The 288,358-nt window shown below is 31.9% G+C and overlaps 2 protein-coding genes across 3 annotated transcripts; one reads left to right on the plus strand and one right to left on the minus strand.

Moving 5' to 3' along the window:
* The first annotated feature begins 90,365 nt into the window (after window positions 1-90,365).
* LOC130446692 (B-cell lymphoma/leukemia 11B) lies at window positions 90,366-206,152 on the plus strand. Of its 2 annotated transcripts, none has more exons than XM_056783078.1 (4): window positions 90,366-90,717; window positions 179,608-179,847; window positions 180,958-181,224; window positions 202,515-206,152. In XM_056783078.1, exons 1-4 carry the CDS (start codon window positions 90,681-90,683, stop codon window positions 204,452-204,454), a joined length of 2,484 nt encoding a protein of 827 aa, XP_056639056.1. In that variant the 5' UTR covers window positions 90,366-90,680; the 3' UTR covers window positions 204,455-206,152. The 2 variants fall into 2 exon arrangements, with proteins under 2 accessions (XP_056639056.1, XP_056639057.1); XM_056783079.1 differs by having other exon boundaries at window positions 179,611-179,847.
* A 43,977-nt stretch (window positions 206,153-250,129) lies between these two features.
* Window positions 250,130-260,486, minus strand: LOC130446347 (uncharacterized). Its single transcript, XM_056782547.1, has 4 exons — window positions 260,165-260,486; window positions 256,072-256,311; window positions 255,003-255,711; window positions 250,130-250,942 (listed from the first exon to the last, which is right to left on the minus strand). Exons 1-4 carry the CDS (start codon window positions 260,393-260,395, stop codon window positions 250,227-250,229), a joined length of 1,896 nt encoding a protein of 631 aa, XP_056638525.1. The 5' UTR covers window positions 260,396-260,486; the 3' UTR covers window positions 250,130-250,226.
* Window positions 260,487-288,358: the final 27,872 nt, after the last annotated feature.

Raw genomic sequence — 288,358 nt, forward strand, 5'->3', positions numbered from 1 at the left:
AATTGCAAATTAATATGTGAACCCTGGTATCCTAGAAATTACCTCCACAATGTTCCTGACGACTCGCCAATCCAAATGGTTACTGGTAATTTTGGTCATATCCAATTTCTTCACTTAAGCTTCCAGCACATGGTCGCTTAGACTTTGAAGCATTTCCCACATTCGCGGTAAGTGGATCGATCTTGAAATTAATTTTTGATCACCAAGTAAAAAACTTACTGCGTATTGTATTTGATTCTCAACAACTTGCCGGGGGCTGATATCTACTCTTCAAGTTTTCCCAATTTGTCAAAGTTCTTCGGAAAGACGGTTGCCAATTCTCGTGCGTGCAGGGATGTTGCAGGTTAGTGAAAAGTTTTCCGGCAGACGGCAGAGCGGTCAAGGCCCATGTCGTGGTCTTATTCGTAACATTAGTATGATTTGAGAAATTAATACCTTAATCTACTATAGTTATTGGAGGAGGGACTTTTGTTCTTAAATCAGCTCTTAAATCATACTTAAACCATCTGCCGAATTGACAATGTATCCTACAGGGTGGGCCATTAGCAATTGAATTGATTCGTTTTTTTTTTCAAAACAGATGTCAATATGTCAATACAGGTGAATCATAATTTCAAAAAGGAGAATAATAGTAAATTGGGTGTCAATTTACTCAACCAAAGGTAGATAATAATAGAACTAAAATAAAGGCGATAAATTTAAACAAAAAATAACCAAAAGTATTCTGCAAGATACACTGCCAAATTGAGGGTTTAAAATACGATTAGAGTTAGATAAAAAAGAAAGAATGAAAGCATAAAGTAGCACTTAAAACTATGCTGGATATATTGACAAATTATCATTAAAAATAGATTATTTAATTTTCAAAGTTTTCAATGTTTGTTATACCGTTAATTTTTAATGGTGAACTGCCCTCGTATTCCATTGTTAGAACATCGTTTCCTGGATACCGTAAACGTCCTTATTGATAACAAGTAATTTAAGCTTCTCAAACGGGTGGGCGGATATACAACCATACAGGTCTGCAGGTCCATATCCGGTCAAGGTTTCGATGTATCCGAATTAGAAATTTGATCATCTTGTATACAAATAATGTACAATAGGTAACATAAGATATGCTCTTCTTTTCACTACCGGAACATTGTCATTCTATAAAATCCACTTGGTTATATCGGTTTACCGACCTATATAAAAAGTGTTATTGGTCATTTGGCATCGCCTTATTTTTAATACACTTATTCAGGGGGGTGGTTGAAAATGAAATCAAATATATTTATCGAAAATATTGAATGATATTTTTCATGAAACTAGAATTATCCCTGTATTCTTTATTTGAATTTTACATTAATATACACGATGATTCTAAATTCATGCAACAAAATTCAAGAGGTGATTGCTCGTATGAAATTAGAATCGGTATTTCCTATAACAAAATTTCCTCAGCCCACCCTTTTTCGAGATATGACCTTTAAAAGGTGGTGACTAAAATTGAGTTTTCTATTTTTTTTTCTAAAATTTCAGAAATACTAGAAACTTTTTTAAGCATTTGTCATGAATCGTATTACGTTATACATCTGTTTTCCATCTGTTTTATTAAAAGAAAATGGTGATAATTTTTCTCTCTGCAGATATTGGTTTGAGAAAAAAATTTACCAATAAAAAATATTTCTATATAAAACAAGGATTTTAAGTTATAACTTCATTTGATAAAACTGACAAGATTTGATATGAAATAAACGATTCACCAATAATTTCACCTCGTATAATGCACGAAAATTACTGAATTTCAAGTTTATAGCTTCACCGAAATTTTAGAAAAATGATTCTCAAGTTTAGTCACCACCTTTTAAAGGTTATATCTCGGAAAGGGGCGAGCAAAAAAAATTTGTAGAAAAGGTAATCCCCTTCTGAATTTTGATGTATGAATTTAGAAACACCCTGTATGTATAAATATTTTCCTTAGGGGACTCTGAGACAAAAATATGAAGTTTTGACCTAAATAACTTGAATAAATTAGTAATATGATCGTTGACCGTTTCTCCATGACTACTGAATGTTTTTTATCATGTTTTAACAAACATGTTAGTTTGAAAAAAATCTCCCTGTAGTCCAACGAGTTTCCAGTTTTTTCAAACTACTCAGAAAATAAGTTCTGCAAGATACGATTTTGTCTCTTCCATCACCTCTTCACTTATCTGAAATGGCTTTCCACCATCATTTTTATGAATTATGAAATAAAATAAATATTAAGCGCAGTTAAGCCAATTATTCTGAAATAATATTCAACAAAGGAGCAAGCCTATTGTCCTGATGGAGCAAAAAACATATGAGCTCGTTTTTATTGGTACGTGTCAGCTAATATCGGATAGTTGTTTTTTCTAGAATCGAAATCAACTTTTTTTCGACTATTTCTAAATATTAGGACAAGAATATTATTATTCATTTCTGGAATAATAACAGTTTCATATTCATAGTATGGACTTACATAACTTGACCTCGGTTTCTTTAATGTTTACTCAAGTAAAGATTAACATCTTGCTAACAACGAAAACAGATTTTTTTATGTTAAGCTGTGATTGGCCACTTAAACGGTACTTTGCAATGTTGTATTGTATACTCAATAATAATTTTTGTTTATAATCAATAAATAGTTTAGTTAAGTAATATAGATTTTCCTTTTGAAGATGTATCAGTTTTCTTTATTTTTAATATGAAATCTAATTTTTTCTTATTAAGGAGGCCCCCGCGCGAAATATATGTTATAGTTTAAAATATAAATGAATTTCAGTTCAAACTTAGCTTCTTCAACATAACCTCTTATGAGAGCCATAATTAAATTCTTTTATTACAAATTAAATCAGAATAGATCTTTCTAATAGTGTCAGTCAAAAATAAGAGTTATAAGCTGAAAATTGTTATAATTCAATGCATATCCAGTAATTGAACGGAAATTAAAGAAACGGCCATATTGTATCTGTCACTCAAGGAAAGCGCGCGAAGTTTAAAAGTGTTAAATACATTTTTTACACTCAAAAGCTAAATAAATTTCACTGTAACAAACAGTTATAGTAACCGATGTCGTTATAAACTTCCCGTAATGATAACATCATAATATTATAGTTAATTCCAGATTTTTGAGCATAAATACATGTGGAATAAAAATCAATAAGTTTTAATTTCAATATGAGAACTTGGTAGACGTAGTAGCCTCTTTAAGTATAGCAAAATAGCTTCAAATATCTTTGTTTTATTGGCCAATAGGTTATACGTAATTAGCAAACTTAGTCAAAAATTGACTTATATAGTGAAAATAATCTTTATGATTAAACAGTCAGTAAAAATACAAATAAGGCAACATCAAAAATAATTCTACTCATTCAGCTTTCCTATTACGAAAGCAAGTAGTACATGAAGCAGACGGCTCAATTACATTTATTTGCTTTGTTTATTCATTTCCTAGAAGTTTTGAGAATTATTATGGGATTCATATCTTAAGAAGTAAAATATTTTATTTGTATTAATATTTTGGTGAAATTTCCATATACACTTATTATAGTATGATCTTCTACGGGTTTATTTCACTGCCAGAAACTGTAATCAATGGCAGAAGCGTCCCAAAGATATCCCGCTGGCCAAAAATCTATTTTTTCATAGTTTCAAAGCGCAAAGGTTTCTCTTGTTAGGACTGCTTGATGGTTTTTTCTTCTAAACTCCACTACAACTCTTTTTCAACCCATTTTGAGAGGTTTAAATGATTCTGCATCAGCTGGTTGCATTAATCTAGATGCATTGGGATCAAGCGATATCAAAATAATTTCATACAGTATTTTTTCATATCCCTCGCGCAACGGTGGTCAGATATAAGCGCAATGTAGTGGTACCACACCAAAAGAAATCCTTTCTAAATATCACAACAATCCCAGCCTTATGAGCTTCTATCCCTACTATCAGTTTGAAATAAATGTTTGAAGGGAACTTTGGATTTTTGGTGATAGCTCATTGCTACAAAATTTGAATGGTCACAGGAAATATATTTCAATGACATAGAATCATTTCCAACTAATACTGATATTTAGACAACTACTTACTCAATTATGAGAACAGACTGAAAATCAAAAATTAGATCTCATTGTATGAAATAAATATACCTATAAAGATAATGGAGAAAGTAGAAATAGAAAAACTAAGAAAACAAGAATACTGAGGATAACTAAAATATTTCATTCCTAGTCAAACAGAATTAATTCGAAATTCTAGGAGCATTACTGAATGGTCATTATTGAGAAAAGTTTAAATATTTATATCTTCTGAATTGTTAGTTTGAAGATAGGTATTGATTAAGTAGAAAATACTGATAATTCCATTAAATCAATTTAAAATCACAAGGATTTATAATTCTGATATTAATTTGAAAACACATTTAAACCCTTATTTTGCTAATATTTATTTTGTTTATAATTTTGACGTATACTTCATACGTTGTAGATTTAAACCGTTAAACGATGTCAACATTTGTTAGTAAGTCGTTCTTTATGTAAAAAACAATAAACATAGCGATAAAATCCAAACGGATTGAATGAGTACAATACAAAAGTCGTCCAGTGCTACTGCCCAGCATCTTTCGACGTATAAACATACGACGTACACATGTCAATTCTATTTACAGTTAAACAAAACAATCACAATAGTCGTATTGTACTTCTTTCATTATGTCTTCGAAATAGAATCAAGGAAAGAAATCTAAATGCCATTATGGCTCACAGGGTGGTATCAGATAATATCGTATAACAGTAAACACTCGTGATTTTAATCTATATAGCATTAAAAAAAATAGCTACCCTCGTCTGGTACTTATAAAAAAATCTGGACGTTTCGTAGGACAAAGATGACCAGAAAGGTCTTTTGATAGGAGGGCAGGTAATTTTTTTCGGTTTTTTATACCGTGAGATTTTCACAAGGTTGTATAATAGAGATTTTTCGGGCAGAATTAAATTTCGCATTTTGTTGGGAGGTGCTTTTATAAGAATCTATTATATCGAACAATTTGATACCTTGTGCGGGTTGAAAATTATTTTTGTTACAATAGGAGGTAAGTATTTAAAGAATTATTAAAGAGACCGATGAAAGCTACATGTTTAACAGAATATTTTACACGTGCAGCAAGAGAAAATATATATACAGAGTATTTTCCATCGGCAGGTACATAAAATAATTTCGTATGTCATAATAGTCTGACAAACTATAGATGAAATTATTCAGCTACATTAGCCACACATAAAAACTTTTAAAGTAAAGTACTAGTATCTATGTTTTGTAATGTGGAATAATGATTCAAAGTGTCAGATTGGAACGATTTATTACGATACTATTGATAGTAGAATGTCATTATTGTTGCTAATAATAACAACTGGTTTAATAATAATCTCTACGGAAAAAATTAAATTACCACTTATAATTTTTCCCTTTCTGAACGTAACATATAGTGGAACTTGGATAATTAATCTATTGCAGTAGGTACGTAGCTAACGCTCCATGTCTCCAATAATACCATATTTTCTGTTATTCTGTTAACAGATAATTTACAGAATTTTGAAATTATTGCTTGTCATTTTTGTCAATCATTTCAACATTAATATTAATTTTCCCTAAAAATTGTAAGGTGATATATGATAAAAGTACGCATTACATAATACAAAAACTGAAGTAATAATGATTAACTGTCTCGTGGTAATGTTTTTTTCGAAATAATATACTTTTTTATATAACGTTTCTAGATCCATGAAACCGTTGCCCCTTTTTTGGTAAATATGTCTGCTTTCGCACTATATGGTATACATTGATGGTCTTAGAGCCATATTTGGCAACATTGTTTCTGTTTATGCTTTTAGAGTTTGTCACACATTTCCACTATAACAGGACGTACACTAAATAGCCTTCAGAGCATTCAAGGTCGTTTGGATATCTATCTATAATAGTGAGTGATTTTCCTAGTAGTATGAAGAGCTTTTGGACCCAAAAATGCCCATTGCTCTAGCTTCTAACCATATTTATATCATAGAGATAAATCTCGATCTTGTGGAAGATCTTTATCAACGCATGATTGGAGGTCGTTGATTACCACATCCAAAAGAAGATCTTGTCATATTCCTTGGTGCCAGTAAATGCCTCTTTCCTACTATAAGGTGAACGGGAGGCAGGTTTAGCAGTGCCTCTAAGGCTGTAGTGATACATGTTGATAGGAAACTATCATTATTTTTGCTATTGATAATAACTGGATCAACGACCATGTCTACTGAAATATTCGAGTCCCTTTTTCAACGTAACATATAGTGGTCTTGGATAATTAATCTATTACAGTACCTGGCAAACGTTCCACGTCTGCAATTTTGGAATTTATGTTATGGTGCCACATGACAACTTTTTTGTCTGAGCTTAAATAAGTGTTCCAATCACAATGGGAGTACGGATAAATAGTAATACTGTGTTTATAAGGCATTTCAGCAATAATATATTAAATGTACTTAGCTTTACATCTTGACGGTTTCGTAGCTTGACTAGCTTCAATCGCAGTATCATCGTTATTAATCTCTTTTTCACGTGAACATTGTACTATTAATGCCTTTTCGCAATAAGAAAATTTATCCTTTATAATAACAGACTCGTTACAGGATAGTTTTGAAAGTATGGTTCATAGTCTTCAGTTCTTAAGAGTTATTTTTCTCAAGAAATCCACTATCACTCCATACATGAGTTCGTACCCGTCTGTTTGTGTCCGAAAATCTCTCGGTAGATCCTCAAGATGGCTTCTTCATACTTTTTCAACCGCATGTCCAGTATTCAACCCTATTTCATTCTACGCAGCAAGCTTATGAAACTTCAGAATCAGAAACATAAAATGTGTTATTTGCATTTAAAATACTTACATCAAATAATCCCATATCTACCGTTCCTTAACAATTCGATTCCAAAACTGTGCATGATATAATACGAGTTAACACAAAGACAAAAACTGAAATAATAATTATTAACTGATACATGGTAAAGGTTTTCGGAATAATATACTTTCGAATATAACATTTTTTTAGATTGTAGATTTTTGATACTTTGTTTTGGATTTTCATCTGATCCGAGCCTATAACTAAAATATATTTTCAGGATGACTCTTCATTTCATTATTATATCTCCTGAAGGACCCGCCTTTTTGGGGATTTTTGTCCTACTTCCCAATGTGTTATTACTTCTTTAAAATATCTTTAGCTGAAATGGGCAGCACATTCACAAAGTAGATGCTGTCTATATGGTTCCCTTGCCGAATCTGGAGTTGTCTTCTCCCATACCATACCATACCTATCATATTCAGGTGGTATCGGACTGTTTAATAGACCAACCATTCATTAAAAGCATTTCTGAACATCTCTAAAAGTTTCTCAGTCTTTTTAGGTTGATATGGTTATAAATGTTTTGCTTTTTCTCAATCCTGGAGTGTTTCTCTCGTAAGATTCCATCTGATTATTTATAAATTCATTCAGTTCGTTTTTAATGTGATGTCCTAAGAGGCAAGAGTGGGACACTGGTCCAAAATATCATGTTATAACCCTTTTTTTTGGCAAATCTCTCTGCTTCTTCATTACCTAGTATACATTAATGCTAAGTAATGCTTTCAGAGTTTGTTTACATTTCCGCTCTAGCTCAATATGAGTTCAATAGCCTCCAGGTTCTTAAAGGTCGCTTGGCTATTTATTCAAACACTCCTAACCTTATATGTTTCTTTCCTACTATAATGTGAATGGGAGGCAGGTTTAGCAGTGCCTATATGACTGAAGCGAGACATGTTGACATGTTCCCTGTGGTACCCAAACAGATCAGCTTCACATGTTGTATTTGGGCAACTTGAATCGGTTCATCGTGAGTAATCCAAAAAATCATCATCATCATTAAAAACCATAAAAATTTCAGTTTTCTCAAGTTTCTACTTTGCTATTTGAAAAAAATAAGTTTTCGAAGTTTTTATATATCGAAATTTGGCACCATTATTTGAACACCCTATATAAATTTTTGTTTTCACAGATTTTGAAAGCTGTAAGTGTTATTTGTCCAAATCCCAGAAATATTAGACCCGACTCACTTAACCCTACAAATATAATTTTTTTAGTTAAGGGTTACATGTGTCCAAAAATTTCGAAAATGTGAAATAAATAGAAAAAGGTGGACTTTAGGTATATGATGTCTCATATAAAGTTGTATCGAAATTTTGCGTAGATTCCAAAAATTCAATAAAAACTATAGCATTTCGTTTGAAATTTTCAGAAAACTGAAATTATTTTAACTGAAACGAGCATTTTGGAAAACCCATGCAAGCAAAATTTTCAGAACACTAGTCGCAGTACTTTCCCATATACATATCGATTCAGCACGTCGTGAAGGACCCTGTACTTTCAAGTATATTAAGTACATAATGAAGGACTATTCGTGGTATTCCCTTGCCGATCAGACTCACGGATGGGCAATGTTCTCTTCTATTTGTGAATGTTATATGTACCGATTTTATTACATTGACTATTCAGCCATAATTGTAGACTATCCAGGGATTGTAAAAGTAAAAGTTGGGATGCTATTTGAGGGTCTTCGTGAAAAGAAAAAACGGCAGTATCATCGGCAAATGTGGTCGTTAAGGCGTTGCTAAAAATAGGCCAGTCCGACGTGTATGGTAGGTAAAGAAGAGGACCCAGTACATTTCCCTGTGGAACTTCAGCTTTTATGGGATGGGAAAGGGGAAAGGTGAAGACCTTATTAATCGTATACAATAGTCCAGTGTGCCAGACTTTGTCAAAAGCATGGCTCACATCTAAGAACGCAATAGAGCAGTACTTTTAATCTTCTAGACATTGCATTATTTTGTTAGTGACCCGTTGTACCTGTCCAATAGTGGCGTGCTCCTCTTGAAAACCAAATTGATGTTCTGGTATATAGTGGTTATTGTTAATTGTTTCTAGTTCAGTTTTTAGTATGTTTTTTAATATTTTAGATAAGATATGGAGCAGGTTTGGGGGTTAAAATGATTTTAGCGACTTCTCATGGGACTGGAAAATTTCCCAACCTCAAAACTGCATTATAAATAGTTGTTTTCAACTTTAAAGCACACTGGGGTGATTCGAGAAGGACTTTGGCATTAACAAGTCATACCCTGGCGATTTCTTGGGACTGATTTTTTATATTTCTTTCAAGACTTGGTTTCTAGATATTTTTGTTAGGGTTAGTTCTAGCTGATACGATTGATTGTTTTAGTTCTTCTTTGTGGATATCTATTGCCTGAGTATTTGGTTGGAAGACTTTTTCTAGATGGTCAGCGAGTGTATTCGCTTTTGTTATGTCGTTTCATTATGGCTTTCTATAGAGCAAATGGAGTGGTTTATTGATTGCGGATGGTCGATATTTTTCGTTGCTTATCGAATCGAATATACTGGGGCTGTGATCAACACTCAGTACACATAAACAAAAGCAAAGCAATACTTATGTTTCTATTTCTCTTATATTACCTATATGCTTATTGTATTATTCACATATATTTTTAAAACATCACTAATTTATGAGAATAGAACAAGCGAACCAAATTTTAAAAATTATTATTAGGAGTATACTTCATTTTTTGGAAATCGCAATAAATATACACAATATAGTTTTATGAAAGATAAAATTTGATTTTTTAACTATTATCTGATAGTATAGCCAAAATATGTACATGTACATTTTCAATCGTGTGCCTATTTACTCAGTTATTAGCACTTTTTCTTTATTTGTTGGTTGGTATCAATATCCAAAATTTTATCATTACTCATCGTTAATAATGCTTGGCAAATGTCAAAATACAGTGCTGATAACGATATATTTTCGAAAAAACTGGGGAATGGTTCTCAATTCCGATAATTGACAAATAGTTTACGGAAATGACCTAATTTCAAACTAAGTTTAGAAATTTAAAATTCTTAATTTCCTACGTTGTCATCGTTCCAGTGAAAATTAATTATATTTTGACAAATGATGACGAAATAGGTCGAAAAACCGAAATACGTACATATGGGTAACATATTGTGTAATAAGATGGTGACTAATTGAGATGCTACTGAAACAATGTGACTAAAATCCGAGCTACCTTTTTAAATAAAAAAATATTTTCGCACATGTTGAGTAATGTAAATTGAATATATAGTCCAGGATGTCGAAAATTTAGAAAAAAACTAAAAATTTGATAGAGAAAAAAATGGATGGATAGACACACGGTGTTCTAAGGAAAGCTTAACCCCTTGAGAAAAATATATTGTTGATAATCAACTCCCAATATCTATTTCAGAAAAATTAAACTGGAATCCTATATAGTTGTAAAATAATTCAACTAAATTTCTGTTTACTTTTCAGACCTTTTTACATATATTTGTTAATAAATTATCTTCTTCTCAAAACTCTTTTGAGGTGAAAATATTGAAAGATATAGTTCGAGCCGTCAAAACGTTTACCTTTCTCAAAAAGCTAATTTTTAATCACAAAAGACTTAAAATCAAGAAAATTTATCAAAAAATAACACAAATAAAGATAGAGATATATAACTCGGAAAACTTATTGACATTATTACAACTCACGAAAACTACAAAAATTCTACGAAAACAACATCGCGGAGGGTTCAAAATTATGAAGTTTAGTCCGTAAAGGCCGATTCATAAACTTGACTTTCCGTTTGCCGTTGCCGTTCGCGAGTGACGTTTGCCGTTTGATATCTATTGACCCAATTCATAAACTTGACGATGCTGCCGTTAACCTAAAAATTCTGTTGTTCTTCTTGGCGGTTTTACTGTTTTTTGTTTTCATGATATCGAAAAGTTTTTTATTGGGAGCATTAGGCAAAATCATGTGACAAACGATATCAGATGTGTCGGTTCGTAAATACTGAAATTATTTAACTATAATAAATACCGGTAAATTCTTGGAATCAAACTATTTTTTGTTATAAAAACTGAATATTTTCCATTTTTATTCCATTTTCACATTGAATTTTAAAATAGAATTGCGTGTTTTTCTGAAAATTTTATATATTTTTAAAAATCATTATAATTATAATTGCACACCTTATGGGAAATAACTCAAGACATTTGAACAAAATTAACAACAGGGAAACTTATTATTATTTTGGCAAAAACACTTTTTTAATAATTTAAATTCTAATTGGAATTACGCGGTATTGATTATATATGAATTGGAAAAAAGTCTTTGCCAGCTAGTTTAGAGCGTTTTCGTGGTGGCCTTGTGATAAAATTAAACACCAAAGTGTACTAACAATAATATATTCCAAGCTTCCGAACACTTATGGATTCATCGTCTGGGACTGACTTATATTCAAGTACAATATAAAAATATGTATAAAAGTATAATAAAAATTACTCACATCAATTAGTTAAGAATTGCTGTGTGATGAATTTTGTAATATGTTTTAAAAACATTAGGTTCATCTACTTCAATATTCAAATTGACGTTTGATAAAAAAAATTAGGCGTATCGATTCTGGTCTCACAAAGTAACCAGTGAATATTCAACATCATTCACAACAATCTAACCAATGAAAATTAATAACGATTTTTATTGTAACCAGGAATCAACACGTTTAATATTTCTATCAATCTATTAATTTGAATATTGAATTTTGCAGTTGATGAATCTAATATTTAAGTCATTCATAATCTAAACAATGAAAATTAATAACGATAGTAACCAGAATCAATATTTCAATTAATTAATCCTATCAAGTTATGGATTGAATGTTTTTACGAGAAATAACACAATTTGAAACCGCTGAAAATTTTAACTAATGATTTTAAGTAAATTCCAATTATACATATTTACATTGTACTTGACCATAAATTCAGTGTCAGACGAAAAAAAAAATAATTTTAAAACAGAACAGACCTAAAATCAAGAACATTTAGAAGCATAAACATATAATGTGCACTGATTGCCAACAGATGACCTGGATTATTAAAAAAGTCTCTTATTCCATATTTTTGTTCTAAAGATTACAGAAATCCAAGAACTGAAAGTTACTTTATTATTATACTGTATTATTAAACGCTGTAACAAAAAACTGGATTTTCACGTTCTTTGGCACTTCCTATACATTTTTTTTTCTAATTAAAATTCAGCATAACTCGTATGTAATGAGCGGTCATATGATACCGAGATTGGAACTTTACAAAGAATCTGAAAAAAATATCGAAAAAAACTAACGTAATGAAATGCAGATAATAGTTAGACCCTAATGTGAGACAATTTTTTCAAACATAAATAGAAAGAGAAAGAGAGCGAACCTCTCCTAGATAGTCTCAAGAGTTTCAACCTTCTGTGGACCAGATGGTCCGTACACGAACCCTGACCGTTTTTTTATAAGCCGCTTTTTATGCGGTCTTAGACCCCACGTTTTTTCTTTCTCAACAGGAAAGGGGCAGATTTTTTTAAGGAACCCTACACTGAGTTCCGTTTAGAGATTAATTTGAAATACAAAAAAACCTTTTTTTACCTGGACAATAAGGTGCATTCAAGTTTGCAGAAGGAGATATTGGCGAATAAGGACAAAAACAAATCAAAACACATGTTTTGAAAGAGACAGAGAAGATGTAAAAAAGCGTCTCGCATGTATACTAACGTGGGAACACAAGATAAAAAAATCTAGATCGAACTGTTTAGTAAGTATTGTATATTTTGGGGTCCAATATAAGCAATCATTTACTGTTGATTAAATATTTGTCTGTTTGTTTTTTTTTATGTCACAGTTATGGCCACTGTCCTTTTCTCACGGTTTTAAATTTCCGTACAACTGTTAAATTAATGCAGTGTGACATGATGCATTGATTTCATTTTTGTCCTCTTCAAATTCAACCGTAATATACACAAAGTTGGAAGGAAGCAATAAAAAAATATCTACCTCCTATATTTTTAATCATTATTGATAATTTTTTCAAGAGCTTCTTTGCGAACAAGCAAATATTGCTGAGATTAACAGAAATTATTGTGAATATATATCTGAAGGGGAAATATAATAAATATTCATTATTAAGATTGATCCTAACATTCACCATTCCTTTTTACAAAATCTGGTTATAAAACTCTCTTTTCTATGGAGATAGTGAGAAATTATTTCTTACCGTTATGATAATTAAAATGGATCATGAATTTTCACTGCATGCCAAATTGTTATTACACGTTTTCCATGCTGGTGGCGTTCAGTGCTCAATTTCAGAATTTCAAATATTGATTGCGATCGTATACGAAGATATATAGTACAAAAATACACTGTCACAAAACAATTAAATCGCTTACAGTAAGTTTAAAAAATGATAAGTCCAGCCCACGGTAGTTCGAGCGCATAGATTATATAGGAGGGTGCAACGAGCGCACATTTGCAGGTATAAAGACGGTATCTTCAATCTCTGTATTGAAATGTTTTTTACTATAAATAAAAGAAGAAAGATTATAAAAAAATAAACAACAAATTAACAAATAGTTAATACTTTCCCATCAATGCAATTATAGTCTCTCAACCTTACATAACTTAACCTAACCTTATCATTCATAAATTAAATGAAAAATTCAAAATACGCAATTTTTTTATTATTTTGAAGCTACTAGCAAAAATGCACCCATTCTTAGAAAAAATAATTTCTTTTAGCAATTAGTGTTTAATATTTTATTTAATATTGAACATTTGCTCATTTTGGAAAATCTTAGATGTTGCTGATGGTTTTTCTTTTTGTTTTAATTATTCAAAAGTTCGTATGTTTGCCCATCCCTAAGACTCCCTTCGGCAGATCAAATGTTCTTTTGCGCTCGTTGAAAGATCTTTCGGTTAGTCTGCGCTAGATGCAAGAAATGTTTTCTAAATGTGCCGGTGCGCTCGATGTTCGTGCGCTCCTCGCACCCCACCGAAATCAGAACTTATATTTATGTATATTTTCTAAATTCCAATTCCAATATTATAAATTCTTCATGGATGATTAGTTGGATGGTGTTATGCAAAAACGACTCAACCCACAAAAACCTGATTTTCAGATAATGGGCTTTAAAGTCAACAAACTCTGGCAAATCATGAGCTCTATATCAATATACCAATGATATGTTACCATGAACGCAATATTTAAACTTATTTTCTCATGTGTTTTTCAATAAAAAATTTCAAGTGTTTCTGTATAAAAAAAAAATAAAAATGTGGATGAATGCTTTTTGCTTAATAAGTTATTAAGGAATGGAAGGTTAAAAAATAAGGTAACCCACATTATTAATGATGAATCATGTGTTTTATTGATAAAAAAAATGCTGTACAAAAAAATCCGTCTTTCAGAAATAATTAAAATTGTTTAAAAGATATTAATCCTCATCTTCATCAATGTCAAAGTCCACATTTGAAACTCCAAAACTGTCAATATCATCTGAAAATTCCCCCTGTTGAGCAGTTCTCAAGAAATTATAAAAATATTTTGATTCTTGTGGTACTAGCTTCAAAATTTCTTTGAGGTCTTTGATATTTTCTTTTGACAGTGGTTTACCCGTTGGCCATAAGGAATCCAACTGTATATCTTTAAACGACTTGTGTTTTCGACCTTTCTTCTTTTTTTCTATATCTATTATCTGCACGTTTCCTTCTGTTGTGTTAGTTTTCATGAAGAGCTTGAAGGGCTCACTTTTCAAAATTTTGATCTCATGGGTCTTCAGCCAACTCACTTTATCTTTGTTTGAATCGATTTTTCTGTTTGTAGTATTTTCCAATAAATTGTGAATTGGAACCATTTCTTGGCTTTCTATTTTGTTAACAACAAATTTATTTTTCCTCCTACACTCCTTCATAACGTTAATGTAGTCTAGGTCTGTGTATAGGCGCTGTTGGATTTTTAAAGAGCGCTCAACATCTCCAAACTCTGAATCGTTAGGCAGAAAGTTGTGTCCCGAAAGCAAAAATCTTAGAGTGATGGATTCAAGAGAAGGATGGTTATTTAATGTGTGCATCATTAATAGTGCTAGGTTTATACTGCGGTGTTGACCACCGCATGAAGCGGACCATAGAATCAAGTGCTTGACAGGTGGATTGACATGTTCTATTATATATTTTCTTAGACAAGATCCCACCTCTTGGGTTCCTCTCCCAGCTTCATTTCCAAGCCAAACATTGAAGATACCCTTTCCTGCGCTACCAACGTGGATGCCAAGGTTGTAGAAATTTAATTGCCGTTTATAATACACAACACCAGTTGGCAGTTTAGGTACTTGATGAGTTTTTTGCAGATCAAATATTAAAGTTTCCAGTTCAGGGTTCTCTTTAGCAGATTCAAGATCTTTTTTCATTTGATCCCTCAAAGTCTCTGCCTTATAAATTATAAACAATAAACGTTTAATGTTTTCAGTAAATAGTTCAAGAATGAAAGAATCGATACAATGAATTCATTTTGAGGAGTGGATCGAAACTGAATCGTTCACTTAAACGAATCGTTTTGCCCGCCCCTAGTGTGTATGTGGGTTGATACAGTTGGTTGAGTGTTTGTTGCAAAATAGCTTACAAACATCAAACTGTTGGATGAGCGTTTTGCAGCTTCACTCAGTGGTTGAATGTTTTTTACTTAATGGTATATTGAAGATTCAAGGATTGTGGGTTAAAATGTAATCTGTATTAGTCCTTGAAACGCTGATAGGGCTTAAATCATTTTTACTTAATGTAGAAAGCAACATATTTTACCATCAGAGTTGGATAACTCATTTTTTTATGTTTTCTGGGTTAACTCCTTTTTGCATAATACCATCCAGTTATGACTATGTAGTATTTGGACGGAATAAATAATTCTACTATCTGGGTCAGGGGCGACTCATGCCCAATGCTTAACAATCCGTACCTTTCACAGCGACAACCTATACAATCTAAAAATAGCAAAAAGTAGATTTTTAATAAATTATAAATCACAAATTGTAATTATTTGTTGAAATTACTTATAAAACGTACTAAAACGCAAAACTAAAAACTTGCCTTTTTGAATTTTTCACATAATTTTTGAGGTTATGTGAATAAGAGTGAACACAAGAGTTGTTGTTGTAGTTTTCTCAGGAATTGAGATAAACCGTTTTTCTCCCTTAAAAACTCATCTACTTTAATTTTTATTATATTCTCCTTCTTTTCCAAAGGGGTTCATTCTACTTTTATTTTTCTTCACTTTTTATCATCTTTAAATACTACCCTGGTCTATTAAGCCTAGTCAGAATTACTTTTATTCATTTCCACTTTTCGTTAGTAATAGAAAGCTAAAGATCTCCACCGGAAATTCAATATAAAACTAGTAGAAAAAGATATAAAGTTTGATGAATTGATGAAGGTTACGAAGAACGACTTTAAAATCACATGAAAAATGTAATGAGAAAACTTCTAGATAATTAAGACGCAATCCGCAGGCTCAAATGCAACAACTCTTTTGAAGTGTGAATAATCATAGTGAAAACCTAGCTCAATAAATAGTAGTCACAATAGTGAAGTATGTATAAACGTCAATTGGGTTTTTGAAAAAAAAATATTCATTTTTCTATTAGTCCGGTAGCAGTCAATGCTGCCGTTTGTAGTCATAGAATCAAGGATAAAACAATGGTATTCTTATGTATTTTGAGCCGCTGAATCCAAATATCCCCGGCGTTTTAGTGAAAACTTAAATTCTGAAATCATGTAGAAGAATATACTTTTCGACATTTTTTTGGATAATTTATCTCATTGAATAAATATTTAATGTACATTATAATTTTATATCACAATCAGAATTACATGTCTATGCAAATGCTGTTGTCAAATGCTTCAGTATTATTTAATTTATTTTTACATATAATTCTATTGTATATTATATATAGGTATAATATACAGGGGAGGGGGTGCCATTTGAAAAAAAAGAGATTTTGTTATTTACAAAATTAGAAACTTATACAGTAAAAAATTACACCCAGTATGAAACCTAGGTCTTGTGTTTAAAAATTCATTTTGCAAATGATGTTAGCCTCATTTTCATTTTGCGGAATTTACCAAATGTAATGATTTTTAAATAAAATTTCCTAAATCGTGCGGAAATCTAATATGTTGATCTTATGAAAGTTACCTTTGTTTTCACTACTAAATAAAAAAAACGCAATAAAATATAGGGTGTTTCATTTAAAATTCCAAAGTTGATGTCTATACTCAAGAATTACTATACCCTGTATAATCTGGAAGTTAATAATCTGAACAGTTTTTTGATAATTCCTACAGGTTGTGAGAAAAGTATTTGGTCACCTCACGTTTGACACCCTGTACTTAGTAGTGCATTATATCAACAGTTTTTGTTTATATTTCTTCAATTTCTTATTTCTTAGACCTTTTGATATATTAATGCTTCTAAATGTTCTTTATTTTAGGTCTCTCCAGTATTAGAATTGTTTTTCTTTTAATAATTTTTGGAAGATAAAATTTGACGTCTCGACTTAATTTCAGTCTTTATAAAAATATGATCTTTTCAAATTTTTGTGATATATTGATAGGAATTACTTCACTTATTTTGATTGTTATGTTTCTTGAGTCATTTTCTCAATTTTTTTATTAGAGTAGTTGATTCGGTAATAGATAGTTGTTTGATTTGGAAAATAAACTTGGATAAAACGTGATTTTGATATTTATGCTGCAGGCGACTATTTGTAAATTTTATATGGGATAATTTTTAATTTAGAAATTTAGGTATCAACTTATCTTTTTTGCATCTGCGTGGACAAACTCTTCGGTTTTCCTGTTTTGCAATTTTGTGGAAGATATTTTCGTAATTTTTCAGATTGTGTTTGGCTTCAGTTCTATGTAAGTTTAATGTCATGGTAGGTAGGCATTATTTCATCAATGTATAAATTTCTTCAATTTCTTATTTCTTAGACCTTTTGATATATCAATGCTTCTAAATGTTCTTGCTTTTATGTTTCTGCTGTTTTAAAATTGTTTTTTTCTAATAATTTTTGGAAGACGCAAATTTGGTATATAAATGCATCTAAGTGTTCTTGATTTTAGATCTCTTCTGTTTTAAAATTAGTTTTTTTGTAATAATTTTTGAGATTGATAGGTATTTATCAAGATATGAATGATAAAGACTGAAGTTAAGTCTAAACGTCAATTCCTTATCAATCTCTCAAGAATTATTAAAAGAACTAATTTCAAAACAGAGGAGACCTTAAATCAAGAACATTTAGAAGCATTAAGTTAGAATATAATAGAGAATTTTACTGTATTTATTTCTTCAAAATATTAGAACACCATGTATATGCGATTCAAATATTTAATAGGTTCAAATAAGATTCCGTTTCTACTAACGATTAATTCACACCCGATAAAATCAAAGTTTTTGTTGACAGAATTTACCACAACGAAAACACATTATAGAACCCTCTTTAAAGTTTATATTAAATTAACTTTTTTTGTAACCAAGACCAGCTTTTTCTCACTTTTCCTTGCCGGATGTGTGAACTGCATGGTAAATTCTTTAAACTCGATTAGGACTAAAAATCTGTCAGAAAATTGACATTCGGTTCGATACGCTGGCTAAAAACGACTAAGCATATTTTTTGATTGCAACTGGCCGATGTGTATCGGTGACTTGTTTACAGAATACGGACTGATATGTCACATTTATGCCGATTTCCATACATTGATGCAATAACACAATGCGGGCCGTGTTTATGACGAATGGTCTAAAATATCCATCAATAGGGGGTTTACTGACCATGGATTTGCTTTGTGAGCTATACAGAGCTGTATTAGGTTCACGAAAAATGCTCTATGAATATAACAAAATACCTTACGTAGAATTTTATCAATATTAATCCCAACAGATTATCCTAGTATGATTATCGAAATTTGGTAAATGTGCCATTTTTTTTTAAAATAGCCCATAACGGCAACGTATTTTCATCTCAAAATCCTTGATCGCCTTTCTTCTGAACTGTTTAATATTTTTAAGAAATTTTTTCACTGAAAGATAAGAATTTTATAAACAATAGTCCTTATGACGTTAAGGATCTGTAGTTTAATGAATATTTGCGGACGAGTTTCTTAAGACCAGACTATTTTGTTTTGACGGTGCTGCTTTCCAGATAAACTAATAGTATAATTACACACATGCAATTTGCATTTTCTGTGATATCACATTCTGTGCATATTCTAAAGGCCCAAATGGTTCCTAGTAATTTGAATAAAACAACTTTCATGCTATGTACAAGAACGGAATTTCGAATTATGAAATCTTCTTGCGAACCCTGGGGATCCCGAAATAATTGAGAACATTGGTTCGTAATCAACATACCCAATTTACGAGGATGGTCCCAATTTTTCAACGTAATCTACTTTTAGCTCAATATATTTTCCCAGCGATACGTTCTATTAAGTATCGTCAAACTCCTCAAAATAGTCATTACCTGCATATATCACCTTTTCATTGTTGGAAAATCTTTGACCACCGAGCTATTTTTTCAAATATGGAAATAGAAAATAATCCGAGGTGGCTAAATCTCGCGAATAGGGTGCATGAGGTAGCAATTCATTAATTTTTACCATTGCATTAACAGATGTTTGAGCTGGTGCATTGTCTTGATGGAACAACACTTCTTTGCCAAATGCGGCTGTTTATGCTTTATTACTTCGCTCAAACTTTGCAATAAGTTCGCATAATACTCATCGTTGATAGTTTCTTCTTTTTCAAGGTAGTTAATGAAAGTTAATCCAAGCGCATCCCAAAAAACTGATGCCATAACCTTGAATGCAGATGGAATGGTCTTTGCCTTCTTTGGAGCTTTACAGTCCATTTTTTATTGTTGTTTTGTGTCGAATGTGAAGGGATGGACCCACGTTTCATTCATGGTTATAAAATAGCGCAAACATTTCGCTTTATTTCTGTGAAACATTGCCAAACACTCGATGGAAACATTTTCACGACGCTATTGTTGTTTCATTGTGAGCAAACGCACACAGCTTTCTCAGTCAAAATTTTCAGTTAATATGCGATGTATCACATTTTATGGAATCTCTACTGACTAGCTCGCGGATTTTGTAAATGTTCTCCAGCATTTCTGAATTCGTCAACTCATTTGGTCGACCACTGTGATGCTGGTCTTCACACACACAAACAACGTGTTGTCTGCAAACAAATATATGCTATATAGATTGTGTACTTTTATTATTATGTGTATTTTTAAAGCAACTATCGCCATATCTAGGTCAGGCCAGATATTTCTGGAACCATCAACATATAGTCAAAATGAAACTTTAATTGTCGTAAGTTCTACCAATTACAAGTTTGTATTAAATACGTGGCTTTCTGACATGCCGAAAAGAGGCTTTATTGCAGTTGTGTAAATGTGGGTGTTGGTCTTACGGAAGTATTACATATTGCGCTCGGTTTGAACATCATAAAAGATTCCAGACATTTCAATCTAATTTCTGGAAGTATACAAAAAAACGTCTTTCACTTTGACAGTTTTTTCATAGAAGTCACTCAACAAAAATGGATATAGGAGGTTAATATATTTTTATCAACAACTTTGTCCAATAAATGAAAAAATCTGATTACTTCTGCTTTTGTATATTAATTTGTGACATACCGTATCAATCGATAAATACAAGACTAAGTTAATTAAACAAAAAAATTGTCTATTGTTGGTGTTGAATAGCAATTACCAAACATTACCATTTACATGAATTTTAAGCCTTTAAATCATATTTTCAAATCAATTTTTCCTTTCTAGCTTTTCTTGACAAACAATTCTTTCGGAACTACAGAAAAAAATTTCCCCATATCTAAAGGGAACTTGTTACTTAGGAAGTGGTATTTGGCTTTTCTTATATTTTACTACATAACTAGTAATTAGCTAGTCTGTGAATTTAATATTTGATGTCAGTAGCATTCTAAGCTATCATATATTGAGAATAAATCTATAATTTGGAATTTGGGGTGATATAATCCGAGACCTAGAAGCACACCTGTTGTAACATGATCTAGCAGTACTGTTTTTCGTATTATAACCTAGTAGAGATGACCTAGAAGGACAATGGCTCCAATTATCTTTTTTTACATGGTATGTGACGATTATCCTGCGATAATTAGTTTATGAGAGAAAAAAATATTTTAAAAAAACCATTATACACAAATTAGTAAATTAACACCATGGTTAGGTTAGGTTAGGAGGTTATTAAATATTTAAGGAATCTTAAATTTCTTTGTCTATTTTACACTCAATTCAAAGACTCAAATAATTTGAATCAAAATGTTCATTTATAATCAGACAGAAAAAAATTCGTGTGAAGGCATTTGATTATTATTTTCATGAAAGGATCAATCTTTGGGGTTTGCGTTAGCTTTAGTTTAGATAATGAATGAATCTCATTAAAAATATATGAGTATGCAATTTGGAATTATTTCACTAGTCGAAATGCCTACTTATGTAATTGTTTAAAATGTAAAGCTGTAAATCCCGATAAAAAATTGAGGTAAACAATATGTTGAATATCAAAAGTATGTTACTGTGCAAAATATTCATTTCCACATGAAATCATAATGCTCATTTTAATTAATTATTGTGGTTAAAGTGAGCTTTTTCTGTCAAAATGGAATATTAAGAACAATACATTTATCCTTTTCATGGAAGTATTTTAAGTTTGAATAGGATTTGATATATTTGAGTACGAACACTACATTGCGGATTAACTTATAAACAAACATACCAGAAAATTCAAGAAAAAAATGTGAAAAAAGTATTTCAACCGTTAAATTTATTCTGAATTACAATTCTCTAGAAATATTTTAGATTCCATGTAATTCTCTTAAATTTTTTGATATAATTGTCGTTTAAACACATTTAAAATTGTCTCAATATCAAGCTGATATAGAAACTATGTTTAGTTTTAGTTTTATACCAAACAATATCAAATAGACGTTTTTTTATAACCGTTTGTCGTAATGATATATTGAATGCTTCTGAAAAATAATGAAGTAAAAATATGCGATTAACAAATAAATGATCTTCATAAAACAAAATAAATTATCAGTTAATGATAAACAGAACATAAAAGACTTTATTATAATTTGATCAATTGAATTTTCAAGCTTATTTATCCTAAATGGAGTCATCCCATGTGATGGGCTCAAAAAATCGATTTTTTTTTCAAAAATTGCTTTCTTAACATATCTGACTTTACACTTGGCCGCATCGCCGATTGAGGGTAAGTTGAGATTTTCATAGTTTTAAATGGACTTGAAACTTTAAACGCGTTTTTCTCAAAACTGTGTTTTTCAAACTAACCTCCATTGTATCTCAAAAACAGCTTGACGGAATGACTTGAAATTTATAAGGCACACTCAATACATGTTAACGCATAGATTGAACTACAAATATTTCCAAAATTTCGATTTTTTTTATAGTGAAAAACAAAAAAAATTCTCAACTTTTTTTTCGAATATCTACCAAAAGTCCAATTTTTTGTATATTCATTTAACAATAGTCCATTTCGTGCAGGAGGAAGTGCGAGCTTATTTTTTCGAGGAGGGGGTGTTCAGACCGCTGTAACTCAAGTTCTACACAATATTTTTAGATTAAAATTCATATTTATACTGTTGAAATATATGTTAAGAAATGATAATAAACTTAAAGCTCTATCTATTTACTGGTCGTAGAAAAAAAATCTTAAAAAATCCCCAAAAAACAGGCCGTTACATAGGATGACCCCCTTGTATCCAAGGTAGGTAAACTGATATCTAATATTATTCTTCTGAGTCATATTATAACTTTACTTATTGACATTTCAAAAAAATCATTCTTATAAAATTTTATTCCTTATTTAATCGAATTCGTATGATATTTTTCAATTATTTTCAATCATTTTTAATTAAAAGTCTTTCACTAATGCTTTAGTTAAAAGCGAAATATCAAGATAAAATGAATTCCAAATAGAAAGTTTAGAAGAAAATTGATATTTTCAATAGCAGCTGGGAAAAATGCGTACGAAAGATTTTTGCAATTATTGAGGTATTAAAATATTTTCTTTCAAAGTACTCTCCCTGCCAACTCCGTTTTCACTGTTAATAACATTGCTGAAGGTCTTCAGATGTGATGCTGTTCAGTTGCAGTGTCGTTTCTAACTTGATGGCTTCCACGTCTTTTAAGTGTCGCCCCTAAAGTAACAAGCCACAAGGGCCTAAATCGGGTGGTTTATTACGGTGATTGAGCTTCGGGGCCAAAACTCAGGCATAACGAGCGACGTGTGAGCGTGTAATTATAAGAATCCACCTGCTCCCTTGTGCAAAGTCTGATCGATCTCAGGCCACACGAGCTCTGAGAAGTCTCAAAACTTCTACGGAAAAATTTTAGCTCACAATCTGGCCGGGAGGGACTAATTTCTAGTGAACAATGCCCCTAGAATCAAAGAATACAATCAACATTGTCTTCAAATTGAACCTTGATTTTCGCTACTTTTTTATTCTCGGTTCTTCTGCTAGCTTCCAGTCCTTGCTTTGAGATTTGAGCTCCACATTGAATTCATAAAACCAGGGCACGGATGAGAAACTCCCCCTTTTCCCCTGCTTCCAAACAATCCCTACAACACGTAACCTTGCTTTCTGTTCTGGAGTCAAGAAAATTTGTACGATTTTGCTTTGCTTTGCGAGAAACTTGATGCGCTGTTTCAAAATCAGAAAGAGCTTTTAACAATCAGCCGCTCACTCTTACTTACACACAGAGCGCTCTGAATCGAATTGAAGCTTGATGTGATTGGTTACCGCAGCAGTGCAGCCTGAAAGTACCTGCAACCTGCAATTTGAAAATCAATTCTTCTGATGAAAATTTTACTTTTTAATAGAACATGAAATTTCAAGACACTTGTTATAAAATCAAAATTGTTTTGGTGTTTTCTTCGCAATAGATAGTAGCTAACTTAGATAAGGTGCACTTCTTCGTTAAACAACCGACGTTTGTTGATATTATTTGGCTATAATTTTGTCCAATCCGAAATTTGTTTCTCCTCTGACAGCTCTAATACTCTAGATGTTGTTGAAAAAAATATGACGATTTCAGAGGAATTGCATGCTTATTTTTATATGTATCCAATGAATTAACTCCGCATGTTTCTATCAGGAGATTTACTGTAATTGCCTTTGTGTGGATGGAAGAGCAAGACGACAGGAAAAAAGTCATGCACGGTTAACATCTAGCGATCTCAAGATTGGCTTTCCGTAAAAGCTTCCTAAAAGTTTCGATGAGCCCATTTCTGTACCTCCACCTAAAGAAGAGCTAATGATGGGATATTACCTACCTTTCCTTGTGTGGCGCATCCTGAATCGCTTGTGAATGGGACTTCCTATATATAAAACGAGTGCAGTCAAGTGATAATGGACTACTGCAGACGAGATCGTTTGTGATTGTAGAGCAGTCCAAGATCCAACTCAATTGTTGGTATTCCCTGCACATCAGAAGAAATGTAACCATAGAGCCTTCCAAGCCGCTCAGTAATGGACACCCTAAGTAACTGTTTCATGGCACCTAATCGATAATTTGATAGAAGCTCTTGATACTATTTCCAACCAGCTTTGAAATGCAGAACGGCAATTTCTGTTCAGAGAAATAGTTTCACTTACAGCGGAAAGTATGCCAAAAAAAACTTAGATCTAACTAGAAGACTTAGATATTAAATTAGGCCAGCTTTCAGAAGAGCAAACGTGTTGTCACAGCTATCTTTGAACGAGTTTGAATGTTAAAATTCTAAATCATTATATGAATTATGTGATGTCAATCGACGTAAAATTTGAAGCTCCTTGAAGAAATGGATAAAATTACTATAAGTTGGTATTTGACTTAGGAATGAGACTACAGAAAAAATCAAAATTCCGATCGAAATTTTCGTTAATGAGCCTCAGATTCGTGTTCATACTTATATGGATAACAAAACTTCCTTTAAATTCCATTAATCTCGTGAATTTTCAAGCTCGGCCTGATTTTAAGGATGATATTATTTAGATATGGATAAAAACAATAGCCTTTTCAAACACTTTTTCCAAATTCTCATATTACCTATTATAATGAAGGTGTCTAGAGCATTCTTTTGAAAATATATATTCGATGGCTATTACGGTTCTGTAAGTGCAGCCGTTCGTGAGTTGCATATTTTTTTCATTGCAGTTGCATTTCATTGCGATTCGGACTTTCCATAGAAATGTCACTTAGAAATATTATAAATGATGTAATTCTGTTTTGGACATAATGACAATGATTATAATCGGTGAGACATTGAATGTAAAGAAGGTAGGTGATACTTTATCTTGGTAGCAAAATAGGGTAGATCTTTATCTTTTAGGTAATTCGATATTTTTTCACTCCATTTTCCAAAATACTGAGATATTATTCACGAGACGAATTTAGTTAAATCACTCATTTATCAGCAACTGAATATGTTACTTATTATGAAATTACTTTTTCTCTGGATATTGCATAAACACATAAGTAGATGTAAATATTTAATTTTCAATTTTTTTATTACACATTTACTTTATATCAAGAGTACAATAATTAATAGTATTTGGTACAACACTCGAATTTTCTTGTGTTGATGCACTACCACACGTTCTAAACACATTATTAGCTATTTCTGTCCTATGTGCTACCACCGATTCATCAACAATATCCTCCAGCGACCGTTGATGACTTCCAACGGTCATGCTTCTTTAGTGTCATTTAGTCTCGCCCACAATCAACTAAAAGTGTAGCAGACGATATTCGAAATGATTGACCGACATATTCAAATTGAAGAAAATTGGCCACTGTTTCGGCAGCCTTATAAACCTAGTTTTCAACAACAACCTAATTGATACATTTTCCATTATGCATAAAATGGCGATCATTGCTTTTTCTGGACGAAGGTAAAATTTAAAATATTTTTCAGCAACTACATCCATTTAGATCATTCTTCGTTTCCTTGAGTTTCCCCATTAGTAATCACAAATTAGACTAGTAATTTCATATACAACTAGAACCTTGATCATTGAATAAACTCCATCGAGAGCTTTATTTGAAAAATTACTTGTGTGTGTACTCGTAAAAATCACAGTTCTCTTGCGCTTGTAACGTTTTCCATTTTGTTTCGTAAATTTGATTAGTTTGACGCCTTTTGTTGTGCTAATTTCGAAAAATAAGCCATTAACACCGTCTTCGAGAAAGAACTGTTGTTTTTGTTTCACTATCTATTCCATGAAGCTTGAATACTCATTTCCGTGAATTTTCCCCAATTTAGCTGGTAATTATTTTTGTGACGCTACTTTCAAACATTTTTTTAATTTATAGTATTGATAATAACTACTAACCAACCGCTATGTTCACAATTTTCAAATTAAATCAAAAAATTAAGTTGACAGAAAGGTTTCTTAGCAATGCAGGTCTAATTGTCGCTAAAAATACAACAATACTACTAATTTCGAAATTCAAATTTCACATCGATAATTTTTTTGACTTGAATATATAATTATATGATTTTTCGATATTAAATCAAAGTTTTATCAGCCATAGAAAAAATTGTACATTATATACTGGAGAAATACTAGATTTCAGCTTGCGGTTTTTTGACAATACAACCTCAAGCAAAAAATCTAGTACTTTTTCCGATGTATAATAAATAATTATTTTTCTAGTTGGAATAAAAAAAACTCTTACCCGCATGATATAATAAATAATTTCAAATCAATGCTTACTAAAATCACTCCATTATAGTTATTTCTTTTTTCAAAAAACATACCTAGGTCCATATGCTTTAGACTCATATGTTTACATATGTATACTATACAAATATTATCATATCAAAATTTCTTTCAATCAAGTTGATAATAATAAAAAATGTTAATAATCATAAAATTATTATTAAATTTACAAATTCGACGATTTTTATGATGCTCTGGCAAGCGCTCATATTGTCAGTTCACACAGAGGCCAGAATTATGAGTTGACAATTTTCTGGAGCTGGTTGGATATGGTTGATTTCTGGGATAAGTACAATTTATTCGTAAGTATGTATCAGTAACTCCTAGCCTTCGTTCCGAGAGCACTTCTTTGCACAATGTGAGTGAAAATTAAAAGCAATAACATATGCTCAGAAGTTGAAAACAATAGAAGTAGTGAAAAGTTGTTTCAAGAGGAAATACATTGCGGTCCAGTCTAGACATTAGTCCATTATCTATTATATCAAAATATTCAGTTGAATGATTGAAGAATCAAGAATCGGGAGAATTCTATGTAAAAGACGAAGAATTGCTGAATGTCTTTTTTTAAAGTAATGCTTATTTACATAAAAACATTGTTAGAGAACCCATACTGAAGAAAAAAGCTGAAGAGTTTGATAAGTCACTGCAAATCTATCATTTTGAAGCCAGCAATAGTTGGTTGCAAAAAAACTTCAAGAAACGATATGATCTGGCTTCCAAAAAAGTTTGAGATGAAACTGTAAGCAAAGGAGTTTGCACAGATTAGATGTAGTATAGTATATCTAATTGATAGGACCCCAATGATGTTTTGAACGTTGACGAAACTGAACTCTTTTTCAAATATCTTCCTTACAAACAATAACAAATATTTGAAAATGAAAAATATCATTAAGGGAAACACAGTAAGAAACGACTAAAGATTCTGCTTTTAACAAAGTTTACAGACACAGAAAAAGTTATTAATGAATGGGAAATCAAAGAAACCTCGTTGCTTTCTTCTTTTAATAGATAACTGCATAGCACAGGAAAATTATAATTAATTTGGAGCAAAATACCGTTTCTTTTATTAATGTGTGAACAGCAATGAGGATCGTTGACAAAACTTGACGCAAATGCAGTAAAAACCTGCATTAAAGCTTATGGTTTTCCAGTACAAATGCAAGAAGGTATTGAAGTGGAGGGCAAGAAAATGCCTACTTCAGAAGAATTCGTCAAATGTGATAATGATAGCGGTATAGCCATAGCGGGAACGTTAAAAGAAGAAGAAATAATGTATACCGTTATTCATGGTGCTGAAAGCGATGATATGGACGAAGATTTAAATGACGAGCCACATGATCCTTCTACGATTATATGGTGTAAAAATTTTACGATCTTTTTTAGAGCAGTGCAGTAACATAGAGGATGATATTTTCTCCTATTTATTGAATGTTGAAAATAAAATTGATGTAGAAAGTGTGAATAGTGAATAGTGAATAGTGGAACTAAAGAAATTAATTTTTTTATGGATAATGGAATAAACTTCAATAATTGTAACTTTAAATTTGAAATAAAATATTTATGTATACAAGGTGTTTCAAAAAAAGGTGATCTCGCCTCTAGGATAAATAGAAAACTGAAAAATATTTGGAGTTCGATCAGAGAGAAATTTTATATATACAGATTTTTACGCTTTTGCCGCAACTACTGGCAACATTGTATTGAAATATCATAAGAAGAATCAAGAAGAAGAAAAAGAATGTTTTGGAAGCTGATACATCCATTGAATTTGTTTTTATGTCTGACTCTCATAGAGGGCGCTAGTTACAAGGTTCGTACTAAGTAGTATTTAACACAACTTTTACAATATTATATTTATTATGCAAAATTCCTAGTGACCTTTAACATCATGTAATTTTACATCAGAAAGGAACTCTTGATAGAACTCGATACTGAGTACCGTTATCGGAAAGATTGTAGAGTGATAACCAATACTGGTATAAATTATTGATAAAGTAATTAATGATTATTATTATTAATTATTAAGCATTATGTAAATTGGAAATTTTTTGTCGCCTGAACGAGAACCCATCGATAAAAAGGTCACATTTAAAAAATTGGGACTGAAGGCTTTCGTTCCTTGTAACGTCTCACTAAAATTCATTGGAGACCTTGTTATGAAACAAACAACAATTCGATGATCATGTATTGATTGGTTATGGGTCTCAAATTGTGGTTTGTTTCATACTAAGGCCCCCAATAGCTGAGTACGCATAATTATTTAACTGTGATTCTAATCCCTTGGACTACATAGTTTGGTCGTATCTTAAAGAAAAAGTTTATGCTACAGTGGTTGATTCACCTCAAGAATTGAAAGACAATTCAACGTCACTTTAAGGATTCTTTAGAAAAAAGGATAGACTTGTGTATTCGTGAAAACGGAGGACATCTCTAACACTAATTGAATTCTACTCTATATGTTTTTTTGTTTAATTAATACATTTACGGTATTTAGTATCAAGTTCTATCAAGAGTACCTTGGAGGTACTAGAGACGAGATCACCTTCTTTTGAAACACTAAACACCCTGTATATGTACTAACATTTTAAAGTTTCATTTGAATCTAACCTGGCTCGTCTATTTCTATAAATTCTAAGCAAATTTCATAGACGAACCGCCGTAAGTAGAAATCTAAACCAATCAAAACTTAATTTAATCCTTTAGTGAGTAGAAACCTCGATAAGTCAAATTTAACGTTTTTCTTGGTCTTTACCTTATCGAGATTCTACTATACTTATTCAATTAACTTGTATAAGTTTACGACCAAGTTAACTATGCCCTATGCTCAACAAAATATTTGCGTGTCTTATAGTTGATGCTTTTTTTAACTTATAAAAAAATTTAGAAATCCTATATAGTTTTTGATGCAGCACATGGCTGAAGCTACATATTTTCCAACATTACGAAAGCTGAAAGCTCAATCAGAAAAACTTTATCCGCTATTTTAAGAAATAATTTTCACTTTGTGATATTCATGAAATAGAAATCACAATGAACCAATAAGTGGCCTCAGATTATATTGGATTTTCAAAAGCAGCAAGTGATGTGTGTGGCCTTTTGCGTAATTCGTGATGAACATCTTATTGCTGAGATAAACTTTCCTAATCCTAAAATGGCCATTTAAATAGTTCCAGGCCATTAATACTACTTAGACCATTATGCGGTTTTAGACCACCGGCAGTTTGCAGGTTATACAATACGCATCTTTATTTTATTAAATATCTTAACAATCAGAGTATGTCCTTTTTGGGGAACAAACGCCACCTGTCTTTCACTACCACACATTTTAAAATAAAATATACTGGTTTCATGAATGAAATCATAAAAACAATGTTATGTTGTTGGATTGATATACAATGCGATCCATATGTTATTATGTACTATATGAGAAAAACCCCGATAAAAGGTCGATTTTTATTCAGCAATTGACAGTTTACAATATAAAATTACTATCCCCCTCCGGCACCCCTCTAAATTACAAGTACAAAAACTTTACGCAGAATGAAGATAATAATGTCACATGATATTTAGAATGTGTTTTTCAATATACTTTACCATTAAATTAAGCGTTCTAAATTACCACCATTCAATTCTTGACAATAACCGAAGCGTTTTGGAATTTTCGTACAATTTGTATGACCTCAGGGGTTATTTTGTTAATTTCTTCCGTTATCCTAACTTCTAAATTAGCAATATTGTCTGGTTTACTAAAATATACTTTAGAAATAATCAGGTATTTTCGGATTTGCTCTGATAAACATTTATGTATTTGAAGATACTAAAAGAATTCAATAAAAAATTTAATTATGGCTCATTTGCCCGAGATTCAAAGAATAGACATTTAAGTTATGATTGGTTGTGGTAATAAAACAAGAAATTAAAAGGAGGTTTGTGAAATTTTTAATAATAACTACCCTGGTCAACACGTTTCGAAGTCTACAGTTAGCAAATTTGAAAATTTTCATGGAATTGTAGAAAATATTGAAAAACGAGAGTGAAATGTTTGATTTACCGATAAAAACAAGTTAGATGTAAGATCCAGGAAAATCTGCATAAGACAACTCGAGAACCGCAGAAAATGATGTAAGTAAATCATCTATTTTGAGAGTTTTACATAGAGAATAACCACCTTTACAAAGTTCAGTTGGAGATGATTCTGATAGAAGGCAAGAATTTTCTGAATTATGATGGACAGAATAAACGCAGATTTCTAGTTCGTAAAGAAAATGGTTTTGATGAAGCGACGTTTCATTTACACGGAACGGTTAACAAACAGAACTGAAGATATTGAAGCAGAGAAAATCTTCACTGGATATGTGACGCTCACACTCAATATCCTAAAAAAAATAAACCTTTGGGCTGGTAACCTTAACATTAAAAATATTGGCCCTTATTTTTTTGAGGGCATAGTTAATGGTAAGTTTTATCTAGATTTTTTTATTTATTTCTCATTGCCTAGATTACAGACATTTTCCTGATGTACTACAATGAAGACGGAGCTCCAATGCATTTTTCACGTACAGTTAGAAATTATTCAACCGAGAGTTTTCCCAACAGGTAAACGATCTACAAACAGCAAAGCACAAGCTGGACCAATGCTCAATAAACTTGAACGAACTTATAAATAAGCCATTTGTTGAGAAAAATATTTCCTGGCTTACACTCATCGTTGCCTTGATCGTTTTCTACACAGTGTAAAAATAAGAAAATCAAGAGTTCTGCAGGAAAGTTCTCTTCAGAGAAACCCAACAACATTTCTGTTACACTCCACAATACATAAATATATTACACATTACTTTGTTGCCTTCCTCCACTAAAACCGCGATTTTTAAGATCCCTCACTAACATTGACAATGGAATTATAGTTTAACAAACTAACCTCTACTTTTTTCTCGTTATGTGTTCTCGGGATTCCATTCTATACTTTTGATTAAAGAAATTGGATATAAAACAGTATGATGAAATATTTAAACTAGTGTATCAATTAGTAAACTCATTGCAATTCCTTCTCTCTAAGCATGAATTACACTCTAGTTTCTAAATTATACTAATAATAAAAAAGGCCAAGGGAACTACCCAAATCAAAACCAATAAATATGATACTGTTCAAGTATATATCGCAACGAATGAAATTTGACATGAAAATATCGTAATTTGTGACTTGTTTATTGGAAATATCACAATATTTCATAGTAATGTTAAACCAATTTTACCTAATATATTCAGAAATGGACATGGAATATGGAAATAACCTCTGAAGAGCAAAGAAATCGTCACAGTTGGCATCACAATTTATGCGTAGATTGAAAATTTTGCGCAAAATCAAGAATTAATCAATTAAGTTTCATTAATCCTAAGGCAATAGTTATAAATGGAACATTTGATATTTTGTATTTGTATCAGAATATCTGGTTCCCACAATATATTTCAAGTACCGTTATAAAATACTAATTTTTACCTAGATTTTCTGAATCCAAACAAGAACCATATGTCTCTCTCATAAAGATTAGATTTGGATATTAATAAATCTAGGGCAACTTGACCATCTCAAGAGCGGTTTGGGCTGAGACTAAGGGATAAAATAAAAAAATTACGAGGGGTGCTATCAAAATAAATATTTAGAAAAAAACAAACAGACTTGTCTTCTTTATATTCTTACTCTCATAATATTTATAATTTTATCGCTTTGTGTATGAAAATGTTTATTGGTCCTTAATTATGTATACGATTGCTCCAACCGATGATATTTGAATCAGCAGGAAAAAATGCTTTGAAGTTTTTGTCTCTTTTCATACACAGGCTAAAAATTCATAATTTCTTAAGGGATTAAAAGAAATCAGGCTCAAATTTCAATACGTTGTTCAACTGTTAACAAAAGCAGGACTTTAAAATATCGGCGCTTTCAAACATCTCACTAAATCTATGAACTATTATTCCTGAAATGCGAAATAAAACACCTAAATGAAGCCTAAATGAATTTTTTCTTCATTTTGTTCAAAAGTTTGTGAGTAAACTTTCAATATCAAGTCACAATTTTGATTTTAATTTTTAGGTACTCAAACTTCTCAAATCATTTTCAAATTTGATACAGTCAGTTAAAATTGATATATTTTTGCTCCTTATATTTTGCACTACAATTTCTATGTGAAAATATTAATACTTTTACATTCGACAATTGATATATGTCACTACTTTTTATTTTACTGTCGAAGCAAATTTATTTCTTTTAAGTCACATATTGAAACAGAAGAATTTGTAGAAAATTCATTTATATTTGGTTTTATTATTAATGCGCATGTATTTCGATGAAGTTAGAACAAACCTTTATATTCGTACATATGTTGAACATTTCGATATATGAAGTGTTAAAACAAATATGGGAATTATTCCAAAAAAAACTAAATAAAAAAGTAATAAAGCATTTAAATTATTCTTCTTCAGAATACTTTCATTAATTAGCACCAAATCTTGGATCAATGACTGGAGACATTTCTCTCGGAATAGAATTTATCTACTCTGCGGTAGCCTTCTCAATAGTGCCGAAATGTTTTCCTTTTAGCCCTTTTTGGAAAAAGCCACATGGTAAGTAAAGAGGATATCGATAAACTAGAAGATTAGAAGACTAGTATCCAGAACGCATCAAAAGAGTTTCGTAGCATGATAATGATGAAGAAGAAAGCATCTAGACTATTTTATTCGCAGATTCCACATACTTTCTAGTACTTTTTTATTCAACTCGGAAGTTCATAGTTTTTATTCATCCCACTTATACACTAACTAACAAAGAAACAATGGCCATGAATTTATTGTTCGATTGTGATCTTTTTAGGAAGAAATGGTTATCCATTTAGAACTGATATTTCATTCCAGGATCGTAACCATAGACTCAACTTTCTTCTTCAGTAAATTTTTTGTTGTCACACCTCGTAGTAGGGAAAATTTTTGCAGAACTGCTATGAGATTATTATGAAGTATATATCATTCAAGCATCCTCTTCAAGAAAAATTCCACGGGAGGGTGCGTAATAGTACATTTGACTACCCCCGTTATTCCAATAGGAGATTATTACCTATAACTCGCGTTAATATTTCTGTAAAAGATTTCGAGAGATTTTCTTGCTTGTTTGTGAAGGGGTGTAGCGCACCGGTCTGTATAGTCGAAATTGTGGGTGTATTTTTCAGTCTCAGTTTTTTGTTTTTTATCTTTTTTTGCTTACCTAAGCTTTCAACTGTAATTTTTTAATGTAGTTTGCAAGATTTAGTCAGAAAAATTTTTTTTTGTATCAACAGACTAGATTCCATGAAATAATAACATTTTTTGTAGACTTTCGCCTTTTCGCGTTCAAAAAGTCTTCTTAACTCTGACAATATCCATTGCATCATGTAGTACTTACAATAACATGATTTTCAATAAATTTAATGGAATATTATAATCCGATATACGAAATAGTGAATAATCTTTTAACGATTTAGTTATAAAGAAAATAATAATAAAATAAAAATAAAAATAGTTTGACAGAAATTGAAGAAAAATTGTTGTAATGAAATAATTGATTTTGAGTACCTGTGTGAAAATATTTGAATTTCTTATATGTTGAAAGTTACTGTTAACCCCCGTATAACCCTTAAAAGTGTGCGTGTATAAAACTAGACTAAACATTCCGACAGAAAGAGGAGACCAGACATCCACTACAAGAGGGATGTTTTCACATGTTGAGACGGTCTCCTGCCTGATGGTTTCAATCTGTCACTAAACCCCGCCTCTACCCCGCGTAACGGCCGCTTTCGGACTCAATTTATCTTTCAAACTTTCTAAAAATGTTTCTTCGGGGGTGTCTGCTTCGTGCTGCTAATTGATCTTACTCCAGAAGCAAAACTGAAGTTATTTTTGGATAATACATTTTCAAATAATTTATGTAATTTTTCTCAAGAAAATTAAATGTTAAAATTTCTATTTTACACAAGGTCATAGTAAATTCTGTTATACAATTAAAAAATATTCATTGCAACGTTAATTTAATGCTCGAGATACTGAATACTAAATTAAACTCCGAATTTTTTTACTAATCACTGCTTTCTAGTTGATGTTGGCTCTAGTGTTTTTTTTTTTCGAAAATTCCATTTTCAAAAAATATTAATAAAATGTCTTTATTCGCGGTAAATAATTTGGACTCATTTTGAATGTATTCTGAATATCTTCTGGACGTGTCAAATGCGCATGCTTTCTTCAGAATATGCTCTGAACACACATTCCTCCAAGAACGATTTATGAACATCTAAAATCATGATTCGAATTCAAAACTGGCTACCACCCATATCTAAGTACAGGGTGTGGCAGCATAACTTCCTTTTTTAAAAAGTTCGCCATTTAGTCGGTAGATGTCGTAACGGAGTGCTAGTGGTCTCGTTCGAGAGGGGGGACTATAAAGTTTTGTCCCGGCACAGTTCAGTCGCCATCATGCGTTGGAACAGTGAGGAGCGTGCGTTTGCCGTTGAGGTTTACTTTTCGAGCGGATGTTCTGTGATCGCAACCCAGCGCGCCTTTCGGAATCGCTTTAATTTAGCCCCCTTGGCCCCTGTCCCGGACCGGAAATCAATTGTTACGTGGGTCACTACGTTCAGACAAACTGCAAGTGTGACAAGACGAAGAACTGGAGTCCCTCGGCCCATTAGATCACCGGAGAACATTGAGTTAGTTAGAACTTCAGTGTTGCGATCACCACGGCGTTCTGCGCGCAAACATGCGTCTGCCCTTGGACTTTCCGATCGTTCTGTGAGGAGAATACTTCATGATGATCTTCATTTTCATCCATACAAGATGGCAATTGTGCAGGAACTTTCTGAACGTGACTTCAATTCTCGGATTCTTGGATGTCAGCGAGTCTGAAGCATATCTGGAGAGTAAAATGTCAATGACTTGGACATTCATGACATTGATATGGAAAACCTACCTTTAGAATTTGAGGATGGTATTATTCCTAATAACAAGGCTACTGACCAACAAAGGGATCTTTTTCCAGAGAATGATATTGCTATATAGTACAGTGTCAGTTACTACATAATGCAATAATGTGGATGGAAGAAAAATATCTAGTTATCGATGAAACCACAAGTGCCTTCTAGGGAGACACCACCCTTTCCAAGTCCATACAATATTTGTTTACAGCTTCTGCTTTTTTCAAAAATTTTTTGATGATGAACTAATTCAGAAAATTGTGTATCCAATAGTTATACCAAGCAAACCTTCTGGCCTGCTCTGTCATTGACCACCTGAATAAAAAATTCCATTCCATTAGAAGAAAAACTTTCAGTGGATGAACAGACATTATATGAAACAATATATGCCTGCTAAGCCCCACAAATTGAGCTACAAACTTTTTGTGGAGCTAGTGGATATTCATAACTTTGAAATTTATACTGCTACTGAAAATGACAAAAAACATCGTCGTTTAGAAGAACCTGATCTAAGATGCAAGTGCCAACGTGGTCGTTAGATTAACTAGAATTGTCCCACAAGTTGAAAACTTTGTTATCTATCTTGACAACTACTACACGTCTCTGCCTGTACTACAATATCTCGCTAGGCAAGGAATATACTCACTAGATGTTTCAAACTGCAAATTACCTTCGGATGAGGCTGCAATAGAATGGACCTGTTGAATATGTTTGTGATCTTGAAGGTGTGGAAATATCATCCGTTTCCTGGAAAGACAGGAAAAGTATTTTTTAGCTATCAACTTATTCTGGAGAGTTACCAAAAGAAAAAATTGATCGTTATGACAGAGAAGCAAAGCAACATTGAACATTGATTGCCCCAGTGTAGATCAAGACTATAACCTCCGTGTGGGGGATGTTGATCTTATGGATAGCCGCATTGGTCGTTACAAAATCAAATATAGAAAGTGGTATATGAGGTTGTTCTACCTTGACATGACAGTATTGTAAATTCCTGGCTGCTCTACCGAAGATGCCTTGTACAAAAGTATATGAAACTTGCAGTTTTTAGGTCTGAGATTGCATATTGTTTATGTATTGTCAATTCTAACCATATAGTGAGAAGGGGTAGGTCATCAGATCTTGAAAAAGGAATACAGGAAAAAAGAAAAGGTCAGCAATAACATCCCACGTTCCTCCAAAAAGCGTAAGGTTGGATGGCCAATCACGATTGCCATTATACAGAGAGGAAAGACAGAGATACAAGCTTTTCAAAATTACACTTCTTTAGAATTTTTTCACTATTTTTGGTCACTAGAAACAATTGCGCACTATAGGGTTTAATGTAGTTATAATTATAACAATGAAAAATATATTGAAATCAATTTAAAAACAGTGAAATTCATTAAGTATTTACTTCCATACCTTCGATTCCAATATTTAAATAATGAAAAATTTATTTATAAGATAAAAAGCTGTACCATGACTGCTCAATCGAGAAATTTTAGTCATATCGCCTGAGTTTTTTAAAAACAAACCTGTTTATGATACTTTTAAAAGTTCATTCAAAGTCTGAAAGAGAATACAAACAAACAAACTGTTGCATAATAATATAATATCAACCTTTTTGTGCCGCACGATTTACAAAAATACACCTCGCACATTTCCGGTCCTTTTAAACTTAAATCTGGACGACCATAACAACAGAATGTTGTGACAGGTTTTCGAATGTTGCGGTCAGTTTCGGTTTAGAAGAGAAGTAACATTCAACAAGCTATAAATCTTAAAAGATAGCCGCCCTTCGTATATAAATGATATTAAATCGGTGTTGCCAATCTTCCGTATTTTGGCAATGCAAAATTCAACAAAAACTGGTTCTTGATTTTTACCGTTTAGATTCATAAAACTGAAAATTTATGAACAAAAGTGTATATAAATTTCGACTGCTTATGGGAAAAGGTCAGGGAGATACGAGGTCTAAGAATTAAGTAATGAGGGTGATTTTTTTGCACTGGAGCAAAGAAACTGGCAATTCTGCTGTATCTGTATATATTGTGTCTAGATGCTTCCGATCATCAGTTCTGTTTCAGCCAGGTGTATTAATGCGATCAAATTTTGTGCGAAATTGGGCGATGCGACGTCTGAAAGTTACAGCAAATTATTAAAACTAAGTAGAACTGATTCTATGAGTCTTGCATAAGTTTTCCGTTGGCATAAAATGTTTTAGTAGGTCCCTGAAGCGTAGAGGATGAAGGGTGAGTAGAGAGACGGATCGACCAATGTGAACCATGTATATAGACTAATCTGCCAGCATCGTCGGCCAACAGTCCGTAGCTTTCGTACAGATTTAGCGATAAGTGAAATCCGAGCAAAAGTGATTCTGGTAAATCTTTCAGAGTAAAGACAACATCGAATGTCAATTCCAGACATCTATGTGGAGCAAGCAGAAAGTGATCCTCGCTCCCTTCCTCAAAATCAACAACGTCGTAAATGGAACGAATTTTCAAATATTTGGTAATGTTGCAGGTTCCATTTAAAGACCAGAATGGCTACAAAGCCTGGAAAAATCATTGAAATTGGTATTTGAGTGCGAAATGGAACTGTCTTGAAGATTGAATAATTTTTTGAGTATCAGTTCCATTGTCAGACTCCGCAATTAATGTTGAGTTTCATTATGATATTGATACATCGTTTTTTCGGATCTCTAAATCCAAATCTTTTCCAGAAGTTTTTCTTTTTACATGTGTACCATTGAGTAACCTAACTCACTGATATTCCATTGTGAGTTTAGTTTCATAAGAAAAATGCGGAAAAGTTTGTTTATACAATTCAGGCATCTCGTTACGAAGCGTTACTGCAAAATTATTTGCCACATATTTTTTAATCTATTATATCGAAAATACAACCGCATAATTATATAATAGTTCCAAAGTTTCAGTGGTTTAAAAATTATATATACAAAAAGATTTTTTTTGACCAAAAAGTAGTAGATTTTTTTATCATTAAGTGTATCAATTCCCAATGTTATTAAAAGGAACTGTCTATTGTGATTATGCTTTTCGAAAATTTCACTAAGTTACTGACCTGGAAAGTAAAACGCTTCTGATGATGATAGGTTACAGCAACCGTAAAAAAACTTTTAAAAGTAAGTTAGTAAGGCACGTTTATGTTCCATGATATAGTTGATCGCTACAATTATGTATACCGCATGGGTGCAGAAAGTAGCAGAGAGAAGATTTTGAAACTTAATGTATTATCGGCATTGTTATTGGTAAATTGTTAAGAGTAGTATATTGGCCAGAAAAACCTCCCAATTCTCATCTTTAGACTATTTTCACCTGGGACTAACTGAAAAAATATTGTGTAGTTAAATCGGAATGGACTAAGAAATACAATATCAAATCACCTGTTACATAATTCCTTATAAACTTTTTATTAAAGAGCTGGGTAATCTCAAATTAAAGAAACAAGACAATTAACCAATGGATTGATTTAGCTGCTTTTTTGCTCCGAACATTTCCATAACTATAGAATAAACAGAGTTAAAATAATACAATCATAGCAATTTTGAATTTATGGCAATTAATTATGAAAAACTGGGAATATAAACGTTAAAATATGAGTTTGAAGTAACGACATACCTAGATGGCTTTAATTGTCTGGAACACTTTTGTTCTGCATATTCTTTTAAAACCTTACCGAAATCGAAATATTAGTAAGTTATGTTACTAAACTTGCGTGCATAGGAATTGGTCTACTCGAAACTTTTCATTTCAACTAATATTTTTTTAATTATTCATTAAATCAAAAAAGAAATATTCTGTTTTAAAGACAATTTGATATGGTTCAGAGTGAGTACAAATTTATCGGCGTATCGTTTATATGCGTGCAAACGGTAAACGAATGAAATGTGTTCTTGTAGTGATTGTAACGAAAATAACATACGCATTTGCATATTATCCGTTTTTCCTATTCTCAGTAGTGTTCAACTGTGTTAGTTTATTGCATATTACACCAAGAAGCCGCCCAAGTTAATGTTTCAATCGAAAATGCACTTGGTCAGCATACTGTTGGATATGACCCACGCAGCCTTATGAGGTTCGGGTTGACCGCTTGTCACCACATTGCCGTTCAAGTGCAACGACTGCTCCGTGAGGTGACTATTATCAGTGGACAGTGAGACGAAGACTGCAGGAAAGTAACCCCTGAAACATCTCGCGCTTGGTCCAAAACTTACTCCAGCTTATCGGCATGGACGCCTGCGTTTTGCACTGGATCATCTGAATTGGACGTTGGAACAATGGGGATCTGTTCTCAGATGAGACTAGATACTAGAATGTGCCTCCATGGCAGGGATTTGCAGATTGCTGCTATTAAGAGCGGACTGTTTATGGAGATCGTTCCTTTTTGATCAGGGGTGCAATTTCTATAGGAGCATGAATCAACACTGTGTTCATTCGTAGCGGTGACGCAAGAAAAGGTTCAACGGTTAATATAAATACCGAGGATATCTTAGTAATTCATGCATGACAATGCAAGGCCTCACACCGCCAGAATCGTGCAATATTAAACTTTAGAAGTCCCGACTAAAACATTTATGGAATGAGCTAGATTTCCTACCCCAAATTTGATCCCAGAGCTTATTGTTACAGACAGTTTAACATTCCAGAAGAAACAATAGCTAATTTGATTACATCTGTACCTAATCGTATCAGAGATGTTATTAGGGCATAAAGAGGTCACACCCATTATCAAGAAATTAGGTGTTAAGTTTTAAATTGTCAATAACTCTATTTATGTTAATAATAAAAATGCCTAATTTGCTTAATTCATTAATTGCACTATGTTGAAGTTAGTTGAAGTTAAATGAACATATTTAATTGTCTTTCAAACGGAATACTGCTTTTTTTGATCTGATGAATAAATTAAAACAAATATATAAAGTCAAAAGTTTATATTGGGCGAATTTAAATATTTGTTTTTTTTTGACGTGATCGGTTCTTTACTTCTTTTGGTTACAGAAACATTGTGTGACGATTGATGATTGTACACAAAATAATTAGTATTCACTTCAACTATTCAGTTATATTAGTTCTCATATTGGAGAATCGTAAAAAGCTCCTGACCTAATTACTCCTGTAATAATATTTTCTTGGAAATATCAGGTTAGTTTTTACTTCGATATTAACAAGAGTTCATTCATACATTTATTAACCCGACCATCCTAGATTGGCACTTGACCTTGAGAAATTTCAACTATGCTGTGTTAAGATAAGTATTAATACTTAAATTCATAATATAAAGTTTTATAGCTCTGAGCTAGTGACTAATTTGATAGAAGCAACCCAAAAGAAATCAAATATACGATTTAACACTGTAAGTTTATGATAATATTTACAACAATGTATCTTATTGCATGTATGACTATACTTTTTAATTTAATGAAAGCCACCTTCTTAATCAATTAGCAAATTTAGATTGTTTCGAATAATTTAGAGATTTTTTATTCATTACTTTAGTTGAAAGTAGGGTGATTTTGTTTCTATTTTCAATTTAGTGTATTGCCCTTGGAACTTGGAACCGTGTGTCAAATTTCAATGAATTTCAGTGAATCCAAGTCAGTCAAAGTAACTCCGTTTTCAACTTCGAAACAGAAAACTTTTGACAGAAAGATAAAAACAATACTGGATAATGTAGGTAAGACCCGTTTAGAAACATCATTTTAAATTATCATACGTCGCATAGAACAATACCCACATCATACGATTTAGAAAGAGAACAATGATTGAGAGTTATTATCATTATTATATATATTATTTCACAACTCTTTTCCGCAGGTTGCGATTCTGTACTTTTGCGCTCCATTTCCATTATACCTCACAAATATCCTTCAAAACTGCATCCGACTCCCCCTGCTTCTTGTACTTCCTTCCCCTTCTTCAATGGCCCTTTTTGTAAAACTTTTTTTTCCGGGCATCTTTTAGTATTGGTATATTGATTGGTATTTCTGCTAATACGGTTCTTCGTTAGGTCTTCTTAACCATAGTCCTTCACTTGTTTTCATTCCCCCAAAAACTTTCCTCAACACCTTTCTTTCCCATTTTATCAGTTTTGTTTTTTCAGTCTTTATCACTTCGTTATGTAATTGTATTATTAATTATAATAATGTCGTATTATTGTTTGGTATATTCTAATTTTGGCTGCTCTAGATAATTTGAATATTCTTTTATCCATTTCTGTCCACTAATCATTTTTATTTCACAGTCCCATGTATTCGCATTCAAAAACTTTTTCTATCCTTAGTTTTTCCCGCTACAATCTCTATATACTTCTTTTTACCAATCACATGTTATCTTAGCACCATATACTTCATTTTTTCATGTTTAGTCCTAAACCATAATCTATTGCAGCCTCTTCTAGTTTACAGAATGCGTTTTCCTTTTTTTTCCTCTGGTTAAATCGTTTGCACGAGCAATTATTTGCTATTTATGGTGATACATGAGGCCTGTCTCGTAAAATTTTCTGCAACACCAGATTGAAAGCCACTGTCGATATCGGATCTCCTTGTTTTAATCCCTTTCCAACCCTAAATTATTCTGAAACGATGCAATCAGTCGTTACTCTGTTGTGTGAGTTATCTAATGTCAACTTGACTAAATTCACAATGGTACTCATTGAGTCTGTTTCTCACAACTTTAGCTAGAACTTACTTAAATATTGAACATATTATTCTATCTCTCAGGCATTTGTTCTTCATTCTGTATTATTCTACATATTCTTATCTGTATATCTTCCCCGCCGTATTTGATAATTTCTGCTGAGATCCTATTCTTTGCTACACTCTTTTCCTCATTTGACAAAATCTGGACAGAAAGATACTATGTACTATAAACCTTTAGGTCTAATTAATTGAGTCAATGTCCCCGAAAAACTCTTAACCAACATCATTGTTGGTTATTCAAAGTTTCGTCGGATGTAACCTTTGCTGAACCTTCTCTCGCAAAAAAATGATTTGCCTTTGTGGGAAAGGTAACTAGATTACCATTACTCCATATACCCCACCCTGGAGACACAGGTACACGCTCAATCCAATAGTCATTCTATCTAGACGCCAACCATTAAACTTTCCTACTACATTGTGATTTTATGGGCCATTTATCTTATGAGAAATTTTTCCAAAAATCTATCGATAACAGTAATCCAAGTATAAAGCAATAAAGGACTCACAATAACAGAAACTATCGAATCCAATTATGATTCTAATAAATCGATTATTCTCTCTGAAAAAGTTGAAGAGATCAAAGACTTAAGTTGAAACGTTTATAGAAAACTTAAACATATTGAATCTAGAAGTTTTTGGAGATGATAAGGCTCTGAATTATCTCATATAACGGGAACAAAATAATAATTTCCCAAACCACATTCTTGTTCTACAGAGGAATCAGGCCTTTCCAGATAAATTTCTTCTATTATTAAATTTATCTATTGACAAACACTACCTCATTAGATTCGTAAAAAGACTCTTTTACTTTGCTGGTCATTATTATAATTAATTACTCAATTATTCCTATTTTACAGCATAAGGCCTACAAAAGAGAATACCTATGACTACGAAATGGTAGCCCAATGATAATCTACGGAAAATCACGTATCATTCGAATTACAGATATTCATAGATCAAATAAATTCTACAATCTTGTGAATATAAATCTATTCTTTTCATACGTGATATGAACTGTTCACTCTGAACTTTGATAGTAATATTGATTGTTGAATGAAATATAGAAATAAGGGATTAGTCGATTCTCGTTACCGATTTTCGATACCACCGATTCTTGGACATTGGTATCGGTATCGAGAATCGATCGTAAGATACGAATACCAGCAAATTGACGGAAAAATATTTTCCAATCCAGTTTATATTGTTGTCAAAATGAAATTATCATATTTTGAAAAATCATTTGTTAAAATATTTGTCCCTGTTTAAACAACAAGCTGCATCGGTACATTTACTGCGCCGTCAAAGTAGTTCCATATCGTCTTTGATATTTTAGGTATAGAGTGTAGAAAATTTTTAAAATAACTTGAATAATGGTTTTGGTTTTTGATATAAAACCAAAAAACCAAATAGCTTAACGCAAACCATGTGTTTCCCTCTGTTAAGGATTGGTCCAATTCGATCTCAGAATAAATGTTTATTAAACCATTATTTGTTTTTTATTTGCAAAATTGTCCCATTTATCCATTGGCCAAAGATATTCTAAAATTGGTTTGTATGTTCTTCAAACAAATTATGAATATGTTTCTAGCAAGAGAATTTTTTTACAAGGGGCTATTATACTCGTAGATCGATGGTATCGAAAATAGATTTTTTAGGTATCGGTATCGGTATCGAGAATCGAAAAATTTTGGTATCGACACAACTGTAATAGAAATATATTTCTGGCTGTTCGCAAATCTTCTAAATCTTTTGATAGTCGACTGTATTTCTCTTCTTTTGAACAAATATTTTCTGACTACAATGTTTCGCTTTAGATTTTGAAGAACAATTCACTCTTACTTTCTCAAGTTAAATTGAGAAAGCTTACGTTAGCTTTCTATTATATCGACAGCTCACTTTTCCATTATCAGATTCATCTTTTGATCTCACTCTAAGAATAAACAACCACATTCACATAATTCATATTCGATTTTCTTGATATAGGTACTTTGAACGAGTCAATAGCATTGAAATAATTTGATTATGGACCTACTTTTGTACAGATCAGGCGATAAATCAGTAAATGTAGAGACCAGAACTGATACAGACTTATCTAAAGACTGAAATTTAATATTAGCTGTATGTAAAAGCATATCATGTAGGTTGAGAAGTTATCTCAATCCCTTGAAAAAATTACTTTTCCTTCTTTGCAACTTAATTTCATAAATAATTTAGGAGTAATTTCTTTGTTCTATGACCCAGATGTTTTTTATTTTCTCAAATTTCTCAAAATCTGTTGAAAAATATTATTCAATTCAATGCAATCACAATCAATTTAATTCTTCAATATTCGAATCGATATTGTTAATTTGTGGAAGTTTCTCTGTATCTAAAAATGGCAACATTGTTAGCACGGCAGATTCTAAAAATTGCCTAGAACTAACAGTACTTCAAGTAGGGTTCTAATCTTACCTTGACCGATGAACCCTCAGTCTGAATCGCTTCCTCTCACGAATTCTTTTGAGATTTAATGTTTGTTGAAACAAGGACATGAGAGAGATTTCAATTTTTAAAAATTTTATATATTTTCTTAGAAACAATTCATAAAAATCCTTCGTATGTAGTTCAACCCCTATTTTTATTATTATATTTACGCAACTTATCTTAACGTTTTCTCTAACTTTGTTTCATCGTAAACAATAAAGCCCTACCAGTTCGTGTCAAAGAATAACGAATTTCAAAATTATATTATTTCTCACTCTTTCTTCTGCTGCCTCTAGCTAATTGTTGGCACAACAATTATCCGTGACTTCATAAAATTTGTGTATATATAGATAACATAATATTTGTGTTATACTCTGTACAGATCTGTGAATGTCTTATTTTTACTCTAGCTCCAGCAAATTTTGTCATATTTTGATACGTATCAATTAACAAACCTATTAAATAATCAGTGCTGTTCAACGCATCAATTCACTATTTTCTGATATTTGAGTCTTTAATCTGTCACTTCTTGCGATTCTGCCAAAAAAATTGGGGCTACAGTGTGGAGGATATTGCTATTCCTGCTTATTCTTCTTCTTCTTCTTGTTCATTGTTAAGATCTCATGATCTGTTAGTTTTGAGGGTTCCACTGTATCGGTTTTGGGAGGTGGACTGTCAGCTGTCCATCCATCTCTTAGGTGGTCGTCCGGCCTCTTTCCCCTATTGGTTTCCCTTCAAGTACGTGGCAGTCTACTCTCTTCCATTCTTCTCACGTGGGCGTACCAGTATATTTTTCTTTGTCTCCCCCCTCTTACGATGTCTTGCACTTCACAGTATTTCCTGATGTCAGTATTACTGATTCGATCTACTCTTGTTTTACCCACTACAGTCCTGAACGTTTTCATTTCGGCTATCCGAAGCATGATTTTCGTTTTGTTGATTTTCTCCCTCGTTTCCATTCCATGTCATGATTGGCCTGATACAATTTTTATAGATCCTAACCATGCTATCATTTTGCATTCATTCGCTCGCCCATATTATCTGCCTTAAGCAGTCCGATATGGCAGTCACTTTGTTGATCTGGTTTCTTAGGTACTTCACTGGGTCGTGATAACTCGACCGCTCCATACCCAGGAATTCAAATTGTGGGACTTGTTCGATAATTTTGTCCTGAGCTACCAGCTTACATAGTACGGGCTCTTTAGCAAAGGTTATGCTTTCCGTTTTTTCTGTGTATATAGTGGATTTACTCAGATTTGCACAACAAATCACCACTTTCCGATTTTGAAGTCATTAATCCATCACTTCTTCCAATTGTTTCGAAAAAATTGAGGTTACAGGGTGAAAAAACCAATATCCTCCTAACTTTTATATTATATACTTACCAGATCAGTAGAGTCATCAGTAGAAAAGCACTCAATTCTGTTAATTTCACATTTTTTCTCAAATGAAACGCCCCCGTTAATAGCAACATATTAATTGTATTTGATGATGGGATTGTTTTCAAGATATGATTCATTAAAACCATGTTCATGATTATCAACCTATTTATAGAGACTATGAGACCACATGTCCATAAAAACATAGAACTTTTTACGTAAAACAAATACAAACTCAAATAAATAGTTACCAGTTGACGCCATATCGCCTCAGATGTACGCAATACGTTCAACTTTTTTCTACTACTTAAAAAACTATGACAGGATGTCCAGAATAATTTATATACATACGCATCTCGACTGGAGTTTAAAAATATCTCGTAACCCTCTCACAACGTCTTTTTACGGATGTCCACTGCATTTCAGTCGCACACATGCTTTTCGTTGTGGAATATGTTCAATTTTCTTCACACACGTCCACATGTGGGCTAATGGATGTTATATTTTTATGTATACAGTATAGGCTGTGAAGAGACCGTTAGTTATAGTTTTTTACCTTCACTCAACCCTTCGCATATATATATATATATATATATATATATATATATATATATACAGAGTGGTTGTCGAAATATTCAATCAAAAACGGAGAAATACAAATTACTTGAATATTTATTCTAGCTTTGATAAATGAAACGTAATTTTTGAGGGTTTTACGTTGCTATTTAGAAGTGCATATACTTTTATTTCTATAGTTTTTCCTTCATATCCTACATATTCTCTGTTGTTTTTTTCTAGATCGAAAAATAATGTCTCATGACTATTTCCTTCCATCTACGGGTACAATAATTCAAGCTTGTTCACTTTTTTCTTGATCTACTATTGTCACGAAGAAAAATAATATTTATTGGTATTTGCTCTTTCTAGTTTTACTACATGATCTTTCCGTGTTACTGAATCAACTTCAATGAACTTATGTTTTATATTTGACGGTTGTCTTCTCAACAAAATTACTCAAATTAACCAATGTAGATTTTCTATTTGAGAATCGTATAAGTTAGACTCTGTGAAGATTTTTCTGAAAATGGCAAAATTGAGTATCGAGCTGTCGTTGATTAATTGTTTTTGAAAGGCTACGTAAACGGAAGAGTATTGAAACCCTGTGCTAGGAGTGGGATGTTGGATAGCTGTATTCAAACGTAGACCTGTGACAACCAGCAATACTATCGAAATAGTACTTGATGACCGTTGGATCAAGGGTTGGAGAGATAAAGGAGGCTATCGGCCTATCAAAAGAACGCATTTGCAATACCCTGACTGAAGAATCATGCATATGTAAGCTATTCGCGCGATATGTGTCGCGTTTATTCATTTTAAACTAAAAACGCATTGGAATGAATATCTCCCAGGTCTCATTGAAGTAGTTCAATAGAAATCAATCCGATATATCACATCAATTATTAACTGGATGAAACCTCGATGCAACATTATAATCTTAGAATGGAAAAATAGTCGACGCAATAGATTGCAAATGTTGGAGTTGCTCTGAAAAAGGCAATTATCTTCTCATCGGTCGATAAAGTAAAGGTGACCGTTTTTCCGATAGTAACTATTATTTGCATTAGTTAAGAAGGCTGGAGCGCTGGTCTAAGTGTATAGAATAAAAAAGGAACAGGAATAAAATTGTCTTGTTATTCCGTCACGTCTGAAACTTTTCAGATAACGTCATTTCGCTGCTATAAATAACTATTGAATTCAATGTTTTATTGCTATGTTACCCTAATTTTGATGTGAGATTGTATGGATAATATAAAACTTATGCATTAGTTTCAGACATGATGATACATTTATATAGAAAATTCACAAAATTTGACACAACCTTGTTGAATATACACTAATTAGCTTCAATAGTGTAAACATTGTAAAACCCACTTTTTGGACACTTCTTTCTGCTTCCACCTTTCTAAAGCTTTAGGACCACGTATTACTTTAAAATATTAGGTTGTCTAATATATTATTTTAGTATATTACTGTTAATCTTTTAGGTATATATCTCATTTACAATTCAGCTTTCTTGATTTTAAGAATATCTTCTATCATCGTGGCAAAAATATTCCAATTTCTGAAGGTATGATCGGTGTTGTCGTTGCTGTTACAGTACAGACAAATAGAACTCTCAATCGCATAGAAACGATACAGGTAAGTTCTGAAATATCCTTGTCCAGAGAGATCCTAATCTAGTTGTTTTCTTTCCATCGCTGATGCCATTCGAGCAGTTGAGCACAGCTGAACTTTCTTCGGCTTGCCTTTGGTTCTGCGACATTTGGCATCATTCTGGATAACGCACCAACAAACTTTGATGTCTTCTCAATGGTTTTCATAACATGATGTGAGAATTTAAGCTTCATGTCCAGCCATACACCGTGATACTATAGCGTTTTCAGTTGCCTTATAGCTATATTTTCCACTTTGAATTCAAAGAAAAGTCAAAATCACGAATGTCGTTATATACACGTACCATAAGGTTCGAACCAGAATTAAACCCTTCGGCACGCTGCTATGTATAATCTTGATATGACTATTTTGGCAGTTGTTGAATCTGATATGTCTTCTAGATAACTATGGATTAGTCGTAGAATATCACTTCTTTCCAGCTCGTCTAGGGTTTGCTGTCTCAGTCCGGCGTTGAACGCATTTTTAACGAAGGTAACCAGGGCGCATATTTTCATTTTGCCATTTACGACTGCTGCCGACTCTCTAATAAAGTCTATAACTGTTTTAACAGCATCTTTTTTTGTTTTGTCTTATATTAAGCATTCGGTTAGTCGGTCAAGAAACATATGTTTCAGCACTTTAGTGTCGAGAAGACTCAGAGATCTTAGTGTCGAGAAGACTCAGTGATCTATATGAGAAGGAAGCTTCCTTTCTTCGGAATTAGTATAAGGTCACATAAAAGTCCCGGATTTGAGTGGTTGATTGAACATTTCCAAGAATAAATATGTAGTATGTTCTACTGAAAGTTTTATAACTTCCGATGGAATGTCATCTGGCCCCGGTGCTTTTCGTATTTTCAGTGTATCATAGGAGATATACCTCTTATCCTATTTTACCCAGAAGTTGCTTTCAACATATAGTGATAAAAGCTTTAATGTATAGCTTTAGTCGATTCATTGCAGCTTTATACTATAGTTTTCGATGTTCTCTATCGGGTTCAGAGATATTTCTTTCTCGAAGGGAAACTCACTAAATATTGCTTTAATCAGAAATATTTGTAGTAAATAAATGGGTTACTGACAGTACCTACTGATGCTTTTGATCGAATTCTATTTCTATTGGGAAAACGGTGTCGTATAGTTGGGCCAAGAGGAGAAGGTGGTTCGAAAATGATAATACAGTTGGACAAATGTGTTTATATTAGATTATAAATTTAGACGAATGAGTAACTGTCCTTGCGGCCATTAAATATGATAATTATCGCAATGCCATCTTACTTTGGATATTATTAGATGAACTATTATTGTGGTCCTAACTTATCTCAAAATTTATTTGGTTTAGCGGTATACAAGGACTGGCTATTAAATAACGAGACTGGTTATGAAAAAGGGCTTTATTATGAAAATTATTCCACATTCGAATGCTCCTCTTCAATATACTTCCTCCATCCCTCGCCACACACCTTTCCATACGTTTTTTCCATTGATCGAACCAGTGCTGGAAATCTTCTTTGGTGAGCGCCTTTAGGAGCTCTGCCTTTTTTGGCTTTACCGCTTCCATCAACTTAAATCGGGTTCCTTTCAAAGCAGATCTTTTTCTTACCTTTCTAACCCTTCAAGGAAATCTGAACAGACTCGTTGACGCAAGAGTTTTTGGTCAGGAGTCAGATTTTTAACCAGCTTCGCACAAACTTTTTGTCATGTGTAAATCCTCGTAAATTTTTCCAGATGTTTCTTTATCGGCGTTTATAGTCTCGGCATTCATCTGGATGCTCATTCGACGATCCGCAAGCCAACTGGTTGATTTTGATCAGTGTTTCCGGAGTTGGAACAGTCACAGGGCAATATGGGCGCTGGTCATCTTCAGTGTTCTCACTAACACCACTCAAGAACACGCGCACGAGATAGAGAATTGTCCCTATAGGCCTCTTGTAACAATTTATAGCACTCAGTCGGAGAAATTTGAGATTAATTCGCTGCTCCAGTTTTTCGTCACACATGGTTTTCGGTATGAGAAAAAAAAACACGTTCATTTGAAACTGCTCCTGCTCAAATACTATAATAGTGACGGAAACTTGTTTTGGGACGTGCATAGACAAGATATCTGCATACCCAATGCACTACCCTTTTTAGCCAGACCTGGTAGTGCTGACTTTTTTTTTAATATAAGAACACACACAAAAAGGTTAGGTTAGATTACGTTGGGTTCATTTTCTATCAAAGGTTTTAAGGCTTTAAGGCCAAGTATTAAAAAAACAAGACTCAATTTGAGCAAAAATAGAAGATTTTAAACAATGTATAATAGACAATAATAAACAATAATAAACAATCTTGCCAAAAATACTTATCGTAAACATGCTCCTTTATAACCAATATGTTTATAATATAAATAATAATTAATGAAAGCTCCTTAGAAATGGTTATTTTTATTCCAAAGGCGACAAATACAATTTATTATCTACCTCTTTAGTCTCTAGGTTGTTTGGCCCAACCTTATGCCATTTTGGGAAAAGTAACATTCGATTTTATTATGGAAATTCCAACAAAAAAACTATTCGCTACTTAAATTTTTTTCAGAAAGTGTATTTTTGGTATATTTTGAAGAGGTGTCCATGTTTTGTTCATATAACTCATTCTGAGAGAAAAGTTTAACAATTATGTCTAGAATTTGACAGTAGTTGTGGACAAATTTATTTAGAAGGAACGATCTATATACTAGAAACAATGCACTAATCTTAAAACGCCAGGCAGCATATCATTCCAATTATTTGCAGAAAAATATGTGGCGAAGTGGTAGGAAACACTAACGTTAGTTAATACTGCAAAAAATAAAAACTTTTTTTATCTAAATTTGTTCATTGGTACTACAATCCTCCATAATCCTTAGAAAAATAAAACTATCTACACTTATTGTATAATGAACTGTTCCCATATCCAAGCATATAACTATAATACTACTTATTCTAACGGACGAAGGTTTGCGAAGATGGTAGTGCTAATAATATTAACCCCCATTAATTTATCTTTCCACGTCCAAACTTATGATGAACTACACATTAACACTGTTAATGACCTCCAAATTTTCACTGTAACTAGATTTTAGATTCCTGTCCAAAAGGTTTCTGCTAATAATATTCCATAAGTAATATGTCAAAGTAAAATAAACGTGGAATACTCTCAATATTTCTCTTTTTTGTTTTGTATTGTGATTTTCATTTTCTTCAGAGCCTTATTTAGTCAGATGGAACTAACTGAAGAAGTCATTGTACCTCCGTAGAAAGATTTTACCTGTATATATTCTATCAATAATTATTTCTTCATTCATACTAACGTTTTCTATGACAAGAAAAATTGGATGGGCTCAAATTATTGTACTCTTAATAACAAACCCAAATTTTAGTAGTCCATTCGGTGACCGAATTTTAAAACGATACCAGAATTATTTAATGTGAACAGAGGAATGATTACCTTTTGGTGTTACATTTGACTAATAGTTTTTCTATTTGTCATTTGGAAATTTCAGCTATACCCGAATTTGATTCTAGTTATTCCAGATTTGAAACTTTTCATGCGAGTATTTCTCATCTTAGATTATTTGTAACCGATTGTATTTCTTTTATTGAAAAGCTCAAATTTTTCTCGGTAAAACCATATTTCGCTGCGAAAGCTCACAAAGATGTATTAGAAAGTTATTCACCTGTACTACTTGTTAATTACGATTATTCCTCAATTAGTAAATCAAGATTTTCCATCTCTTAGATATTTACTGAATCTGGGTAAATCACTGTGAAAAGAAAGTTTTTTCAATATGCTTCGAGATGTCGATATTTGTAGCAAGTCCGTGAATAGTTGTTTCCTATTCAAAACCCCAGAGTATTTATTGCTCTTCTGAAAGCTTGAGATTTTTCAGAGGAGGTTGGCTCTGGCTAATGCATTCTTGCGATATCTTCTAGTGGAAATTTGCCAGTAGTATCTTTACTTGTTTCAGCACTACTGTGTGCCCAATTTTTGTTACTTTTTGAGGTCACTATAGTATACGTACTTATACTTTCAATTCATTTAATTCAGTCTGCTCTGCAACCTGCATTAGAAAAACAATGTTATTCCTCCCTAGTTTATTAACTATGCTTCAGCATTCCCAAAAAACTTTACAACTAATTCCAGATGATATCTACTCTCTAATGTATGCTTTGCTATCCGATTTTTTATTATTCTCTTCTATGTATATAACTTATTGATATTGAAATTGGAGCATCCCTTAATGGCGTAAATTTCCGTTTAGATTGTGCTTGAGGTTTTCCCCAAACCTCAGGAGTTTTTTCCCAGTTCATTAATTTGTTCAATAACCGCCTGTGTAAAATTCAATAGTGGAAATATTTTCCTTCCCTTCTCAGTTCCTGGCTCAATTTTCTGATGCAGTTTTTATAGCCATATTCAGTAGCAGCTAAATGGGTTGTTTTTGTTGCTCCTACAAGCGAACCATCGAATTTTGAGGATGTCGTCAGTAGAATAGCTCTGTAAACAATAGTTGAGAATGAAATAATAGGCCTAGTACTTTTTGTATGTGGTGTTTCATTTGTGTATTTATTCCAAAGGAATTTACTATTCGAAGGTGTCTTGCTCAGGTCTCGACCTCTTGTTGGCATTCAACTTTTTAATCAATTTTGAAAAATTTGAGATTTAGTTTATTTCTCTTAGTGAAGGTTGAACAATTATTTCTATGATTAATGCTGCCTACTTGTAGTTGATACCTTTCTAAATTGGTCACAGAAAGTCTTCTTAAACTTTATTCTAAATATTGGAGGACATATATAGTCTTCTCTGTCTGTAAAACAAAAGTTTCATTATATAAAAATACATTGCAGCTTTATTTATTAAATAACCACCACCACCATTGACGTAGTTGAATCTGTAAAATTCTTAGGGCTTGTTGAGGATAATTCCTCGAAATGGGAGTTACATATTACCGCCTTATCTAAAAAGTTCCTCCTGTTTTGTGCTGAGATCCGTTTCCAAAGAACTGAACTTATCCACCTCCTTAACAGTCTATTATGCCCTTATTGAGTCGCATCACCGATATGCCCTTCCCTTTTGGGGTAAGTGTGGTGCGACTCAATCAGATCGAATCTTCAAACTACAAAAAAGATCTTTTAGATATTTACTTGGACCAAACAGAGGGGCTCACTGCAAGAACATCTTCAAAAGATTAAAATTAAAATGACTCTTCCTTCCTTATTCATCTTTGAATTCGTTTGCCTACTTTGCACGCTTCTTCAATTTCAGGAAAGACTTTGCACGGCTATTTACTTAGAAACGCGTTCAGAATTAGTTAAGGGCTCAATATTTTACAATGCAAAAAAATGCACAAGCACTTGCCAATTGAAATCGAGTGGATATCAACTTGTCCCGCATTCCGCAATAATTTGAGGGCATATTTACTGGAAAGTGCCTTCTACTTTGTAATCGACTTTTCATATTCAATTCCGGGCATGTTACATACTGGTCTAATTGTTGCTATGGACTCATAGACTAATTATTATCTATCAATATAACCTATTTACTTGTTACTAGTTACTAATTGTAGTTTTCTTCTGTACATTGAAATTTTATTTTAATTGTTTTGTCTTCATTTAGTTATTTTTATGTTTGTTTTGTAGTTTTTACAACACAACAAATTGTAACAATTTTTTTACAATAAAGCATTTCTCTCTCTCTCTCTCTCTCTTCTCTCTCGCATCTCTGAGGTCAGTATGTCCATCTAGAAGGCCGTTAATCGGTGCAGAGATGTTATTCCTTCTCTGCGGACATATGGAATGGTCACAAAGAAGGAGTTTGCATGAGTTCGAATAAAAAAATCCATTATCCATTATCCAAATATCGACAAACGGAAGAAATGTACACTTGATGTGATAGAGTTATCAACGACTGTGGAAATGAAGATCTTGAAACTGAGAAAAGGAATTACTTTTGAATGAAGTTGATGTGATGGGGATATAAGAAGTCGATTTTAAAAATAATAAAATAATTGAACAAGTATCAACTTACTACTTTTGGAACCTCTATTTCAAGAAATGTAGTTTTGAAAAATGACAATATGATCTCCGAAGATAAGATGGCACATGACAAATTTTATAGAGATATTGGAAGAGCTAGAAAATATGAGAGGAAGCGTTCTTCCGTATTTTCAATCAAGGCGATTAAGGCGCACTGATAATAATCAAAAAATTGTGTGTGTCAGCTTCGACGCATGACTGGAGTTTACTCCTTAATTTCGCTAGTCTAACCAGACGCAAAAAGAGTTTATTTAACTTAAAAAAGATTGGTTGATTGCCAGAACATTTTGGGCTTCCTTCATTAATTTTTTTTTAATCTGTAAGCTCGCTGTCTCTCGGCTGGAGTTTTTGAAGGTTTAGATTTTTTCCTAGTCAAAAAATATAAAAAAACATTAGAAAATTTATAAATGCATAATTATAAAAAATTTAACCGACTTTAAGAAAATTGATAAAAAAAGGTTTTTATAAACATTTTTTTTAAATTATTATAATTAATTTTTTATTTAAAATATAATATTATCTTAATAATTAACAAAAATTGTTATAAAAAGATAATTATGTCACTAAATTTTTTACATACAATAATAAATAGTACATGAAAATTATTTAAATGAGCTAAAAAATAACTTTTCCAAAGGAAATTATATAAAAACATTATTATAATGAAAAAATATTGTCGATTTTTCTGATAATATTATAGAATTATTGACTACAGTTGTTAATATTTAAAAATTATTTATAAAATAAATCATAATAACATGGAAGAATTTATAGATAATTTTTGGTTAGGTTAGAAATTTTCTATTTTATGTGGATGCGCTCGATAATTCATATTGGGTTGATTATCTAATTTTATGTGCTGTTTTCAAATATATATTTATATGAACTACATCGATAATTATTAAAATATTTAATAAATACAAATTGCACATGCTCATATATATAATACATGAAATATAACATACCTTGCAACCACGTGTTTGTTAGATGTTCCGGCAATATCATCTACACCTCTTTCTGCCATAGTTATTCGAAAATACTTTCAGTTCACTTTAGCGGAACACAATGATAATAAAACTTCACAATAACAGCAATATAAGTATGTTGACACTGACAAATTAGAAAGTTGCGCATCATAGGGTGCGCACCAAAAACGTAACGAGGTCATTCATCGATAGATTTTACTCCTCACATTTTTCTCATACCAGGCCCCTTATATATGCAAATCGATTTTTAAGGAGTAAACTCCAAAAATTGAAAAATGCTGTAGGTTATATTGATAGTATCCATATTTAACAAGCATAAGAGTAAGTATCAGAATGACAGAAAAATGTGATGAATATGGACATAAGAAAACAACATTTTCATTGGTAAATACTAAAAAAAGTACCCTTAACAAATTTAGGATATTAAATTGATATTCCATAAAAAATTATTATAAAGACTTCTATCATTTATCGATTTCTAAATTTGTATTTTGATATAGGTTCTTGTTTATTGTCGTCGTGCAAACCTTCAGCTCACATGGAACTACCCTGTAGGAAAACATAACAGGACACATGTTTTATTAGTGAAGAGCGGACTATCATTTTAAGTTGCGTCTCACCAATAGTAATGTGTCGTATGTAAACAACTCTTCGGTTTACATTAAAATGATGCCACTAACTAAAAGAAGAACATGCGAATGATAGAAGAGGAGATGCACTCGTATTCTCAGAACGTTGTGTTTATAATAAAACTTTGATGCAATGTATACAAATCGGGAATGTTTGGACCACACATTGTTTCTAAATAACAGAATAGGTTTATGATTTGTTGTCGTTTTATTACCAGGGTCTTCGATTATAATACCCATGCATTTCAAATAAATATACAAGAAAAAAGAAATAATATACAATAGGATGCGGTGATTTCTGCGCATTCAGCTTTGTAAACAACTGTTTATTAAGCAAAAAAAATTGAATAAATGGAGTGGTTTCAATAATTTGAATAGCGTTCAAGCTGCGTTGAAGCTGCCTCAAATACTAAGTTTAACGTATACAATAACTATAAATAATTATAAAATATTCATAATTAGTGCTTTAGGTACTTATTGAAGTTGCAATTAAATCGTTTATTTCTGAAACCACCTAAGCGACAAAATATCAAAAAATATGTTTTTGGTGGTACTGGATAGTTTAAAAAAAATACATCTTTTAGGGAAGAAATAACGTATGTTTTTTATAAGCATTCATATTTGAGAGGCTTGAAAATAATCCATTTATTTCAGAAAGAACCCAAACGCTGTCCCTTGGGAACTTTATGTGGTAAATTTCACTTGTAACGTTTTGTGAGCTTGTTATATATTTTGTGGACTCAAAGGTTCATAATACAGTAATAGTAACAGTTGATTCAGAGGTTACCTAACGCTGAGTGGTTAGTTTTCGTGAGTTTTCGGTGAAAATTGGGTGTTGTTTTGTCTACTATTACATTATATAGTTCTTAAGCTTTGTCGGATATTTCAGATGATGACCTAATCCCAAGCGTAAGCGTCGAGCACGAAGAAAAATACAAACGGATCATGATTTGGATTGCTAGGGTCAAACAAAAAGAAGGTCCCAGTAAAACCCCGCTAAATGATGAAAACTGTAAAGCAATTTGAAATGTTATTCGAAATTAATAGATGAATTGAAACAAGAACTATGGGAAATATTTTACTCTTTGAAAAATAAAAATACCCAAGATACGTATCTCCTTTAGTGGAGGTTTGGCCTGTGTAACGTAGACGCAAAACCCACAGGTCTGATGTAAATAATGAGGAAGCTCAAAAAAAGCCTGATGACTTGCCAACAAAAAATTCTATTCATACAAGTGAATGGTGTTCTTACTCAAGTTTGCAGAGATGTTTTCTTGACAGCGTTTGGAATTTCTGACAATAGAATCGAAAGAATAAATAAATGTTCTGTCCTTTACAAAAGCCCTGTAGATATGAGGGGAAAATCTAGAAGTGGAAACGTTTGTCGGAGAATACAGCAGCACATTGAGAAATTTGATGTCAGAAAAACCTAAAAAATATAAATAAGGACGCTATGCTTGATGTAAAAATGCTAGCTATGTTTATTTTAGACAACACTGATCTAAAATATGAAGTAAAGTATAGTTTCTACAACAAAGACTTTAGTTTGTTTACTGTTCTGGAAAACCACAAGTTGATTTGTGTACAACTTGCGAAAGACTGTCGGCCAAACTTAAAGACAAGTTTTTGATCGACAATGCGAAAAGAAATAACTCTTCTATTTTTTTTGATATTAGAAAGCAAACACTTCAACAATATGTGAAACAATTAAGCGGCAACTTTTCCCGCAAATAATTTCAAAAGCTACCTTAAATATATGCTTGACGATTTTTTTATATTAATATCTGTCAAACTTCCGAAAAGATATAAGCTTCGTTCACCCTAGTTTCTACTGAATTCACTGTATACCAACAGTATGTTCAGTACAAAACTATACTAGAAATTACAATTAAACAGATGTTTTTCTCTCATAATATATTTTCTTCTACTAGAACAATAGAAAAACAGTGAACTGTTTTTTTTTCTTATTTATTTAGATAGTTTATACTCGGTAGGGCGAATTCATACAAACGGTGCTTCTTATTACCTAATTTACTTAAACACTTACACCAAATACTCTAGCTATTAATCACTATCCACTAAGCTATAAACGGATTTCTCCATAATTCAGCTTCTAGAATGTAAGCAAATAAAAAGGCTTTCTTAGTAATTTAGTTTGATTCTCAGTGTCTTGCAGAGGCTGGAGCCTGAAATTTTTCTAATTACTGAAAACTTCTTTCGTAAGGCGGATGCCAGCCCTCGTGCGTTATTGATACGAGCAGAGATGCTGCAGGCAAGCAAATAATTTTCCGGCAGAGTGAACGAATCTCAATTTTCTGAAATGACCACAAATCTATGCACCCATTAACTCTTCTCCAATATGGTTCTCTACTCCTTCTATAATGATCTCCTTCGAATGGCGTTAGTCACTTTTGAGGGACTACTTTCGGTTTTCTATTGGGGGTTTTGCGTATGCGATAAATGACATAATTGATTCTGGACCTTTCCAGAATTTCTGTGATTCTAGAGAGAATCCCTCGTCTGGTTGAGCAACCATACTTTTGCCTTTCTTTAAAACCACACGCTCTGTCTTTCGGGTTCAATCCCGAGATACAGTTCGTAAAAATATACTTAAAATTGTTGCTTCACACATTTTTGGTACACCAGATTTTTCAATATCTCGGTTTTTGATTGTTAATGCCATGGACACTGTAGAAAAAACATGAATAATAAGGTATCTGGATGAGATGTAAATACTAAGACAGTAGAAGCTGAAATAAAAATAGCGCGGATGAAATTAGTGCAGATCTTAATGCAAAGGAAAATACATGAGAATTGCTTAAGTTTATTATTGTATGGTGAGCAAATACCAGAAAAGATGCACAAGCTGCAGAATAAATGTAGAACATGAAAAGTAAATACTAATAAAACGAAAGTGATGTTAAATTGTAAACGAAACAATCAAAAGACAAATAAAATAGAAAGCAAAGGCCAGAGATTGAAAAGAATAAATATATAGGAAAATCTAGGAATTATTAAGACAGAGAAAAAAATAAACTAGGGGAACATCAAGAGTTTACCACACATTAAGCAAGACCATACTGGGACATAGGCTTATGATCGAACAAGAAGTGAATCGAATGCAGAATTGAACATATAAGACAAATAATAAAAATAAAACGAATAATAAGAAAAATTATGGGAAAACTGTTGAATCGATATAGACATATTAAGGGAATAGAAGTCGACCAAGAAGAGAGTGAATAGATAAAATGAAAATATGGAAGTGAAAAGAATAAATTTGGACGAAATGGAAGGACTTGCAGGTAACAGGAATCCTCGTTCGTCACTTAACAAGTTAGGAAAAGGAGAGTTTTTGTGAACATATGAACGGATATTTCGATAATTACTACCTATCAAAAAAAATTGTTAACAAAACGTCCAAGAAATTTCATAATAAATAAGGTCCTTATCATGTGATTTTAGATCAGAAAACTTCTTCAAAAAGTTTACGATCTCCTAAATATCAGTTTTGGGAATTTGTTTGTGACTTTGATACGTATAATTGGATAAGTTATCAATTCTTTCACGATTATAAACGTTTCTGCATAAGAATCGTGATATTTTCCAGCCTGTAAATATAGTAAATTTCAAAAATTATCACAATAAGATCTTCCACTAATGACAATGGGATATAATTCTCGACATTCGAATACAATTACAAAAAACGTTGTATTTTTGAGAGAAAAATTATTCAATTGAGCGTTACTTTGATGCTGTTGAGTGTTGAATAATGCTGCCTCTCCGTTTGTATTTGTAATATATTGACTTGGAAAAAATGGAAATGTGCAGATGAAATCCTAATTGAAAAATAACATATCAATAACTTGTTTTGGAAGATGCATTTTTTAAACTTCTTTTGACAAATGATCTGATATATTTGAAAAAATTGTATCCCATTTTTTTGTTGTATTCCCAACATAAATGAAAATGTTAACAATTTTTACTACTTTATGAGTACACTCTATAACGTGAGTGAACTGCGTTGAGCATGCTCCAACTTTTGTCTAAAAATGATCCAAAGTATATAAAAAACAATCTAGTTGTGAAAAACGACCATTTGCCATAGGAAATGAAATTATTTTGAAAAAATCCTTGACCTTGAATATTTTGAAACGAATACATGAGATGTTAAAAGACTTTTGATACAGCTTTTAGATATTCGAAATTGAGGTCTATAGGTGTTGAAAATGGTTCACTTCTTTGAATACACTGACTTACACGATTTTTCTCATAATATTGAAACAAATATTCTTATAATGCCAATACTTTTCAAATGACATAAGCAATATTCATAAATCAGTAATTTGAAACACTTTTCAATATGTTTTCTAGATCCTTTTTGTTAGCGAGTAGTGAGTTTTATGAGGGGTTATTAAATTTGTTTTTATTTATCAGCAGGATGATTTTATAAAATGGGTTACTCTCATTAAGTTAAAATTTGGGTTTTAGAGGAGTGAATGTAGGAAAATTTTCAACGCTTAAAATGGTTAGTCAATCGCACCGCAGCTGCAAAATTCTTTGAGACAACCTTTTTAATATTCGAGTGGAATTTATGTTGAAATTACCAGTAAAACCATTTTCTGAAATTATTGGAATCACTTAGCATTCGTTAAGTGGATAAAAAGGAAGATAAAAATATGCCTTTTATAATTCTAATGACATGGCGAGAGACCACCAAACATTTTGATTATTGCTATTTTCATATGACAATTTGATATTGCTTTTGCACATAATGGAAATAATAACGGTTGTTTGGGAAGCTCCGAAGCTTCTGGCAAGCCACATTTGGTTGTTTAAAAAAAGCTAAAGTGTTTTGGGGTTGTCAAAGCAATAGTCAGAACTTCATGGTTACTATCTTAAAAAATGACACTTACTTAAAAAAATGTCGGAAACTTGAAGGAATGCATTTTTATAGCGTTACAAGTAAGAAAATTAATTTGCGATATTAATTTCATAGAAAAGCTTACCACCAAAGAGCTTAGACCTTCAAACTCATTCTAAATTGTCGTGAGGAGATTTTTGATTAACAATATAAATGCAAGCAAATTGTTGATGAATTTTCATATTCCTAGAAAGCGCTTGGCTAGCTAATGTCATCAAAAATGGATTTTTTTCATTTTCTTCCATCATTTTTGCTAGAGCAGTTGGAAGCTATCAGCATCAAGCTACGTTAAGGGTTCTACCAATAATAATGAGAATTTGGTAACCAGGATTATAGGATACAGTGGTGATGGTTGATTTCTGCTGATCACTTTTTGTTATATGTTAGTTAATTAAAAATTTATTAAACGTTCTATATGTGGTTTTTTCATGTAATAAAGTAACTTCACGTTCTTCAGCTTTTTTCTTACCATTTTCGTATTTAGATGGGTTTGTTCTACTATGTTCTATTTAGCTCAGGTTACAGCAAGGAAATCTTCTTTCACTGGTGTCAATTAATATATAAATTTCAAAGAACTTCGTCTATTTGACATACATATAAAAATATCGTCTGGTTCTCTACAATAACAAGTTGATACAAAAATAAATCGAGTACAAAATAGTTTATTAAAACACTTTATGCAACCATCAGCATAATGTGTACAAAATACTGGGAATTTTCACCAAAACATCGTGATTGTTCAGGTAGGTCATCATATAGATAAAGCGGTTTTAAACATTTTTCTCCACATCAATCATCTATCAAACATTAAATACACAGTATATTTCCGTTGACTTTCGTCTGACCCCTCAAACATTGATGTGATGAACAGAATCAACCATAAAAGTTAGTTTACAGTTAATGTTGCATACAAAACACCCTGTAAAAAAACCATTGGCGGGACATATTTAAATACAATTGAATTTCGAGTTTTCAAGTTTGGATAAACATTTTTCAGGATATTATCTTATTCTTCACGAAAGAATAGCGAGATCGTCGAAATATATCCGACATAGGCTACAGATGATTCGTCTTAAAATGAAAAATTTGATTATCTCGCAATTTTTTTAACTGGAAACTATCTAAATGTTAATGTTTACTATGAGTTATTGTAATTTAAATCTTTATTCAATACTCCACTTTACTTCATGTATGTATATTATTTTAACATGTCAGTAGGCTCCAATTTATCCATCAATATAAGTCAACGACGAACAAATACCAATATAGAATTAATTTGTCGATTCTACATCTAAACTCATCCTCAATATCACCGATCTCCAGCCTCGCACAGGCGGCCTATTTAGTATACAAGCCATCAATGTCATAACTCCTCTTTATAAGTTCTTTGTAATGTATCACTCGCTTCAATTTCGTGTATGAAAATATATTTATCCATCACTCTATTGTTCAGTCTAAACACGACTTCTACCAACTTTTCATACTTCATATTCAAATAACAGTTACTATGGCTAGTTACTTTTATATTGGAATTGTAGGTATCGAACTGAACTGAAAATGCTTCTACAGACCTTCAGACAACATATCTATTTATATCATATCCTTCATCTACTTTTGGGTTATTTATTGTTTTATCCGTCTGTGTCCCACTTTCTCGCACTCTTTCCAACTTTCTCACCATATAACTCAGATACTTTTCCATGTTATGACAACTTAGTCATCCGTAAAACTTGATGAGTATTGATGTTCATTTCTGTTGGTTGTGTTCTGTTTTAGGTTGCATTCCATGGAAATTTTGAACAAAGTAGGTGTCGAACATCCCTGCAGAAGTTCTTTAGTTGTTACCAACTGTTGGTGGTGTTGAGTACAATGTTTAAAGTGGTTGAGTTATTAAATGAATTTCTCATTTCTAGCACTACATACCGAGAGATTCCATAGCTCTCCATATTTTTTTTCTTGGCTTTGTATCATGAGCCCCCTTTAGAGCGATGAATATATTAGGTATACATTTTTGTTCTGACTCTCACAAATATGGGAGCCAAAAACAACTGTTTCACTTTAAACCTAGTCACACTGTCATCCTAAGACTTGAAATAAGTTACTTCCCTATCTCAATTACTCAAATATGTGAAATTATAGAACGATTATACGTTTTAAATTTATGTTTATGACACTTTGTTGTAATTGCACCTGCGCAAGTGGCCAAAGAAGCCAAAAGTCACTTCCCGTTATACAGTCAGAGAAACTTTCTTAAACACAGTTGGAACAGTTACAAAATATCTATACTTACTAATGTAAGAGGACTAATTACACGAAAAATAAAAATAACCATAACCAACCAAAGAATCTATCCAAACTAGTTAATCATCATTCTCCATATTGAACTCTTAAATACAGCAATACTATAAATGACCTCGGTAAAAACGTTTTTTGAGTAATTTATTGCTGCCACATCTTTACCATCGATTCCAAACAGTACAATAGGCTTCAATGGATGTAAGTCGACGATATCTTATCAAGTAAGATGCAAACTCACTCAAATATGTAAGAAATGATGTGTTTGGCTTAAAATGGCGGAAATAGATTTCGAAAATGTTCAATAAAAACACAGTGACAATCGACCTCAATTGGCATCAATGGTTGTAAATCGACGATATCTGACCAAGTTAGATGCAAAATCACTCAAATATATGAGAATTTATGTGTTTGGACTTAAAATGGCGGAAAAAGATTTCGAAAATTTTCAATCAAAACAAAGTGACAATTGACCTAAACTGGCATAAATGGTTGTAAGTCCACGATATCTTACCAAGTAAGATTCAAACTCACTCAAATATGTAAGAAATGATACGTTTGGACTTAAAATGGCGGAAATAGATTTCGAAAATGTTCAATCAAAACAGTGTGACAATCGACCTCAATAGGCTTCAATGGATGTAAATAATCGATATCTGACCAAGTTAGATGCAAACTCACTCAAATATATGAGAATTGATGTGTTTGGACAATGGACAATGTCGGAAATAGATTTCGAAAATGTTCAATCAAAACAGAGTGACAATCGACTTCAATAGGCTTCAATGGATGTAAATAAACGATATCTGTATCACAGTAGGCTTATCACATTACTATACAATAAATTCACTGGTTATATTTGATATGTAGACCCGTCTTGAGCACCTCCAGCCTAGCACTAGCCACGAAATAATTATTTCTCTTAAGGATATCGCGCCACTCTCACTTTCTTACTCGTACTTCTTCTGGAGAAGTCTACGCTATAGTTATAATGTACGAATTAATGTCAAATGTTGTTTCTGTCAATCGCCTTTAACTTCAACATATCTCAGAGGAACCTTACCAGGTGTACTAACTTCTCTCACTACGAATTTAATTTTTATCACCGCGGCAACTATGTCACTAATTCTAGTGGATCCTTTGGTATCAATAATTCACTTAATTTCTTTAATTTAAAATATGAGGTGAATAATCTTTATAATATGAAAATATTACAGTAATATTGAAATTAAGAACGTTTATCCGCCACTGGATAATATCCGCAAAACGAAATATGACAAGATCGTGAGTATCTTGTCTTCTTTATCTTCAACGTCTGTCCTCATCCCATCCGCGAGATTCTAAGGAGCGTCATTTCTCGGACAATGATGACCTGACTCGCCTTCTATGACGTCATACCATTCAATGGTAATGCGATAACTGAGAGTCATCTATCTCGGGTATAATTTAATATTTTTTTCTACTTTTATTTACTATCAATTGTAATAAACTCCATCATCAATCAATCCATGAAATTATGTCCGTTTGATTTTCACTAGATTCCGAGGTGTTTATTTCAAGTAAAAACGCGTAAAGGTCAAATTAAATTGACAAAGGATGTGTGTTTTATTTGTCGACTGTGACTATTGATTTGAAAGAGGCAAAGCATCCGTTATAGGAATGTATAATTATTGTGATACGACAATTTGAAGTTTATCTATTGGAATTTGCCACTTATATAGGCATGAAATGTAGAGTTTCCCAAAAAGAATGAAAGAAAAGAACTTGGCCTAATTTTAAATTACTTCATATTAGTGTCACCAGTTATCTTTGTAACATATTTAAACTCGATCTTCTCCATGGATATAAGAAAGGACGGAACGAAAACTTGAACCGTGGAGAGAAGCCTGAAGTATGGTAAAACATAACAGAAGACTATGATATGGAAGAAGAATGGAAAAATATGGAAAAAGTTATAGTGAAAAAGGGGTAATTTTAGACATAAAAGAAAAATGAAGAGAGAAAGTATGTATGAAAAGTTAAAGGAAAAATGATAGGAAAAACGTAAACTAGAGGCGTAGAACTGATTCAATACAGAAACAGGAGGTCACAAAGCTTCTTAAAATGAAGAAATCGAACTGGAGTAACCAATAGGTAGACGATTTAGAAATTAACAAAAGAAACTAGATGAATGAATGAAACAAGATAACCGTTTAGCATTAGTAATACGAAGGATAGATATCAACAAAACACCTGCGAAATATAAAACATGATTAGAATATGCGGACGGCCTAGTATGGATAACCAGAAAGGAATGTTAAGAAATAGTCCTGGCAAAGATAAATAAGGAAGCAGAAGCCTGAGGCTTAAATATCAACTTATAAAACAATAGTTATTTGTATGCCAAGGACTGAAAGTGCTACTTTGTTGGACGAATCTGAAAATTGCGAGACGAGCGACGCGAGTCGAGCAACAGACGAGTAGTATTTCAGCCGCGGCGTACCCAACATTTTTTATACAACGCATAAGAATTTAACAAGAATTCTATTATATTTTCTCTGGTTAAAGTTTTTGATTTTTTTGTAGTGTACACTTTGTTTTGTTTCTTCAGGAAATTGATGAGTTTTGGATATTTGTTTTATTGCGAGAGTACTTTTAATCATCGAAAATGTAGACCATAAAGTAATTCTTTTCCAGATTTTGGATTTTTCTAAAAAATAAGCAATGACTACGTTTTCCGTTGGGTTTTTCGTCTTTTTCTGGTGACACCACTCCATAAAGAGCTCGTACTGTTTTTCCTACCTTGCAGCAACGGTATGTAAATGAATACAGAACGAACAACTTTCAGATGGCGTCGTCTAAAAAATATTTATTAAATGCAAGAGTGAGCTAAGAAAATGAAACAGAGGTAGTTGATAAACTATACTAGATATTTCAGATATTCTGAACACAGGAACAATTTACAAGACCATAATAAGGCCAATAATAACTGATGCACTGAAGTAATGAACTTATCACAGATAGACGAAGAGATTCCAAGAATAATGGGAAGAAAAATACAGAGAATAATCTACTAAAATTAAATTAACGACAAGAAATTGAATGTCAAGTACTTAACAACTAATAAAACAAGAAACCAGATGGAAGAAAAGTGCGTGAAAGCGCAGATATTAAGATAATTCCAGCATATACAAAAAAAGTAGAGAACAATAGGAAATAGACAGAGAAGAAAAACGAAATCCAGATGGAAAGACCAAATATATGAAGAACGTAAAGTACGGGGGATCGCTAATTGGGAGGAACTGTGTAGAAGTGTAGAAATATAGTACATGAGATAAGAAACTGCTCTATGGCTGAAATGAGTGAGAAGAATGCTGTGACATAAGAAAATTTTCTCATACGACCCCTCATTTCCGAGTTATGGGCCTTTAAAGCTGCAAAATCAGATTTTATAATTAAGTAAATTTTCTGAATGATCATTATACCATTAAGACACTAATATCTGAAGGCCAGGCACTGCTCATGCCCGATGGTTAACAATCCTTAACTTTTACAGGGACAACTACAATCAATCTGATGATAGCTAAAATGAATTTTTTGATCGATATTTTAACAAGAAGGTGTTCTTTGTTTAACTCGTCAAAATTTATGATTTAGGAGATATGTAGAATTCTAGATCGTTGTACATGCCAAGGAATCCGTTCGCCATAAAGAGACATTCTGATGAAAATTATCATACATTGTAATTATTTATTAAAAATACTCAAAAGAGGTATTGAAACACAATCAAATATTTCTAATTGAACTGTATACTGTCGAACATCGTGGTTCTTACATAAAGAAAAAATTGATATGTAGAAAAATTTAGTTCGATGTTCGAAGTGGGCACTTTACACTTGTTGTTTATTCTATCGATAATTTGGGTCATTCTTTTTATAGGTGTTGCATTTACCAAACTGTTAAGAAATCACCAAAAAAATCAATCCAATGTATTCAATTCAGGGAAACATAGTGACCATGCAAATGGACCTTCCCGATCCATTCACCTATTAGGAAAAATCTTGGTTGACACTGTAAAATTGTTCACCATTGGGCATGAGTCAATCCAGGCTTTCAAATATTAATGTAGAGTTATTTATTCCTTCAAACACACTTCATTGACATACGTAATCATATATTAAAAATTCATAATTTTCCAATGTATAATTTAGAACACATACTTAAATATAAATTCTGATCTCGCAGCTTTAAAGGTATATAACTCAGAAACCAAGGGTCGTATGAGAAACTTTCTCAACATAACAGCATTATTTTCACTTCATCTACTCACTCCACTCCCGAATTTATTCACTACATGAAGGTAGCGTTAAATTAAGAGAAACCATCACTCATTGAAAATCGTCACTTTCAGATGGGCATCGTTTATCTATAAAATGCTAGAACGTAGAAGTTCTCCGTTATTTATTTCTGGACAAAATTATGTAGTAGCATGTAACCAAGCTGTATTCTTACTTTTAATCAAATAAAACAACTTGGTTTCTCAGATTCAAACTAAAAACATTCTTTGAAAATTAGTTAGTGAATGTATGTTCAAGATAAATCACAACAACTTTGAAACACAGACACGTTAAAATTTGAAACGTATTTATTATAAACATATGTCACATGAGTTCCAGTAGATAAACTACAGACTCCCTCATTTTTATAAGCTTGTAAATACAAAAATCGTCCCGATTTTGAGACCACCAACCCGGAAATCGTCCAGACAAATGTCCGTGTACAAATATCTGTTATCTTTTTCCACCTTATTTTCAGATCGCTTAACTACTTTGTGTTAGTTATAAATCTTCTATTCACCTTAATTTCGTGTCAAAATATTTAACAAACTAATTTTGTTCCGTTGTAAATGAATAACAATATTTATTTCCGGACGATTTAACTATAATAATTTCGTAATAGATATATCCTCTAACATATGTACTTAAATTTATTTATATAAATAAAATGTACAAATGTACGAATTATACCAATGGAAACGTATTTGTGAGGAATACAAAAAACGTTTACTATTGTTGTCATTACTGATTCTGGTTAAATACAAACAGGGGACGTATTCAGCAAATTTTTTTCGTGGTAAATTGGAATTTCTGGAATCGTTGGCGATATTCATACTGAATACACTGAAGGTCTCTGAAGACGATAACTTGGTTATCGAAACGCGCGTCAAACATTGTAATTGTGAGTGTTGGTGTAATAGTTGTGTGAACAGTGTATACAGTATCGTTTGGGAGGATCGGAAAATATTAGAAAACTAGAAAATAATTCATATTTCATTTGCAGTTATTGGAGCGTCTATTTCTAAAAGAACTAGAAAATAGAATTAGAACTAGAACAATCTAGCGGAAAATACAGAGCTGTGCGAAAGGTCAAAATAAAAGTAGAAACTTTCTCTACCTCTACTTCTTATTACGGCATGTCAAATGTTCAACAAGTGCGGTATATTCTCCCATTTTTCAATAGCGACCTCTATGAGTTGGTTGTGATTGAAATAGGGAGACTATAACTTCGAATCCTCTTTTTGAGATAGTCTCATAAATTTTAATGAGATTCGTATCCGAACTGTTAGGTGGCCACGCTAATAAAGGGATATTGGCATCATATGAGTAGCCACTAGCCACGAACGTTGTCCTGCATGAATAAAATATTAGGCCCAACAAGCGGAGCAAAGAGCAAACATTTTAGAGTCACCACCAAAGGCACTTTAGGAGATATAATCTAGCTGACAAAACTTTTTCTTGCCTTCGCCAGACACGCTGACGTCCATCGGGAGCTTAAAGCTAACTCTAGTTTCATCGAAGAAAACGTTTCCAATCATTGATGGTCCAATTCGGATCTAATCTTTCTGGTCTCTGGTGAGCAAGAGTTTTTGGTTGGTCTTCTGTTGCTCAGACCCTGCTTCATGTAAACGTCTTCTAACTGTTCAAGGTGATATATCGATATTTCGAACATCTGATGATTCATTTTTTAGCAGATTGCTGGTGGCTTGTCTCAAAAAACGATCATCAATTTGATTAGTGCAACTGATGTCTTCCTAACAAACCAGCAATATATCGCATTGAATATCATTTATCCAGGAGAGTCGATGCTCTCACTGCCTCCTACATTGAGAAATACTTCCAAATGAACTTCCAAACATGCATGTAATAAAAACAATTACAATCAAAAGCTTGCTTCTAAGAGAAATTTTGCTTTATTCAGCACTTTTATAGAAAATGAGAAACAGTTTTACTCTAAAACGAGGCTTAATACGAATTACTGTCCAAACCAGATTATTTCATACTATAGTTAACTTCATTAACAACTATCATTGTAAAACAAGGTCCATGGCCTACATGTCGGATAGTAATATCAATAAATAAAAAATTATTTCGAGTATATTTTAATGAAGACTTAAAGTAAAAAAAAAACAGAAGAGCCCTAAAATCAATAACATTTAGAAACATTGAATAAAAAATAACAGTCGCTAACTTTGATTACAGCATATTCTTTTAATAATTGAAAAGTTATTCAAAATATTAATATTTCCATAATAATAGCTTGCTTTGGAAGGAGTCTATGTATTTTGGACGCAAAGCTGCTGAAAAGTTGAAACGACTCATAAAACAAACACATAGGAAATTAAAAAAAATATCGCGAGATTCAATTTTTCAATTACCCTACACGTCAAATACTATTATGTTTGAATGAAAGGTGAAATTTTTGTAGATAGGGATTTAGGGCAAACATTTTTTTCCATTAGCAGCAAATTCGTCGAACTAAGAATAAATTCACGTGTTGTAGTCTCCTACTTTGGAGACTGATTAAACAGTATAATATATAGATTGAAAGCAGAAGCAATTGAAAAATAGCGTATGTAATATAAAAGGAAGTAATTCTATACTTAAACTTGAAATGATAGGAAAATAGTAATAATACTGCCAAGAAGACTTCGAGAAAGCTTCGGAAAGATATTGAATTTAGTGAAAAGTTTTATCAGACGTAGCTTAAGAAATATTCATTACCACTACATAAATAAAAAAACGTGTTCCACACTCTATTGAGGTAGTAATGAAGTTCAACTTGTTCACATATTTTTATAGAAATAAGGTACATGACCATCCAGTTATAACAGCGGGAAAATGTTAAGCTGGGAAAGTGCTTCTCTAGCTTCAGAACCAGAAAATAGTCCCTATGTACCAAATCAGGACTGTACGAGGGTTAATTGGAGATTCCTCACTTGAATCGTCTCAACATATCCAGCGTTGCTTTAGCATAATTGATCTAATATTGTCATACAGAATGATGACTCCTTAACTCAACATATCCGGTGGATGTTTTAACGTGACCGTATCAAATTAGACAATAATGATTTATTTTGGCTTCTGACTAAGTAAAATTGAACGAGGTTATCCTATAAATTCTGGCTATCAAGAAGGTAATGAAGTGAGAGACTGCATATCATTCAGTTGTACTTATCAGATGATATCTCTGGAGCTCAACTGGTACACACATTGCACATATCACATCATTTCACTTACCCGTGGAAAATTTCTTCTCTCAATCTCTCAATTTCTCTTGTTGTAGAGCTTGACGGGGCGTCCCTACCAAATTTCGCTTCCCAGTATCTTATCTGCTTCCTAGAGTAGTGACGTTATCTGCTTATTGCTTCTTTTCCATAAACTTTCACGATCTGATTCTGATGTAAAATTAAAACAAATTCTTCACCCACAAAAAATGAATCACTCCTTCTAAAAACCAATTTTCTAAGCTTCTTCCCATTTCAGTCATTCTGCACATCACTATCTATCCACCTAATATAATTTTAAAGCAAACCATTTGTGTTAAAATAATTCAGTACATCTCTGAAAAACGTTATTGTTAGTGATAATAACTCCACTTTCTACCTTTTTTATATGTCTGATTAGACTTAACACTCTTCCATTGTCAGAGGTGCTTGTTAAAGTTCTATGAATAGCGGTCAGTTTCTTACCCCAGGCCGCAAACCGAACGTCTTATTAAACGTTTTTGTCCCTTTGACAGTTCTTGGTATGATAATAGCACTTTATAAATATTTCAAATAACAGGTTATCATAATAAGGATCTTATACAATTTGAAGTTTCTCAATGGTGGAAACCGCAGAAATAAAATTTAACTGAATAATGTTTTCTCCGGATCTATAATATGAGTCAATATGAAATAGTCAATGGACAACATTATGAAAATAATTTGTGTTGGAATTCGATTCCTTATTTTTCAAGAATATAGTATGTAATACTTCTATCTATCTATCTTCTTCTTCTAATGCAATTCAATAATGGATGTTTGCGATAGCTTTTTCATTCTTTCTTTATTTCCTGTGGCATGTATTAAGGTCTATATGTGCAAGTGCCAGCTCGGGATTTTAATACCCGCCATAAATTTTCAACTTCTGTTATAATGTGCCAGCTCGTGATCGTGGTTGTCATGAAGCTTAGACAACTCGTGACTATTATGTAACTCGGTATTTTAATTATGAAATGAAAAACAAGTATTTAAACTTCACAAAGTGGATTAGATACTAAATTACAGGTAATACTTTTAATGAATCCGTTAAAGTTGTATCGGACTACCTTTTCGTTTACCTAAAATATCCCCGTCCCGAGTTGGCGCATCCTTATCTCAACGGATTAATAATCGGTACGAGATGTAGTGTACCCGACTATATATCGTGTATGCTTATGTCTTGTCTGATATTTCGTAGCCTAGACATTTTCGTCCGATCCCTATCCGGTCCTCGATCTTTCTCTAAATTATCAGTTGCAGAAATTCATATTTAGTAATTTGAATTATATGGTGTAAATGTGCAGTTTTATCCTCTTATAATAATTTAAGAGTTGTCGTTGCTTTTTTCTCACTTATTAGTATATCCCCAACTGTTAGTCTAGCTGTTCAGGATACTTTGAAGATTCTGCGATAAATCCAAATTTCGAAAGCCTCCAATCTATTAATGCCATCCTTCTTCAATGTTACAGAACAAGTAAACATTTGTCGAAGGTCGGTAAAGTACTACCGGGTCTGTGTGATGCGATATTTTATTTCTTTGTCTGATATCCAGTCGTCAAAAAGTCGTTAAATGTTATGCTGAAATTTTTGTATCTAATGCGGTTTCCAGATATGATCCTAAATTTTGTTATCAGCGATTAAGACCGTGTCTGATATTGTTCAACCATTAACTCCATTAACTTCAACACCCACTCCAGGTTCTCCAGATCCTCCTGAAAAATCTCTTCCGAAAATAAATTAAACATGAGTGGAGATATATTCCTGTCTTACCCCATTTTCGATTTTTATGGTTTTGGACATATTATTATCTATTTTTACTTATGCTGCTTGGTTCAAATATAAGTTTTAAATGCATCAGTGTCCTTCTGATCTATGTCAAGTCTTTTGAGAAGCTGCATTAGTTTATGGTATCCTACATTATCGAAAGCCTTTTTATAATCAATGAAGCATAGATAAATATTTGTTCAGAAATCCTGGACCAATAGTTGCATGGCGATTATTGCTTCTCGTGTACCTAAACCCAAATTGTGAGTCGCTTATTCTAAGGAATATATCTTAAAGTATTACTTATCGTGCTAATAGATTCGCAGTGTTTGCTTCGGTCTTCTTAGGTAGGGGTATAAAAGTTGAACACTTTTGTTGTTGAACGTGAAAGTTGTAGTTAAGTGAAGTGAAGTGAAGTGAAAGTTGCTGTTTTGGATAGTGAACTGTCTCATATACGATGTTTAACACTTTATGTAGTGCTGTTATGCCCTTTTCATCTATACGTTTTAGTATTTCTGGGCCAACTGTTTCATTATTTGTTGAATCTTGAATGATGTATTTCTTCTCTAATCCCGTCTTTAGTTATTGGAGTACCTAATGGTGAGATATCGATATCAACTGTCGTCTTTTAATATCTATCATATATATATTTTTACCAAACATTCTTCTTTTCTTCACTGTCCAGTACTGTCTGCCATTATTATGGAATGAGATGGAGGAAGCAACTTAATTACAAATACAAATGTCAAAGATGGATTGAATGAAGGGGCGCATTAGATCAGTTAACCAGTTATTACAATTAGACTATTTTTTTGAGATATCTACAAAACATTTTTGAGAAGATGGAATCTGACTATCAGAATGAGATTAGAAATGAAATACTGTCACATAACAAATCAACAATTATGAGATTCGTTTCTGTTATATGTTAATACGAATATGGACCCAAAAGTACCTTACCTAAGAAAGAAAACACAAGAATTATGGAAAAAAAATATTTATTTTCCAACGTAATCTTCTTTTAGCTCCATTCACTTTTCCCTGCGATGTTCAATAAGTTCGATACAATTTTTATAATAAGAATCGTCAGTCTCCTGAAAATACCTATTAATTGCCAACATCACCTCCTTCTTGTTGGAAAATCTTGACCACCGAGCTATTTTTTCAAGCTTAAGAACAGAAAATAATCCTAGGAGGCTAAATCTGACAAATAGGGTGCATGAGGTAGCAATTAAAACTTTAATTAATTAATTTTGGCCATTACAATAACGGATGTGTGAGCTGGTGCATTGTCTTGATGAAAAAACACTTTCTTCTTAGCCAAATGCCGCCGTTTTTGCTTGATTTCTTCGCTCAAACATTGCAATATAATACGTATAATACTCCCCGTTCATAGTTTTTCTTTATTCTGATAGTCAATGAAAATTATCTCCGAAAACCTTGCTTGCAGATGGAATGGTCTTTGCCTTCTTTAGAGCCGGTTCTCTCTTTTCAGTCCATTGCTTTGATTATTCTTTTATTTCGGGTGTGAAATAAAGGACCCACGTTTCATCTATGTTTATGAAATGGCGCAAAAATTCGGCTTTATTTCTGTGAAACATTGCCAAACACTCGATGGAAACATCGTCACGACGCTGTTTTTGTTCCATTGTCGGCAACCATCTTGAGCATAGCTTTCTCATTTCCAAATTTTCAGTTAATATGCGATGTACCACATTTTTTGAAATACCTATTGTGTCGGCTTGATCGAGCACTTCAGTGGACGAATATCCAGTGCCGCTTTGTGGATTTTCTTTAACATTTCATTCACCTCATTTTTTCGACCACTCGGCTACCCAATATTTTACTGCTGGTAAAGAAGGAGCAGTCTCACTCAGAGTAAAATCTAGTTCAGCTTTTCTATTGGTTATGCAAGGCTATTCCAATAAAAGTATAGTATCACATAGCGATAACCAAAATTTTCTATGCTTACAAATTCAATGAAAACGTTCACTATTGATAGTTACCAAACAGATACTAAACGTTGCGTCTCCAAACTTAAATCATATGTTGTATAGATTGTGTACTTTCTAATACAGTGGTATTTCAAGTAACTACCACCATCTCTAAATCATACCAGGTTCTTCTGGAACTATCCTCGTACATTATTTTGTAGTATCGATTCATTCTGGTTACTTCTGATCGACTAATGCAGATAATGTGATATTATTTGGAAAAACTTTTGTTAAACATTTTTCTGCGAACCTAACAAAAATCGAGAAATTACTCCATGAAAATATTAATCAATCGTTAATTTAACTGTGAATACTGTGGAAGTCACTATAATTCACCAACTAATATGAGGGAACATTTATTTAATCTATTTCATACCACTTCCTCTAAATAATCAACTTTTATAATGAAAATTATAATAATTAATGTCCAATAGTTCATCTTGGTATTAATTCAGAGATAGCAAAAATAATAATTGTAATAATTACCAATTTGATTACCATCAATTTCAAGTCTACATCCTCAAACACTATGATAATGGTAAATGCTATTTATTCAAAAAATGTTCTGTAGTATTTTAATGTAATGAAGGCCACGTTACTGGCAACCTCGCACTGTGATTAATACATTATAATTTTTGTTAGAGCATGTGGTTTTCGATTAACGAGAGTTGATGTTTGAAGTGATAAACAATAAATTCATGAGCTCAACGTTAAATTGAAAACCGACGGAGTGAGGCAAAGCTATCGATCTCATCAACGAAATTTTTCTGAAGGCAAGGACACACATTTACAATCTCCTTTGACCTATGATGTGTTATAGGCCGTGTAAATGTTCTTTCAGTCAGGTGCGTACTTTCTACTAAAAATTGTCTATTTTTTGATGTCGAAAAAAATTATACTAGAATACTGTTGCGTTGCTTCTTTATTTTGGGAGGTAATTATACACTTTCACGGTCACCTGTTTTTTTGGCTCTAGAATATCGAAAAATGGATGGATTTTAATGATCTTGGTCTCAAAATGTTCCATTTTACGGCGGATTTATAAAAAAAATTGGTAGAAATAGTTGGAATGAAAATTTCTCATAGTTTTACTGTTTTAAATCGTAAAAAAAACGGTTTTGCAAAATAATCCTTTACAAAAAATTATCTCATTATCAGATAAAGTTCTTATATTTTTTTTGTATTCTACATAAATTAATAATCAATTTAAAAAAAAAATCCAAAAAGAATGATTTTTTCAGTTTTTATAGCTTAAAATGAAATCGATGAAAAACAATCAATTTTCGTGAATAGTTTCGTACTATATTCTTCAATGTTAATAGTTTTTGGACCATTAAAAATCGAAAAATAGATAAATTTTATAATTTTGGTCTTAAAATGTTCCATTTTACGACGAATCTATGAAAAACACGGGGGTAGTGGCTGAATTTGCGGTTTTTAATAGTTTTAAACCTTAAATAGTAGAAAAACTTTTTTTTTCAAAATATTCATTTTTTTATGTAAATTGCGAAAAAAATATACGAACTTGATTCCACGACGTCAGAAACAGTTACGAAGGATTATATGTAGAAAGTCATTTTTTTGCATTTAAAGTCATAAAACTGTAAAAAATATTTTTTTTTATTTTCGTATTTTTTTTATAGATCCGCCGTAAAATGGAACATTTTGAGACCAAGATCATTAAAATTTATCCATTTTTCGATTTTCTAGAGCCAACCTAACCTAACCAAAAAACCAGGTGACCGCAAAAAGTGTATAATTACCATAATTTTTTGTAAAGGTTTATTTTGCAAAACCGTTTTTTTTAACGATTTAAAACAGTCAAACTATGAGAAATTTTCATTCCAGCTATTTCTACTAATTTTTTTTATAAATCCGCCGTAAAATGGAACATTTTGAAACCAAGATCATTAAAATCCATCCATTTTTCAATTTTCTAGAGCCAAAAAACCAGGTGACCGTGAAAGTGTATAATTACCTTTTGGGACAAGGAATAGTGGTTTACATAATCTTAAACTTTATAATAACTAATACATACATGTATATTATCAATTTTTCCTACAGTCTACCATAAATTAAATAGAAACAACCTATTGGTTGATATTTAGGAAATCAAACATTTAATTTTCACTGAAATTAAACATGTCAAAGTTTCAAAAATGATTGAGAGTCTGGTGAATAATCCACTACTGATTTTAAAAGGATGTTATACTAATAAAAAATCATAAAAGTAATATAATGATTTTCTTATTTATTTATACGATTTCTATACGTGGGGTAAATTAATATTAACTATGTCTTACGTTCTTAATTTATTTAAACACTATACACATACTTGACTAACTTTAATAATTCACTTATCGTTATCAATCAACTAACTTAAATAATTTATTTAAATTCTTCGATTACTTTCTATTTCGGTCTGTTCACCACGACTATTATTATTAACATAACTAAACTGCAGTACATAAGCTCCTTATATATCCCAAAAAAATTATCTAAAGTTCTAGAAGTATAAACAATCAAAATAAATAAATAGACCTTTCTAGAAACTTTTCATAAGAAACAGTGTAAATAAACCGCTTGCTATAAATCCGGGTATTTCATCAAATGAGGAGCCTTAGCCGAATTTTAGAATTCTACTTATCCAAGCAGGACCGGTTCCAGGGTGGAGATGAGTTCGTGACGGTAGTAACAAAAATCCATGGTATACAGCAACAATCGTAACTTTGGTGGATTTTTATAGAAATTCTCAATAGATGAAGAAGCAATTCGAAGAATGATTCGATCAATTTAACCATCGTTGCCATCAACTTGTGCATTATCTTGGTGAAACAGTGTTTTTTCTTCGATATATGAGGCCGTTTTTCCTTTATTTTTGCATTCAAACGATCAACTGTATGTATAATTCGCCATTGATTGTCTCTCCCTTTTGGAAATATTCAATGAACAATATTCCATACGCTTCCCAAAACCATATCTTTTCCAGTTGACTCTTCTGCCTTTGGACGCTATGGACGTGGTTCACCAACTGCAAACCACTCAGATGATGATCGTTTTGATTCTAGAGTACTGTAATGGATCCATGCTTCGTCCATTGTCACATTTAGACCCAAAAATCTGATTTATCACGTGTAAACATCGTCAATCGGTGCAGTGAATCATCAACGCGTTGTTGTTTTTGATCGACTGTGAGTGAACGCGGTACTCACTTTGGAAAAAGCTTTCTCATGGTCAAATATTTATTGCCATTTCTGAGCTTGCACATTATTTTTTTTTTCATAAAGAAGCAGTGATATATTAACACAAAAATAGCTTCACTTAAATGGCTTTCGCTTTTTTCGGACTAAACGAAATATTCGTGAATTTTTTCACATAGTCTTTTGAAAGTTGGTACTTCGTAAATCTCATATGGAGTTGACAATGACAACGCCATTTGTATGTCAGCCACAAGATTCATCGAAAGATGTAGTAGCTTCCATTGACAATCACCCCTTTTTATAAACAAAGGTGTAGTTTGATGGACAACGAATAGTTTCAGGTCGCTGTAGGGACCTACCGGAGCTCACTACTCTCAAATTTCTTTGTAGATGATAGAGAAAAGAAGGTCTCTCGTTGAGATAAATATTTAGATCTTCATGACAATTTCGCGGAAAAGTAAGTAAGACTGTTGAAATCATTTAATTATAAAATCAAATTATCATCTCAGTACGTCTATTTTTTTCCATTTGTTTTTTATACGTTATCGAATTGACTCCGTCGAGATTCGCTTTCTAAAATTGGTTTGTTGTGATTGTTTTTCTCTCATCAAATCTCTTCTCGTTATTCATTAGAAAAATGGATAATTGAATAATAAAAATTTGTGTCAGTACTGTACTGATTTAAGCAAAAAAACTTACGTTCTCATAGTGTTACAGAACAGAACATGGCTTTAATGCAAGTAAGAGTATAAGTAAACGGTGCCGCGGGTATGTGACCTACGACCTGATTTCTATTGCAAACTTTGCTTGCAAGACGGTCCCGTTCAGCCTCAGGCTCGTCTTCAATTTAGTTTCGGCATTAGAATGAACGACATAACACTTAATTCTATATATCTTCATATATAATACAAGTGTGCATTGAACCTTTTTATAAATCCATTTTTAGATAAACATAAAAACTTATCGAAGTCCTGAATGGAATTTATTCAACATAATGGTGTCAGCATTACCAAATGTTCCAAAACAATTTACTGCGTTCTTATATGGTTATTAGAATAACGGAAAAATTTGATAATTTTTGATTTCTCCATTATTCAACTTCTTTATTGATAATTAACAAATAACACCGATCCACAACATTTTGCGCACATACGTTATTTTTCTCGCTTTAATACCTATAAGCAATAAGTACAAAAAATTATTTTCAAATTAATTAAATTAAATTGTAGATTATTTTTGAGGAGTCGTTTTGGATTCACAACCATTCTGCACCTTCTTAAAGCTTCCAAAATACTAGACTCCTGCCACAGTAGCCTTTTTTGGGCTCCTATGTTCCCCTTCCCTAGGAATAAATAGTATTATTTCAAGGTACTTTTAATGGAATTGGCAGGACATTTCCAGAGTAGATGTACTGATTTCATGGCTTGGTCGCAGAATCTAAGGTTGTCGTCCTCAGCTATGCTCAACGTCTTAAGATAATATTTGACGAGGCAGTAACCAGTCAAAAAACCGACCACAAATTTCATGTCGTTATGGTTATGAATCTTTCAGTAAGACTCCATCTGATTTTTTATCCATTCGTTTATTTTGTTATTGTTTGTTATTAATGTGACATCTCCTGAGGCCACAGTAGGGTTCTGGTCCAAGGTATAGAGTCGTTGCCCTTTTTTTGACAAGACTGCCTGCTTCCTCATTCTCTGGTCTATCCTGGTGATCTGGAAGCCACATTAGGGTTACTTTGTTTTTGTTAGCTGGTGATTTCAGAGTTTATTCACACTCCTACAATAGTTTGGATGTTCCCTTAATAGATTTAGAACCTTCAAGCCCGCTTGGCTATCTGGAAGAATGTATATGTACTTTTCAGAGAGGTTTCTATCCAAACAGTTCCGAGCACATTTGTTTATTGCAACAATTCTACCAGAAAAGAGGTGAGCGCTTTTCCTAGAGTTATGGAGAACTTGCATTTTGGTCCAGAAATGCCCAATCCAGCTTATTGCGCTATAAAACTAAAAAAAAATTTATAATTCATTCTCACAATAGTTTTTAAATGAAGCCCAAATGTTTAAAAAATAATGGTTCTACTTTTCCTGCCATGTTCAAGAAATATAATCTCTCATCGAGCTTTCATTATAATGGCCTTGGTACCGTTTCTCAAAGTCCATTATATCTTGATGGGAGCAAACCTATTGTTCTTTTGAAGAAGCTTCTTTGAATTTATTTAAACGAGAAAACATGTGTATCAGCTCTATAATTTCCGATAAAGCCTTGAAATACTGCTAGTTATGTATATGAAGTGAATGGACAAGATTTTCTCAAAACTGCAATTTTCATAGAAATTAGTCGAATTTATATGTGTCCAATTATTAATTTATCGTTTTGAAAACTGTCCATGTATCATAATCATCGTCGAAACGATACTCCGAGGTATACGGTATTACATGGATGTCATAGGCATGTCGAGGTGTTACATAGAGATGATGTCAAAGGTTCTTTTGGCTATTACAAATGTCGATGAAGGGGTCACGTGTCAGAGACGTCAATCTATTAGATGGTAATAATTAATGCTATTATAAAGTTGTGGTTTTCTCGTGACCTAAGATATGCATATGATTTTATCATAAGATATCTATATTCAATGCATTTTTTCACAGTATGAAACAGGACTAAAAGAGAAAGGTTATATCCACTACCGGGAATTAGAAAATAAAGCATATGCGTACTTTTTTGTTTTCCTTTTCATTAATTTTGTAATGAAGATATACATGTTAAGTTTATTTATCACTGGTCAGTATTAGTCATTAACAGAATAAGTTAAAAAATTACGGTCGCCAAATTATTACTTATTTGATCCTGATGCCTTTCTATTTTTTCAGGTGTGAGGCTTGTTGAAGTTGTAGCACAAGTTGTCTCTCTCAGATGTGTATGTTTTTCTTCTAGAACCGCGTCCTCGATCAAAGTAACCAGTCTTCTGGTAACGACGGTGAATTCTGGAAACTTAATGTGTTCTCTGGCACATCGTAGACGGGCTGCGTGGTGAGTTAGGGTTAATTAATTTGTGGCCAGTAGCAAACATTTTTGCTCCAGGTTAGCTGCCTTAAATCATCTTCTGACTGTATAGCCAATCATAGCCACTCCTCGCGTTTCTCCGACAATGAATCGGTCATATCTCTCGAATGGCCATTTTTTTTAGAACTGCGTCTTTAATAAAAGTTATCGGTCATCTGGTAATGTTCAGCCATGTTCAGCCATTTCTCACTGACTCTGGATTGTCGCTTGGGCAGCTTTATCATTTCGTTTATTGTTAAGCGATGTGTATAAACTTTTAGAGTGTAAGTTACCTCTAATTAGCATTATTTTAAATAATCATAAAAAGGGTGGTTACCGGTCACAAAGCTTATATAATAAGCTCTAGGGTTTTACTAAGAAAATTACAATTTTGAGCTCAATTGTTTTATCCATTGAGTTACGGTTGCAGGATTATCATCTGAATCGATTTTTCTGCTCACGAGCATAAATCAGACTCTAAAAAATTTTGTAGGTGTTGATATTTTTTCTAGTTTGTGAATTTATTAATTAGATAACTCTTATTACATCTGATATCACATAAAAGACCTCATAAGAGCTATTTCTGTAAAATCAAACCAATTCCAAAGAAACGAAGAGGTATACGATGAAATAATTATTTTTACGAAATAATTAAATTCAGTCAATTCCATCATTATAATGAATACAAAACATCCATTGTTAAAAATGCAAAAATATTTAAATCATGAATATGATTTTTATTGTCTATAAATCTGTAACTATTGTCAGGATTTCATATTTTAACGATTACGAATCTGTCTTTGAATACGCAACGCGCGAATAGTTTACGAAAATATAATTTTTCATTCAGTAGATATGGCAAATGCGTTCTTTTGATATGTGAATAACTTTTTTAATCTTTATAACCTAAATTCGATGGTTTTACTATGCTATTTGTTGAGCTTTCTCGATGGTGCTTTATGATGCACAGTCCCCATACGCAGTGTCTAGCTTCACTTTCATTTGCGTTGGCTTACTGCTTTTCAAAAACAATTATTTAATAACACCTCTCCACACTTATGTATACGTTTGTCAAATAGAATCTAGATGTTTAAATTAGCTGATATATCTAGGTCGAAGTGGGAAACTTTTCAGAGAACCTCCGTATATTTGTTCCATATAACGATTATATTCACCCTCTTTGGAAAATTGTTCAAAATTTGATATTGATAGAGTCACTATGACTTCCTTGGAAGTACATTTATGTAATTCCTATATGCTAATGTATATTTTCTTTATCATGATCAAATGAAAAACACAAAAAATGCTCTTTGTTTAAAAAAATGAAATTGTTATTCAAAATTTAAAAAAAAAAAACATAATTCGACAAATTACGATATTTGAAATTTTGAATAATGTCCTGCACCGCCTCCAAAAATATATATTGAGTTTACCGTAAAACGACATCCAGTGAATCCGCTTCCTAGAGCATCCCGACGTCGACCGCTTTGGCCGACGCTACAAGTGGCGCCTCACGGCGGAATAATGCCGCACCAACCGCCCTACTTGAAGTAATGTACACTTAAAAAGTCAGAAAAGTTAATTAATTATTTTAAACAGTTTGGAATGTGCTTGAGCACGATTTCCCTTTTGAATGATAATGTGAAAAGTTAGCGGAAAACTTTCTCGTCTTTATTTATTAGATTTTCTTTTTAAGTTGTACGCCGCGCCGAGGTTTAAAACAGCTGTTTTAAGGTTAAATCCGATTACAATAATTTTGATATTGGGAAATTACATACTTTTAAGGAAAAATTGTATTTTTGAAGATTTAACTGATTACGTTTATTGTAATTTTATGTACAAATTTAGAGGTTTCTTAAAAAAATACTGTCAATCATAGAAAGAAACCTTAACTATATTGGATTAAAATCATGGAGTTGTACTGAAAATAATGCACAATTATCTCCTCGTGTGAGTCGTGAATCTCATTATTCACTATTCGCTATCCCTATCTTCTATATGTCTTCCTTAAATGCATCTAGCCATTTCCTAGCATGGACGCACTCTTATTCTTTTTGCGTCTTTTCCACTTTTTAACGCTCTTCTCACCGATCCGTTTTTTTTACATTCTGGTTGTCTCCCCCAAATCCAAAAATATTGTTTGTAGTAGTTGATTCACAATTTATCTTCTAGGTAAGTTTTGTAAATCTGTGAAAAAAAATATATGTGTTTCTCGGAAAGTTATTGTAATATTAGAAAAAGAATGAGTGCATTTATTTTAAAGGAAGAAACGATTTTTACCAAGGAAGATTATTTTTATCCATTACTTGATTAAGTATGGTACAACTAAAATTTATTCTGATTATCTTAATTAATACTTTGATCATGTTATTTTGATATTTCAACAAATAAAATTTATGACACATTTTGTGGCTTTCTTTATAAAAAACCTTTTTGTTTGAAATCGGCCATTATATATTTGCCCGGATATTATGTTTTATTATTTTATATTCTCACACATAATATATCTCAAATGTGGACAGTATAATCAGTCTATGATGATTATATTTCGGCCTTATCTTTATTTTCCTAGGTTATCAATGTTTGTATGATATTCTTATCTTTCTACCTACAAGCTGGTGGACTTAACACAGGTACAGCCTGATTAAAATTTTTCCTATCGGTACACATAATATTACGTATCATACAAGGAGTGTCAAGAGCTTCTTAAACTATCACGAACAAAATTATATTAGTGTTAGATCAAATAAAATGAAATCTGATTTTTTTAAAACTTTATTAAGCAATTTAGATATCTAATATGAATTTAATTACTATAAAGATATTTTTTTTTGTTTGAAACTGATTTTATTATTAAGAAATAGATTATTTCAATCAAATTCACAAGAATATAGGTATATGATACGGTAAAATTAAGAAATTTGGTGATTATAGAAAATTACCGGTGATTATAAATAATCGCAATTGAATTTGGTAAATAAATTATTTCATATTTATCGAATTTGCCGCAAAGTTAATAATATCTACAACTCTTAATGGGGAATGTGATAAAAGTCTCCAACTTTACAAAAAGTCGTTCAGTTTGCGCAAATTTTTGGCACGTGACAACCACCGTAGACGTGACCCTGTCATGAAAAATAAAACATGGAATGATGGCTGATATGCTTGAGTGTTCTAATTTCGAATTACTCAATATTTTCCATATTAAGAAAACAAACAGTGGTTAGGTTAGGTTAGGTAGTAACTACTCAATCAAACCTGCACTCTTTTCTATTGGCCCAATAAGCAGGATCCGTCGGTTTAAGTCTGATCATTCATCAGTGTTGAAAATGATGTTTTACTTAAAAATGAAATTTACTTTAATTATATATTTTATGATGCTGTTTAAGATCCATATTACTTCTACGGATATAAAAAAATCCGATTTAAATGAAAAAAATTGATTTAAATCAAATATAAAACAATTTATCATATTTACCAAATCAGTGATGATTGTAATTTTATATTATCATCGATTTATCATTTTTACCGTAACATATACAGTAAGAAGTCATGAAAACGCACCAAAAGCTTATATTTAAGAAATAAAGAAATTACTTCATTAGATACTATATTCGTAGATGTCGAGATTGTCAGGAGGAAAACGAAATGACAGCTGAAGAATTTGAAAAATATTTAAACAATGAAATTCTTCAAATAATTTTCTATCACACGACAAGAATGGAAATCCTATTATAAATAACTATTGAGTCCAATTAGCAAGTGAAGCAGTGAAATAACTATGGTGGTCCTCTCTAAAAAAACATAAAACTAAAAACTTATGGTTAATTCTATTTACACAATTATCACAATTATTTAAAATTTCTGCTGCTTTTCAATGATAATTTACAAAGAGGCAATTCACTAAAAAATTATTATTATTATCAAATCAAATATCTGTTTTTCAGTATTCAGTACGTAGACATCAGGAACAATGTATTCAATTCTATTATTCTTTTATTCTTTAGGTAGTGTCTCAATTCTGAAGGCTGGCAACAATCCAGGCAATTCAAATTTTGGCAACTGCCGTTCTAAAAAGTTGCTTATTAGAGCAATTATATCAGTCTCTTGGATTCTTGGATTGTCTTTTCTTTCTCCTCTTTTCTCTTCACCTTTACCGATAATTATCTCATTCCTCATTTTTCATTCCTTTGAATAATTTATCATTAGTAACTTTCTACACCCACGATATTCGTTTAAATTAGACATATGCTCTTTTTTCAAATCCTCGAAGTGTCAGGTATCCATTTTCTTAATTTCCCATGTTTCCATCTCATAGTACAGCTACTACGACACAAGTATCTTCAGCTCTTATCCCGTCTATCCAGCACTCTCTTCTTTGCACAGAATGTAGTTATGCTATATTTTTCCGTATTCTTTTTTCGACAGAGCTATTGTCCTAATTCATACATGTTTTAAGATATCAAACTACAAAATATCGCATATATATTCTATGTTTTCCAAAGATTTGCTAGTTTTAAATAAAGTGGAGATCATGGATGGGGATTCATTAACCAAGCAATGCTTCTTGAGGATGAAAGCCCTCAACAGTCACAATGTAAAGTACAGTGTTCTGTATCAAGTTAAGCACTTTGACTATGCCTGTTTTGATAATCTGTGCTTAGAATTCTTGTAATATAACTCCAAGCACCTTTTAAATAACATTAGAATTATATGAAAATAAATTGGTCCCAGATGTCGAACAAAGAAAGATAAACTCCTCGTATACTTTGTTATATTAACATTCACTTTTGTCTGAAGATAATAGTTATTTGCACAGATCTTGCACAATATATATAATAAGAATAATATCCCAAATTAGACTATGCAGTTCCAGAACTCTAAAAATTTATTGTCGAGGCATAAAATACACAGTGGATATGACTGCAGCTTGAAGCCTCTGTTGTAATTAAAGACATTTGATCAATTAATACATATTCTTTACATCAATTACTTCATCAAATTAACTAAAATTCTGAATTATCTTCTCAATATTTTGAAGCTGAAGCCTTGGAACTAGAAGAATAAGATACTTGTTGTGTTTCCACTTTTTCCTTGATGAATTAGATAGACTTAATTATTTTTATCCTACTTTATTATTATAGTTGTTATTTTTTAGCATTTTGTTATGTACAGACCGAACTTCTTGTAATAAGAATTATATATTCTTTTAATGTCATAAAATCTATCTATCTAGATTTACTAATTACATATTTTGGCTACAGATGAAATAGAGCTGGCAAAACACGCATTTCACTCTAACTAATATTTACTTCAGTGTTAATCGATGATAGACAAAGGCAAACAAATATTTATAATTGGATATAGCTTTATAGTTTTCATTAAGATCAGTACACTTCTGGAAGCGTTTGAAGCAACAGAGTACAGGACTGTTGACTTCACCTACCACCATAGTTATACAAGTCAGGGATCACTTTCCAACCAAAGTTTTAACGGCGTTAACGATGGTCTATATGCTGTGAATTGTGCTTATTTCATATTTACTGTGATAATTTTTGCAAAAAAATACACTCTGGCACAAAACACATTACACATCTTATACAAAAGTGAACGAATTAAACAATTTTTGAATAACTTTAAAGAAAACATACTACCTCACAAACTTTATTTCTAAAATGAACTGTAACATATGATTTGAGGGCATCAAATGTTTCTTCGGGTGTAGAAAAACGTCGACCTCCGCAATTTATTCTTGATCTGCGGGAATAAGAAGAAATTATTGGGTGCCAAACAAGGACTCTACGACGGATGACCCATGAACTCGATGTTTCGACTGTTCAAAAACGATTTTGTTAGAACTGATTTGTCAGAGCTCGTATTGTCATGGTGGAAAATGATTTGTCTTCTGCGATTGGTTTTCCTGATTTGTTCGAACGCTTCTTGCAAACAAATGCAAACAAATACCATTCAGAATTAAGCTTGCCCTAATGGAACGATATGTACAGTTATTTCCAAAAAAAAACCAGCAACCATTTACTTCGAAGTTTTTCGTACGCGAACAACTTTTGATGGATTTGTCTCGTCGTGAAAATCCCATACAGTCGATTGCTCTTTATTTTTGGTTCATATGTATAGATCCATGATTCGTAGCATGTCACGATCTTATAGACGTCTTTTGAAGTACCGCAGTTGAATTTGTTCAACATTTGTTTAGGTTAGTCTTCGAACTCTTATTTGAACTTTTTAATTTTAATAAGTATAGTGTTGATACTATTTTTGCGATCCAGTATCTTGTGGTTTCATTGAATAGTCATGTTGAACCTCATCAAATGCTTCGATGAATATCATGGTTCATAAGCGGACATTTTGTGATATTACATTAAGAGGGAAATACTGCCTCTCTTATTCTTGATTTTAGGTCTCTTCTATTTCAAAATTATTTTTTTTGATAATTTTTAAGAGATAGATAAAAATTGACGTTTCGACTTTTCTTTATTAAAAAAAATATATATGCATGTTAATTAATAGAAAATAGCTAAAATGCAAATTAAGAGACCAAGGTTAACAGGTCCACCATATATAAAATCTTGACATACAAAGATCACTAATGAGATCATTAATGGCACAAACTGAGGAAGTTTACAAACACCTGGGTCGGGTACATTTCAGTAGCATTCTATCATGTAATATAAAGTTGCTGAAATATTTCAGTATGTTCAAGTACATTTTCTAGATTTAAATAAAAAATCATTATATATATTAAATATTAGTGTGGTGCTTCTGGGCGACAAACTTTTTCCACGTCTTTTTTTATACTTTAGTAATACAATTTTTTTCTTCGCTATTCTTCACGACGAGACACAAGACATGCATTTCAAATCGAAAACACTGGTGAAAAAAGATAATTCGTATATAAAATCAAAAATATAGGAAGGGAGCAAAGTGAAATTTTTGAGCACACATCTACTAAAATTTCAAAATCCCCATGGATTAGGCAAATAATGACCATATATTTGGACTAACAGAAAGTAGTAACGCTTTGTAACATATGAATTAATAGCAAAAGTTTCATTTGATAATGTGGCTATTGTTTAATACAATTGTACTTCAAGTTCAGTAAACTTGATACGCTCATAGAAGAATGTAGAATTGAAGTTGAAACTTTTTGGAGAAATGACTTTTTCATAGAATCTTTATCTAATAGAGAATGGGATTTATCATTTACCTAACCGGAAAATGACACTAGTGATGTTTGTGGCAAGAAGAGTACTAATATGAAAAAAGCTGAGCAATTAGATAAAATTAACAAAAAAGAAAAAAGCTATTTAAAAAAATATCTTCCAACACCTCACAAAGCTTCTATTTTCGGAGGTTCTGGACGTTAAACCTCACCATCTATGACAATACTAGCATGAAAACATAGTGTATACTATAGGGTGATAAGAAAGCGGGAAGAGGAAAGAACGAAATGACCTCGCCCATAAGTAGTTCAGAAGTTTATAGGTGCAGTGGGCAAAATGGAAACATAAATACAATGTTGATGTATATTCGGCTTCTTAAACAACTCGTAACTCCACTAAAATCAAATAGAAATATTTCTAGCTATTCACGTATGGAAAGCGACAAACAACATATCATCAAACTCGATCTTTTAACCTTTCGAAAAATTAGAGCATCACTCAACATTTCGAGGGAATGAAAAGTCCTTATTTATTTTAAAAACTGTGTGGCTTAAATTGCGGAAAAAAGTATTGAAGTGCTATTTTACAAAAAAGGTTTTAAAGAAGATTTACATCTATTGACCTCAACAGCTGACTAACACCTTGCCACCGGCTATTCTTTCCTTTCGAATGGCAACGAATGATGAATATAGAGATTTCATGACACTACTCCAATGGGTACCAAATGAGTAGAAGCCAGACTTCCAATCAATGTCGCATGGTGATTATAAAGTTAATTCACCTGAGTTGAGAAGAAAACGTTCACGAGTTCAAGACAATCATCTATTACATTTATCAAAATTAGAAGATTAGTTTTAATGATTTTTCAAAAAACGTTCTGTTATAAAAAGATTTGAAATGCTTGTGTAAAATGAATTATTATATAATCCAAATATTTAATTTTGTTTTCAAACTACCATCACGTAAGCTTGAAGTTTTCCAATTTTTTAAGGAAATCGTAGAATCGTATTTTACATAATTGTGGTTAATAAGGATAATGTAAAAGCTTGTAAAAAAACAAAAGAACGTGGATTCATAGGGAATGGTAATCAAAAGCTGAACATATGGCTTATGATGTAACGTTATTGTCTACGACTTTAATACAAAAACTGTTCCAAATAACACGAAACTCAAGGAAGTTCCCAATTCATACAATTACATAACATAGACGATTCCGTATTCCAAAGTAAATGTATTCAACAGTTAATAGCCGACGTGTAGTGTGGCACTTAAAATTATTGGGACTATATTTTGAATACTCAGTACCACAAAAGAAGATTCTTTGTTAAAGTATTTGATCAGATAATTTGATAGAAGCAAGGAATGCCATGACTTTTGAAGCTCTTCGAATTCGTGATGATGAAGCTATCTAAATGTAATAAATACTCCTGATTTAGCACCGTACCAGAAGCTCTAAATAGATGAAATTGTAAATGTGATTATTAGAGACAAAATTTTGAGAACAATAATTGGTCCTCAAAATAAGGAAGAGCTACTGAAAGAAAAAATATATAGTTATCAAAGTATTGAGATTTTCCACAATTTCAGAACTATAAGTATATAAAAACGTAATTGTGGAGGATAAATCACTCTACAAACACTTCCTTCTCATAACTTTTTCCACTATTTTACTCATAAGAATTTATTAATTTTCTCTCATAGTCAATAATTGTTAATTATGTCGTACTAGGTTTATTACCAAACAATAAAAACTAATTACAATTATACAAAGATATTTCATATTTTAAATAGTTATTTTGTTGAAATATATATATTCGTATATAGGAAAACAGATACTAAATTGTTCCGCAAAAGGAATATTCAAAGCAGGTATTAATTTTTTCTCAAATCCAATTACAAATAAGAGGGCGAACAAAGTATAAAGACAAGTGTAAAATGTAACATTTCTAAAGACGTAAGTGTAACACCGGAGCAGACCGGAATATATCACATCCTGGAGGCCAGCGGGCATACAACGCCTCCCACTCCTGCTGTGTTATATACGCTGCGTGGTGCGCATCAACCCCTACCTACGTAGGGTGCTTTAGGACCGCTGGCTAGTCGCTAGTGAGTAGCCACGAGAGCAGGCGATGCAGTACGATAGGAACCGATCAGGACACGGTCGAGAATCGCGCTGGCCGTAGAAACACACGCGTTTGGACCGGTGTGCTGACCGCACAGCATCAGGGTCCAGGGATAAATTCATCCTGATTCTTCTTCATAACGTACGAGAATATTTTTGACCCTCAGTTTACGCGGTTATATATATATTTTCTTAAATAAATATATTTTTCCATTTTTAGTTATGTTGATTTATTTTGTGATTTTCATTTTAAAACGTGGATGTTGACGAAGTGATCATGATTTAGTGCAAGGATTGTTTTGTTTCGTTTGATAATTACAAGACATGATAGACGATTTTTAGTGCGTGATAGACGACGATAAGTCTCAAAAATTTTCAAAATGAGAATTAAAATGCCAGCAGTTAGAATCGCACAAGGTAAGGATTAAACATAATTTAATGCGTATTCCTGTACCGAAACATTATCTAATAATCGTAACAACTAAAATCATATTGAATGAAAACTGGCAAGAAATTCTGTTTTATTAATATTCAATTAATTTTCATATATGCATCAAAATTTTAAAGAAAATATTTATTTTTAAGTATATCATTTTGCTATAGGGAAAACTGTTTCCTGCTATCGTAACTCCCATAATATGTGATATGAAAGTTTTTTCAAAATTTGCAGTAGTAGAAACATATTCTAATAGCAATAATCTCATGTGGTAGCAAAAAACAGTATATAAATTAAATTAATTCGGCAGGAATTTCATATTTCATCAACTAAATTGTTTTCTTCTTCATAAATATTTATTCTAATGGATCTTCCGCAATTATTACCTTCTGTTAGAAACTTTTTGCAGGTCACTTGGTGACATTGTATCCCAATTAAATAGCAATCAATTTAAATTTTGAGTAATTACATTTTTTGCACGCAACCATTTCCTGCAGGTGATTTTATGATATTTCAGAAAAAACTTGGAATTATCTTAAACATAAATGGATTATTCCTGTTATGATTCTATTAAGTAATCGTACAAAAAGAAATCTCTACTTTGAAACATTTGAATTATTTTTACAATATTTGAAATAATAATGTAACTGCAAAAAAATCGCTTCAAACTGTATAAAAATCAGAAATTTTGGCAGGATTTTGTTTTGATAATTTATGCAACTAAAATTTCGTCCGTATTATGTTTTAACGGCAGTAATACCAATCAGGATTCTGTACGAAAAGTTTTATTGAATTAAATGTCCATTGTTGATATATTTTAATTTTATTGCGGAATCCTATCATTTTTAACATCTTTACAAATAAGAATAAATATTTTGAAACAGCGTTTGTTGATGAATCGTTCTAATTTTAGGTCTCTACTATTGGATATTAGTATCAGCAAAAGCTAAAAACATTGACGTTTCTACCTATTTCGATCTTTATCAAAATATGACTTGACATGACTAATTATCAAACAGAGACATAAAGTCAAGACGATTAATCAACAAAACATATAAAAAAGTGTAAGAAATAAAAATTTGAGGAAATTCATTTTAATATATATTTCTGACAATTTACTGCTACTTCTAATTGTATCATAGGACTATAATTATCCTGCTGCAACAGTATGCAATGAAATTTCTCGCGGGACAGATTCCTGTCATTATATCTCCATTTTCTGTGTCGAATCTTATAATAATTCTCCAAATGCTTTTGAAGGAATAGTTTCTACCCATCTCCATAATGTGTTGTGTTAGTATTATCGGGGTATTCCAAAATTTTTCCGTATTACTCTTCCATGCCAGTAATATTGATTAGTGTCTATGAAACGGAAAAGTTCTATTGAATTGAATTTTCATTGTTAATATAGAAGACATTTCATTTCGACTGCTGCGTCCTATCATTTCCAATATTATCACAAATAAGAATGTGTTGTAAATAGTTTTAATTTAAGGTCTATATTATTGAAAATTAGTTTTAGAAAAAAGCAAAAACGGCCTATTTCGATCATTATCACAATGTAACTTAACATGACTAATTGGCAGAGACATAAAATCAAGACAATTTATTGAGGAAATATTTTTGAGAATTTACTGCTACTTGTCATTATATCAGAGCGTCCTGCTGCAAAATTAGGCAATGAAAGTTCACGCAGAAGAGATACCACTCTTTATTGTATTATATATTCAGTTTTTGTGTCGAATTATATAACAATTCCCCTAATACCTTTGGAGGAATATTTTTACCCAAACCAACAATGTGTTTTAATTTTTGTAGAATTATCTGCATTTTCTTTACTTTCTACTAGTTTTTTATGGAATCCTAGCAAGAATAGGACTTATTATACACAATCAGGACACTATGGGATTAAACGAAAATTCTTACTTTAAACTATCTGCTTGTGTTAATCAGTATTTAGCCGATTGTCATGCAACAATAATATGATAGATTCATATTACTGATTGTGTATTGCAATTCCAATGGAACAAAATTTTGAAATAAAAAGAAATGATTATTATTCTGTGAGTTTTCCACTGTATTCCATCAAATCTTCATAATAATGTTATTGCAAGTGATTTTTAATTTTAAATGTGCGCTCAATAACTCATTTCGAAATTCTAGCTTGTACAGTTGACGAATACTATGATTCAAATTGAAGTCTTCCAAATGGATTATGAAGAAATTTTCCGCGTGTACTTTTTAATATGGATCACTTTTTTGCTCTATAACCCTACTATGTAGCACATTGAATTTCCATCTTTCACTAGAAGTATACAGCTTGATTAATTTAGAGAAGATAACATTTTTTTTAAATAATAGAAAGTCTAATCCAAGACGTAATTTTTAATGTTTTTTTTTCAGTTTTCAAGCTATAGTATAATATTTGTCTGTGGTAGTTCATACAGAATTGTTATTAGCGATTTGTTCACAAAAAATATAGAGAAACTTGATTTAAAATGCTTCCAAATTTCTGTCACAGAAATACCACAAAAATAATATTTATTAATAATAATGTTGTGACAACTTTGAAGTTTTTAAGCTAGCTGTTACCAGCAAAGTCCTACACAGTATTTTGTTTTTTAATTAAAAAAAAATTCAAAGAAAAAACCGATAAATATTGATAAAAAAGTTTTGTAGACTTTTTAAATGTGACTAGTCCCCAAAGACAGTCCAAAATTGTGAGATGTTGGATATATAAAGGACCACTACGGCCTTTCCATCGGTTTGGATAATGTACGTTTATCCAATGCACTGGTATGATGATCTGAACATCCATCTAAGTGAAAAAGTAGATCCATTAATTGGTAATTCAAATTTCTGGTTTAAAAACATCAAAAATTACTTAGCAATAATATACAAAAAGGGTCAATTATTTTTTCGTTGAGTAGACCGTTGATTTTTGGGTAAATTGAACAATATCGAAGATACTATTTTGCAGTGAACGTGGCTCCGTCGGTGAACATTTCATTTTCAATAAAATTTATATTTTTCAAATATACTCCCTTTAGCTTTTAAATGTCTAGTCGCCCTTTAAAACGTGTGTAAAAATTTTGGTTAGAAACATGTAATTTTGACACATAGACGAATAGGAATTCCTCGAAAAATTCCAATTTATACCATCATTTCTTGTTGTTTCTGTTTCTATAGGATTTATTTTGTATAGGTAGCACACCAGTTCAATTAAATGTTTACCCAGTACTCCATAACACTACAAACCTCTGGTACACATTGTCATCTAAAAAAAACATCATTTAAATAATTTCTCTTACATGTAATCCCGTCAGACATACCAAAAAAAAATATATTGTAACTGTCAAATACGAGAGCAGAGGTTGACAATATTGTAGTAGTTGTTATTATGTTGTTAGTATCTATCATGTTATGTATTAAAATTTAGTAACAATCATAGAAGTTGAAGAAAAGATACGTAAATATTATCTTGCGATTATTTGTGAGTGCTTATCTGCATTTAAAAGTGGCCATATGAACTCTGATGGTACTGAAGTCACCTACTCCAGAAATGGTTAAAAAAATCTATATATTTACTTATAGAGCCTGGAATAAAAGTATGCTGTGAGATATGTAATGAAGCAAACATTCCAACTGATGCATCGTCTTGCATGATAGATAATAAGAAAAAATCTATGTGGTAGGTGGAAGGCGAGATAGGTTAATATGCTGAGTAAAAGCTCGACTGCAATAAAAATCGAATGTAATCTATCGATAAAGTAGCATTATAATCCAGAAACAAAAATACATATATATACGAAACAATTGATTCAATCTGGAGAACGTGCTTTCAAGGAAGCAAAAAATGTTGTTTCTTCCCATAAGCTCATGGTATGTAAAGTTAAAATGATATTATATTAGAAGAATAGAATATTTTTCCCAGTGATGTAAATTTTTAATTGAAAAGTCAATCTTCTGTCAAACTGCTCTCTTTGTGACATATTGAGTTATATAAAAACTCATATTTAAATGGAAAGACTAAGTTTCATAATGTACTCAATTGCATGTATCATAAACGAAATAGAAGTTATTCGGTTCTTCCAATAAATATTACTTTTTCCTTTGTTGATTGTAATTGTTTTCGAACTTGAAGTTTTCACAACAAAATGAAGTTTGCAGAAACTATCGATACCCCTTTTACAATAAGAATCGTGAAGCTCCTCAAAATAACCATCAACTGCCGACATCACCTCTTCATTGTTGGAAAATCTTTGACCACCGAAACATTTTTCGAAGTCTAGTTTTGTTCCATTGTGAGTAAACACGCGGCACCCATCTTGCACATAGCTTTTCCATGTACAAATTGTTTGTTAATATGCGTTGTTTCGTACTATTTGAAATGCCTACTATGTCTGCTAGCTCGTGCACTTTCAGTCTACGATCATCCATTACCACATTGTGGATTTTCTTCAACATATCTCGAGTCTTCATCTCATTTGGTCGATCGCTGCAATGCCTCGTTTAAACTCTGCTACCCAAATATTATTCTGCTGATAATGAAGGAGAAGTCTCACCCAGAGAGGAATCTGGTTCAGCTTTCATATTGGTTTGACTAAGGCCTTTCAAATAAAAGCATTGTATCATGCAACCTGTATAGGTTGTAGACTTTCTAAAACAGTGGTATTTTTCACGTAACTACCAATATCTCTGGGTCAGGCTAGGTACTTCTGGGACCATCCTCTAAATTTGTTTACAATATTGGTTACAATAATTGAATAATTTGAGTATTCCTCTCCCAAATGATTTTAACTGAAGGAAGATTCTACACAAAACACCAAAGCTCTGGCTTGTTTTTAGTGGAAGGCGGGGGGAAAATAAATTGCTTCATAGTAGATTTTTATGGGAAAAACTGATCAATGTTGAATAGTTGCGTGAAAGTTTATTATAGTCCATTTAGAGAACTTCCTGTTTAATTTGAATCATAATGCTGATCAAAGGGATTAGCAGAATTGCCAGTTGAGTTACCGAGCACTCATTTGAAATTAAAAATTACCTTTTGCTGCAATAACAGTCTTGAGAATTCAATGAATCTGCAGATCATTTGAATCCGCAGATCATTACTATTTTCCATCATTACTAATTAATATAATATTCATTTAAAAATTTTTCCAATTAAAATTATATTACAAACCAATGGCATGGGTCACCGAGATTATCAAAAATTTGAAATAGATATTTCTAATTGTTAGTACGTTCCCAATTGTTTTTTTTTAATTTAAAAAAATTAAATTTATCTACAAATCATGTTGGCCTTTTCTGATTTCAGTAACTTACTCACATGAAAAAAAAAACTGAGAGAATGCTGATAATACTGACCATAATTAAAACCAGTTGCAGTAATTAAGATCAATAATATAAATAATAATAACCTAAAATACCCCTGCGTGAAATGTTATTGCAGCTTATTGCGACAAGAGAATAGATAGCGCACTGATATCATCAGACGAAGGAGTAATTTCTCAAATGGAAATATTTTCTCCAATTTGTTTTGTAGTGTGCCTTGAAAATCGAAATAACCTTCTAAACTTTGTTTCCTAGGTAGATGATTCATTACTTCCCGTTTAATCAACACTATATGAAAATGTATTCCCAGACATTCTTTTCTTGAAAGACTATAAGTTACCTTATCTTATTAAGAGATAAAACACAAACTAATGAATTGACCAACATAGTTTATGAAATTTCCTGTTTGAATTGTGATAAAAAATACATTGGTCAGTCTAGGAGGTCATTCACGGATAACCTCTCACAAAAGTGATAGCAAGATATATCCAGATAGATGCTTGTTGGTAGAGCATGATTTATATGAAGGTCATTTATGGATTATGAATCTACGAACTGAAAATAGCTACTAAAAGCCTTTTTTAGAAACAGTATATATGTTGCTCAAAATATATTAACAAAAAAAGCTGATTTGATACGAGTATATGCACAACTTTCAAATTTTGAAAAAACTAATTCTATGAAAGCTCATCGATATTAGTAACTTCAATTGGATGGATTTCAAATTAAAAAAAATATTTGAATAGCAACCAAATTTAATAAACTTCATATTTTGAACGTAATGATTCTGAAATTTCATGGAAAATTTATTTCACTGCAATTCTTGTTTCATTAATTACATTACATAAATACTTCTAATATAAATGGGTCACTTCTGATACTCAATTTTTCTGCTTCCACAACCATCAGTAATTGAAATAATATTCTAATAATTAATTCACAGGATTTCATGGAAGTTGTTTGAGAAATTGACAGCAACTGACGTTGACGACAAAATACTCATTTGTATGAATAAACATTCTTATCTGTTTTTTTTTCTATATAAATAAATAACATTAAACAACAATGTATGTTTTTAACATACTGTGTATACCTCAGTCTGAAAGTCGAATCAAATTTGTAATACAAATAATTATAAGATTAGCACGAAATTTTGTATTTATTTCTATGTATTAATATACATAATTCCTATTAAATAAAGATAATCAAAAATAACCTAAGATGTTAATCATACATTTTGTGATGAAATATTCCCATACACTTACTTAGGTAGTGTCTGATATTAATGATATAATGAAGTGGATCGTTACTGTACTATTCGCAATATTAAGTTTATCTCTGAATATATTTAGTTAATAATAGTCCAGGATTCATGTTTAAAATTCCAAACTATCTAGCTAATTTTAATGAGACGCCAACTTTTTCTATTGGAAAAATTATCAATATTATCAATATTATATATTATCAAAATTATCAATAACGATAGGATTTTTTATAGAATCTATATTATTAACAATGTATGACAAAAATATTTGGCTCACTGAATACATGGTTTGATCAAAGAGTACCCTCCGAAAGTATAGGAATTAGGAGGTCATCAAAAATGATTACTAACTACTGAAGCTGAATACAAAATCTGCGTCATCAAGAAAGATGAAATTATTTGTTTGAGGAGGCAACATTTGAGGGAAATCAAGAGATGAAGAAGCGAAGACAAATATATTTTTCATTTGGATGGAACATTGATTTATAAAGGACATTTTGTAAAAAAAATTGGCAAGATTAATTGGCTAAGAATTCTCGTTGGGAATTTCATCCATTTCATCTTTTTTGGTTTTAGCTTTATGGAGTTAAACATGTACCATACTGGAACTATAAAAGAGATTGAAAGGTCCCAAACTACTGTTTTCGTCATAATTTTCATCGTAGAATCTAGTACTTGCCAGACTTGATTATAGTCTTTATACCGACAAATGCTAGTGATGAAATGTACTAGTATTCTGTCAGTGTAACACAAAATTGTTTCATTTATTCAGATCCACTGTATCTGTTCAAAGAAAGACTTTATCCAAATAATAACGTGGTTCCAAGAAATAATTCATTCATCAAAATATTGTTATAATTTATTTTCAGAACTGGATTGTGAATTCACTTTCACGTCTTCTCCTAATTGAAAATGAGCACTTTGAAGTGGTAATTTGATATTGGAAATGGAAAAGTTGGGAAAAAAATTAAATGGTTGTTAAAAAATATTTTGATCGGAGATTTGCTCATTGTAAAAATTTTTTCTTAATACAGTTTCCGTTGAATATATAATATCCATTTGTTGACTCATCTTCTACCCGAAACTTTAGCAGCAAGCCGTGACACAAAAAATTGGTATTTTGAAGAAGTTCACATAATATTGTCTATTTATGGTTCTAAATGTTTTTGATCTTAGGTCTCTTCTGATTTAAAATAAGTTTCTATTATGATTTTTTAAGACAGATGAAAATTTGACGCTTCGACTCACGAAAGAAACTAATTTTAAATCAGAAGAGACCTTAGATCAAAACCATTTAAAAGCATAAACATATCAAAACTTGTAAGAAATAAGCTTATTATTGCCCAGTAAAATGGAACACTCTCAACAAACTAAACGGTAACCCATATAGGATTTTACGATGAGCCCAGTATAGGCCCAGACTTGAGCCAAGTATATACAACTCTAGCCCTAGCTTGGAAGCCGTTATTGACCCAGACTTGGTGGGACTCTGGGATGATAACAATATCCCTCACTTGGTTTGCAAACTTGGACCAGGCTTGGTTTCCCAGCGTTGGCCGAAGCTAAGCCCCGTCGTTCGAGTCTAGGGGCTCCTACATGGGTTGGCGATTCGAGTCTGGGGGATCCTACAGGAGGAAGTAGAAATTTTTTTATATAAAAAGGGCATTAATAGGAATAATTTCGACCTACAGTCAGTATCAGTAATCCTGGATTAGATAAAGTGAATAGCAAACGTATAAATAACATTGGAAGCACGTAACAAAAGTGGCTTGAACATATTCGAGGTGATTATTTAGCAAAATATCGAAAATTGAATTGCAAAGTAAATAAGAGTTATTTACGTAAGGCACAAAAGTCATACTTTCTGTCACGAGGTTGGAGAGGCGTTTGGCCGAGGCAACCAACTAGGCGAGTGTCAAAAAAATACTTTAGTGGTACTTTACATACTATATTTGTGTTGAAATCGCACAGAATCAAGAATACTTGCGAAAATGTTTGGAATTGAGATGAGCAGAATACGTTATGAGTGCCGCGTTCAGTTACACATGTGATTAATATGATTATTTTTTAGAAATTGGTAAGCAAATCTCATTTATTTATGTTAATGGTAATAGACCATTTGAATTATTTGTAAAGTTGATAGGTTGTAAGCTGGTTGATGTATAATCGACTGTTGTCGAACATAAAGAGAATGACAGCTGAGTTTCTTCAGTGCTACTAGGCACTAAAAAGCGATTTCAACGATATCGATATTGACCAATCGGCATTAATATTTCAGTTTACCGCCGATTTCCAAAGAAAATATACATACCTTCTTCATGACCCAACTAGCTGAATTTTAACTTGCTCGAATACACTTACTATTTAATTTTAATTATGAGTATCCATTTTAATGAGTTTGGCCAATTATATCAATTATCATACTGATAAATAGTATCAGTGAAATAAACTACAATGCACCAAAAAAAGTTTATTTAATTAGGGTGTAGGTAAAAGATCGATCAGAATATATAAATTTCTCAATATTGCTAAATTGTATGTTTCGAATTTAGCACGTAAAAACGTTTCATAGATAGTAAAGGTTATCAGATATACAGGTATCAAAGTAGGTTACACTTTGTGTGATAAAGAATAAGTAGTTATAAATGTATTGGTGTTATTAACATTTTTTTTTTTCGTTTTTGCATTTCTTGTTCTCATTCTACTGATTAATGATTCCGTAACATATTTCGACTTCTTCAAATTACATATTCTCCAATATCTTCATACGTTCAAAACAATGAGATTTATCAATGTGGGTATTTTTTTCTAATCAAATTAAATTTTTAAAACTAGGAATAATCGCACGGTTCTAAATTCGGAGAAATGGGCAGAAACCTAGCAGAAACTGCTAGGATTTTTTATTGATTTCTAGAGTGATATGGTAGATTCACGTTTTATATCAGTAAATATATAAATAAATATATTTATACGTCAATATGTAAAAGCTGACATTGCCACCATAAAGTGTGACATTTTTTATGGTGATGTATTTTCATACGAGTGCTATTTGAGTTGTTTAGAGATACTTGAAACATTCATCTTGGTTAAAAAATGAAATCGAATTCATTTTCGTACAATAATTCTCTATGACTTTCGACATGGATTAAACCAATAGCAGTGTGCCGATCAACTAGCTTCGACTTTTGGTAATAAAGCACCATCTGGAACCACTATGTTTCGATTGCTATCCGAATTTAGTTATAGTTACCGATCGCTGCAGGATGAATTCCATGAAAGCCGTCTCAAATAGACTGTTGTGTTAGAAAACATCGCGTGAACTGAGATTGCAAGATCGTCATGATACATTGCAGAAACATTTGGCTGTCAAAAAAATTTTATATTTTGACAATCGCTCATAAAAAAGCTTGTCGACTGGTGCAAAGAAATTCTGAACAAATTCAATCGCGGTGCTTCAAAAGATGTCTATGAGATCTTAACATGCGACTAATTATGGATATATGCATATGAATGCGAAAATAAATGTGAATCGGTTGTATGGGTTTTTCAAGACAAAAGCTGTTCGCACACAAATAACTTCGGAGCAAATGTGCACCTACTTTTTCGGAATAACCGGACAATACGCCACCGTTCCAATAAATCAACGTAGGACGGTCAATTCTGAGTAGTACACCAGCATTTGTTTGCCACAAGTGTTCGAAAAAATTGAGGAATCCAATCGCAGAAGATGAAGCATTCTTCACCACGATAATGCGAATCGAGTTGGTGGGACATCCGTACCATTTTAAACCATTTTAAACCTACAGATAAATTGAGAGCTCAAAGGTTTTTTATATCTAAAGAAGCGGTTGATGTGTTCATAGAAATGCTTCAATCGGGATGAAAAAAAATTGGTTCAAACGCGTGCAAAAGTGTATTGATCTCAGTGGAGAATATTTTGATAAGTAGAAAAGCCTTATCCAATTTATTTGCCTATCGCCAAATTTGAGCAGCAGCCCTCGTATTAAGTTTAGCCTTTGTTACAGTGATAGTTGTTTTGACAAAACTAATGCTAACGTAAATTTCAGTTTTTCTCCTTACACTATGAGATATTCTGCATTCAATGTCTGTCAAATATAAACTAAAAGACTTGTTCAAATTTTGACGAGAGGAGTGAGCAAATGTATGACTAATGCAAAACCACAATTGTCAATTGAAAATAAAAAAATTGTATTACATGTATAACTTAGATACAAATACTGCATTCCTAGAAGCTGAGGCGTTTAAGGCAGCTAAAGTGTATGTACAAGAGCCTGAGCTAAACCGGCTGATTACCTTAAACAATATGTTACTGCGTTGAGTTGAAGGTTATGAGTGACTGAACAAACCACATTTTTCGTTAGTTCCAAGCAAAATAGTTGTTTCTGTTTAGAGTACTTGGACTTTTGAAATAGAGTAACTTTCTTGATTCATTCAAATTGCTTTTTGGTCGTTGACATACATATAAATTTCAACAATTTACATAATTATAATATGTATTCTGCCAATGCTCAAACCTTATATTGGCCCCAACTATAAATTTAGAAAGGGTAACCCGTAAAAAACATTTAAAGATCTTGTCGTGGTCGAAGCAGGTAACACCATGGACACGCGTTTTGATTTAAAATTTAATAAGAAGATGACACGTACAATTAAGAGCTCGTGTCTCTTGAAGGGGTAGTTAGGATCAGTCGAATGATATAAACCGCCCATATTGTTAGATTTTTAAATATAGATAAAGGGAATGATCAAGACTAGTCTGGCAATAGAAGGTGGGGCTTGAATATACAAAATTTGTTTGTTTGAAAACAAGATAAGAACGTCACATAGCGACAGTCAACGTTTGTTTGTTTTACGATTTTTGCATTGAGATCCTTTTAAAATCTGTCTGTGACTATATCATCATCATAATATATTTCCTAATCGTACCAATTCTTATAATACATAAAATGGAATAACACTTCAATACTTTTAATATTATTATTAATAAAATTGATCGTCTAATTTGTCAGCTTTATTTTTACGCTAGTTACGCTTAGATGGATTCGATTCCACTTTTGTTGCACAAAATCAAACGGTTTTATTCTCTTGGCGCTTAATATTAGAGCTGCATTGTCAAGTCAATCCACAACTATCTTGCCCTGCCTTGGTCATACGGTCTTGGTGAAGGTTACTATTTTGGATACATTAATACACAATTTATTTTGAAACATTCAAATCATTTGTTAATTATTCTTCTTAACAAAACATGGAAGCTGGTAAACTATATTTTTAGATAACATAAGCACGGTATGTATTTACTTTTTCTCTTGCTCACACTTTCTTGCGTCGTAACGAGGTATTAACAGATATCATACTTATGGCTATTATCAAGATATTAACGTTATTGACTTCTAAAGGTAATTCAGAAATTGGAAGCATCTAAGACAATTGAAATGCCACAGAAGAAAAAAAACGGCGAACGGAATGTTAAACACTATTCTAAACGAATTCGTAGACTCACCTCTAAATTTTCTAAAGTTTTGTTTCGATAACGAAGTAATCTTCACCTTCAGTCTTTGAAGAAAATAACTTGAATATCGATACGCGCGTCAGACAATGTAATTGTCAGTGTTGGTGTAGTTATAGTGTAAACAGTGTAATCGGTAAAATACTATTCAAGATTTTTTCCTCGGTTTTTGACAAATTTCTTTTAAACATATTTATTTTAGCAACCAAAAGTGTTGATTTAAATTACGCGACTTTACCCGAGAGTTTTTTGAGCTACCGATTCCAAAGAGTCTTCAAATTACAACTCGGTGATGCGGTGTAGCAGAATCTAAACGTGAATGTCATCCTCTAAGTTTTTTTTTCCTGTAACGTTCTATATTATGACAACAGAGCGGGTCATCGAATGCACACATACAATGGTATTTTGCCTCTTTTACCAATCAACAGTTACACTTGAACAGGCTTCAAATTCGACTAATCACTCGCCTTCTAACCGGACACGGTCATCTGAGACGCAATCTCCATACTATAAACACCAAGGATACTCCAAAATGCCGCTGCAGCATGAAAAAGGAAGAAACAGCTATTCAGGTCATCTATTTCATCGGTGAGCATCCAGCACTTACACGTGTGAGGTAAAAGCAAGCCTTAAGGCCGATTAAAACATTAAAATTCATAAGACCATTGATAAATGCCGTTTGACGTCGCTTCTGCCGTTGGTTACTTTCAACATAAACGAATTTGATCTTTTCACGTCGGCCGTTCGTAGCAATAAAAAAGAGCTAATCACATCCGTTTGCGTTTGTCACGTGAATTTGCCTAATCTTTCCAATAAAAAAACTCTTCGTTATTTTCCATAATATCCATAAATACCGGATTACAAACAAAAATACAAAAAGCAGTACACACGTCAGAAAAATTTTTTGGGTAAAGGACAGCAAAGTGAAGCATATAAATGTGTCCGATAAGCTTTTCAACTGACCTTGGTCTTTGACAATTTTAATTGGCACACGATGTGTCTATCAGGAGGTATGTGAGCGGAACGGTTTGTAATCCATTGCCATAATTATAAAATATGGTCTATATAGGTATCACGAATCGTTTCGTCGTTATAATTGAGAATAGAGGCTCCAAAATCGTGACATTTAAATCTTTTCGGAGGATTTTGTAGAAACCGGATATCGGCGCCTCAAAAAAAAATCCATGCAAGTGAATTTTGGAGAAACGGTTAATCAGAAATTATAAACTCTGTATCGACTTTTGACATATTTACTATTTGTCACAAAGTAGATAAATTTCTATAGGATAATTCTATAATGTGAACGCGGCATTATCTAAATCCGACAGTTAAATTATGCTGTTCTTTCAGTCTATTTATCACGTTTCACATTAAATTTTTTAACGCTTATTGCCAAAAGGACATTCTTTTTTTGGTATATTTGTCTATCAGAAAAATTTGTAAATATACGAGTATTGACGGAAATGCCACGCGCCGAGGAATCTAAATGATACGTCTTTCTTTTTTAAATAGAAAATAAAATTATGTATGAATATTATACAACTATTGCTGATATCATAGCGATTATTTACCTCATATAATACATTATTCTCTTAATTATTATATTATAATAGCAAAAAATGAAAGAAATTTACAGCTTAGAAAGTAGTTAATACTGTTAAAAAATGCAGAACTTGTCGGATTATTCTATAATTATTTCATTCCAACTGTCACTTAATATTTATTGTTATATAATCAATGTTCTTTATAACTTAATTAGAATTTATACATGTTTGTCCTACATAAACTGATAGATACCTGACTCAGTCTTAGTATTCAAGAAAAATCCTTCGCAGTTTCTTCGTTTGTAAAAAGAATACGATATCCTATTCACCAGAGAATATAACACAAAAATTTACTCTAAGTAGCATAATATCAACTCATTCCTCAAAAAAAGATCACATTTATTCACTATAACGACGTGCACGTGGCCGTATCCTAAAAGAAACTAAAATTACAACCGGAATAAAGAGAGGGGAAAATGCGACGCAAGTCTGTAAGAAATCATTAATGCAACTTTTTGTTATTAAAGAGTCTAAAGAAGGCATTACGCTGTCTAAAGTCTAATGCTCCTTCTCTACTGTCGGTTAATTAAAATTTGGAGACGCGGAGTTTTTAAAGACCTCCGCGAGGTGCCTAATTTACATTCTAAGTAGATCGCAACTTGTTAAAAGTTGAACTTTTCAGTTCAAGGGTAGAAATCGATAAAAAAATTTGAAGGGTTGAAGGATCTGAATAATACGTTTTGTTACTTTTTCTATATATTTCATAATTTCGTGATGTTTTTAATTTATTGCTTAAGTTTTCTAGTATTCGACAGGCAATAAGTTGGTTAGGTTAGATACGTAAAAAAAAAATTTGGGAGTAAAGCTACGACACGTCAGATAGGCCGGACACAAATCTGTGCTGTAAAGCGTGTGTGCCAGCTGACATTTTGCTGTTTTTAACCTGTTACTTCACCAGACTGGTGAAGTAGTATCCCCGACCTTCGCGTTCACGCAGCACACATTCACAATCCTCCGTAGCTTATAATACGAAGGAGCACCTATAAGAAGAGATGGATTTGTTGGATGCAGAAGAGGAAATGGTTGCGGTTACTGCAGCATTGCTTGTGCTACAATATGAATACAGGGAGTACTGGGTTCATCCAATAAACCAACGTGGGCACGAATGTGGTGAATATCATGTTCTGTGGTCCAAAATTAGCATTGACGATGACAAGTGTAAAATGTATATCAGGATGACCAAGAAGGAATTTGATTGATTCAGAATTTCAGAGAAGCAATATCCCAAGAGGAACGACTGTTAATATCTTTACACAACAAAATACAATATTATATTTTCTTAAATACAACCGATTATAAAATTATAAAACTAAACATAATATTATTATTGGAAAAGAAGATTAACATTTTATAAATTTGTAACATTAATTGATGTATTGGAACTTCCTTATACACCTAATAATATATTAATAAAGTAAAAACCAATACTCACAGTTTTTGTTTATTTTTCTATCAATTTCCTCCCAAGTCTCTTGTCGTTTTCGTTGGTTTCGGTAGTCCTTATTTTGGAAATTGTACAAAAACTCATACTTTCGTACCTCTTTTATAAATTGTTCCACCATTAACATAAAGATAAATATAGATATATTAAGGAAACGAATATAGTTGAAGAAACACTTTTCAGTCACGCTCAGAACATACAGGTAAAGGTAAACGAACTTGGCACAGGTGGTGAATATAACCTACAACTTTCTGACGAAAATCTGACCAACGTAGATATTGGAAACAAGCGCTATGATGTGTTAAAGCATGTTGCACAATAATATGCATAGAACTATGTGAATAACGTAATAGATATTTATATAACACGTGTCAATGCGTGTCAACACGACACGTGTTAAAAATATGCCCTTAGCTTAAAATTCATTCAACCACCCCATACCACGGACATCGCTGCGGTAATTTCTGTTTATTTCCAAAATTCACTCCATAGAATACATAAAATATAATTTCGTAACAAATACTAGAGCTGATTCTTTAAATAGTTTTGACTCGTTTGAGTAAATCATATATTACGAATAGAAGCGATTGTAAACTACAGCAGTCTACGAAGGGAAGATGTAACTTGCAGTCAGCGCTTTCCAGGTATCTTTTAGGAAGCTTATGTAAATCGGCGTCTGTTTACAAAATTTAGGATCTAGTGATAGATAAATATAAAACTAATACTTTCTGATTATAGTATTTCGCTTTACTTCAGATTTTATATCTTTGATTCAATCATGTAAAGCATAATTTAGTTGTACTTTAAATAGGATTCTGATTGAGCAAAATGGCCCACAATCCATCTTACGATATACAATTCATGGGTTGTATTATAGATTTTTTATGCAAGAGAAGATTACCTATATAAAACTCATAGATTTCGATTTGTTCTCCCACTCTTTCTCCCAGGATGTCTTCTCAATTACCCCGAGAGGAGGAGGAATAATACGTATAGTGGGGTGTCCTTTTTACTTTCGCATCTTAGTCAATGAGCATTTCATATGATTATCATCGTCTTGAGGTGTTTTGCCGTATACCAGTGACCAGTAATCCTGATGATTGGCCTGACTTATTTTGAGTTGGATAAGGCTGTCTTCCTATACCTAAGGTGACCCGCTGAAAAGGGTTTTGATGTGTCGCATGCTGGTTATTATTAGAAAGCTGTCTCTACCTCGTCTGTCTTTTAGACTTTTCACAAGTCAGTGATAATATCTTTTACTAAATCTTAGAAGTTATCCTAGCAGATGTAGAGGTTTGTTTCTGCGTTTTTGATTGATTACTCGTTCTTAACTGCAATTGTTCATATCTGTTAAAAAATGCGAATATTTCAATTGAATATTGAGACAAATTCATTATCTAAAACAAAAGTTATGATATATTTATGGAAAACTCTGAACAAACCATCTATTTAGTGTGATAACAAGATAATAAATTTTTATAAGAATATTACATCTTTAGCTTTTGTATAAAAAAATTGTATCGACCAGTAAAATACACTTTTGAAAGTTCAGCCAAATATATATTATGAATAATTGAATTGCGAGGAGGTTTAGGAATGAGGAATTTGTGGTAAGAGCATTAGGCACAGTATAATGATAACTATTAGTAAAAATGGAGGTAATTAGATGACTATGATTTTTTAATATGATAAATAATGTAATCTACCAACATAAATCTGAACAGACCTTCGCGATGAATTGTAATAAACTTTTCACTGTTTCACTGTGTTTACAGTTCCATTTTTCCATTAATCTACGTATCATAATCAAAATCGATCAGTATCGAAACAAAAATGAGAATTCTGAACGATAATTTATTGAACTAAAACCATTTCGCATAAAATTTGCTTTTTATGAAATGACCAGATTCTGAAAAATAGACGAACGATGTGTAAGGATTCAAATTAAAATATACAAATTGCGAAAGTATGTCGCTATTCCAGATAGAATTGGAATGAAAAAACAATATCAAAATTATGAAATATATTGTACAAATTTTATCGGATCGGTACGAAACAATTTTTTCTAGCAAAATATCTTGGGATGTCTCTTATTTTTTTATAAATTTATAATTTAAAAGGAAAGATTTATGATTTCGCCATTAATTTATTCCATGGCTTTTCAAATGTTATTTGTTTTATATAAAAAACCTCACAATTATTACAAGGAACTCAATTTATAATGTTTTTGATGTTGCACTACTAAAATATGTTGATGTCTAACTACAATTTCTCTTAAACTAAAATCAATTCGTGAGTTGAGTTTCTAAACTATATTTACCAACATTTTAAGAAACCTGAACGCTATGATAAAATACTTTCCAGATCTGGAAATAGTTCCCCAATCTAAATAATTGAGCTAATAAATACTTTTTTTGATAAAATAGGAACCAGTCTTAACAAAAATTACTTCTATAATTTAGTTAGTGTAATGTTATCTTTAATGAACTTTCAGCAAGTGAATTTTTAATTAATATTTAAATATCTCTCGTGATCACTATTTTGCAATATCGTGTGCAAATTTCCAATGCCGGACCGATGAAAATCAATTTGTTTTATGCGAAAACTCAGAAATTCAACTTCTACTCATTAATGACGCACGCTGCATGTATTGCACATAAACAGAAACATTAATATACTATTCTTCTCAATCCATTTGAAATTTCAGTACGTAGTAGACTAGGAAGGATGGAGCATTATAAACTCAACGTTTTTATCTGAAAATGTGAAAATAGAAGTAAGTGTGCGGTTCTAATCAACATACGTATTTTGGTCTATTCAACAGAATATTAATAATATTAAAACTTCCGTAAAAACAGAGATATATTTTATTAGTTCCAGTAAATGTTTTTTAAGAGTATTCAATCATCAAATAATGTTATCATGTATGTTCGAAGATTAGATAAAATTTCCATCACAAAAACTTGAAGAGTTTATTGACGTGAATATAATGGAGTGAATTAAACTAAATAATTGTTTTGAATTTCGAGAATACTTACTATCTTCTTTAAAGTGCATTAGAACATGTACAAGACTGAATGGATATTTTGATTCAAGATATTTTTAACTAACATGTAAAACTTCCTGTAGACTAGTATCACATTTTTGTATTATGGAAACTCAGTTACATAATAATACCTATAAAAAATTGTCGCTCCTTGAATTAGCATGAAATTGTCTGTCTTATAAGAAAAAAATAAATTTTTACAATTTTGAATTAATGTTTTAAGAATTTTTGTATCGCTTGGTTAGTTAATGCCAGGTCATTTTTCATGGTTATCTACTATATTTTCAAATAGTTGTATTGTTTGTCCTATATAAAAAGATTCCAACTATTACAGGGAACTCTATACATAATCTTTTTTGTTTCTATTGTTATATCACAAAACTATTCTGTTTTCAAACTATGCGAAACATTTTGAGAAAAAATGGGCGTGAAATGAATTAGATTTTCATCGTACTTTTATTAAGTTACACAAACAAATGTAATAACTTGACAAAAAAATCGCAGTGATATATTTTTCCCAAGTGGTCGCCAGTATCTAGTAAAATTTTGCTCTACTTTCTAACCAAGATTATCTGGGTTCAAATCTCCGGTCTAGATAACATCAAAGTAAGTAAATCTACATGTTACTCATCAGAGGCTAAGCCACCGATATTTTTTTGTTCAATTTAACTGCCATTAAAACAAGGATCACTCGTATCTATGGTAACTAGAGAGCAAAGTACTATTTTGTCTATTATAGCCTTTCAACATTCAAATCTGTAGCAACTAGTGGGAACAATACAAGTAGAAGTGAGAAATCTCTATATTTCTGGCCGAGTGCAGCTTTATAGTTGAGAGGACCTAAATTCGAACTCTAGTTCTCAAACCTTCTTGTAGTCTACCTACATACTGCGCCTAAATGTGTCTGTTTCAGATGTTGAGTATCAAAATGACCATTTGAACTTTGTTAACAGCTCTGTAGGCTATACGGCTGATAAGTCTTAACTAAGGACTTTTTTTCCTTATGCATCATAAGAATCTCTGTATTGGTGATTCTGCTTCTTCAAGAAAGCAAATGGGCTTTTTTATTTTTTGAATGTGGCATTCGTAATCGTGATCTATTAACAATAATAAAAAATCATGGAAACCATGTCTCAACCTTAACAGTATGGTTTCTGTCATCATGTATATACCTCTACAAGCATATCTAAACTTTGTTTCTTTTGATGTAGAAATACACACAAATTGAAGATCAAAGATCTAATTTCTTTTATCTTCATTCCACTGATTTCCAAATACTATTTTCTTCTGTATTTGAATCCAGTATCATTTCCATACATTGTCATTTTTTTCTACTAATTGAAATCATTTTTTCACTGTTATTTCCCAAAAAGTGAGTACATAGTATTTCTTTGGAATCCAAATCAGGTTTCCTTTTATGTACATTTCACTGATTTCAGATAATTATCTTTCAATAATACGGTTCTATTTCAAGAAACGATAAAAAATTTGATTGTAGAGCCTGGACAATATATACCATTTCTCATATTTTGGGGTTACAAATTTCAATCCCCTGCCGACTTAATAGCAAAAACTTGAATTCGTATCTTACTAATACTAATATTTCACAATATATAGTATAATATGGGTAAATCCGTTTTGACCACCCCTGAAGGTGCCTGGAAGCTCAACCCTTTCATAAAACTTATTTACTGACCTGTTTTCTGCAAGACTGGTCATTTTGTGGTCAAATATTTGTACTAAAGGGATGAAAAAAGGATAGTGGATAGCGGAAAAGGGTTAAAAGAAATTATGTCAGATATAATGATGTTATTGTTATAACAATATAATCCCATACACGTTTATTGACCTTTCCGGTTGAATATCTCATGTGAACTTACATTCAAAATGACTTCTAATTGTGTTTTCATAGTTACCGGAAGGATAGACATTTAGTTTTATTGAAAAACTCAATCCTAGATAAGTTTTTTTCTTTTTTTGAGTAACATAACTGAATAATATTTCGATTTTTGTAACTATTACTTTGAAACTATTGAATGTAGCACTGATGATTATATTGAAAGGAAAGACTCAAAGATGCCGGCTTCTAATTAGGCAAATTTGGTAACGTAATATACCTAGAGGTCTACTATCAAGACAAATAATAAGATTTCAAATGAAATAATTATAATAACCAGGTTATTATGATACCTAAGAGAAAATCTTACTTTCTGTATATATTTCCGTAAACTCGTGTCATATCTAACTACATAATTGAGGAGATATCTTTGGCTATGAGGTTATGGAAAATATGTCTCCATTACCTTCATAGAAAAGTGGTGTACCATAAATTATCGGTATAATTGTTTATAAAGAAAAGTCTTCCTTGTCTACTTTCCTTGTAAAAACGAATAATTTGCTTTCATCACTCTTTTGGATATCATCGTAAGCATCAATGTTACTAGTTGGTTATACAGAGATACTTTTTTAGTTCAATTATCAGTATTTATTAATGTATCAACGAAGCGGGTATTATCTACACATATTGTGCAATATTCTGGGGAATTTATATGTTTAACAGAGCATGATTTATTTGGGATGAAGTGGTGGTGTCAATAGTCCAATTTAGGTATAAATCTATGAAGATGATCTATGAAAACAACTAATTCATGTAAATGTTAATCTATTCGATTTTACTTGTAAAATTCTGTTTCCTAGATATCACCTTTAAAAGGTGGTGACCGAAATTGAGTTTTTGTCTATATTTCAGTAATGCTAGAAACTTGAAATTCTGTAATTTTCAATGGCAAAGGACTTAACCAAGTGTATTTTTTCAATATTCTTGTTAAATTTCCAGCATTCATTATGATTCATATTACATTTTACATCTTTATTATTTTCCATTCAATTTATTAAACTTTTTAAGGTTGATATTTCGGATTGGCTGTGAAAATTTTGTTATAGGAAAAACTCATATTAATTTTATACCAGCAATCATTTCCTCAATTTTGTCGCATGAACTTAAAAGACTCTGTAGAATTAATTAGTGTGACCTGGAAATGTAAGTTAATTATTTGAGTTTCCTCTGAAATTATTTTACCGAAACTAAGAATATATCTGTCGAAAAATATTACTGCATTCAACAATAGATTGTTGAAAATGAAATTTTCTTTCTATTTTCGGAAACCTGCGTTATTAATGCTCATACATGCGTCAGTTGTCGACAAGGTTCCAGTGATGGAAATTGTTTCTTATATATTGAGATAACTACGTGGTTAATTGAAGATTACTATAATTCTTTGCAAGTATGGTGTCATATGTTTCCTATTTTTGAAGTACTCTTAATAAAAATGATGGATTAGAAATTCTAAACACGAGTGCATTAGATTCCAGGTGAAATATAAAGTCACAAATTTTGCATGAAAGAAAAAGGTACAAAACTCAAAGTGAACTAAGAAAGTGGGTGAGATGTCGATCATAGCTTTGCAAACCTCTCCATTTTCTGGTATGTTGGAATGTTTGTTGCAGATACCTAGTTTGCGTTCTAATGAAGCTAAGAAACTTTTGTCAACAATCTTTTTTATTTTTCAACATAATCTTCTTTCATGTCTATAATTTTTCAAGCGAACTTCTCACCAAAATAGGAATTTACGTATGCGACAATGTCTTACAAAAATATATTTCCTGGAAGTTAAGATATTATGTTCGGAAACAGAAAAGTCACTGGTGACCAGATCTAGGGAATACGATGAAGGTTCAAACAATTCGAAGTACAACTCGTGAATTTTTGCCATAGCGATCACCGAAGTGTGAGGAAGTGGATTGTTATGATGCTGAAATAATTTCTTTATTTCCAAATGTGGTCTCGTTTCGCAATTTTTCTCTTCATCAAGCAATGATCGTAATACTCTCTCAATATTTTTTAACCTTTGTGAAGATAGTTGACGTATTCTATGACTATATAAAAAAACCGGTCATTTTTCGATCCGATGGAAACGTCTTTTCATTTTTCCGAGCAGATTCGCCCTTTTCAATCCAATGTCTCAACTGCTTTTTAATTTTAGGAGTGCAGTAATGGATTCGATTTTGATCTACATGAATGCGCCTTTGACCGATAGTTAGTAAACGTGGCATCCAACACATGATAGCTTACATACATATATTTCTTCAGTCAGTATATAGCGAATGCATTATTTTGATATGCTGAATGTTTTTATCTCCATAACCTTTGGCCATCTAGTACCATTTGGTGAACTTTTCCAATGATATCGGTGGGTACCTCAATTTTGGCAGTCCCGAAACCTGTTGGTCACTCTAGGTGATACGGCCACGTTGGAATTTAGTTACCAATAATTTTTAAAATATATAACCCAACTTTTATTGATAAGTGCTTACTTCAGGTTGAGACGGTAACTTCAAACAACTCTTGTAAATGAGGGATTACTTTCTGGTTGCCAAATATAGAATGTGACCAATAACCTAATACGAGTTGATTTAAATTTTCTCGAAAGCGTCATTATTAGTAATAATTAATATGTAAAAATAATTCCGAACATTTCAATCTCCAATATATTATTCTTTGCTTGGCACATTATTTTCCTTTTTTACCAGCGCGTGCTGCAAAGCTACAGTTTATAGGATGTCTACAAATAAGGAAAATTAAAACTACAGAAAAATCGAGTAACATATATTGGAGTCAACTATTTCTTTTTGTCACCCCATTTCTGTTTAGTTTCCACAGCGCGTCTTCTGCAACCGTTTTTAGTTAATTTGTATGGTAAAGTCCCTTTCCTTTCTTCTTATCACGAGAAACGTGATTATATTAATTGCATATTATGCAACGTTATTTTCCTACTTTGTTGCAAATAGAAACCATTAGGTACGGAGGAATTAACTAGTTGTTATATCATTTACTGATAATACATTACCTTTTATCATTTAAGTACGTTACAAAAAATAATAGTATCTCGAATTACTTTGAAAATAGATAAGAACTTTTTTGGTATATAATGGAAGAATATGCAGTACAGCTTTTAAATTTTGAGGCTCTTATTGGAAACCATTTTATTCCTTTTCGTATTTTGTATAAATTATAAATCGCAACTATTCAATAAAATCAAATATTTTTTGAAAAGATAACATTTTTAACGATAATTATCTGCTTTGTTTTTACTTTTTCAATCTTATTGTCCGCAAATAGATTGATACCCTCATGAGTTTTATTAAAAATTATAATTTTAAATTATTTTGTCACAAAATAATGTTGTCAAAACAGATGCTTGTTCAGTTGCCTCTATAATGTTGTATACGCAATTCTATTGATTTAGTTTGATGTTTTGTAGTTTCTTTCCCGCCTATCTTTCATATCAAAGTATCTTGATAAATGAAATACTAAAACAATTTGAAAATATTTTATATTTTTACTAATTAATCCAACAATATACGTAGAATAATTTGAAACTCTGGATGTTGATGCTTTTCCTTGAATACATTGTCTACTAAGAATCTAACTTAAACCAAAATATGGCGACAGACAAAAATTGCAAATATACTGAGTGCTCCGGGACCTGATGCAAAAAAATCGGGATTTAGTAGATAACGTGAAAATAATGCTATGACTTAAAAAATATTCTCATACAATTTTAGTTATATTTATATACTTATATTTGATTACTCCAGAAACTACTGAATCTGGACCTCATTATATACACTTAATGTATAAAGTTTTCATATTAGTATGAAGGCTATTCTGTATATTTGAGATGTCACAAAATAAGTGATGTTAAGGCTGACAATATTGCATGTTTAAAAGTATTAGAAATACTTCAGGCTGCTTAACATGATACAAGACAACGCGCAAGAAATTGCATGCAATTTTAAGACCAATATATTGTATGTTTTGATAATAGTTTAAAAATGATAATAACAAAGCTAAGTAAACAAGAAAAAAGTAGTCAGTATATCGCTGGCAATAATTATATCTGCTTCTACCTTGCTTATGGTTTCTGATGGACAGAAAAGAGCACCCAGCCGATGGTGGGACAGGCCCTGGTTAGATAGATGAGAAAAAATGCAAAAATTGGTTGAGAATGGATAAAGAAACATTTGAAAGGAAAACATGATATAATTAAGAAATCCTTGGCGAGAGACGTAATATCAGCAGATCAGAGACTCATTTCTACCTAGTGCACGCAAAAAAAGTGGTATCTAACCGATATTGGTGTGAGATCTTGCATGAAACAATTACCTGAACCTCATCTGCGCATGCTTTTGATAAAGAAATATTGCATCTTGCATCATGTCAAGCGGTCTAATAATTTTGGACATAATATTCTCTATAAAATAGTAACAGATGATAAAGCAAACATACCAGACATTTCCATGCGCTAAGATACACCAACAATGGAAAAAACGAAAGGTCTGTTAGTTGTAACAAACTGAACAGCCACAAAATATTTGTCTGCAGTTCTTAATTATGTTAGTATTTAATCAGGCCTATGCATAGTCTTACTCTTACACTGCACAGTGGACACATAAATTTTTACATGAAAATAATTCAACAGTCATTTAACATCTAACATATGCTTTATTTTTCCTTATGTGATTTCTGTTATTCTTCATCCTAAAGAAACATATACGAGGTCGTTGTTTCACGTCGGAGGATGAGATAGATGGAACCAATTATCAATTTTTTCAGTGAATTTTAAAATATCACTGGCTGCAAGCATTTAACATTTTAACGACCAAACCACTTTAGTGAAACTTTCTCTAGACTGAATTGATATTTTCTCACAAAAGTTATAATTCTGCGTTGCTTTGGTAAGAAAAAATAAAAATAAACACAATAATGATAATATATGAAGTTATGGTGATGCCCATTTCAACGCATGGATGCGAGTGCTAGCAACTAACAGATACAGTAGAAAATCATAATAAAAGGCTGTAGAAGATTAAGCAACTGCTAAGGACATGTGATGAGGATGGAGCAGAATATGTGACCGAAGGAGCAATGATGTATCAACCGCAGAATATATGAAGACGAAAAAGACTTGGAAAGGACCTGGAAAGAAGGAATTGAACAGACTATGAAAGACAGAGCTAGCCAGGAAAACGAGTGGATAGATAGAAAAGTGTGACGAAATACGGGATGCGACAGGAAGCTGTAGGATTTGATCATTGATAAAGCGTGGCTTATAGGCCCGTCATTTTCCATAAGAATAGTATAACCTTTTAGTTGCCGTACCGTACTAATGCCAGTTTCCATAATTATATCTGTCATTCTTCAGATGTAATTGTAAATTTGTCGACCTCAATGGCGGATATATACGCCCGCCGTGGTCCTTTGGGAAGATGAGTGCACGGGCCCATACGCCCGCTGTAGTCGTTGAAGTGTTAAGTTGAGGAAAAGAGCATTGATGGAGGTGGTGATGATGTAGGTGGATAGATTGAGCATAAATAAAATCAGTTTCCAAAAAGACTTTCTGGTATCTCACAATAAATAACCTATTTAGTAAGTTGTCTTGATATTTGATATTGCCGCTACATGTCGATCAAATAGCTAATTTGAATAACTCAGAAAATTTCATAATTAATAATCTTTTGTTTAAAATATCATTTAAATGAAAGGAAAAACAACAATAATGTGACTTTCTTGTTTTTATAACCGATTGGGACCCATTCGGATGCAAAAGTATAACAAAAATTTTGCTGGACCTTTCCTGGTCGGGAAAATCATAGAAAAAGGTGTCTAAGAAGTAAAGAATTGAGGAAAAATGGAAAAGAATAAGGTATAAAGAATATACATTTATTTCTAATATTAAAATAAAAATCATTCCACAAAAATTAACTATATTTTGGTTATTGACGTATTCACTGTAATATCAGTAGAAAAATTAGTAGGAGAAGAAACAAGAATGTAAGTTAAGGTACTATTGAAAAGGTGAGAAAATAAAATTACTTCGTGACACTATACATTGCAACAAACGTTAATTTCAAGATTTTACGGCCACATTCAGGACTATCGGAACAGTTTTACCTTTGGGCGAATTAAGATCACAAATTAATGATTTCTTTGATATAGTAAAGGCCATACGCCCGTTATGGACAGATTTGCCATAAATGTATACCCATAACACCTGGTTTAGTGTTTTATTGATACTACATTGTTCATCTGCGTTTGTTTTAGCCGCCTTTTAACTTTACTAATTGGACGTGGTAGATGTGAAAATATTACCTGAACAAACATAAAAAAGCAGAGTTTGTCTCCCTGTGTTTCAGAACGATCATGATGTTCGTATTTTAATATACAAGGTGTTTTAATTCATTTCAGTATAGATCTAACGATCGAACCTCTTTATATTTTGGGGAACATCATATTTTTCAATTCAAAATAATCTATAAACTTTTGATGATTTTGATTTGTATTAATTCTTGTAAAAATTTTTGAATTGATAAGATTCAAAATTCAATATCCAAATTGACATTAATAGAAATATTGAATATTATAGCGGGGGACTTACAGCTTTCTTTGCCGCATCCCGCATTTCGTACGCCAGACTTTCCTATCTATCCACGCGTTGTCCTTAACAGCTCTGTCTTCCATAATTTGCTCAATTCCTCCATTCCAGGTCTGTATTCTCTTTGAAGTAGTGTATACTCAACCTGTTCTTCGTAACTTCATTCCGATTATGCTCTCTTCTTCTTAAGTAGTCCATTTCCACAGCCTCTATATTTTCATTTTTGTGTTTAGGTTAATTTTTTCTGACCACAGCAATGTGATCAGAATTGTGTAGCTTTTTTCCTTCGTTGCATCAAATAATAGATTAAACACTATCATCAAATTTGATCGGTGGAAAGAATTGGAAAAAAATCTTTGATTAATAGCGTCGAAAAATAGGAATAAAATTAAATGAGGCGATAAATGAGGCAGTAAAAAAAGACATTACGGGAGCATGTTTAGAAAAAATGATTTCATGTGCACGATCGATGAGATGAAAATCGTAATAGTCATCTGATAATTATTTGAATCAAACCGAAATCATATTTGATCTGCTCAATTGATAAATTACTCAACAAAAATTGAATTCGTACTGTTGGTTTAAAATCTAGCAACAGTACTATCCTTCTGGATATAAGATGCCTGTGAATTCTCTATACTTAAGAAGATATGCATTTATAGTGAGAGACATCCAAAATGGGTCAAAAAAATTCATGTTTCCCGTAAACTATTCTTTCACCTCTGTCGGTACCTTGAAATAATTATACATCAAACTAATGAAATTTAGAAACAGTATAAAAGCAGTTTCAATTGGCATACTAGTGATAATAAATCTTAGATCTTTTTATATGTTGTTATCTAATAATTATTTTAAGTCTCTTTAATTCTAAAATTGGTTGTTAAAATAAATAGTCATTATTGTGGTTAAACCAGTTTTTTTTGATATTTAACTTGTAGGTAATCTACTGATTGAAATAATCATGCAAAGTACTTTTTAATAAAGACCAAAACAGGTCGAAACATCATTATTTCTGTTTCAAAAAACATTTTTTGATTAATAGAGTTTATCAACAATAGTAAATCGACAATGGTGACCATATTCTTACCAATATTCAACATTGATCTTCATCTAGATTTAACGGATTATATGATTGAAAGATTTTTCTAATGTTCAGCACTTTGAATGACTTCACAAATAGATGTAACTTTGGTTACATATAAAGTAGGATTTACTACCATTTTTCTATCAAATGGATTTTTTTATGATCAAGAATTTGTGATCTACCAGATCCAGAATCCGTTCATAGATCGTCTAGGTGTCAATAAGTATTTAGATCACGTACAGGTTTGTTCCCAATACTGAAACGTGTTATAAATAAAATTTAGCAAAAACAACTTGAGGCACTGCAAAGAACTATTCAGAGACAAACTATATCTATAATCTTAGAATGTTTTCTAAGTAATAACAAATTCATGTTCATACATAGTAAATTTTGACTTGATTTGATTCATTGCCGTTTGGTATATACCCAAGAGATGTGCGACTATGATGTGGAATCGCGTATCTCACCTTTTACGTGCTGAATTTCACTTGTACTGACCGACACAGGTGTGTAGGTGTATTATTTAATAGTTGATGTTAATTTAGTATCTTACATGGTTTTCATTAATACGAAAAATTCATATATAGCTGTAGTCTCAGGTTTCAAATATATTCATTACTTACGCACGAAAATACATTTATTGGACTATTTGAAATTATTATTTTTTGATTGGAAACCAAAACAAAACCGATCAGTCGATTATTTGATATTTTTTCATCGAACTCTCACCCTAATTAACAGAATGTAATACATATTAGAAGATGAGTCAATAATTAATGTTACTTAAGTAGCTATAACTTATTATCGCCTTTGCTTTGGTAATATTTCAGAAAAACACTATCAATATGTCATTGAATTTAGTGTTTCGAATAAAGTGACTGAAACTCGGGAGATTATCATAAATCCATAATTTTTAACCTCAATCAATGTCTAATAGAGCATATTATAATGTATACATTTTGCAAATACACGAATATTGTCATAAAACAAATTTCGAGAGAAAAATGTTCACCATATAAATATATAAATATAAATAAACAAAGGCCACTGCAAAGCTAATCAGTGTGGAAGTTCTTTAATGTAATACATAAGAATTCGAATCGCCACAACTGATTGTAAATTAGTGCTTATTGAACAGTGTATCTAGAAAATATATTTTTGAATATAGAATTGGATAAATGAATAATATAAAGTTGTTGTTGCACAATAAATCAGAGCCACTCCGAGATTTAATTATGAGGCACCAAATTTGAAAAGAATTCGTGCTTTCAACAGTTATCATGATAATGAAACTTCACGTCTATTGAATTGTTTTCATATACTATTGGATGTTGCAGAAACTCATTGTTTAACAAATTTAACACATTCGAACGACTTGTTCTTCTTGGAATCTAAGGCCTAATCCATTTTCGCTTTGGTTTTTTCCGAGAATTGCCTTAGCACACAGTTTGGGACATAATTGCATATCCAACTATTAGTGCAGTACAGTAAGACATACCTTTAAGTACATTATAACAAAAAATCAACTAAAATCAGTTCAACAGGAATGAGTTATTAAGTTAGGCTAAACGCCAAACATAAACACGATATTTGACCTATTACGCAGAAACTATACAGAAATATGACAGGGAATGTATTTTTGTGCAGAATTTTATATCGAAAACTAGATGTATTACACTGTACAGCTTTTGTCAAAACTGAAAACTATACAGAAACAATATCGGAAACTATATAATATCGTACGGCCTTAATTGCAACCAATTTTATATCGTCTTGAATGTATTCTAATATAATAATAATATAATAAAATAGGTTTTGCTCTCTAACCTAAGTATATAGTAAAAAATACCTAATTTCTCAATAAATACCTTAATATATAAAAAGGGTGACAATTATACTTCTTCTTTTTATTATCTCAAGACTAGTTTTGTTTCTTCAACTATTCAGCCGCTTGATAAGTAAATGTACAGCTTTCGTGCCCTTTCTCTTGCAAGGTCGGCCTGGAGGTTTTCTTGAAGTTAGTTTTTCATCATTTGCCCATTTAGCCCATCGATCTTCCATCATCCTGATGACGAGGTCACTCCAATATTATCGTTTCGATCTTGTGAATCGTACCATATCCTAAATCACATCTTCACTTATAGTTTTGCTTCTCATTTGACCTATTAGGCACATTCCTTCAATACTTCTCAATGTTTTCGTCTCTACGGCCCTCATCGTCTTCTAGGTGCGTATAGGTCAACTGAGAGATCTATTCATAGTTACCCTACTAGAAGAAAACATTTTAATATTTTCTTAACAATACCAACCATACATCAATACAAGTAATAGCATATGCTGCTAATTTAATTAATATTAGCAAGAGACCGAAAGAGCAGAGAAAATTGTAAGAGAGGCAGGAAAAGAAATAAATCATAAAAAGACAAAATGAAGAACGAAAGAAGGAAGTTCTCAAACAATAAACAGTGAAGACAATTGAACTCATCCTAGCAAGTACTTAGGAACAATGATAAGCAAAACAAAGAAATCATGCGGGATATGGGACGTATAATAAGTACAAAATTATAACGCAGAGCAATAGAATTAGCAGAACAACCAAATTAAGAGTTTACAAGACTTCGATGAGACTAACAAATATTATAGACAAAGAACAACTAAGGATGTATGAGACGAAAATAATTAGGAAAATTCATGGACCAGTGGAAGTTGGAAATAATGAGTGTAGAGGACTTATGAATAAGATATTCGAAAATAGGATATAGTAAATACAATTACAGCGAAAAGTTTACAATGGTAGAGACACATTAAAAGAATTGAAAAACGGCAGGGTACAAGGAAAATCACAGAATGGAGACCCAACGAGAAAAGATTGCCTGGTAAACCAAAAAATAGATGAGAAGATCAGTTTGTACAGGATATGCAAAATCAGGAAGCAGCCACCTCTGATTTGGTAAAAACCTCCATCATCTTCAATGCCAAGAAATTATTCAATCAGTTACCTTCAGAATTAAAATTGACAAATTCATTTAATAAGTTCCGGAGATCGATAAAGACATTTCTGTTTGAAAGACTTTATTATTTTGCAGCAGAATTGTACAATCTACCATACATATACATATATAATTCAATATTTAATATGGAGTAAGATATTAATATTGTATTATTATCATCATCAAGCCAACTTGTTATTTTATATTATCTAATATAAAATTGTGGAAGTTTGTCCACAAAATTGTAAAATTTTCTTATGACAATAAAGCTTATACTCGTAAATCTATCTCTATCTTATTTATGGTATTTTTACTTATGGTATCGCAAAAATGGTGACATCAATTCAGGTAATGACTACAAGACTAGTAGTATACTTATATAGAGGGTGAAGCTGCAACTTAATAGTGGAAATCATCAGTTTCTACATTGAGGAAAAAAAGTGATTGGTTTTCTTCTGAAATTGACTGGTGTCAGATTAGTTCAACAGATATTTAAACTGGCATTTCAAATACAGGTTATATCAAAACCATGTTGAATCAATAGTGGATATCATTTCTTAATAACCATCCATGTGATCATCATGATCTAATTTTTAACATAATATTAATGATCAAAAAAACGACATAGTGATCTTAATCTCTTCAATACTTTCAACAATAGCAACTTAGAAAATAGGAAGTAGGATAACATTGTGTATACCATTGATAAAAAAATGATGGGAAAATCGCATGTTCTCAATTTGCGCTATATCACAAACCTCGTTCAGTATTCGCATTGTTTAGAAATGCATATTATAATATAAATCTAATAATCGTACAAACTATAAATATATCTAAGAAACAACCTCACGCTGGCCAGAACGACCCCTTGACATTTAAAACGCCACATTGCGGATTATATCTAGGCTTTAATGTTGAGACATACAAACATTCAAGACACCAATATCGTAAATAACACCGCAGCTTTTTTGACGGTTTAGTACAACTAAAATTATGACTTCTTTCTACTTAAATTTTATAGATTATGTATACTACGTGCAATGGAGAAGTTTATGGACTTCGAACTAAGACAAAAATGATTATTCTTGAACCATGATTACGAGGGAAGCTCTAAAATACTAGAACCAAAAAGACAATATGTTATATTAAATTTCTTCAATTAGGTATAAGTAATCAATTCTATAACATTTTACTGTTTTAAAAATAGTTTTTCATTGATTATTTGTACGATAAACAAGGAAATATACAAGAGCAATGTCTCAGTCTTATAAGTCCCATGATGATGTATTTGGATTAAAAAAAGATAACTTGTATGTATGTAAGATATTCAATTTAATTAAACTAATAGATATATTCGTAGGTTGATAACTAAATTATAATAACATTTATCTGCATATAACCTATCGATTACTAAGAGAATATTGGAAAGTAATGTCAGTTCTTACTTTTGTAAATTGAATAATATTGAACGTCAATCGTAATGAATGATTGTGGCGCAAGTAATAGACATATCATGAATTTTATACGATTCGTTGATCATCGGTAACAAATCTTACAAGCGGTGCGGTGAGAACACATCTGTGAAAACACTATGATGGTGGAAATCACCCTTAGGTGCCGAGGGTAACATAGACGACAACAAAAAAATAGCAAGCTAGAACCGGGAACATAATTGTGGAGGTAATTAATACGAATAAATTTCTCATACAAAGTGTTAAAAGTATGAATTCCACAGATATTTATGCGTGATTCTTAATATGATAGGTAAAGAAAATCCACCTGTACCTTTCAATAACTATAGTAATATAATTTCAAATTATCATATACGACCGTTGCCACTTAAGTTTTGAGATACTGATGTGAATATGTCAAATCTAACATTGCCATCATAGTTTGACAGTGTTCTCATACGAGTTCTATTTTAGTTGTTTAGAGATACCTGAAACATTTTGGTTAAAATATGGATTAAATCGCGAATAATCTTTGCGATGATTTTCTATAACTTTCGACGTGGATTTAACCAACAGCAGTGTGCCGATCAACTTGCTTCGACTTTTAGTGAAGAAGCACCCTCTCGAACCACTGTAGTTCTTTGATATTCCGAATTCAGCGTTCTCCTACTTCGCTGCGGGATAAATTTCATGAAGATCGTCCAAAATCGGCCGTGGGTTCCACTCGCATACATTCAATATTGCATGAAATTTGAATGACGAAAAAAATTTTGCGGTTCTTCAAAAGACATCTATACATAAGAGCCTAAAACTAAACAACAATCTATTGTATGGGTCTTTCAAGACTAGCTAAATCTAACAAAAGTTGCTCGCGCACGAAGCAGTTCGAAGCAAGTTCTTTTGGAATAGCTGGTCTGATCGTTCCATTAGAGCAAAGTAGAATGCATCAATGCCGAGCTCTCACACATCAGCTCAAGCAAAAAGGTCAAAATATCGAATTGATGGGTCATCCGACGTACATTTCTAGTTCTTCTTTCTGCATGATGAGGTGCAAAAATTCTTATGAGTAATATCCATCGTAACTTGCTCATTGACGAAATACTAATATTTTATCTTCTTTTCTATGAAACCCTAACCTCAATGAAAATGGTCTAAGAAGTACTATTAGCTCTTTATGCCCTACGGATATAAGGCTTCATACCATACTTTTCTCCTTGTTTTTCTATAGCTGCTCGCTATAATTAGTCTCATCAATATGTCATAAATTTTAAGTGTAATCTTCTCTCCTTCTTATCTCAATACATTTTCCTAGACATTCTTTTCCTTCAGTTATTGATTGTCTTCTCTCTGTCCATTGAATATCCAATATTTGCATCTATACTGTACAGTAGACTGGATTATCCACTTATATAGTCAAGTTGGTTTCTCTTGAGATTTCTTTCGGTTTTCAATCTTCCTGCATGCCTCCCATTGCTTGACTTTTTTTCATTTTTTTCCAGTTGTTTAACTTCGACGTTAAGAATTACTCACTTAACCATTCCTCAACTTCTTCTATGCTTTTCTCTCTGTCTGTATTTGTTTGTTTATTTTGGATCAATGGTTGTTTATGGTTCTATATGCATATACATACTTGATTTCTTGCTACTTATTGCGTTACCGGTAGAGCTTTGCATTGTTTGTAATCACAGCAATTCCTTGCCTGATGTTTTTAAGAGCACCGTATAATATGAATAAAATCTCTTCTCAACTTTTCTTATGTATTTACAACTAGATCCGTTTGATATTTGGTATAATTGCGATAGTATGAATGAGTTATTACAATGATAAAATTCATTAATACGCCTGTTCTTGATAGAACAACAAATAACGTGTATCAGACCCAACATATATCTTCATAAATTAATAATGAATATCCTCGTATAAATAGTTTTGATATGATTTTGTCATCTACTTCTCACAGTCACCCACCACCTGTTCATTTTGAGAAATGCTCAAATGTTATGGTCATATGATATATAAATAAGAAATTGAAATGTATTGGAGCAAAAACATTTCTCATTATATTATTTCTACAAAGGGTTGAACCGTTGGCGTCCAGTTCAAAATGCATTCCCACACAGCATCACCCACATCTGCTCACAGGTCACTGCGATTCACTTTGTGAAATTCAAGCACCTTATCTGGACATCAACATCGGTTTAGAGAGAGGACAGAGATAAATATCTTTTGATTTGAAGTTCTTTTTTTATGTTTGGTTGTATGTAATTAGATAAAGGGTGCTTTTCTGAACAATGAGTGAGTAGCAGAAAAATTCTGTTCCACAGATTTGCGATTGAGTTGGTACGTGAGTGTACTCAAAATAATTATGAATAAAAAAAGAATTAGGTGAGTTATCTAGAATTTAAAAAAAATATTATATATATATATATATATATATATATATATATATATATATATATATATATATAAAAAAACGAATAATTGAAATTTGTGATGGCTTTGTATAAATTCTTGAAGAAAGTTCAAATTCATATGAATCAAAACTCAACATTCAAAGTGAAGTTGAGACGTTTATTAAATATCAATTAATTACTTGAATAACGAATACATAAGTATCCGAAAGCTCGGAAAATATATTAAAGTAAGTCTACTTTGGTGTTTCATTGCCACGTTCCCAATAAGACAACGTTCGTATATATATATATATATATATATATATATATATATATATATACATATATATATATATATAGAAAATTATTGGTGGAGCAATATATTATTTTACATGTTAGCAATGCCGTTTTACTAATTTGGTCGAAAATGGTTCGCAATCATATTAACGATTTGTTTCATTATTTAAGATTTGTTTGTAAACATTTGTAATGTTTTTTAAAATTAATTTCAACATTAATTTCAAATTATGAGAGTATAGAGTTGCACAATCTAGAAAAAAATGTTTAAATATGATTCTTAGAATAATAAAGAATTTTGATTTCGTGAATGAGTGGTTAGATTGATAAATCCAATCTGTCAATTAATTATTTTTTCCATCTATATTTCATCACTTGATTTGTATGAAAAAGGGCAGTTGTTATTAGTGTGCGCAATGAAACTATAACGGTTATGTGTCATGATAGGAGGAGCACCGCAACAGATTGCACGATATGCAGTTTTTCCCCATTTCTGCGTATTTACTAATATCCATAACTAGCTGTTTCTAATATTTATTATTCTGTTTCAGGTGAGTTGGAGAATTTTAATACTATCGAAACACACAGGTAAGTAAATTCACAGGCTCAAAAAGTGAAAGTTATTTTGCATGTGTCCAAAATTCTCTTGACAAAAATTTGCAATTTTGGAAAAATGTTAATTTAATTTTCTTAACGATATTTACACGAAATAATGAAAATTAAATATTTTAATTAAGAGTGAAGATAAGTTATTTTTGAGAGTATCAAAAAAATATATTGTGTACCATTAGAAACAATATCTAAATTTAAAAATAACAGCCACCTACGAAACAAAAAAAAATTCTACTTGATTTTTCATAGTGATTAAGCTACCGTAATGATAATATCTTAGAAAAAAAATTGTTCATTCATTATTTGTACTAAAATAGTTGAATTCCTTGAAAATACATCGATATTTTTCCTAATTTTTCATGCACATTTGGTTGTCTAATGTATAAAATGTATAAAAGTAACAAAAAACTGTTTGTTATTATACATTTATCCAGAAAACTTCTTCTTGATAATCATGGTTTCGAAACATCATATATTTTTTGCCTATAAACGACCATTATATTTAAGAGAATCAAGAAAGTTTATCAACTTCATAAAAAAATATTTGTTTTTGCTAAATATACAAATTTGGACGACGTCTTTGCCAGCTAGCTTTAATTACATATTTCAACCATTTTTACGTGTTCAAGAATGTTTAACCTTATATTAATTACAACATGCATTGTTAATGTGAAATCCAACTTATCAATCTTCTACCATGACTTACTGCGTTATGATAACACCTAGGAATTCATCCTTAAATTGAACGTATATTATATATTAACAAAAAGTTATATAAATAGTTTGAATTTTTGAACCTGTGGAACAAACCTCATTTTTAATCATACTGCCCTCATAGAGAATACTAATATGTATTTATATTAGAATATTAACGGTTATCAACCACTGTAGAGGAAAATTTTTCCTACATCAGAGCTATTCCTAAAATAAATAAATAAACACGAGTTTCTCTCTCTCTCACCCACACACACACATACGTTCTTGAAAATGGCAATTACAGCTTCACAAACTTCAATCATAGCGTTTTATCGGGGAAAAGTTATGTCATCAGTCAAAATTTTACATATAATTTTACATATAAATTAGATATCCTACCCACATATTTAAAAAATCGAACCAATTTCAAGTATTAATTGAATATCATATTTTACATGAAAAAACTATTAAAGAAACCGGATAAAAGTTACGTGAATATTATCCTGAAAGTGCTCCGTCCCATGTAATCATTTGTCAATGGTTCTCCCTATTTATAATTGGATGAATACAGATAATGCTTGGGACAGTCATTACAGTAACTAGTTCAAAAATGGTTAATATATTCTGTAATATTGTGATATAGCTGATCTATTCAACAGCTATGCAATACGAAAAAGACATCTGCAAGGTAGGTGCCCCTATTGCTTAGTGCTTATCAAAAAACAAACGGATGTTTCGATGTATTCAAACGTAATGCAAGTAATTTTGCCGTTGATGTATCACAGTAAATGAAACTTTAAATAATTAATTTTCCAATAATATCGAAACTAAGGGTAGTTTACTAGTGATAATTCAGAATTACCACATTTCAAACGAGAGTTTTCTGCAGTGCATCGATTCTTATTATGTTTAAAGTTTCCTGGCAAATGATTAATGAATAAGAATTTTTAAGGTGCAAACTGTCTAAAGCTCATGGGAAATTTATGTGTAAAACTCATTTGTAAGTAAAACTACGTTCTTTTTATGAAAAAAAATTATACTTCATATTGAGGTTGTTGTAATTATACCTGTATCAGTGTAAATGTTAAGTAGGTTATTACTATGAATACATTTTAAGAACCGAACTTGCCTACAATATCATACAAATCAGTTCAGTTGAATTGACAAAAATACATCTTTTAAAGACAAAAAAATAGACAAACAAATATGCATATCAATTGAATTTTTGAGTACTTACTTCTTGCTAAGTTTTGGTTTTAGTTGTCAATAATATTTAAAGAATATATTTAAAAGGAATACTTTAACGAATTTTATATCTAGAAGAAATTCACAATAAAGTTTATTAGCATTTACGCAATAATCCCATAATGCTGCTCTTCACATATATATGCATCATAACAGAAAGTGGTTTGTGTCTATTTGTAGCAGCTCATTCCAAGCAATTTAGATTATCTGCTCCATAGGCTGTGAAGGGTGGTCGAATAGGATAGTCCCTTTCCTATCACACTCCCCATATATTGAATGGAATTTATATTTGGTAAGAGGGGTATCTACAGCACCAGTTTCTTGGATAAACTTCATATAATATGTAGACGTGAGATGTCTTGCTGAAAAAGAACTTGTTGACTCTCATTTTGATGAGGCAGGATGGACACTGTAACATAAAGTCCAACTGTAACATTGCCTTGAATGAAAGTAGTGATAGATTACTTAAGAAACGGACGACAGTAGCTATGAGAAGACATTAAAGCTTCGAGGGTCGATGTACCTAACAATATCTATACTATTCAGCTGTACGTGAATTTTATTATGAAAATGTTGATTTTGATATTGTTGGTTACTCTTATTATAATCTTAATATGATCAATTAGATATTCCTTCTGTTGTTTTTAGTGTCCTTAATATATTACTGCTTATTATAATTTGGTTATCTGGAGTTTTGGAGTGGTTTTGGTATAGAATACGATTAATTTATAAAAGTCAAAGATGGCAAGATATAATTCTGTCGATATATTTTTAACTACATCTTAAAATACAGTTAAAATGATTGACTTCTTTCGAAAAAAGTTCCACCGGTGAAGTGCTTGTTTTATCGACAATTGAGGTATATAGAAAAAGAAAAAACTATAACTGGCCATAATTAATTTGATTTGCTGACATGTTTTGAAGCTAAACGACCGCAAAAATTTGTTCTACGCTTTACTGCAAAATATAGTGCCTCATACGCCTGATTTGAATGAATAAAAAGACTAACGTATATTTTCCGAAACTGTCAAGTGTTTTTTTGGATGATTTTAAAAAATGTTAAACTGGCTAGACTACTTTTGCAGAGTTTCGGGGAAAATATTTTTTCATAGTAATTTTGACTGATCCCTCAAACCTCCTTCGTCTCGTGAAGATCATAATAACGACAGCAACCCTTCCTACTAATATTTTGACTATAGTCTTCAGATGGTCGAGCTTTATTTCAATGAGGACTTGTGTAAAAACTGTTCTAAGTGCTATTTCTCCTCCTTTTAAATACCCAAAGTTATTATACAGTTCCTCCAGTCAGTTTATAGTGAAGGTTTTTGTATTGCTCTATTTATTCCCATGCTCTCCTTGTTTTGTAATTTTTATATCTTCCATTGTTATGAAAAAGGGCAGGAAGTATTTTTTGTGTCAGTTCCTTCAGGACACGCGTCGCTTTTTTCTTCACAGCTTCAACAGGGTGAAATGTTTTAATGCATACTTGATTCATTCAAATATGAGGATTTTAGGCACACACTTTTCGCATGCTAAAATTTGTCGTTTATATCATCTCGGCTATCTTGAAAACTCTTAATCCTTTCCAAAATACGTGGGCGCGACAAATAGTCATTGCCATACACGTGTTTCAATAAATTATGAGTTACAGTTGCAGAAGTTTCGTGTGAAATTTCGGAACAATCCCTTGCTCTATCTTCACGTCGAACATTTTTACGGCAAAACAAAAACAGCCCCTATTCAAACGAATGTCCCGGCTACGCTGATTTTCCTACAAACACGGTAGACATCGTCTACGAAAAATGGGCTGCAAGCTAAGCAACTAACAGTCGTTAACCCTTGGCGCATGCATAGTTTTTCTGTAGCAGCACTAGTCCCATTACTTGGTAGAGCCTTTAGAATCCACGATTTTGCACTGAGAAAATCTAGGCAGTTTACCGAAGTTAAAATCGTATCTTTACATTTGAATCGTTCTTCCAAAACCAGAATATGATTCTCTTATATGAGAACCAAGTTACCAAATTCATATCAGATACTAGTTCTAGCAACTTTCCAGTCTGTCTCACCTTTTAGTTGGCACTCGGAATGTAGGGTGGTGTAAATAAATAAATATTTCATAGTCACAGTATGCATAATATTGTTTTTGGGAAATTTTATCAGAGATAAAACATCGGCATGATTTTAGTCAGCAAGTGCTTACCGTGCTGCCGACTCCTGTTTGGTGTAAACTTTCATCCTTTTCAGTTCTAATTTGTAAGACTACGAAGCGATAACTGAATTTTTAGACAGATTTTTCCACGATTTTGTTATCTACTCATCATCACCAACAGGAAATTTCAGATAATATTTAATAAGACCTTAATAAATCCTGCAGTTAGCTGTTAAAAATTAATATTGATAAAACCAAGTATATAAGTGAAGAAGATAGTGAAGAATTTTGATTTAAAAATTAATAAGATTCATTTGGAAAAAGTTGCTACTCTTAAATATCTGGGACTGAGCCGAAATAATAAATAAAGTAAGAAGCAAATATACTCAGCTTTCTTTCTATCCCATTTGAGGTATTTTGTACTCATTTGGGGAACCTGTGGGAGAAATAATTTCAATGAAATGCAAAACAAATTTTTGAAAATTTTATTCAATTATGAGTATCTCACACCAACAAATGTTTTACATGAAGAGTTGAAGATACCTAAATTTGAATCCTTATTGCAACTTGACCATTGTAAACTTGTTCATAAAATATTAAATAACCTACAGGAATCAGATGCAAACTTCAAATAATGAAATACACAGTTACAGTACAAGTTCAAATACAGACTTATATCTATCGCAAAGCAGAACTAACATAGGTTTAAATAATTATAATATTCCGCTCGTATCCAAAATCTTTAATAGTTCAAGTAATGAATTTAAATTTATTAGTTCTCATAAAATCTTCATTAGAAAATGTAAAAGTTTATCAAAAACTTAATAGATGCTGTGAGAAAATAGAAATAAGTTATGTTATAAAGTGCGATTTAAGACTGCTCTGTTATTTAAGTCTCGAGGCCAGAGCTTTAAAGCGCTGATTTCAGATTCAAAGAATTGTTAATACTTTTGTAAAGTGTTTAATTAATAAATAAAGTTGTAAAAAAAAAGAGCTGCAATTAATTGTTCTCTACCCAAACGATAGTATTTACAATTAAATTGTTTATATTACAATTTTATATTTTTATAACCACAAGCTTCGTTTTAATAAAAAATTCTTATTAGTATTGAACTTATTACAATTTATATAAATACGAACCTGTGAAAAATAAGTCAAATGAGTAAGGTACGTGGCCAGTCTGGCGGTTATTACTTCTTATCTTATCGTTTCTGTCCCATACACGGGTTCTTATCTAAGGTAAATATTGCTCACCTATTTCAACTAAAAAAAAAACATGGTTATCACATCCGCCATGTGGTTAGTCTATATTAATAGATACCTACTATATTAAATAGGGGCTATAACATTTTAACTGTTGTTTTCGTAATTGTTTTACAATTCGAGGTATAATGTACGACGGAAAGTTTTGTGAAATTGATATCAGTTTGGTATTTGTTAAAATCAGATAATGTATTGAACTAAACTACATTAAAATGATTTCGAATCATTCATTATATAACTTCTGCCTGACATGATGCAATACAAAGTGCAAGATGCAATATTTCGTGATCAAAAGCATGCGCAGATAAGATTCCGCTGATTGTTTCATGCAAAATCTCGTACCTGCAACATTACCGATTTGGTATCATTTTGATTGCGTGTAAGGTGCAATTTTAGGGAGAAGTCTAGACACTTTTTTCTTGTCCATCTCATTTAGCTTTGATATTTTCATTTTTAAAACGATCATCAAACATTAAATAAAATTTGACGTTAGAAATTTCTTTAATTTACCTATGATTTGTTGTACAGGTACAGCCAGACAAATCTATGAAATATTTTGACTTTTAAAAAATTGCATGCAATTTCTTGCACGTTGTCTTGCATCATGTCAATGGTGTTCCCGGACCTGACGCAAAAAATAAGGGAGTAAGTAGATGACGTGAAAATAATGCTGTTATATTGAGACCGTTGGTTTTTGAGTTATAGATGTTTTAAGCCGCGAAATCAGAGCTAATATTTAAGTATATTTTCTTAATTATGCATTCGAACATTATGAATTTTTGATGGATGGTTACGTATGTCCATGTAGTATGTTTGGCGGAATAAATAACTCTACACTATTATCTGAAGCTCATACCAATGGTTAACAATCCGTAACTTTTACAAAGTCAGTCTGTATAATCTAAAGATAGCAAAAATTAATTTTTGTTCGACTCGATAAAATTATAAAAATAAGGTTTAGAAGATATGTAGATTTTTAGATCGTTGTACATGCCATAAAGAGACATTTTGATGGAATAGGTGGATTTGTTGGGAGGTCCATTTGCATGTTCCCCCGAATTAAATACAATGGATTAATGTTTTTGGGATATCTTAGAAGGTATATGTAACATTGGTAAACACAAGGAACGAAATGATTCATAGAATAAACTTCTATTGTGATACTATACGGCAGAATCTTGGAATGGTCTTCCAAGTTCAAAGAAATATCCTCAGCAAACTTAGCAAAAGTGTATAGAAGTGCAAGGTGCCCACATGTAAGTAACGATTTCGAAAGTATGCAGTACAATCAGAAATGTTTTGTGTTCCTGTAAGTATTTTCAATATATAATTACAATTTATGATAATTTTCTTCAGAATGTATATTTATGGCGAACCTTAGCATGTATTACGATCTACAAATCTACATATTGCATAGAAAGAATATGATGGTGCTTCTTGAAGAATTTGCGCAATTTTTTTTTATCACAAAAATCTAAATATAGGCACAAAATATTAGTAGCTGGAAATAGGTGGATAGGTTAGATTAGGAAAAATGTTTTTTCATTCTCTCTCTTTGTGAGATACCAGAAATCCTCTAAGTACAATCAGTTATACTGTTTTAGCGTATCTGGTAATTATTTAAAGCACAATCGGTGGGTTCCCGTTTTCGGAACTCCAGCCATAGGCAGATATTAGCGAAAAATTTCAAACAACATGCTAATTTGGTACTTGGTAATTTGAACAGTTTCGTTATCTAGTTGTAATATCAAAAAAACCAGCTCACGAAATCTACTAGTATAATGCTTCCAAGAATATTTCATTTGACTTGAATTAAATAATGTTTTCATCTTTTATCCTTTCTCAAAATCAAATAAATACCCGTATTTATTTCGTCTTCAAAAATATATACTGAACATCAAGGTTATTTACGAAAATTGTGCAATTTTATAAAACCTTAACAATTCTTATCATTATTGATTATTTATACTGTACTTTTATTTGACTGTACAAAAGCAAGACAACGAATTCCAAGTATAACATTAAACCATAAATCATTTTCAAATAGCCGTGGCTAACGTGAAACTGTTTTTATCTCTAAGGCAAATCATGCCTTTCGTATTACGACAAACTGATAACAGTGTTTCTAACCTAATTATTGTGCAAGTTTTATGAGATCTTAAATTGTTTTTTGTTTACCTGGTGAACTCGCTACGATCGTGTATACTCCAGTAAATGACGCAGTCCACATTTTTATCATTTCTACATGAGTAAACAATAGTTGTAATATTTGACAAATTAGTTTTTTGTTATCTAAATCCTACAAGGTGTCTCTCACGGTCATATTTTTATAACCATATATTATTTATTTATTATCGTAATTACGTAAGGTCCGTAAGACGTGCTTCACTTTTCCGGTGAAATATTTTTTCTCTACCTAATACCTATCGTTTTCTATCCAGTTTTTTTTATATTATCACTTCTCTCCCTATTCAAGAAGTTTCTCGAATTATTTTTCGAAGTAACCTCAATTTTTTGGGTTATTTCTAGTGGTTCTTTGAATTTTTGAATGATTTTAATATTCATATCCAATATTAATGCATTCTGATTAATTAGTAGCACTATTCATTCCCAATCGCAAGAACTTTTAATACTATACGAACGTTGGATACAATGGAACACCGCACATTACAAAAATAATTTGACAAACATACTACAATTGCTTGCAAATTCCTCTTTAGTATTCATATTTTGAATTTTGTTGTGTCCAATTTTGTTTTAAATAGTATGAATTGCGACGTTGGTTGAATTAAATATTTGATATGTTTGCTCCAGTTGACTGTTTCTTAGCATAGATGATTACTTACGAAACAAAAACAGTTGTACACATACTTACACATCGTTAACCACAATCATAGATGTTTAAATAGAAGTTTTTCTTTCACATTTTATCTGTGTCCATTATTATAACGGGATATTTAGAAGACTCCCGCAAAACTTGTGACAACTACGATGTACTGTGAGATATGGGTTGCATTTCAAAATTGGATCTTCAAAAAACACAACATAAAGATTCTGTAGATGTGTAATTGAATTCATATTACGTCTAATCGGTAATGAACAAAATATATATTAACCAATGTTTGCTTTTATTCATTCAAACAGAAAATTAATACGAAAAACTTCAAGTGGAACCAAAATGAAGTGAAAATATACTAGATAACGCTGGCTATGATCTGCGTCAATGGATTACCAAATCGCGTCTTCTAAAAGACTTTGGATACTATAGATTTGGCAGAGTATGTCAATCAGTATTTAACAAAAACTATACTATTTGGGCCAGTACAAGTATAACTTTTGAATTTATAAAGGAGGGGGTATACTTTGAACGTACTTACTACGAGATGTAGTAATTCGACATCAGAGAGTTTGGAAAACGTTGAATCTATCAAAATTTCTCGATTTAGGAAATTTATTTCTTCACCTATTGATGAAAATATAATGGCGTGGTCCAAACAGATTGGTGCACTGTTATAGACATCTTTTGAGAATCATTTTAATATCTGATGTACATTTCTTTGACCTGGGATAGAAGCTATTCTATTTAAATTCAATCAAATTATAAATGATATTAGGGGATAATAGGTGATCTATAGATCAATATAAAAAAGCAAATTGTCAGTGTCAATATCATATTATGATAAAGACTAGTTTTTTTTTGATAATTTTTAAAAGAAAGATAAATTTGGACGTTTCAGTCTTTATCAAAATACGATATTGACACTGACAATTTGCTTATTTATATTGATCTATAGATCACCTTCATCATGAATATCAAAATGAGATAAAATCAACTTAGAACTTTGATCCAATAAGAAAAATTAATTTTCCTTGGTTTCCACATCTTATATATTAAATTTATTAGAATTTACAAAATAGAGTTATAAATTTTACTTAAATTATTTAGATCTTTTTTATCATTAACTAATTTTGAAATAGAAGAGACCTAAAATCAAGATAGATGATTATTTAGATGCATTAATATATCAAAAGGTATAAGAAATAAGAAACTTGAAGAAATTTATTTACATATATATATATATATATATATATATATATATATATATATATATATATATATATATATATATATATATTGTGACGTTAGTTAGGGGGCTTCAATCTTCATTATTTTTTCCATTTTCTTTGGTCCCTTGCTATTTCTCTACACTCGATCCTTCCACTTCATCTACATCCCGCTTGATTTGTTGTAGTCAGTTGTCTTTCGGCGACTTCTTCTTTTCCTTCCTTCTCCTTCTTTTCCTTCCTTCTCCTTCCTCCAGCATCATTCTCACAATGTTCTGCCGTGGCAATCTGACAACGCGTCCTAATAATCTTGATCTATATGTGTGATTTTCGGTTTCTTGTATATCATCGTCAATTTTGTATTTCATCGCCCCATTCTATACTTTACCAGTTTATTCTTATCTATTTTGTCATTGTTCATATTTCGATGCATATAAACCTGCTGGTCTTGCAATTCTTTCATACGCTTTTATTTTGAATTTCCTTCAAAGTTTTTTCCCCTCATTATACTTGATAACAATCCTATCCTTTAAGAATTCCATTATCTTCGAAATTTTTTTCTCCTAGATGATCAAATCGATTAATATTTTCAAAGCTATATTCTTTTCCATTTGTTATATATTATTTCTTTCCATCTGTGACCTCAGAGCGCAACTCCAACATTAGGTCATCGACATAGGTAACGTCTTGTGTTCTATGGTGGAAGATGGATCCTGTTGTTTGTATGTTGCTTTGTCTTTTTAATATTTCTAATGTAATATAAAATTTGATTCCTTGTAATGGCCAATGTCATTGTAATGAGATTTCTCAATTATCTAGTACTTCTAGTTTTTCTAATCTGTTGAGTTGCAAGCCTGTTTTAAACAAATGAAATGTACTACCACATTTTGATCGTAGCTTAGTTTAGGCGTAAATATTTGGTCAGCGGTTCATCGCCCTGCTCTAAAACCTTTTTGATATTCACCAACTATGTTGCCTTCATCCTTCCTCAACATATTTCGTTTTACCTTGGCGATTATTTTATATACTATATTCAATATTGGGATATTCCTATACTTTTTAAAGTAATTACACAGAAAAAACTGGAAATTGATAATCAGTATTGTAGAGGATGCTGACACTGTTAGTAAGGTACTACCCCAAATGTTTCATGCTAAGAATTCTCATTAGATGTTTAATCCATGAAAAATGTCAATTTAAGAAGCTATATCATTGTGCTTAACCATTACTCTTCCAAATTTTTGTTTTTGTTGTAAGTTATAACTAATATAGGTGAAATACAATGTATTGAAGTTCATTCTTCTATGCAGACGAGAATGAAAACAGAGTACGATAAAATGTATTTATTAAATGTAAAGTATCCAGAGAGAATGAAGAGCCAATTAACTGTAATTACATTCGAATTAAAACTGACAGTCGTTGGGCATGTTTAACATTTTTCAAACGGAGGCGTCCTAAAATTGATGAAAAAATGAAACTTGATCTTTTATTGAACGTACAATACATCCCGAACGTAGTTCAAAACACATTGTTACAGAAAATAGACTTTCCCAGCCATGAGTAGCATAATACCATCCTCACAAATTCCAACTACATCAAGAAATTAACGAATATGAGTCATCAGCAAGAAGTTGAACATTTAGTCTATAATATTTTTTTTCTGAGGAAATTTCCTGAAGAAATCATAGGAAAGGTAAATGTGGCATTTTGAAGACAGGTCTAAAGTCCTCTACACTATGTTGGAGTATTTAAATATTTAATTGAGTTTTTGTTACTTTATTTATTAATTCGTGTGTTACATTAACACTGGGAATAGCTGGAGGTTGTCGAAGAGAAGAGTTGTATGAAATGAGAATTGATGACATTGAAAATAAGTTTCTACTCATCACTATTCCAGATTTAAAAACAAGTCGACATTTTTATTGGAGGAACCAGTTCACACCACTTCTGAGTATAATAAAGAAATGGAAATTGTACAAAAAAGTTGTTGGTATGATCATTTTCTCCAAAATTCCATTGTTAATTGCGCCATATTTAAGTTTACCGTATCCAGAAGAATATATAGGTCATACCTTTCGGAGTACTTTGGCATTCCTTCTAGTTGATCAGTCAATCCAACATTTGCCATTTCAATATTCACATTGCAAAGTTTAGTTGGTAGTTTTCCTTAATATCGTTGTCTACATTTAATTTTCAATTCAATCATTATGTGTTCGTTATTAAATGTAATTTACCGAAGGAGATTAATTAAAATATCCAAAATTTCCATTCAAATTATATTTTATGTTTAGGGCTGCAGAAAAAATAATGTATGCAACATGTGCATACAATTTCATTTTTTCACTCATGGTATTGCCGCACTTGGACGGTCAGCTTTCTCCATTCGTAAAAAAAGTGCACCTTAATGGACTTGTTGCATAAATTACTATTATTTAACATTTGTATACTTCAAAACGTTAATTATGAGAATATTGGTTATAATTTTGTTGAATTTGAATAAAATTTTTGCAGCGTAAATAAAAAATAAGAGTCGAATAATGCTTAATAGAGATTGGAAATTCCACAAAAGAGATTACATTGGTTTTTAAAAAGAAAAATCAACCATGAATTCTTTCACTTCATTCTATAATTTAACCGCTCACTCTACAAGAATATTCAGTAATACTTTCTAGATATACAGAGAAAATGAGTATACTTTTGTGTAAAAATAAACCAGAAAGTAATAGTGTCCAAATAGAAGACGCGCTAAAGAAGATTAAACAAGTTGAATGATGAGTTATTTTTCTAAATTACTTATGTGGCCTTATCAATTTCATTAGAATCGTATTGAGGTAGATTAGGAATTGACAGTAGATTTAATTAGTTTTTGAAATTTTTTCTGTCAAAAAATATGCTTCACCTATTCAAACAGCTTTTCTTTTCCAGCAAGATTACATCTGTATAGAATACTCGTTCTCTATTTGTTCTTATCTACGATCTCTTTCAATTTATTCGAAGTTCGTAGTAATATTGTTTTCTTTATTATTTGCAAAATTTTCTCATCTATAGCTATTAATAAAACCTTGACGATTGGCACATTTTGAATGAAGACTACGAACAATAGACGTTATGTGGTGCTGCACCGAGCATTATAAACTTTTATTATAAAAATTTCTCATTTAGACCATTTTACTGAAAAATTTGAAAATTCTGAAATTTAATTTATTGTTCTTACAGTGTGTTCAAAAAAATCAATTATTTTTCCCTCTTGATCTAACCAAATACTAACTATAGTATACAAGTATACTTTTCCAGTTAATAGGTACTGTACTATACCGTTTATTGATGCAGTTTCATTTTTTTAATCGTATTGATGGTCTTTTAATCTATTTTATAAGTAATGAGTTGTCTGTCTTACGGTTAATGCATCACAATCATTAATAAATGTTTCTTTTTTCCATAATTTGTTTAACTGGCTCTAGATTGTCATTTCACCTCTTTCTATAGTGTCATTCAACTTAAAGGTATGTTGGTTCCAGAGTTTTCCATACGAAATACTTGAAATACCTTTTTTTTGATGCTGTAGATTTTAGTTTAGGGATATATCTTAATAATGTATTATGTGAAATTATTTTTTGTAGTTAAAAAAATTTCCTTTTTGATATTCATATTACAGGTGATCTATTGATTACTATAATTATGCAAGTTTTCAGTGTCAAGTCATATTTTGATAAAGACCGCAACAGATCGCAACATCAAGTTTTTACCTGCTTAAGATTCTAATTTCCATTCAGAAGAGACCTTACACTCAAGACAATTCAGCAACAAAAAAATATAAAACTGTATAAAAAATAAAAAACTGAAGAAAATATTTGTTGACTTCAAATTTAAATACAGTTTTCTACTAAAACTCATTGCATTACAATTTGAAATTGGAATTATTAAACAATAAAAAAAATATGGAATATAAATGTGCTACTAAATAAAACTGGTATTCATTGAAAAATCCCAATTTTACTGTTGATTAGCTCGAGGAGTGTTAAACTGTCAATAAATCTAAAATCAGGTAAACATATCATTGACCCATCTGAACGGCAGGTCCGATTCGGAAATCGGACCTACACAAAACATCTCCATTCAATTCGATTCTTTCTGGGCTACCTGTGGGTGACCATTGTCCACAAACAAGTGCGTTATAATTTGAATGGGGCCTGGGCCATGGATTTGACCCTTTTCTTTTCTTTTTTTTTTTTTCATTTCAGATCACCGCTTTATGTAGAGTAGATCACGGCAGCGTGGGAGAATTTGAGATTTAACACCTTGCAACTATTCTCCGGTCTGTATTTCTTCGTGCTACCGTTAACCGCAGGTCATATTATTTATATCTAAGATCTTTCATAGAATAACTCAGACAATTTTACGATCACCAACGGTGAGGTCGGAGTAAATTCAATCAGTTTCATTTTAATTACGTGCGTGTTCAGAGATAGAACATCCTGATCATTTTTTTCATTATACAGTTTAATATTTGAATTGTTTATTTGAGAAACAAATCATTTTCAAAAAAATAAACTTTCGAAAAATAAAAAACATTCCTGCTAGTTCATAATTCTTCATTTTTTTATATACGTTTCAACGGGGGTTTCGTGAGCTTATTATACCAAAATAAATTTTTTTTTATTTCAAAATAAAACCTTGGAAACGTGTTGTTTCTTAAATGACTGAGTAAAGGATATATTTTCAGAGATGAATTGAAAAGTAAAACAAATTATAAGTGAATATTGGTATTTTATTTTCATTCCTAGTTTTTCAAGACAAAAATTTATTCATTGCGTCCACCTATAAACTGAGTCATTTTAACTTGGCCTAAATGTTTGTTAGAGTAATAAAACGCCATACAAGCTAAAATTTGTCTAGAGTTCATCAACAATTTAATGTCTAATTGAATTTTGGTATTTTGGCATGTCTTTTTAAAATAATTAATTCATATAAAAACAGAGCTGATATTGGTTTCTTCAATTCTTATTATCACCAATATTGCACCAAAGATAATAGGTTCGTTTCATTCCATCAAAAAACCATCCTTGGTACAGTGACGAGTCTGGCGATAGAGATTACGTGTTCCAACCAGGCAGTTACCGTTATACGATTATACGATTCTGGTTTGTGTTTCAACTGACTTAGTTATCGTTTCTTGGACGATCTTCTCGATACTTGGTTGATAACAAGAACCGTGCATAGTTGTAAATTACATAGAAAATATCATTTAAACGCTTACAAAAACTGTTCCAAGAACGGTTCATATTAGCAGGTTGGAACAAACCTAATGTGTGATACAGTTTTGCAGAAAAAGTCCGCTCAAAGTCTTATTAAACAGAGAACTGAATTCATTTTTGAAAATGCATGAAGAGTGGGCAGCTGAGATAAAGAAGTTATGAGCAATTCCTGAATACATAAAAACAAGCAAAACTTCTCTTAACAAGAAAGGAACTATCCTGTTTGTTTACGGTAATATATGTTTCTAAAAATCACCATATCACCATATTCCACTGAAAAAAAAAAACGAGTTGCTATAAAGTTTTTTCACGAATCTCAAAACGTCACAAATTTACGTACAAATACTCTCTTAAATATGAACCTGCATGATTATCTCACCAAAGTTTCCTATTGCAAAAATTGGAGGTATTCGGAAAGTTAATCGGTAAGTAATCCAAGTCTCGTTCACTATAGTTAAAAAACTGAACGAAGTGATCAATTCATGCCATATATCTACATCCATCGGATTCTAATACGAGGATTGACTGGAAAATTTTCAACCTATCAATATAATAACATATTTTTTTCCAAATAATACTTTCCATATTTCTCATCAAAATGCTTAAGTCGTCTCTCTCCTAAAAGTTAAACTGTGGGGTTAGAAGACAGGAAGAAGTCGCTGAGTGCCAGGTGGTGAATAAGGTGGAAGATGGTGGACCAATTCGAAGTGATATTTATGAATTTTAGACCTCATCTTTTGAAATCTGCAATCCACTTTCTTGTTTAAGGATTGTTTTGAGGGTTTCCTCTACAGTTATGATCGATGCACAAAACCTCATCCATTAGACCTAGAAAATGTAAATTTGATTGCGCTTCTGATTCAAAACAAATAGCTTACGCACGGATAACTGGTTCTCTTGAACCATTTGGTGAAATTTCGATGATATCGCTTGTTGCATCAGTTTTTGCTCGCCTCGAACGCTCGTCGTTAATCAAACTGTTTTGTTTGAATTCAGCTTCCTAAAATTTTACGGTCGTTAATGATGGTGCAGTTTCTGTACACTGTGTCCAACTAATTTTTCATTTGCGTAGGCGTATTGGGTATCAAAAACAAATATTCAATGACAGCTCAATACTCCGTTTTTTTCACTTTCCTTAAATCTTTAGAACAGATCACTGTTTACATTTCCACTAGACCAACATTCTCATTACACTGTCTATCTTTTAGTGTAGTGATAGTGTAAACATTGTTTTCAGTATGAATATCACCAAAGGTTCCAGAAATTCTAATTCAACTTGGAAGATTGTCAAAAAGAAAGTAAGCGTACGGCTCAAAATTCTTTCAACGCATGTACAATATGTTTCCCAGTTTTGATTCTTGTCATGTGCTGACATCTTCAAGTTGAGGTCGAAAAATTTTCAGAAAATTTCCATATATCGTGGGTGCGATCAGCTAACAGGTTGAATCGTTTTTCTTTCGTTTTCCTAACTTTAAAAGTTATTAATCATGAGCAGCTTATTTGACAAGTTACTCAGAATTTTTCTACTATTTTGGCTTTTCAATGAAAATAACTAATGAGCAGAGAAGTTTATTATGAAATATTGTTGATAATTGGTAAAAAAAATGATTGAAATACCTTAAAATCTATTGCAATATTGAATAAAAAAACACAGAGAAGGAATATTGTTATGAAAACACGCCACAAATTAAAATACGAAGAGGGTTTTGTAGGTTGAATTTTATCTTTGAAATCTCCACAAACAACGAAACTGTGACAAAAATTCTGGATTAGGATCCGTACGCAGCTAATTTGTAATCCAACCGACTCCGCATCATAGTTTCTTGAAAGCCCTTTATTACCTTCATCTCCTTCCAAGCTAATAAACCTGATAATTATATAAATAGTTTCCCACTTTTAGGTGTAAAAATATCACCATTCCTCTTTGATTTCATGAATGATTTTACTGCTCAATTTTAACGAAGAAAAATTAGCATTTAGTAATTTGTATTCTGCACATCATTAATGGTATTCATAAACTTCAAAATTGATGCTTTATGCAGTAATTTACTCAATGAGTGGTTTGTCTTGCCAAGTTTCTCAGTACTCTTGGTCGGTTTTTCTCTTTTATTCATTTCCTTGTCATAATTTCTAAATTTCATTAAATCGCTGACATATCATATAATCGTAATTGAATAAAACAACAAACGGACGTCCAACGTATTCCTCTTTGTTTAAAAAATGACAGTATTTCTAAAACAAGCTGCGGTTGAATGTTATAAAAAGGTAAAGACACTAAAAATAGATTGGGAAAGTGAGGATTTTATTGTAAAATAACTTTTACTATAACTGAACTTTCCATAACAATAATTTTAATGAACAAAAACAAATTATGAGTGAAATGCCTAGTATGAAGTGCGGAGAGGTCAGAAAATGAGGAATAATTAGTACAATAACAACAAAAATAATGATTTCAAATATAAATAATAATTTTCACCTGCTTCTACTTCAATTTTCAATAATATTTCCACTTCTAGTAGTGATATTCCAATTTGATTTCTCTGAGATAGTCTTCAACTACTTTTTCATCTTCTTTATCATCCTAGTTTCTTATATTTGTATGCAATTGAATTATTCGATATATTCCCAATGTATGTAACATCTATTTTCATCTATAAAAATATCTGCCGTACGTTAAGACAGAAAAGAAATATAATGAGAAAATATTTCCCTACTGCTTATCCATTTATTGTAAAGTAATAAATTGACAGGTGTTTTTCTATCGAATAAATAAATAACGTTAACTTGAAATTTGTTTGAATATTCGTGCTCTCCGATTCGAAGCAAAACAAGTAACTTTCCCACCTAATTTAGTACCAACCGCCGCGCCGATGTGAACAAATGTATAGAACGTACAGTAGCTCCTTAGATAAAGATCGAAGATTACCGATAATAATCTAATTGAAAACTAGGCATTGAACTATCTATAAATATCGAACTGAGTAGATAATAGAGATAATACGCATTATCCGCAGTATTTTCCGGATTCTTATTACCTTTTGCTTCCTCACGTTATGAACAAATTTATAAGCAAATTGTTTAGTATTGCCCAAGATGGTACAATGGGGTATTGCTTGAGATACGACGGTGGAATTATGGTTGTCTAGGAATTTAAATAACGAAAACAATCTGATTCTTAACCATGAACAAATTTGAAATAAAAAAATTAGATGTACATTGAAAATACAAATATATTTGATTGGAAAAATGTATTGATCTCCCATTATACAATATATATTCTATTACAAATCCAAATGTCTAGATAAAATGATTCTAGCTTCATATATTCCACAAAAAGGGTGTGGGGATAAAAAATCCGTACATTTTTAGACAGCTTACAATGTAAAGTAGGCTATTATGAACAAAATCAAAGTGTGAAGAAACTTTTTGCGGTTAATCACTCTCCAAGAATAGGAATGGCCAGAAAAGGATTTATGATATCTGTCGACGTGTTTAGATAGGTATTTCGATGGAAAGTCAGGATCAAGCAATAAAGCAAAAAAATATCAAAAAAGAGAAAGTTTTGGTTGATGTTCCTCAAGGAAAACTGCGAATATTGAGCAGAAAATTTAAAATCGATAAGAAATATGTAAGCAACATTCTAAAGAAGCAGAACGTAGAATTCAAAAAACCGGCACCCAAATATTCTGATAAGCAACAAATGGAACAAAAATCAAAACTTATCAGAAAGGCGAGTATCAAATTTATAAGTATTAGTATAGATTTATCCTTCTGAAAATTTTTTAAACGCCAAATACATTCCATGAAGAAAAAGCATCCTGAAAGAAATTTTGTGAGTTCGTCAGATTGAACAACTGCTCATGGTGCAAAAGACGTTGTGGGAGGCTCAACTAAGGCCAATTGAACGTTTTCGGTAAAATTTGAAACGAAACTGTTATTCTGAAAGTTGGAAAGCAAACCCCGACAAACGTCAGATTCACTATTTCATAATTAATTGCCAAAACTAGGAAAGCGAGCCTACTGGTCATATGAAATGTTTGTAATTATAGTGTATTAACCATTGTTCTATGGAGTAAAGTGTAAATGATTGCAATAAAACAAACAGTTTGTACGGATTTTTGTCCCCACGCCCTTTCCATAAATATATTCTACTAAAATGTTCTTATAAAAATTATGTAAAAGGGACAAATAACTTAATTAATCTATTCTATTTAGATGTTCAATTTTCTTTTTTTACAATTTAACAGTATCAAAGTCTATTATGAAAAGAAGATTTGGACATACATAGTTTCTGATTTATTAATCAACGTGTTATTATAGGTACTTTATTTCTCACCGCAACTTGGTTATAAGGTACTTGCAAAGTTACGTTTTCTAGACAGGATTTGGTGAGGCAATTTTTGGAACTTTGTTTTTAAATGAACTGAAGATTCACATGCGGAATTTTATGCGAAGTAATATTAAAAATTAGATATCTTTGTATGAATTGTTTTGAGAATGGATATGCAGCAGACGAAATGACATAGGAACAAAATATAATTTTATATCGAAGGCACATTATTATCGTGAGTTAAACTCAATAAAAGTTATGTAGAACAAATCAAATTAGAATTAATAAGAAACAATGTTATCTTAGAATTAAACGACGTTAAAATCTGCTTGATAGTGCCATCAGAAAAGTATAAGGATAAAATACTTGATGCAAAAAATTCGGGAGTGACTAGATGACGTTAAAATAATGCTGGTATATGAAAATATTTCCTCATACGACTCTGAGTTATAGCATTTAAAGCTCACTCCTGAATGTGCAACCACTCACAAGTTGATTTCATGTCATTTTCGACCAATCGAATCTAGCCTTCATAGTTAATCAGTAACCATTCAGATCTTCCCTCTCTGTAACTTTCCATATTCCTTCGAATTACTATGTATCTTCATACTCACTCGTACTGACTCTATTTCCATTCTCAACATTCCACAATGGTACACACGTAAGCCACAATATTACTTACGTTTCAACAAATTATGAAAGCTCTTATTTGAAGTGTCATTATTTATACTTGAGTGTAATAGTGAACAGAAGAAGAAGAAGCTTTCAATTTCTTATAAGAAAGCTAATAAACCCAAAAGGAAACACTAATTAGTCAGCTTTCTATGGCCCACTGCTTACGCCCGTAGTATTACCAAGTTATTACTATTGAATCTGAAGATACCACCGACCTTGATTAGGAGCAAGGCAATGGTAATTTTTCTCTTTCTATATCTTTCATATCTCGTTGGATTATGTATTTAATTATGTTGAATTATGCAATACATTTCTAAATAACTATTTTCAATACTAACCGCACGTCTATGATTCGTCCATTCACTTTCTCATCACACCCGCAAATATGTTAAAAACATCTATAATTACGGTGTTTAACTATACATAAACTTGGCCATCTTTACATGCGCGGCATTTTGTTGCTCTGTACGGAAAATTTCTTGTCGAAACTAAAACGTAAAGTCAGTAAAATTCTCTCAACAAAGAATAATAGAAAGTGAAGTACCAGAGAGATCGGCACTTGAGGATTGTTGTTGAACGTTTACTGTAGCAATCTTATATTACTAAGTCTACTGCATAATATCTCCCTGCGCTGATAATATAAGCCAATCTAATCACAAGTTATTATATTCAACCTAAATCGAGATAATTGTCTTAAAACTCAAATGAATAAAATTTGAATGTACGACAAAATAAGAATTTTTATTAATTAGACTTGATGATCATCACAAAAGAGTTATTTAGGTTTTGTTCAAGTTGCCTCTCCAAAGTATTGTAAGCTTCTTTTCAATTATCAAATTTTTTAACATGAACATTTAATCAATACTTTTGATATTCTTCTTGGACGGATAAGTTCATGAGGCTTGAAGTTTGATGAAATCCGTTTGCTGAATCACTTTCACAAATAATATACATTAAGTTTAAATGAGATTGAATCAAATTATTATTATTTATATATTTCAAACTAACAGTATAGCGATATTTTCGCCTTCCTTTCAACTCAATATTTCTACAAAGCGATTCTTCAACTGAACTACACTAGATGTTTTAAAAAGTTGTTGTTAACAATGGACGGGATAAAATCTAGTCTTATTCTTATCTTTGTCTTTCATCGTATTTGCATGAAACATTTTTGTGTTTTCTCGTGTTCGACATGTGTATTTACATTTACCAACAACAGTAAAAACTAATGATGTCCATTTAATTGATGTCGAGAACTCTTTACTTTATTTTTTGGATGAATTTAAATCAGTTTCTGTGCGGTCGTTCCTAAGACACGTATCAGCGAAACGAAAGAAAAATAGATGTATATAAAAACAATAAAAATCTGTGGGAAAATGGGAATCTAATTTATCCATTTCTACAAGATTATTCCATAAGTCGACATATATACATATACTTATACAAAGCATAACCGCTTTGTTTGACTTGTATATACTGAGTGATATTCTTTGCTTCCTTTTAAAAGAGAAAACAATTTATTTAAGCCAAACATTGAGTATCTTTTAGAAACTATGCAGCTCAAATATATTAACTGTATTCAGTACCTTATTTTAGCAGCAGAAGCTATGACAAAGATTCAGAAGTTCAAATAAAGTAGGTCAAAATATTACGTAGATGAACATTTCACGTTCCTTTATATAATGAAAATGTCTTACCATTGCATCATAGCTACCAGAAACCAAAATTCCATAAGTTGAAGTAAACAATTGCTAAGCTCGAATTCCATTTAATATTTTATGACTTGTTTAATAATGAAATTAATAAAGCTGTAGGCCGCTTGACATGAAGACAATGTGTAATATTTCTTGATAAAAGACATACGCAGATAAAGTTCACCTGATTGTTCCATGCAAGGTAATGTACAACATTATCGTTTTGATGTCTTTTCTATTGCGTACAAGTTGCTATTATAGATAAAAATCTACTTACTTTTGACTTACAAACCAACCTGTCCATCAGGCTACAAAAGTAAAATAGCAGCAGATATAACTATTGAAAGCAATCCACTGACCACATTTTCACTTCGTTACTTATTTAGTTTTGTTACTCTCATTTTCAACCCGTCCACAAAATATTGAAACAAAATTAAAGTTAGAGATTTGTTTACTTTTACTAATGGAATTGTTGTTAGTGGTAGTCATAATGCATTGGAAAGAGATGATATCTAGCGACGTGGAATATTCATCTATGCAATATCAAGCGGACTCAAGTGCAGTAAACCAGAAAAAAGTTATCAGTGGATCACCGGCATTAATTATATCTGCTGACTTACTTTTGGAACCTGATTGATAGGTACATTATTGAGTCAACAGTAACACATATAACATATAAACGGAGCAATTGTGTGTACGAAATCTTGAATAAAATAATTTTGATCACGAAATATTGCGTCTTGCACTGCACGTGTATTGCATCATATCAAGCGGACTTATGTAGTGTTACCGAGCTGCAATATCGTCAAAAGTCTGCTTCAAAGATCGATATTTTTGATCTAATTTGCGGCAGAAAGTGTCAAAAAAAATATAATACCACTTCGTATATCTTTTTCCATAAGCATCTCTGTTTTATGATATAGCCTTCTTTTAAGTCTTTCAAATGATACTTGCCAGATTTCTTTTCAAAATAGGCATTTACGTCTTTGATCTCTAACCTGTAAATTAAATTTTGTGACTAGGAAATAGGAAAATGTTGCTGGGAACAGATTTAGTGATTACAGTGGGTTGTCAAACGAAGTGCAATTCGTGAATTCTAGTCATGATAATTACCAAAGTGTGAGAAGGTTATTTGATCTGATAGAAAAACAATTTCTTTATCTTTAAATGCAGTCGCTTTTTCGCCATAACTTAGCATGCATGAATACGTGAAACTTTTCTGTTTTATATTTTTGATGATAGTCGATGAACACAATCCAATTTATATTAAAAAAAATGTTCTCCATCACTTATCCAGTCGATGAAATCTTTGCTTTTTTCAGAGCAGGCTCACGCTTTAAAATTTATATCTACAGTACACCCAATGCACGGATAGTTTAAGTATGCATCATTCTTCAGTCAGTATAGGAAAAATGCTTCCTTTTGATATGCCGATAGACCCTTCTATCGCTCTAACCTCAATCCGGTCATCAAGTACCATTTAGTGAACTTTTTAGATGATTTCGCCGGAACGGTCGTCGTCAGTCAAACTGATTAGTGACTAACTTCTCTTCATTTGCTTTGGTACATTTCCTTTTAAAAGTTAAATGACAACTCGATACTAAATTTTTCCAATTTTCAGGAAAATCTCACTCACTCATAAGATCGTAAGACTATGTGTCTAAAACAGCTGAAATTTTGGTTATAATGTCATAACGCATGTGCAAATATATTTCTCATAAATTTGGGAAATACTACTACGGTTTGTTTATGTAGTAATGTAACTGTAAAGAAATAGAGATCAGACTCTCTTCACTAGACTAGAACCGTTCTGTTTCTCAGACATATATCGAAGCACAAATAGAAAACTGCAACTGAGCACTCTATTGGGAGTCCATGAAACTCGAGACTGTTCCTCGGAAAATATGGAAGATAAAATGAATAAATGACCTTAGCAGAAATAACCTACGGTAATGTGTAACCTAAATGAACACCTTGTGAGAAAAAATGAACTTCAGGATTTTTGAGAGGAGACTGAAACATCGGAACGCATAATTCCTATATGCATTCAGACAGTAAGCACCCATTCCAAGGTATTCGCTTTGAATGATATCGAAATGGGGAACTAACTTTTCTGAAGCCGTCTCAAATTCAAGAATGCTCTGTGTATGTTTGAAGAGTTGTAGCAGAAGTGTACCTAGCACTCCGAAAGAAGGGACACAATATATTTTTCAAGTCACAAGATACATACAAACTTCTTATATCTCAGTCTAACTTTTGAAGATCCAAATCACTCCAATATCGACGATTTTGGCGATTAACCCTACCATTTGAAATAAATGTGGCTTCAGCAACATTCTGCTTTGTGGGTTCACAAAATATAATTCTGCGGTCATGATTATATTCATATAATTCTAAGCGTTACTTTATAAAACTCAGTCATCTTAAAAATGTTGCAGATGGAACCTACACTAAAAGATGTACAAGAATTTACTACAAAAGTGAGCCAAAGATTTTTTATCATTACATGTTTAAGGAGAATCCTATAAACTGCGGGTTTGTTTATCATCCAGTACCATTAAATTAGTGAATTACCTCATCACAAGAATTGTTATTGGGAAATAAATTACGAAATTTGAATGCAATTTATGACATAAAAACATTGGATGTAGAATTATCCGATCTTAACGGTTCTAGTTGGATTTGATGAAAACCAAAAATTTTTCTATTTTTTATTTTAAAAAACTCATATTTCACATTTTTGTGTTACTCCACGAACTACTGTATACTATACCGTTTCAATATTTGAAAACTGCTACTGATAAATATGATATTTTTTATTTTTGAAATAAGGATTAGGGAACCACTTCAAACAAACATTTGAATTATTTCATTTGATCCCAATCTCAAAACTTTCTCTCCTTTAGACAATAAAAACGAAGATAAAGGGTGGCTGAATCATATTAAACAACCCTGTTCATGCGTATTATGATTAGAAATCAAAATCCATATAAGAAATTGCATATTTTGCATAATTTGTATTCAGACGTTATTTTTTCAATACTATATCAGTCTGAATCAATAAATATAACGTTCTGTATAAAAACAACTTTGTTTGTGTCTGAAATATGTTGGATAGCACTATAATTGAGCAATTATACGCCTTTGAAAGATGCTGATATCTACGGTATTTATTGTTCTTTCTGAGAAGATATAATTTTAAATTTATCTCTACTTTTCAAGATACAGTATCTTTCAATTATTCACTTTTTTGATACGTAATAAGATTACCCTATTTTCAATTTATGATAAAAATTTCCATCGCACTTGGTACTTAGAATTTTATTTTTATGTTTCTTTCATTGAGGTGTACAAATTTTTCAAAAGAGATATTCATAATGTGACGCCCATTTTATTTATAGGTAGTCCATTCGTTTATCGAGCAAAGCAGCAAGTGAAGAAGCTGAAACAGGAGATTTTCTTAAAACAAATGTTTTCCCGCACTCATATAGTTTCAAAGAATTTTAGCTCGATTACCTTGTACTAAAACCATAAAATACAAAATTTTGATTTCATAGGCAGAGTACTAAATAGTGTAAATAAACGTTTATTATACTTTTATACAAAATAAAAACACAAGAAATAAAATAAAATTGAGTTCATTCTTTGATATATATCCGTAAGTAGTAATTTCTTTTCCAATTAATCAGTCTTCTTTACAATTTTCTTAAAGTTAGCTGAGGTGACCGTTTTTAACCTTTCATAATAATGATCATTAGTGAAAATAATAACTTCTAGTAGTAGTTGGTGGAAATACTCCGAAATTATCAACATTCATTCATTTTCCTTGAATTTTGTTAAAAATTCAAGAAAGCTTACTTTACCAAACCTCCTTAACAACAAGTTATTATTGAACGACGATTTACCAATTGGACTTCTTCAACTATAAAGTTCTCAAAAAGCGTGTACAATGTTTTCAACTGACTTGTCAGACTTTTATAATAGGATGTTGACGGACGAATGGACTATAAAAATGAAAACAAAATGAACAGTTATGAAAATGAGATATAATCTAAAACATTCATCATAAAATTCCATAGTAGATGCTAAAAAATTTCAACAATCAAAACAAGTACTTGACAAAAACTTGAATTCCCAGAATTTTTGAAGTATACATTAAGGTACTAAATAAATTGTACCCATTTATCTACCCCAGTGGTGGATGCGGCCTCCTTGCAAATGAAAAATATGTGAAAAAACTTTAGAGAAGGGGATCCATATACTTTCAAGGATTTAATTTTTTTATTCATTTGCAATTTCTTTTTCTGATGCAGGTCTCTCTGTTGTTCAAGTATGTTATACTTATTTCTTATTCTATTAACGCTGAAAAGTTTTTAAAAAAATTTGCTATAGTTGCTGACGGTTCCATCTTTTATCATATCTCAAAAACATTTTTGAAACACGTGGCATTAATTCTGCAGAATAAGAAGGCATGAATGCTCACATTGCAGTGAAAAATAACTGAAGGTGTCGGCACTTACCAATTTACATTCTGACTATATTTACGCATGGGCTGAGACTCTAAATTTTAGCCATTTTGATAGATTAGAGACTCAAAATGCGCAAAACTGAGCATAGAGCTGTCAAAATTTGTTTTTACTAAAGAAGAAAAAGAGAGTGCTCTTCCATTAGGAGACATCATACATACTTTGGCTACGATTCAAGAATTGTACTTAGTTGACCATCCACCGTTTTCACTAAATTAACGTAAACTATATACTATAAAATGCTAATAGAAAAAATATACTGTTCCTTTGTGTAAAGTCGGAAACATTTCAGAGAACTTTCTAAATATAGTCTTAAATTTATCGAACATCGCTGCTAAACGTATATAGTGCTGAAAATGGTTAGCAAAAAAGTCGACTCAGACGACACCCCTGCAATCGCCATTCTACCTTTACGCAAGTCACAACAAGTGATGAAGTTGCTAAAGAGGTCACCCTATTGCGACAAATTTGCGAGAAGTGGTCAGTGTGCTGACGTTACCAAGAGACTGATAACATACATGTTGGTTTTTATTGAAAATGGAGGTGGATTAACGGCGAACCGATATTTAGAAGAAATTTTAGGGAATCACGTTGTTCCCCCTTGCTCAAAAGTCCTTATGTTTTTAATATTTTTCCTGTACTAAGAAAAATAACTCAATAAAACCATACACCAATCATTATAGAGCTAAAACTAACGGCTTTGAGATACTAAAATTAAAAAAAAAAAAGTTGAAGCTACAGATTTTTTGCTAGAGATTTTGATCGCAAGCGTGCGACTTGAGTCGATTTTTTTGTTCATGATTTCAAATTATATTAAAACATGGACACGGTTTTTCCAAAAAATTTTCTGACCGTTAATTTGATTATACATATTTGACAATGTGAAATTTTTATTCTCACAAAGAGCGGTGATTTATAGATTGTAATATTCATTTTGTACTTGAAATTGAAAGGGCAATTCTCTAAAAATTTCGTAATTTGTTTAATCAGTGGGTTGAATTAATGTACTACTATCTCATAGACATGCTGTTTAGTTTTATTCATTATTAAAGCTTTATCTGTAGACACAAAATTACAAAACCAGATTTTGACGTCGTTTCCTCACTGAGTGTCCGGTTATATCATAATGGCGACCTGAATCTACAATAAATCTCTGCGTGTGATCACAATTTCATTGGCGGAATTATTATTTCTCTCACTGTGAACGACGAATAAATTGTACGAATCGTCATCAAGAATTTTTAGATGGGGAATAGAGAACAAAAAGTCGTTGTCGATTTCATTCATTCGAAAAACCAATAAAAAATTTACGAGGTGGTTTTAATCGATTTATTAGTTATGGACTCTAACGACAATAAAAATGTTACAAGTTTTAGCAGCTACAATATTTTATTCATATTATATGAATCATGAAATGTGAAGCTCATTTCTGTGATTAAAACTAACAATGGAGACATTTGAATACTTATTAATGACTTAGATGAACATTCAACGCTATCCTTGACACCTATGTGGAAAAAAATTACCTAAATAGAATGCCGCATATCTTAACTGACAAATTATAACTTGTGGAACCTTCGGTAAGTTATATTACATATTTTTACATATTAACCAAATACATAGTAAAATGACATACAGATCAATAATATATCAATCAAGGTAGTTTAACCGAAGAGTAACTTTTTAAAATTATTCCAATTTCATGGATCTGGAAAGAGTCCTTGTCCAAATAAGTGGGGAACATATATTTAAAATAAATGAAAACTATGATATACATCAAAAGACAATAAAAATGATAAAATTGATGTACAATAATAGTAAAAATGTGATAAGAGCAAATAACGAAGAATCAATGAAAGTTACCACAAATATAGATGTTAAACAATGATGAGTACTATCAAACAATAGCGAAGAAATTGAACGGATAAGAAAATTTAACTATCTGGAAACTGGGTTATGTGAAAACTGATCATCAGACGTAGAGGTCAAGTGCAGGATAAAAAGGCGAGGAGCTCATTCATGGAATTCAAAAACGTGTTTACGAAATCTGACTTTGACCTGAGGCTATTGTACAGTATGGAACGCTGGACACTGAAAGTGAATACCATGAACAAATTGGAGGCATTTGAGATTGGATCTACCAAAGAATTTTGAGAGTTCCATGGAAGGCAAAAAACCTCATACCACCAGAGATCATTTTTCCACGTAAAAATATTGTTTAATTAGCAATCTGAATGTTTCTCTTTTGCCATATTTTTCGGTCACGAAAACATGTTTCTTCATGTATTAAGACTAATCTGCCTGTGAGAGTTAAGGAATATTCTGAGAAATAACCGAAAGTCACTGTGGTAACATTCTTCACAAAGATCCGGTGAATTTTGATAAGTAGGGAGTAATAATTTAATTTCAAGAGAATTTTTGTCTAAGAAATTCGAATAAATCGAAAATTATTAATTTTAAGCTTTAACAACTTTAATAGTATAACTTGTAAATTTTCTATTATTTCTATATATCTTACAAATTCTAAATCGATACTGCCACTAACGCATGTATTTATCTCGATGGAATTTTCGGTCGGTCAACCATTAGGTCCTGTTGAGCATGATCCATCCTCTATATTGAACACTTTTTTTTCGTGCTAATCGTTCAACAGTTCATAATAATTTCCATATTCAAGTCTTAAACAACAGGTTTTTGTTCATGGTATTCGAATAATTTCAGATGAAGTTCATTCTTAGGTATATCGTTTTCACCATATTATGGTAGATAAAATAATAAATTAGAACTATTTTATAAAAAACTTCAGTGTAACACCGCCTACATTATATTAACGCCGTCGCAAATTTTGAAATTTCAAAAAAGAAAATAAGACAAAAAATTTCAATCACATTAATTAATGTTACACGTACAGCTTGTTGGAAATTTTTGTCGACAAACGTGGTACGAGCTTTTGTTATGAACTTTGTTTGTTTGGATATTCCCAATTAGTCATTACTTCGAATTTTCAAACTTATATTTCAAAAATGATGAAAACCAACAAAGTTCAAACGTTCCCAGATTATTTCATTGTTATAAATTCCAGATGGAAATTTATCATGGAATGAACATAACCACAACCAGAACTTACTATAGCTGATAGTCTAGGATATTTATATTAACAAAAAATTATGTAAATTAAAGCTGAGATACAAAATTAGGTGTACTGACTAAGTAATACGGACTCTTCTTTTCAGTTTGTTGTTTTTCTAGCTAATCCCAAAAACATCGTAAATTAGATATTACATTAACATAATAAAGAAAGAAAGAAAGAAAGAAAGAAAAGAAAAACCGTCTCTAAATAATGACCAGATCTGGGACGTGCTTCAGGATGAAGAACACACCAAGTATTTTTTAAGCAGAAATGAAATAGCTGATAAACTCACTAAAGCGGGGGCAGACCAGCCCTTCTGTGGTATTAGCTACAGAACAATAGAAAAGACATTGGAAAAGAAGGTAGATAGGAACAAAACTAATCATTGGGATAATCTACAGGGGCTGAGACAAGGAAATACTTTCCTGAGAAACTATAACCAGAAAAAATCTGCTGAATGTATCAACCTAAGTAAGAACAATTTACGAATACTAACAGGACTGACAGAAACTGATCGAGGGACTGTGCTCTCAATATAAACCTGAAGACGTTAGTCTTAACATATAATGTGGCGTGCAGATTTTGTTGCACATGGGGCCAACCTCTATACACATTCTCTCGAAGTGTGAAACACTACGGATTTCCAAAGCACTACTCATGGGACCGTATGAAATAGGTCACGAAAATTTCTGGAGACTACGGCCATCCCACATTCTGGACTTTCTAAAGAGTAGTTAGTAAAGAGTAAAGTAAACACTGGATTCTCGAGTATCGCAGCAAGAAAGGTGGACACAATAGATCGTTTGGGTCACAGTGTATATGATACCCCAATTTCTACATACATACATTATAATAAATAATCAAAGATATCAATAATGGTATTTGAAAATTGGTTACCAATCTAAAAATAACTTCAGTCACATAGAAAAGCTGTCCACTCAGCATTAAATATTCTATTTTAGCAATTTTTTGTATACATTTGTCAGTATACAGTGTCAGGTATTTAAAATATAAAAATTCGAAAACAAATCGACCGACATACGAGTAATGTCTTATGCATTCAGAAACGCCTCTGAGCATAATTCTAACAAGATAACAGATTTCTTCCTACATTTTATCATTCAAGACGACATGTAACTCATATGTAGTGCACGATAGAATAAACATAATTTCTGTAACGCCCAAAGTGAAGAGCTAGGGCCCAAAAAGAAAAAATGTAATTCTGGAAATAGGTATTCTGGCATATCTTGCTGGAAAAATGGGTTAACGAGCAAAAAACACGTAGCTCCACCATTTCCTGAATGTAACGCACCCACTTTCATGCGATAATTTCCATAGTATGGTACAAATTATTTTCTACAGAAAATTGAGAATCGCTCTTTCTTCACCGTACCCTCTCATCCTAGGAGTAAGTGAGCGGTGAGTTACATTGATGAGGATATGAAGAAAGGCCAAAATTTAATCAATAAACAGTTGTCTCTACAAATCATTAATCCGCAATTTAACGTGTATGCCTGAAGCGGTACAGTAGAGCGTAAGACGGTAATCTCAAAGTAGGATCGTTCTTCTATGTACTGTCAATTAGTTTATTTGCATTCACATGGGTTTTAATTACATCATGATGAAGTGTATTCTACAATGACGTTTAAAAAATATTATATAACTCAATTCACTAACATTCATAGTATTTTATTTACTTCTACTTGAAAGTAATATAGAAATTAACCAGTGGCTTGAATATTTCACCTAGAAACAATAGTGCTCAGGAAATAATTAGAAAGGCGACTAGAAGAATGCGACATAGTGGAAATTGCTTCATGAGTGGACAAAGACAAGTGTTGTTGGTTCTGAGGAGCTACGCTTTAGTTTGTGACATGGTCAGCGAGGCGAAACAGTACGGAAGAACGATTTCTTCACTATTAGTCTGTAACGAAGATTTACGTACTGCTAAAAAATACTAACAGCAAGTAAAATGCTAGCGTTTTAATCATAAGTAAGAAGCTAATCGATAAATAACCGTAAGTTGTATTACTATCAAGAAAAAAGTTATCCATTTCAAAATATTGCTTGGTGTCAAACCTATAATACAGGCATTAGGTATTTAAATTTTCTAGTCGTATACGAGGTATTTAAAGCACCATATAAAATGAGTCTTTGAACATTATTTGTCAATAAATATACGATTCCACTCTAATAAATTATTATGGTTTGATTGAGGTTTCTTAATCAAAATAGAATATTAGGCATAGATGATACATCTATTCTGAGCAAGTGTTTCAAAGGAATTTGAGTATCGTATTATTTTGGACTCACTCACAAACAAATAATGAATCAAAACCAAAAAGAAATTTTGACTCTGACTTCATCACCTTACCTGCAACAGTCAGAAGTAAATATGATAATATGGAAAAAATTATAATTTTGCATTTGTTGGGTAGAGGAATATTAAAAATCAAACAAGGCTGCATATTGAATTATAATTTAAAATTTCAAATAATTTTCATTTATAAGAATTTTCTACATTATAAAAAAAATAGTTCACTTCATATAACTGTTATATCAGTGAAAAATTCTAATATATGATGGTTAAATTTTAGCCATTTCAAGCCATTAAAACTTTCTACGAATAAAAAAAAGTTTTCGATACAGCAAACTTCTTTGTTTAATCATTTGTTGTTGCCTAAAAGGTAAAATATGAAATAAGTATCAAACAAACTATTAACCTCTCATATTGAGACTTTAGCATTTTTCTTCATTTTCATTTTATCGTAGCAAATTCATATTAATTTTAAAAAGACTTAACTTACCTCTATTAATTAGTTTTGAGTAATATTCACACCTATCTGTCAAATATTGACAACAGATAAACGATAAGAGTTGAGTTTCTCAAAGATCACGTCGAAGAAGATTTAGTCTCAGCGGAGTAAACCTCACTAACTATAAATCAGACACTTAATAAGTACGAAACTAAGTAATAAATTAATTGATATCCATGGGAAAAGCGTTTGTTGATTCAATGTATTCTCGGTATTTGTTAATGTGGTAATTAGTTTATAATAGAACTTATTTAACCATATATGTATCCTCAATTAGACTTGTTGGAAATAGACAAATATCATATATCTTTTAGATAATCGCTGATAAAAAAATTTGATTGATTATTTATTATTGGATTCTTATGTTTTTGAGTAGTTCACAATTATTTATCAGAAAATAGGCCGTATTTAAATGAAGTGGATACAATTTGTGAGAGAAGTTTGATAATCACAGTTTAAATCTAGAACTGTGTGTCACTATAGACACTATATACATAAAATTATATGGATTCGAAAATGTTGAACGAAATAAATTACTTCTGTGTACCAATGAACTCATTACAAAAAGATTAATTCACAAAAAACTTTATCAAAAGGTATTAATCTCAATTAATAAAGAAAATAAGTAGAATTTCTTACAGAAAGTAGCGGATTTATAAAAAAATTATCTCTGGAAGGAAATATAAGAAATTCAGTGAATCCACATTGCATTTTTTTAGAGATAAATGAGTGATAGATACTGTGAAGAGGAGGTTGAAACGGAGGTCCCAAGGTTAAAAAACAGGAAGTCTCCAGGACCGAACGATAACACCAACGAAATGATTAGGTACGGTGGCAACTTACTAATAAAGGAGTTGACAGCATTATTTAACTTGATAATGTCTTCCGAGACAGTACCCAGTGAGTGGAGAACCAACCAGCAGCTATTCAAAAGAAAGGAAAGAAAAAAGTAATTATCGAAGCATATGTTTTCCTAGCACTATAATGAAACTTCTAACAAGAAAATTAACAAGGTACCTTTCTCAAATTGTAAAAATGAATGAAGAGTACCAAAGCTTCAGACACAATAGATCCAAAATAGACGCAATATTCATAATGAGGCAAATTATAAGAAAAGCTATGGAGAATAATGGAGCGGCCTTTCTATACATTGTTTACCTCACCGTGGATTTCGACAGGGTAAAACTCAAAGATGTTCACGCATATTACAGGATGAGTGAGTCGACAAAAACGTAATAAAAATAGACAAGGAACTTGACTCCCTAAACCGAACAACGATATCAGCATGACAACACACTCATACATGATATTCCAATAACAACAGGAATATGACGGGGTGACCGTCCAATACTTCCCATCTTCGTTCTAGGCCGCATAATAAACGAAGTCCAAGCTATAGGAGGAAGATACACGTGGGAAGCAGTGAGCTCTGAATTTTATGCTATCAAATGGCAGAACAGTTTAATAGGAAGATATTTATTTCAAAGACAAAGTCTATGACAAAAAGTAAAGACCCAGTACGCGGCAAATCTACATGAAGCGACAAAATAATAGAACAAATTACGAACTTCAACTATTTAAGAACTATACCATTACTTAACAGAAACGTCTACTAAGAAGCACGCACACAAGCTAACAATGACTAAACCAGCTCATGTCCATCTCAAGCAAGGTATATACAAAGCAGCTCTACGTTCTATATCAACCTATACAGCTGAAACGAGAGCGAATACAACCAGGTCAAAACAATTTCTCCAAACAACAGAGATGGAAACCTTTAGATCAATAGCCAGAGTCATCCTGGGGCAAAAAATACGTTCGACATTAGACAGACCTGCGATCAGATAACAGTTGTAGTGAGATGGATACGGAGGAGATGAAGGGAGTGGAAGGCACATGTCGACAGAATAACGAGAAGTCGGCGGGCGAAATAAGCATTCAAGGAGACGTCAACTATCACAGTATACATCTCATTTATTTCCGTGGCTTGATGAAATACACCCGAAAGTATCTTAATGTATCGAATATAATGTGAAATTTGCAGTCTATCAATATTACAATCCCTTCAAAATATGTCTCTTGTTTCAATACCTTTCCAAAAAAATAATATAAATTGCCTTCAGCCTCCCATTGGGAATTTCTTCTCATTTCATTTTTTGATCCATGCAGGTCCTTCCCAACGACAATTCAAATTTAATAAGGCGGCTCGTCGCTCGTACTCATTACAGGTTTGTCTTCAAATTGATTGAAATTAGAAAGGATCAAGTATTTCTGATAAAATATGATAATCTGAAGCACTACATTTTAAAAATAGAGGAAAATATCTTATGAATCAACGAAACCAATTCAAATCGCCAATTTATTACATCGCCTTAATCGCCATAATTTGTGTTTTTCTTTCTACGTTAGACTATTTTTCATTTGAATTTTTTTGCAAACAAAGCTATTCTTTTGACAATATATTACTGATTTAAAAGAATTTACTTCTAAGTTTTAAAACCCAGCTTTCTGACTGATTTGTAACACGCTGCTCCTACAAAATGTTTGTGGATGCATTATTTTATATTCTTTGTTCAATTCGTTATAGTTTACACGATGATTCAGCTTGATAATCCCTTTCTAATACTACGCTATTTCATTCACATTTCTTCATGTACGGATTGTGGTTCAATCATATTTTCCTAAACAAACTTCTTGAGTAATATTATAAAGATGAGTAATAATGTCATAATACCAGCAAAATTTTAGTGAAATCTGACGAAAAAACTTTGAAAATTCTTCGTAAAAAGCAGCAAAGTCAATATGCCTCCCTTACAACTCGTACAAAGGCAATCATCGGCAGTTCACTTACGCTGATCACATTTGACCGAAACCTAACACTTCTTGCATTTTCTAATAATATGAATATCAACACTCAACAGAGAAGGCGTCATCGAAATTTTCTTCTACTTAAACATGCGAAATATTTGCACAAGTATCCTGTAGAGTTTTATCTCTAAACAAACATAAAGCGGAAACACATGTGCAAGAATTGGTTATATCGCATTCAGAGCTAGGGAAGAATCTGGAAGGGTGTAGCAATTGTAAAAATGAGACCATATATGACACCCCCAAACAAGTGACTAATGAATTTGAATGAGTGAATATTGTCGGACGATGTCTAAAACGCGAAAAAGTGGATGGACAGTTCTATGTGAGCATTCTGAAGTTGATTAGGTCACGTGATTTCACTAAGACACTGCACCACGACATTGCACCAGTCCATTTTCTACAAAAAAGGTACTCAGAGATGCTACATCCACCCTGTATTGCCACCACTTGAGAATAAGTCACTCTAAGCAACTCATAATAGTGGAGTAGGGAAGGTCAAAGAAATTACAACCGTGGTTTTCACTCTTAACTTCAAACAATTACCAAGGATGGCTTTAATCGTGAAAGGAACGTTGAAATCGTTGTGTAGACGTTATAATACTCCTTTTTTTATAATGTTCTGAAACTAATTGTAAAACCTCCTCATATATGAGAGCAATATGTTGTTGCGATATATTATCTAGTGAGTGAGAGACATAATACATTCAATAAGTAGAAAGTACACCACAATCAAGATATTTTTAGAAGTACGTTAAAGTTTTCTTCAATACATTTTCTAAAATAATCTGGTTCGAATAGTTTGAGTTACTTTTCTCATGCAATTGTCGATACGTTTTACATTTATTTGAAACAGCATGGAAAATAATATGATAAATGACGATAGTATGAGCGATTTGCACAAAACTTATCGCGATATTACTCGGATGGTATCAATTAACATTAAATTTGCAAAAATATTTTCATATATAGCTACATCGACGTCACTAAATAGTCCTTATCAGATATATATTCATAAGACTCCTTTAATGCGACTATTTCGAGAAGGTCAGTACTAAAAATTTGATTTATTTAAATTTAACTGCAATGACTTGGCGCATTCCAGGAAAAAAACATAGCTTAAAATTTCCTTGATACTCCTTTTTCAAAATAAAAGTACCGAAAATAAAAACAAAATTTTATTCAACTATTTTTCTTATGAAACTTTCTATTTGACGTTTCCTTGTCAAATGATCGAAAAGTAATTTGTAGCGTTGTCAAATTTTTGAAAAAAAAATTACTGAATATTTGGTATTGGTAAAAAAATTTACAATAAATGAAATGAAAACTACAATATTATCGAAATGGAGTGGGTTTCTTCAATTTTTTTGTTGTTTGTTAATTACATTTAAATATACGGATTATACGGAGTACTACAATGGATGTGTTAAAGTTTTTTTTCATATTTTTAATAAATAAATATATTGAAAACAAAAACATAAGCAATAAAATATGTTGTAAAATGATGAGCTTATTTTTAAAGATAAAAACTGATACTGAATACACTGTTTACACCACCTCTACACCAACACTCACGATTACTGAAGACTTTAACTTGGTTATCGAAAGGCGCGTCAGACAGTGTAATCGTGAGTGTTTTTGTAGTGGTGGTGTAAACAGCGTATTCAGTTTGATTATCGTCAACGGTTCCAGAAATTCCAACTTTATGAAAACTGATCTTGAAGAAATCAACAACATGTAAAATTTGAAAATTTGGCTTCTCACTGTTTTCTTGGCATTCTAGTCAGTCCACGAGAATATGTTCAAAGATTTACCTCTCTTCGCAATTGGTACGTTTGGAAGAGGCCACTTTGGATATTCTATAACCATGGTTTTTGAATTTATTTTATTCACTATTTCATTGTATCTTTTCCTCAATTGAGTCCTTGTTCTTGATTTTAGGACTCTTCTGTATCAAAATTAGTTTCTTTTATTATTTTTTAAAGACGGGTGAAAAGTTGACGTGCTGACTTCATTTAGGAAAAATTGGTCTTTCTTGTTGGAGCAAATTTCTATTTTTATTTTATTCTTATTTTGATATACATGATGTAGGTGATTGGTGTAAGTGCGAAGTGTCAATTTCGTGTTTTGATGAAGACCAAAAGAAGTCGAAATTCATCTGCCTTTAAAAATTACGAAAGAAACTATTTTTAAATCAGAAGAGAACTAAAGTCATTTACAACAACATTTAGAAGCATAAACATATCAAAAGGTCTAAAACATAATAAATTATAGAAATTTATTATTGTGACTATATATTTGAGATAGTCCTTTATCCATGGTATTCATGGGAAGCTAATTCCAACATGTTAAGAGACTAAGGAATAAATCTGACCCTCAGTCGTAGCGTTTTAAAGAGAATTCATACAACCCTCCAATTAAGATACTAATAATAGTGAATACCTCTACACAAAGAAGATAATTGTCAACTATTTCATATTTTTGAATGTTCCCTGTGATGTAAAGCAGACACGTTTCTCTTACAAGTTCCTAATCTTCATTTTTAGAAACTCTTGATGTTGGTTTACTCCTAATATTTATTTTTATAATATATAAAACGTCTACCGAAAAAATATTGTATGTAAGACTACCTTAAATGGATTGTTCTGGATATAAGGGGGCCTAAATTTACACAAAATATCATTTTTATACTGAATACGGTTCCAGATATTCCAACTTAATCATTTTTATAGATTGTTACATGAATTACTATTAAGATTAAAATTTCATAATTTCATCCGTCTTAGGAAAAATCTGGTGGTAGGAAATAATGAGAAGAAAAGTAGAAGTTCTATTATCATCTTGATTAAAGTTGTGAGGATTTTTTTTTGTTTAAAATTATCAAACCTTATTGTATATTATTTATGACTGTTTTAAGAATTAATTATCATCGTGAACGTTACGTTACTTATATCATAATCGTTTCAATTTGAATCCCAATTTTTTCATTGTAACGGTTTTTGCTATTGGTTTGAATTAGGCATATGATATATCTCTACATTTTTAATCATCTCGACATAAAAGTCATGAATTTTTTCAAAGTTTATATCTGAAAAAAAAACCTGTATAGAGATTCTGTGGGGTGATATTTTTTCCCAAGGATCACCCCTCAAAACCTCATTTGCAACTTACATCTCATGACCTACCTACTTAAAAAAAATCGTGAGATTTTTTTACTTCAAGTTTTTTTATACAGCTGTCTTCCCATGGACCTTTTTTACGTATCTACCTGTGATAAATCACATTTTATTATCTAGCGTTTTTTAACGGCCCCCTAATTTTTTTATTCTAATGCTAAGATTGAGATTACTTTTGCGGAATCTATTGTTAGCTGAGTGCAGGAATTAAATGAGGGATACAATTTTTTCCGATAATTCAACGTACGTGAAAATTCGTTTATAATTTTTTTTTCAGTTATACCAGTATCAAACCAACAACAGTTTCTAAAAATGACGATAAGTATCTTGTAAAAGAAAAACATTCACTGCATGATTGTTTATAAATCAGTATTTAGACAAGTTGCGCATGGTAGTAAAAAATGGGTACCCACAAATCTACTTAGTGAAAGATAGGCAAGAAAAATGAAATATTTACATTGGGTCAAAGGATCAAATACGAATTGAAAATATGAGGTAGTAATTAATTATAAAGAGTATAATAAGACATATTCGGCTTTAGAATCAGTTTAGAAGGATTTGAGGTTTATAGTTAAAAACCATTTGATTAGTTGAAGAGGAAAATAGGACACAGACATTAAAGAGAAAAGGATTACATGAACAGATGCTACTAAATAATGTTTACCCACAAATAATAACCCACATTCACAACCAAAAGCAAAAGCCTTTCACTCAACCGCAGCTTTTCCATAATGTAAAAATCTGCAAGGGTTCTTGAAGATATTATAAGGATTTGACCCCTCCAAATATTTGTGACAAAAATTTGAATTTTAGCAAAATATATGACATAGCCGCCTGATAGAATTGGGTCTAGCAAAAATTGACAAGTGTAAATTCTGTAGGGAAGAGAAAAAACTTCTAACATCTAGTTACAGAATGTTTTTCCAGTAATTATTTTGGGCGCGAAATTCCATAACCTTCTTGCCAGTCCAGGTACTAGAGTTCATAAGGTCTCTGAAATTGGGAGACCAGCTTAATTGGTCTTCGACAAAACCAGCTATCACGTGGAAACACAAATGACATTGAGGTGCTACTTTAACGTTTTCCTCAGGAGAATCTATATATTTATTTGATCAAGATAACTAACAATTACTTAACCAAAAATGTTTAAGCTCACACATTATTTGTTGAAAAAAAAATGATTTATTTAAATAGGTCTCTCTTATCTTATCTTTCTTCTTTGGCCCAAATCTCCTCTTCTCTTTTTCCTAATCAGGACAGATTTTTCACCTTTCAGTTCTCACAAGTTTGCATTTAATATTTGTCGCCTTCTATTTTGGTTCATTTTGATTATTTTCATAAATATATTCGAATAGATATGGAAATGTTTAAATAATTTTCAATTCAACCTAATTGTTTGTATGAACAATCCTTTTAGCTATTTCAATCTCAGAAACAAAATTTTTCTAACTATTCAATGTCTTCAATTTATTTGTTATATCAAATATAGTTGATTAAATTCTTTTATCTAGTTCCACTTTCATTATAATAAGGTGTGATTGTCTTCGACAATATATATAGTTGGTTTTTTATTATTATGCTTTTCACACATTATTGATTGCAATCATGTTTTTTTAAGTTATAGATTAAACAATAAATCTCTCATATTAATATGTCGAGGTGAATAATTTTCTTTTGGGTGTTTTCAACACACTGTTATGCCTTCTTAATTCATATACTTTAGATATTACAGAATTATAATATTTAATAGCTAATAAAAATGAAAGTTTTCCAGTATAAATTCCTCTCACATTGCCAGGTTAAATTATTAACTTTGACACATAACCAAATAAAAATATTTTCTTTTTATCTTTGGCTAGTTCGTATCAGAATAATATATATGAACTAATTATATAAAATATCCTAACGACTAGATTTTTTTCACAAAGCTTTTTTTCATATTTTTTTGTTCTGTCGGTTACCCTGAAGGGGTACTGTACATCAAGGGCTGAAAAGTTGGTTATCGTTCATAAAAAAGCACACGTCTCTGATTCAGAATACTCCGTGGGGTCACAGCTACCCCCTCTAGTAATCCGTACCTACCCTCTCTAGGATCTACCTGTGGATATATCAAGTAGTTCAGTCGATGGTCAGCATCTCTAAGAATTAGATATGTGCATTTTTATATTATAGTTTACGTTTTCTATTATAATAATTTAGTGACAATATACAAACAAGTTTATAATTTTAAATATATTTTGTGCTATATATGGTTGTTGAAATGTCGATACTATCACCTATAAGTGAATTAGATTTGTATTTAAGAATGAGAATATTTTACCAAAAACTTTTAGGTAAGTCTACCAAATGTTCTATATCGTCCTAATTATGTTTAAAAGTATATTCGTGGTATCAATGGTATTCTCTATTGCACATGTTAAATATATTTATTTTGGATATAATTTGGAAAATTTCGAGATTTGTATTCCTATATTTTATATTAATTAAAATCAAATTCCATTTATTTTTTATAATTATAAACTGTTTGAATATATCAGATTTAGTTTATAAAGTTTTCTACATATCAATTGAAAGTTTTTTGTAGAAACTCACTGATCAATATAATCGAGTTTCAATATTAGACATTTTTTGGCGTACTTATACAGTTAACCATCAATTTTGAAACTTTGTAGCCTAAGTACACTGGAACTTAATCTATTCAATTTCAAAATCAAGACTATTTACAATATGTTTATCAATATACTTATTAATATTTGCATCGTCATTCAAACTTGACTAAAACCGTTGCAATCGAATATAAATTTTGAAACATTGTCATTGAAGATCCAGCTCATTTTGAAGAGTTGTTGAAAACGTTTTACTTGAATGAATCATATCTTAATCAATAGACTTCTTTGCCACCAGAAGTTTCTCTAGAAAAAAAAACTAAGTATATTTGATTCTAATAACTGAACGATTTTTTTGCACTGTCGCATAAGTTTGCACTATAGAGGCTCTACTAACGTTTAAAAGAACATTAAAGTTTATGAAAATATGAATCATTCGTCACAAAACTATATCGAATTTTTGGATAAATTAGCTGGAGAATCCTTCATCTTAATTATTTAGTAATAATTGTGATTTTTTTCACATGCTACGGTCAGACAATATTCAAAAATAGATTAAGAAGTCAATTATGATTCACCATGAAATAGCTTAAAAGGATGTATACAGTTAAATTCATACGTAAATACTTGATACAGAGTCAAATACTCAAAAACAAATACTAGGAACAGCATGAGCACAATTTGAAATTTTATTTTATGAATTTCAAGGTTACTATGAATAATATGAATTTGAAAATTATATGTTGGTAGTCAAATGATAGATATATGTAATTGCCAATATTTTGATCAATACGTTTCCGTATAAAAATATACAGATCAATTATTCCGGGGCATAAGTTTTTAAGTGAGGAAAAATTGCATAAATATACCTGAACCCTTGTCCACTTGGCCTTCCCGTTTTTTCGATCCTACGAAACCTACAAATAATATTTTGTCCGTTACTGCCTATTCATGGATTCTATATCCAGAGTTTACATTTATAAAAAAAAAATAATATCGGTTATTTAGTCAACAACGGTAACTTTGTCTGTGAAGTAAAATTAAGACGATGTATAAACAATACAATCATTCCAACGCTTCTTTAACTTCTCGATGCCGTGCTTTTAGGAGGATTTGTCTTTTATCTCAAAATAAGCTTTAGTTTCAGCAATTGCTTTTTCATTTGAGCTGAATTTCTTACCATCGACTTTCGTTGCAACAGTGGTTTTTTCTTCGATATGAGTCCGTTTCACCTTGATTTTTGCATTCAAACGATTTAGCTATAGCCTCAGCTATCTAACATAATTTCAATTAACGATTAGATTTATTGAATTTGTGGACTTTTACCATATTTTCTGGAATAACTACCTCAATTGGACGGCCAGAACGTTCACCATCATCGGCGTCTCTAGGACCACGTTTAAATTCAGTAAACCAACAACAAATGGTTATTTTCGATGGAGCAGAGTCCGGATAACATTTTTGAAGCCATTGCTGAGCTTCTACAGTATTTTTTTTAGGCATATTCAATAACTTTAACCATTTGTAATGTGTTAGAATATTGTGTATTTTCTACCAGCACTAGGCGATTCCCATGCTTTTGATAGATTTTCTTTGTAATTTTGAATTAATTCCATTGTTTGTATATTCAAACTACCGATTATACGACGATAATGTAACTTATACACTGATAATAAAAATTGGAAGGTTTTGTCGGTCCTTATTTCCTGAATAGTCCCTTTGCAGTTCCTTTGGTTGCTGCAAATCCCCGTATTTTGAATTTTCCTCCTTTTGTTAATATGAGCTCGTGAATTTTCGAAAATGTGAGTCATAGTTTTGTATTTTATTCTACAGAACCAGCGATTTGAATCAACAGACCTGCTGCTGCTGTTTACGTGATAGCTGACTTATGATCTGTGATTATTCTTATTAGATTTGCCTCCCGTGTACTTAAATACAGTACTGCATTCATGAAAATATTAGCTCGTCTATCGCGATGAATGTGACTTATATTTGACATTTTTTAATTCTTTCCAATAACATCTATAACTTTATCTTCGAAATTTGCTTTTTCCAAGGTCAGATGTATTTACTGATCCTTTATAAAGAAACAGTGACATTTATATGCACAACTCTGAGTTTAAGAATGATTTAAATTGTATGTGATAATATTTTAACAATCTTATATATTTCGAGAATTTTATAGAAAGTTTTGACAAAATCAAAATCTCAATAATAAATTTCTATACTTTGATACCTGACTACGTAACTAGTAAATTGATTCATATTTTATAGAAATCCTTCCGTGAGTTCTAAGCCTGGTGACAATTAAGTAGTGGCTCAAATGAATGAGTAAATGACGTGAGTCAATAATAAAACTAACGCTATGAAATGTGTGTTGTATTCATAAAAAAGAATAGGGAATTGAAATCAAAAATTGACTTGTTGTATTATCATTATCCAATATATTGTAATCATCTTTGTAAATCATTAATGAAATAATCTTAACTGATATAATTGTTTTTATTCTATAATACCCGGTATATACTTTTTCATATTACTGTATATTTATTTTCACTTTTGATTTCGATCTAATTCATGAACTATAAACAATATTCTTATATTTTTATAAGAAATAATGCTCTTTACTCTTTGCTTCCATGAAATATGGCCATGATGGAGGGCTATTAAGAACAGTCCTCTTGATTAGAAATGGTTTCGGTTCTATCTCTGATTAAAACTTTTGCTCTACACTAATGTCCAGAAGAATCCCCTAAAATACGATACTCCTCTGATACTTCGTATTATTTTATAGGCTCTCACGGAGACAAATGAAGACTAGGTCGCGACATTTATTACAGCCAGCAGTTAAACCGTTACCTTTTGTTGTGCTCGGAATTTTAGTCAATCTCGTCATTATTCAATTCCAAAATTGATTTTTGTCTCTCATAAAATAGACGCAAACATTTTTCAATGCTACACACAATGTCTTTCCATTTGGTAACATTTGAATGTAAATGAAGTGAGACTTTTCAAAATCTGTTGATTGAGTCACTTTGAGAATATAAGTTGGTAAGATTAAACGCCGGCTTGCGTCTGACTGTTATGTTATCCCGATTATGTTTGTTTTAATAATGATGCTTTTCTGAAAGCGTATACACACAATAAAAAAATCCCTTTAGGGCAAAAGGGACAAAGCCAAACGAGATGTCCGTTGTTTTCTCTTATTGTAGTGGTCCACGCGGAGATGTTATAATAAGTACACACCTGGACATTTGTTGGTTGAAAATGGCGTTCAAAAAGGGTTCGAAGCTCAATTTATTGTTAATAATTTGAGGGTATCGACAGTGACCATTCAGAATAAATGTATATTCTTGTTATTAATTCGGTTTAGATTAAGTGTAAGTTAATTTTGTGTTAATAATATCAAGAAATACGAGTATAATCCATAAAACAGACTCTCCCTAATTCTAACGAAACATCCAAATATAGAGATCAACTTAACTCGAGGCTGTATCTAGACACGCTGGGACTCTAATACGATTTTCTTTTGTTTTTTTGATGCCCAAAGGAGGTCAGTAATCATATTTTTAGGTCCTGCTTGTCACACCATGTCATGTAATTCGATGAAAACATTGGCTAACCAGAGAAATAACGAAACTCGGTTTAGCTTCCGAAACGTTGTTAATATCAACACTAGTTTTAGTCCAGTCAATAGAAATAAAATCATAAGATTTCTTCATATTGTTTGACACTGATATTGAACAATTTAAGAGATTTTGGAGGTTTAAAAGTAAGAATATTCAAAAGTTTTCCGTACCTTTGATTTATCATATGACAGAAAATCCGTTACTTCAAAGTTTCGGTTTTTTGAGATCTCGAATATAGATCATCAAGGGTCAGTCTTTGATTTTATTTTCTTCATTTATGTCTTTTTCTCCTTTTATTATATATTTTATAAATGTTACGGAGATCATCTGCTGTTCTAGAGGTTGTCTCAGAATGACCCAATTACTTTGGTTACAAAAAAAAAACTTTATACTTATGTTTATATGGATTTATTGGTATGAATTGAAACATAAGAAACAAAATTTTGTTTAAATGACGGCCGTCACGTTGACGACACTCCTCAAACCGTTTGCGTAGATTTTTAAAAAGTTTTTGAAGAAATGAACGAGGAATACTCCTGATTTTTTCTTCAATATTGCTTCTTAAAGCTGTCAAATTTTGTGAATTATTTTAGGAGACTACGATCTTAAGTTAACCCCACAATAAAAAATCAGTTGGGATCAAGTCAGACATCCGAGGTGGTCATTCAATATCACCTCTTCGTGAAACCACGTTTTCTGGAAGGAACTCGTGCAAAGCAACTGAAGAATTGTTAGTGGTGTGCTATGGGCCCTATCCTGTTGGAACCATATCAGCCGGTTACGATGCTCACATTGTTACAGTTGAGGCCCGAAAAATTTGCATATCATGTCGACATAGCAGAAGTTACAGTCACTGCATGTCCTTTGTTATCTTCATAAAAGTAGGGTCCAATAATGCAGTTCGCCGACATAGCAAACCACAAGGTGACGACTTCTGGGTTATGCAACAGACGTTTATGCACGATCTGGTTCTTTTCTCCTCGAAAATGACAAATGCGCCTCATCACTTAACGTGTTGTTGAAATTGTTGAATCTCTCCAACATTGCATTCACATAAGACAATCTTATAACGTAATTATTTTCATGTAGAGCTTGCACAATCTGAATTTTATATTCATTTACTAGGTGTATATTGGATAGCATTATGCGGTGACTTGTCGCTCTTGATAATCCCACTTGAGACTCACGATTTCTAACGCTGAGTCCAGGCTATTGGCTATCTGCTACTGACTGAATGTTTCTAGGCGTTCTTGCTATCCTTGGACGGGCGTGATGGATTTCGCCAATAGTGTTTCCAGTAGTATCAAATGTCTGGATCCAAGCTAAAATTGTTGCATGGCCTGGATCTCGAATAATTGATTGATTGTTTTCGAAATACGCGCGTACGCAAAATGAGCATTGCTCTTCATTGTACAACATGATGGCAACTAAAAATTTTAAGAAACGCACTAGTAAGCGACCTCCGCGCCGCCCCTGTCCCACGCCTTATATGCTTCTCATTCACTCCTGAAATAGTTGGATCGCTTTGAGACACCCTATATTATGGTTGACACTATTCTTAGTAATTATGAAATAATTTAGTGCTCTTGAAAAATACTGTAGAAAATAATTTGTGTAGTACTTACTGAGTAATGTTTTTAATAATTTACGTTTCATAAAACCCAAAAAGACGTCAATTAACTTTACACTCTCAGAAAAACTTATTTGTTATCAGTTGTGGTTAAACGGCAAGGCCCAAAAGTATGTAAAACGATTCCATAAGAAATTAACCTGAAATACATACAAACAAAGTGCTGTTTGTGATGATGTTAGTTTGTTGGGATTTCAAAGAAATTCTTCACTAACTTAACCATTGCAAATGAAACGAATTGTGTATAATTGTAGTACTGAGAATGAAATTTGAGTGAAGAAGACCTTGTGCTGATTAAGCGAAATGACTGCTACTTCAGGACTACACCAGGATAAAATATCCACCCACAAACGGTATATTCTCCAGTTTTAACCCATTCGTTCATTATATTGAACTTAAACTAATAGATGGATAATTGGTTGGCTTTTTTGTTTTGATATTTCTATATTTTACTTAGTCAAATATTTAGACGCCTTTATGAAAAGTAAAAAGGAAAAATACTTATTAAAAAAAATGTATGTGCACCAATATCAGTTTATTTAGTAGATGTTCAAACAACTTTTAGAAAATATATCAATATGACAGACTAAAGTAAATTCTGGTATATCCGTAACATTGAGTCGTGTGAACTACAAACTAAGGAAGAAATCACTTCTTATTTTTGTCAAAAATATCATTATACTATTCAATTAAACACAAACTGGGTTTGTGAAATCTACATTTATTTCCGTCATCCAGCTACTAACTAAACTTTTATAGTTTTTATCATTTCATTCAAAATTACATGATTTTATTAACCGGTCTATAAGGGTGTGCATCGTTGGAACAAACCCCTATATCAACCGCCAGACAAAATTTGATGCAGAACTTTTGCCACAACAGCAATCATAATAGCCAACCGGGAAGCAAACAACACCATTTATAAGTTATAGTCGATTTTGCCCCTTTATAAATGATCTCTACCTAATTTCGAATATGTTGTTGACTTGCCTTATACATGTACAAAAAAAACAAATAATATGAATGTTTTTACTGTCTATGTTATTGTTAAGTTTGTACGAAAAATATTTTGATACTTTTGAGAAATCAATGTTTCTTGACATATTGGTATGATTTACCTCTAAGAATTGAATGTAATCTTCAATTGATTCAATTTTATGGATAGCATTAACAAAACAAATAGGGGTAACAAAAAAATCCGTACATTCTTAGACAGCTTAGCAAGTAAAGTATGCGATGGCTGATGAATGTTTATAGTACTTTCGCTGTTGTCAAATATACCAAGTATAAACATCACATCTCTGTGCTGGAAGTTTGGTTTCAAGTATAGAAAATCTGGAAGAAAATAAACGACGTAGAATAATTTCCAATTTTTATGAACAAAATCAAAATCTGAAGAAATCGTTTACGGTTAATCACTTTGTAAGAATCGAAATAGGCAGCCAAAGAAAGAAAGTATGAATCACGCAGAAAATTGAGAGGAAGAAAATTTGAAATAAATAAGAATTATGCAAGCAACAATTTAAAGTAACAGAATGTAATTTATAAATCAAGAAAATCGGCACCCAAATAATCTGCAAATGGAACAAAAATCAAAACTTAGAAGTCTCATTGACAACGAGTTTTTGGCAAGTAAAGGTTTGGAAATTATTAGCGACGAGGAGTCATATTTTACTTATGAGAATACAATAATGAGAATATTATTGTCAGAAGGGTGAGTAAGTGAATTCAGAAGTGTTTCTCAGCAGATACAAAAAGTTAAACTCGAAAGTGTTGGTATAGTTGACGATACCTTCTCGTGGTGTTTCTTCAGCATATATCTGCCCTGTTTTGTGTTTCTGCCAGATATTTGAACTGGTCATTATGCAAAAGAAGTCTAGGAATTTTCCTAATGTTCCTCAACTAAGGCCAGTTGAACGTTTTTGAAACGAAACGTTCATTCTAAAAGTTAGGAAGCATCCACGCATGAAAAAATAAAACTTAGGATTTTTAGTAAATTGTGGCAAACACCAGATTGAGTATTTCATAATTTAAGGCAACATTTGAATATGAAAAGCCGACTGTGTGTATAATGCTAGTGTAGATAAATAACATTTGACTTAAAAATTTATTGAAATTATCTTTTTTTTTTCACTTGTGGGGTGGGCAATAACACAGGAGATGTGTGATATTTTAATATTTTGTCTATCCAAAGAAAAAATTAGTTCATTTGTTCCATATTTTTGATGTAGAAAACTACAATATACGCCATGACTACAAAATACATTTATTCTTGATTTAACTCAGCTCTTCATAAAAATTGCTGATAATGTTGACGCCAGAGTAAGGTTTTCACACGATGACGTACAATGATCAGCGAAAGTAATACCAAGACGTATATACGTGTATTAGCCATGATATTGGTCTTAAGCATAAAATCTTACTTCAATGATGTCACAAAGTTTCAACTTCAATAGATAAAATCTGATAACTCCCTACACTAACTCCTTATATTTAATTTTCATGTTCAGGTTTAATAATTTTTTCTACAAACTACACATTCATTCGTATTCTCTTTCGATTGCTTTATTAAATAATGTTTTCGTAATTTCGATATTAAATTCATCCATTCATCCAAAAAAACTACACAAATGTTTTATTTTGAAATCATATGTGTGAAAAAAATCGCACCATATTTTGCCAATACGAAAATGATTTTGAATTGTTATATTTTTTTATAAAGCTCGATTGACATGGTATTTCAAGAAAACTGTATCTGCACTATTCTCTTCGTACATGATGCAGATCTATATACAATGATTGACCAGAAACACAGGGACGTTTCGTGAGATGCAAATAGACGCGACTTTTTTACTATGACGGAAGCTGCTTCAATGTTTTCATTTTTGGCGGCTGATAGTATGAATCAAAAGCTAGATTATCTCAAATTTCGTGCAAAGCAGATCCTAAAATTACTCATAGAATATGCGAATAGTACCGCATTGTTAAAATACATGGTGATTCATTAATGAATACTAACTGGTAATGAAGGTTTGCTCCATTAAGATACGAGTACATATTCCAGCATGGTGCAGGTTACCAAACGGGTTCCTTGTTCTCATTACGCCTACTATCTTGGATCACAAAGAAAAAATTATCATCAAACTAAAGAGAAGCCGACCCAACGATGAAATACACTGACTTTACGATGTCCTAGACATACTGACCGATCTAAAAGCCAAACCAGTATAATGGCTGAACTAAATACAGAATGTCTGGTAATATTGTGGCTTGACGAGCTTAGAATCATAACGAGTATAGGCACTCCTCTGAAAGACATAAGGAGGATCAAATTAGCAATGACCTAGTTCTTGACGACATGGATAGAAACGGTAGAAAATAAAATTGAATGGAGTGATTTCATGTAAGCGACCGGAAGTCTCCCCAAGGTAATCGCGCACAAGTAAATCAAGTTAAATAAGTTACATGCAGCGTGGGTACCGAAAAATTCTTACAAACTGTGTTATCAATGAAAACATTATGGCAAAATAATAAAAACTTTCTCGAATGGGGTGTGAACATATACTCTTAGAGTAGTTTAGAACAATCGTGGAGACAACAATTTGTTTTTTCATTACGGTAGACCGTAGATTTCTTTAATATGTTTTGTACATAGTAAAGTCTCAAAGCTAGGAAACAGCAAATTGTCAGGTACAAGTTACTTAGTAGACAGTTAATCCGCAGCTATGAAAGCTATCGCGAGTTGTCACTCTTTAGATGTTGATTATAATTTGTTTTCTTGTACCTATTCCATTTTTTGTTCTTGTAAATATTCATTTGGCCCTGCTAAATATTGTGAACATGGTCAAGGAATAGTTTTTTCACGGGACTACGGAAAAAAACTGCAATACTAATCCCACCAATTACTAATAGTGTATTTTCACATTTTGTTATAACTGTTCATCCATCCGATATTTATTTGAAAATAATTCTAATAGAAAAAAGTCAAAAATCAAGACAAATTATTACAAACAAATAAATGTATAAACACACTGTATATGTTTCAATGTTATGAAACGATCCCTATTGACCAATAGTGGATATCGTTGAATTATTGATAGAAAATTTATCTTGTAGGCATCGAATTCATAACTTTCCGAACAATCCGAAAATTGCAGTTCGATAGATATCAAATTGGCTATTTTCTTGGTAGATATATATGTATCACAATTTAGTCTATTGGACTTTTATTAGAGACAGATAGCATTGATGATTGATTCTTCGATTCGCTTTCCTTTTAATACATATTAATGAGGGGTGTTTTGTGTGGAACATGTCTACGAAAAAGTAGGTTTAAAATTGAAATGACAAATTCTGAATTTAAAAGTTTCTTGATTTCACAATGATTCTACAAAATTTATTATGCATCTATACATATATCTCCAACTACTTATTTTCATTGGTTTGTTATAGATTATCTTGTGGATAGTTTACTATATACGTACCTTATAGTTGAAAGATCTGTTGGAGATATTCATAATAAACACACGTTCATAATACCTCTCAGAATAATTCTATTCTAGATTTAGATCAATTTTTTTGCTATACTTTTTTTAAAGTTGCCATGGCTACTCAATGAAGATCGAAAAGTAGTTGATTTTTTTCCAGCAAACTTTCAAGAATGGCAAATGCAATGACTGACTTGCTGCAATTTTTGCTTTAAAACTGTACTCAAGAATATTTTGAGCATGAGATTCAAGAGTATATAATAATTAAACCAGTTCATTCTGGTGACATTTTTCATGTGCTATAAAGTGCCATACCTGTTGATCGGAGTAAAGAAGAAATAATATCAGAAAAGTAGAGATCAAATTCGGCAGAATTCTAGCGAAAAAACTGTACAACAAAATAAATATTCTTTCTTTATTTTCCTTCAGATAATTCAAACTATCTATGACTATATTTCTTGAACTGATGGGTTATTATAAAAAAGTCAACATTCACTTACACTTATTTGATTTATGCAGAAGTGTAAAAATTACTTCAATACATTTTATAAATGATTTGAATTGCTGAATAAGTGAAAGTTACGATTGGTAGACTAACAAAACATCCTTTTTCTGACCCTCGACTACAATTTGAAAGGGGAGACGTCCTTAAGAATTGACCGTCTGCGTCGTTATTTCAGCATTTGAAGGATAGTGAAAAGGATAAATAGCGATTGTCCGGTAGTGACCAATGATAGGTCTCCGTGCGTGTACCTTGCGCAGACCATTGGTCAATAAGGGTGTGGTCAGCAAAGGGTGAGAAGAATTACGTTTCGGTTGGATGGAAATGTATGAAATATCCCTTCGGACTTTCTTACAATACATTGTAACGTAATTTACATTAAGATAAAACCCGTTGTGGTAAGAAATAAAAATTATAAAACGTTGAATTTATTCAGAAATGACTGGGAATGAAATCATGTCCGTTTCTATTGTATAATCACTATCTTACAATCCATCATTTTTTGCGTAAAACGTGCTTTCGTCTACATAATTTTGCATCTTAACGATATCGATTTCAGAAAACAGCTGCGAAGCATTAAGGGTTTCATCCACCCTCTGCCACCACCGGGTGTCCTAATGACACTCAACAAGCACTGTGACAAAACCCTTCCCCACCCCTCACCCCCTAATAAAAGACCCTTTCACCATTAGCCATTGAACTACGGCGCGGTGTTTTTCAATTCATATTTTTAATTGCTGCTGGCTACGGGGATGTGATTTCCACGATTTTTACACGGTGTGTCTATATTTAGAACAACACTGTCGGAACAAAACTTTTTATACCTTTATTATAATTTCTCCCTGTTCTTCTCCTTCTTATACTATAATTTGAGTTTATATAAATTATATCGAGTTAACTTAAAGAGGAGTAATGAACAAATTAGTAATCAGCTTAGAAAGATTTTTTACGGCCTCTAATTTGTTGGTCATGTATCGACAAAAACTTATTAAGCTGAAAACCAAAAAATATTGAGTGAATGTTAGACCCAGACGTAGGCTAACCTGGTCTTGGTGTATCAGTGTAATAAGTCCTTTTCGTTTTGGTCTTACAGAATCCAGTCTTGATCTTAGTTTTCTGTAAGTCTCCCACTTTTTTCGTAGATTTTTATTGAAGGCAATATTTCGAACAGTTTTTCAAGTGATTCTTAGTAAATTAGAGATGAGGTTTGCACGATTAAACGATAAATTTTGAAATGTTCATCGAGTAATCCTAGAAAAACATTACAAGTTTTTTTTGAATTTGTCTATTTGATAATGAAACATTCTATGTATTTACAAAATTTGAAATGTGGAAATTTTGTCAACAACTTCACCTTCTCATGGGTGTATTTATTTTCTTCGCTCCTATACGGGACATACTATACAAAATATAGACTTTTATTAACATTATAAACCTAAATATGTATTTCATTGTTCAGGACGGTAGACCACAATAACAATAATAGGGCTTAAACCAATATTTTAATTAATATATCGATACTAATTCTTAATGAGCTTGAACTATTTTTGAAGCATATTTTTCCTTTTCATTTCGATTAAACAATTTCGACCATACAATTGAGAGCTATATTTGAAAAATTGAAACTTGCGAAAAAACTCGTAAGTTCGTAAAAATCTTGCATGCTCGGTCTTGGTCTTGCGTAATTCTTGCAATACCAGATCTTGGTCAAGCCTACCTAAAGCTGATCTAGGCGTTCGTCAATTTTTTTCATTAAGATCAAGACCAAAAGCGTAAGACTCAGACCCTTCTTGCTTATCACTACCAAATAAACTACTCGATTGATAGAATAGATAGACACTTTTTGAATTGAATATTGATATGATACAAACTATTGAGTAAACATTTCTATTATTATCGCACTTACTATAAAATTGTTCCCGAACAATTATAGATTTCTGCAGCTCTTGTACTTCCTCCCAAAATATTCTTCCACAGTTTTCTTTACATGGACGCACACTTTTTACCAGGTTATAATTCTGGTTTATTGAAATTTTTGCCTATCGTACATGTACAAGTTTATAGCAGACATTTCTAGTGTCCATATTTTTTCAATTGTGCTCAGCTCCGGATGATTTGTTCAATCTCATAGTCTATTTAAACTGATTTTTTCGATTCCAGTAATGCATATCTATAATTGAGCTTCCGAACCATTTTTAATATTATAAAAAGCAAGTTAAAATAGTAAAACTTAAAATTGAAATACAATTTGACCGTGATATAACTTAAAGTATAATCCACTTATAGTCCGATTCTTCAAACCGAGTACTTACTAGGCAAACGTAAATATATATTCACTTTCACTTGTTTAAGTCATTGCTGGTGAGAAAATACCTCTACAAAATTCTTGCTCCATTTTTTTCCATTCTCTATTCACACCAACTTGCATAATTTTTATCCTCATTACTAAAATATCTGATGTTAGCGCACGTTAGAAAACTTGAGAATCAACCAAATTGAAAGACTGTGAGTTTATTTTATATTTAATTACTTTTACAATCAGTGAATTGTGTACAAATTGCAAGCTTTACTTGTAATTTTTTTTGTGTTAGCAGATGCAGATGGAGTAGAAGGGGATCCACATCAAGACATTCTAACTTGCGGTATTTGTCAAAAACCGTTCGCCCTCTCAGACATCGTCCGGTTCATCCAGCACAAAGTTACATCCTGCAACAAAGAGAATTTCGGTCAATGTTTTACCAGCAACGAAAAAGAAAGAGATGGGGACGATGGAAATTTACCATTATCTAGTATTAATACCAGGAGACCAAGCATATCAGCACCAATATCCGGTGAGTTTGTATTATTTGTTTGTATTTGTAGCGTTGTGATAGTTTTTTGATATTAGCATCATTAGTTTCTTTCCTCTTATTTAATTATGGTATAAGGTACATTATGAATTACATCAAACTAATCAAGCATCAACATTTAATTTTATTAAAACATACAAAAGCTTGATTTTGAGCCCCTTATTTTCAATATTCCTCATTTTTTTAGGAATACTAGATTTTTAATAAATAAAAATAGATAAAATCGTCAGTTTTTTATATTTGGTGAAATAAGGAAAATTGAATTTGAGATCTGGTTTTGGCTTTGGTACAGGGATATTACCTCCGGAGGGTTGAGGTTTGGATGTTTTTTAGGACGGGGATTGTATCCGCATGCATGTGTTTGCTTGTTGTCTGTTACAAGTGAAATTGGAAATTCAATGAAAAAAATGTTTGGCTTGAACGAAGCATTGTTAAGCAAGGCAAAGTAGATAAAATGGTGGAAGTCGCAGGAAACCTTTAACAACAACTATTGGAAAGATTAGGCTGGAATTTGGATTTTCGTTGGTAGTTGTTGGTAAGCCGTTGTTAGCAGCCGGAAGGGGAATAGGAAAATTTTTTCTTAGGTTCATATCAATATTGACATAAATTTTGTCTGGGGCAGAACTAACTGCTTTATTGTCAGTCTCTGAGAATAGACTGTATGCAAGAGTGATTGGGTAGGATGCAGTGAACATTTGCTCTAAATGAAACGTCGGATTAATGAGGTAAAAAAATCCCACCCGTTCTGAGAATATGTTTCATCATCATAATTAAATTAGAAATTATCTTGAAAATCTCGAAGTGTTAATCAGTTATCCTCTGTTGCTTTTTATTATTTGGACACTTATCCAATGCTTTTAAAAAGCTAAGATATCGATACACAGGATAAAAATGTCCCTTGATTCCTGCCGTATATATTTTGAAGCTTCAATTCCATTCATTATTTGTTAGATATTCTTGTACCAAAATAAATAATTGAACAGAATATGAATTTTTTAAATCTTATACCAATGCTATATCTCGGATTAGTTCATAATTGAATTGAAAAATGAGTTGAATCGTTTTATTATCTATTTCTTCATCTCTATTCAGGTAAAAAGGCAACAGGAAATCGGATCCATACACCTCCACCTGCCTCTCCAAGACTTCCAGCACCTGGTGATCTATGCGTCGATGGAGCTGCTTCATCTACGCCGAAACGGAGAGCTCCCTCACCGTTGACTAGTTCAAGTCCTGAGGAAGATATAAAACCTCTTATTAAACAAGAAAAAATGGATAATACCACCTCTTCTGAAGATAATAGTTGTAAAAGGTCCAGGATAGAAGTAGCTGATGCTGAATCTAATACAACGCATAGTGGTAAGTAATTCATCGAATATTTCAATGCACTTGACTGTTTATTACCTCGCAAATTAGGCCTTTAGATCTCATGAGGAATAGTGTGAAATGCATCCATGATTGCAAACAATTCCAAAATGAACATACTATGTTACATTAAATAACGAAACTTTTGTTATAAGTATGAGTCTTTTTGTAATTTTTTCAAAAATTTCCATTATTTTTGCAACAAAATTCCCGAGGAAAACATTTGTAGCGATTCTATTATTACTATAAATATTAGGATTATTCTGTTATTTAGGAATATTATCTTGACTCAGGTCTTGGTTGTTAATTAACGATAGATTTTGTGATCTAATTTTAGGAAAATTATCTCTTTCTCTCTGGTTGTACGAACTTGGTTATAGCGTAATTTAAGGTTATAAGATAGCGTTATTTCGTATATACTATACTTTTTTTGAGACTCCAGTTCGTTTTAATTCATGCTAGGAAACTCTCAACTGAAATTCATTAACATCATCCATGGCTATGATACTGTTTAGATTAATTTTCCATCCGATACATGGAAAGACATCGATGTTCAGCTCCGATTTATCGAAACGAGTAGACCCTCCATTAGTCAACTATGTCATATTGCATATCGTTGTTATTAATTTTTATATCATCGATCTATATATTCTCACAGTTTATTCCAGCTTTCGCATTTTGAAATAAATTTGTTCATAATCGGAAATGTTCTTAAATTATTGTTCACTAGTTTCTGAAATAAGCACGAAACGAGTTTCTATTTACCCAAGCCTTATGTAATATGTTATTAAACACGTTCAGGGCAAAGGTTTCACGTAATTGAAGGTTCAAATTTTCAATTACCAGAACCGTTAGTCGTATTTAACACATCAGTTGTTTATCTATTTCCATATTTATAACCCACGCATGGGTATCGACATTTTTAACATAAATCCTTGATTGAATTGATGCGTTCGACCAATTTGTGATAATTTGAAAATGTTCTAAGACGCTAAATCCGCAATTTGTGAAAACCGTTACTTCGTAAGATTTACAGGTAATATGAAGTTCGGACATTTTTGCAATAATTTGAAAACTGAAATTTATAGGTATATTCATATTTGACTTGGATGAGGTGGACTTGAGCTAAAAATTCAATTAATAATTTCACTAAAACTCATTATGTACCTTTCACGTTAGTCGATTTTAATTGTAACAAACAATTTTAGATATTCCTGATTTATTTTACATTTTCTCTGGGTTTTGTTATCTGATAAATTCAAATCATTTCAAGTTCAAGTGAATTGATGCAGACAATACTGTATTGTCCTCTGTTTTTGATAATATTGTGGTGACCGATACCTGACCCAGGAAATTCCAAGTTATCTACTTTTTGTAATTCCAAGTCATCTTTCTTTTATAACCTTCTTAATGTCCTGATAGCATATGATTAACGCAATCCTCTCCGATATACCTAGTAAACGTTTTAGGAAAAACCAACACATTACACGAAACGTTTTGAATCGAAGAGAAATTCATTCTTCTCGGGACAGTGAAGGATCAGTCTTCGAAAGCCAGTCCTAGAGCTTTGCACGCATGACTTAGTTTGGTGGTACTCTTTGGGTATATTTTTATGTATATTGTTTTTTTCTGGTATTTATGTATAAATAGTAAGTTCAAGTTGTTCAATTTCTCAATATTTTCTCAAATTCTGGCGGATTGAGTCAGTTTTGTTTGTATTCTAATTGTTGTTTATTTTGAATTATTGCTTCTTTTTTGTTTTGTTTTATCTATAGTTTGGCTACTTCTTGTTTTATTGTTGTTTCAAGTACTTCTAGATACCTCGAACTCATTTACTTCAACTTTCTCTTTGTTCCTTTCTCGCTTTTTGTTATTTTCAATTGGCTTTACATTCATTTTCAGTTGATTTTGTCCTTTGTTATTGCTGTCTTCAAATTCTTATCTTTGCTTATCAATTGCTTAACAATATTTTCTTTGATTGCACTCATTCATCTCACTAGTTTCTCGTTATTTCAAGATAATATCGACTTGGGTTCATCTAGTTATTATGAGTTTCAGTAGTTTTTAGTAAATTTTTTCCCTTTTCTGCTGATCCATGGATTTCGGCTATTTTTTTTGTTAGTCTGGTTTATATTGCTTACTCGATTTAACCTGTTCTCCTCTCCGAATCGTCTCTACTTAGTTTTCTTTATATGATTCCTCCAAAAATTTCTGATATTTCAGTTCCCTTCTTTTGTCTTTGAATTCTAATTTAAGTTGATTTTTATATATTATGGCAGTTAAGTACACCATTCCTTTGTTTTTTTGCAAAATTCTGAGGTGTATCAGTTGGAATTGGAGATTTTTATGACATAAATTATACCAAATTTCCTACCTTCCTAAAAAATCTGAATATCAATCTCTTGAAAAATTTTTACAGTAATCAGCCATCTTTTGCTTTTAACCATAAATAATAGTTTACACTGGTCCTGAATCAATCATTCAAATGTATTTTAGATATTTTTTGTTCACTTCAATCGTTTTGTATCCATTCCTGTTGATATCATTCTGTTATATTTTCTAAATTCTAAGATGGTTTTGTTCATTTTATATGTTATCAATTGGTCCCAATTCTTGCAAGATTATTCTATTTTTCAGCTCTTGTAATTTATAAGGAATTATTTTTGATAATATTATATATTTTCACTAATTCCTATTGGGCTTATTTTGGTTTCTATCATTCTCATGGTCGATTCAATTAGTGAAGCTTAAACGCAATTTTTACCAGTTGAGTTATTTTGACTTACCTTATCGAGTTTTTGTTTGTAATTATTTTAAATTGACTATAACCTTTCAGTTATTTCACATATATATACACATAAATATATACTTTAGTATACCGACCTGGATATAACATCAGTTTTTTATTTCCTTCTCGTTTTCACATAGTTTATTAAACCTTTATTGATTAGATAGATTTTGGTCGTTTTCATCATCTTCACTCTTTTATTTTATACATTGTTCAATTATACTTGATCATTTATTTGTCAAATCTGTTGATTTCAGTGGCTTGGAATATTACAATTGATAACATTCAATTTTTTGTATCAATTAGTCTTTGATAGACGAGTTCATTTTTCAAGTATACGTAACACATTGTCCGGTATAATTGGTACTAATTTTGAACATTAACAAATAGTAATCTCAAAATAGGGATGAAGTGTACCCCTTGATAATTAATTATTCAAAATCAACCCTTCAGCTATCTTGTCCACGAGCCAAATAACAAAAAAAGAGGATCAGCTCGCGCGCGACCAAACGAGATGCACAGATTATAAAACATTAAGAACCGGTATTGCGTTTGGCTGAAATATAAAGCCGATACCTGTAAACGAAGACCCTTCCTGACCTATTAATCAGTTTAATGTGATGCATTATCATTTTTTTGTCGCCCGGAGGTAACTAACTACGCGACTATCGCGTGCTTTTATAAAGCAAGTTGTTTTTTTTTATCGGAAGTCTTAAGTAGTAGTGAGGAGAATTCGTTTTGTTGCTGAACAAAAAATAACTTCTTATTTCGACATCTGTCGATTGTTTTATGAACAATTGTGAATAATTCATCATGTCATTAGGTACTACGTTTTTTAGATTGGAAGATAAACTCTCTGTTTTTATATTTATCAAGTATAGGCAAATCTTCACTGGGTATAATCAGAAATATTTTATTGAAAGGAAAATAAAAAGGGTAAAGTAACTCTTCAATCGATATTCTTCAAAATGTTTTCTTTGATTAGCAATGCACCTATCTTATCAAAGAATCCTTCATTGGAAGCTTTTCTAAAAGACTTCTTTCGGAATATTCTTTATCTGGTCTGTTAATCCTTTCATTTTAGCATATGTTTCATTTTTGGAAAAATTCAATTATTAGCTTTCATAGCAGGATAAAAACATTGACGACTACAGTTCTATTTTGACTGACAGGCCAAGGTTTTTCATATCCATCTACCATCCACAGTAGATTGTTTCAACTCCCGATACAGTTTTGGTTATAAATTCCGAATCTGCATGATGTAATCTATAGAAATCAAAACGTTCAGTCAAAAGTAAAAAAGTTGGCACAACTAATGTATTAGAATGCTTAGCCGTAGCTCAAGAATTCAAATTCTTCATTAAACTCACGAATATTCAATCGCCTGTTTGAACAATATGGTACATATCCATTGGTGTTGAAAATATAAGGATTTTCCGACTGTTCTTTGATCTGAATTTACTAATTTTTATTTTTAGATCCCTAATACACATTTTATTTTGATACTATGCGTTGCTGGACCTGTAGGATTTCGGCAGAATTCCGTAAAGTAGGGACAATTCAGATATCAGAAAAGATTTTGAGAAAGTATTTTTCACTTACTCAGATCAAAGAGATGTTGAACACGTCCGATTTAATCTTATTTCACACATATGTATATGTATACAATTATGCATGAAATACTATTCAATTAAAAAAATATGTAAATATTGAAACATGATAATAAATCATTGGTTTTTCAAAAATTATAAGCCTTTTTAGTCTTTGTTTGAATCGTAAAAAAACCTTCCGAAGTGTAATAAGGCTATAGGGACCTTTTAATGAAAATATTCACGGAAAAATCTTGATACAAAATTTGTACTTACAGCTTCTACTTACATAAGAGTTGTGAGACAATTTCCGTCAATAATCACTTTATTAAACTTCTTTCTATATTTCTCAGAACTAATGTATTTGTTATGTTACCAAGAGGTACTGAACACACTATTTACACTACCACTACACCAACTCTCACAATTGAATTGTCTGATCACGTGAACAGTTTAACTTCAGTCTCTGAAGACGATAACTTGGTCAAAGAAACACGTAGACAGTGTAATTGTGACTGTGATAATGTAAACAGTATGTTCAGTAAGAATATGATCATGAGGCGTTTCTTGAGTCAGCTTTCGATATTGATCAGGGCTTATGATGTCTCATAAATTCGAAAATATTGATTAGTTTCTAAAACGATGAATGGTAAAGAAGAGCCTTTTCACCCCACACTTTGTTTCTGGTTGAGACTAAATTCATTCTTAGGACTGGGACTGTATAAAAATAATGCAGAAACCTTGATAATGTCCCTTGAATCCTGTTGAAAATTATGAGAAATTCTTCGGGTTACATTTTTCACTGTACTTTGGAATGTTAGATTATTATACAAATTTCTAATCTTTGAAATTGTGTACTGATGAAAATTGAAAAGCGACTACAGTACTTCCAAGAATGGAATATATTCAGTACAGTACAACAGCTCACTAAATTAAGATAATGCCCATACTCCACTAAATGAATAAGTTATTTGGTATAAACTTGATTGCAGAAATATACGCCAGATCTATTTAACTCTTCTTCAATTAGAAACGTACATATAGAACTGCTTTGACGATTTCGTCAGATGTATAGATTGAAATGCCATTACTGGCAAAATATTTGAGTATTGAGATTTCTTGAACACCGTATGTTATGTCCAACGTGAAGTCTAATGTTAAACCAATGTATTCATATTCTTCAACTTCAACGTTTAGAAATATGAGATGTTATATCGGAATCTCAATGTTTCAAATGTTCCTTTATGGCAATGTAATAAATTTGGGGATCATTTGTAATTAACTTTGAGACCTAGTTCTGAATCCATCCCTGTACGTACCACTTTTAAATCGACTATATTGGCAACTTCTTGAAAGATTCTAATATTTAGTAAGCTTCTATTTTTTAACTTCAAGTTAATATCAATACGATATTCCCTGCAAACACGATTTCTCGCTGTAGTAGCAGACCATGAAGTTGAAACTGGTTCAAACTTGTTACTGTTCATACCAAGATACATGTATGAGTGCATGAAACATATGACTTAGTTTTTAATCGACAATAAAATAAGTTTACTGGCTTCAATTGAAGCAAATATTAATAAAATCTACCAATTTGTTTATTTATCTAAAACTTATTTCTGTACTGAAATCAGTGAATTGAAAACATTAACCTGTTCCTTTATCTAGATACTCTGAAACCATATTCATTCAGAACTGTTTTAGAGCATATGTACCATGTGTCAAAAGCAACGTCTACTTAACCCTTGCAATTCACTACCCTCTGTAAGTTTTATCTAATAGAACCGCTGAAGCGTGATAAAAAATTTTAAAATTCTTTATTCATATGGGGGTTGATATTGACGGTCATCTCTTCAGAACATGTGTGACTCCACAGGGATCAAAAGACAAAAGATTATGTAATTCGTAAAATGGACAATACTTTTTTTAAAGACCATAGTTTCTTCTCAATTGTCTTCCGATTTAATGCGTTTGAGTCGTATATTCTAATTTCCTGGTATTGCTACTCACTATTTTGGAACCAATGGTAACTAATGCATTCTTGTAATAAACTAATTACGCAAATCAAAAGGGTGTTTCTAATTTATAAAATTTATATTTTATTCAATATTGTTCAATATTGTTCAATATTGTCTCGACTTTTCCATGATTCATCTATCAAAAAAAATAACTTTCTACAAATGATGATGAGGAATTAATATAAAACACAAAAATAAAAAGGATGAACAGTTGTTGATATTCATGGTCAATAATAGAGAACAAATAAGATTGTTACAGCTCTATTACACATCACAAGAAAAAGTAAGGGATAATTTTAGACGTTATTATGAAACGTATAGTTAAGAACCTATAAAAGAAATTTTAACTCCAGAGTAAAATAACTCGATACAGAAAGGTGGTTTGAGGCGTGGACAGGAGACATAAAAACTCAAAAACGCAACAACCAGAAAAAATAAACAAGTAATGAATTAATCGGTATGGGCATAAATTTCAGACAGAAGAATTGATACAGGAGGGAAACAGCATTGTATAACAAAAGTAGAGACGAAGTGAGAAATGTTCAAACCAAATAAAGTAACTGGTGGTATAAAAAAAATTGAGAAAATTCATAAAAATGGAAAAAGACTGAAATTGTAAAAAATTGCTGAATTATTAATTATCACAGTTATTTCAAATACTCACAGTTATTGATTGGATCCTTAGATTTTCTGGAAAGTATTTTCTTCTTCATATTATAGACATCATCCTGTAATTTTTGAGTCAACTTTATTGCGATAGAGAGGTTCATTTCTTCACTTTTTTGGAGGTCTATTGAATGCGGAAAACGTAATTTTATCTTTAGCCATTCCGTCCCCATTCTGCTTACACGTTTTTATTTGTCAGCGCGCCGTGTAAATTATTTATTTGCATTGAAACTAAAATTTTGCTATAATCAGAAACGCAACATATTAAGGAAAAAATCTTATGTGTTGCTGCGGTAATACATTTTTCTATGATAGTTTTTTTGTCGCAAGTGATAACGATGCAATTCTTATTATGCGATGTTTAGTAAGTAACACACTAAATCAATTTGATCATAAAACGATATTGAACTATATTTCACTAATACACTTCGAAAAATCAAATAAGAAATTGGTTTTTCCTAGAGTGTTACCGTCATGACGGATGAAGTATTGCTTGTTTCCTAACTTTTGTTTTCTTATTTGTTAATTCCAAATTTTTCTTCACTTATTACACTAATTCTAAAATCAACTCAAACAAAATATAGTAAATCATATTGCTCCAACTTCCAATCCCAGCGCGTTCACCAAAATTGCAAAAAACAAAAATTCCTCATCTGAGATCTTTTCGAAGGTATTTCTCATACGCCTTACGAATTAGTCAACTACAAATTTTACGTCACAGTTTGATCATTTCATCTGGATACCCTAATCTTTTTTCCAAAAAAAGTGTATATATCTATATATGTTTGCGAGGGTTAACGAGAGATAACATTAAAATGTAAAAGCTTTTTTAAACCATAAAATAATCTTTCCTTTGTCACCGCCAAAAGTTCTGTAATTGTTTCCACCAATTTATTTTATAAAGTTTGGAAACAGAAAGTAATCGAAGTGAGCCAGCTGAAGTGAATGGCGGATGAGGGAATAAATCGTTCCGCAGTTCGGCTAATTTATCAGAAAGAATATTGGACGAACGGTCAAGCGTGTGTCGTGATAAAACAGTACTATTATCCCAACAAATGCAATCATATTTTCGATAAACACATCTGAGACAATTAAAATAATATTAAACTGTTGCTGTTTTCTACTTATTTGAATAAAGATTCCAGTCAATGTGACCAGAACAGATTTTGATTCCTTTGATTGTTTTGATTGCATTATTATTCTTACACTGCCTATAATGGTTTAACTATTTACTGTGACAACCTTTCGCGAAAAATATTGCATTCCCGTTGAGTTAAAATATTTAATTCACTTCAATCGGTGATTACTGGGTAATAAGGGACGAATTTTATAAGCTATTTTTGAAATACTTCCAGTAAATCAAGGTCGTGAACCCTCAGTACCACCCTTGTTGATATATATATACTTTTAGAGCAAAGAATCAAATCAAATGGTTTGTAGCATTTTCAGTCTAATATTCATGTAACTTTACTGCGGTTTCTCTGAATGTTTTCTATGTAAAAAATGGAGTTCAATCAATACTGCAACTTATATTCTTTATATACGTATGTTAGGTTTATGTGAAATAACAAATATCTCTACTTTTCTCAATTAAATATCCTGTATCTCATTAAGTAACAGTCTTAGAGTAATATTTTGATATGTATATTCAGTAAAAATTACCTTCTACAGAGCTGTAAACTTAAAATATGTAGAATTAACAATTTTTACAAGTAAAATGTAACATCATAAAAAATTTCGAGAAAATAAATGATCAAAAAGTTACAAAGTAATCTTTGGCGTTATATTGCACTCATATTCATATCGAGCGATTTGATTTGAGTCTCTTTTCTGCCAAGTATGATTTCTTTGTTTTTGCTTTGTCTTTATCACGACTGGTTGTGAGTACTTACTCAACGATTTTAGAGTTGAATGTTTAAAATTGCTGATAGTGATTTATAAATATTAACCATTACATATTCAAATAGTAGTTTAATAGCTATACTATTTTGTTCCTCTCGTGACAAATGTTATTTAGATAAATGCAGCTTTGCAGCTGTAGTCAAAAATCAAGTCATTTGATTTCCTTGACATCTACATTCGGCTTTTTTATTTTGATCCAGCATCCTTTGAACTACTTCAATACTGTTTAATTTTCTATCACGTTGAACCCTTTCTTATCATGAGGTCATAATTGTTAGTGAAGCTCGTATGATAAACATCAGTGCTCGAACTAACTATCCATTAGATACATAACTTTATAGGAAGAATACAATAAACCTTTGGGTTATGAGTTATTCACAATACACTGATGATGTAGTTTTATGACTAATCGATCTCACCTTCATTCTCATTGTAATGAGAATATTTCCAAATAATAATCCAAAAGAAAATTTCCTATCATGATCGGTTTTTCGGTGTCCATAGTTTAGCCATTGTTTGCCTTGTTGGGTAGATTTGGATATTTTGTTGTTTAATTTTAAACTATTATTCCTTGCTGAATTTATAATCATAATTTTGCTTATTAATTTGCCTATACAGACATTAAGGTCTTCCAATAATAGTTATTTAACCATAAATATCATCTAAAAATATGTTCGATAAACTCTTCACAATATTCAATGAATCCGACATTCTTCTGAGCGATATTCTCAACATACATGTCAAGTTTTCATAGACGTCTCCGCTTTTTTTACTCTGTTTATTTCACAAATAAATAACCAAGAAAAGAAAAAGAAAAAAAACCATTCAATACAGGAGATCCATTTATTTAAACGTACTTTTTACGTCCTTCTCGTCCACAACAGAACGTCCGCAGTCTTTAGAATTTCAGATCACGGTCAACGCAGGAGGCTTACGAACATTTGCATATGTTTAAAATGTGGCCGCGAATGGAGCACAAAGGACATCACGAAGAACCGATTATTTATCACTATAAGGTCTTGCTTGCAACTCGCAAGGTGGGGGTGGTGAAACATCTTGCAGGCTTCTTAAAATCACCAAGGAACTATGTAATACAGGGACGCATCAACAAATAGACAAATTAACGTAGTGAAAGTGATTAACAATTTTTCAATATAATCAATTATATTATTGTTGATGACATTTCCATAATTTTTTGCCAAATCCTCAGTATCATATTTAGGATAAATACACTCTTATCCGAACTCAAATACTTCACATCTAAGTCCAGAAAAGGGAGGAGAAACTCGTAAAGATTTAACTTATATTTTGAATTCGAGAAAAGACTGTGTCTTATTCTTGTGAGATCCTAGCCCTATGAAAAATTGTTCAACTTATATAAATAAAAGGAAACTTGAGTCCAAATAGTCGTATCCAGCAGCACTGATATTATTGTAGTGCTAAATACAATAGTACTACAGAATTTTCAAAATAATGGATCTGGAGATTCACAATTCCAGCTTTATCATTTTGGGTCAAGAAATTATGTACGAGTTTGCTTATAATACCAAAAAGAATCGCTTGTGCTCTTGATTTTTAGAAACAATTTCATCATAAATTTTTAGAGAACCTTAATATATAAACAAATCAAGATTTGTTAATCGTTCATCTACTTTTGGAGGGTATGTGTTGTGAAATCAATACTTACTTATGTATCGCAATAACAAAATCTCAGGATATTGTGTTTTTCTACATTGTTGTTAGATGAGAAAATTCATCGTTTTCAAATGAACATTCAATGCTCATTTATGTCCTCCGTAGTCGCTTTGTTCCATATTCCTCCTTCAAGGTAATAAAATTACTAACAGGATTTGTACCATAGGTTTTGCTGTGATAAAAGAAATATATATATTGAGGTTTTAAAGCGACTCTAAAAAAGCGCGAATGATTTGGAATGTAATTTACTAAAAGTCTTTATATACCGTTACTCAATACAAGATATTTTCCCTTAGTCGATCCTTATCAAATTGTAATATCAATACACTCAAAATTTAGTTTTTTCTTAATTTTGGATACAGATATTTCATCAGCAACCTTTGAAAGTTACCAGGATGGTCCCGGAAAAGACAGTCTGATCTAGAGATGGCGGTAGTTGTTTGAAAAATACCACTGTATTAGTATACAATCTATACAGCATATGTTTAAAGACGCCACGTTGCTTAGCTGAACTAGATTCCACAAAACGGTACTGGATGATCGTCAACTGAAAGTGTGCGAGCTAGTAGATTTAGTAGGCATCTTAAAAAGTGCGGTACATCGCACATTAACTAAGAATTTAGACATGAGAAAGTTGTGCGCAAGTGGGTGCCGCCTTTGCTCACAATGGAAGAAAAACATCGTCGAGTTTTTGGCAATGTTTCACAGAAATAAAGCCGTTTCATAACCATAACCAATCGATACAATGGGTTGAAAGGGAGAACCGGCTCCAAGGAACGCAAAGATCGTTCCATCTGCAGGCAAGGACATACGTCAGTTTTTTGGGATGCGCGTGGGATAATTTTAATTGACTATCTTGAACAAGGAAAAACTATCAACGGCGAGTATTATACAAACTTATTGCAATATTGAAGCGGCGAAGAAATAAAGCAAAAACGGCCGCATTTGCCTAAGAACAAAGTGTTGTTTCATCAGCTGACACATCCGTTATTGCAATAGCCAAAATTAATGAATTGAAGTTTGAATTGCTACCTCATAAATTCTATTCACCAGATTTAGTCCCCTCAGATTACTTTTTTTCCCAGACGTAGAAAAATGACTCGATGGTTAAAGATTTTCTAACAATGAAGAGGTTATATCGGCAGTTATTGGCTATTTTGAGGAACTTGACCATCTTTATTATAAAAAGAGTATCGAACTTATTGAACATCGCTTGAAAAATAAATACATTTTTTTTTTCAAAATTTTTATATTCTGTTTGTTGGGCCAGATACTATTGGGACCATCCTCGTACACTTTATTTTGATCCAAAGTTATCAAACCTGCTTAAAATTCGCTACCATCATTAGACTGAATCCTTTAAATTATTCCACAATATTTTTATACAATATTTTGAACAATCAGGAAGATTTCCAACTATTGAGAATTCAAAGTTTTCCAATTTCCTACTATTTCCAAATATTCACTTGTTTTACATACGAAGTGTCTTCTCAAATAAATGCCTCAATAGGCCAGAAATAGTTATTACATTTCTTCTAAGGTGTTCTGGAAAATTTTTTACCTGGTACCAGAATTTACTCAATTAACCTAAAAAACAAATCTTGTCGTATACTAAAAATCAGCAAATTGAGAAAAATATTTAATCAATAATAAACATTATTGATAAAAGTGAAGTCACTAAAATAAAATATACGCAAATGCAATAAAAAATACATATGTTTGTGCTGGATATGAATGTTTCTTGGTTTTATTTCCATTTCAAGCTTATTTTCATTCTTTAATTCGATTTTCTAAGGAAGCGTGGTGTTTAAATTCATCTAGATTATGTTTTTGTTGTCTTGCGTTATTAGAACACAATTGATAATTCGTCAATAAAGGTTCTGCTCAAGATATTCGATTTAGATGAATTGATTGATTCAATAAACTCTCAAATGAATTTCAATACAATTTAAAATCACGTACCCACTATTCAAAAGGTTGTTAATTTTTGAATTGTACCCGTATCAGAAAGATTTATTTATCATCGGAGACCGAAGGCCGGCTGGGGTCCTTTTGAAATAGGGGCAACTTGGAGCTTATGAGTGGTCTCTCGAATATACTATACAGCTTTGGAGATGACAATAGGCAAGGAGCTTAAAAATTTGAATATCGCGGTCATTCTGGTTTTATCTCGACTAACATTAAGGAAGTTGATTCATTGAAAGTTATGACGGATGGCTCTCTTGGCACTTAAACTGTTGGTCACGGTTCTTTTCTCGGAAAAAGCTAGTGTACTATATTTCGTGTGAAAGAAAATAAATATATTTGTAACATCGTGATGTAAAAGTCTATCTTAAGTGATAGACAGCACAGTTTAAATAATTTGTACCAGAAAGTGTATCTTATCTACAAAAAAAGTATTACCAGTACCAGTATTTTCAATAAATATTATGGTTGGTAAAAATCACTTATCACATAATATATCTATAGTTGACCTTTCCGCATAATTATTTTTTCAACAAAGAGAGTTTTTATTTAGATGATGTTGGGGAAATCGACTGGGAAATTGATTATTATTTTGTACTAAGATGTGGTATTCAAATACTGCCAGCAAAATTCAATGAAAAATCATATGATTATGAATATTTCAAAGACGTGAAAGAGATATATTAAGGAAACTAGAAACTAATTTCAATTAATGCCTATTTCTATTTTGAAATATTAACAATAATAATAGGATTTTATTCTTTAATGAATAGAGTTTCGTAATAACGAATTTTCGATTTCAATTTTCATTTTTGAGGTCTAGCCCTGCTTGACAAAGGAGTAATTCCTAACCTTATTTTATGTTTTGAAAAATCAAAGTCTTGTACAAGTCCCAAAAGAAAATAATTTTTTGTAGAGTAAAGGGTACTTTTTATAGCAAATAAAAAGAAGTTTTTGAAAAAACTTGTTGAGAATCAACATCTAGGTCCTTATCGAATTCACAATTCTCTATAATTTTGACTGATTGATAATTCAATAAAAGTTATGTTAATTCCTCAGTTTAAATAATCTTCTATATCAATAGGTTCGTGAAATAGACAAATAGCTGATAGTATTTATTCTCTAGTGATTGATCAAACTGCGTGAGTTATTGTAGTTTTCAAAATATCACTATCGTTTGAAATGTCTTCTAGATAAACCATTCGTTCAACACTTTCCCACACAAAAACATAACAGATTCAATTATAAAAGAAATCAGTGACTACCATTTCACAAAATAAACAACATTATAAAAATCTTCCCATTTAGTGGGTGGAAAATCGCAGTTATGTCGATTGCCAAATCCCGACTAGGAAATATCTGCTTTTTCCGTTTCCTATAACGTCCGGTAGAAACAGAGCTCCACGTTTAACGGACGAATCATTCGTGAAATTATCCTTGGAGAACAATGGCCGCCGTTTTATTTCAGGAAAGAAAAGAAGCTGCAAGCGTACAGATCGTCATTATAATGTCACTTCCTTTTACCGTCTGAGGTCGTCTTGACCTCGTAGAAGTGTTCACTTATCCGTATATCCGACACCATTGTCACCGGGTCCTTCAAAACCTAACTTTAGTAAATGCTTACTGTTTGTATTATATATTATACGGTTCATAGGTTCCAGATAAGTACCGTTTTATTTTAATTACGATATAAATCCTCTCTTTATTCATTAGATAATTAAAAAAATATGTATATTCATATATAGGAAACGATAGGATGAAATCCTCTCACTGGAATTTGATTAGGAATGAAGCACCGTAGACTATTTATTTAGATCTAATTCTAACATCATGTTGAATAATTTTTTTGCAATATAAATAAACACAAGATAAGTGTAACCTGGAAGACAAACACTAGAAGTTTAAATAATGTGCAAATAAGTTTTATACGTCATCCAGATTTTCTGAAGTCTCTAAATATGAGTTTTGGAAGAGGACAGAAGTTTCCAGCTATTCACACTCTATATTCACGCACCTGAATAACCCATATGGTACGAGGCGAGAGAAGGCGAGAGGTGCCGAGCACACCGTCCACACTTTAGTACTTGTGTAGCCTCGAAGAGATCGGATCGAGCATTATAAGAGTGGATATATAAAATAGATTGTAGTTACGAACGTATCCGTTGTATTCACGGATTTTGTTATTCAATTGTAGTTCATATTTATGATACAATAATGACACTTTATCACTGTAGTGAAATATATCACTGCGAATGTGTTATCTTACAATATGGTCAAGTGATTTTCATACTGATATTGGAAATGTTCATGCATGGTGTTGATATAGAAAAAGGGTTAATTTTTGTTCAAAATATAGACCCAGAAATAGTTTTAGGAACGATTTGAGAATATAACTGGTTTAACCTCCATAATTGACCTAACATAAATAATGTAACCGCATCATCTACCGTTTAGACAGTATGAGTAGCTACCTATCTCGATATCGTACTGTTAGTGCTAATGAAGAAAACGTCGATCTCATGTCTATGTTCAGTTATTACCACATTGGGTCTTATAGACCGACAGCTATTTCTCAGACCTGATTATCTAAAGATACTTGGTGGGTTATTATTCATTTAATATAATGAAATATGTGTATAAATTTATCTTTGACCCTAGGAAATCATTAATAGAATCATTGGATTAATTGTTCAGCGGAGAAGGGTTGCAATTATGAAAAGTAATTACCAAAACTTAGAAGGCTCCGATAAGAATGTATTATAATCTACAGTATAAAGTAGCGGAATATCTTTGTGCCAGATTCGAAGTCGGTGATTTTAAAGTCCAAGCAAAATTAGTCGCAGGATGAACGGCTTAATCCAATCATGCTCCATAAGCAGAGATTCATCATAATTACTTCATACTTACACAAATACTAGCTGAAAAACCGACATAATAAGACAAGAACTCTTCCAGGACTTTTTTACATGGCAAGAGGGATGAAAAACAATTAATTTTGATTGCAAAATTACAAGAAAAGACTGAAGATAGTTTTATAAATGAACTGTTTTCAAAGAACTCAATTACACTCAATAGTAGACATAAAAATGTTTCATACTTTGGTTTCACACTTTGAAGTTGGTTTTGCACATATCTAGTATAACCTTCATTCTAAGGTTGGGTCAATTTATCTATGACAAGACAAACATAACTGTCTATAAAATAAACACTACTACAGTTTTAATCAAAATCTCCTAAACTACCACCAAGTAGCTATTATAGGTACCTTCAGGAAACATGACCCACGAGTCCTAGAAGAAATGATAATAGAACGACCAAAGAAGCTGACAATATTTGAGAGAAAATTGCACGTTATTTTTTTATACAACAAAAAGTGAAATGTTTTTATTTCCACAGAAAAATACGAACTTCAGACTGTGCATTTGGATTACTTGTATCTGTCATAACTGAATTTTTATTGAACGCATAGTTCTTAAGAAGTAACCAATTTATTATTTACTCAACCGAAATCTATAAATCAATATTCTACTGTAGTATTTTAGTTACAGAGGGTTAAAAAATCTTATTAAACTTTCTACTGAATTTGCCAACTCTTTCCATTTCTCAACTATGTCGGAAGAAAAGACAACGAACTCTCTATTTTCTCTAACGTTTTACTGAAAATGGAATTACATTATTGCTAGCCGTAAGTATCAATATTATTCAAATTGATTGACGCACACGTTGAAAAACGTTACAACAAACCGTGATAAGCGTTTTCAATTGAGCTTGTGGAAACCATAATATAGAGACAAATATGAAATGGTATCATGTTATATATTATTGAGACACGTGTAGGTTCAAGCCTTCTACTTGTAATTTGTAACTGAACTTATCACAATTATAACTTGTGTTATTGGTCAATTATTCAATATAGCGCTTATATAAACTAGCATTTTCTATAGCTGTGTGATTTCTTAGTTGTAATTCTATCTATTATAGAAAATACATGTATAACAACGATCAATTAGTAATTTTTCATTAATTTACCACATTCTTTGAGAATTGTTAACATTTGGCAATCACGAGTAGCTTCCTCCATCAAATTTTTCTATTCTAGTTCCATTTATAAAGAGTTCAGGTCTTTAGTTGATTTCACAACTTCTTTCCATCTCCTACCCATTCAAAAGTTCCATTGCATTCTGTCTCTTCTTTCCAATGGTCTAGCTGATGTCAGTTTGATCAAATGAACCCATTTGGACAATAAAAAATGATACTGGATATTTATATTAATACAGAAAATCCCATACAATTAACATACAATTGACATATTCGAAAAAACTTAGACCTAAACCAAAATATTGAAAATATATACATGAAATTTATTTGTACATTGCTATTAAGACCTGAATTTGTGACGCACCATTTGGAATTAGCTCAGTTATTGTTATTAATTCGAAGAATATTTTCTGCACCAAACTATTTGTATGTCTCATTAACTGTTTACAGAATTTTTAAACATTAGACGAATAGTTTCATGAGCATATATCATTTTTTTCATCTAATCATCACAATACGTCGATTCAGTCACAAATTTTTGATAATTATATCCGTAACAAGTGTTTAAAATGACCCTAGGCTTATTGATATTCCAGTCGTATAGAACATTGTCCCTTAACGACTTCAGATAGTTTTCAGTTTTCAAATTCCCCCTGATATTGAATTTTAAATGGGGAAATACAATACAAGATTATGAATTTTGCCGCAAACGCCAACAGCCATCGATACCCCGTAAATCAATCATAACCGAAAAATATACAGATTTCGTTTTTTAATAAATACAGCATACGATGACATCGATATCGCAGAATCTGATGTCTCTGTTTTAATAAAATCCTTCTTTTGTCAAGGGGTTGGATACGATGATATTTCTATTGAATTCCCAATTCAATATCATTTTTTGTTCGTAAAAGGTGAAGTTTCTCTTGTTTAATAAGAAAAGAAACGAGAGGATGAATTATTTGTGACCATCTTTATGTAATATAAAGATAAAAATATAGATTATAGAAGTTATTGCAATTTTAGCTGAATTTTCATTAGACAAATGTGTCACAAAGTACAAAAAGTAGAAATTCTCTAGATTAATATAACACAGAATTTGAAGCAACCATATTTCTCCATTTTTACCGGTCTCTGTCTAGTTTTCACCGGTTGTGTTTTTCATATCATCTGTACTTTGATATACCTAGACTTTACTCGATGTTTGTAGTCTCAATGGAAGTGTTTGTACTCTTCTTTCCTCTGAATTATTTATCTTCTCCACCTTTAATCTGTTTAGTCTCTCCACCTCTGAATTTCACTAATCTTTAAAGTAATAGTTGAGTATTCCACTTTGCACTATGTGTAGTCAATGTCATTGTTCTTATTCTATAATTAGCAACAATGTGAAATACAAATATATTTTTCAATTTTCCAAAACTTCCTAATTCAGCGCATATTTTCTCATATTTCTACTTTTTGGTATTATATTTTCTGTGTCCTGTATCGCTTATTTCCAGGTATACATCTTACGATGTCTATCAACATTTCATACAGTACATTTCAAATTGGGAGCGATGTGGTACGAAGACTAAATGACCTATCGTCTTTTTTGATACATTTTTCTATAGCGAATCCTTGAATACATCCTTCATAATCTGTATGTATAATTCTTGAAATGTTGCCACACTTATTATGCGGTCTTCGTATTATCTATATCTATCAGGGAGGCTCTGTAAGTACATGAATTGACCTTGAAATGAAAAATATCACCCTATTAAGAAGTACATAATCTATATGTTTCAAATTTGAAGACGCTACTTTGTTGAGTATTTACTTGGCAGCCAGTGATGCAGTCGTATATTGAAAGCGTCGTCCCAACCTATACTCTACTCTGAGTGATTCTGATTCTTCGTTTACAACAGTAAAATATTGGGTAGAAATAACTTAACTTGGAAATTTAAGAAGAAGCCTCGACTGACCATTCGGGAGAAAGTAGCATTTAAAAAAGTGAGTAAATATAGTATGTAGCTTATCACTAGAAGCTGAGTATGAGATTTGTGACAGTTAGCTCACAATCTAGAAGAACCAGTGTCATGAAGATGTTTCAGTTGTGTATTTAGTGCAGTTTCGACGCATCAGAATTGAATTTCTGCCATATTTCATTAATATGGATTAAATTGTTGAGATTAGACAACCAGATCCAATGAAAACCGTCATCTTCAAGCACAGTCTTGGTGTCTGTTTTTGCAACATGCAAATGATAATTTAGAGGTGTTTTTGTCGGATGGAAAACTTCTAGTCTATTAATGAACATCACGGTTGTGTGTTACTATCAATTATGGCATGTTTTCTAGAGCTTGCAAGCCAGATTTATCGTGTTGTCTTGTATCTTTTTAATTCTTAGTAAAATATTGATAACCACTATTATTGATTTGAATTTAGTATATCTCAATATTTGCTGTTTAATGTTTTGAGAAATAATCTAAACAAAAATTTAATACCAAAATTTACTTTATACTTGTCACATTCTAAATACAATTATAAAATTAATAGAAACAATAATAAATAAAATCTATATGAAATTTGAGGGATCTAAATAGATATGAAAAAAGTTATTATTCTGAAAACGCAATTTGAAACACAATGAGGTTTTTACTCAGATTTAATTCAAAATCCACTCATATTGAAGTATATGACAGTTTCCAGAGCAGAACCCATTTGAAAGAATATCTTAAACGTCGCCGACATATTTGGAGGTTGCTATAATTTTGGTCAATATTGTTGGATCGTTAGCCTTTAACAGTATTATTCTTTCAGGCGTGACAAACTCAAAAGTGAATTATTTCATCTGTTATATTCATATTCATATTCATATTCATATATATTCATGTTCTTTTGTTAATCCCGACGATTTTCGGTGAAATATTATATTAAAACATATGCATGTACGCTCCTAGACAAAAGAACAAATGGAAAATAATTTAATTTTCAAGTAGGCCGAAATATTAGATACGTTCAGTTTGTTTTCCATTATTCACACACTGATATAATCATGGTCACTTCCTTTCTGAATGCATTCACCATCAAAAGTGTCACATCAGTGTTACCAAATCCCAAAACTTGAGTAGCAATCCTCGTATATAATTCGTAGACTATAATATTCAACGTATGCGCTTTTGTTGGCGATTGTACACACATGTCGGTGTGGCATTACGTGGCCGCCACATAATACACTGTAAACTCGAAAAGCTAAAAAACGACGGAAAATGAAAAATCATTTGGACGTTCACGGAGAAAACTTGGGTCTGCCGTCCAGGGTGTGCCGGACGTGACTTGATTTAAGATAATTTCGAAATGGCTTCTGCTAGAGTAACTGTATCTGAGGTGAAAGTTTCCAGTTCAAGAAATATTATTACAGGGATCGGGCACGACTTAATATTGATAGAGGATTCGATTCGGAAAAATTGAAACTGCCTGGAATAATCTTTTAACTACTATATGTGAAATTTCACATCGCTTATATTGCTCGATGAGAAAGCGCAACATATTTACAGAGTTTGTTATAAGAAATATGAAATCGTATAATCCATTGTTACGCATTATGCTAAAGATGAAATCCAAATCAAAAATAATGTAGAATTGAAAATTGTCCATATAAACACCGTCACTATCACTTTGATAACTCTTTAAATATCATCTGTTCTATCACCAGTTAAGTAAAAGTCATAAAATATCATTCATCGTCAAGTGGGAACATTCTTATCAAATACCATCACAGTTTTTAAAGCTTAGACAAACAGTTTTATGACGTCAGCCACTAACAACCAATCAACGAAAGTTTCCTTATCATTCCTTACGTATCCCCCAACGCCTATTCGAGAATTGAAGTTTACAAAGAAATTCAATCAACATTGGTTGCTGCATAGAAGGAAATATAATAAGATGTTTTGAATGAAATTTTACATTGTGCAACCGCCAGACACAAGGACATAATATGCTTTCAATAAAGTTCTCGCAATTTCGACTTCACATTTTTCTTGCCATTTTCATCGCATGAAAATTGCAACTACTTTTTGACTTTGCTTTTCTTATGATCAAGAGTGGATAACGTACCATGTAGAAAGTAAAAGAAAAAAGTTGGTTTTGGTCGGTGGTAGTGAAGATGGAATGTCAAACTACGAAACTACGTTCAAAATTTATCAATCACATCATTTTGAAAAGTTATATGCACGAATGAGAAATATTCTTTTGGAGAATCGGTTACAACTTTTCAAAATAATCACGCATTATCTTTTATATATAATTTTTTGATGAAAATGTACCAAACATACTTCTGAGGCTTCATATTAGGCCCTCTATATTTGACACTAAACATATTTATTACTTGTTTATCTTTCTCAACGTTTCAATTATAATATACCAAATATTTGTAGCATTGATAAAGATTAAATGAAGGATTGAAGCGTTGGCATCTAAAAAAAACACCTGACAGTTTTATTTTGAGTCCTCAACCCACAATATCATTCGAAACTAAATGTTATTTTGAAGAGAATTTGATTTATTCAACTGACTAATAAAAATAATACGTGTTGCTGGCGATTAAAAACTTTTTAAATACTAATTTCATGTTTTTTTTTCCAGAACCAAGCAATTATGTATGCAGTACTTGCAAAGCGCGTCTCCATTCAGCATGGCGGCTAGTACAGCACGTTCAAAACTCCCACGGGATGAAAATATACATAGAAAGCTCTCCTACTAGCTCAAAAACTAGTAATAGTAATAATCACAGTGGTAGCAGCTCCAGTAGTTCAAGTTCTGGTTGCTCTTCAGGCGCCGTGCCACCTCCACCTCCCAACATGAGACATCATTTATTACCGCCACCTGATTTACATAATCCTTTCGGAGTCGGCGGTTTACTTAGACTACCCATACCTCCACTGAATCACGTGCCGGTACCACCAGCGCCACTTTTTTCTCGACCTGAACATCACTACAGGATAGATCAATTAGTAAGTGAACAATTTCGTCATCATGGACTAAATTTAGCTGCGGCCGCTGCAGCGGTAGCTTCGGGAAATGTTCCTCCTCCACCGCATACTAACTTCCCATCACCTGCTGAAAGAGCGAACGCTAATAATCTACCTCCCAGAGATCGAGTAACACCAAATCAACCATTATCTTTAGAACCCCAGCTGGATTTTTATTCGCAGCGGTTGAGGCAATTGGCAGGTACCACCAGCCCGGGTACGGCACAGGCAGGCTCGCCGTCACCCCGCAAGCACTCACCGCCTTTCGCGAGTCCTTCCCCTTCCCAGATGCCGCCAACTTCAATTCCCAATAATATTAGTTCTAGTAGCAGCAATACCAACAATAACAATAATAGCAGCAATAGCAGTAGACCTCCTAGTACGTCACCTCCAACAAAATCCGATGACCAACAAATGATGAATACCCCTAGATCGGCTAGTACACCACCAGGTAAACCAGGATCTCCAAAAAATTCAACGTCATCTGAAACTACTCACGCTTGTGAATTTTGTGGTAAAAAATTCCGTTATCAAAATAACCTTGCAGTCCATAGGAGGACACATACAGGAGAGCTACCTTACAAATGTACTGTATGTGATCATGCGTATGCACAGAGCTCTAAATTAAAAAAACATATGAAAGTACATAGAACTCCAGACGATAGAACTAGCAATGCGGGCTCGGTGGAAACTCTGGAAGGCGATGATAGTGAAGAGGAAGAAGAAGTAGAAGATGAAGAAGAAGATGAAGATGATGAAATGGATGAAGAAGAAGCCGAAGATTTGAGTGTTCCTAGCCAAACTCCAAAAAACCCAAATAGTCCATCAGCTTCACTAGTGGGTGAACTGATGGACAAATTTGGCTTGAGTAATATCGCCCAATACAGCGAAGCGTATAAGCAAGCTCTTCAAGAATCAAACACAGCTTTAAAAATGCAATATAACAAAGACAGGGATAATAATAATACATGTTTGTCGCATCAACTGAAGATCAAAGACGAGTTCGCAAAAGTTTTACTACCAGTACCTCCACCACAACACTTACCTCTCTTTCCTCCATTCAACGATTCTTTTGATGCATCAAAAAGATTGAAATTGGAATTAGATCGGAACGATTGGTGGTTACCTGGTTTACCGAGAGATAATAAAGGAGTACCTGGCCCTAGTGCACTACTTCCGAACCCTCTGGTCAAAAAGGAGTCGCGGAGAAACGATACTTGTGAGTATTGCGGCAAAGTATTCAAAAATTGTTCGAATTTAACTGTACATAGACGATCACATACCGGCGAAAAACCATACAAATGCGAACTTTGTTCTTACGCATGCGCCCAGAGTTCTAAATTAACGCGTCATATGAAAACTCACGGTAGAATCGGAAAAGACGTTTATCGGTGTAGATTTTGTGAAATGCCGTTTTCCGTTCCCTCTACATTAGAAAAGCACATGAGGAAATGTGTAGTTAATCAAGGCAAGGGGCATTTGTTAAGTACGATGCCGATGCTTTCAGGTGACGAAGATTCTTCCACAAGCATCACATCCAAAGAACCTCTATGACTCTTTCCGTGGGGTGGGATGAGATTGCCTCCTCCACCTCCCAGTTTAACGTACTAGTCCCAATGAACTGTTTAGAAGAATTGTTGTTGTGAACAGTGATTTTTGCCTCTGTTGAAACGTCTAGTGTAACTTGGTTTTAAGAAGGTTATGACCCATTTGTCATCCGGCTTTAAACGAAAATCATTGGTGCGTTCATTGAAGACTTATGCAATCGTAACGATGTTTGTGGTTCAAGCAACAAATTTTGACTACAAATAAAAACTTTTCCAGTATTAATTATATATTTTAGATTGATATTTTTCATTAAGAAATAAACACAATAATATGGAAATATGAAAATTTATTCCAAGGACAATATTTGATGTCAATGATAACTAACAGAAAGTGACAATTGTTAGAACTTCTTCGTAAGAACTATGCAATGAAATATAAACTATTAACTGTGATAAAACACACCGATTCTGAAGCCTCTTATTATTATAAGATTTGATATGATACTTCCAGATTTTCTTAATTCGTTACTTCATTAATATTTGAACAGATTTGTATTTATTGTCAAGTATATTGCTGCAAAACGAAGAAGAAAGCTTTAGAAAATATGTTTTATAATAAACTATTCCAGCATTTATGGCGTTTATTTCTTGATAATAATAGTAAAATAGTGTTAGATATAATTGTTATGATTGCATAATTTTCTAATGTTATGACGTAAATTCAGATGTATAGTATTAATATATAAAAAAATAATCCCTTGAAATATTCATTAAAAAGGGATACAAATTGTTCTTTGTAACTGATACCAAAGCAATGTTCTTTTTTCCTAATTATTATTGATTATTGAGTTTATTGATTATTGTATATTTGTAATTAGCTATATGTTGAGACTGAGAGGGCTAGAGGTTTTTTAAATATTTTGTAGAGGCATGTTTTTGCCATCAAAGTTCTTAGCCCAATGTACATTCCCTGTCATATCATTTTTTCTTGGCCAGTTACAGCCTAGTGTATATATTCCAATTTGATAATTTATTGCTGGAAGGAACTATCAACAATCTTCACAATACAAAGTTTAAAAGATCCAGAAGTTTATGAAGTTACAAAATTTGATGATCATCGCTGAAATTTCAATTTTTTTAATACATTTCTTTTGTCGGTAAATATACCAAGTATAGCGATAACAATTTTATTTTTATCATAAAAGATGTGGTTATCTAGGTATATAAAACCCACAATTTTAAAAAGAATTTGTCAAATTCATATCAGTCAAAGAACTACAACTCTAATAATCTGTAGCTTAGGTATAAAAAACTTATCAACAAGATAACAGAAATAGCAAACCGCATGTTAGATTGATGAAATGAGAAAACAAGAAAACAAAAAAATAACTACAAAACTTTATGAAAGAGCGACTTAAAATATATAATAGCCAGAAGAAAGGAATTAAACATTTGGGAACTCCCCTAAAGAGTAATTTTAAATAAATTTGGAAACTCTAATGTGAAACTATGATCCATAGTTATTCCATAAAGTTTTGTATTCATCAGAAAACTTGAAGTACTTATCCAAAACGACTGTGACTGAATAAAAACGCTGGAGAAAACCTAGAACTGAATATCGAACCAAAAACAATAAATTCATGCCATTAGATGATATTAAATACCATTGCAATCAAATTTGATAAAATGATTGATAATATAATGAAAACATCTATAAACATATTGAGGCTATAATGGTAATAGGAAATACAATTTTAAAGGGGCAATTTGAATTTGTACCGTACAAATAAAACGAGTAAAAATTAAAAATTTTTTGCAGTAATGTTTGAAGAAATGATATGAACAGAAAACAAATTTTGCTATATATTGAACATCAATTTCATAGACCAAAACGATATCTAAATACAAAAAAATTAATAATATATCTGACACACATCCGAGAGCAAAATGAATTGATGAAATAAAAAATTACTCTTCCTATAATTAGATAATTATATGGTTTTGGAACTGAATTTTTTTTAAATCGTAAGAATACTTATAAGTATGAAACTAATATTTCTTCATGAAACTGAAGGGAATGTATAAATGTTTAATTCAAAACATTGAAAATTATTTTTGTTCAAGAATTTTCTCCATACTCTTAATTTACTGTCCCAGTGCGTAGTAACTTCTGCATCGTTTTTATTTTATTCTGTCAAAATTTTAAACAGAAACGGAACTATATTACAATATTATCTTCATTCACATTTTTATCGAAGTTTCTTCCTCCGATGCATAAATTCCATTCTTATTCTGATTTTTAGTTGGTACAGACCAACAAACATTCCAACTCCCACTAAGAAGGCAATCCTGCATTTTTGTATGTATTATACTTTTAAAAGGAGGTAATAATTAAAAATTCTTGATTTTCGCTCAAATTATTTTATTTAAAAACCGGAGAATACATTAAAAACGCTTTTAACACAAAATTAGAAATACAAATTTCATTTAAAATTATGTTGTTATATATATATATATATATATATATATATATATATATATATATATATATATATATATATATATATATATATATATATATATATATATATATATATATATATAACTTAGATGGTTTAAGGAATAGAAGTACACGTTTAATTTCTATATTTCTTGAATAAAGTGGGTCGTTTAAGACTATTTCTTTTTCTATACATTTTAAAATAGAATGGGATCGTTATAAGCTTGTTTTATAAAGGCACTAACATCTCAAAAACTTTCATCTTGCAAAGACTTGCTTGAAGCATTTCCATGGATTTTTTCTTCACACGTTATGAATTCATCATGGGGAATATAAGTTTGGACTTTCGAGGTATTTTTAAAAGATTCCCAAGAAAATTTAGTTGCACAGCTTTTGTTGCTATTCCCTGGAATATTTTCTAAATTGTCTTCTGCATGGAGGAGTACCGAATGAAAAAATAATTTGAGAATTGTCATCCCCACGCACATGTTTCAAATAACTCCAAAGTGATTTGACTCAATTTTCTGGGGAATATCAATTTTAACATTTTGTTTGGGAACTATTTTCATATTTTCCATGTTTTTTAGATATTTCTAATAAAATGAATTTTCTGATGCTTTTCATTATGTACCTCCAAATGTTATTCAACTTTTTGAACCTATGAATATATTAATGGGAAAAATTGTTTCTATATAATTCATTAGTTTAAAAAAAGCTTCAATTATAAGTAGATATGATAATTTTGATCACTTTGATCACTAATTGTATTGTACATCGGTGCTTTAACCGATTCTGTGTAATCTGCACTAATGATATTGAGAGACGTTACCACATCTGCTACTTTGTAACAAAAACAACTTGGGTGGTAAACACCGAATAGGTTTTATTGTTGATTTCTTTATCAGTTTTCCATTCACCGAAATACTTAATTATTTAGAACGATTAAAATATTATATCGCACTTGTATATTAAAAAATGATGTCAGTTTCGATTTTTCTCTAAAAATATGTATTCATCAATCAAAGTAAAATCTTCCAGTTGAGCGCTGAATTGTCTAATACAAATTCAGTAAAGTAGTAAATGTCTGTAGCTATTACAGTTGATACTGATTTATCCCTTTTAGAATCCATGGAAAAATCACATTCTCTCACCTCTATATTTATGAACTATTCAAATCACAATACTGAAATAAAGTTGGATCAGTCCTTTGGTATTCTAGCAAACCCTTATAGCGATTGGTCCATACTAATCTATGGATATACCTAGATAAACCACTGCTAGTTCTAAGTTTATGGTAGAAATTTTCTTTTTGCTTTTGTTCATTGGTTTGTTAAATATGTTGATTCATATTGCCTAGATTCATCTCATAAAAATTGTATCAACACAAAATCTAATAAAAATTCTTATCTATACATTGAAGACCAATAAATTATATTTGAAAGTAAAGAACTAAGGACACATATGAAGATCATAGAGACATTCTTTTTATTCATACGTGTGGATTCAATAAAAATCCTAAAATTGAATATTTTCAGTCTCTAATAGAAAAATTAGGATTATTCGTTAGAATATTATTAAATGACAGGTGATTTTACCCCAACTTCTGATATCTTATTTGTTCTATTTCTCACTAATCTCTTATATCCAAATAATACCATAACAAACAAAAACATATCTATAACTCTCTAGGGAGATATAGGAGGTACTTTTGGATACAAAACTCCCGCTATCAATTATTGGGTGTTGTTTAATTGATAATTTCACATAATAATGGTACACTAATACAAATATTTCCTCAAAATCAAGTTACTTTAAATTCGACATATTGACACATGTATTAGTTTTTCGTAAACATTGTTCAGTAAAGACAGAAGACAAATCCAAATGTGCTCTTTTCTACTGGTTGCCGTGAGTTGCACCATGATGTATATTTTCTCATCAAAGATACCTGAATGAGAGTGAATTAGTCTATTTTACTTTGAGGAAGGTTCACATTGAGAAATAAAATATACACCGTGATTATTAGGTGTAGATCCTCCCAGGATACTTGTTTCCCTCTGGGGGTAAATATCATAGTAACTTCCTAAATATGTAAATATCCATTAATATTCGTTGATAATTTTTCAAAATAATCTTACGATTAAGTGCCAATATTTTTGTTGTTGGTTTCCTCGTAGCTTCTATGAGGAAATTTTTTGTATATATGAAAATATAACTTATAAAACTAACATCAGTTTAACAGTCAAATAATTTTGACGTAACGTTTTAAGGCTCATATTTATGTTAATGTAAAATTAATAAATTTATTTCAAGGATTAGCAAAACCAAAAAAATAAGCTGCTCAATGCAATAAATAGTAGACAGCTATTTAGAATTCAAAGAAATATAGACAAATTAAACAACCCGCGAGTTTGTCTACCATTGTATAAAGGATCATATCATATGACTATGACCCGTTTAGCTCGATTAGTTCCGCAATAAAACTGAACGTAATCCGGGTTAGTTTCTGAAAATTCAGATCATGATTGGCTTAATCCGATCATAGTTTTCGAAAAGTCCTAGTAAGTCACATTTAATTTGCTGAAACGCTGTTATGACGAACCTAAAATATTCGCCAAGATTTGTTGAGGATTTCGAATTGCAGATAAGAAAAAGTTTGGCGAATAATGATCAAAATTCGACCGAAAAAGAAATGAATAAATGATATGTTTGTGTTTTAGAGAAACATAAGCAATTATGACAAATTGACATCCTCATTGTATAAGTTAATTAGAGTGGTTCAAATATTTTATTAACTCATGTCATCAAATTTACTAACTGTTATTAGTGAGAACTCTTAGATTTTTCGAATGTATTGTGAAGATTGTTTACAAATTTACGTTGACTTACTACCCAGTGTAATATGAAATAAAATGTTTCACTATAAGATATTTGGAAGTTAGTTATTTAAAGTGAATATTTCGTACAAAATCCCGTCTCTATTGTTCCCAAACTATTCAAAAATAATGTAAAAAACAAGTGGCTTTCCAAAGAATTAAGAAATACGTATATATTCTTTCGTTAGGTAATTTTTTATTGTATACTTTTGTTTGTTGTACATTTATATAATTCTATTTTTAAGTATTTAATATCCCATATGAAATGTGAGAATTAAAAAAACAATTTTGGTTGTAACTATTTGGTTTTATTCTAAAATTCCTATAGCTTAGTAATTTTAGTCACTGTGTTTATTAATAAAAATATGACTGATTTTTAACAGTATTTATAAATGCTTCCCATAAAATTATTGAGTAATAAATGATAAAAGATTCATCAACAAGTGCATTTTTTGTTTCTACTCTTTGTGTTGTCGATCTGAAAAACTGACTGTTTCCAGTATTGTTTATACTATTGTTTCCTATTGAAAGTTTGTGTTTTTTGCTTCTGAGTTAACATGTGCATCTTTTATTGATTACCTTCTCCAATTTTTTAAATATCCACAGTTTTCTTCGATGCAGTTATAAAAATTGCAGACATTTTAACTGATTCTTATTAAGTTTTTCCGTAGCTCTTTACCAAAACTGAAATTTGTTATACGCCCCAAATGCAACAATCTGAAGCAATATTTTCCGTAACTTTTGGTTTCTATATATATCCGGGAATTTTATTTTTTCCAAAAGACAAAATGGCTCAATAGTAGAAGAAGAACGTATTACTCCGAAACTTTTAGAAATCTACATCGAATTAACTAGCTGTTGTTTGGGTGAATTCCAAGTTTTTTTTCATTTTTTCCGTTGAATTATGATGGAAATAATAAATACCGAATAGCAAAAGTGGAACGAATTGAATATTTTGAAGATAAAGCCGCGAAAAAGGAAAAAATAGTAAAAATAGCAAAGCAACAGAAATGATATCAAAAATTTTAGACTTGAATAAACAATTTTATTAGAATGATAGAAGATGGATAAGTAAAACGAATACTAAAAGATGGAGAAGATGGGAAAAAAATAATAGGGAGACAAAAAGTCGTTGAAGACTAGCAAATTTGACAGAAAACAGAAACAAATGTAAAGAGAGAGTAAAAGATCTTATTGGCGAAGGACAGATAAGCATGTAGTGTCCTATGAAGCTGGTATCGTTCACACTAGAAATGCTAGAAATGCCATGTTGTAGTTGATGCTGGCAATAAAGTGCGGTCAATGAAGTCAGAACAATCAACCTTCCTTAGAATAGGAAAAAAAGTTTTGTCTTAAGAACCCTTCAAGGTTACTAATTCATGAGATGTTGTTGCTTATTTTTGAGGAATAAATACTATTCATAAAATATGTATACGAGTGGTTCTCTCTTTTGAAAAAGGCCGGAAAGTGTTTCTCATCACCACCATAGTAAAAGTTCGATAAGCTTAGTCATTAGCGAAAACATTGAAAAATGAGGTTATCTATTTTGAAAAAGCTACTAGTAGCTCTATATACTACAAATATCAACTGCTATCTTCTTGCTTCACATCTATTGACGATCAAAAACTAGCAACCTGAGGGGTTTTATAGAGTTTTATTCAAATGTTGGTGGGAACCTAAAACAAAACATTATCTGGAAATAATTACTACTTGAAGGAGGGAAAATCCATTGAATAATGAAATTTTTACTTATATCAAATGTCTCCTAATGTACCCTAGTACGAATGACATGTTAGATGGCTTTTTCGTTCATAACAATGCTCGCTCTCAGCCAATAACGTTAAACAGTTCCTGAAAAGAAGTAGACGAACTGAATATCTACCGTTTCTTCACTACACTTCCTTTCTTTTCCCACAAATAGTATATATGAAACTAAAAAGATTTGACGATATTTTTGACATCCAGATAAACGTAGCGAGGATTTTAGACTGAATTCTAGAAGTCGTATATAACAAAAGCAAACCTGAGTGGTGACTATTTCGAAAGACATTAAAACAATTTTCGTTTATATTCTATTTAAGTTGCAATAAAATACAAGATTCAACAAAGAGTTTCTCAATATATTTGAGTTCCATTTGACCCAAAATAATTACGGTTTTCTATCGAAAGCATGTTTTTACTTTTATAAATGTCAATTTTCTTATTAGTTTCACTTTAGTCTGCTTTAGCCTTAAACGATCTGTTTTTCCATGGTTGCACGGATGGTGTTATAGATTTTGATATCGACAGCGATCTGTTCCACTCATTTTAACACTTGTACTGAACTGCTTTTTCTTTTCCTGGGATGCCTGTATGTGATGAGACTCAAATAATTGATACGTTTCCCTTGGATTGGTTTAATTGGGTTTTAATAAGGATACCTATTGAGTTTTTGGCAAAAATTTGCTTAATACTTTGTGTTGAGCTTATGGAGTCTGTTATTATGACTATTATAGTATCTATTTCTTCTGCAATCACTACTATATATAATAGATTTATTTTAATTCCGTAACTTCCTCAGTGTTCTCACTCCCACACATACATTGGAAAATCATAACATATTGACGACTCTGCATCTATATCTAACAGCCAGCATTTCTTTACCTACATGTCCATCTATACTATCAAAATATAAAATTTAACATAACGATAAACATTCAATTCAACAATTTTATGCTTCTAATGTCCTAAAAAAAACAGAGAAGAGGTAAGACCACACAAAGCACAGATAATAGTTTCAATTCATATTGTTTCGTACACCAATTTTATATGCTTATTAAACATCACTAAAAATTTTATGACAATCTTCACCTTTCTCGTCGAAAATGTCATCAAAAGAGAGCAAAAATAATTCAGACAAGAAAGACGAAATTTGTTCATTTATTCTGTTCCCAAATATGAATCGAAGCTGCAATCAAGCACTTGTGGTTGGTGTCTCTTTAATCCATATTATTTCAATAATTAAGTATTATGTTAATCTTCGATAGTTAAACTTCTCACCAAACAACTTTCAAATATTATTTTGTTTTATCTAGAATTCTAAAGAACTTTTTGTTTTCAAGTATATATCTTATATTGACTTAATTTTTTGGAATAAATTGTTATATGATAAAATGGAACTGATATGAAAACAGTCATAATGATGTTCAGTGGAAAATTTTCCTAATCAAAATCAAATATTTTTTGAATACATGTTGTTACGATGAAAATCAGAAAATATCCTATATTAGTGATAATTTCAAAAATCTTGAAACTGAGTTTGTACTTAACATTCACAAAAGTACCGCGTCCATTCCATCATTTGATTGATAAGATCTTACTGATTTCATTTTATCATAAAAATATTTCTGTGAATTAGTAACGACTAAAATCGCGATATTCCAAACGAGTTAAAAATGTATATGTGTTATTGATACCAGATCCTTCTTCCTTGAGTTAGGACACAATAAATGATACTTGAAAGAAATGACGAACAATTAATTATTTAAAAATTAAAAAAAAATATCGAACATATCAAAACCTCTCTAGTTCCAGGACACTTTTGAAAAATTGGAAAAAGGGTGCAGTCCTCGCTGTATTTTGTTTATTCTTATGAAATATATGTTTCACCGAACAATCAATTCTAAAATAAATAAATCATTATAAATATAGTGAAATATCATTTTTTGTGTCCCTTCTCATTTAATATTTCCTGAATCTACCTGTACCAGAGTTGTTAATGTTAAGATATATTGGGGTCAAGATAAATAGTATTAAAAAATGGAAATCACAAATTCCTATTAACTGTGTCATATTGTTGGCAATATGAATCATGCAATATTTAGTCAAAACGTGGACCAGGGTCTTCTTCAAAGTAGTATTCACTTGTCAATCCTTAATATTCATTTTATGAATGTCTATATTTTCTAGCTACTCCGTTTCATAAATTATTGAAGATATTTGAATACCAGGGTTATCATTAAAAATTAAATTATTGTGACGCTTCCTAAAAAGCTTTTTTTGATGGAAAAACACTAGAAAATTTTTTTTTATTCAAAACAATTCGCGCCTCTACACGATCTACGTTAATTTTAGGTATAATAATCTTTTTGGAAATTTTTCAGGAAAAATACAATTTTATTTGAAATATAAAAAATTATAGAACTCAAATCAATAGAATATTTGATCAAAATAACAATAAACAAAGATTTAATTTCAAAAATTTTTCCTGTTGATTTAGTCTATTAAATGAAAAAAGTAAATACTTTCAAATTGAATTTTTGTTTTAAAATTACATTCATACAAGTGTTATTTTGATACTAATTTTTCTTCATTTAAAGCCTCAAGTAAGCTTTTCATTTTTAATGCCCCTTCTTCTATAATAATCTAAGAATTGAAGGAGGAGACGTTTCTGTCCTTCATCTTTTGTAAACAAATCGTTGTTAACAAAAATTTCAATACTTGCAAACTAGATGGCATTTGATTTCATAATGTGTCTTCTATGTCAAAAATATATTTTCTCTCTTATATTATTTACAGAGAAACAATAGTTAGTCCTCAATGAAAAGAATACTGTTTAAGTTGTCTATTGTTATCTATTGTGTAGTACTCAATAACTTTTTTATCAAGAATACAATTCAGTTTACAAATAAAAATAATTAACACTCAAAAACAATACTTTTAAACATATAATTGCTTTAATCATTACATTATTTGATTTATAATTTATACAATGTAACTGAGACGAAGTAAATTCTTTAGAAACTTTAGACGCCTGAATGCATGAGAATTGATGGAGCTCCATAAACCTTGTTGGCAATAGAAAATTATTCTGCACCTTCAAAAAAGACTTCGAGCGCATGCGTGTCTTGTAATTTTTTGAGGCATTTTCATGGAAATAACTCATAAGTAACGGCTCACAGATGTATCAAGAGCGCAAAAATATAAGAAAAATTGAAGCGTGAGTTTCATAACTTAAAATAATAACGCATAAAGTGTTTCATTGTTAGCTGTTTTCAAATCTCAAGTTAATATTTATTTCAAATTTAATGAGATACTTTCAGGGAAAGAATAATTATACCCAAAAATTAACAAAGATCGTGTACCGGCACGTATTGTTTCAAATTAAAAAAATTGCAGTGGTTTTTCATTAAAAAGAAGCTTTTTAAAGAGCGTCGCAAAAAATTCATATTTCAACGAACACCCTATTGGATACGTGTCGTTTCGTTCACTTTTTTGTTTTTTAAATTTTTTAAAAAATACAGTTTCTACTATCAACTATCAACAACCGTATCCAAATATCAATTGTTGAATATTTTATTTGTTTTCAAGAATTTCTTAGTAATTATAGGCATATACAGAATATGGTGGTTGAGTTTGGCAAGTGAAAATGTTTAATGTAATTGTAATATTAATGTTGATATGTTATTTCGAATAACTATTTTTTATTTATTTGAAAATATGGCTGTAGCACTACGATGTTCGTATGGGCTACACCGTACTTAATATGAATGTGTTCCTATACTGACATCACATCTCAGTGTGTATTTAAATAAAATCTATTAAGAGTACCTAAACCGAGTTTATTTTTTCCTTCCAAGTTTAAATTAGTCCATTTGATTGAACCACATTTAGACTAAAATGTTTGAGTTTATGTAGAATCTCTTACCAAGAAAACTAGCGAGAAGGAGACTCGATATTTTATTTTGCGAAGGGATGTGGTTATTTTTATGCTGAATATGAAGGATCTAGGAGAGGCACCAATATAAGAATTTCCTCTTCAGAGCTGGGATTTGAAGAGAACTAGCAAAAATATCCATTTAAGTTCTCCTTCTACCTCTTTCCTTTTGCATTAGTTCTATAAAACGCCAACAGCAATGCTCCTATGAACCATGTATGAGATTGGAATCCTAGAAAAGCTTGTTAAAAATATCCAGCACCGCAAAAAATGGAATGTTGATACCTTGGAATTTCTAAATAGATTGAAATAAAGAGTTGAACGCTGGATGAATCGAGTGAAATTCATCGTTTTTCTCGAACTAGGAATTTCTCAAATATATGCCATATAAAATGCTGATTGAACGTAACTTTGAAAAGTCAAATTAAACGTTCATCTGCAGCGATGGTAGATGACATGGTAAAAATAATAAAATACTTTTATCTTCAATGATCACAGAATATGAGGTTAACTAAAAGAATATTGGCAAGTAATGACAGTTCTTGATCTTTCCAGTAAATAATATTGATATTTAATTAGATGAAATAATATTATTCCATGGTGATCATGCCGCGTCAAAATTGAATCGTTATTTAAGCACAAGTGGTGATGGTGTTGTAGTGATGACACTTATTTTTACAAATATTAATTCTGCATTTTGTTAATTTATATCTTGAATTCTATAGGTTTCGCAAATAAAAAGGATAGATACTACGATTTGGTGAAGTTGGAATGCATAGTAGTATTCCTCCTAACATATTAGAGTTAGCCTCAAACAAGAAGTAAAGTTGCTTACTAAATGCTTTGTATTTGAAGCAAAATAATACCGTTTATATTCACTATAACATAAATCTGAAACATTATATGAATTTGCAAGCGTTCTTGAAGCGTAGTCCAGAGAGTTTCAACTAAAAAAAGACAAGACAAGGGGAAATTAATAAATTTCTTAAAGAAGTACTAGGTCATCCATTATTTCTGACCAATGGTAGCCAGTTACACGAGAGACTCACATTTCGTGGAGGCACAGGGCTCTTGTATTTAATATACCAGTCACAAAATTATTGCAGAAGAAATCTCAAGTAGCGGCATGAGCGAAGAACAACAGGGATTTAGACAAAATAGATCAACCATAGACGCTATATTCATCTTTAGACAGATTGCCGAAAAGGCCATAGAATACAATAAAACCGCGTTTATGTGCTTCATAGACTTAACAAAAGCATTTGACAGAGTGAGATTACATGACACCTTTGAGCTACTAAAAGAACGAGGCGTAAACCAAAGGACAATAGACATCATTCGGGACATGAACAACGGAAATAGCACATATGTCAGAGCAAACAATGAACTCTCCAGTAAAATGCCAGTATCAACAGGGATCAGACAAGGAGATAGTCTCAGCTCAATACTCTTCAACAGTATAATGAACGAAATCATAAAAGAAGTCAAAACGGCAGGCAGAGGATACAGAATGGGAAAACATGAGTTTAAGATAGTTTGCTAAGCTGATGACGCGGTTGTGATATCCGAAGATGAGGATAATCTGCAAAAACTGCTACACAGATTTGAAACAGTTGCAGGAAAATTCAATATGATCATATCGACACTAAAGACACAATCCTTGACAATAGCGAGAGAACCAAGAAGATGCAAACTGGCAATTTATAATAAAAGTGTAGAGCAGGTTATCTCTTTTAAATATTTAGGGGTTAACATCACGAGCAATAGGAACTTGAAACAAGAAGTCAAAACGCAAACAACAGCAGCATCTAGGATATCAGGATTCCTTCGAACCGTGATATGGAGGAATAAATTTTTAAGTATCGAAAGCAAAACACGGATATATAAAACTTGTGTCAGACCAGTAATGACATACGCCATAGAAACGAGGGCGGAGACTGCAACTACTAAGCGGATTCTTAGAACGACCGAGATGAAGACATTACGTTCAATCACATGAAAAACACTAAGAGACAGAATAAGGTGCAATGAAATCAGAAGAATGTGTGACGTTCCGGATATAGTGAGATGGGCCAGAACTATAAGAAGAGCATGGAGAGATCATGTCAATAGAATGGACGACGATCGACGGCGAAAATCGCAAAGGAAGAGAGACCCAATACAAGTAGATCGTCTGGAAGACCACCAAAGCGCTGATATGAGAGCTGATCCTCGGAGTCACAACTTTGGCTGCCTCTTTGAAAACACAAGACATAGTCTTAAAATAAGAAGAAGAAGAAGAAGACAAAATCAGAGAAATCTGAATCGTTTACCGCATGAGTTGAATCTTACGAATTTTGTAGCAAATATCTTTCACTGTTACAATCTCATGAGACATACAACTCTTTATTTTGAAAATCACCAAAATAATGATTAAATTGTACAAAAAGTCAGCGTAAATAAGTTTGCGCTGTGTGCAAACAAATTGGGGAGAGAACGATTTCTCTGTCGCTGATACTGAATGTAGCTTAAATTTTCCAGATTTTCTCTCTAAGTACCCTATCAAAGGGTTTTTTCTAAGTCTAAGAGAAAATGCAATTAGAAATAATCAAGACATCTTTGCAAAGACTTCTCTTTCTTTCATTTGTGTTTTGTAGGAAATTACCTCAAATTTATCTAAACACAAATCAACAATTCCTTAAAACATTTTTTTCCTGCCTTTCTCATCTTAAATGTTCTTAACGACCCCACTCACCCCTAGTCTAATAAACTGGAACTATAAGTACTAAATTTCGAAATATGATTAACGGAACTACTACTCGCTAGATGTCACCGAAAGAAAGCTAGCAGGCATATAGAACAATCAATTACCTACCATACCTAACAGCTTCTAGGGTCGAGGGTGCGATTATAATGAAGTGTAAAAGACCCGAAGGGCAAATCACTACAGGGGGCGATTCATAATATAATGTGTTGATGAGTTTTGTTATATAAGTTTATGTGTATTTTTAGTTGCATACTTTATAAATTTATATCGTTTTTGTACAACTGCCATTAAAAGTGGCACGTTTAATAAAATTCGACAGCGTTAAAATTCGTTGTTTAGGTAATAACGTGTTGAGAATATTTTGAAAATCATAATAATAATGTTTGGAAGTGCATATTTTTAATATGAACTTTTAACCATCATTACTTAAGAATATTAATCGTACACCTCAAAAATCACTAGAATTAATGCCTTACGAAGTTTCATAACACATTACTAGAATTCCTAGTACCACCATAAGTAGTGAAAACCGTAAGTGCAATATTGAATGATGACGTTTCTTGTTGTTAGAGGCTGGCAGAATTTTTCCGCAATAGCATTTCTATAAGCAACGGAATAATCAACATCGCCCTCGTTTACCGTCGTAAACTTCCATCCACCATGTTTTTTTTTATTTTCTTAAGTTTTGCTCATGATTCTGCTATCGAAGAAGCGGAGGATCAACGAAAAGAATGGTGTATGTTGCTTTGGTTCTGGCAGTATGAGAAATTCGTCAACTATAGAGGGCACTTATCGAAATTTATTTTCACCAACTGGATTGACATGGCATTTTTCATTCATCTATTTTCCAAAAATAAAGAATATGTTTGATAACAGAAGAGCGGAGTGCAATGTACTGACGAAAATAATCGACAATTGTGCTAATAAATTGTACAATCCTTCACGCCGACAGACTCCAAATAATATGAAATTAGTTGCACCCCAAACCATCGAGTACTTCTCATCTGGTGTCTCGTTTATAAACTTTCCAACTTGTTCATGTATTCTATTTTTTTGGCCGATATTATTCACTTTTTAGCTTTAAATATACTATTACCTTGAAATATTTACTAACATCAACACCATTTTTAACAAGAGCACTTGACTTGATCATCGAAAATGATTGTTGATGAGCTCCAAATTTTTTTATTTTTCTTGTATGCTAAGAAAACAGGCTGACTAAAGATCTCTTCTATATTTTCAATTTATACTAGGCCAGGAAATTGGTATGTGCAATACCTGCACAGTAACTACACCTTTCCCGTCCACTAGAATATTATTACCTTCTAGTATCTTCACAAATGAGGTCCTTCACACTGAAAGCATTTCATATATTTCTTTTTTATTCTCACATTTGATTTTGATCAACACTATAAAATCTTTGAGTTGCCAACGCTGTTGTTTTCTCACCATTTTTATTTCGTTCTTCCTCAAGCATTAACCTCGGCATCAGATCAGTGACAGATCAGGAGTTGACTCCCATGCTCTCACGAAATACTTCATACTTTCTGGTAGAGTCGTCAACACATTTGCCATAACCATATGGTCACTTATTCCTCCCCCCAAAAACTTCAGTGAGCCTCTAACTGTGACATAAAATCTGCCTTGAATTGTAAACTGAAAAATCTTTGCATCAACAAATGGACACTAACCTGCGACTGGTGTTCATGAGTAGTTTTTAACTTATTGCACATTTCAGAAGATGTCTGGGAAGACTGTATATGTTTAATAACTTGTTCATCTAATCTTGACACGATGATTTCTTAGGCCTTTGCCTTTACTCTCCCTTCTTCAGTGTTACCTGAACTTAAAATTTCCCCACTGTCCAATTAGTTCCCGTCAATTTTATAATACCCCATTTTCGCGTTTATATAATCCAGCTACAAGTATCCGTCTGAATGTAACGTCAACTTTAACATAATTTTACACTTCTTGCGAACTATTCACAAAATCTAGACGTCAAATGGGCCCATAACCCATTAACGATATGTTCCGTAGATCGATTTACAAATAAAAGTACTTTCTTATAATATTCATTAATTCAAATAGCCCCGTACAAAAATCAGTATAAAATGAACGTCGTCGCTACAACTCACTTGTTTATGACAAACTAAAATTAAACATACACTACAAAAATAGTACGATGGTAAAATAATCTTGGCTAAATCTAACAGATTAAAAAAAGAGCCATAAAGCTTTATTGAATTTTATTAATGGTACCTTTTGCGCGTGAGTACCTGTCAAGCCTCGTTGGGTTAGGATTAACATTAAATTAATAAATCAAATTACTAGAGCTGGTAGTTCATACATAAAATTGATGATAAATTCAATTTATAATTAAACTAAAATCTCGCCAACTTATAGCTTCTTAGTTTAATTCCTCGATTTTTTGAGCACAGAATCCTTCAGGCCAGTCAGTATTAGTGGTATTGTTTTGTTTAAAACATCCTTGAACTTTGGTTTTGGAAATATTATTAAAAACTGATATCAAAAAATAGCAAAAAACAATCTCTGAAAGTAAGCAATGTCCTTCAAACGATAGATAGCGTCAGGAGCTTTTTATTACAAAAGGTCCCATACAGGGAATATCTATTGGTTTACTAGTAATTCATAATTATTCTTCATTTACTGCAACAACTTGAAAATTACCACAAATAAAATTTTAGTTTAATGTTAATTTTAATTTAGTTTTAATTTTGGCTGCATAACTCAAGCTTCAGATATGTCACAAATAAAGTCGATTTAATTAAAATTGCGATAGTTTCGATAATTCCCTAATAAAAGTTATGTATTAGGATTTTCTACCACAAAGGTACCATACAGTCCCATACAGTGCTGCAAGAAATTGTTGTATTCAATAGTTTTCATAAAAAATTATGTTGCTTGTATTCGAGGGAACGATTTCTTAAAATAAGTTTATACTTTGTTTATTGAGAGTAAAGTTATAATGATCGAATAAGAATGGTTACATATTCTCATCTTTACAACTACCCTGACTGAGAGAGATTCTCTCCTATACATATATGTGGGAGATACAACCCCCCTTGTTCTATATTACAAAAATTTTGTGGAAACTACAATTTACACCATGAAGAATACAATAGCATTTTACTATAAAAACAGACTAAGACAATTGGTCATCATGATACATAAATTTTAATTCAAATCATCCATCCTGTCCTAAAAAGTTTGCTGTAATTTGTAGATCGTGCTATTGAACTTTCAGACCATAATACAGAAAAACTAACATCGTCAAAGAAGAAAATGCATTACAATTGAAGGATTATCCCTTAGCATTGTTCAATGGAGTTTTTAAATGCAGAATACATAACGTTCACAGTCCTTGGAATAAAAATAAGTATTATGATAAAAATAATCAACATTTTATCTTCCTACTGAACATACATGGATTGTCACAACAATTTTAATATTTATTTAGAAAATATGATTTGACAATATGTGGTAATGCCTTTCATCAATACACTTTTTGGAACTAAAATGAGATTCCCTCTAATAAGTGCGAAGTTACGTATATTGGCCAAATATGCCAATACCGCGAAAACAGAATGATAAGTCACAACTATGACAATAAGTGCGATAATGATAGAAGAAATATAATTAGATCATTTATATATCAATATATCAATAATTTAAAATAAAAGTCGCTAAAGTTATACCACTGGTTTACGTTACGATTAATTCTATTGATCTTATGTAAATGTTATATGTTTTATAGTCATACTAGACTCTGTTGTGATTTTCTTCGAACATTTATCTAATTTCAATTGTTCTTTTTTGTACTCTTTTGTACCACAAGCTGATTATTATTCGTTTGAAAATGGTCTTAATTGAAGACTGTTTTTGTTGATAAATCGTCATGATATTAGGCTCTTTCAAGTGTAATAGTTTTATAATGAAAATCCTCATTACATTATATTTGGGTACAACAAGTAATAATTTGGTGAAATAATTGCTGGACTTTTGAATTGACGACGTGGTGCAATTGAATCTACACTTAAATCCCCAGATTAATTTCTTCTGGAATATCTGAAAGAAAAGCAATTCTTAAATCCCAAATGATCGGAACAAGAAAATTGAAACTTTATTGCTAAAATTACAGTTAAGGGGTAAATTGATATATTTTCGCTCGAGTATTTTTATAATTTTGGTGAACTCGCCGGTATGAAGTGGTATATGATTTCACAGTATCAACATAAAAATAACAATACTCAAAAAAGTGATGATTAAACAGAAATATTAATTCTCGGAAATCGAGAATATTTTGTTCAACTTCTCGCAGATCTTGAAAGGTCGTACGCGGAATCTGAATCCGCAATAATAAAAGAAAATTTTCAAATAGAGAAAACGTATCCGATAAGTTTATTGGTAACTAGCTTTTACCCGCGGCTTAGCTCATATCGAATCCATTAAATAAGTACCAGAAATCATTATAATAGAAATATATCAATATGATAACTTTATTTTATTGCTTGGTTAGTATTATCGATTTTTAAAAATTACTACATACAATGAAGGTTTAAACGACGTTGGGTCTGAAGAGGTGTTTCAGCTGCTCTCAAATCACTTTGTCGCCTTGCTTGCTGGTGTTTTCTTAGCTCTGCATGAACCGAAGTTTCTTTATTTCGTGAAACTTCTGCTGCATGGGCCCGTGACGAATGTTTATACAATGTAGATTTGCGCTTCAGAGGCTTTTTTAGACATACACTTTCAGTGACAGTTGAAAATAACAATGATACGTAGCCTCAAAAATTCCAAACAGTTGAAACTATAGTCAATTGAATCGGATGTATAGATAAAATAGATATTGACTTGACCGTCGGTAATATCGTACGTCGATAATATAATATTTAGGGTTTGAACTGGTGCTGTAGTGAGTAGCAAAATGTTTATACTTGTTGACAATTTTTTTTAAATACTTTTTTGATAAAATATACTATGTTACTTCTAGTACCTCCCAGAATATGTATACAAAGTTTCATGATTATTCGTCAAGTAGTTTTTGCGTGAAAGCGTAACAAACATCCATGCTTACACATTTATAAAATTAGTAAGGATAATAAACTCATATAAAGTAAAAAATGTTTCAAATAAACCATTTGAGTCAACAAACAGGACTAAGCATTGTGTCATGATGTTATCGTCTTCATTAATAGAACATTCACGATAAACATGTGATCTCTAGAGGGGAAGGTGGAGGTCCTTCTAGTCGCAAGACTTGCCTAATTTGTTAGTTTATAATATTTAGTATATTATGAGGAATTCGATGTTAAAGATCACATTGAATTGATTAAAACTCCAAAATCTGTAAAAACTTCCTTCTTTGAATAGTTCCAGGTGGATTTATTTGTTGTATTGACAACAAAAGTGTTAATGCCATTAACGTGGAAAACCAAAAAAAAAATGACCATTGGCGATCTGCGAGTATTTCTTGACACATCATATGCTGCGGGTTTGTTCATCTTCATCTTCATCTTAATGAATACTTGATACAAGTAAAACGTTATTAGGTATATATGATACTAACGTAGCACTTTGTTGATTAGAAAACATGCTAGATTGTGCAGGTCAATTTGCTAGACGATAAAATTCAGGAGGTAACTCTTTTTTGCTTTTTCTTCTTGCATCCAGGAGGGTTAAGTTGAAATCTTCCAGAACCACATATTGTTGGACAAAGTCTGGTAACTTGAGGTGCTTCTGAGAAAGAGCCATTAGGCTGATTTCCAACATAAATCTCCAAATTAACAGTATAAAATGTCTTTTCGTCCACCAATGCAAATACCTTTATACTATATCTAGCAGGAATGCTAGGTATATATTGGCGAAAACTTTATTTTCCGCAAAAGGCTTCTAGTTTTTGTCTACGGTTAGGTATTGAAAAGGAATATATGCAGTTCTGTTATTACTGAACTATCAAAAACTTTAATATTAAATTTCTTACAGCGAATAAATTACAGGGAGCTAAATTTGGTGTATATGGGCATCGAGCGATGACTCATGACGGTGTAATATCATGATAAAAAATTCATCTCTTGAAGAAATTAGTCATTATTTTCATTTCTTATTGTTATTTTGAAAATCAAAGATATCAAAACACACCTTTTCAAAAATCTATTTATAAATTTTATAAAAACCATTGTAAAGAAAATTTGAAGAATTTGCCCCTCTTTAAAAAAATGACGTTAAGTATGCTTTTTAGGAAGGTATTTTATTGGCTGTTAATTAGACTGGGTATTTTTCATTAGAACACCGTGGGAATGAGTGGAAAGGCAGCTGTAGATATTTCACAGTTTTTCAATATATTAGGTTTCTGTGTAATATAACTCGAAAATTTAATTTGTAATAAAATTTCATTATACAAACTTGTCAGTAACGTGTAAATTTTGGCGAATCCGCCGGGATATGTTTCCCTAAAGACCGTTTTATTTCAAGGGGACGAATCATTTACATAGGTATTTGTGAAATATATTAATTTATTAAATTTATTGAAATATTCAAGACATAACTCAGAATCGTCCCAAATAGTTATTATAATTGCGAACGACTTAGCTTTAATATAAATCTTATATTGAATACTATTTTTGAAACATAGATAAAATTGACGTTTCGGCTTTTCTTTAAGTCTTTATCAAAATAAAAAAGACCTAAATAATTTGAGTTAATTTTAATAAATTCTAATAAAACAAGAGATGTAAACACTAGAGAAAAATTAATTTTTCTTAGTAGAACAAAGTTCTAGTTTGATTTTATTATTTTTTTATTTTTGGTGAAGGTGATCTATGGATTAATATAAATACGCAAAATATTTCGATAAAGACTCAAAGAAAAGTGGAAACGTCAATTTTATCTATCTTTCACAAATTATTAAAAAAACTATTTTTGAGAAAGAAGAGACCTAAAATCAAGAAGAACATTTAGATACTTATATTTTTATATAAAAAACTCGAAATTTCCGATTGGGTCATATCTTTGGTTTTATAAAAGTGAGATAGTCATAACTGGGGAAAATTAGACCAACATATAGATACCAAAGCAACTTGGGGGAATAATTTTTTTGTGCTATTATTAGAAAACAGTCTTTGGTGTGCTATTTTTTCCTTATTTTGTCGTCTCTCTGGTTTGTGTCTCTTAAGACGAGAAGTGTTATTAAGTGAGAAGATTGGGTCCTGATTTTCTCAGTTATATAAAGTGAAACTCTTAATGTGAAGCTGTTTGCTGACAACCTGGAAAATCAATTGACAAATAATATTTGTGCATTTTATTATAAACAGAAGGTTAGTGAACTTCGTTTATTGGTAACAATAAAAAAAAGAACAATTATACATGTACGTCGAGATGTTTATAAAGAAATTTGAATTTTTGAAAAAATTGATAGCGTTACTAAAACTTGCTCTAATGTCATTGAGTATATTATATTTGAGTCTAGCGTTTTCCAGAACAAGCAGTGAAATAATTTCAAATGATACGATTATTTCAATTATCCTCGATCAAAACTCTTCTCATCACATCCTGTATATCGAGGAGAATACCGATAAATTCGAATAACTGCCATATCAATACCAATTCTATAGATCTTGTCGTTGAGACAAGTGAGATAATAGGATACGAAATGACAACTTTGAACAGGAAAATGTCAACAGCATTCAGAAAATTATTCAACCGTGAATTCCTTAGAATCCGATTTATTTATTCTTATGATTTGTATTATGAAAAATGATATATTTACACAAGATGTCAGTATCATAACTTCAAAATCAAATGACAATTATAATATTTACATTATATAATAAGAATGTTTATTAGAGTCGCTGGCAATTATTGTAACTATAAAATGACAAGAACAACTTGAAATTATGCGATAATTATTTCGGTTAATAAGCTTATATTGTAATTACCTAGATCAAGGATTCCTTCTTCGAAATAAAAGAATATTCTTCGATTTTGTTTGTTACCATCAAAAAATTGCAGTTATTTTATAGAATACCTAGTTATTCCATGAAATAAATAATCGTGTCTGTTAAAGTGTAAAATATGTTATTAATTTGACGCAATTTATCTAATTTTTGCAGCATATAAATGGTATTTATGGAAACGTACCATGAAATCATTTGTTACAAGTATGACTAAAATGACTCTTGGAATTACAAAGAACATTATTTCTAAAACAAAAAAAACACATTGGATTTTTCACGAGCATTTTTTAAATCCCTGACCAGTACCTAAACTTTGAGCTGTAGCAACCGACCGGAGCAATATTTTTACATCCGGTACTTCTTCGATTTTAATTAATTTTTGTTCGTAGACACTGAACTCGGATCGGGAATATAATTGTTTTATGCGGCCGTTTTTTGTGCCCAATTTGCAATCCTTTTTTGGTTATTTTTATGATGATAGCTAGAATAGATTTGGCATCACCTTTTTCTCTGTCAACTAAATAATGTCAACTCTAACCTAAACAGCTATAACACCACTGCAACAGATTTTGTGATTTTTCTAAGGCTTTCTATTGTAAGGCTTGTAAGGGCTGGTACAACGATGTCTTCTTGCAAGCCAATAGAATGTTGAGTGCCCCAAGGCTCAGCACCAGACGCTATTTTGTTTCTTCTGCTTTTAACAACATGGCCTATTTAGACATCAGTGGTAAAATATGTCTATTTGCAGACGACACTAGTTTCTCTTGAAGCAACCTTGATCTCACGGTACTTCATAGGACATTATTATTATCATTCATAGGACATCACTAAACAAAACCAATACTGACGTCGTTGAATCGTTTGGGACTTGTTGTGGACAATTCCTTGAAATGGGAGTTACATATTTCCACCTTATCTAAAAAATTAATATTCTCCTATTTTGCGCTGAGGTCATTTTCAAATGAACTGTACTTATCTATCTCTTCAACAGTCTGTTTTGCCCTTATTGAGTCGCATCTCCGATATGCCCTTCCCTTCTGGGGTACGTATGGTGCGATTCAATTTGAGCTACAGAATAAAGCTATTAGATATCTACTGGGACTTAACAGCGCACACAGCAAAGACTTCTTTAAAAGATTAAAAAGTCTGACTCTTCCTTCTTTATTCATCTTTGATTTCGTTTGCCTAATTCGTATCACGCTTCTCCAATTTCAGAAAGGACGTTGCACGTTGCATTTTGCTATGGACTTATATAGTGATTATCACCTGTTACCATTACCTATGATTTTGTTACTCAATGTGGTGTTTTTCTGTAAAATTTATTTATTTCTACGTTTACTTAGTTATTTTTATTTTTTTTTTTTTTAGTTTTTACAAGCTTTTGTCTACAAATTATAACAATTTTTCAACAATAAAGCATTTCTTTCTCTCTCTAATGCAGCTGTTATGCGCTATGCAGAAAAGTTTCCTCATAGAAACTTACCAAGTAAAAATACTTTTACTTGGAGGATACTTAAAGAGCAACAGCTACATTCTTACCAGAGAAGTCCAAGAGCTTTTGCCAGACAATCTACCGGTTAGAGTGATTTTTTGTCAAATATTACAAGAAAGGACAGCCCCGAATCAAAATTTTTTAATATGTATTCTTTTTACGGACGAGGCCACTTTTCCGCGACAAGGTATGTTTAACTACCATATTACTGGTGTAATGAGAATCCACAAGTCAAAATGGTATCACATTACCAATACTCATATAAAGTTTATGTGTAGGCAGCAACTTTAGGTAACAAATTATAGGTTATCAAATTCTACCTGGAAATTTAATTGGTGATATGGGCCTGGATTTTTTTGAGCAATAACTTATTCGAGATGCGAGATGTTGGAAGATTTAACGCTAAACGAGTGAAGATTTCTATCTTTCATGCACTTTGATAGAAGTAATCGTAATTGGTTGAGTAACTATTTTCTTAATCGATGGATTGGTAAAGGTGCAGAAGCCTTGATTCATTTGCCTCATCGGTCATTCGATTTTAATCCCTTGGATTATACAGTTTGGTCGTATCTTATAGAAAAAGTTTGTGCTACAGAAGTGAATTCCCCTCAAGAATTAAAAGACTGGATTTAAAATTACATTAATGACCTCATAGCTGACTCCTAACAATTTAGAAGATTAATGGATTCTTTAGAAAAAAAAGGATATACTTATGTTTTCGTGAAAACAGAGGACATTTTGAACATCTACTCTAATTGAATTCTATTTTATGTTATTAGTCTTTTTTGAAATTTTCATCTTGTGCTTTTTCCATTAATTAATACATTTATCATTACTTCATACCAGCATCGGGTATAACTTCATAATTTTCAAATCAAAATATTCCGAAAACGGTACAGAGTATCGAATTCTCTCAAGAGTACCTTTTTCGATTAAAATTAAATGATTTTTAAGTTAACTTTAAAATCACTTTTCTTTGAAACACCCTATATATGGTCATCACTTATATATACAGGAAAAGGGACAATTATCGGGGGACAACAATATTACTAAACAGTGATTGTCCAACAATTGATAATTTTTATTCATTTGTTGAATCAGCAGATATTCTAGTATTATCTATGGAACCATAAAATATAATAGAAAAAGAATTCTTAAAAACTTAACGGTTGCCAAAAAAGTAGGGTCGGCATTTTGATGACGATGATGATGATGACGAGATGGAAGGATAAAAGAGGGTTTTGTTCTGTTTCTATACTATACATGACACCAACTCCATATAATATTTAAAGAAACAATATTAGAGACATCAAACCACAAGTGGTTATGGACTATAATTTCACCATGGGAGGTTTTGATAGAGTACATCGACACCTGTCAAATTATCCTGTTATGCACAAAAAATATTTTTCCATTTATTGAAACAAGCATTGTGGAATGCTTCTGTTTTGTACAAAAAACAACTGGAACAAATAACCCGGAGGTTCTTTTACTACTAATCGATGAATATGTAGAAATTTACCATAATTCACAATATTCCTCAAAAACAAGGGCGATAAGATTGACAGAATGTCACTTCTTGGAACCAAGTACCGAAAATAAAAATAAAAACGCATACCCTAGCGAATTCACCAAAATTTAAAGGTCGTCTTTATATTTTTATAATGAAACCTCGTAAAATAGTTATTTTTGTATTAAATGCATGAAATAAATGTTTTGCGATTGGCACATGAGAGTGTGAATTTTTCGAGGAGACCGCACACGAAATACAAACATCATTTTTTATACCTCTGTGAATGTGAATTAACGTCGTCTAAAATAAATTAAATATAAATACTTCCAATATATTTTGATGTGGATTTTTGTCGAAATGAGTTATCGCTTCTAAAGGACTGTTTTCTTGGAGAAGATTGGTCCAGCTTAACTGAATGAAACCAGTTTCACACATAATTAAATATATTATGGATAACTGGAAATAAATACAGTTTATTCAAAAAATAATTATTAATACTTTATTTTTGAATAACTTATACTCGTACACATGGCATGAATTATTTGGAAACACTTTCATTTAATTTTTCAAAATATTAACAAACTTCATTACTTTATACACACACTGTATAAGCGCGTTTCCTAGTTTATTATCATGTCAGTGATAATTCATTTTTTTACCTAGTTTCATTCACATGCACAATATTAATTCAAATGATTATACATCAATAAGTAAGGAAAAGGTAAATTTCAGAATATTAAAAAGAAACTTTGAATGTGCTCGAAATCTTTAACCAATTAATTTCAATGCATGTATATAAAAACGATTATAAAATACCCTGTATATTCAAAAATACATCTCCATTTCCACGTTCGATTCTAAGCTCTTTTATATCAACCTAATAAGGAGCAAATCATCTTAACCATCAGCGGGAACACAAGAGAGATTTAGCAGAAACAAATGCAAGTGGTTATTTAACAAACCACATGGTATGCTCCGCTATATACCAGTCAAGTGGGCTGTGAGTAGACTGGCACATCCATTGTGATCCATTCATCTAATTAGTGAAGTCGGGAGCATTCGCATGTAAGAGTTATCGCTCTTACACTCATTAGGGCCGGATTAATTTATCACCAGATTTCTCTGGCAAGACCTTCCTAAGCAGGAGGCGATAGACATTAGCATGTCGTGATAAACAATAACAAAATGGTGGAGGAACTCTACTCGACTCCGGCTTTCCGGTATCTGAATTCTTTGGAAAGTTTGTAGGGTCGATTATTGTTGACAGTAGCGCAAAAATAGATACTGAATAAATATTTATCCTGAATCAGGTGGCGAATCGTCAAATTTTATTCTTCTGAATCTTAATCTAACAAAATATATGTTTTTCACTGTCAAAATTCATTATTAAGGAAACCTAAATATGAAAATGAAAAATAAACGAACTTTTTCAATTTTCTTACGGGGATTTAAACTAAACCTAAATATGTATTCATCACACAAAGCAAATTGTCGTTTGATATAAAAACAGTGAATATTTTTTGAAGTTTCTCTCCTTTCTGAATATGAAAATTTATAAACGGAGAAACTTCTTCCTACATCCATTGTTATAATAGAAGCGTTTTTATAGTTGCTGATTACTTTACGATCCAAATCAATGGATTCAGTTTACTCTCCTTTTAAAATATTAGCTATTGGCTAAGAAATTGAAATCCACAAATTTATTTCAACACATTTTTAATAAATTCTACCTCCCGTTTCGCATGTGACATTTTGTAGAGCTACCTCAGATTTGTTTATTAGAGAGAGAGGAAGAAATGCTTTATTGCCAAAAAATTGTTATATTTTGTAACCAAAAGCTAAAAAACAAACATAAAAATAACCAGAAAAGGATACAAATCAAATAAAATTTCAATATACAGAAGAAAGCCTGAACAGTAACGAAATTATAGGTAATAATTATAGTCCATAGCAAAAATTAAACCATTTTGCAGCATACCCGGAATTTAATATTATTATTATAATAGATGTCGTTTACAGAGAAGAAGGCACTTTCCAGTGAAATTGCTGAATATGGGAAAAAATTATATCGATTTGATTTCGATTGACAAGTGATTGTGCATTTTTTTGCATTGTAAAATATTGAGCACATTTCTGAACGTGAACTAAGTAGGTAAAGGTTGTGCTCGCGTTTCTAAGCCGTGTAACGTCCTTTCTGAAATTGGAGAAATGTGCTTACGAATTAGGCAAACGGATTCAAGTATGAATAAGGAAGGAAAAGTCAGAATTTTTAATCATTTAAAGAAGTTCCTGCTGTTTAGTGCGAGTAAATATCTAACAGCTCTCCTTTGTAGTTTGAAGATTCGCTCAAATTGAGTGGCACTACACGTACCCCAAAAAGAAAGTGTCTATCGGAGATGCGACTCAATAAGGGCATAATAGACTGTTAAGATGAATAAGCTCAGCTCTTTGGAAACTGATCTCAGCGCAAAACGGGAGGAACTTAATTTTTTAGATAAGGCAGCAATAACTGGGCACCATTGTCCACAACAAAAATTCTACAGATTCAACGACGTCAATGGGGGTGTTATTCAATAAAAAAGGCTGATGCTGGAGAAAATATTTGAAATTATAAATACTTAGCTTTGACAATGGATATATTTTTTATAATTTTGACAATTTATATTTATTTGATGTCATCTTTGCGTGATATAGGTCTCGGTTAAATATGTTTTGTTCGTGCGTTGCGTTTGATCCAGATTTGATCTTACCCAATACAGCAATATGAGCAGAAGTTTTCACGTGTTGGTCTATTTACATTTCTTTATCACATTGGAAAGCAACAATGTTTAAGATATACATTCCTTATAAAAAACTCGTAGCGTCTCGAAGATTAGATTAGGAAACTGTTCCTGTAAATTTTCTTTGTATTCACATTGTGTATGTTGATATAAATAACTTACTTTTTCCTTTGTATAGAATATAACTAACGCACGAAGAACAGTACACTTTTCCCATATCCATACATCGTTCTTTGTATGGCTCAACCCATATTGACGCAGAACTAGGTTTTGGTATATTACGAATAAAAATTAATTAATTAATTCCAACAATACTAAGCACAATGTTATCGATGTTACCTCTTCAAAAGTATAGAATAAATAAGACCGGACACAAATTGGTCTACACGCTATCCAACGTCTAACATATCTTAGGATAAAGGATTTAAAACGACTTTTTTTAAATTGCACACTTATTGACAACTGCTGAAAAAGTAATTGCTTCAGAATAGCATATTTATAAAGTTGTTTCTATTTTGAAGCATGTGCCGAAGCCTTGAGACTTTTCTTAATTATGCTATTCAATAATGTTGCATGCAAATATTTAAAAAATGCCTATAGTATTCAAAATATGTGGAATATGTGTTTCGTTACTAATTATTATTATGTTAGAAGAGTGTTTTTTATGTAAAAAAGTTGGTATAGCATGAAATGTGGAATAATATTATTAAATATCGAATATTATATACGCAAGAATGTTGATTGAAAACAAAAAGAAAACATAAAAAGTTGAAATAGGAGAATAATTTTATTCCAATGCTATCGGAAATTAACCTTTTCACTGCTAGTATTACTTGTCTCAATGTATCAATGATTGCTGAAATCCATTAGAATGCATTTATGGGACTATTTTAGTCAGTCGCAGTCGTCAAATGTTTAAAATCTTGCGCTTGACTAAGGGATGGTCCGCAAGTACAGAACATTTGTCTAGATCTACTAAAATGTAGCAAAGCCCGGAAAACTTCACTGGCCCGACTATAGAAGGACGTCGCAGTGAAAAGGTTTAAATTAATTGAAAAATACGGATCACCTCTATTCAATTTAAAACTAAGGTTATGCTCAGAACTGGTTAATAGTACTTAAAATAGTACTAAAGTTAAAGTATCGATATCCTTGTATTTCAAAGTACTCAGTACTCAAAAAGTTTCAAGTAATTTTAATCTCACTGAGTACTCGTAACTTCTACTGTTGACGAGTAACTAGTACGATTATCTAGACAGCGACGCCGACACTATTAGACAGAAATAACAGGAAGTCTTGTCACTTAAACTCGCTTGTCGCTTATTTTGTTTGTTTGCAGTCATAGATCACCGATCAATCGTCAGATAACAGATCTCAACAAAATTACTTGAAACCTAAATTTAAAATTTCAAAATGTTATATACCCAAGACATGTCTTACTTAAAGTCATTTTACTCTTCAGTAATATAATATTTAGCACTATTCAACAGTTTTGACTGTAAAATCGTAACTTTCACCTCATCTTTGATTATTTAATTCAGTTAATAACCTTCCGATTTTTATTAAATTGAAAAGTGAGTCTCTGCGATCAAATATCAAAATAAAATTGTAAAATCTTTGACGAGAACAGAAGGGGTGAGAATAGGGTACTTAATGATACTCGCTACTCATTTTTTTGCCAGTACTTTCTAAAATATGTAAAAGTACTCATTTATTTGACTATTTTTCATAGTATACATGTACTTGAATACTTTTGAGTACTTTTCAAAGTAGCTCATTGCGAAGTGAACATTTAGGGTAGCTCCGATCAGTTTATAAAAAACTGATTCAATTGAAAACATTAGGTGGTATTCCACACTTTCAGATGCGATATCTTCATCTATCCTAAGGATTGAGAATTCGGCCGATTGCATCACAATAAATAAAACAAGTTTCAACACTTTATTGTTATTTCTGACACAATTTCCATCTTAATTTATGGAGTTATATTGTGGTTTTTCACAAAATAATTCTCTCCAACTAGTTAGCAATTAAAACTGATTTCCCTTGACCATCTTAAGGATCAGAAACCCGTTAAAAATTGTCTTATTACTTTGTTCTTAAAGATTATGCGGCATGTGATTTCCAATTTGCTTTTGCATTATTTCATAAAAAGTGGATTGTTAATTTCGTCTATTGTTGATGATAGTCCTCGAATCGCTTTCTTTCTCATTTCTTTTCAAAGGTCATGCGTGACATTCTGCTAAGCGAAAACTTTTTTGGAGTTTCAAAAATTTTATGTTTCTGGTTAAGATATTATAAGAAAACCAACCACAAAGCGGAGTTTTGGGTCGCTGATTATATGGTCTAGGTACGGCTTAAGCAATTGAAGCAAAACTCTCCTTAGAGAGAGCCCAGAAAAACGACACTTGAATCAACAAAAACAACATATTAATTCGTCACAAATCAATAATTACTCAGTATCCACACTCCTTAAACTTTCATTGTTATTGGAAAGTCGATTGGGTATCTGCTTGTTTTTTTGAATTAATCGATAATAATTTGATATTCCATGGTTAAAGTAACTTGATAAAAATAGAATAACTACCAATCTCATTCTTGAATGCTTTTTTGTCATACGAATTTTCTATTAAGAGTAATTTTGTACGAAATAAAACTTACATTTCAATATAGTTGAGATTATAGCTTTTTGAAAATCGAGAAACCAAGTAAATAAGGCCTCAAGAATTTGGAGCTATCTGTAGGATCTCTTATAGAAAAACAAATATATGTCCACCGATAAAGTACGCACATACCAATCCATAGTAAGACCTATACTTACATATGCGGTCACAAGAAAAACGAAGAACATAATAAGGACAGTAGAAATGAAAACATTGAAAACTATTGAAGGAGTGAACCTAAGAGATAAAATAAGAAGATCTGAAAATCAGGATGTAGTCCGTTTCTCGAGATCGAGACGACGATATTGAAGAGACCACATCGACAGAACGATAGAAGATCGATTTGCTAAATGGGCAGAGGACGAAAAACCAACTTCTGACTGACCTCCCAAGAGATGATACAATAGCTGGACATCTATTTCTCAAGAGGCTGAATAGTAGTCGAAACAAGACTAAGTCTTAAAAAAAAGAACAGATGAGAAGAAGAAAATCTAGTTAATTGAACACAGAACTCTAGACGTGAAGGTTGTAAATAAACTATATCTTTGATAGGGTATATTGATTCCAAACGTAAATAAAATTTCTAAACTATTTACTAATAAAACGCTTCTGTTTGAAGTAGATAAAACGAATGGTAAAGTAGAAATTAGAATTTTTAGATTAAAGTGTGTGGAAAGTAGCGCCTTCATATTCTGTAAAAACAGACATTTAAGGAAAAAGCTTTCATAGATTTTTCAATATAACGATCTGATTGTTACTACTTATTGAAAACCTTTCTGTGTTACTATTAAAACATAATAAAAGGTAAAGATAGAGAACGCAATATCGAATAGTGCTTCGAGTAATAAAAAAATCGCTGTTACAAAAATATGTCTCAGAGGGATTATTTGGAGTACACAAAAGAATAGATATCGAAGACTATTTTTCAAAGAAATGTGAATAGTAGATACTTTTAACAAATCTTCGACGAATGTTTATTAGTAGCTATAGCTAGATAAAACAAATAATGTAACTGTTTGTATATTAATTCGGGAAAGTTTGTTAAAATTTTGTTCATGTATATTTAACATTAATGTCTTACTCGTGGAGTTAATACTATACTGAGTAAATATAAAATTAATTTTGACTAGTTAATGAGTTAATCAACAAAAGTATTTATTGAAGGTCCTTCAAGGGTGCAAACACAAGAAAGCCGTTTCAGATGTTTCCTCACCTCCACGGTGGGAATGGCGATTCCTTCCAAAAAAGATCGCTTTTCAAATCGATTCGAATCGTAGCCCGATGAATTGATTCATAAAAAATCGAGGTCTAAAAGATTTTTTTTCAAGTTTGTCTTCATAATATGAATATAAACCCATTTTATGGAAAACAAGAGATATACCATAATAAACAATCTCTGGGATATGTAATCAGTAAAATCGGGGATATCGATAATAATAATTATTTTTATCATCATATATTTTCTATATGTATTCAATACATTAAAAAGTTAAGAATATAAATAATATAGCTTACATTTCCCAGTGCTTAATATCTGAGCTTTTTACAAACAACAATCTGTCAAGTCTACCGGAATCCAAGCGGTTCCGTACATTAACTTATTTATACGGCCATATTATAATAATTTTTTTTCTACGACCGTGCGCTGTAACCCACTTTCCCGCACGCATTTTAGTTTTGAAAGTGTCACTTTCCCGCACTAGTGCAGGAAAGTGACATTCTTCAAAGGAGAAACAACTATCAAACCACCCGGGTTTGATATCAGTTGCTATGACAACCCAAGCGTGTAATTGTTACTAAAACGTCAAAGTTGTTCAAAACGTCTTGGAAGTGACCGAATAAGAACAATCTTCTTCTAAATTAAACCACATTAAACCGAATCCGATACAATAATATTAATGGATTCATCCGACGAAGAACTTCCCGAAGCCATTTTGAAGGCTGCAAATGAAGCTAATTCCGAGCTGTTACCTGCCAAAACCAGACTAAGGTATGAGAAGCAATACGACCATTTTGTTACATGGTGTAAGGAGAAAGGGGCCAAATCTTATTAGGAAGAGGTATTTTTGGCGTATTTTTCAGACCTAAGTAAGGTTTTGAAATCTAATACATTATGGTCCCGCTATTCGATGGTAAAAAGTTTAGTAAAAATAAAACAAAATTTGAATATAGGAAACTTCCATAATCTAACGTCGTTTCTTAAACAAAAAAATATTGGTTTTCGAGCACAGAAAGCACAAGTTTTTACCAAAGAAGATATATCCAGGGTTATGCTAGCTCCCGATGAAGTATACCTGATGATTAAAGTGAGTACCATTTTTGCACTGGCTGGCGCTCTCCGCAGATCCGAGCTTGTAAATATCACTGTCGACGACATTCAAGATGAAGGCAACCTAATTGTTGTGAAAATTTCTGATTCCAAAAATCATTCGTAGCATATTTACGCCTACCTAATCCGGAACGTTATACAGGACACAGTTTCAGACGTTCTTCGGCAACGTTCCTAGCAGACTCCGGCGAAGAAATAACCAACCTAAAGCGCCTCGGTGGTTGGAAGTCTACTACTGTCGCTGAAGGCTATTTGGAGGACTCCGAGAATCAGGAGTCACATGACCGTTTATTCATTCTCTAAAACGAACATTAAGGTACATCCACATACATAACGCATAGTGCGTAGAAGCTCCATCCTGTATAAAATTACGGATGTTGTGGGTGTTGGATCGTTGTCCATTTGCCCAAGTAAATCTTTTTTTCATTTTCAGATAACTTTGCCCGTCATGTGACCCTCAAAAAAGTACGGACCCACGAGACCTCTGGCATGGATACCTGCTGATTTTTCGAGAAAGTTGCTTGACGTCGGCCTCCCTATTTAGAGTAAATGATTTGAACTGTCAGAGTTCATTTAATTTCTACAAAAGCAAAATTGATACGATTCAAATATGCATCTGATTATGAACTAAAATGTATGAAAAAATTAATCATTATATTTCGAAATAATAGCAGTATTTCCTACATACATAATTATGGGATTATAATCTATTGACGAATAAACTGAATAAAAATCACAGAAAAACGCCTCAAAATATAATTCTCCAGAAATGATTTGTCAGGAGTGCGAAATATAGTGAAATGCCAAACTCATACATATATTATAATGATTGTAGAAAGGAACAACTCTATCCGCACGCAGAGCGGTTCAATGAATTTGCAAGGGCGATACTTAATCTAGAGCTGTCTAGAGCAGGCGGCATGGCAACTTCTCCGTAAAAACACCTACCTATTATGGCTGATGACTGCTAGATGGATTTGTAGCTAAGACTTGATTGTTCCTGCTTTGTTTACCTATCAAACGTTTAACATTCATCTCCTTGTTTTGCTGTTCCTGCTTTTCAATTCCTCCGTAAATGTGAATGTGAAATTTCGGATTGTTCTTTGACGCTTATTATTCGGATTCGGATGGTCTTGGAGCACATGTGTATAATTCTATGTCAAACTATATGTAATTGAAGAGGACATTTCGTAATTTCTTAATCAGTGAAAATGAAATTGGAAACGCAAGTCAAAAATACGATTCCTTTCATAAAAAACTTAATACAACAATACAGATTGTCAGAATAATAAAATTATGTTTTTGTATCGTATTGTATACAATGGAATAAATTCAATAAAGCGTACATAATGTACATGTGAAAAAACCTGGAACAGGTCGATTTTTGTTCTTAAATTGACAACTTACAGTAGGAAAATATTAATTATCCCCTTTCAGAAGCCCCTCTGGAATATAAGCATCCCCTTGAAAATTTTAAATAAGATAGGAGGTCTTGTGGCACCTTGTTAAAAGGGGTTTCAGTCCTCTGTTTAGCAATATGAAGTTTTTTTTTAATTTGGTGCAATTATAAGAAAACATTAATTTTTAACATGTAAAAGTTTGATAATGTGTCTATCACTAAACTTTCCATAGAATGAAGATAATAATGTCGCAAAATATTTAGAATGTATCTTTCAATGAACAATTAAATTGAATGTTCACAATGACCAAAATTCACTTGACAATCACCGAGGCGATTTTGAAATTCTCGTACAACATTTTGTATTACCTCAAGGGTTATTTTGTTATTTTCTTCCGTTATTCTAACTTTTAAATCAGCAATATTATTGGGTCTACTAAAATATACTTTAGATTTTGAATAAACCCATAAGAAGTGATCAAAAGGAGTCAAGTCGGGAAATCTAGCCGGCCATTCGATCGTTCCACGTCTTCCAATCCACCTTTTGAGAAATTTAAACCTATTGATTTAAATAATTTCTAACTGTACGTGCACAATGCGGCGGAGCTCCGACTTGTTGGTAATAAATAGATCGATATATCTCATTTGTATGATTAACACTCGGAAAAACTCTTTGAAATGTAGGCACTGAGAAGCTAATCAAAAAATCTAGATAAACCTCATCATTAACTGTGCCCTCAACAAATTAAGAACCAATAATTTGTTAATGATACCAGTCCAAACGTTCACTTTTTTAGGATATCGAGTGTGAGCCTCTCACATTTTCTTCGCTCCAATATCTACAGTTCTGTTTGTCAACCGTTCCGTTCGAATGTAACGTCGCTTCATCAGAAAAAACTATTTTGTTTATTAACTGCAGATCTGCGTTCATCATCTATTTATAATTCTTGCGATTTATCAGGATCATCTTCATTCAACTCCTGAACGAACTAAACTTTGTGAGGGGGGTATTTTTCTTTATGCTAAAATCTCAAAATAGATGATTTACTTATCATTGTCGTTGATATTCTCGAGTTGTCTTATGTATATTTTCCTCAATACCCAGATGTACATAACCTAACTTTTTTTCATCAATAAATTCTACACTTCTACCTAATTTCTCAATATTTTTCACATGCCCAGTTTCACAAAAGTGTTTTTCAATTTTGCTAGCTGTAGACTGCCTAAAAACAACAACCCCAGTCCTGTGACGGATATCGGATGATCAGTTTAATGAGCAACACACTGAAAGGATAACTAGATGAAACGCAGTTTGGCTTTAGAGAAGGATTAGGAACTAGAGAAGCATTATTCGCTATCACAATACTACTACAGAAGTGCAGAGAATACAAAAAAAAAATTATATGTCTACTTAATTGTTTTCCAGCTTTTGATAAAGTCCTACACGATAAACTTAGTATAGAGAATTTAACAACTATCAACTTAGATCCAAGAGATATACGATTAATCAAAAATATCTATTACAATCAAACGGTAGTAGTGCGTGTTAAGGACATGGAGATAGACGAATTGGAAATTCAAAAGGGAGTTTGCCAAGGCTGCGCTCTTTCTCCACAACTATTCAATCTATATTCTCAGTTTGTATTTCAGAAAGTGCTGGAGGAGAGACATTAGGGGGTGAACATCGGAAAAACATTAATCAACAACTTAAGATTCGCCGATGATACTGCTATACTGGCTGATAGTGAAGAAGATCTTCAAATCATATTTTAGAGAGATTGTGAAATTGTAGAGCCCACTATAAATATTTAAATAACTAAATTCATGGGTATAAGTAAAAACCAAAATATTAATAATAACCCTATTCTCTTATATGGAAAACAAATATAATCGGTGTGAAAATACAAGTATCTTCGTTCAGTCATAAACACTCAAATGAATCCAGACGAAGAAGTCAAGATCAGAATTGAAATGGCTCGAAAGGCTTGACTTGACAAGTAGTCCTCAATGTTTGCAAACAGAAATGGAATGGAATGTTATGTGTGGTCAGTACTGTCAAAATATTAAACTGACGTCTTTTGGTAACTTCAAGTACCTAAATGACAGCAGCCTATTAGATTCATATCAATTTTTTATTTGGCTTTTGAATAATATTTTTGGATCTTCAAGGATTTCTCTGATGTTAAGTAGAACAGTTACGAAAAATGCTGATTCAAAAGTTAGGAAAACAGAAGAAACTAACAAAATAACTCCTGAGATCATACAAAATATTGTACGAGAATTCCAAAATCGGTTATTGTCAAGAAATGAGTGATGGTCATTTAGAAAATTTAATTTAATTGTGAAGGACATTGGAAAATACATTTTAAATATTATGCGACATTATTATCTTCATTCTACGTAAAGTTTTGTGATAGAGACATTATCAAAATTTTACATCTTAAAAATTAATTTTCTCAATTATGATTACCAAAATTTTTCATACTGTGAATTGACAATTTAAAAATAATCATCGACCTGTTTCGTGTTTTTTTTCACACAGTACATAATAACGCTAAAATTGAATTTATTCCATTCATATAAGATATTTCAGCTTTGTTTCATGTCTTTCTAACGTATGTGAACAAGGAATACCATGTTCAAACCTTTCGAAAAGTGGACGGCCCAAAGCTTTGACCAATGCCCAGTCAAAAAGATTGGTGGAATGTGCAAAAAACAAATTAGGAACATCTAATCGTAACTTGGCTCGCAGATGTCGGGTTTCCTGCATGACTATCAGTCGAGAACTGAAGAGAAAGGGTGTTAAACATCCGAAAACGGAGAAATGTACAAAATTTACTACAGATGACATAAAATATTAATTTTGAAAGAAATTTGAAGATAAAGTTATAGTCTGGTGTGCGACATCAGAAGCAGCATTTCACGTCCTAAGTCGGGCATGTGAGAGGTGGATGCACATATTTATACAGGAAGATGTCTTCCAAAATTGGTTAATTTCATCAATACAAATTATTCCAATGACTAATATATATTTTAGCAGGATCTAGCCTGTTATTACTATGCTAGAATAACCAGAGATCAATCAGAGGCTCACGACATATTTGTACCGAAAGATAATCCCCAAAGTGTAAATAGTATATATATCCAACTTAGTTGAGATGACTTTACTGTCGAGGGAAAATAACAGTTACCTAAAACTTGGTGAATGGTGGTGAAGGTTTATTGGTGAGAAAATTTGGTGTGAAACAGGTAATTTGAGTTAATAGGTTTTAATTATCCTTTGAAGACTGAATTTGGTTATCGAAACAAGCGTCAAACAGTGAAATAGTAAGTGTTGGTGTAGAGGTAGGGCAAACAGTAGAACTAGATAGAGATGAACTATTAAATCTTGTTTAATTTAGAAGCTTAGCTATTTAAAAAGCAGGAACTGCGTTGAAAAGAGATAATTATCCTGAAAAAAAATAAAACACCTCTACCTCTACCTCCACCTCTACCTCTACCTCTACCTCTACCTCTACCTCTACCTCTACCTCTACCTCTACCTCTACCTCTACCTCTACCTCTACCTCTACCTCACCTCAAGATTTACAATAATTTTCAGGCGAAGATTCTACCGAGCTTCATTGTGTCATGCATTTCTAATAAAACTAAGCGAGTTAAATGCAATTTTCTGTTTATTTATAGTGTTACAAACACAAGTATAATCAACAAAAATCGCACAAAATAGGTGTTGTGGAATATTTTGTGTATTTCACTGATATCAACTCCACAATAATCGAAATATCCAATCCAATTTAATGGTTTTTGAAAATGGAATATTTCAATTGTGACATAACTCATCCACACACTAATATCTTCATGAAGTATTTTATATTATGATCCGAATAAAATTTGTCTCCCGTATAGCGTCATTAACTTACCCTTCGAAAAACTTTTTAACAATTCACATGTCCCCTGTATTGTACCATTCGGGTCAACGGATTCCCCTCGATAGCTACTAGTCCCCTCTACCGAGGGGTGTGTCCACGTACGACATTTCATTGGGCACTGTCCAGCGCTGTTGGTCACTGTAGGTAACTACCCCTCTTTACGCAGAGCCGTTATCACACAACACTAAAACCCCTTTTCCCTCTTCAATACATTCGAATATAGAATATTGTCCACTGCACTTTGATACGTTGATGTTTTGATAACATTTTATTCTATTCAAAAAGTTAATGAATTTTCTGGGGGTTGAACGTTACACTTCTCATTTACAGTATTGATTTTTATTTTTAACCGCCAGCGTACTTCCCTTACCGAAGCCAAATTAAAACTGGAACTTTTCGCGACGAAATATTTTCTTATATCTATCTCTGTGTTCCAGCTTTTCTCTCGTTTGCATGAAAATTAGTTTCATTTCCAAGAGATTTTACTACAAGCTTTTTTTAATAATTTCATCTGAAAGTTGGTGAAGTAACGGAAAGGTAACAATTTTAAGTATTCTCTCAATGGCATTGTAACTGCGTTCATATATTACTTGCCTGTGTATGAGAGACTACGAATGTAAGTTGTTGGAATTGGGTAAGAATCCTACTAATATAAATGAACTGGAATATGGTGGATTATCACATGCAAACATTGTTGTAATTGCAAGGTATTCTTGAATTTGTTGACCATATCAAGAAAAAATTATAATTAATGATAACCTACGATAATACAAAAAGTTAAGTAACAATTATAAATACGTAGAGCGTAGGCACGGACAGAATAAATTAAATTTAAAAGCTATTAAAACCAAAACTGGCTGTGAATGAACAAGTATATTTCAATTCAAAATTTTTTGGAAACTCTTGACGTAACTCAGTATAACATGTCAATAATGTATTGTTTTATATACATGAATAAGAACGGTTATTTTTGCTTCTTTCCATGATGTGTCTCTTTTCTCAAGTGTATTGCATATTACTTTGTTCCATGTCACTTCAGGTCTCTTTTTCTGTTTGTATCCACTTTTGCTTCCCAAACTCTCTTGACTGGTCTAAACTCTTCCAATCTTTGTAAAGACCCCACCAACTCAACTGTCTTTGTCGAATGAATTCCATAAGTGACATAGTTTTCTTTTCGTATTTGTTCATTTGTTAACCTATTATTTTTGTTACCCCTCTCACACACCTAAAATATTTCATCTCTGCTGCTTGCAATGCACTTTTTTACCTACTAGTGACAGTTTCGCAGACATAGGTTAACATTGGTTGGTAAATTGCTTTATAAACTTTTAGTTTTGTACTTCTTAAGACTTCTTTTTTATTTATTAGGCAATTATTTATGCTGTAATATGTGTTTACGGCATTTCTAATCATCTAATAAATGGGTAATAACAATAGTATCTCTCAGTTCTTTGGTATCTGTGCGGTATTCCAAGCTAGGCTACTTATTTTTATTATATAGGTCTATACCACTCTCTCCCAAAGCTTTTAAAATTTAATCGTTTCTATAACTTCTTCCTTCGTTATCTTTTCTTTGTTTACGTCGTGGTCCTCTTTTTTACTTTTTTTATTATTGTCTTTATATAGATCATTATTATCCTCTGTATCTTATCCATTACATTTGCTTCTTTTGTTAAAATTCTACCATTTTCATCCTTTATGTGAACTTCATCTTGTTTCTTGTCCTTTCTTATTGATGTCGCTTTCAAGTGCCTTTTTTCTTTCTTATTTTTTCCTTTATGTATAGTTTTGACAAACTTGGAAAGCGTTACGAAAGCTACTGTGGTGGTAACTACTATATCCTATCGAGGCTTGAGGAGATCAGTATAATTTATAAAATAAAAGTTGATAGACGGTGACATTGTCATCTACAATAATGTTTCATTAAGTTAAAGATATGGATAACGTTTTGCCTTTAATTTTGACAAAAACCTGTAATAAGATTATTTCTCCTGTATAACTGCGATAATATTTTTATATAACTATAATCTTGTAGCAACAATTCACAGTATTATTATCGCAGACGGCGTATGAAAAACTACGTGGTCTCTTGTCAAACATTCTACTTCCATGAGTTGAAGTGTACATGTTTTCTTATAAAAAATCAGAAGCTAACTGTCCTTAACAACCATATTGGTGCTAGACAAAATATGGAAAATAAGCGGCTAGTACGCGCTCGATCCAGATTGATGATAAGAGATCGGAATCTTTGAACGTATCATTAAATGTCAGCAAATTCTATTTTAAAATAACCTACACAAAACTTATTCTACGTTTTCTCTAGGTTTCTATATCTTTAAACTTATTGCGATAAAAATGAAATGAAATAGTAGATGTAGTGTTCAACTACAAAAATGATAAAAAGGCTTTTCTTCTATGGGCGTTAGTTTTAGTGTCGAGGATAGTGGAAAGGATAGTGGAAATACACAAATTTCGATAACTTAAATTTACTATAATACATCAACAAAACTATATACACAAAAATAAATATTCAAGAAATATTAAACAACGTAGTGCGAGCTATGGAAACGACGCTGCTTCGCTGAAATCTTGGCGTTCAAGATCTGATCGGTTCGTTGTCTCGAAACAGAATGAATTCCTCCTCAATTCTAAACGCCTCGCCTGGGTTCGTGTAAGTATGGAAAAATGAGCAGGTATGTATCAGTTATATAGGAGAGGATTATTTCAATTGCATTCTATTACCGTTTTATTGAGAAAATTTGTTCGGGGAAATGTGTATCAGTGTTAAGTATTTTTAAAAAACAGGGCATATTACTTGGTCACCACACTTCAGTATCCACCGATATTTTTGGAGTAAATTGCTGCTTTTTTTGTTCAAATTTATCAAAATGTTAGGAAATTTTCGAATTTTCAAATCTAGCAGAACAGTTACGCTTGGTCGTCCTAGAATTGATTTTGACTTCAAATCTAATCGATCAAAAAGGCAATCAGCAGCCTTTTTAGTGCAGTTAGGTCGATTTCACAAATATGCCGCCATAGAGGATTGGCCATATTACATTTTAGAGAACTAAAACCAGAACAAAAATCCTCCAAAACAGTCGTGTCGATTGGTGCAAAGAAATTCAATCGCGATGCTCCAAAAGATGTTTATGACATCGTGACGACGATCTATGGATATGAATCTAAAACTACAATTGACTCTCTTCAAGACGAGCCCAAGCCAACAAAAATTGTTCGCTCACGAACCAGTTCGAAGCCTGTTTTCTCTGAATAACTAAATTATCGCCACTGTTCCATTAGAGTAATGTAGAACGGTCAATTCTGAACCATATTGTTTACCAGAAATATTCGAAAAAATCTGGTAACGAATCACAGAACACGAATCATTATTCACCACGACAATGCAAGCTGTCATACATCAGTTTTAAATGATGTCAAAAAGATTTGTTCGAGTTGGATAATGCATAATTTGACAATTACCCAAAAAAAATCTCGTGTCAATTGGTGCAAAGGAATGGAAAAAACAAAAATGTTTTTGAACAGTCAAATTGATGAGTCATCCGCCATACAGTTCTTGTTTGGCACTTTATTTCTTATTATTTCCGCAGATCAAAAATAAATTGCGAGGTCAACGTTTTTCTACACCTGAAGAAGCGATTGATACGTTCAAATTACATATTTTGGAAATACCTCAATCGGAATGGAAAAAATTATTCGATAATTGTTTCAAATGTATGCAAAAGTGTATTGATCTTAATAGAGAATATTTTGAAAAACAATAAAGCCATATCCAATTATAAAAATTTGATTTTATTTATCTATCTCAAAAGTTATGTAGCATCCCCCATATATACATTGTACAGAAGGAAAATTATATTATTTTGCGGCTTCAGTATATTGAATATGTTTCTTCTTCTTCCTGAAACCTATCAATTAAAATACTCAATTGAAAAATCAGTTTTCTAATACTGAAAATATGTATATTACGAATTTTAAATTTGAAGGCTAAGGTGGGGCATTGCACAAAAAAGGTTGGGAAACACTGATTTATAGGGAGTATACATATTCATGTTATGTATTTCAGAAATTGCGTCAATAGGAATCAGAAAGATTCTATATATTTTCGAATATCATACACACGCCAATTTTTTAATATAAGATATATGTATACTATATGTTCATACCACACAAAACATTTCTTTTTCCCGAAATATTTCATAGAATGTCAATAATTTAATATCCTGAAAGGAATGTGTATATTTCTATATTTTAATATTATACTTAAGTAAAAAAACACAGTAGCTCACGCAAATATATGATCGTGCTGAGAAATGAAGTCGCGTGTTATTTTCTTGGATGATTGCTTTGATATCCTGATACATCATCTACCATAGCCAACTCTTCAGAACACGAGGGATTGGTATCTGGGCAACAGACGCTTTGTGACGTCACCCAGGTAACAGACGATTCATGTATTTCGGATGTTTTACCTTATACTCGGGCATAAAATTGCATTTTTCTACGGGGGTAACAGGAAATATTATTATATGAATGTTGCAGTAAATCTTTAAGATAATTTGTTATTTTTTGCTATGTTGATATAATGGGGTTACAAATATTGAAGCAAATTAGTTTATACTAATTACTATTCCGATATGGTCACCATAACATCAAATTATAAACTGACTCTGGCTGCATAACTATCACTTATTTATATCAAACGTCTTTCTATTTAGATAATTCAGATAACTTAGATCTCTAGACTGCCTTAATACAAACGCCTTTTTAGAAATTATCTTCATCAAAACAGTCACGATATAATGTAAATAGTTTATAAAAATAACACAAGGAATTCACGCCGTAGAAAAAAAACATAATGTAAATAGATCTTCTTGGAAAACATACCCAGCGTATTCACTAAATCCAGATTATATTAAAATAATAGAACAGGATCGTCCTCACGGTCTATGTCTACGATGTATATACACAGAAAACTATAAATACATCTTACAATGTATCCCTGATAGCTGAAACGACTACTAAACAAAATAAATAATTCACAAATCCAATTTTTATTGTTTTCAGGTCAAGTCTACTTCAGAAATTTTTCAAAAAATCTAATTTACTGTAGGGTGAAGTGTCTTTTATGTGGTTCTAATATTTGTATCATGAAAATTTATAGGCAGGGCTGCCCTATGTTGAAAGAATTGATTATGTCAGTCAACAAATATTCGCAAAACTAAGTAATTATGCGGGTCTAACGTTCCACGGTAGGGTATTTGAATGATATGGACAGCTAAAATTATTTTATGGTTGTACTAACAGAAATAACGAATTAATTTATAGCAATTTTAGAAACAGATACTATTTTCACATTCAATATAAAATAATTTTTTTCCAATTTTACCAAATATAATCACATGAAAAAATAGAAATGTTCAAAGTTGAAAAGTCAGAAGATAAAATTAATTCGTCAAAAATCATTGATTCAACTATTACGACAAGGAAGCGATCTCTTTTTTGGAAAACAGTAGGAATTTTGTTGAAATTGTCATATTATGATGAACTTGAAGTAAAATAATAATAGGTATGTGAATGAAATATTATGCTAGGAGATATTTGTTTATGTATAAAAAATAAAAAAAATTGTTTATTAATATTTGATTAAGATGGTAAAGTATTATATACAATGCGGTCCATAAGTATGAAATAAATTCAATTTTAGTGTTATTATGTATGTGAAAAAATCGTGAAATATCTTGATTCTTTTTTTTTAAATTGACAATTTGCAGTATGTGAATATTATCCTCCTCCAACAACCCTTCTGAATTATAAGCACCCCCTTGAAAATTTTAAATAAGAGAGGTGGTCGTGTGGCACCGTGTTGGAAAGGGATTTCAGTCCTCTGTTTAACAATATAAAGTTTTTTAAATTTGGTGCGATCATAGTTGAGAAAATAAATTTTTAAGATGTAAAATTTTGATAATGTCTCAACCACAGAACTTTTCGTAGAATGAAGATAATAATGTCATTGTAAATGGTCAAAATGACTACAATTCATTTCTTGTCAATAAACGTACAACGTTTTGTATGACATCAGGCGTTATTTAGTTAATTTCTTTCGCTATCCTGACTTTTTAAATAAACTTTTCCGCCAGAAATATTGTCTGGTCCATTTAAATATACTTCAGAAATAATCAGGTATTTCTATTTGTTCTGCTCAGCATCAGGAAAAAATCTTTGAAGATACTAAAATATTAGTCAAAAAGCCAAATAAATAACTGATATGAATTTAGTTGGCTGCTGTGATTTAGGTATTTAAAGTTATTAGAAGACGTCATTATAGTATTTGTGCACGTATTAAATTTATTTATAGCCGAGATTCGAAGAAAAGACATTTTAATTATGATTGGTTGTGGTAATAAAACAAGAACTCGATAAGAAGTTTGTGAAATTTTCAATAATAAGTACCATGGTCAACACGTTTCGCAGTCTGCAATTAGCAAAATTTGAAAAAAGTTTCTTGAAACTGGATATGTAAAAAATGCTGAAAAATCAAGTAGAAATGTTCAATTTAAAAAAAAAATTAAATGTACTTCCGGAGATTGGGGCAAATTCGTAGAAAACAACACGAGAATTGCCTTTACAAAGTTCAGTTGGCTCAGGACATAAATGAAGATTATCTTGATAGAAGGCAGGAATTCTGTGAATTGATAATGGACAGAATGAACGCAGATTTGCAGTTCATGAAAAAAAAAAAATTCTAGTGAAGCGACGATTTATTCAAACGGAACTTTTAACAAACAGAACTGTAGATATTGAAACAGAGAAAATCCTCGATATGTGAGGCTCACACTCAATTTCCTAAAAAAGTGAACGTTTGGGCTGGTATCATTAACAATAAAATTATTGGTCTTATTTTTTTGAGGGTACAGTTAATGGTGGGATTTTCTAGATTTTTTGATTAACTTCTTAGTGCCTACATTACAAAGAGTTTCTTCTAATGTTAATTATACAAAAGAAATATATCGATCTATTTATTATCAACAAGACGGAGCTCCACCGCATTGTGCACGTACAGTTAGAAATTAAGCGACGTGGAACGATCGAATGGCCGACTAGATCCCCCGATTTGACTCATCTCAATTACTTCTTATGAGGTTATTTAAAATCTGAAGAAAAGTTTCTGATTTGAAAATTATTTTAAATTTGAAGAATGAAAAAAGACCTGTTTCATGTTTTTTCACATAGTATATTCTTTCCAACGCATAGTCAAAAATTAAATTTCGTTATGAGCATTTCTTTTATCGCCTTACCAGCTATTTGTAAATTCGTCTATACATGTTTACCACATTTGAACTCAAGACACCCCCTCATCATCAATTCATTTGCTACGGCTGATTTCATTAATGTCCTCACTAAATCTTTGTGAATTTATATTTGTATGAAGTTTTCGGAAGTATTTATTCACCTATGTTGCTCATTACGATCCATTTTGATACAGATATGGTACTAAATCTCACAAATTATGTACTTAACTTACCTCAATAGTTACTTGTCAGTTTCTAGTGTGATACTATAGATTATAGGAATGCAACGTGAAAATAAATGGGACAGAGGACAAACAAAGGAATCGTATTTCCAATCGCTTATACAATTTTTTTTGGAAAATGTAAAATCAAAAAACTTACCTTGTTTAGTGAATACGGTTTAAAATATGAATCAATATATATTTTTCTTGATTGATTTAGGATATTAGTGCTAATATGAAATAGTTAAAAACAGTTGATAATCATGTTTCACAGAAATTTATTGAAAATATAATATTAATGGTAACGATAAAAAAAGTGAATTAAATATGAAACTAATTTAATCATTGGTTTTCTCCTAATCTTCTTTTGTGATGCTAGGAGAGGAATCATCACTTTCTAAAATTTTATCTGTGTCAGGCTTGCGAACCAATCTTGATGACGGGCCTGACAATGAAGATCTAGCCTTAAGTTCTTCAGCTTCTTCCTCTGAATCATCTGATTGTTCTTTCTCATTTCCTCTTTCCCATATAAATTTCTTCGTCCTATTTCCCTTCTCGTTTGGACCTGGAATGTCAGATTTCTTAAGTTCTGAATCATCTGGATTAAATTCTTTTTTAATTCGATATTCATGCAATGATCGATCCTTTTTCTTCATTGCAGGTGTCGAACCGTCTAGAATCTCTTCTTCGTCTAATAAGTACACTCGATCTTCAACAGAATGTCTTGTTCCTCTCTTAAAATTTCTTTTCGTTTTAATATCTTCAACAACTAGTACTTCATCTTCCTCATCATTGTGTTTGTCCAGATCTTCGATAAGATGTTCTTCATCTTCTCCTTTATTGTTGTTTTTTTTCTTCTTTGTTTTCTCCTCACTTTTCTGTTTCTTCTTACCTGGTTTGCCATCTTTTTCATCACCTCCTTGATCATCATTGCTGTTTAGGTTACCAGAGGCATGAGGAATGAAAGGGGCTCCTGGTGTGAATTTCAATACAAAGGGAATGAATTTTTTCAGTACTACTTTAAGTTTCTTTGTTATCACTTGTCCTTTCTGAGTTTGTCCTGTGAACACACCTGGAACAAATTTAATTAGATGAGAAGGTTATAAGTTGATACTATATTTCTATAAGTTCTCTTATAATCTATCATCTCACAAACACACTCGTAAAACTTATGACATCATAACAAAATATCTATAAATTTCTCTTGATCAAAATTAAATAGGTTTGTTCCAATAGAACCACGACATATATGGAGCGAAGTAATACCAGGCATGTTTGACGGAAGCTTAACTTTTCGATGCAGAAGTAAGTCCAGCGAGTTTCCATTTTTCAAAAATCATCCAAACTCCGAATTTTTGTAGCCAAGTCCGTATTGGAAAACCCGTGTATTGGACGCTTCCTAAGAACTTGAAGCTCAAGACCATGATATCCAAATTAGTGAAACAACTCTGATATCTATGTTGCCATATTTTTAGTTTTAAAAAAGATATACTGGTAAATGTTTAATTAATATTAATAAACTGTGAAACGTGGCAGGTATTTTGAAACCGTTCAAAGAACTGTACCACTCATAAAATGTACAAATTAATAATTTGAAATGCAGTAAACTTTTCAGAGATACTAACATATTTTCCTACCAAAGCCGCAAAACAATAAAATCTCGACTTTCATTCCATTTCATTGATTTTTTTGCTTATCACTTTCGATAAGTACAATAAGATCGAGAGAGTAACTTGAGGTCAGTGGCATAGGTGAAATATCATAAAATCATCGTTATAATATTCGTGTTTATGGGATAACAGGTCACCATCAGAGATAAGCTTCTAAATGTTGACATTATAAAAATATTTGATCAATAATTTTGTAATTTTTTACGTTAGACAGTCAACTAGATTGCAATATCCGATGAAATTGGAATTTTTATTTCCGTTATATGGAGCATAATATTTTGTAATTTATTTGCGACTAATATTATGCTGTACGATTTATGAAACAAAAATAAGAAAATAAATGTGGTAAAGAACCCATGCGTGAGTGCAGCATCCGGAAATTCATTCCACTTTGGTTCCATTGCAGGAGATTCTAAAAAAAGATCTAAAAAGATCTAAAAGATCTAAAAGATCTAAAAGATCTAAAAGATCTAAAAGATCTAAAAGATCTAAAAGATCTAAAAGATCTAAAAGATCTAAAAGATCTAAAAGATCTAAAAGATCTAAAAGATCTAAAAGATCTAAAAGATCTAAAAGATCTAAAAGATCTAAAAGATCTAAAAGATCTAAAAGATCTAAAAGATCTAAAAGATCTAAAAGATCTAAAAGATCTAAAAGATCTAAAAGATCTAAAAGATCTAAAAGATCTAAAAGATCTAAAAGATCTAAAAGATCTAAAAGATCTAAAAGATCTAAAAGATCTAAAAGATCTAAAAGATCTAAAAGATCTAAAAGATCTAAAAGATCTAAAAGATCTAAAAGATCTAAAAGATCTAAAAGATCTAAAAGATCTAAAAGATCTAAAAGATCTAAAAGATCTAAAAGATCTAAAAGATCTAAAAGATCTAAAAGATCTAAAAGATCTAAAAGATCTAAAAGATCTAAAAGATCTAAAAGATCTAAAAGATCTAAAAGATCTAAAAGATCTAAAAGATCTAAAAGATCTAAAAGATCTAAAAGATCTAAAGATCTAAAAGATCTAAAAGATCTAAAAGATCTAAAAGATCTAAAAGATCTAAAAGATCTAAAAGGTCTAAAAGATCTAAAAGATCTAAAAGATCTAAAAGATCTAAAAGATCTAAAAGATCTAAAAGATCTAAAAGAACTAAAAAATCTAGTCTCAAAAATGGGAATTGAAATCAGTGTAATTAATCTCTTCATCCACAATTTCCTTCGCTCATAACAGCAATTTTTATTATTAGAAGAAAAAGAAAATACCATAAAATTTAGAGAGAGCAACAGAAAAAAAGATGAGAAGGGATGAAACGTGAAGATCGAAAGGTAGTTTGAGATTTACTGCGTTCTCTTGTATAAGAGCTGGATAGGACATGTATAATCTCCGTACAGTCCTGGACCATCCTAAGTAGATGTCTCAATAAGATCTCTCCTCATTTTTGAGAAACAACTATGCCAATATATAAAGTCACTTTTGAAAAATCAAAATTTTAATTTGGTTCACTTGAATTGATCCGATTTGAAATGGGTTAATAATTTATTGTACTTTAGGACGATAGTTAATATAATAAAGGTAAGTAAGCATAATATTGATTGATATTCCAAATATTATCCGTGTTTCGTTTCCGGTGCAGGAATGGATACTTCCTACTGGCGACCGTCGATATCCCTTCGACAGACATTTTTTCTCAGTAACAATTAAAAAAATCGATGAAAAAGGTTATGGCACATTTAAGGCATTCTGTTTCTAATCTACGCTTCTATTCTGTCAACACTATTGCAAGATATTCTAATATTGTCACTTGTTCTATTCGTATTTTTTTGCTATTAGTCTCACTTTCATTTTTCCCGTTTATAATCATTGTCTTATATTTTCTTGATTTAATTTCCATTTGCAATTTTTCTATCTGTATTTTCTGAATTATTGTTAGTGCTTCCATCATTTTTAGTATTCCATCCATTGTTTTCATTAACAATAGTAGCCTTAGACTGTGCCTTTGTTCTATCTATTATTCCATCATAAAGCCTTCGGATGTTTAACCATTCAGTTGAACTTTACCTTTTACTCCTTCATATACGTTTTTAGTGGGAGTTATTATATTTTTTGGTATTTCGAGTGCTTTGGATTGAGTCGAATGCTGATCTCAGGTATATGAACGTTAGGTATAGTGTTTCTTCTTTTTCTTAACGTCTTTCTATTATATTTCTTAGTATGAAAATGTGATATATTGTTTGTCTTCCTTTTCTGTAAAATTCTTATGTATAATGAAATATCTTTATACATTTTACTTGAATTGAATATGTATATAAATATTACAGTATAGGTCACCGAAGATGAAAATATTTAATAGACATTCAAAAATTCCACTTTCACTGACATTTCCAGTCAAGGTGACCAAAATTAAACTTGAATTGTAGAATATGTTGAGAAATATCCTGTTCTACTGACATTTGAAGAATATTTTATATTATACAGTGTATTCCAGGACTTCATGCAAAAAATTTGGGAGTGAGTAGATGACGTGAAAATAATGCTGTGACTTGAGAAAAAAGTTATAGGCAATAAAAGTTGCGTAATCTGAACTTTAATTTAAGTATATTTTCTAAATTATACATTCAAACAAAACAAATTTTTAAGGGATGATTACATATGTCCATGAACTTTGTGTTTGACGGAATAAATAATTTTACCCTACTAGCTGAAGGCCAGGACGGCTCATGCCTAATGGTTAACAATGCGTAATTTTTACAGGGACAATATGTACAATATAAAGAACAATAAGGTACTCTTTAATCAAATTGATAAAATTTATATTTAAGAAGATATGTAGATTATTTGATCGTTGTACATGCCAAGAAAACTTCTCACCATGAATAGACATTCTAAGGAAAATCATCATAAATTATAATTACCGATTGAAAATACTTACAGAAAGATATCAAACATTCCTAATTGAAATACATACGGTCAAACATCGCGTTACTTACACAAGAAAAAAACTGAAATGTTGAATAATTCAATTATAAACAAAAGAAAACTATAATAAATGTTCGAAGTTGGTACCTTGCACTTTTACACACTTCCGTAGGATTTTATTTTGAACTTTGAAGATCATTCCAAGATTCTACGTTATAGCGTAACAAGTTTATTCGTAAGAGAAATTTTTTTTTGTCACAGCGTTATTCCCATGTTACTTCCGAGTTTTTCGCATCAGGTCCCGCAACACTCCGTATATGTTTGTAGCCCTCATTTATTTTTTTTATTGTATGCTTTCATTAAAAAATCATCAACGGAATAGCGAAACATAAGGGACAGTGGATGAAGATATAGAGAAAGAATAAGAAGCGTAGGAAAAGCTAGATACTATTTTCGCTTGAGCCGAAGAACAGTTAAAATGAAAAAAACACCAAGAAACTATACAACTCAGAAGTTGAACTTAAACTTATTTCTTTAATCTATGATCTTACCTATTATGAATCCACAAACACCACTTAGTACTGCAGCTCCTCCGGGAGATGCTAAGCTGATTTTGGCAGCTATGTACTTGAAGAAACTTCCAAAACTATTAATTTTGATGTTCTCGAGGTTTGGTGACCCTGCACAATTCTTGTCGCTTCCAAATGCTCCTACTTTCTGAAATTTTCGGTCATTTAGGGACCAGGAATTTTTTGCTGCATTAACACCGTTAAATATTTTTTTCTTTTTCAAAGCTGCATCTGTTATATCTTTACTTATCTCCCACTGTTTCCATGCCGTTTTATATTTGTTTTTCTTTTCGTTTTCAATTTGTGGGATTGAGTTCCGTTTACTGTTAGATGATCTAGGAATTACATTTGCAGCTTCTAATTTCTCTCCTTTTGTTTTATCTTCATTTAACATCATCATTCGTTCAAACTTTGGGGCGGCATTATCTATTTTATCTTCTTTTTTACAAGGACCGACATAGCTTATGTTATTTCCTTCAATATATTGTTCAAGAAGAAGAGTGGATCTGTCTTTACAGTTCAAACTGATTCCGTTAGCTATCAATAATTTCAACTTAGTTATCGGTTTGAATAGTTCTGCATGTATATTGATAAGGTAGTTGTCACTGATGTCCAATACTTCCACATTCGGTATATTCTCAAACACTATTGTGTGAAAATTTGCAACTTTATTGTCACTTAGATCCAGTATCTACAAAAATTTAATAATCTTATTAGATTGGCAGTAAATACAGCGGAAAATCAAAAATTCTAAGAACCTCAAGAGCCAAAGATGAAGTAACTAAAAATTATTTGTTAAATTGAAACAAAAAGTCCAATTTTCGAGAATAGAAAACAATTACCTCTCAAATTATGTCTAACTCTATTTCACTAGCTCTTTAGTAACAATAAGGTGTTGTTTATAGGAGTACAGGTGGTTAAATTTTTGAATATAATATTGTACTAAAAGCCTGCTTAGTTCACAACAAAATTCAACAATTTCCTAACATTTTGGAAGAGTTTTTGTTTTTAATTTCGGTCTACCTTGAAACACCATGTATTATCAACTTACTTTTAATTCTGGTAGAGATATGGGAGGCTGGCTATTGATGGATGCCAAACTGTTTCCTCTTAGATATAATTCTTTTAAATTGTGAAGGCTCAACCACCATTGATCCAAGAAATATTGGATCCTGTTGTAAGAAAGATCCAAGCTTGTTAACTGTTCCAAACCTTCGAAAGCGTATAAATCTATTTGACTGATTTTATTATAGGATAAATTCAACCATTTCAATTCTGTCAGGTGCAGGTCCTGAAAATAATAATTGATTTTGTATACACATAATAATATAGTTTTCACACACGTAACTTCTTATATACTCATTTTACAAGAAGTCTAGACTTCTTCTTATGAGTAGGGTAGGTGATATAATAGATGTATATGTTGCTAGAATAAAATTATAGTACGAGCAATATAGTTTTATTGCTAAGACCAGAGCTAGAAGTATAAAAGCAGTAGAGGTGTGTGTTCAAAAGAAAGGAAAAATTATCCAAATATGTCAGTACCCTACTGAATTTTGAGGTTACTAAGGACATTAAATAAACAGAAATATGTCCTGGTGGAAATATGAAGTCGATAATTTGAAGTTGTAGTTAAATTTGGAGCATTAAACTTAGTAGTTTTGTTTGGTTTCGTTTGGCATCGCTACAAGTTTATTAGGAGATTCTGTCATGGAAAAAACTGAACCATTGGATCGTTATTTAATAAATGTCTAATCGAATATTGGAAAAAATAAATGTGATGTCAATAGCCAAACAACTTATTTCACATATTTTATTGACTATGAAAAAAAAACGTACAGTTGTTACCCATACAGGGGAATGAATTGTTAACAATCTAGGATTTGTATTTACATTCGTTTTTTTCTTCATAGAGAAGAAATAGTGACAATATAGAACGGCTACGATAGTGACAAACTTCACAATAGGTAAAAGTTACGTTTCAAGATTAAAAAATCAATGTCAAATGCGGAAAATTCGTTCAGCAAAGCAATGAGGGGAATCTTTACTTGAAGAATTAAAAGAGAGGATTTGGAAGGAAATCAATAAAATCAGACTTGACATGCTTGGAAAGGCATTGTAAAAATTTTAACAAAGATTGGCATTTCAACCTCTCCAATTCAATTAATAAACAACCAAAATATAACTAACAAAAACTATTCAAATATTTTTCTCATCTAATAATCTTTTTTTGATTCGAATGTGTTTGCATTGATATTTGTATTCAAATTTGAGTTTATATCCATATTTTCATTTATGTTCTGTGATTTTAAATATATTCATACTTAGTTTCTATTTTTTTTTCTATATATCCTTATATCGTGGACTAAAATTAATTTTTAATGTAATATTTAAGTTAGTACAGGGTGAATGGTTAGTGTGATTGAGCTTAGGGCCTCTTTTGTCCTTCAAACATCAAAATTATTTTCATTCTTACAGGATGATAAAAAATAATGTGCCATATCAAAGTTACATTTTTTCAAATGAAACACCCTTCATACTTGATTATAGAAATATGGGTTGTGATGTGTTCTCCGGGGTATTTAATAAGTTATAACCAATTTTCCATAGAAATCGTAACAAGTTCAATAACCTGTACAATGTAAGAGAAAATCAAGAATGAAGATCTGGTGCGACGAAAACATTCGAATTGTATTGAAAATTCTAAAAAAATGATTTATTATGTTAATAAGTCACCAATATCTCGTCTGAGTAACTAAAAAAGTACTGCCAATATACTTGTAGTTTTATCAACCATTCTCTATACCTAAAATTAATAGTTCTTGAGATATTTCGATTATTATGTGCAAAACAATGAATATGTACCTATATCTAATATCGTTCCCGTAATTTATGGGTATATTACACGTTTTTTCTTTGTATTTGCAATTCAACCTCTACAGTACCAAACAGCAATTATAAAATTTCAGTTTTCAACAACCTAACAATTAATTGTTAGATAAATTAATCAATATATCTAAAGAACTAATAATTTTATGTTCAAGGAATTTTTTATAATAAAGAATGTTGGTAGTAATTTTTGATACATTAAAAACAAGGTAATTCACTTGAAAAGAACGAGAAAATAATGTATTAGTATTTTGATTCACCCTCTATCAGATTTATTGAATATTAACGAAATAAATAATTTTCTAGAATATTCACTACAATTCGAATGCTTTAGCCGTAACAGATGTTCATTCTTGAATTTATCGTATATTATACAGGGTATTGAACTTTTTCAAGGAAAATTACTTTTCAAATACACCGTATAACACATCACAGTTAAAGTATAGTTAAAATTGAAATAATCTTCATTGATAAATCCTAAACGGGACATGATGAACACTTTTCCATTGTTTGTTTTTTGAAATGTTAGCTTTTTTGGTCGCTCCAGACAACCGACAATTAAAAACCATGAAAATTTCAATTTTCTCATGTTTCTACAAAAACCGTTAATTTGCGATATATGAATTTACCATCAAAGTCCTCTTAATTATGTAGAATTCAATGGTAAAGAAAAAGTTGGGGGTTGCCGTTTGATAAAATCAAGTTTTCGAAGTTCTTAGGTAGGGAAATTCGGCACAATATAAATTTTTGTCAAGGTTCTCGCAGATTTTGAACGCTGTGTTATTTGTTCAAATCCCAAAAATATTAGACCTAACTCACTTAAACTTTAAGATATAATTTTTTTAGAGGAGTACTGCATATGTCCAATAATTTCGAAACTGTGAAATAATTAAAAAATGGTGGACTTTAGGCATACTATGCCTTATATAAAATTTTGCGCAGATTCCAAAAATTTGGTAAAAATCATAGAATTCTGTTCAAAACAACGAAGTTTCGGTCCACTTCCGGTATAACCGGAAGTTTCAGAAAGCTAAAATTATTTTAGCTGAAACTGGCATTTCGGAAAACCCATGCAAGCAAATTTTCAGAAAACTAGTCGCAGTACTTTCCCATATGCATATCGATTCAGGTCGTCGTGAGGGATCCTGTACTACCAGGTATTCAATAGTTTGTTCTGCTACTATTATCACTTCCTCCTACATACAGTATTACTGTTTCCATTCGCTGAACGGCCTACCCTAATAATAATATGGAATGTCATTACGTGGAAAATTATATTTAAGGTTAAGGGGGGGGGAAGGCCTAGAGCATGCGAGAATTTTGGGAGGAACGGGGTATGAGACTTTTTTGAGTCTGATAGAAGTAGTTCACGATTTTCTTGGCTACATGTGACGTTATCTTTCTCAGAAGCTGTATTTTTTATTGTAAGAGCTAGAAAATCAAAGGAGGTTCTTATATTATTTGAATATATCGATACGCAATTATAGCATCCTAAATGAAGATCAAAAGTAACATTGAGCCATAAACAATTACACTTCATAATGTAACGACTTTCGCCTCATCTCGCTTTTATCATCAAGCATCTAGATAGAATCGGGGTTACTGCTGAAGACGAGAGTCTTCAAACTAGTTGTTTTTGGTACAACAGAGGTGCGTTTATTGATGTTAGAAGAAACACCAGATAAGGTTCAAATGAAAAAATTCTATTTAAATAGATGGAATTCCATGAAGCCTTCCATTTCTTGCAATCCACTGAGTTCTATTGCTTTTCCCTATGAAAGTAATTCCATTAGAGCTTATAAACTTAGACGCTTACTTATCATATGGCTATGAGTCTTCGTGTTCAGCATTTTTTGTGCCATCCTTGATACTCCACCTACACGAAGACCAACAATTCAACTTTTCTCAGTTAGGTGCCGAGAATTTGAAATCTTTCAAACAGATAACGGATTAAAATAAAATAAATTCTTGTAGGGAATATAAACATATTTTTGGAAGAAAATAATTTTATTGGATATTGGAATTGGAGATGAAGTGAGAAATGGTTATTATTATATTATTATTCATTAATTATTTGACTATTATCATCACACATTAGCGCAGAGCTTAATCTAATGCCAAAAGATCTACAATACTCAGGTTATTTTTTGAGGATGAAAGAAAAGCAGAAATCGTCCAGAATAGAGAAACTAATAATAAACGTTCGCATTTAAAGAGGTAGGTAGAAGGCTGGATTTGTCGCTGCTTATACTCACTGAGAAAACTTGTCTATTCAAATCACTAATGTGATTATGCGATAAATCCAAGTACTCCACAAGAGGCGAAATTGCGATTTCCACTGTAATAAGATTTTTACTTTGGCATGTCGCTCGTCTGTAATCGTTTATCATATCACAAACACAATAACTAGGACATGTTTCTTCGATAACACGTGCATTCGATATGTAAAACAGTAAAACACAGAAAAAGATACATCTAAGGCCCATAGTGGACCCTAATTATTGAAAAATGAACCGTTGTGTAGCGTTGTTATATTTTTGTTATTACTAATAATACCTGGTAAGCAATGCAGTCATTAATTTATTGTTTTGGTATCAACGAGCGATAAACTTGATAAGATACAAGATAACGTAGAGAAAGTGATAAGTAAGATTTGGTACAACGGATTTACTGTTTTATTAAGAGGAGTCTCATACAAAAGAGAGTATTATTATCGATAAATAGTTTGGATGATTCAACTTAGGCTGTCTACATATCATAGTGCGTGTTCTACTTACGTGATAAAGTTCTATCTGTTAGACAGAGAGATTTCAAAAATTCATTAATAAATACAACCCATTTGAACTGACAACATTGAATCTTATAAAGAGTCATCACTGATGAACTATATTTGAGCATGCATTAAGAGATTCCCATTGAAATTACAACCATTTTGCAGGCTTAGTTTCTGTTTTTCGCAGTTTAATTCAAACGTGGCCGTAACTTATTAGCAATATCTTCGAAAATTCCACCAAATGGTTATGCACGCCCGTTGGATTGAGAATGAGACTAGAGAGGTAGAAGAGGGCATCTATGATATGAAATATAACTATGACACAGGCTTTAGTAAGAAACAGCGATCTTCCAAACATAAAGCATTTGACTATATCATATATAAATCGGCTTCGTACATTATCCAACTGATTTCATTGTAATCAAACTGGAAACATATTTATCGAAATCAATAATTGCCTATGTTACATTAGAATTTTTTATCAAGAGATGAGAGAACAGTTTGATAGTTTGTGAAAACCATATTCAGTTTAATATGTAAGTTTATAGAAAGGGTAACTGAGCTCAACGAGAACTTATCACTAATAAGAGAACTCAGAAAACTCACAATAAAAACTGTCCTTGTCCTCCCTGAATCCCTACTTATGCTGATCATTATAGTGTATATTCACAAGTTTGTGGTTTGATTATTAACTTGATTTAAAAGAAATTTATTGACAAAAAAGTTGAAACAGTCCAAATTTTTCTCACACCTCTACCGGAAAGCTCCTTAAGGGATGTAGTGCTTGATGCGCCTGCAGAACTTTTAATTGTTATGTTATTTTTCAGGTATTAGTAAATGCCAGTCGGGCTACAATGTTGAATAACCAACTAAAGAGGATTCATATGATACCAACAAAGAGATATCGCCGTTGATTTAATCCACTTGCAGCCAGAAAGAGGGAAAAGAGGTATCAGAAAATTTGGTTGGGAAAAACGTATCTAGCATTCACTGATCATCACATGTTCCTTGATCTTGACACTCACCTGGGCAGTGAGCGCTCCACTACGACGACGATGTTGAAACGGTACTGTTGGAGTAGTTATTAAGAGACCAGATTTCTTTGAATTGCTGGATTAAAAAATTATTTGGTCGTTATGACAAGTGCTTTAATTTTATATTAAAATGAAAATACTGGCGATTCCAAAAATATAAAACTACTAAAAAAAGACACAGCTCAATTTCTTATTTCATCCCGGCACATGTCTTGTATATGCAGATGACGTAGTATTCATTTTAAGTTTATAATCTGGAATAATGACTGATGAATAAGTGCCGACTTTGAAACCATAGCTAATGAATCTCAAGATCATCTATATAATAGGTGGAATGATTCTAGGTCATAGTATTAAACAAAAAAAAATATATTATTTATTATTATAATATTATGTGCGATAAAAAATTTAGTAAATTCGACAAAACACGATACTAGATAGGAAGCAATTAGAGCTTTAAACGTTTGAAAAAATACAAATAATGAAGCAGAATAGAAGCAGTGGATAGACGAGAATGGTGTTTCAAAATAATAAAAATGGGCAAACAAATGAAAACTAGGGGGAGTATGATCAATAGTAAGCTAATTAAAAATATATAGAAACGCAAATAAGACAATTTAAAGACCAGATAAGGAGTGTTGGACTAAATGCAGGAAGAACTCTTGATGATACGGAAATATCTAGTGAGTACAGATACAATAAAAAAATTGGTAGAAGAGCACACAGCATTCCGATCCCTTGCCTAAAAATGCACGGAGATAACAAGCAGGATATGAATTACGAAAATGTTCATATAATAAAAACTAACGAACACACAAAATCCTCCAATTAACAAAATTAAAAAGATAAGACATTTTCATAGCTCAGATATATTACGAATTAATTTGGATTGTGATTTCACTGATACCGTAACAATAATCAGAAATGTGGAAAGCATAAGCAAAACATTAAAAATAAATAAGATCTGGTAATTCAATTATTTTTAAAAAGACAATTCCTTTATGTACGTGGATTGCTACTTAATTATTGAGATATGGCAACACTGATGTGAATGTACAAATCTGATATTGCCATAATAAAGTTTGACATTTTTAATGGTTAACGTATTCATGTGTTGTCATACGAGGATTATTAGATTTGTTTACAGATACAGATTTTTGTGCGATAATTTTATATGACTTTCGATGTGAATTAAATAAACAACAGTGTGCCGATCAACTCGCTTCTATTTTTGGTGATGAAGCACCATCTCGAGTCATTGTGTTTTACTGGTTTTCCAATTCAATTGTGATCGCTTTTAGCTACAAGATGGATTCCGTAAAGGTGGTCAAAAAACCGCTGTTGTGCAAGAAAACATCGATTCGGATGACATACCACGCATTCATTCAATATTGCATGAAGATTTGGCTTTCAAAAATATTTCTTCGCGCTTTCGTGTTGAATATCCCATAATTTGACAATCGCTCAGAACAGTCGTGTCGATTGGTGCTGAGAAATGCTGAAACAATTCAATCGCGATGCTTCAAAAGACGTCTATGACATCGTGACGACGATCTATGGATATAAATCTAAAACTAAGCGACAATCGACTGTGTGGGTCATCTAGACGAGCCCAATCAAACAAAAATTGTTCGCAGATGAAGCAAATGGTCGCCTGTTTTCTCAGAATAACTAGACTTATCGCTACCGTTCCATTAGAGTAATGTAGAAAAGTCAATTCTGAATGGTACACTAGCATTCGTTTATCAGAAAAAATTTGGTAAAACAATTGCAGAAGGCGAATCATTTTCAACCACGACAATGCGAGTTGTCATAAATTAGTCCAAACAACACGTTTTTGAACAGTCAAAATATCGAATTGATGGATCATCCGCCGTACAGTCCTTGTTTGGCACACAATGATTTCTTCTTATTCCCGCAGATCGAAAATAAATTGCGAGGTCAACGTTTTCTACACCTCAAAAAAATGTTTCGAAGTTATGCACTCAATGAGAGGTATCTCTCTGGTGTAAGCTTTCACATAATAATATTTAATTCAATCGGTTTGGATAAACATTCAAATTTTTCAGATTATAATTTGGTCACTGCTTGATGTTTTTAAAGAGAGCAATAACCTACAAGTTCAAAATAGTCTGTTATCGATAGCTACTGATTAACACCGACAGATAAAAATAATTAGTAATAAACAAAATTCAATACAAAGGAAGTAATAATTAGATGACTTCCATTCAAAATACCTGTATCTCAAAAAGGAATTGATATCATTTGACTATTTTTGTTTTATAAAAATCAGAGCTTTTCAATTTAAATAGCGCTGTTTTTTTATATATATCAATTTCAAGAGATATCAAAAAATGATATTTGGAAAAAATTATAGATACATTTGATTAACATTTTTTAAAATTGTCTCAAACTATATAGAGTATTGTAAAACTACGTTACAAATCAAACACATGTACACATGTACACTCGTATATTATAGCCTTACAGAGTTTTGTCAAATGACAATATTTACTTTTTGATTGAATTTCATACGTTTGTTTACAGGGTGGACAGAAACTCGAACATATAATTTTCATACTTTTTTTAAATGGAAAACCCTTATACCCAAAGAATATTGAAACGAGATTGTTTCGTGATATAAACCATAATTAACGATAATACGATACATCTGCTCAGCATTTCTTATCACTTAGAATAAATTGAAAAGCATACGAAATGTGAATATTTGTTCTGAATTTTTAACACCTCTACCATTTCAACAGCATGCATGTTTGTAATGCTAAGCACATCTCGTTTGTATATAGTTTGCATACCGTACCAGGACCATTTTGGTGCCAGATACACTTCCTTTTTTTCAGTTTTCGATATACCACATCTCTGGGGTTTCCTTTTTAGTTATGTCGTAGGGTTCCGCACACAGAAGCTTTCCGCGTATTTAGCAGTTTTGTAAGAGTAACAGAATTATAAAAAATATTCATATAAACCTTGTATCCTTTATCGAGGTAATCCTCAAGTAAATGTAAAACGACGTCAGTAGTGTTACCTAGATTATTGTCAGTTTCCTCTGATTTTCCGCTATAAATCTTTATTTTCATTACAAGACCATCGGACTCACATAGTTCATACAGTTTGATACCATATTTTATATTTTGGCAGAAAAGCAATTTTTCCTGTCATAGCATCATGGATTCGTCAATACAAATATTTTTATCTGGTACATAATTTTCACGCATAATATTATTGAAATGAATTAGTATTTGTTTCACCTTGTATAATATGTCGGCAGATGGTATTGAGTTATCAACCAAATGAAAATAAAGAAGTAGCAACTGGAATCGATTTGGACTCGTATGTGAGCGCCAAAAATTTACATTATGTAGCTTGTTGGTGCACCAGTAATGTTCAATTAACGGAAAAGTACAAGGTCCTATTTGTAACAAAAGTCCAATAAAAACTTTCATCTCTGCAACACTGATGTCTTGCCACTTTGATAACCTATTAGATTTTTTTATTTTTTATTCAGTAAAATTCATATTTTCTGAGTGAGTAGTTTTTGTGAAAAATGATGATCAACCAAATAAGGTTATTTCAATTTTTCCAATTAAAACACAGAAGCTGAGAGAGTTTATCTGTAAATATTACAAAATAGAGCTACGGGAATTGAGAACTGTAAATATTATATTTTCATATTTGTCAAATATTATTATACTATTTCTTTTGAAAATATTTTAACGAATAGCTCATTAAATATCACTAGCAATTCATTTAACAGAAGTAAGTGTGTAGAGGATCTGAAACAAGGCTTCTCACTATACTGTACGCGAAATGAGAGAGTTGTATCTGAATTTGTCATATACAAGAGAGTAGATGCAACCAGGACCGGCGCCATACTGGAAAAATATCCTCAACATATTATATGATTAACGTTATGAAGTATTAGTAGCTTCGTTGGTTGAGGAAAACTAAGTTACGAAAAATAAACTTTCCACATATTTTGAAGAGTATAACTCTGGATACCAATGAAATTCAATTATCTGGCATCCTCATACTAAACACACTGTTATATATGTCCACGGCAAAACATCAACTTCTGGAGAAATACTATCTATAATGTTTATAAAATACATATACGTGGGCTGAAAACTTTACTTGTAGGCGCTCATTTGAATGAAGCAGAAAAGTGATTTGTAGAAAATCATCAACATAACGCTCAATTCTCACACTACCTGGAATAAAAACAAAAACTTTACAGCTAGCATAGACCATTGCTGTTACTAATCTTCTACAGTAGTGATCTGCAACCAAGCGAAAAATCGTGATATGATATTAAGCTATTATATCTTTCTCTGCACGATATCGAATATTAACGACAATCATCTGCAATCAAAAGATGCCTAAAGTAACTACTAACTGGTCCACCTGACTACTAACTGTCCTAATTGGTCCGCGTGTACTAACAAGATGATTCAACGAAGTTAGTTGTCTGAAATGCATATCTCAAAGATCGTTGGTCCGCTTGGACTATTTAGTTAGCCTTCTTCTTGTTCTACTTCCTACTCTGCCCTACCCACGTCACATAACAATGACAACAATTCTTCACAATGTTGATGTTTTAGAATTTAGAAAATTCTGTTACGCTTAACATAATTAGAAAAATCTCTCAATGGCTGAAAATATCTATTCTATTCGGTTTCTATGAACATGTTCCTACCAAAAAAGTGTAATGTAGAAAGTTGGAGGTCAATAAATTATTCCTTACGAGGGTTACTACTTAAGTTTTCAGATACACAAATAGGAACAGATATTTATGATTGGATTTGGCTCAATTGTTTTTGAAAATATTCTCCATTAAGCACTTTTTCCATTCCGAACAAAGTACCTTCAAAACATGTGATTTGAACTCTTTGGGTGTAGGGAAACTTTACCTCGCAATTTATTTCTAATCTGCGGAAATAAGGAAAACTCATTGGGTGCAAAACAAGGACTGCATGGTGGATGACCCATATATTCGATGTTTCAATTGTTCAAAAACTTCTTTGTTTGAACTGATGTGTGAGAGCTCGCATTCATTATGGCAAACAAAAACTAGTGTATTATTCATAATTGACCATTCCACGTTGCTCTAATGGACGGTTGCGATGTGTCCAGTTATTCCGAAAAAATAGGGGACTATTTGCTTTGAAGTGCATCTTATAAACATTATTTGATGTTCATGTAATTTTGAATGCATGTAGCACTCGTATGAAAACACGTTCTAAGTACGTTCACCATTAAAAATGTGCAACAATAATGGAAATGTCAGATTTGATATATTCACATCATGGTTGCCAATTTTCGAAACTTAAGTAACAACCCTCGTATAATTTGACTGAGTATAGTTATAAAAAGTTGACGTATTTTTTAAAAATTCACTCTACTTCTCATTTTTTTTTGTCTTAACATAATCTGAACTGTAAATTTTATTTGCAATAGAACATTCCAAAATTTCTAGAAAGCTCTAATGAGGAATTTCACTAGATGATTGTTTGGCAGTCGTAATGAACTGAGACGAAAACCGATGATGAAATTGGGGTCTTCAAATGATCAATTTGCATATTTTTACGTAAAATGTACGAGAAAATGTGATTTTCTTGCTAGGAGAGCCGATATAGATAGACAGACACTCTTAAAAATTATATTATAAAAGACGACAAAATGAGCTATCGTGAGACACTCACCTGGATTCGTGACACTGTAGTAGCTGGGTAATTGAACACTTTGAAGTGGAAGGGAACTCGAATGCAGATGAACTTGCTAAAGGTGGGACGATAGAAGAGAATTCCAATGAGACATTAACAGTGATACTATCGAAGGAATTGTTAAAAGATGTTATTGACAAAGGAATCAGTCAAACATGAAGATATATAGTCGAACAGAAGTGACCGAATGATCACTGAAGAGAACACACACGTAACACTCTATTTAGAAGACCATTGAAGTGATTAATGTACATTGTACTGTTGGTTCAATACACTAGGAAGGAATAGTGACAATGTTCAACTATACAAACAGTAAAACTAAGAAGAAGAGACGATGGAGCATCTGCTTAGCCGATAACCTGTCTTAACGGAAAAATGACGTCAAATATTGTTGAACATCGAACAAATAGCAGAATTAGAAATAGGAAAAATGAAAGACTTATGTGTTTGGAATGATTGAAAATGAGCTATAAAAGGAAAAAAGATAGAAGGTTGGTTAGCTAGTTATCAATTTAACAAATCGTGGAAAATAAAAGCTAACACAACGAGCTGTAGGTCTCCGAATAAACTATGACTGATTGCCCGTACTAACTTAACCTAAGATGGTTGCTTCCATCGTATGTTCATAGTTTTAGATCTGAATTGACATTAGATGTGAATAAAGATTAATAATGATTGAAAAATCTTCTTCTAAATTGCTTGTAAATATCTGGTTTGTCTAGAAATGTAATTGTTGGAAGAGATTGATAACTGAAAGATCAATATTCAACTTGATTCTTTAAATATAAAGTGTAGCTGTTGATAATAAAACTAAAGATTCAGTTACATAAAAATTTTAACTACCGCAAAAGTCATGTACGATGTGGAAAATGTATAACTGATCAATTTTACAATAAACGTGGTTCTACATTTTAACGATTAAGTTCATACTGTCTTGTTGGCTCTACATGCTTATTTCCACTGCTTAATTCTTTATTTGAATATAATGTATAAAACAAAAAACTTGTGTAGTATAGTTACTATTTACTAGTGTGAACTATACCAATCATATTTTGAGTTCCATATTAATAAGGTTTTTGAAAAGTGGTTTAAATAATATTTATATCTTCAATTTAACATGAAAAATTTTCTTATCATAAAAGTCAAAGTAAAGTTTTTAAAATTTCACGTCAAACTTGCCGCTAAAACGCTCATTATAGCGATGTAATGGAGTCAGTGTACGGTAAGCTTGTAAACAGTTAACACCATGTTAATTTTTTCTTGTGTTATAAAACGTCTTCTTATAAGTAATGTATATCACATCTTTGTACGAGTACCATTTATTCACGTGCTTAGAGCAATGAAAAAACGAAAAAAAAAGGTTTCACCTTGCTTGAAGAAATTCTCCAGTAGTTATAAATTGTTAAATTTGATTTTTTGAACTTTACAAAGAACACTTTGTACCCAATGACATTTTAAAGTTGTAGTTACAAAGTATGTTGTTATTTTTGTATTTGCTTTTCATAAATTCATTTATTTATTCAAACTATCTTATTTTATTTATTGGTCTAATGATATGAGAAATAATATAATTTAATTAGGAAGGGGCACAGTAATTTAATATGTCTATATGTTCCATTAATTTGTTGAGAAAGAGTATCATAATTGAAAAGGGAGTATTATGTTTTAAACTGAGTTTTAGAAATTGAATTTTTTGCTGAATACATGTTAAAAAATAAACAATACATGATTTTATTATAAACAATCATAATTATCAATATTATAATCAAATGAAAACTTAAATCAATTAAGCCCACTCCAATGGAAAAAATAGAAGAATAACATCATCAAGCAAATGGTCTATCCTTATATTGAAATTTCAGAATTGAGGAGAACAGCAATATTTATAGACTGCAAAAAAACCCATCACTATAATGATCTCCAGCTGGAGTTTTTTATTATAAATGTTGTTAATTCAATTCTTTTTTATTAGAATTATGTCTTTATCAAAAAAGGGAAAAATGATTGTTTTTGTAGTTTTATAAACTTTTAGTATTGAATAAAAATCAGTATAAATTTATTTCAAACTATTATCAAATACCCTACTGCCCATTGGACTACCTGGTGTCCAATCGTGTCTAAATTATCAGAACAATACCTATAACCTCATAAAATTTGAATTATTTCTAAATTTTCTGTTTATAACATATTTTCTCTTGATATGTCTCTCACTTCAATTTTTCTACTTTCAAAAATTGCACAACTATAGTTATGGGAAAGAGTAGAAGTAAAAGAATAGCCGAAATTTCGTTTTAGTTGCTTACTATGCGACACTTATCATGATAAATATGAAACTAGACTTAGGGCATTTTTAGCTTGAAATTCGATAGTTGTAGCAACAAAATTGTTACAAAAATAATAGTGAGTTTATCATCGGGTAAAACCATTCGCACTTTAGGTGACGCAGCCAAATAAAACCGTTTATTCATTGATTTATCGTTTTAAGCTATAACTGTAAGTGTTAATCACAATCGGAAATGTTAATTCTCCATGTTTCTCCAAATTTTATTGCCTAATTGAATGTTTTCTTAGCTTTTACTCCTCGATTTAAGATTTTTCCATTATACTAGTTATGGTTGCTATTGATTGGCACTCCAATTCTCCCAGTTAATGGCACACATATATACCAATGCAGTTTCATTAGGTGATTAGCAAGTGAGTAGGCATCTATCTAGAATTTGCCCATCAAAATAACAGACATAACAAAAGTTTATTGAACTTAAATAATGTCGAAGTAACGGTTCTAAAGTAAAATTATGAAAAATGCACTTATCAAAAGGTAGAAACTATAAAATTTATGTAAGCATTTATTATGCATCTTGCACGTTCGGCTTATGCAATTTTCTTTTTATATATTATTTTTCTTAAGACATATCACGTGGTAAGTTTGGCAATTCTTGCATACAATCTCTATATTTGACAAGTAGATGTTTTTTGTACAACTGTAACAAAGTCTTTTGCCTTTAATGATATTGTTTTTGGGTAAATATGATTTTTGTCTTCATCATTGTATTTCATAAAAAATCCACTTATGTTCTTCAAAGGAGTCCAGTTTGGGCAGTCTTTAATACATTGTTCTTCCATTTCTCCAATTGCTCGATTTCCAATTGAATGACGAACTTTTTGGAAGTTAAAATATTGATATTTAATTCCATTAATAATTGTCGCTCTACTTCTATTGTGTCTACATACTTTATAATAATGCATTCAGTATTATGAACCGCAGTTGCATCCCACGGATATAATCCAGTTGCTCTAAATCCATGGACTATAGTTTCAGTCATTAGTTAAGCAATAGCCTCTCAGGAACAAAAATGTATTTTGGTCAATTTACAAAATGGGTTTTGTTGGCGCTGTTCAAGGACCCCCTTTTTCCAGAGATTCTTTAGTGGACGGAAACTGGAGACATCCGTTGGTTGAAGAATTTTCGTGGAATTTGTGAAAGTGCGACAAATATAATTTCCAAATCAAATTCGTACACACTTTTTCATTATTTGGGTTCATCATTTTTGCCCATCTTGGGACAAAAATGAAAACATGTTTCTTTCCATTTAAAAATTCTAGAGGTATCTTCTAGAATTGAACTATACCCCTATGCATCAAAATATTTTCCGATTTTTTCCGATACGTAAACAGATGCTGGAGTATGATCTGACAGAATCGAATGACGTTGAAAAAACAAACTATAGACAGTTATCTTTGAAAGGGTAGCTTCGAAAGATGTCTTAAAAAAGATATTGTTTGGTTTTGCTTTTGGCACATTTACTAACTAATCAACATACACTAATTAATGCTATTCGGTCATTTTCTTGAGGACGGACATGCGCATTAGATTTAAACGGTGCAACGATGTTGCTAGATTGCATTAATGATCATTCGAGTTGTGGAAAGATTATAGAAACTCTTTATTCTAGGAAAATATCGGAGGAATGGTAATCAATGGCAGAGAGCCAGAGTTTGAGGGTTTCACCGTAAGCTAGATTCTATAAATGCCTAGCAGTTATATGTAGAAGATTTATTTCATACGTCTCTCTGATTTATGCGTGAATAGTAGAGTAAATATTTGAATGGGTCATTGGGATTCTGATGTTTAGAATTATGCATTAGACATAGACGATGTGATAAATATTAGTTTTTCTACATTCCGAAATAATTGCTCTTGTATCGATATATTATTTTTGTTTAGTACTGAGAACGTAAAATTAAAATTGTTTGTTGTACCAACAATTTGGCAGTTTATATAATTAATACAATGAGAAAGATCCTATTAAATAGCAACTGTGGAGGAATTCAACTGTCCAAAAGTTCTACGCATTTGTAGTAGTCTTTATAATCCCACGTGCAAATAATTTGGATACGGATCATTCAGCGAATATGTGAGAATCAAGTTGTTCATAATACTATGTATATTTTGAAATATATTCATTCGGTTTGATTCTGCAAAAACAAGTCAAGTACTTGAAAACAAAGATAAGCATTTTAACCCATAAAAAAGGTAAGCTGAATACACCCAGTATGTATTAAAGCCATTAGACATATCCAAAGGTCAAATTTGCATAATCAACAACTTGTCACAACATTAATCAAGGCAAAAGAGTGGTGGAATATTTTGGTATACAATATAAAAGAGAATATTTCAAATATATTTATTTTATTATGAAAGATAATTTCTAAGACTCTACCTTTAACTAACATTTATTATCATAAAATATCAAAATTGTTTGCAAGTGAAAAAAAAGAAATAAAAATTTATTCCAGTCAATATGCTATCATGGAAAAGTTACTATTTATTCTTATGTTCCCAACTACGACAATTAAAAGCCATCGATTAAAGCATGATCTTAAATTTATATTAAATCATTATATCAACTCTTAACTTAGACACAGAATTGGTAGATCCTAACTTTGGAATTAACGGACAATAGGGCATGGTTTGAGAAAAAAATAGTTTTTGATAGTTTTTATACAACTTTTATTACATTTTTTTTCAATTCTTTGATCAATATTTGTGGAGAGAAAAAAATATTGAAAATCAAAAATTTTGTAGGTAGTTTAAACATTTCAGTAATGCTGCCATATTGCATGACCTCATAGGTTTAACGCAACCATTAGACGTTGCCTTCTTTGGGCCAAAGATCGTGGCGTGACATCCTCCGCAAGTGGAAAGAGTCAGATTCAGGATCCAAATTTGCAACTATCCCTAAAGATTTGTTTCCACGATTGCTAAAAGAGCTAAGGGCAAGTTTGGAAGAAAAGCGAAGAGACAATTTGACAAGCAAAGACTACTAGACCGTCTTCCAGAAAACCAGCCCGTGGATAAAGAGTCTATAAGAGAAGCTTTTTGGAGCAGTTGGAGAAGAAAAGAGCTGAGTTTTTAACTAAAGATGGCCCGAGAAGAAGGAAGAAAAAATTACAAGTGCCTGCTGGCAAGAGTATTGCATTTGAAGAGGTTGAAGCAGCAAACAAACCATCTACCAGTGCGTCAAAGAAAACACAAGTTACCAAGAAGAAAAACAAAAAAAAGCGAAACTCTTCCTCAGATGAAGATGATGTTGATATGGTGTTAGAGTCTCATGGGCAAAGCGAAACATTTTCCAATCTGGAAGAAATATTACAGGAAGTAGCAGGCATACCTGTTCACAGGCCTAATGATGGAGAAACACCAGTTGCGTTGAAATTTGAAGACTTTGCTATTGATAACTTTGTAGTGGTTAAGTATGATGGACAGAAATAAAAGGACAAAATTGTTAGTTTATCTGAAGAAGGACCTATAGTTGAATGCATGGAAAAAAGACTCAAGTTTTGGCGCTGGCCATAAAAGCAAGAATGCCTGACTTACGACCTGGTGGATATTGGTCAGAAGATCAAACCTCCAAAAATAGCCTCAAAGAGGAACCAGTTCCATGTGCCAGAGCTGGACAACTAGTATGTAAATATGATGTAAACTGATATCTTTTTTTGTACAATACAATTTTTTTTTCAATAATATAAAGTCCGTTTCATTTATTCCCATTTCTCATCATTTCATGGATGTTTTTGAAGTACAAGCAGGTAAAAACACAAACTAATATGTTTGGTGGTAATTTTATCTTGTCTAACTTTAGCCCAACCAATACTAAACATAGGTTTTATATGGTTTGAAAGTATGGGAAAAAGTTTCAATTCAAGGCAACTTTGGCCCAAACATTAAAAAATTAGGTATAATATTGCAAAATGATTGAGGGGTCTCAATATGGGCTTAATATATTGATGTAATGTTTGCTTACACATTAAGATACATCGAAAATTGATATAGTCAATGTCAAAAGATATGGAGCTGATAAAACCTTAACATAGCTTTAGATTTGGACCAATCTTACCCCAGCTGACGGTACAGTTTTGTACAATTTTTTTGATATTTTCTATGTTTTGGTAAATCAAACTTGTCTTCGTAGATCAAACTGATATTAAATAAATGTTGCAAAAGGCGTATCTATTGGTGTTTTGATTCGTGAATATAAGAAAATTCGAAAAACAGGCGACATATTTAAAATATTTAGAAAATAATGAGTGATGCGATAATTTTTGTGGGTTGTATAAGTTTATAAAGAAAATATTTGATTATTTAGCATTAAATAGAAAATATATGTAAGTAAAAATTTGCAAAAGGGTACTTAGGTATTGATAGAAGAGTCTGCTTATGGCTACGAGAAAACGTAAAGGTGATTTGAACGCGTATTCTAAGATTAAAGCACCACGACGAATATGTTATCGAAAAGTACAACTAGTCTTTGCTTAACAACATCAAAATTTTAATTAGTGGGATAGTGTTTAGTTCACTAATGAAAACCGATTCTGACTCAGTTAAACTAATGGTAGGTGATTCAGCGTGAACAATAAATTTTTGAAAATTTAAAAAATATCACCTGATCATTCAAATTGGTTTATAAATAAAAAACATATCAACTTAAAACTCTCGTTCCAAGAGCGTTCCTTCAAATTTTTTGACATGTGATTTCTAAAACATATTTTTTCAACTAATTACAATATTTAAGTGCCTTAGTCCGGCACTACAGAAAAGGGTAAAATCCTGGGGGCTGGAGGATGCTTTCAACCCCCGTACTCTCTGAAACTGGAAACTTGGGCTGGCCGAGAGTGTCATTACAAGCAGCGGCCATGGCATGCTTAGCCCCCGTCCACCCTCTTGCCGCAGGGGATGAAACAAAAGACAGAATAATCCATAGGGTTGTTGACCAATGGCGTGCTAGCTACTACAAGAGACTTCTCTACCGGGTAGTTTTGTAATTTTAAAAGCTTTTCACTTCAACGCTTTTACTAATTGAAGAACAGAATGTGATTTCCATTCGTGGAAGTCTTTTGTTTAACATTACACTAATAAATGATACAGTGACATAAAAAATGAGTTCAGATTTACAAAAATTTCTGTTATCAACCCTAATTTCAATATATTTAAGTTTATTTTTTTTTTACTGACGCAATAAATTTAGAAATAATATTGTCTTACTCGCAATTTATATGCTTGACTAAACCTACATAATTTAGTACCTGAATCATAATTTGTAGTCTACTGATAGCACTTGAAAACAAAATATGATCTTTGTTTAGCCACATGAATACAAAATTTGAGATTTGTTGAGCTACACGAAAGTCAGTCATTTATTTTATGAATAAGTAACTGAAAAAATTCAAATAATATTCAATAATACTGACCTTTCGAAACAAACATTGAAAAAGTTGTGCTGTGAATTTTTGATTTAACATATTGGGAGAAATTTAGCTCCAAGACGTTTCCTTTTCAACATATAACAGTAATTATCCAATATTTTTGGGCTTCATTTGCCCTCATATCGCTCTTCCATCGATTAAATGGCCTGATGTAACCTCACCACATGCTCATCGCTCACAACTCCCAAATTGTCAAGAAAAAATCCAGATGTCAGCTTAAGAAATGTTTCAACTCAATGCTTGATAAGCCAGCATTCTTAAGGTTACCTAGAACATTTTCGGAAGATATCTATGCTCATTTTTCTAGATTGTTCAATTTACGTCCAAATACTGGGTCCTCTATCAACTTTTTGACGTTAAGTCAAACGAAAATACCGCAATATATTTTTCGCTCCTATTGCAATCCATCGCCTTTATAAAATTTCTAATTATCCCCAATTTAATGTGCAATGAATGTAGAAAAGCTCTAGATAGCTGTACAAGATGTCAATACTACACATTTTTCTTTCTAGGATTCAAATATATTCTTTATGGCTTCTTTTGTCCCTGACAAGCCGATTCACAAAGAAAACAGCAGAATTTGATTCAACCCAGTTCAAGTTAAGGACAATAACTTTTAATTCCTTATAAATTTTGAAAGTATATTCCTTTCTTTTCGCACAATAACTTCATGTTTTTATGGGTTTGTTTCATATTAACAGCATTTACAAAACGTACAGGAGAAAATACACTTCCATTTTGCAGTGAAATGGCCTTAAGGCTAGTTTTAGAATCTTCGATTAATGAATGCCAATGAGACAAATTTGAATCGTTCTTCTTCACATAATTACAATACACCAAGTACACCACGATTTCAAAAATGGCTTATTTTATTTCTATCATAATATATTATATCAACTTCCATTCTTCTAAACGAGATCGTGAGAGTTCTGACGAACCAACTCGGCCGGCTATTCCCTCTAAGTGGAGAAATGTGAATCGTTAATCGTAACGGACGCAGGTGTACTGGTTTAGATAAATTGTCACAATAAAGTAATGGTCTCTTAGTTGAGTGTAAATTGAGGTCACTCACTTTTTAGAATGAGTACCTTCCCTGAAGGTGACAAAAAAAATGAAATCCGAAACGTCACCACTTGATTCGGTCCAAAAAAACGGGACAGCGAACGGCATACAACGGATCAAATATGGTGAGTCAAAGATTTGTTTTGATGAATCACAGGGAAATCAAAATATTTACTATAAATCAATCAAATCAAATTATTGACTGATTGACACAATCAAAGCAATTACTTATGAATCACTTAATTCAAACTAATACGTAATCAATTCATTTAACGATGGTTCATTCGCGTTGATCACCGATGTGCTTGTTAAATGAATCTTCACATCACAAGAAATCTTAGATCAATCAAAATAAAACTATTGCTATTTATTAATAAGTGTTAACTGTTATATCCTTAAATACGTTATACAGTTTGTTTATAAAGTAACGTGGTAATTATACACTTTCACGGTCACCTGGTTTTTTGGCTCTAGAAAATTGAAAAATGGATGGATTTTAATGATCTTGGTGTCAAAATGTTCCATTTTACGGCGGATTTATAAAAAAAAATTAGTAGAAACAGCTGGAATGAAAATTTCTCATAGTTTTACTGTTTTAAATCGTAATAAAAAACGGTTTTGCAAAATAATCCTTTACAAAAAATTATCTCATTATCAGATAAAGTTCTTATTATTTTTTGTATTCTACATAAATTAATAAACAATTTAAAAAAAAATCCAAAAAGAATGATTTTTTCAGTTTTTATAGCTTAAAATGAAATCGATGAAAAACAATCAATATTCGTGAATAGTTTCGTACTATATTCTTTAATGTTAATAGTTTTTGGACCATTAAAAATCGAAAAATAGATAAATTTTATAATTTTGGTCTCAAAATGTTCCATTTTTCGACGAATTTATGAAAAACACGGGGGTAGTGGCTGAATTTGCGGTTTTTAATAGTTTTAAACCTTAAATAGTAGAAAAACTTTTTTTTTAAATCCGCCGTAAAATAGAACATTTTGAGACCAAGATCATTAAAATCCATCCATTTTTCGATTTTCTAGAGCCAACCTAACCTAACCTAGCCTAACCTAATCTAACCTAACCTAACCTAACCAAAAAACCAGGTGACCGTGAAAGTGTATAATTACCATAATTTTTTGTGAAGGATTATTTTGCAAAACCGTTTTTTTTACGATTTAAAACAGTAAAACTATGAGAAACTTTCATTCCAGCTATTTCTACTAATTTTTTTTATAAATCCGCCGTAAAATGGAACATTTTGAGACCAAGATCATTAAAATCCATCCATTTTTCGATTTTCTAGAGCCAAAAAACCAGGTAACCGTGAAAGTGTATAATTACCAGTAACGTAATTTGCAAATATTGTATATATTCGTAGTTTATCATCGCTCGTTGTGTACGACAGTTGGTGTTTGAATATTACGGAGAAATAACGTTTATTATATCATTTTTTTACCTTAATTTGCTGTGCAAAATAGTTACAAGAAGTTGTAAACGAGATGCTGACTCGTTTTTTTATATTAGTGTAGTTTATTAAAGTGACAGAGATAAAGTATCATTTCAATACAAATTTCAAGATTTGCGGAGCATACTCAAGCTTACTTTAATCTACCAGTCAAAAATCAAGACAAAAAATGGGCTCCACATGTATCATGTAACTCTTGCAGATACAATCTTGACAGTAAGTTGTCATTACACTGATTGCTACTTTTGTAATGTGAATCCACTCAGAGGTAGAAGTTCAAAGAATAGAACTTATCCTGACCTACCATCCACATCTGCTCCAATACCACATACAGAAGAAAATCCTGCACCTGCTCCGCTAATATTGGAAAAGCAACTACTCTCTCAAGACTGCCCACGATCACGAAGTTCATCTGTATCCGCACATTCTGAATTCGTTTATGAATCTGAATGACTTAATTAGAGACTTAAAACTTTCAAAAAGTAAAGCCGAATTACTAGTATCGCGGTTAAAACAATGGAATTTAATTAAGTCTGATGTTCGAATATCCTGTCAAAGAAAACGTCATGAAGAATTTTCTTCTTTCTTCAGTTGGGAAGATGGTTTTTTTGTTATGACATGAAAGGTCTCTTTAAAGAAATCGGTATTCCATGTCATACAACTGAATGGCGTCTTTTTATTGACAGTTCAACTAAAAGTCTGAAAGCTGTTCTACTCTATAATGGTAACAAATTTCCATCGATTCCATTAACACATTGCGTACATCTCAGAGAAAATTAAGATAGTATTAAAATGCTATTAACTGCAATTAAATATATGGAATCCAAGTGAGAAGTTATTGGTAATTTCAAGACGGTGTTTTTTTTGACAGGAATGCAAGGTGGTTATACTAAACACTCCTGTTATCTATACCTATGGAATAGCAGAAATTATACCGCCTCTGCCGACAAAAACAATGGCCTGTACGAATAAGGAAAATAGAATGTGGAATGGGAAGCAATTGTCGATCTTGGGTCTAATTAAACAATTTGTAAAGGCTCTTGAGTCTGGAGCTTTCAAATATTTGAAAAGTTTTTTCTAAAGCTCTCAGAGGCGACAATTAAAGCTGAAATCTTTGTTGGCCCTTAAATAAAAAAATTTTGAATTTAGATATTTTTGAAGAGTTACTCAGCAATAAAAAGCAAAAAGCCTGGATCACTTTTAACGCAGTGGTTTATGGTTTTCTTGGAAACCATAGAGCTTATTCAGAAGAAAAATGGGAACGCTTCCATCAAGACATAGTGGAATTTGAGGGACGTTACCAAGTCCAGGATACTGAAAGCATAATAGGAGACTATATATTTTCTCAAGTTCTAGCTATATCGGATAGCAGCCGAAGAGATGCGTTAAAATATTTTTGATGATTTCACACTGAAAGAAATCACTGACGTTAACGAAGCAATTTTCTCACCTCCTACAGAATCCAGAGTATATTCCAACGTTTTTACTACTGGGTTCCCCTCATTTTCTTCCAAAGAGCTTCCAGACGGATGACCATACTCAGTACAAACCTATCTCTTGCCTACTCACTTTATATAAGATACTTACAGCTTGTATCACTAACAGAATTTCTAGGCACGTCGAGGAGAATAACATATTAGCAGACGAACAGAAAGGTTGCAGAACAGATCACCAAGGATGCAAAGAACTTATTATGGACTCTGTGATATTTCGGCAAGCACACAGAGATCATCGGAATATACACACTGCTTTCGTGGACTATAAGAAAGCGTTTGATAGAGTACCTCATTTCTGGCTTGTGGAGTTCTTGCAGATTTACTAAGTCCACCCAACTATTGTAAGCTTCCTTTCAACAACAATGAAAGGATAGCGAACGAATCTACATCTTCGAACCTGCCTAAGCTCCCTCGGTACTGACGAAATACCCATTCTTAGGGGAATATACCAGGGCACCTCCCTGAGTCCGTTGTGGTTATGCCTTGCAATGACTCCTCTATCTATAATGCTCAATGATACAAAGTACGGATTCAAACTTAAAGCGAACAGAGACACCAACTTTATCATCTCCCATCTACTTTATATGGACGATATCAAGCTATACGCAGCAAATAAGCGTCATCTCAATCACCTTCTCGATATAACACATCGATTCTTCACCGATATACATATGGAGTTTGGACTGTCTAAGTGCAAGACTACATATCGAGAAAGGCATTATCATGGACGGAGATGTGCAACTTCCAAACGGAGATATCGTACAGGTGATGGAAAACGGAGAAACCTACAAATACCTAGGATTTCAACAGGCTAAGTTGGTGGACCACAAGCAGGCAAAAGCTAGAATCCATGATCAATACACCAAAAGAGTGAAGTCACTTATGAAATCCGAATTAAATGCAGGCAAATTAGTCCAGGCAATCAACACCTATGCCATACCTGTTTTAACGTACTTTTTTGGAATCCGGAAGGGGACGAAAATAGAACTAGAGGGTATTCAGAGGTTGACACGGACAATGATGACGAAGAACAACAACCACCACCCAAAGTCATCCACTATTAGAACAACATTACCCCGAAAGGAGGGTGAAAGAGGCTTGATTGACCTTCTTAACTTGCACTCTCGACAGGTAATGAAACTACGTGAATTCTTTCATAATAAATCGGATGTTTCAGCTCTGCACCGGATTATATCCAAAGAGGATAAGTATTATTCTACCCTCAGCCTCGCATCGCCAGAATCTGTCTTAAATATAGTATTGGACACCAAGAAGCTGGAGCAGTGGTCACGAAAGGCACTACACGGTAAACATCATCATGACCTCAACCAATCGCATGTTGACAAAGAAGCTTCAAACAGATGGCTTACTAGCAATCTCGTTCAAGAGACCGAAGGCTTCATGATGGCTATCCAGGATCAAGTTATTAACACGAATAATTACAAGAAAAATATTATTAAGGATCCGAACACTCAATCTGACAAATGCAGAAAGTGCCAGCAAACATCAGAGACCATCCAACGTATAACATCTGCTTGTAGTGTGTTAGCTAATACCGACTATCTATACCGGCATAACCAAGTGTGCGACATCATCCACCAGAAAGTTCTGTCTTCTCAATACATATACACCGTATTACAAGTACCAGCCGCAGAAGGTGCTCAAAAATGACAATTTTAGACTCTACTACGATAGGTCCATTATCACCGACATACAGGTGACGAATAACAGACCTGCCATCGTGGTGGTTGATAAAAGAGTCAATTCAGTCCTTCTTGTCGATACCGAACACTCATAACGTTCTCAACAAACACCAGGAGAAACTGGCCAAATACGCGGATGTCGCAATTGAAATTAAACAAATGTGACACAGCGAAAATGTGGAAATAGTCCCAGTTATTATGTTAGCAGCTGGCGCCGTGCCTTGGACCCTACACGATAACATCGCCAAACTGGGATTACCAAAAAATACCGTCGCCGACATCCAGAAGGCTGTAATATTGAATACTTGCCATTATCATCAAGTGAACCGAACCTAATCCTTTTGATACTTTGTATCGGGGATAGGTAAATAATACCAGCTCTAAGCTGAGTAGTGCATAAGTCTTTCGCATATAATAATTCTGCAAAAGTGACTGAAATTCTTCAGTTAGGTTATTCTAAGGTAGCAGAATTTCGAACTAAATAAAAGAAACTGTGTATTTCTAAAATCACTTGAGTTAGACAAACAATTGCATCTTAAAATTTGATTTGTTTGTCTTATACAACTACATACTAAATAATAAAGAGAGTGATAAATATCACACAATTTATTATTAGAATTCTTGTTTCCTTCTCATTATTCAGTATATGTTGGAGCAGAGAAATTCGTTATTAAAATTTTACCTGTCCAATGGTCCCTGGTTCCACTCCAGCGTCCCTTTCCAGGTAGAAAAATCCCTTCGCCGATTCCCTTTTCCTTCTAAATAAATTTGCATATTAAACCACTCCACTCTAACACTTTTTTTATTAAAATAATAAAATTTGGAACTTTTCTAGCTATTTACAAATTTTCTTCAAAGTCGTTTTGTTTATTTACACGAACTATATATTTCTATGATTAATATCGGGCATGTGTTGACAGATAACTAACTATTAGGGTTTTTGTGGCCTGCTCACTCCCTTGTCGTATGCGACCCTTTGACCTCCGACCCCAGGTGAGTCGTCTATGTACGCTCTGGTCAAGACCAGTTCGACTGGTTTAGGGGTCGTTACAAATATAATTCAACACTGCATTAAAATAAACAGCTAAAAAGTCTTTATAATAACATTGTGATAAAGAATGTCCCTTTAAAAGTAACGTACACACGTGCAAAGCTTGAATTCAGAGCGTTGATATGTAGACACATTTCGAATTATTTTGTATCTGGTCTTAGACGAAACTTGATGAGTGTTTAATACAATTCCAAATAATCAAAAAATGCTTTCCATATTAATACCATTGAAGAAATTACGAAATTCAATTATCCCATTGCGCATTGTGCACGTGACGCGCCCTTCGCTCCGAAATGCTTACCCGTCTCAGATATCCATTAGCAACTATTTCTAATGGTAAATAGTACACATACCTATGGATGACACTAGTAAGATTATAAGCTGTCTTTGTGTTAGTGTATTAGTATGGCGTCAGTTTGACCGTTGTATCACGCTAGTCGTGTCCTACAGTTCAAATAATATCGCTGCGACAAAAGTCGTATTTGCTACAAAAAAATGCACCAAATCGTTGAATCGTTACGAAACAGAAGCGCATCGGCGAAAAAACTGAAAAATGCTACTCATGCGAATGTTGATCCGACGTTCACGTATTGCTTTGTTGCTTTCGTGTCATTTTTCTCGCAAATGTCAAAGCATCTTCGTTCATTCAATAGTACTGTTTCAGCAATCATCAAAACGTGGCTTGGGATTCATAATTGATATTGTTTGTTTTTCGTGTGGAAAAAAAAACTTTGGAAATAAAGGGATAGCAAGTGTGCTCAATAGTCAATCCATTAGAAGTGCCTATAATATCAAGCGATATCAATATTGGCAATGGGTTTAACATGGAGTGGGACTCAATGGCTTGTTAAAATTCAAAATTTTGACTGATTTTCTAGGGAACTTCTGTCATTTTGTTAAAATTTGATATTTACTAAGACTCCTGCGTACTTTTCTTACTTTTAGTTTAAGTATTAAAAAAACTTGATTTTTATGTTTCAGATCCATAACGACGACGAAAAGTTGGGGTAGTGGAGGTCTTCCTGAAGATTCCTCTTATATAGCTCTGTATTGACGCCACTTTGTTTTTGAATGCTCTGTAAAAATCACCTAAAGTACTTCAAAACTTGTATAATAGAGTCATATAATTAAATTTTGCATTTGATATGAAGTTTTATAGAAAAAAAATAAAAAATGACCTTCAAAGACCGGGCTCCACAGTGTTGTTACCCCTTGCCGCGTGTTGAAGTTGATTCCCGTCGAGGCGCCCACGTCAAAAACGAATGCATTTATCGGAAAATTTCCTTGTTCTATCTGACTGAATATTCGTGCGATTGCTGAATTTATAGGAATTGACAAAGTATGTGTGTGGAAAATTTCACATTAAAATTTTGAAATGCGAAATGTGTATATGAAACTGGTGCCCAATTCCGCACTGTCTGTTAAGAGGTTTATAGCCAAGTACAACATCCTAGTGTTAAACTGCCCACCTTTTTGAACAGATCTTGCACCCTGTGACCTCTAGCTCTACATTAAAGATTCTGTTGAAGCTGTGTAAGAAACAGCAGCGCGCGTCCAGAAAGAACCAACAGAAAAAGACTTCCTGCACTGATTGCGATGATAAATAAATATTCTTAATATCGAAATAAAATATTTTTATATTACCAGTGTCATTATTTAATAGCATAGCTCATAAATTTTCAATAATGACAATTAGACATATATCAATCAAAAACCAATTAATAAACTTGTTCACTTTGTATTAGAAACATATATCCATGTAAGCAGTGATAATCACAGTCTTTTCAGACCTGTATAATTCAGGTCAAACATCATCTCACGGTTATAGGTGTATATTATTTATTTATTCAGTAGTCTTTGAAATCCACCCCATAAATCACGCTTCACTATAAGAATCCTGTTGGTCCAGTGTCAACAGCATAATGGGATGTAACCAGAATATAATCTCGTTGACAAATAATAGAGCAATCATAGGGAGATGAAGAGACACGAGCCTATCATTAACCTTTGACCGAACAGGTTTTTTTCTAGATAAATAAAAAAACATGTACATAAATACAGATGATTGAGAGGGTTAAAGTTATAGGTTAATTATATAAGTATATATAAATAAAATGAAAATAAGCAAGCAAGTCTTTTCCACTTTTAATTTGGGCACACTTTTTGGTCCAAATTTAATTGGTATGAGCCAATATTTTTGGAAATAAAAACTGGAAAAGTTATTTTGGCCCAAATTGAATTCGAAGCTGTGAAACTATTTTTCAACAAATGAAACTGGTAAATAGACTTTCTTTTCAAATTAGAATAGTAATTTACGTAAAACATCCGGAAAGGAAACTATTTTTTGGACGAGTATACAAAATTCTAGGGGCTAGTTGTGGAAGTCAGCGACATTGGTATAGTTCCAGCCACCAGAGTCTCTTTAAATTTGCGAAATTTCAGCAAATAACGTCGTTGGAGTTCGACAAAGGCAATAACCTGTGTGATTTTCAAGATTTGATAGCTTCCAAAATTCTGCAATCTTTAGCAAAAAATTTCCAAAACTGTGTATACCAACAGGATGAATTGAACATTTTTCTTTTACTTAATTTATAAATAATCTGTTGTGTGGAGTATGGGATGGCCGTAATGCCCATAATATTGCCTATATAATATCAAATTTTCCAGCCCAATAAGGACAAATGTTCTTTCAATGTGTGCTTTCGAATCTGTAATAACCATATCAGTATATCTTCCTTGTCGTTTATTTCATCAATTGTCATCTTGTTTCCGTCTGCACGCACAAGTTAACCCAATAATTGTTGTTACCTGAAAGTATAAACAAATTAGATTGAAAGTTTTTTCTTACAACTTTTTCCATACAATTGTGTTTTCTCTTCGAATTACTTTTATCATTTGGTATGTTCCATTATCGGATTTCTGAATAAATTTTTCAATTTATTTTCTGCTGGCAACTTATTCCTTCGATTCATAATTGTCGTTTTTCTTTTTAAGAAATGTGATAACCGTGAGAAATATGGCTATGTTCACATCATTTTTAACTAAAATAGTTTTTTCAGCATCCACAGAGTAGACGGTTTAACAATTTCTAATTTTTGTGCCAAATAATCCAAAATTACGTTCTCCGTAAGTTTTACATTTATTCAGATCCATCCATTTCGTAAATAAACTATAATGACTTCGTAGCTAACTACGCTGTATCATTGTGTACTAGCAGCAGTTACTGCATTAGTTATATCGTCAAGCACATTTTCTATCTCAATTTCACTGCCGCTTTTCATTATTTATTTCAATAATCGCAACTAAAAACCATTTTGAAAAGAAAAAACTCAATTTTTAAGATGTCAAATTAGTGAGTTGATATAATATTGCTACAGAAACGATGAACTGTATTCTTCAAATGCCTACCCATATAGGTTACTAGATACATACAATGACAACAACGTATTTCAGTATCTGACCTAGTCCGTAAATTGTAAATTGAAATTTCGTGAGATACCTAAGGCCAAAAAGATATCAGAAGGCAGCTTTTTTCACAGTGGGGTTCACTCACAGTCTATAAAAAAGAACATGTTGATGATTCAGAGCAGTGTTTGGTCATATTTACACATAATAAATCAGATTGATTTTTTGCGTTGATATGTGACAATGGATAAAACATGGATCCATCACTTCACTCCGAAATCAGCCGGTGAACCACGTCCGAAGCGTCCAAAGGCACAACAGTCAGCTGGGAAAGTTATAGCTTCAGTATTATGGGATGCGCATGGAATATTGTTCATCGACTGTCTCCAAAAGGAAGAGACAATCAATAGCGAATACTACATAGAGTTGTAGGATCGCTTGAGTGCAAAAATCAAAGAAAAACGGTCTCAAATGTCGAATAAAAAATTACAATTCAGATCTGGACCCTAGTGACTAGTGGCTATTCGCTGATTTCAAAAAAAAATTATTGCCGGCTAGAAATTCAGTTCAAATAAAGAAGCAATTGCTGAAACGGAACCCGCTTTTTAGGCAAAAGACAAATAATTCTACAAACATGACATAGAGAAGTTAGAGAAGCGTTAGAATGATTATATTGCTCTTTAAGGAGATTACATTGATGAATAAAATCGATTTTTGGTAAAAAAATGTGTTTTTCTCAATGTTAACTGGCCGAAGACTTGTAAGTACAAAGTACAAAGTCTGGCTACAATACTTTGAAAAAATCATCGGTTTGAGGTTAATCGGATCACAAATCCTTACCCAGATCAGAAGAACTAGAATTGTGTGCTCTTCGAACACGAAATTTTAAATCCCTAATAATACATGCAATCAGGATCGTTTTGAATCCCATACAAATAAGCACTCAACCATTTTCAGTAAAGAACTGTGTGAGATGGTTATCTTGCTCTCCATGCTTTTGAGATCTATGTATGAGCCCTCCTAATATGCCCAAAAATATAGCGACTGGTTTCCGAATATATCTATCGCTTTTACTAGAGCGCAAACTCGGTTCATGTGTTCCATAGAAGATCCTACACAAGTCTATCAAATATCCGAGATACACCTTTTTCCAATACCTTAAAGGTTGATCATTTCTGGTTTCTGCTTAGCTGAGTCTCTCACCAGACCTCCACTTTAAAGAGCAATATCAAGTTTGCGACACTTATAGGAGCTATGCGGCTACTCTTTGTTAGTCTGACAATTTACTGTTTAAATTTCCACTATTTCTTCTAGTAGTTTTGGTAATAACTTTTTCTTAATATGTCTCAAATCTTCTCCCGCCAACGCATAAAATAAGACGTTTTTACAACTATATTTCTCACGATATCTCAGTTAATATGCATGAATAAATTGTTAATTATGTGGAGAAATTTCAAAAATTTGATATATTGTATCGTAGCGGTTTCAATTTCGATCATTTTTTCAATTACTATTTCAAATGATTGGTCATTTGCCTATGTCTATGTTCTAATTGAATATTGTGAGAACAGTTTCCTGGTTTTGTTCTATTCCTCACAAACCGTGACGTACTTTGGCAATCGATAAGACTTTTTTTACCAATCCTCGTTGTTATGGATATTTATTTGAAAGAGGTAGGTAACTAGCAACATATTATAAAGTGTACTCTTTCAAGTGAGAGATATTCGATGAAAGAAAATGACATGGAGCGTTGAAGTTTCGGATGCACGTAAAGCGAATAAAAATACGAAAGAGCAAAAAGTATGACAGACAATTTTCCATATACCTTGCTTATAGGGGTTCTTTGGAATTTTAGTTTGGTTAACTTAATAATATGTATACTAACGAAGAGGACCTTAATTCATATTCCAACACCAAACCAATGGAATATATTATTTTGATTTGGCTTTGAGAGAACAAGAAAAGAAGAGATAAACTGAGAATTGAAAAGGTTTGATCCCCAGAGTTAAATTTAATTTATTCGCTACCTCTTATAAAAAAATGCCAACTAGTATGAGGCAATTTTGGTTAGCTATTAGTCAAAAATAAGTATTTATTGTGATTTTTCACAAGTTATCATGAATAATTAGGAAAGCTTTCGGTTTGAATGGACTGGTTACTACTATCACTAAAACAACACTCACAATTACACTACCTGACCCACGCTTCTGTTACTAGCTTCTCAGTTTGCTTCGATCTCTGAAGACGACAACTTAAATATGGAAATGCGCATCGGGGCGAGTGTTGGTGTAGTAGTAGCATCAAATCGTGTGTTCAGTATGTATGTCATAAACGGTTCTACAATTACGAACTTAGTTAAATTGCAAAAATCTTAAGAAGCCGATTAAATCCGAGGAGCCAATGCAAACGCAGCTTGTGCAGTAACTCCATTCATCTCCATTTTTGCCACAGCTGATCGAACATGTAATATCCAAATCAATTAATCCGAAAGAAATCAATACACTGAGGCACAGTAGAGAGAAAAAAATCTGAGCCAGCTGGAACTGGACATAGTTCTGATTATTGATTTGTTTGGTTTCTCAAACTTATCCGTAATACTATTGAGGTCTCTAGACATGCATAGGGTGTATTAGAAAGTTTGAATTGAAATAAACAAACAATACGTACACTAAAATTATAAGTACTAAAACTTTATTTAAGGAGGTGGTTACTTTTCAACTGTAACAAAAGCTAAAATGGTTGTACTTCATTCCAAGACATTACAATCTAAAGTGCTGAAAAAGCGTCACTGAAACTGCGATCTTAATTTCATGGCTCTTTAACAAATACTACGATGTTGTTATCATCTGATTCCATATCAGTTCCAATTATTTCCAGTCACATTAAATTAATAGAATTCTTTAAAACTTGGAATCTACTGGTATATCATTACAATCCCTTTTTATTAGC

This window comes from Diorhabda sublineata, chromosome 7, assembly GCF_026230105.1.
Source record: "Diorhabda sublineata isolate icDioSubl1.1 chromosome 7, icDioSubl1.1, whole genome shotgun sequence".
Classification (NCBI taxonomy): Eukaryota; Metazoa; Arthropoda; class Insecta; order Coleoptera; family Chrysomelidae; genus Diorhabda; species Diorhabda sublineata.

Coding starts and splice junctions, on each gene's coding strand:
- LOC130446692 (XM_056783078.1), top strand. CDS start 90,681: ATGAGAATTAAAATGCCAGCAGTTAGAATCGCACAAG. Junction 90,718..179,607: donor AGCAGTTAGAATCGCACAAG/GTAAGGATTAAA, acceptor TTTTTGTGTTAG/CAGATGCAGATGGAGTAGAA. Junction 181,225..202,514: donor ATCTAATACAACGCATAGTG/GTAAGTAATTCA, acceptor TTTTTTTTCCAG/AACCAAGCAATTATGTATGC.
- LOC130446347 (XM_056782547.1), bottom strand. CDS start 260,395: ATGGGCCTTAGATGTATCTTTTTCTGTGTTTTACTGTTTTACATATCG. Junction 256,312..260,164: donor TGAATAGACAAGTTTTCTCA/GTGAGTATAAGC, acceptor TATTATTTTCAG/GACCTGCACCTGACAGAATT. Junction 255,712..256,071: donor TATCTCTACCAGAATTAAAA/GTAAGTTGATAA, acceptor AAATTTTTGTAG/ATACTGGATCTAAGTGACAA.